The sequence below is a fragment of the Oncorhynchus gorbuscha genome, linkage group LG13, assembly GCF_021184085.1.
Source record: "Oncorhynchus gorbuscha isolate QuinsamMale2020 ecotype Even-year linkage group LG13, OgorEven_v1.0, whole genome shotgun sequence".
Lineage (NCBI taxonomy): Eukaryota > Metazoa > Chordata > Actinopteri > Salmoniformes > Salmonidae > Oncorhynchus > Oncorhynchus gorbuscha.
Window position 1 is genome coordinate 82,643,342 of NC_060185.1, and position 288,358 is coordinate 82,931,699.

Genomic DNA, 288,358 nt, shown 5'->3' on the forward strand with positions numbered 1-288,358 from the left:
GGATCCATATTAACATAGAAGTGTTTGGAAGCATATTTTATTTTTATTTACAATAAGGAGGGGGGGGGGGCTCAGATGGTTGAGGGGCAGCTCCTGGGGAACTGGTTGAGGGGCAGCTCCTGGGGAACTGTGGGGGGATCTTGGAGGGCTGGTGGCCTGGCGGTTGGGAGCTTGGGCCGGTGGCTGATAGGTCGATGGTTCGGGTCCATGCTCTTGACCTTGTGGGAGATCTGTCGATTTGTCCTTGAGCAGGGCGTTGACCCTGGTTGCTTCTGAATACACATCTATATAATATGTGCACATGAATATGAAGTGAGCAGACGATGGAACCATTGAACTATGATTGAATCTTGCAAGGTTGTGTTACTGTAAACATACATTCTGTAAACCAGCACATTTAAGGAAATTGTAACTTCATCCCCAGGCTAATTGCTATGCATATGACAGAGTGATTCAACAGAGACAACTGGCTGGTGGAGGAGACGAGTGAAATTATAGTACTATGGGTTTAATTTACATGCTTGCGGTAAAATATTTTTTACCTGCATGAAAATTGAATAGCACCTCATTATAGAAAAGGGACATAAAAATAAGTGATTTCAGATATGGAAGTAGCTATTTGACCCTCAGGTTTCGGAACAACGGTAAGTGGTAAAGGGCAATTCCACCACTTGAATTTCTCCAGCACAATACCAGTGTCCACATAATGTTAAAACGGCACTTTTCTAGGGCAAAAACATATTAGGTAAAACAATTCTACCTTATGACATCATCAAAAGTAAAACATTTTAAAAACAGTGATTTTCAAACTCTATGAGATTCGTGGTGACTTGGGGAGCAAGGAATACCCTCCCTCTGACTAGAAACCTGTTACAATTTTTAAAAATCACACTTTGTCTTACTTTTCATTCTAGAAGCATTTTTTAGGACCTAAAATGTTTTGGCTACCGAGTGGCTCAGTTGGTTGAGCATGGCGTTTGCAAAGTCAAGGCAGTGGGTTTAATTCCCACGGGGACCAGTATAAAAAGTTAAATAATTTATGCAGTCACTCTGAGCATCTGCACAAAGAAAAAAGGACCTTACCATTGGGCACACACTATTGTTTTCACATCATTTAACCTGTTGCGACGAGCAATCCCGTATCCGGGATCCTATTTATAGCCTCAAGCTCATTACCATAACGCAACGTTAACTATTCATGAAAATCGCAAATGAAATGAAATACATATATTTGCTCTCAAGCTTAGCCTTTTCTTAACAACACTGTCATCTCAGATTTTCAAAATATGCTTTTGAACCATAGCTAAACAAGCATTTGTGTAAGAGTATTGATAGCCCAGCATAGCATTAAGCCTAGCATTCAGCATGCAACATTTTCACAAAAACAAGAAAAGCATTCAAATAAAATAATTTACCTTTGAAGAACTTCAGATGTTTTCAATGAGGAGACTCTCAGTTAGATAGCAAATGTTCAGTTTTTCCAAAAATATTATTTGTGTAGGACAAATCGTTCCGTTTTGTTCATCACGTTTGTGTAAGAAAAAACCCGAAAATTAAGTCATTACAACGCAAACTTTTTTCCAAATTAACTCCATAATATTGACAGAAACATAGCAAACGTTGTTTAGAATCAATCCTCAAGGTGTTTTTCACATATCTATCAATGATAAATCATTCGTGGCAGTTTGGTTTCTCCTCTGAAGAAATGCAATGCGCATGGACCTGGAGATTACGCAATAATTTTGACGCAGGACACCGGGCGGACACCTGGTAAATGTAGTCTCTTATGGTCAATCTTCCAATGATATGCCTACAAATACGTCACAATGCTGCAGACACCTTGGGGAAACGACAGAAAGTGCAGGCTCATTCCTGGCGCATTCACAGCCATATAAGGAGACATTGGAACACAGGGCATTTGAAATCTGGACCATTTTCTGTATGAAATTTCATCTTGGTTTCGCCTGTAGCATTAGTTCTGGGGCACTCACAGATAATATCTTTGCAGTTTTGGAAACGTCAGAGTTTTTCTTTACAAAGCTGTCAAGTACATGCATAGTCGTCATCTTTTCGTGACAAAAAATCTTGTTTAAAACGGGAATGTTTTTTATCCAAAAATTAAAAGAGCGTCCCCTATCTCGAAGAAGTTAAACAAAATTATGTTGCACCAACCTATGTTGCACCAACTCTGTGGATTCCTTCAAATCAAATTGTATTCGGCACATGCTCCGTAAACAACAGTTGTAGACTAACAGTGAAATGCTTGCAAGGCCTTCCCAACGATACAAAGAGAAAGAAAATTGAGAAATAGTACAAAAGTAATAACACGTAATAATAAATGACTTGTCTTTTTAACCACATATCATAGAAATGTAACCTTTTCGCATATGTAGACACTGGTATGGTTCTGGAGATAATGAATAGGAGGTTGAAAAGTAGCAGAATTTCCCTTTAAGGTTAGGTATAGTTCCAGTGAGGTAAGGGTTAGGTGAAGGCATAAAAGTTAACATTGGGTTGACGAACCTCAGCCTGCTGCCATTCAGTTTCTCCTGTTCAAATATACACTGCATTCAGATTATATCATGTAAACTTGTCTGTTTGCTCTCAAACGAGTTCAAATGAAAGGTAAACATAGTATCTACATGATAGATTGTTGTTAATTGATAGATTGATTGATGGATGGTTGAGACTACTGGAGAAAGGTTCATTTTATTTTGTGTGGATATGTCCAATTTGACCAAGATCTGATATCAGCTTTGCAGCAAAAAAAAAAAAAAAAATGTTATGCTCATGAGATATAAAATATTGTAAATATTCGGATTCAGAACACTGAAATATGTTGTATTTTACCAGACGTGTATCCAGACTATTCTATTGTACTTCCACAGGTATAAAACACTACTTTATGGCCTTGACAGTATTACCTGGTCTTGTACTGTGACTTCTATTGAAATGACACCAGAGAAAAAGCTTGACTTTTATTCGACGAGTACTGCGATGAGCCAGATTTTACAGAGAGAGAGTGAGAGAGCTAGACAGACAAAACAGACAGACGCATTGAGTTCAGTGAAAAGATTGAAGAAGTCCAGGAAGTGTTGAGGATGTGGAAGGTGTCTATATTCCAATACCTTCTGATAGGAGGTGATCAAAACCGCTCCTAATGAGATTCCCAGTCAGGTTGTTTTAGCTGTATTTCTACATTTTGAACATTTGCATTTTCATCTCACCCAAACGAGCTCGGGACATCTGGTCTCCACTGACGTCGCTAATTAACTGCCTGACTCCAAGAAGGAAGAGAATATAGGAAATTTTCATTTTAAAATAGTGGTTGATCTGCTGTTGGATGTTTGCCAACTGCAAATGAAAGGAAAATAAAACCATGTATGATCGGTATTTAACAGTAAATGGAAATATGTTTTCTGCCATGTTGTCCAGCGGGAAATCTGTGTTCTTTGTCACACACACACGCACGCACACGCACACGCACGCACGCACGCACCCCCACACACACACACACACACACACACACACACACACACACACACACACACACACACACACACACACACACACACACACACACACACACACACACACACACACACACACACACACACACACACACACACACACACTAAACAAACCCATAATCCACTGTGCCGCTTTGTGACACTGTTCTTTCCTGGCAATGTCCCCTCCCCTCCCCAGTTTCAGGTGACGGCACAATGTAATGGCTGAGCCCCGAGTCTCTATGTCGCTTTGTCAGACGTCTCCTCTGTTTCCCATCTCTCACGCCATGTGTCTGTCGCGCTCGGCTGCCCTGTGAATCCGCAGAAACTGCCCTGAAATTATATGAGAGGGAAGGTGAGAGGGAGGAGAAAGAGGGGAGGGGTGACGATAACAACAAACTCTTCCTCTGCCTGTCACCTGCTGGCTCGCAATGGGGCTAAGGCTCAGCCGTAGTATGAGTTTGACAAAACACTCAAGGTGCCTTTTCGATACGGTCAGAGGTTATTCAGCCAATGTAAAAGGAGAGAGAAAACAGAAGAAGTGGCCATTGCTGCTACCCCGCACAGGCTTTGGATTCTTTCCCACTGTAGAATAGCACATGCTTGAAGCTATCCTGTGTGGGATTCTTTTTATGGTAGGTTTGAGCATTGTGTCTTGTCAGAAACATCATATTTGTGAGGAACGACAGTGTTGACCAGAGTAATATAAAATAGAATCCTCCATGATTACTGGAGTACCCAGTAATTTACATCCCATCTGTAAATAGCCCATTCAACCAACTATCTACCTCATACCCATATTTGTTTTGTTTTTCTGCTCTTTTGCACACCAGTATTTCTACTTGCACATCCTTATCTGCACATCTATCACTCTAGTGTTAATCGCTAAATTGTAATTACTTTGCCACTATTGGCCTATATATTGCCTTACCTCCTTACTTCATTTGCACACACTGTATACAGATTTCTCTATTGTGTTATTGACTGTAGTTTTGTGTTGTTGATTTGGTCGCACTGCTTTACTTTTAATTTGGCCAGGTCGCAGTTGTAAATGAGAACTCATTCTCAACTGGCCACACCTGGTGAAATAAAGCTGAAATAAAAAAATCTATTAAAAAAAGTCTGCAACTTCCAGTCTTCTGGAAATCCATTCCTCTTGTCGCTTCAACCAGATTTAAACCAGGAGACGTTGTGACGTTTCTGGCCAGATTCTGCCTGATTGACAGGAACCTTCCCGTCAACCTTCTGTCACCTCCTTCCACCGAACAGATTGAGTCAGGGACCCTCAACCAGATTATTCCCAAACCGTTTCTGCTTTCTTAGTGTTAATCATCAAAATGTGGAGAAAGGCCTACTTTATGATTACATTTTTTTTAATAATTTAACAAAAAGTAGGAATAGTGTTATTTCACAAACATAAAAAGCTGCATGTGTCCTTTAATCAAATCAAATCACATTTTATTAGTCACATCCCCCGATTACAACACTGCCCTACCAAGCAAAAAGGCAGTAACTGCTCATTTACATTAAATACATGATTAATCATGTGGACAAGTATCCTGCCTCTATTGGATTGTGTTTTGGATAAAATGGGGGTCATGTTAGCAGTAACTGCATAAAGTAAGGTAAGGTAAATAAAAGCCATTTTTCTCAGTTTCACGCTAAGAGCCGTTACTGCCTTTTTGCTTGGAAGGGCGGAACAGGTGAAATGCTTACTTACAAGCCCCTAACCAGCAACACAGTTTAAAAAATATTAATAGGAATAACAAATAAAAGTAACAAGTAGCTAAAGAGCAGCAGTAAAATAACAATAGTGAGAATACATACAGGAGGTACCGGTACAGAGTCAATGTGCGGGGGCACCGGTTAGTCAAGGTCATTGAGGTAATATGTACATGTAGGTAGAGTTACTAAAGCTACTATGCATAGATAATAATAGAGAGTAGCAGCGAAGTAAATGAGGGGGGACAATGCAAATAGTCTGGGTAACCATTTGATTAGATGTTCAGGAGTCTTAAGGCATGGAGGTAGAACTGTTTAGAAGCCTCTTGGACCTAGACTTGGCGCTCCGGTACCTCTTGCCATGTGGTAGCAGAGAGAACAGTCTTTGACTAGGGTGGCTGGAGTCTTTGACAATGTTTAGGGCCTTCCTCTGACACCACCTGGTATAGAAGACCTGGATGGCAGGAAGCTTGGCCCCAGTGATGTACTGGGCCGTACACACTACCCTCTGTAGTGCCTTGCGGTCGGAGGACACAGTGATGCAACCAGTCAGCTGTAGAACCTTTTGAGTATCTGAGGACCCATGGCAAATCTTTTCAGTCTCCTGAGGGGGAATTTGTTTGGTTGTGCCCTCTTTATGACTGTCTTGGTGTGCTTAGACCAGACATGGGCAAACTACGGCCCGCGGGCCACATACGGCCCGTTAGGCTTTTTAATCCGGCCTGCCGAACTTGTCCAAATTATAGTAAAAACCTCCTTTTTTCCCCTTTCCCTGCAACGCCCACGTTTCCCCAATAGATGGCGCACTCAAAACACATTGACCGTTGTTGGAGTGGCGCGTATTTCTCTTTATTTCACTTTAATTTTCACTTCGTTTCACGTCACCATTAAGCCCTTCTGTGAAAATGAGCGGACCAAAGAGAAGGAAAGTGGACAGCGAATGCCGAGTGTTTAATAAGGAGTGGACAACAAAATACTTCTTCACTGAAGTCCGATCAACGGCTGTATGTCTGATATGCCAAGAAGCTGTTGCGGTTTTCAAAGAGTACAATATCAGCCGTCACTTTGCCACGAAGCATGCAAACTATGCTAGCAAGCAGTCAACACAAGAACGGGCGGCTACTGCTCAGAGGTTGGCAGCTAATTTACAGAGTCAACAGAACTTTTTTCACCGACAAACTGCAATTCAAGAGTCAAGTACCAAGGCAAGTTATTTGCTGGCATTCAAATTAGCAAAGGCTAATTTTCAGCTGCAGGTAGGATATTTAATACAGCCTATGTCTGTGTGCTTGGCAACGATACACGTATACTGTTTGCGCGTGAAGGCGAGGGCGTCCGTGGCGAGTTTGTAGAGCGCGCGGTCAGGACAATCCATCCATGATTTTGCGGAGTTTAACACAAGTAGATATTATTGAGCTTGAGTATTTTGTTGTGTAATAATATGTTTTGAATGTTGAAAGTGATTCCATTTTTCAATAAATGTTGATTTCTTTAACTTTGCACCTTCGATTGAAACTTATTAAAAACAGACGCAATCTTGATAAATCACAGTGTGTATGTTATTTTAGTCTATTTACATTTCCTCCTCCCAGTATCTGCGAAATAGTATGTAAATGCCATATCTTGCATATTCCTTGAGACAAATGTATTAACTGATAAGGGCTATTTTTCACATTTGAAAGACAGTTAATAAATTGGGTTGTAGTGTTCTTACTGTGCTATGAGGTTTGCACACACTACATTTAATGCTTTAGTATATCCGGCCCAAACACTCCCTCCAAATGCTCCTGGCCCGGCCCCTCTGTCAAATTTTAGAACCCATTGTGGCCCGCGAGTCAAAAAGTTTGCCCACCTCTGGCTTAGACCATGTTTGTTTGTTGGTGATGTGGACACCAAGGAACTTGAAGCTCTCAACCTGCTCCACTACAGCCCAATCGATGAGAATGGGGGAGTGCTCGATCCTCCTTTTCTTGTAGTCCACAATCATCTCCTTTGTCTTGATCATGTTGAGGGAGAGGTTGTTGTTCTGGCACCACACGGCCGGCCATGTCTCTGACCTCCTCCCTATAGGCTGTCTCGTCGTTGATGGTGACCACTGTTGAGTCATCATCAAACTTAATGATGGTGTTGGAGTTGTGCCTAGCCGTGCAGTCATGATTGAACAGGGAGTATCGGAGGGGACTGAGCACGCACCCCCGAGGGGCCCCCATGCTGAGGATCAGCGTGGTGGATGTGTTGTTACCTACCCTTACCACCTGAGGGCAGCCTGCCAGGAATTCTAGGATCCAGTTGCAGATGGAGATGTTTAGTCCCAGGGTCCTTAGCATATTGATGAGCTTTGAGAGCACTATGGTGTTGAACCCTGGGCTGTATTCAATGAATAACATTCTCACATAGGTGTTCCTTTCGTCCAGGTGGGAAAGGGCAGTGTGGAGTGCAATAGAGTTTGCATCATCTGTGGATCTGTTATGGCTGTATGCAAATTGGAGTGGTTCTAGGGTTTCTGGGATAATGGTGTTGATGTGAGCCATGACCAGCTATTCAAAGCACTTCATGGCTACGGACACGAGTGCTACGGGTCGGTAGTCCTTCAGGCAGGTTACCTTAGTGTTCAAATCAATTATTTGATTAAAATAGCTTTTGCCTTATTGTTGAATTAATCCACGGCTGTCTTATCCAATGCACTGTGGAAACTGACAGAGTGAAATGGGTGGAATCTGTGTGTGAGTAAAATGAAAATGAAAGCCTCTGAGTGTGCATTAGGCCTCTCACAGTAAGCAGGGCTGCATTCACAAAGGCAGCACATTTCAGATATTTTCTCCACTAATTGGTATTTTGACCAATCACATCAGACCTGTTCAAATCAGATATTTTCCAGAGCTCATCTGATTGATGAAATGACCAATTGGTGAAAAAAAATCAGAATTGGGCTGCCTGTCTGAACCTACCCAGAGAGATATTTTATTGGTGGAGCTGTATAAAATGCTACAGAGATGGTCTGACTCTCAGAGAGAGAGACAGAGACAGACAGAGCAACAGAGAGAGAGAGAGAGAGACAGAGCAAGAGAGAGAGAGAGAGAGAGAGAGAGAGAGAGAGAGAGAGAGAGAGAGAGAGAGAGAGAGAGAGAGAGAGAGAGAGAGAGAGAGAGAAAGAAAGAGAGAGAGAGAAAGAAAGAGAGAGACAGAGAGAGTGGGAAAGAAAGAGAGAGAGAGACATAGACAGAGAGAGAGAGAGAGAGAGAGAGAGCGCTCAGAGCATTCACAGTCAGCCCACTGACATCCCTATCAGATCACAGCATGATCACAGTCTACTTGAACAGAGCAATACTCAATCATGAGGCATCAAAGCCGAAGGAACTGAATAATACTAAGAAATGCTGTAGATGGAAGGAAAGTCCTGTGGAAACTTACCAAAAAACAATTAGGCAACAACAAATTCAATCCCTTTTTTGACAACTTCCTCCACAAAACGTTTCACAAATGGTTTGATGAAGAATGCAAAAACCTACGAAAGAAATTGAGAAACCTATCCAACCAAAAATATAGAGACCCAGAAAACCTGAGCCTACGCATTCACTATGGTGAATCACTAAAACAACAGATAAATATACACCGGAAAAAGAAGGAACAGCATTTCAGAAATCAGATCAATGCAATTGAAGAATCCATAGAATCTTACCACTTCATGGAAAATTGAAAAACACAAAACAAAGAACACGAGGAGTTAACTATCCTAAACGGAGACGACTCCCAGAACCCACTGGATTCTCCAATTACATTGAATGAACTACAGGACAAAATACAAACCCTCCAACCCAAAAAGGCCTGTGGTGTTGATGGTATCCTCAATGAAATGATCAAATATATATTCCACAAATTCCAATTTACTATAAATCAAATCAAATGTATTTGTCACATACATATGGTTAGCAGATGTTAATGTGAGTGTAGCAAAATTATTGTACTTCTAGTTCCAAACATGCAGTAATATCTAACAAGTAATATAACCTAACAATTTCACAACAACTACCTTAAACACACAAGTGTAAAGGAATTAATATGAATATGTACATAAAAATATATAAATGAGTGATGCCCGAACGGCATAGGCAAGATGCAGTAGATGGTATAGAGTACTTTATATACATATGAGATGAGTAATGTAGGGTATGAAAACATTAAATAAAGTGGCATTCTTTAAAGTGGCTAGTAATACATTACATCAAGATGGCAAGATGCAGTATATGGTATAGAGTACAGTATATACATATGAGATGAGTAATGTAGGGTATGAGAACATTATATTAAGTGGCATTGTTTAAAGTGGCTAGTGATACATTTAATTGCATCAAGATGGCAAGATGCAGTAGATGGTATAGCGTACAGTATATACATATGAGATGAGCAATGTGGGGTATGTAAGCATTATATAAAGTGCCTAGTGATAAACTGATTACATATATTTTCCATTATTAAAGTGGCTGGAGTTGAGTCAGTATGTTGGCAGCAGCCACTCAATGTTAGTGATGGCTGTTTAACAGTCTGATGGCCTTGAGATAGAAGCTGTTTTTCAGTCTCTCTGTCCCTGCTTTGATGCACCTGTACTGACCTCGCCTTCTGGATGATAGCGGGGTGAACAGGCAGTGGCTCGGGTTGTTGTTGTCCTCTACAATCTTTTTGGCATTCCTGTGACATCGGGTGGCGTAGGTGTCCTGAAGGGCAGTTAGATTGCACCCGGTGATGCGTTGTGCAGACCTCACTAACCTTTGGAGAGCCTTACGGTTATGGGCGGAGCAGTTGCTGTACCAGGCGGTGATACAGCCTGACATGATGCTCTCGATTGTGCATCTGTAAAAGTTTGTGAGTGTTTTTGGTGACAAGCCGAACTTAAACTCTTTAACATCATCCTCAGCTCTGGCATCTTCCCCTATATTTGAAACTAAGGACTGATCACTACAATCAACAAAAGTGGAGAAAATTTTGATCGCAAGAACTACCGTGGGAAAATCCTTTGCATTATCATTAATAGCACGTGTACATTTATCTTCTTAGTGAAAACAATGTACTGAGCAAATTTCAAATGGGCTTTTTACCAAATTACCGTACGACAGACCACGTATTAACCCTGCACACCCTAATTGACAAACAAACCAAAACAAAGGCAAAATCTTCACATGCTTTGTTGATTTCAAAGAAGCTTTTGACTCAATTTGCCATGAGGGTCTGCAATACAAATTGATGGAAAGTGGTGTGGGGAAAAAACAACACTATAAAATCAATGTACACAAACAGACAGTCTGCAGCACCCGGCCTCACTCTACTAGAATCTGAAGTCAAATGTCTACTGTTTGCTGATGACCTGGTGATTTTCTTTATTTGATTTTTTTTATTTCACCTTTATTTACATTTACATTTAAGTCATTTAGCAGACGCTCTTATCCAGAGCGACTTACAAATTGGTGCATTCACCTTATGACATCCAGTGGAACAACCACTTTACAATAGTGCATCTAAATATTTTAAGGGGGGTGAGAAGGATTACTTTATCCTATCCTAGGTATTCCTTAAAGAGGTGGGGTTTCAGGTGTCTCCGGAAGGTGGTGATTGACTCCGCTGTCCTGGCGTCGTGAGGGAGTTTGTTCCACCATTGGGGAGCCAGAGCAGCGAACAGTTTTGACTGAGCTGAGCGGGAACTGTACTTCCTCAGTGGTAGGGAGGCAGAGCAGGCCAGAGGTGGATGAACGCAGTGCCCTTATTTGGGTGTAGGGCCTGATCAGAGCCTGGAGGTACTGAGGTGCCGTTCCCCTCACAGCTCCGTAGGCAAGCACCATGGTCTTGTAGCGGATGCGAGCTTCAACTGGAAGCCAGTGGAGAGAGCGGAGGAGCGGGGTGACGTGAGGTTGGCCAGTTGAGAACAAATTCTCATTTACAACTGCGACCTGGCCAAGTTAAAGCAAAGCTGTGCGACACAAACCACAACACAGTTACACATGGAATAAACAATAACACAATAACACAATTCTATTGTCAATAACACAATAGTAAAATCTATATACAGTGTGTGCAAATGGAGTAAGCAGGTAAGGCAATAAATAGGCCAATAGTAGCGAAGTAATTACAATTAAGCAAATTAACACTGGAGTGATAGATGTGCAGATGATGATGTGCAAGTAGAAATACAATAATGTTGTGCAAAAGAGCAAAAAAAAGTAAATGAAAACAACATGGGGATGAGGTAGGAACTTGGATGGGCTATTTACAGATGGGCTATGTACAGCTTTAGCAATCGGTAAGCTGCTCAGATAGCTGATGCTAAAGGTTAGTGAGGGAGATATAAGTCTCCAACTTCAGCGATTTTTGCAATTCGTTCCAGTCATTGGCAGCAGAGAACTGGAAGAAAAGGCGGCCAAAGGATTATGTTGGCTTTGGGGATGACCAATGAGATATACCTGCATGAGCGCATGCTACGGGTGGGTGTTGTTATGGTGACCTGTGAGTTGAGATACGGCGGGGCTTTATCTAGAAGAGACTTATAGATGACCTGCAGCCAGTGGGTCTAGCGACAAATGGTAGCGAGGGCCAGCCGACGAGAGCATAGGTCGCAGTGGTGGGTAGTATATGGGGCTTTGGTGACGAAACGGATGGCACTGTGATAGACTGCATTCAGTTTGCTGAGTAGAGTGTTGGAGGCTATTTTGTAAATGACATCACCGAAGTCAAGGATCTGTAGGATAGTCAGTTTTACGAGGGTATGTTTGGCAGCGTAAGTGAATGAGGCTTTGTTGCGAAATAGGAAGCCGATTCTATTGGATTTGATTGGAGATGCTTAATATGTCTGGAAGGAGAGTTTACTGTCTAGCCAGACACCTAGGTATTTGTAGTTGTCCACATATTCTAAGTCAGAACTGTTCAGAGTAGCGATGCTAGTCGGGCGGGAGGGTGCAGGCAGCGATCGGTTGAAGAGCATGCATTTAGTTTTACAAGCGTTTAAGAGCAGCTGGAGGCCACAGAAGGAGTGTTGTATGGCATTGAAGCTCGTTTGTAGGTTTGTTAACACAGTGTCCAAAGAGGGGCCAGATGTTTACAGAATGGTGTCGTCTGCGTAGAGGTGGATCAAGGAATCACCAGCAGCAAGAGTGGCATAACTGATATATACAGAGAAAAGAGTTGGCCCAAGAATTCTGTCCCCAACCAAGGAGTACCAACAGCAGAACCTAGATATGCTGCACAGATTCTGTCAGACATGGGCCTTGACAGTAAATCTCAGTAAGACAAAAATAATGGTGTTCCACAAATACAAATTCCATCTAGACCCTGTTGCCCTAGAGCACACAAAAAACAATACATACCGTGGCCTAAACATCAGCGCCACAGGTAACTTCCTCAAAGCTGCGAACGATCTGAAGGGCCTTCTATGCCATCAAAAGGAACATAAAATTTGACATACCAATTAGGACCTGGCAAAAAATACTTGAATCAGTTATAGAACCCATTGCCCTTTATGTCTGTGAGGTTTGGGGTCCACTCACCAACCAACAATGAACAAAATGGTGAAAAAAATAATAATTGAGACTGCATGCAGAATTCTGCAAAAAAAGATCCTCTGTGTACAACGTTAAACACCAAATAATGCAAGCAGAGCAGAATTAGGCCGATACCCGCCAATTATCAAAATCTGATAAAGAGCCATTCAATTCTACAACCACCTAAAATGAAGTGATTTCCAAACCTTCCATAACAAAGCCATCACCCACAGGGAGATGAACCTGGAGAACTGTTCCCTAAGCAGTGCAGAACATTGTAAATACAACCCATATTTATGTTTATTTCTTTTCCTTTTTGTACTACTTGCACATAATACGACCTTCGAAATGTCTTTACACTCACAATAGTTCCAAAATAATCATGTTTATTTTACATTGCTGTTGCTTGTTTCACTTGTGTTTATGATCTACTTCACTTGCTTTAGCAATGTTAAAAACATATGTCTCCCATGCCAATAAAGCCCTTAAATTGAAATTGAATTGAATTGAGAGAGACAGAGAGGGAGAAAAAGAAAGAGACAGAAAGAGTTTTGTATACCTGTATACCAACAGCTCTCTCACATGTATACCAGCAGCTCTCTCACCTGTATACTAGCAGCTCTCTCACCTGTATACCAGGAGCTCTCTCAACTGTATATTAGCAGCTCTCTCACCTGTATACCAGCAGCTCTCTAACCTGTATATTTTCAGCTCTCTCACCTGCATACCAGAAGCTCTCTCACGTGTATACTAGCAGCTCTCTCACCTGTATACTAGCAGCTCTTTCACCTGTATATTTGCAGCTCTCTCACCTGTATACTAGCAGCTCTCTCACCTGTATACTAGCAGCTCTCTCACCTGTATACTAGCAGCTCTCTCACCTGTATACTCGCAGCTTTTCACCTGTATATTAACAGCTCTCTCACCTGTATACTAGCAGCTCTTTCACCTGTATATTTGCAGCTCTCTCACCTGTATACTAGCAGCTCTCTCACCTGTATACTAGCAGCTCTCTCACCTGTATACTAGCAGCTCTCTCACCTGTATACTCGCAGCTTTTCACCTGTATATTAACAGCTCTCTCACCTGTATACTAGCAGCTTTCTCACCTGTATACTAGCAGCTCTCTCACCTGTATACTGGCAGCTTTCTCACCTGTATACTAGCAACTCTCTCACCTGTATACTAGCAGCTCTCTCACCTGTATACTAGCAGCTCTCTCACCTGTATACTAGCAGCTCTCTCACCTGTATACTAGCAGCTCTCTCACCTGTATACTAGCAGCTCTCTCACCTGTATACTAGCAGCTCTCTCACCTATATACTAGCAGCTCTCTCACCTATATACTAGCAGCTCTCTCACCTGTATACTAGCAGCTCTCTCACCTGTATATTAGCAGCTCTCTCACCTGTATACTAGCAGCTCTCTCACCTGTATACTAGCAGCTCTCTCACCTGTATATTTTCAGCTCTCTCTCCTGCATACCAGAAGCTCTCTCACCAGTATATTAGCAGTTCTCTCACCTGTATACTAGCAGCTCTCTCACCTGTATATTAGCAGCTCTCTCACCTGTATATTAGCAGCTCTCTCACCTGTATACTAGCAGCTCTCTCACCTGTATACTAGCAGCTTTCTCACCTGTATACTAGCAGCTCTCTCACCTGTATACTAGCAGCTCTCTCAACTGTATATTAGCAGCTCTCTCATCTGTATATTAGCAGCTCTCTCATCTGTATACTAGCAGCTCTCTCACCTGTATATTAGCAGCTCTCTCACCTGTATACTAGCAGCTCTCTCACCTGTATATTAGCAGCTCTCTCACCTGTATACTAGCAGCTCTCTCACCTGTATATTAGCAGCTCTCTCACCGGTTTACTAGCAGCTCTCTCACCTGTATACTAGCAGCTCTCGCACCTGTATACTAGCAGCTCTCTCACCTGTATACTAGCAGCTCTCTCACCTGTATACTAGCAGCTCTCTCACCTGTATACTAGCAGCTCTCTCACCTGTATATTAGCAGCTCTCTCACCTGTATACTAGCAGCTCTCCCACCTGTATACTAGCAGCTCTCTCACCTGTATACTAGCAGCTCTCTCACCTGTATACTAGCAGCTCTCTCACCTGTATACTAGCAGCTCTCTCACCGGTTTACTAGCAGCTCTCTCACCTGTTTATTAGCCACTCTCTCACCTGTATATTAGTAGCTCTCACCTGTATTTTAGCAGCTCTCTCACCTGTATACTAGCAGCTATCTCACCTGTATTCTAGCAGCTCTCTCACCTGTATACTAGCAGCTCTCTCACCTGTATACTAGCAGCTCTCTCACCTGTATACTAGCAGCTCTCTCACCTGTATACTAGCAGCTCTCTCACCTGTTTATTAGCCACTCTCTCACCTGTATATTAATAGCTCTCACCTGTATTTTAGCAGCTCTCTCACCTTTATATTTGCAGCTCCCTTCACATTACATAATTGGATGGACCTATTTCACACTCAATATATCTTCCTCCCCAGCGCAGCATCTGCTGTATTTTTCTGTACTCATGTCATTGAGCATGTGTCTTTGAAGAAGTGAGATATTTTGTGGGAAGTGATAATTATAATAGATAAGAGACAAATAGTCCTCCAAATCTGGCTCTGTGGCAGCTGTCAGATATGTGTCATATACGGTACATGTCCAAGAGGAAGATTTTTATAGCTTCATCACATCTAATGGGTAGGCATGGGACACGGTTACTTTCTCCTGAATACTGCTATTTCCAACTGCTATTCATTTATAGGTATTATAGGATTGTGTGTGACAGAGAGAAAGATGGGCTACATTATACCTCCACTATACTGGGACTATTCTCTGAGAGACAGAGACAGAGACAGAGACAGAGACAGAGACAGAGACAGAGACAGAGACAGAGACAGAGACAGAGACAGAGACAGAGAGAGTGAGAGTGAGAGTGAGAGTGAGAGTGAGAGAGAGACACAGACAGAGACAGAGAGAGTGAGAGTGAGAGAGAGAGAGAGACACAGACAGAGACAGAGACAGAGACAGAGACACAGACAGAGACAGAGACAGAGACAGAGACAGAGACAGAGACAGTGAGAGAGAGAGAGAGAGAATAAATGTAAGCAATGGACTTGACCAAAGGTGCGAAAGACAAAAAAGCAGTTCCCATGAGAAAACCTGAAAGATATGAATGTATGAAATGATAGGGAGGAAATACAGAGAAAACTGGAGGCAGCTCACTCCATTTAAAATAAATGTGAGGGAGGGGGAAGTACTCTACTCACCTCAGAGATTGAAAGGGTAAAATGAAGAGGAAGAGATTGTGGGTTGTTCATTGTACACAATACAGCCCCACAGCACATCATGTCAATAAAAGCTTTGAAATTGAATCGCAATGAGAGAGAGGGACAAACAGAAAGAGAGAGAGAGAGCAGTGATAGTCAACTCATAGTGCTTTCACCTGAAACAGTGCAGATGACAGATTGGAAGAAGTTAAATTAGGAGCTGAGGGGAGCGCTTGCCGTGCTTTCTATGGAGACTGGAGCTGTAGTGATTTTCCTTTAAAGGCCCAGTGCAGTGAAAAACGTGATTTCCAATTTTTATTTGTATATTTCCATAATATGAGGGTGAAATTGTGAAATAATACTGTGGAAATGTGAGAATGATGATAATGCATTTTAAAAAGTCTGCCTGAAATTTCTGCCTGTTTTGGTGAGATGGAGTTTTGGCCTTCCATGGTGACATCCCCAGGCTGTAAATTAGTTATTGACCAATAAGAAAGAGAGTTCCAAACCTCTCTGCCAGTAACAGCTAACTTTCAGTGTTACCCTCCCCACTCCCAGACAGACCGACAACTCCCAGACAGACAGACAACTCCCAGACAGACAGACAACTCCCAGACAGACAGACAACTCCCAGACAGTCCCAGACAACTAAATTCTTACTTGAGAAATGTCCCTTTACTAAGAAGATATTTCTGTTTCTTTTTGACCATTTTAATTGAAAACGATCACAGTAAGGTACTTCATAGTAACCCAGGATTGATTGGATATAACATGTCTGCATTGGACCTTTTAAGGGGTGCAGACATAGTCATGGCTTCTTGATGTTCCTGGCTAAAAGGAAATTAGAGCAATCTAATCAATGCTTGAATCTAGCCTCTGTGTCTGTGAGGCTTTTTCGGCTATTTTCTATGGTACAAGCAGAGCGGTCAGAAAATGTGTGGCGAGACAGATCTGCTTGTACTAATAGTGGACTTTCATTGCAGCAGCACCGACCGGGCCAGTAACTTCTCAGCAGCAGCAACAACAACCAGGCCAGTAACTTCTCAGCAGCAGTACCGACCGGGCCAGTAACTTCTCAGCAGCAGTACCGACCGGGCCAGTAACTTCTCAGCAGCAGTACCGACCGGGCCAGTAACTTCTCAGCAGCAACGCCGACCAGGCCAGTAACTTCTCAGCAGCAACGCCGACCGGGCCAGTAACACACAGAAAAGATGATTGTGTGAGGAATACGATTGCCCGTTCATTCAAGCACCACTACGCTGCCACGAATCACAGCTTCTTGAGCACTCGAGCAGTACAGAAGTTAGCTACTGTTTGTTCACTAAGCACATGCGAGCTGTCCCTCACAAAAAGAAAGGCCTATCATACTCGCTGAGCTTATTTATTTTAGGGAAAGTGATATACAAAAGGAAACCTTCAATAGTGCACATACGTAATAGCAATATGCTGGCTACTGCTGATAGTCTGCAAAAAGAAAGCTAAAAAATACACTTTAGCATTTCTCTTGGCTAACGTATTGTACCAGGCAAATATCTTTTGGAACGGGGCAGAATTTTGAAGGGGCAGAATCTTAAAGGGGCAGAATTTTATTTTGAGATGTAAAAAAATCTTCTCAAAATGGCATACTTTAGAAACAAAAATGTATGCAATTAATACAAAGCAATTCTAAAGAATAGAGTAATGACATACATTTCAAAATTATATTACACCGCTTTTTAATTCATATCACAATAACCAAATGTAACCTATTAATAGCTGAATATAGAGAGAAAACATGCCAAACTATAGGCCCTGCATTACCCCAATACATTTAAGAACTACACCATGTTTGGGCCAGTTGAAATTCTGTTCAGGCTGGTAGATTTTGGAATAAATATATACAACATTTACGTTGGACCCTGTCATAGCCTACGAATAAGACCCAGGTTTTTACCTGACCAGCTTATGAGATCAGGAAAAACTCCAGGCCCCAAAAGACACAAACATTTTTCCACACCACTTTTAAACCTGTGGTGCCAACTCTGGGTACAAGGCACAATGTACCATTTTATCGCACATCCAAGAAGTGTGGGAAGATAACGCTAGTCAATTTAGCACAAGAGACAAATTACAGATACATTGTGGCCATCAAATGAAATAAAATGTTCAATCTTGCATGGTGTTTATTAAAAAGACTACTGAAAGACGGGGCTCCTGTCTACAACAGAATCCTGATGTCTTGTATCATTATTTTAAGTGTCTTGTTTCTGGTGTGATGGGAACATGTAAAAACAGACACACCTTGTAGCTCAGCAAGGTCCCTAAAACATCCACCACAAACAGGCATGACATCATCCATCGTGACTAAGGACATCAGCCAGACGGAGGAAGTGGAGTGCGTCTGGGAAAATTAATTTTTGCCGTCCTCCTGTCTCCCCCGTGGGCAGGTGAGCTGCGAGCAGGAGGAGACTCATGTTAGCTCCACTCCGTCACTTTAGAGAACATGTGCTCCAATTAGAAAACCCATTAATTTCAATCCAGGTCCAATCTTGCCACAAATCTATTGGTGTGAGTTGTATGAGGGCTGACTTTGTTAATTTTGTGCATGGGCAAACTGGAGTAATGGAGGGCTTTGATAACAGCCACCACCACTAGTGTTTCACTGTGCATGGTTATTTGACTAGCATGGGAAAGATGTGGCTGTAATTCTTCTACTACTACTACTACTACTACTAATACTAATACTAATAGTACTTATGCTGCTGCTGCTAATGCTGCTGCTACTACTACTACTGCTGCTAACACTACTACTTCTACTATTACTGTTACTATTACTGATTCTGCTACTACTACTACTAATATTGCTGCTGCTAATATTACTACTACTACTACTACTACTACTGCTGCTAACACTACTACTACTACTATTACTGTTACTATTACTGATTCTGCTACTATTAACACTGCTATTGCTACTGCTACTATTACTGCTACTGCTACTACTAACACTACTATTACTACTGCTACTATTAATGCTACAGCTGCTACTACTAAAACTACTACTACTACTACTGCTACTACTGCTACCATTACTGCTAATCATACTGCTACAACTACTGATACTACTACTGCTACTACTACTGCTACTGCTAGTAATGCTACAGTCTACGGTCAATCACGGATTACAAAGAGAAAACCAGCTCAGTCGCAGACATCGCAGACATTGTCTTGCTCGCTTTGAGGACAGAACAGTGCCACTGACACTGCCCACTACCAAAGCCTGTCGGCTTTCCTTCTCCGTGGCCGACCTGAGTATAACATTTAAACGTGTTAACCCACGCAAGGCTGCCGGCCCAGAAGGCATCCCTAGTCGCGTCCTCAGAGCATGTGCAGATCAGATGGCTGGTGTGTTTACGGAGATGTTAAATCAATCCATATCCTTCTGTTGTCCCCACATGCTAGACGATTCAACAACTTCTCAATACAATATGTCACCCCTACCCCACTCTCCAGTCCCTAAATCAACTGAGTGAAACAAGCCACCGTTTTTCAGGTTTTCTTTTCCTCAACACCCATTCAAAAGTTCCTCTTCTCAAGAAAACAAAGGTAACTGAACTAAATGACTATGACTATCCCCGTTGCACTCACTTCTGTCATCATGAAGGGCTTTGAAAGACTAGTCACGGAGCATATCACCTCCACTCTACCTGATACCCTAGACCCACTCTAATTTGCTTACCGCCCCAATAGCACTGATGATGCAATCGCCATCACACTGCACACTGCCTTATCACATCTGGACAAGAGGAATACCTATGTAAGAAAGCTGTTAATTGACTACAGTTCAGCATCTAATACCATAGTATCATCCAAAATCATCATTAAGCTCAAGACCTTGGGTCTCGAACCCGCCCTGTGCAGCTGGGTCCTGAACTTTTTGACTGGCCGCCCCCAGGTGGTGAAGGTAGGAAACAATATCTTCACCCCGCTGATCCTCAAGACTAGGGCCCCACAAGGGTGCGTTCTCAGCCCTCTCCTGTACTCCCTGTTCACCTATGACTGAGTGGCCATGCACTCTTCCAACTCAATCATCAAATTTACAGACGACACTACAGTGGTAAGCTTGATAACCAACAATGACAAGACGGCCTACAGGGGTAGGTGGAAAGTTTTACGGACAAACTGAAATTGTTCACCCACACAGACAGTGTGGTGAAGAAGGTGCAGCAGCGCCTCTTCAACCTCAGGAGGCTGAAGAAATGTGGATAGTCACCTAAAACACTCACAAACCTTTACAGATGCACAATCGAGAGCATCCTGTCGGGCTGTATCACCGCCTGGTACGGCAACTGCTCTGCCCACAACTGTAAGGCTCTCCAGAGAGTAGGTCTGCACAACGCATCACCGGGAGCAAACTACCTGCCCTCCAGGACACCTACACCACCCGATATCACAGGAAGGCCAAAAAGATAATTAAGGACAACAACCACCAGAGCCACTGCCTGTTCACCCCGCTATCATCCAGAAGGCGAGGTCAGTACAGGTGCATCAAAGCTGGGACCGGGAGACTGAAAAAAAGCTTTTATCTCAAGGCCATCAGACTGTTAAACAGACATCACTAACATACAGAGGTTGCTGTCAACATACAGACACAAATCTTTGGACACTTTAATACGTGGACTCAATAAAGGTATCACTAGTCACCACTTTAATCATTTTTACATAATAGTGTTTACATATCCTACGTTACTCATCTCATATGTAAATACTGCTCTATACCATCTACTGCATCTTGCCTATGCCACACGGCCATCGTTCATCCATAAATGTATATGTACATATTCGTATTCATCCCTTGCATTTGTGTGTATAAGGTAGTCGTTGTGAATTTGTTAGATTACTTGTTAGATATTACTAGATTGTCGGAACTAGAAGCACAAGCATTTCGCTACACACGCATTAACATCTGTTAACCATGTGTATGTGACCAATAATTTTGATTTGATACTACTGCTACTACTACTGCCACTGCTACTATTACTGCTACTACTATTGCTACTGCTGTATTGTGTTAGCCCTGTGTGATTGATTGGTTTAAGTGATAAGACATTCCTACATCATCAGTGGGTTGTTCTGTATAACTGTTCCTATGTCTCATTTCAGCTTGTCATCATCAGTCTTCTCTTGTTAACAGATGAGCTAGACTGTGACAAACAACACAATACCGTGGAAAATTATGAAGGCTGTCAACATGCCATTTCCTTCCAAATGATACAATCATTTCATATTATAGTGTTACTGCCAACACTGACTGTAATATGGAAAACGTCATGCATGATATGCATCTGCTCAATGCTTTTGTAACCTTTAATTGTACAGTACTGTTTATAAAGACCATTACAAAAGGGCAATTATTTTTCAGGAAATGTAAACACAGAAACTCCCAGGCCCTGTTCAGAAACAACCTGTAACCCATAAACCAGCATTTCCCAAACTCAGTCCTCGGGACTCCAAGTGGTGCACGTTTTGGTTTTTTCCACAACACTGATTAGTAGATTATTAGAATCAGCTGTGTAGTGCTAGGGGGGGAAAATCTGCACAAATTGGGGTCCAGAGGACCGAGTTTGGATAAACTCTGCCCTAAACACAAATCTGAGAGATTTTAATTTGATAGGCTATGTGGGATTTTTTTACAATATTGCCTACCTGTCCAATCCCCTCAGAGATCCACAAGTGTCTATAGGGCATTGGGTAATAGGGGTTGTTTCTGGACACAACCTCTCTCACATTCAAACACACAGTCAGTGATTGTCTTGTTCATCTATCTTGTTCCTTTGTGTTATAGTTATTTTCTATCAGCATGCAGTCTAGCATAGGAGCAGTATTGTCCTCCAACCTTTATAAATCATTTTTGTTCCCTCAAAGCTCACATGGCAGAGAAACAGAGGAGACATCAGAGTGAATCCTACCCAGTGTGGTAAAAGAACGCTGTAACTCTTGGCCCCAGGACAATATGCAACAAGTGAACATTTCAAGTTCATCCTCTGTGTCAGACTGGGCTATCATCTGTGTCAGGCTATCCTCGGTGTCAGGCTATCCTCTGTGTCAGGCTCCACCAAGGCTATCATGTATGCCTTGGTGGAGATCAATGTTGTCTAGGATCAAAACAGATTCACTGACCCTTTTAGCATTTGGATGGACTCCATCTCTGTTCCTATTCTCAGTGCATTTTGATGATCCTTCTGTAGCTCAGTTGGTAGAGCATGGCGCTTGTAACGCCAGGGTAGTGGGTTCGATTCCCGGGACCACCCATACGTAGAATGTATGCACACATGACTGTAAGTCGCTTTGGATAAAAGCGTCTGCTAAATGGCATATATTATTATTATTATATTATGATCTGGGGGTCAGTAAATATGCACAATACTATTGAATTGTCACTGACCATCTACAATTGGATTATTTCAGCTCATTGGCTAAAAAGTGCTATCAAAGGTTAAAGGTGAATACTATGGCAGGTGAAAACAAAGATAAATCAACACTAAAAGGTATTTAGAGGTGAAGGCTGCTTTGAGAGGGAAGTAATATGGCTGTTAAAGTAACTGTCCAGTGAAAATGTTGCTTTTAAAAGTTCATATTCTGTTAACTGATACCCAAAAAAGGTGGTTGACTCGTCAAAAACCCCTCTATTTTCTCATAGAGGATGATGTCATCCTGAGGAGGTTGATCTGGCCAATCAGCGAACTACTTGAATTCATATTTTTAATGACCGGTATAGGCCCATACTATAGAGTGGTGAGGAGGCGGAGTCTACCGTGTCTGGAAACGAATTGACCATTTATTTTCTGGATTCAGGGTTCACTCAAATATTAAGCTTCGTTTACGATTGACAGTTACAGCTGATTTCGTGATTGTATATTGATTCACTCATCTTAAATATAAGCAATAACTTTCAGTCTCTGAATTGTTTAATCAAACTTTTCATCGCCAGCTCACTGATATCCGGACATAAAAACTACCATTTGTCGCCTGATTTAGCTTAGTTCGCATGGTCGCACACGCACACGCACACTCGGCTCAAGCTCATTTTCCATGGTTTTCCCTGGCTAAACTATCTGAACAATGCTAGTTTTAGTCCTCATTGCCAAACTTCATAAATACTGCGCCCTCAACTTCAAAACAAATTTTCAATCATGTAATGAAGAAATTTGCTGTAAATTGTTTATTGTTTTATTGTTTCAAATCAAATCAAATCAAATCAAATTTTATTTGTCACATACACATGGTTAGCAGATGTTAATGCGAGTGTAGCGAAATGCTTGTGCTTCTAGTTCCGACAATGCAGTGATAACCAACAAGTAATCTAACTAACAATTCCAAAACTACAGTCTTATACACAGTGTAAGGGGATAAGGAACATGTACATAAGGATATATGAATGAGTGATGGTACAGAGCAGCATACAGTAGATGGTATCGAGTACAGTATATACATATGAGATGAGTGTGTAGACAAAGTAAACAAAGTGGCATAGTTAAAGTGGCTAGTGATACATGTGTTACATAAGGATGCAGTCGATGTTGTAGAGTACAGTATATACATATGTATATGAGATGAATAATGTAGGGTAAGTAACATTATATAAGGTAGCATTGTTTAAAGTGGCTAGTGATATATTTACATCATTTCCCATCAATTCCCATTATTAAAATGGCTGGAGTTGGGTCAGTGTCAATGACAGTGTGTTGGCAGCAGCCACTCAATGTTAGTGGTGGCTATTTAACAGTCTGATGGCCTTGAGATAGAAGCTGTTTTTCAGTCTCTCGGTCCCAGCTTTGATGCACCTGTACTGACCTCGCCTTCTGGATGATAGCGGGGTGAACAGGCAGTGGTTCGGGTGGTTGATGTTTGGTTGAATAGTCATGTCAGGTTTGAGAAATCTGTTGTAAGACGACAGAGAGGAAGGATATCATTACTACTTAATGCGGATCCAAGTTCAGTTTTGAGATCCACCCTACATTGGCATAGGGTTAGCTGAACATTTCTGACTGGTCTTGGAACTCTGACAATGGGCAGCCTCTCCCCACTTGGATCGATGGGATATTTAATGATATGTAAACAGCCAGAGATGAACATAGTCTTATACCCATAACCTTTTTTAAACTGACGATCGTATTTGTTGATTAAATCAGACTTTGTTAATATAATAAGTAATTCAGGAATGTCAAGTTAACTGACATGAGAAAACTCAAGAAAATAGCAACTCTATAGAGCCCAATGACGACAATGAATGGCTAAATTACTTCCGGAAACGAAGGGTCGGCAGAGCTCCTCCTCCTTCTCCATAACACTATTATCATGTTGTGGTACGCCCACACTATTCCAATACAGAAAATATGTTATTAACATAATTAATTACACGTTTTTGTGAGTAAAACTGTTTCACTCAGATTTTAATTAATTGCAGGTCATCTGGAAACACTGGACAGTTACTTTAAATATTGACAGTCTTGTCAATGTAGCAAGATGTTCTATTAGCTTGTTGAGTCCCAAGACAGCAGCTCACTAGTCCAGCAAAGAGAAGTTCCCACCCTTATTTCAGTGCTTAGCAGAAAGCAGAGAGTAGAGTAATCATCAGTGAGAGCAGTGTATTATTACCCTGGCCACTTAATTCAGCACAATCACTCCCTTTTGTTTTCTGTCATCCCTACATTTCCCTTTTCTCTGAGATGAATGAGTGTACTGAAAGGTCTTTAGCACTTCCTATACAGTACTCCGTCAATTTGGAAGTTAGGTATTGGCTAGTGCATCAAATTCAATGGAGCATTTTCAGCTTGAGAATCTCCTATGAAACACACTGCTGGCCGTTGCAGGCTTGGAGGCAAGGCAACACATATTGCAATGATTTTTCTTGAAATGAATGTTTCTTTGGGGGGGATTTCTCACTAACTGAGCAACTTCTTGCGTAACATTCTTCCGTAAGGTTCCACTCCCTAGAGTTGGATCAGCTTAGATGACAAAAACTTTTCCTATTCCTTTCCAATGCAGGAGATAAAGTTTGGCCGGGCTGCGTTCCACACCACAGCGCCCTTTCTCTTCCCTCCCTTTCTTTTGTTTTTATGGAAGTTGGCTCCCTCAGCACTCAGGAGCTCGATCTGGCCCTCAACCTTATCTGTGAAGGGCACATTTTCCCCAGAGAAATCTCCCTCCTGCCACCTTGGGCCTCCACTTAAGAGATGGGCAACTAAAACATGTCTGCTCATTGTCTTCTTCCTGTGTGCTTGTTCCGCGTCTAATCACGAAAGCGAAGTTCTGATTCGCTCCACCAATCAGCCACTGCTGCCATCTCTGCTCCCTCTGTACCTGCCTCACTGGCGGCGCCATGGACTAAACCCTCGTTCCTTCTGTAGTCTTCTTGTCGTGAAGTCTCATTCTTTTAACACACTGCCTAATGGTATGAGACCACTTACTGCTCCAGTATGTTTGGGCACATTATTGAATATGGTGTTTTTATGGTAGTTTAAGCTAGTTTAAGCTAGTTTAGTTCAAAGTTAGAAGTCAACTTTTTCCATAATTTGTTCCATAATTTGTTCCATAACTTGTTCCATAATTTCTCTATTTCAGTCTCTAAAATGAAGTACCATGGCCAGACGGATCGTCTTCCTCAGGCACACTAACTCTTTATACTTGCCGAAGAGTTATGGCAACATTCCAATAGATAGCAACTAAGGTCGGCATTCAATCAAAGGCGTGTTGTACACAAGTGCACAGCAGTTGACATTTATAGGTCATTTCCATTTCCACTTTGTTTCAACATTTGTAGCGTTTACCGTGAATGCGATCTCCGGGAAGTTCTTAGAAATGTCCTTTAAAAGGCACTTGCAATCCGCTTGGCTAAAAGGCGCCTCTAATTGAATTCAGCCTAAGACTGAACCTTCTCCCTAAGTTATGTCAGCTATGGTACTGTATTGGCCAATCAGATTTCAGTGCAAACCAAATTCTTGTTTAGTCTTTTTCCTAATTATGCTGGAGGCTGCTGGATATGTAAAAACCTTATTGGAGTTGAGCTTGAGCGATTTCTCTTAATTATTAGAGTAATCAGATTTAAGAAAGGACAACATACATTAATTTGATAAGTGCTATCCTTTCCTCTCCCGGATTCCTCTCTCACTCACTCCGTTTCTCTGTTTCTCCAAACTCCCTTACCCTCCTCAGTGTTTGGTCTGGGCTGAATGATCGGGGACGGGGAAGCTAGAGGTATTAAGGGAGATCGATATCTGGCAGGCAACCAGAGAGCGCTGGCCATAATCTCCATCAGCCATGTAGGAAAGTACATTACTACCACTACAAAGCCTATTAACAGAACCGCAGGTCATGCATTACTGAATGGATATTGGTTTTATTACACCTATTCAAAAAGACAAAAAGGACCAACATAAATTACGCAACCACTTCAGCTAGCTTCCAGATACCTATTGAAAATATTGCATTGTTTTTGTCTAATTGGATTAGTGGTTTTAAAAAGGCATTGTTCAGTAATTCTATGAGTGAGTGCCCTGTCTAGAGTTCTTTAATGTATTGCTACTCTGTGTTCTAAGTGGGATAGGGACAATGATCCTTGAGACCCGTTTATCGGATATTGTAATAGTTTTTGAGTGATTCAATAATGTGATTTTGTTGTGACCATATCTGTGTACCACATCACTCAGTCACTAGATCTAGGTGACCAATGAGCTGTCACTGTCACATTGGGCTCCATGTACTTGATCTAGTCCCCCATTAATACCAGTTCCCACAGATTTACTCTCACACCCCTAAATCTTGGCCACAGCGTGGTCAAATGTAAGGGTGACATTACCACCCCAGGGAGCGCAACAGTGCTCACTCAGTGAATGTCTACAGGGGATTTTAAACCCTGGAGGGGTTTTTTGTTGGGTCGAACAGGTGGTGCATTACCAGCTGTAAATAGTGGCGATTTCACTGCGGCCTCTGACAAATGGAGACTCCTGGATGCAACCTGGTGGAGATTTCTCCGGGCGTTGCTGATCTCATCCCCTAATGCTTCATTACTGGACAAGCCACTCTGACCCCACAGTGGTTTTCCCAGGAGCTGGCAGAGCGAGGCCAGGGGGCTGCGGAGGCGTCTGGCTGTCTGAGAAACTAATGGAAAACAAAACACCTCTTCTGGCTAATGACCTAGCCTGCATATAATAGACAGATATTCTTCTTATCCCTCAGTTATTTAATCTATTTGTTATGCTTCGGCTATCACAGTGATGCTCCGAGTTGCTGATCGACATCACTTTTTAGCATGTCTTAAAGAGTCTACTTCATGAGATGTGTTCTTGTGTTTCCAGTGGTCATGAATAAACATTGTGTGGGCCCACTTTACTGGACTGCACTGTTAGCCTCGTGTTGCTTTACAACCTCAAGTTTTTATATCAGATCATTTTCAATTATGGGAACACCATCAAACTTACACCCTATTCAGACTTTACTTCCCATTCCTGCAGTCGTCACAAGCCTCCTCTACAGTGACAATTGACTCTATTCTGTGTCCATTTGCAATTTTAGCAGCTCTCTCCAAAGCACTCATATACAGATGTCGGATCTTGATTTGACTAGTTTCTCACAGCAGGAAAATAATCCTGCAGCAACAGGAAATGTGAATTATACCTAATGGATTTTTTTTGTATGGGTTGATACATTTTTTGTTAGTGCAAATCAAGTCTGAAATGTTAATGTGGAAATTACAAACGTTAGAAGCTTTTTTAAACCTTGAATAAACTACAAGTTTACATTTCCTGCCGTGCAGGACATTTCCTGCAACAACGGGGTGATCAAATTAAGATCTGTATCTGTATCTGTGTGTGCTATTTGATAATTGCTAAGCATGTTTTACCCCAAACTGTGCAGCAACCTGGAATGAGATCAGAGTTTAATGGAGACTTTTATGGGGATTTAGCTGGGTCAATTAGAGCACACCAGCCTCTCTGTGAGAGTAAATATGTGAGCGAGGAGTTTTATAGCATAGCACCTATTGGTCTCAATCAACCACCAGCAAATTAAAGACAGAATCACATGAATGAACCTCCACAACTATAAAAAGTGTTTATTTAGAATCTCTCCTGGTTCTGGCCTTGAAATAATCACTTTAGAGTTTAAATCAAGGTGTACCAGACAAAACATCATGTACAGTCATTGGTGCATGGAAAGTTGCACTCTGAAACTGAAATGTTGCCTAATTCCTTTTCTTTGAGCAGTTATCCCTAGGTGAACCATGCAACATTGGCACAAGTGCATACAAGCAGTATCTCATAAATGCAGTTTCTCAAAAAATCAATAGGCCAGGACAAAGTTGTATGATGTCAGTGTATTTTAAAACTAAATAGGAGAAAGCTTATGAGTCTATACCACTAATGTGCCCATACTTACTTAAGTTGGCTGCCGTTCAAGATGAAGGTCAAATTCCACAACCTCTGCACTGCTTCAGGAACTTGTTTTACTTTGTGGATCTGATAAGCAGGGATCATCCATAGCAATAATACATCTGTGAACAGGCTGGCGCGAAAGCCCTCCTCCCTCTCTAATCTTTACAATTTGCCATGGCTGATCAAATTTTTATGAGGAATAAACATGATGGGAGCCTCTGAGAGATTATGGTAAACTGTCAGTGAGAGCTGCTCAGCTGTGGTCCTCCTGGACTGAGATCCACAGAATGGGGGAAATACCACGCAGCCCTTGGTTTTATCAACATATGTCCATTTTCACCTCAATCAGTTCTGCTTCTCCCAGCTCTGTGTGCTATGGTGTTCTATGGAATAATGCAGAGAGCTTTAAAGGGTCAGGGGACAGTGAAAACGTGTCTCCTACAGAGAACTGATGAAAATGACCTAGGGTCGTTAAGGCCATTGTGTTTGGTGGAGGTCAGCTATTTGCCCATGTGATACAAATCAGTTTTTTGTGTAATAATGCTTGGGTCTCCCATATTTGTCACGTCCTGACCTTAGTTCCTTTTTTACGTCTCTATTTTAGTTTGGTCAGGGCGTGAGTTGGGGTGGGCATTCTATGTTTTGTTCTGCGTGTTATATTTCTAGGTGTTTGGCCTGATATGGTTCCCAATCAGAGGCAGCTGGCAAATCATTGTCTCTGATTGAGAACCATACTTAGGCAGCCTGTTTTCCCACTATGGGTTGTGGGTAGTTGTTTTCCATTTCAGTGTTTGCACCATACGGGACTGTTTCGATTTTCATTTATTTCCCTCACTTTGTTATTTTGTATTTTTCGTGTTCTGAAAAAAATACATTATCATGGACACTTACAACGCTGCGTTTTGGTCCGATCCTTCCTACTCCTCATCAGACGAAGAAGAAGTTCGTCACAGAACTACCCACCACAAAAGGACCAAGCAGCGTGGAATGGACTCCTGGACATGGGAGGAAATCTTGGATGGCAAGGGACCCTGGGCACAGCCGGGAGAGTATCGCCGTCCGAAAGCAGAGCTGGAGGCAGCTAAAGCAGAACAGAGACACTATGAGGAATTGGCTCGAGGTATCAAGCACGAGAGGCAGACCCGTTCCTTCCTCATCAGACGAAGAAGAAGTTCGTTACAATATTGCATTTCAATGTTTCTAAGTTGGCATGTATGCCGTTATTATTACAATGAAGTGCAAGTTATGTTTAATTTATCACAGACTACCTCCTACCTTGCATTTCCTAGTGATATTACAAACAAAATAAGTCTGTGTGCTTGGGTATCCCCATTTCCCTCAACTCAACTCGCTTATAGAGACAGACGGTGTAGCTTTTATTAAAGACACCTAAAGAGGAGTTTATACTCTCCGTACAGAAACAGTAATCATCTTAAAGCCCTATTCCCACCGTAACTGTCCATCGTTAAGAGCATGGGCATCAGTTAACAGAATGTGTCACCATGGACAAAAGTAGGAACGAATGGAGTTTAGCGGGAGTGTAGCAGCATAGTGTGGAGGGAGTGTAGCAGCACAGTGTGGAGGGAGTGTAGAAGGAGTGTAGAAGCACAGTGTGGAAGGAGTGTAGCAGCACAGTGTGGAAGGAGTGTAGAAGCACAGCGTAGAGGGAGTGTAGCAGCACAGTTTAGAAGGAGTGTAGCAGCACAGTGTAGAGGGAGTGTAGCAGCACAGTGTAGAGGGAGTGTAGCAGCACAGTGTAGAGGGAGTGTAGCAGCACAGTTTAGAAGGAGTGTAGCAGCACAGTGTAGAGGGAGTGTAGCAGCACAGTGTAGAGGGAGTGTAGCAGCACAGTGTAGAGGGAGTGTAGCAGCACAGTTTAGAAGGAGTGTAGCAGCACAGTTATGAGGGAGTTTAACAGCACAGTGTAGAGGGAGTGTAGAAGCACAGCGTAGAGGGAGTGTAGCAGCACAGTGTAGAGGGAGTGTAACAGCACAGTTTAGAAGGAGTGTAGCAGCACAGTGTAGAGGGAGTGTAGCAGCAACAGTGTGGAGGGAGTGTTGCAGCACAGTGTGGAGGGAGTATAGCAGCAACAGCAGAGGGAGTGTAGCAGCACATTGTAGAGGGAGTGTAGCAGCACAGTGTAGAGGGAGTGTAGCAGCACAGTTTAGAAGGAGTGTAGCAGCACAGTTATGAGGGAGTTTAACAGCACAGTGTAGAGGGAGTGTAGAAGCACAGCGTAGAGGGAGTGTAGCAGCACAGTGTAGAGGGAGTGTAACAGCACAGTTTAGAAGGAGTGTAGCAGCACAGTGTGGAGGGAGTGTTGCAGCACAGTGTGGAGGGAGTATAGCAGCAACAGCAGAGGGAGTGTAGCAGCACATTGTAGAGGGAGTGTAGAAGCACAGCGTAGAGGGAGTGTAGCTGCACAGTGTGGAGGGAGTGTAGCAGCAACAGTGTGGAGGGAGTGTAGCAGCAACAGTGTGGAGGGAGTGTAGAAGCACAACGTAGAGGGAGTGTAGCAGCACAGTGTGGAGGGAGTGTAGCAGCAACAGTGTGGAGGGAGTGTAGCAGCACAGTTTAGAAGGAGTGTAGCAGCACAGTGTAGAGGGAGTGTAGCAGCACAGTGTAGAGGGAGTGTAGCAGCACAGTGTAGAGGGAGTGTAGCAGCACAGTTTAGAAGGAGTGTAGCAGCACAGTGTAGAGGGAGTGTAGCAGCACAGTGTAGAGGGAGTGTAACAGCACAATGTGGAGGGAGTGTAGCAGCACAGTGTAGAGGGAGTATAGCAGCACAGTGTGGAGGGAGTGTAGCAGCACAGTGTGGAGGGAGTGTAGCAGCACAGTGTAGAGGGAGTGTAACAGCACAGTGTGGAGGGAGTGTAACAGCACAGTGTGGAGGGAGTGTAGCAGCACAGTGTAGAAGGAGTTTAACAGCACAGTGTGGAGGGAGTGTAGGAGCACAGTGTGGAGGGAGTGTAGCAGCACAGTGTGGAGGGAGTGTAGAAGCATATTGTGGAGGGAGTGTAGCAGCACAGTGTGGAGGGAGTGTAGCAGCACAGTGTGGAGGGAGTGTAGCAGCACAGTGTGGAGGGAGTGTAGCAGCACAGTGTGGAGGGAGAGTAGCAGCACAGTGTGGAAGGAGTGTAGCAGCACAGTGTAGAAGGAGTGTTATTTTGCCAATTTTTTTTAGGCCTACCTACATTTAAAAAACTCTGTATCCCTGCTCAGCCTGGCGAGAGTGGCCTGAAGAGTGTTTAGCATCCCCAGTGGCTCTGCAAGTGCGGAGAGGGTATTCTCGGCTGCTGGGCTTCTCTCCAGGCACCATCGCATGAGCCTGAAGCCAGACTCTGGCCAAACTCGTGTTTCTAAAAATCTATTCAAAGGCACTGTATTCTGACCCAAATAAATCTTTTTTGTTTAATTTATATTTAATTGTATGTAAGTCACAGCCTATATGCACAATTTATTGACTATAATGATATAATACAATGAAGTATTGTTTAAATCTGAGTGCTTAATGTCCCTGCCAGCCTAGTGTATCACACTAATGCTTCATCGTGTATTTATTTGTAGGCTATAGCCTTGAAATAATTGAAATAATATGCTAATAATATAGCCTAAATGATTTCTCTACCTGTCGGGCTCCTGACCTATTCACACTGTTTATATGACATTTAATTCAACATGAGCGATGCCTAAAAACCAAATGGTCGGTGTAGGTAGTCACAAACATAGATGGGTGTTGGTTCAATGGTGATTTTAATGAATGGAGCAAATTTGGAGCAGCAGTTTCTTTCCTGTGAGCGAGGAGCGTTTTGTAGCAGAGCTGTTGTGAAGTACATGGAGCTCCGGAGCGGTGTGCAAGCACCACTCCGTGAGCGATAAGCAGTATTTCAAACCGCTCAACTCCGCTCACATACTCTGCATCACAGAAAACTTTTAGCATTTTAGCTAAATAACAAATTTGCAACTACTTACTACTTTTTTATATTTAGCAACTACTTAGCATGTTAGCTAACCCTTCCCTTAACCGTAATCTTAACCCTTTAGCCTAACTCCTAACCTTAACCCTAACCTTCACTTTAAACCTAACCTTAACCCCTAACCCTAATCCCTAGTCTAGTTAACCACCTGACTAACGTTAGCCACACCCAATTGGAATTCGTAACATCATACAGAATGCAAATTCATAAAATATTGCACAAATATTAGTTCATAGCGTATCATACAAATTGGAATTCGCAACATATCATATGGAATGGACGATGGACATTCCCAAATTAATACATATAGTTGAAGTCAGAAGTTTACATACACTTAGGTTGGAGTCATTAAAACTAGTTTTTCAACCACTCCACAGATTTCTTGTTAACAAACTATAGTTTTGGCAAGTCGGTTAGGACATCTACTTTGTGCATGACACAAGTAATTTTTACAACATTTGTCTACAGACAGATTATTTCACTTAGAATTCACTGTATCACAATTCCAGTGGGTCAGAAGTTTACATGCACTAAATTGACTGTGCCTTTAAACAGCAACATACATTTTTTTCACCTTTATTTAACCAGGTAAGCTAGTTGAGAACAAGTTCTCATTTACAACTGCAACCTGGCCAAGATAAAGCAAAGCAGTGTGACACAAACAACAACACAGAGTTACACAAGGAATAAACAAGTGTACAGTCAATAACACAAAAAAAAGAAAGTCTGTATACAGTGTGTGCAAATGGCATGAGGAGGTAAGGCAATAAATAGGTCATAGTAGCGAAGTAATTACAATTTAGCAGATTAACACTGGAGTGATAGATGAGCAGATGATGATGTGCAAGTAGTGCTACTGTTGTGCAAAAGAGCAGAAAAGTAAATAAAAAAAATATGGGGATGAGGTAGGTAGATTGTGTGGGCTATTTACGGATGGACTATGTACATCTGCAGCGATCGGTTAGCTGCTCAGATAGCTGATGTTTAAAGTTAGTGAGGGAAATTGCTAAAGTCTCCAACTTTAGCAATTCGTACCAGTCACTGGCAGCAGAGAACTGGAAGGAAAGGCGGCCAAAGGTATATGTTGGCTTTGGGGATGACCAGTGAGATATACCTGCTGGAGCGCGTGCTAAAGTAATATAATATAATAATAATATAATAATATTATAATAATATAATAATAATATAATAATATAATAATATATAGGTTGGGTGTTGTTATCGTGACCAGTGAGCTGAGGTAAGGCGGAGCTTTACCTAGTGTCGTGACGTTGGCCTGTGGGTAAGGTTTATGACCCTCCCAATTAATACCTTTCTCCCTTCCCTCTCGCTCTGACTCTACTGACTCTACACCCGTCTCTCCCTCCACTATATAAGCCCTTGACGAAAATGTAACTCTGTTCCGAGGACGATAGGACGACGGTCTGTATGTTGAAAAGGACTAACATGTCAACTACAGAACTAAGCCAACCTCAGCGTGAGCTTTGGTTGTGAAAAGTATGAACTTTGAACTCTTATTCACTACAGAAGCGATACCTCCTAGCCGTTGAGTTAGCAGCGGCTGCTGTAAACGTGGGCTAGGAAAGGACAGACAGAGTATCCCATCTACCACACAATGACGACACTACAACGTAACCCATTCACCACCAGAGACACTCTTCAAAGGACAAAGGACTCTGTTGGGCAACACAGCCTTCCATCTACCACCAACCTATTGAAGTGCAGCTCAGAGTAAATATTTTTTGCATTTTCCTTTTCCAAATGGGCGCTAATTTAGAATGCATAAGATTCTGTATTTACGATTTGATAGCTGCCTATAGAGACATAGCTTCTCCCTTTGTTCCTCAAGTCTTCCTGCTCTTTCACTCAAACCCAACCCCCGTTCTTTGTGTAACCAGCTGTCATATCTGTTCCGTCCGCGAGGGACGTTTTCCTTTATGACAAAATTTGTTAGCAATGTATGATTCATTCTGTGTATATGTAATTCTGTGTGATTAGTTGGGTATTTAGTAAATAAATAATTAAACCCAATTTTGTATTGCTGATTCAACTTGTTATCCAGGGTTCGTGATCATAACCAAGAATTTACAATTTTCAGATGAGACTGAAATAAGGTGAAAATTAATATTGACTGCTATTGATGTAAAATATTACTAGATCTTTAAGAGTTTATTCGGAAGATAACAGCTCTATAAATATTATTTATTTATTATTATTATTTATCACTCTTTTGTGGTGCCCCGACTTTCTAGTTAATTACATTTACATGATTAGCTCAAAAAGGTAATATTTATTACAGAGAAAGGATTTTATAGAATAGCATGTCATATCACTTAATCCGGCATAGCCAAAGACATGACACTAGCATAGACTTATAGATGACCTGGAGCCAGTGGGTATGGCGACGAATATGCAGCAAGGGCCAGCCGACTAGAGCATACAGGTTGCAGTGGTGGGTGATATAAGGGACTTTGGTAACAAAACGGATGGCACCGTGATAGACTGCATCCAGTTTGCTGAGTAGAGTATTGGAAGCTATTTTGTAGATGACATTGTCCGGTTGACAATAACGTATAGATCATTTAGGCTAAAAAACAACCTGAGGATTGAATATATATGCTAGGTATGTTCTGGGCTAGGTATGCTTTTGCCGAAAAGCATTTTGTAAATATGATACTGTGGTTGGTTTAAGAAGAAGTTCATCTTTAAACCTATGTAAAATATGTTTTTTTAATGAATTTTTAGAATGAGCATTTCTGTCATTGAATTTGGCGCTCTGCAACCTCACTGGATGTTGGCCAGGTGGGACGTGAGCATCCCACATACCCTATAGAGGTTAACACATTGTCCAAAGAAGGGCCATATGTATATAGAATGGTTTTGTATGCGCAGAGGTGGATCAGGAAATCACCCGCAGCAAGAGCGGCATCGTTGATATATACAGAGAAAAGAGTCGGCCCGAGAACTGAACCCTGTGGTACCCCATAGAGACTGCCAGAGGTCCGGAAAACAGGCCCTCCAATTTGACACACTGAACTCTATCTGCGAAGTAGTTGGTGAACCAGGCGAGGCAGTCATTTGAGAATCAAAGGCTGTTGAGTCTGCCGATAAAAATATGGTGATTTAGAGAGTCGAAAGCCTTGGCCAGGTCGATGAAGATGGCTGCACAGTACTGTATTTTATTGATGGCGATTATGATATCGTTTAGTACATTGAGCGTGGCTGAGGTGCACCCATGACTAGCTCGGAAACCGGATTGCACAGTGGAGAAGGTACGGTGGGATTCTAAATGGTCAGTGATCTTTTTATTAACTTGGCTTTCGAAGACTTTAGAAAGTCAGGGCAGGATGGATATAGGTCTATAACAGTTTGGGTCTAGAGTGTCTCCCCTTTGAAGAGGGGGATGACCTCGGCAGCTTTCCAATCCTTAGGTATCTCAGATGACAAGAGGTCAGAGAGGTTGAACAGACTGATAATAGGGGTTACAACAATGGCTAGCTTTTTTGTTTTAACAAGCTAGCCTTTGCTTTTCTGACTGACTGTGTGTATTGGTTCCTGACTTGACTTCCCTGAACAGTTGCATATTGCAGGGACTCTTCGATGCTATTGCAGTCTGTCACAGGATGTTTTTGTGCTGGTCAAGGGCAGTCAGGTATGGAGTGAACTAAGGGCTATATCTGTTCTTAGTTCTACATTTTTTGAAAGGGGCATCCATATTTAAGATGGTGAGAATATTACTTTTAAAGAACAACCAGGCATCCTCGACTGACGGGATGAGGTCAATATCCATCCTGGATACCCGGGGCAGGTCAATTAGAAAGGCCTGCTCGCAGAAGTGTTTAAGAGAGCGTTTGACGGTGATGAGGGGTGGGCGTTTGACCGCTGACCAATAGCGCATGCAGGCAATGAGGCAGTGATCACTGAGATCCTGATTGAAAACAGCAGAGGTGTATTTGGAGGGCAAGTTGGTCAGGATAATATCGATGAGGGTGCCCATGTTTACAGATTTGGGGTTGTACCTGGTGTTTTCCATGATAATTGGTGTGAGATTGAGGGCATCTAGCTTAGATTGTAGGACTGCTGGGGTGTTAAGCATATTCCAGTTTAGCTCACCTAACAGAACGAACTCTGAAAATAGATGGGGGGCAATCAATTCACATATGGTGTCCAACATGTATTTCAAGGCCTACTTTCAAACTCAGTGCCTCTTTGCTTGACATCATGGGAAGATCAAAAGATATCAGCCAATACCTCAGAAAAAAATGGTAGACCTCCACAAGTCTGTTTCATCCTTGGGAGCAATTTCCAAACGCCTGAAGGTACCACGCTCATCTGTACAAACAATAGTACGCAAGTATAAACACCACACAGCCATCATACCGCTCAGGAAGGAGACGCTTTCTGTCTCCTAGAGATGAACATGCTTTGCAGCGAAAAGTGCAAATCAATCCCAGAACAACAGCAAATGACCTTATGAAGATGCTGGAGGAAACAGGTACAGAAGTATCTATATCCACATAAACGAGTCCTATATCGACATAACCTGAAGAGCCGCTCATCAAGGAAGAAGCCACGGCTCCAAAACCGCCATAAAAAAGGCCAGACTATGGTTTGCAACTGCACATGGGGACAAAGATCGTACTTTTGGAGAAATATCCGACTTCAACTGTACCATACCGAACGTAACATATCATAATATTATTATCATCGCAGATTTTCATTTACTATGTTACGTCTACCCCTGGGTCCAGGTTGAGAGAGCGCAGCAGCACCATGTACAAAGCAAATGCATGATGTGTATGCAAAACACACACACACACACATACACACCACAACACACACATACACTTCTTGCGCTAAATCTCCTGCAGTGACTCTATGAGCACACACTGGACTATACCAACACACTCACACGTACTTCTACCCCAATACACACACACGCTACAATCGCCCACATACACATAATGTAACACGCACACACATGCATACCGACACCACACACACACATTCACCAGATAAGCTGCTGCTACTGTCTATTATCTATCCTGTTCCCTAGTCACTTTACCCCCTACCTGTATATACAAAATGTAGCTGCCTCAATTACCTTGTGTCCCTGCACATCGACTCAGTACTGGTACTCCCTGTATATAGCCATAGTTATTTTTACTCGTTATTGTTATTCATTATTCACTATGTCGCTATTTATCTATATTTCTTTCATCTTTAACTCTTCATTTTTGGAAAAGGAACCATAAGCATTTCACTGTCAGGGCTTTATTCAATCAGATCTGCTTTTGCAAATCATCTGCATAGTGGTTGTTTCGGCGGTGTTGGAGGTGTTAAAGCTGTCAAATCCACTAGTGGCATCATACCTAAAGTGGGCATAGCCATGGAGTCACACTAACAGAAATCCTATGCGGCCTTGTTCACAGGTTGGAACACTGGAATGTGAGATGCAATCGAAAACTCTATTAGGATGATAGAAATTCTCATTATTTCGTTTAATGTCGTTTTATTATTTATATTTCGCCTACACTTTCTTGCTCTGAACTTCAAATATGAGTTGGGCAGGCGTGGCTTTGTGAAAATGATTGCAACATTTCGTGACAATGATCGCAAGAGCTGCTCACCCATTTGACGGCTCCAACACAGTTACACCTCCGACACCGTCAAAACATCAGCTGTGTGGCTGTCTGCTATCACCGGTTAACACTTGATCTGATTGAATCTAGGCATAAGTCTGCACCTGTTGTTTACAAAGAATGTGACAAATAAAATGTTATTTGGTGTGTGATGGGAAGGTTAGCTGTCTCATCTCATGTGAATTTGACGTGGGGAGAAGTGTTGTATGATAGGCAATCCCTTCGCTCAGACACATACTATAGACATAATTGATTGCACTCATCCCCCATTCCGGGAGGCAGAAAACACTCATCTTTCACACAGCTTTATGTCAGCGTGCTAATTCATCTGTCGTGATTTCACATTTCGTCAACATTGTAAAAACTCAATGTCCGTGACAGTAAATGCCCATGTCAGACTCATAATATTTATTCTCGTTTTGCGGGTTAGTTTGTTTTTGTTGTTTTCTTATCTCTATGAATGAAGTTATGATTGTTATGCAGTTGTGGATGATGCCTGAATTCATAGACTGTGTCATACCAAACCTCCCACACAGTATGTCTAGAACTAGGGACAGGAAGAGTGACAGATTCTAAGGAACCAATCCAGTAAAAAGCATGAGATGACACACCCAAAAGGCTGACTACTGAGCATACTGTATAAAACTGTAAACTGCATATGAGTACAAATAGTTGGACTTTTATACAGGTTCTAAGAAAATGTCCTGACTTTCGATTCCCAACACTACCATTGTCATTATAATTTGTTCGCTGATGTAGATCATAGCCGGTGCCAACGGTTTGACGTAATCCTCAAAGCCTGGGCAAAATGAGCTTTGTTTTGGTTGGTTTGCTCTTCCTTTCGATTTGTTATTTTGAGATGTTCTTGGTAGAACATTTCCAGGCTAAGTGCTCATCCTTAAGCTTTGATTCCTCTCTCCCCTAAGAAATGTTAGAACTCCATAGTCCCCACGTGGAATAAGGGTCCCTGATCTAATAATAATGATGTTCGCAACAGGGAGGATTTGAGAGAATGTGTCTATCAGAAGTAAAAGTAGAACACCTGAGAATGGGTGTCAACTGCGTCAAATAAAAAAGGTACTTTGTTTTAAAAAAGGTCTCATTTCAAAGGGAGCTTACCATTGTCAAGTGATGTTAAGACTAAATAAGGAGGGAGGGTGAAGGGCCCCTTTAACTCCTTCAGTACATTTTCTTCAAGCGAAGTGAATGTGCTCCCTATAACGGTGCCTTCAAATCAAATCAATGTTATTGGTCACATACACATGGTTAGCAGAGTGTAGCAAAATGCTTGTGCTTCTAGTTCTGACAGTGCAGTAATATCTAACAAGTAATCTGACAATTCCCCAACAACTACCTAATGCACACAAATCTAAAGGGGTGAATGAGAATATGAACATATATGTATGAGAGATGGCCGAGCTGCATAGGCAAAGTGCAATAGATGGTATAAAATACAGTAGGGTTAGGGTTAGGGTTAGTGAACGCTGAGGAACTTAAAACTTTCCACCTTCTCCACTGTTGTCCCTTCGATGTGAATAGAGGGGTGCTCCCTCTGCTGTTTCCTGAAGTCCACGATCATCTCCTTTGTTTTGTTGACGTTGAGTAAGAGGTTATTTTCCTGACTCCGAGTGCCCTCACCTCCTCCCTGTAGGCTGTCTCGTCGTTGTTGTTTAATCAAGCCAGCTTGATTAAGTCGTCTGCAAACTTGAATCATCTGCAAACTTGATGATTGAGTTAGAGGCGTGCATGGCCACGCAGTCGTGGGTGAACGGGGAGTACAGGAGGGGAATGAGCTTGCATCCTTGTGGGGCCCCAGTGTTGAGGCTCAGCAAGTGGAGATGTTGTTTCCTACCTTCATCACTTGGGGATGACCCGTCAGAAAGTCCAGGACCCAATTGCACAGGGCGGGGTTGAGACCCAGGGCCTCCAGCAACATTCTTACATAGGTATACCTTTTGTCCAGATGGGATAGGGCAGTGTGCAGTGTTATGGCGATTGTGTCATCTGTGGACCTGTTGGGACAGTATGCAAACTGATGTGGGTCTAGGTTGACCGGTAAGGCGAAGGTGATATGATCCTTGACTAGTCTATCAAAGCACTTCATGATGGCAGAAGTGAGTGCTATGTGGCGATAGTCATTTATTTCAGTTATCTTTGCCTTCTTGGGTACAGGAACAACGGTGGCCATCTTGAAGCATGTGGAGACAACAGACTGGGATAGGGAGAGATTGAATATGTCCATAAACATACCAGCCAGCTGGTCTGCGCATGCTCTGAGGACGCGGCCAGGGATGCTGTCTGTTAGCGGGCCGCAACTGTGGCACTGTATTATCCTCAAAGCAGGCAAAGAAGGTGTTTGGTTTGTCTGGAAGCGTGACGTCGTTGTCCGTGACGTGGCTGGTTTTCTTTTTGTAGTCCGTGATTTCCTGTAGACCCTGCCACATACGTCTTGTGTCTGAGCTGTTGAATTGCGACTCCACCTCGTCCCTGTACCGGCATTTCGCTTGTTTGATTGCTACACTGTTTATATTCAGCCATATTCCTGGACTTATTTCCAAATTTAAATGTGGTGGATCGCGCTTTCAATTTTGCCCGGATGCCACCATACATCTACGGTTTCTGGTTAGTGTAGGTTTTAATAATCACAGTGGGTACAACATCTCCATTGCTCTTCTTTATAAATGCACTCACCGAGTCAGCGTAACGGTTGATGGTGTTCTCTGAGGCTGACTAGAACATATTCCAGTCTGCGTGGTCAAAACAATCTTGAAACATGGCTTCCAATTGGTCAGACCAGCGTTGAATGGTTCTCGTCACTGGTACATCCTGTTTGAGTTTAAGATATAAGATGGTAGGAGCAAGATGGCGCCTTATGTTATATAAGTTGCAATCTAATGGGAAACTGTAACGTCTGAATCGCATCAATCTGAGGCATGAGTTCTATAGCTGCCTTTGTGCCCTAGTAGCTGCCTAAGCACATAGCTCCTGTACATTTGTACATATTTTGTTATTTTTTAAAATCAGCCATTTTGTTTTTGATAACATTGAGTTTTTGTTGGACACATCTGGTGGTTTTTAGCCACAGATTTGCAGATTGACTGGTAAATAAACTTTTTGGGGCTTGGCTAGCTGCCAAGCTAGCTGGAAAATGTTACTTTACAAATTACCTCGACTAACCTGTACCTGCACACATTGACTCGAAACCGGTACCCCCTGTATACAGCATCATTGTTGTTATGTGCCTTTCATGTATTACGTTTTCATTATTATTATTTTTACTTTAGTTTATTTAGTAAATATTTTCTTAACTCTATTACTTGAGCTGCATTGTTGGTTAAGGGCTTGTAAGTAAGTATTGCAATGGCATTCAGCGCATGTGACAAATAACATTTGATTTGATTTGCTGACATCCTCCCAGCAGCTAGCTAGCTAACATTAGGCTCCACGTTTTTAGCTTACAGTATAAATAGTTACATATATAGATAGCCTATTAGCCACGTTATAACTGACTTGTGGTCATTACTCTTCCTAGTTTGATTTTATTGACAATCCCAGCCTTCGTTACATTTGTTCGTTTTTGTCCAAAATATCGAGCCATTGAAACTGAAATAGTGCATCCCGAATGACTGGAGGCAGCAAACAATGTACCAGGCCGGCTGTGATTTGCAACCTGATAGCAATATTTGTTGGAATACCAAGTAATGTATTGGTGAATTATCTACACTAAGTATACAAAACATTAAGAACACCTTCCAAATGTGGAGTTGCACCCCCTACCCCCTTTTGCCCTCAGAACAGACTCAATTTGTCAGGGCGTGGATTTACAAGATGTCAACAGCGTTCCACAGTGATGCTGGTCCATGTTGACTTCAATTCTTCCAACAGATGTGTCAAGTTGGCTGGATGTCCTATGGGTGGTGGACCATTCTTGATACACACTGGAGACTGTTGAGCATGAAAAATCCAGCAGCATTGCAGTTCTTGAAACACTCAAACACCTACCACCACACCTACTACCAAAGGCACTTAAATATTTTTTGTCTTGCCCATTCACCCTCTGAATGGCAGCTACAGTACACATACATAATCCATGTCTCAGTTGTCTCAAGACTTTAAATTCCTTCTTGAACCTGTCTCCTCCCCTTCATCTGCAATGATTTGAAGTGGATTTCAATAAGGGATCATAGCTTTTACCTGGATTCTCCTGGTCAGTCTATGTCATGTAAAGAGCAGGTGTCCTTAATGTTTTGTATACTTACTGTATATTAACCCCTTAAGAGTTTATTGACGCACCGGAGTTTCAATCTAAATAACATAATAAACAAATACACATCAAAATCCATCAGTTTAAGGTAGAGCGGTGTTTGTCAGACCATGAGACATCCCAAAAATGTATCTTCTAACAAAAATGTCTGTAGCGTCCAAACTATTATGACCCCACTGTAGAAAGGGATTCTCACGAACACGATGGTATTATCCATTTTGCTCTACAACCCCCACAAGTGTCACGGGACTCTTCTGAAGGTAACAGGTACCAGTATAAAAACAGTTATTAAGCAAGCATTAATAAAGTTTTGTCCCTACCCAGAAAGAGAGGTTAAATATGTATTCAAAAAAATATATATATATACACTACTGTTCAAAAGTTGGGGGTCACTTAGAAATGTCCTTGTTTTTCGAAGAAAAGCAAATGTTTTGTCCAATAAAATAACATCAATTGATCAGAAATAGAGTGGAGACATTGTAAATGAAACAGCATATTACTTATGGAATATCTACATAGGCGTACAGAGGCCCATTATCAGCAGCCATAACTCCTGTGTTCCAATGGCACGTTGTGTTCACTATTCCAAGGTTATCATTTTAAAAGGCTAACTGATCATGAGAAAACCCTGTTGCAATTATGTTAGCATAGCTAAAAACTGTTGTCCCAATTGAAGAAGCAATAAAACTGACCTTCTTTAGGCTAGTTGAGTATCTGGAGCATCAGCATTTGTGGGTTTGATTACAGGATGAGAATGGCCTGAAAAAAACAATTCTTCTGAAACCCATCGGTCTGTTATTGATCTGAGAAATGAAGGCTATTCCATGTGAGAAATTGCCAAGAAACTGAAGATCTCGTGCAACGCTGTGTACTACTCCCTTCACAGACCAGCGCAAACTGGCCCTAACCAGAATAGAAAGAGAAGTGGGAGGCCCCTGTGCACAACTGAGCAAGAGGACAAGTACATGAGTGTCTAGTTTGAGAAACAGACACAAGTCCTCAACTGGCAGCTTCATTAAATAGTGCCCGCAAAGCACCAGTCTCAACATCAACAGTGAAGAGGCGACTCCGGGATGCTGGCCTTCTAGGCAGAGTTGCAAAGAAAAAGCTATGTCTCAGACTGACCAATAAAAAGAACAGATTAAGATGGGCAAAAGAACACAGACACTGGACAGAGGAACTCTACAATATATATATTTTTCTTTAGCTTTTCTTATATATTATACCTAGCTACAGTATAGGACAAAACCTTCAAAACACAATGGTTTAGACTTTAAACAATGAGTCATGCATTGAACTGCATCCATCCATTATGCCAAGAATGCCTCACTCTACGTCATAGAATTGAGTCCATAGAACCTATTATAAAGTTGGTTTTGTAGCATAAACTGGGAATGTTGTACTTTTGACTGATGTTATGATTATCTTTTCGTTTCATATCTGCAAAGAAGTTCAAACGCTGTCAGTTCCACTTTAAGCTTGAGCAGAACAGGAGATGAAGTGCAGGAATGTAGTGCTGAGGCAGAGGGCTTGTTGTGAGGATGACTGACGAATGTTAATTCTCTGAACTGTGTGTGGTGAGATTTCTGGCGCCCAGAGCGGCTGTGGGTGCCACACATTGTGTAGGAGAAGTCCAGTGGCTACACTGCCTTGTTCCCAGAGGAGCCATCCACACGATCAGCACCAGACTCTTCCTCAACCACCTCCCTGACCACCTTCTTCTGATCAAGCCATAACCTGTCCCTCTCCATCCTTGGCGAATGCATGCACTCAAAGACTTGGCCTCTATTAGTTGATCTAGCTAGCTATAGCTAGGTTGCTCGTGATGTATTGCTTTTGTTTTTTGCTTTTGAAATTCTCTCTTTAATTAAAGGCGCTATAGAAGTTTAATAAATTGGAACGGAGCAAATGGAATGGCATCAAACACATTGAAAGCGTGTGTTTAATACCATTCTACTTATTCTGCTCCAGCCATTACCACGAGCCGTCCTCCCCAGTTAAGGTGCCACCAACCTCCTGTGGTACTGTAGTCTTGTCTGGCCAAGATGATCTTACCTAAACCACATGGTTCATGGCTCCATCCTCTCAAGGTTTCTTCCTGTCGTGGGAGTTTTCTTTTGTCATTGTCATTATTCATCTTTGGAAGTTTAGGTTGGGGAAGCTGTACCCAATGTGTATCAGGAAATGCTCTTTTATACAATCTACACAATTTGATTGATTGATTTGTGTTAAATCATATACAACACATACTGCATGTCATGGAACTTTATTCAACTTTACACTATTAGAGGTGAAAGAATAGGCCTCAAGCACTGTGCACTTCTAGTGGGTGTTAAACGAGAATATGGCCTAAAGATCAAGGAGAATTAGGCAACTTTATTTATCGCTCAGGATTCACTGTTAAGATAATGACTGATACAATTAGAGGGCAATGGAATCCAGGGAGCGAAACAATGGAAAATTAAATGTCAGGTTTCGCGCTTTGATTTTTGTTAAACTGAGCACTAATTAGATACAAAAGCTATACATCTGTCAATTTCTGGTCTACTTTGTTTGTCCTTTAAAATATCATTAGGGATAAAGTCAAAGCTTCATCTATAAAGCATTCTGCCTCTCCTCTTTATCTGACAGATCTCAAAGCATGTTCTTTTTTAATGCAACATATGTTTGAAGAAATAGTCTGAGTGCATCATGCATCAAAATCAGTTAATGTATGACACAGTAAACTTTCACAAATGTTTTGCAAGAGCCATGCTTTTTTTTAAAACGTGTGCTTGTGAAGCACTCAAATCAATTAAAATAGCTACATTATATTTCTGCATCAACAAAAGCAATCAAAGTAAAGACAAAGACAAATAAACAGTCATTTGTTCAACACAATGCAGCCTTTAGTTGATGTCACAATCAGCATGACATCTGACATTTAGCTAGAAGGCACCAAAACTACCTAGAATGAATGACAGGCACGATTGAGTGACCTACCAACAGTGAGCACAAAGGAAATATGGGGTGACCGTGTGAATGTCATAGTGGATTGATCAACAGCTTCACTGCACATGAAATTAGGTCCAATCAAGCATTTTCCACAGCATCAAAGTCTACCTAAAGCTTGTAAACTATCTCAATTAACACCCACCAAGACTGAGTGTGGATAAAGGAATATTGTCCTCATACACACACACCATCCATCAGGGATCATTAACTAGATTCATCAGCGGGTCGATTGTTTCTTGGGCGGATGGTCAGCTCGCCCGGAACAGAATTACAAGTTATTTGTAGACTGCAAATCGACCTCAAGAATCCAAAACAAATATAATATTTGACTAAATGATAATCATATCAAACATTGTGTAACGATGTGCACTGAGAGTCGGAAAGCAAGTTCAGGGAGTGAGTGTTTTCATAAAAATAAACAGAAACTTAATACAAACCAAGAACCTCGAACAACGCACAGACAAGAAACAGAAACAATGACGCCTGGGGAAGGAACCAAAGGGAGGGACATATATAGGGCAGGTAAACAAGGAGGTGATGGAGTCCAGGTGAGTCTGACTACGCGCAGGTGCACGTAACGATGGTGACAGGTGTGCGCCATAATGAGCATCCTGCTGACTTAGAGGCCAGGGAGGGAGCACACAACACCTTGCAGATATTGGTATACAATCACATACCTGTGAGTATATCTTTGTTGTGCGTGGGAATACTTTGGAACTGATTTCCCAAATTAAAATCGCTTGGAGCTGGGGAAGCTGTACCCAATGTGTATCGGAAATGCTCTTTTACACAATCTACACAATTTGATGGATTGATTTGTGTTAAATCATATACAACACATACTGCATGTCATGGAACTTTATTCAACTTTACACTATTAGAGGTGAAATAATAGGCCTCAAGCACTGTGCACTTCTAGTGGGTGTTAAATGAGAATATGGCCTAAAGATCAAGATTTTAAAAAATGTCTAAGAAAACTGGGCCAATAAAATCACCAACTGGGGAACCTTGCCATAAGTCAAATGTCCTCATCATCATAACCAATAGCAACCATTCCTCTCAGAATAAACAACTCCATCTCTCACTCCTTGCTCATGTGCTTACCTTATGTCATCCTTTTTCTACCTTTACCTTAGGCTGCTAGACATGTAGTTCAGCCTCCTCTACCTTTACCTTAGGCTGCTAGACATGTAGTTCAGCTTCCTCTACCTTTACATTAGGCTGCTAGACATGTAGTTCAGCCTCCTCTACCTTTACCTTAGGCTGCTAGACATGTAGTTCAGCTTCCTCTACCTTTACCTTAGGCTGCTAGACATGTAGTTCAGCCTCCTCTACCTTTACCCTAGGCTGCTAGACATGTAGTTCAGCTTCCTCTACCTTTACCCTAGGCTGCTAGACATGTAGTTCAGCTTCCTCTACCTTTACCTTAGGCTGCTAGACATGTAGTTCAGCTTCCTCTACCTTTACCCTAGGCTGCTAGACATGTAGTTCAGCCTCCTCTACCTTTACCTTAGGCTGCTAGACATGTAGTTCAGCTTCCTCTACCTTTACCCTAGGCTGCTAGACATGTAGTTCAGCCTCTAACCTCACCTAGACTGCTAGACATGTAGTTCAGCCTTAGGCTGCTAGACATGTAGTTCAGCTTCCTCTACCTTTACCCTAGGCTGCTAGACATGTAGTTCAGCCTCCTCTACCTTTACCTTAGGCTGCTAGACATGTAGTTCAGCTTCCTCTACCTTTACCCTAGGCTGCTAGACATGTAGTTCAGCCTCCTCTACCTTTACCTTAGGCTGCTAGATATGTAGTTCAGCTTCCTCTAACCTCACCTAGACTGCTAGACATGTAGTTCAGCTTCCTCTAACCTCACCTTAGGCTGCTAGACATGTAGTTCAGCTTCCTCTAACCTCACCTAGACTGCTAGACATGTAGTTCAGCTTCCTCTACCTTTACCTTAGGCTGCTAGACATGTAGTTCAGCCTCCTCTACCTTTACCTTAGGCTGCTAGACATGTAGTTCAGCTTCCTCTACCTTTACCTTAGGCTGCTAGACATGTAGTTCAGCTTCCTCTACCCTCACCTTAGGCTGCTAGACATGTAGTTCAGCTTCCTCTACCCTCACCTTAGGCTGCTAGACTAACAAGCTAGTTCAGCTTGTTAGTTCTTGACAGTAAGCCAGCACTCTGTTTGGCCACCATCACCCTGACAGTGAGCAGGTGCTAATAAGATGTCTATTTAACCCCACTGTCATGCTCTCTCTCTCTCTCTCTCTGTGTGTAAATGCAGCCAAGCATAAGCAAGAACCATTCATGTACAGAAGGTGCAGTGAATTGCTGATGGGAGGAGAAGGTACAATACAAAGCTGATGGGAAGAGAAGGTACAATACAAAGCTGATGGGAAGAGAAGGTACAATACAAAGCTGATGGGAGGAGAATGTATAATACAAAGCTGATGGGAAGAGAAGGTACAATACAACGCTGATGGGGACAGAAGGTACAATACAAAGCTGATGGGGACAGAAGGTACAATACAAAGCTGATGGGAGGAGAAGGTATAATACAAAGCTGATGGGAGGAGAAGGTATAATACAAAGCTGATGGGAGGAGAAGGTACAATACAAAGCTGATGGGGGGAGAAGGTACAATACAACGCTGATGGGGACAGAAGGTACAATACAAAGCTGATGGGGACAGAAGGTACAATACAAAGCTGATGGGGACAGAAGGTACAATACAAAGCTGATGGGAGGAGAAGGTATAATACAAAGCTGATAGGAGGAGAAGGTATAATACAAAGCTGATGGGAGGAGAAGGTACAATACAAAGCTGATGGGAGGAGAAGGTACAATACAAAGCTGATGGGAGGAGAAGGTATAATACAAAGCTGATGGGAAGAGAAGGTACAATACAAAGCTGATGGGAGGAGAAGGTATAATACAAAGCTGATGGGAGGAGAAGGTATAATACAAAGCTGATGGGTGGAGAAGGTATAATACAAAGCTGATGGGAGGAGAAGGTATAATACAAAGCTGATGGGAGGAGAAGGTATAATACAAAGCTGATGGGAGGAGAAGGTATAATACAAAGCTGATGGGAGGAGAAGGTATAATACAAAGCTGATGGGAGGAGAAGGTACAATACAAAGCTGATGGGAGGAGAAGGTACAATACAAAGCTGATGGGAGGAGAAGGTATAATACAAAGCTGATGGGAGGAGAAGGTACAATACAAAGCTGATGGGAACAGAAGGTACAATACAAAGCTGATGGGAAGAGAAGGTATAATACAAAGCTGATGGGAGGAGAAGGTATAATACAACGCTGATGGGAGGAGAAGGTACAATACAAAGCTGATGGGGACAGAAGGTACAATACAAAGCTGATGGGAGACAGAAGGTACAATACAAAGCTGATGGGAGGAGAAGGTATAATACAAAGCTGATGGGAGGAGAAGGTATAATACAAAGCTGATGGGAGGAGAAGGTAAAATACAAAGCTGATGGGAGGAGAAGGTACAATACAAAGCTGATGGGAGGAGAAGGTACAATACAAAGCTGATGGGAGGAGAAGGTACAATACAAAGCTGATGGGAAGAGAAGGTATAATACAAAGCTGATGGGAGGAGAAGGTACAATACAAAGCTGATGGGAGGAGAAGGTACAATACAAAGCTGATGGGAGGAGAAGGTACAATACAAAGCTGATGGGAGGAGAAGGTATAATACAAAGCTGATGGGAGGAGAAGGTATAATACAAAGCTGATGGGAGGAGAAGGTATAATACAAAGCTGATGGGAGGAGAAGGTATAATACAAAGCTGATGGGAGGAGAAGGTACAATACAAAGCTGATGGGAGGAGAAGGTATAATACAAAGCTGATGGGGACAGAAGGTATAATACAAAGCTGATGGGAGGAGAAGGTATAATACAAAGCTGATGGGAGGAGAAGGTACAATACAACGCTGATGGGGACAGAAGGTACAATACAAAGCTGATGGGGACAGAAGGTACAATACAAAGCTGATGGGAGGAGAAGGTATAATACAAAGCTGATGGGAGGAGAAGGTATAATACAAAGCTGATGGGAGGAGAAGGTAAAATACAAAGCTGATGGGAGGAGAAGGTACAATACAAAGCTGATGGGAGGAGAAGGTACAATACAAAGCTGATGGGAGGAGAAGGTACAATACAAAGCTGATGGGAAGAGAAGGTATAATACAAAGCTGATGGGAGGAGAAGGTACAATACAAAGCTGATGGGAGGAGAAGGTACAATACAAAGCTGATGGGAGGAGAAGGTACAATACAAAGCTGATGGGAGGAGAAGGTATAATACAAAGCTGATGGGAGGAGAAGGTATAATACAAAGCTGATGGGAAGAGAAGGTACAATACAAAGCTGATGGGAGAGAAGGTACAATACAAAGCTGATGGGAAGAGAAGGTACAATACAAAGCTGATGGGAAGAGAAGGTACAATACAAAGCTGATGGGAGAGAAGGTACAATACAAAGCTGATGGGAGAGAAGGTACAATACAAAGCTGATGGGAGGAGAAGGTACAATACAAAGCTGATGGGAGGAGAAGGTACAATACAAAGCTGATGGGAGGAGAAGGTACAATACAAAGCTCTCTTTCTCTCTTTCTTTTTCTCTCTCGATGTGATCAGCTGTCTGGCCTGTGACTGCTGACCTTAGCAGTCGTGTGTCATAGAGGTCTGGAGAGCTGACTAAAACCTACATGGTCCTGAGCTTACCACTGGTCACACCACGGGGCAAAGGGGAAAATATTTGTTGTTTTCATTGAACCTTTAAAATCAGTTGCAAAAGGTTTTTGGGGCCAAGACATTTCATGAAGCATATATGAAGAATAGGATGCATAGGATATGCCTTGCTCTTACCTATGAAACTATGAAGGCACATTTATTTAAAGTCAGTCATAAGCAAATGCTTGGAAAATGTGTGCAAATATTGCTTACTGGAACGAAGGAAGGGAAACAGATGACAGTATACCGTTGTCTCCCACTATTTGGAATCATGAATTCTTTAAATGGCCCACCATTTTAACTAACTCACTATGTCTGTAATTGATAATAAAAACAATAACTCCGTATGGAAGTGAGGAGATTGGGATCAGGGGTAATACCTCTCTGTCTGAAAAGTTGAGAATGCATTAGTTTAATGTACACGGGAAGGTAACTGGCGTCATAATGAAATGTAATAACACACTGTAATCAAAGTCAATTTCACAATGGACAACAACAGCAAATTCACTATGCTAGATACTTTCACTGTGATGGTATAGTGGCTATGTGCATGTATATTATAAAGGTATTATACTAAAAATAACTTTCATTTACAACTGTTTAGATTTTACATATATAACTTTCATTTACAACTGTTTAGATTTTACATATATAAAATGTTGGATAAATACTTTTATGCTGTGAGGATTTGAACTCATCATGTTTGGTGGCAAAATAGTTAGCCTATGGATATTTCCTTTGCTAAATAATCTTATAGTAAGTCTCTCATGTCAGATGGATGTGTTATACTGACAGCCCATATAGCATGAGGTGGCTGTGTTAGACTGACAGCCCATATAGCATGAGGTGGCTGTGATAGACTGACAGCCCATATAGCATGAGGTGGCTGTGTTAGACTGACAGCCCGTATAGCATGAGGTGGCTGTGTTAGACTGACAGCCCATATAGCATGAGGTGGCTGTGTTAGACTGACAGCCCATATAGCATGAGGTGGCTGTCTGACAGCCCGATAGCATGATGGCTGTGTTAGACAGCCCATATAGCATGAGGTGGCTGTGTTAGACTGACAGCCCATATAGCATGAGGTGGCTGTGTTAGACTGACAGCCCATATAGCATGAGGTCCTGTGCTTAGACTGACAGACCATATAGCATGAGGTAGCTGTGTTAGACTGACAGACCATATAGCATGAGGTGGCTGTGATAGACTGACAGACCATATAGCATGAGGTGGCTGTGATAGACTGACAGACCATATAGCATGAGGTGGCTGTGATAGACTGACAGACCATATAGCATGAGGTGGCTGTGATAGACTGACAGACCATATAGCATGGCTGTGTCAGACCATATAGCATGATGTGATAGACTGACAGACCATATAGCATGAGATGGCTGTGATATGACAGCCCATATAGCATGAGAAACTGTGAAGACTGACAGCCCATATAGCATGAGGTGGCTGTGATAGACTGACAGCCCATATAGCATGAGGTGGCTGTGATAGACTGACAGACCATATAGCATGAGGTGGCTGTGATAGACTGACAGACCATATAGCATGAGGTGGCTGTGTTATAGCTGACTGTGAGACTGACAGACCATTAGCATGAGGTGGCTGTGTTAGACTGACAGCCCATATAGCATTTTAGACTGACAACCATATGCATGAATTGATAATAGACTGATAGACCCATATAGCATGAGGTGGCTGTGATAGACTGACAGCCCATATAGCATGAGGTGGCTGTGATAGACTGACAGACCATATAGCATGAGGTGGCTGTGATAGACTGACAGACCATAATGAGGTGGCTGTGTTATACTGACAGCCCAATAGCAAAGTGGCTGTGTTAGACTGACAGCCCATTTGGCATGAGGAGGTGGCTGTGATAGACTGACAGCCCATATAGCATGAGGTGGCTGTGTTAGACTGACAGCCCATATAGCATGAGGTGGCTGTGTTATAGGTGGCTGATATATAGCATGAGGTGGCTGTGATAGACTGACAGCCCATATAGCATGAGGTGGCTGTTTAGACTGACAGCCCATATATAGGTGGCTTGACAGCCCATATAGCAAGGTGGCTGTGTTAGACTGACAGCCCATATAGCATGAATGGCTGTGATAAACTGACAGCCCATATAGCATGAGCTGTGAGCCCATATAGCATTGTGATAGACTGACAGACCATATTGAGGTGGCTGTGATAGACTGACAGACCATATAGCATGAGGTGGCTGTGATAGACTGACAGACCATATAGCATGAGGTGGCTGTGTTAGACTGACAGCCCATATAGCATGAGGTGGCTGTGTTAGACTGACAGCCCATATAGCATGAGGTGGCTGTGATAGACTGACAGACCATATAGCATGAGGTGGCTGTGTTAGACTGACAGACCATATAGCATGAGGTGGCTGTGTTAGACTGACAGCCCATATAGCATGAGGTGGCTGTGTTAGACTGACAGCCCATATAGCATGAGGTGGCTGTGTTAGACTGACAGCCCATATAGCATGAGGTGGCTGTGATAGACTGACAGACCATATAGCATGAGGTGGCTGTGATAGACTGACAGACCATATAGCATGAGGTGGCTGTGATAGACTGACAGCCCATATAGCATGAGGTGGCTGTGAGACTGAGACTGACAGACCATATAGCATGAGGTGGCTGTGATAGACTGACAGACCATATAGCATGAGGTGAGACAGTGGCTGTGATAGACTGACAGACCATATAGCATGAGGTGGCTGTGATAGACTGACAGACCATATAGCATGAGGTGGCTGTGGTAGACTGACAGTGATAGCATGAGGTGGCTGTGTTACTGACAGACCATATAGCATGAGGTGGCTGTGATAGAGCATGAGGTGGCTGACAGACCCATATAGCATGAGGTGGCTGTGTTAGACTGACAGCCCATATAGCATGAGGTGGCTGTGATAGACTGACAGCCCATATAGCATGAGGTGGCTGTGATAGACTGACAGCCCATATAGCATGAGGTGGCTGTGATAGACTGACAGACCATATAGCATGAGGTGGCTGTGATAGACTGACAGCCCATATAGCATGAGGTGGCTGTGATAGACTGACAGACCATATAGCATGAGGTGGCTGTGATAGACTGACAGCCCATATAGCATGAGGTGGCTGTGTTAGACTGACAGCCCATATAGCATGAGGTGGCTGTGATAGACTGACAGACCAGCCCATATAGCATGAGGTGGCTGTGATAGACTGACAGATATAGCATGAGGTGGCTGTGATAGACTGACAGACCATATAGCATGAGGTGGCTGTGATAGACTGACAGCCATATAGCATGAGGTGGCTGTGATAGACTGACAGACCATATAGCATGAGGTGGCTGTGATGACACTGACCCATATAGCATGAGGTGGCTGTGTTAGACTGACAGCCCATATAGCATGAGGTGGCTGTGATAGACTGACAGACCATATAGCATGAGGTGGCTGTGATAGACTGACAGACCATATAGCATGAGGTGGCTGTGATAGACTGACAGACCATATAGCATGAGGTGGCTGTGATAGAAGCAGACCATATAGCATGAGGTGGCTGACAGACCATATAGCATGAGGTGGCTGTGTTAGACTGACAGCCCATATAGCATGAGGTGGCTGTGATAGACTGACAGACCATATAGCATGAGGTGGCTGTGATAGACTGACAGCCCATATAGCATGAGGTGGCTGTGTTAGACTGACAGCCCATATAGCATGAGGTGGCTGTGATAGACTGACAGCCCATATAGCATGAGTTGTTGCTTCTCTCTTTGTGTGAAATAATTAAACCCTAGTGACAATGCCTCACACTGTAGAATAACTCAATATGGAAAGAGATCCTGTTCACACACACACACTCCCCTGTACGCGATACCAAAGTATTGGTTCTGGTTGGACAAGTAGGTGACAATTAAGAAACTAATTAGCAAATGACTGAGAACCATATTGTTTCTAGTAGTGACATCAAAGGATGACTGAGAACCATATTGTTTCTAGTAGGGACATCAAAGGATGACTGAGAACCATATTGTTTCTAGTAGTGACATCAAAGGATGACTGAGAACCATATCGTTTCTAGTAGTGACATCAAAGGATGACTGAGAACCATATCGTTTCGAGTAGTGACATCAAAGGATGACTGAGAACCATATTGTTTCTAGTAGTGACATCAAAGGATGACTGAGAACCATATCGTTTCTAGTAGTGACATCAAAGGATGACTGAGATTGAAATAGTTTGTTGTAGTGCCATCAACATATGACTGAGATGCATATAGTTTCTAGTAGTGACATCAACAGATGGACAAGATGGTGGACCCTCTTTAAATAACCAGCTTTCTGACATGCCCTTTTCCCCACTTCCCTCATTCTAGTAATCTCCCTACAGCTTGCCTTGTGAGCAATCTCTTCTGTCCCTAATTCTCTACTAACCTCTCTACAGCTTGCCTTGTGAGCAATCTCTTCTGTCCCTAATTCTCTACTACCCTCTCTACAGCTTGCCCTGTGAGCAATCTCTCTTCTGTCCCTAATTCTCTACTAACCTCTCTACAGCTTGCCTTGTGAGCAATCTCTTCTGTCCCTAATTCCTGCTGAGCAATCTCTCTTCTGTCCCTAATTCTCTACTAACCTCTCTACAGCTTGCCCTGTGAGCAATCTCTCTTCTGTCCCTAATTCTCTACTAACCTCTCTACAGCTTGCCCTGTGAGCAATCTCTCTTCTGTCCCTAATTCTCTACTAACCTCTCTACAGCTTGCCCTGTGAGCAAACTCTCTTCTGTCCCTAATTCTCTACTAACCTCTCTACAGCTTGCCCTGTGAGCAATCTCTCTTCTGTCCCTAATTCTCTACTAACCTCTCTACAGCTTGCCTTGTGAGCAATCTCTCTTCTGTCCCTAATTCTCTACTAACCTCTCTACAGCTTGCCTTGTGAGCAATCTCTCTTCTGTCCCTAATTCTCTACTAACCTCTCTACAGCTTGCCCTGTGAGCAACCTCTCTTCTGTCCCTAATTATCTACTAACCTCTCTACAGCTTGCCCTGTGAGCAACCTCTCTTCTGTCCCTAATTATCTACTAACCTCTGTCCCTAGCAACCTTCTTCTGTCCCTAATTATCTACTAACCTCTCTACAGCTTGCCCTGTGAGCAACCTCTCTTCTGTCCCTAATTATCTACTAACCTCTCGACAGCTTGCCCTGTGAGCCATCTCTAATCTGTCCAGATGAGAAGATGGGCACTGTCTGCTTTCCTTTATGGAGGGCATTGTCCTGGGAATGGTGGGCCTGTTAGTGACTATGGAGGGCATTGTCCCGGGAATGGTGGGCCTGTTAGTGACCATGGAGGGCATTGTCCTGGGAATGGTGGGCCTGTTAGTGACTATGGAGGGCATTGTCCTGGGAATGGTGGGCCTGTTAGTGACTATGGAGGGCATTGTCCTGGGAATGGTGGGCCTGTTAGTGACTATGGAGGGCATTGTCCTGGGAATGGTAGGCCTGTTAGTGACTATGGATGGCATTGTCCTGGGAATGGTGGGCCTGTTAGTGACTATGGAGGGCATTGTCCCGGGAACGGTGGGCCTGTGTCATCACCATGTCAAACTAATAATAGGATTTCGTTCTGCAGAAAAGGAAAGTTAAGGGTTCAACGGACCAATTAACTACCCAACATGGGCGTCTGCTCAAACGCCCACTCCTACGCAAGGTCATTAGCCGAAGAGGGAGTCTTTGCTTCAGAGTTAACGAGGGAACACTTTAGCATTCTTTCAGGGAGTGAGATGCAACAACGCCATCCCACCCACCCAATCTCTACAGCTGCCTGCTGCCTACAGAGATGTTTCAGCTCTGAACATGTCTGTTGCCTGCTGCCTACAGAGACGTTTCAGCTCTGAACATGTCTGTTGCCTGCTGCCTACAGAGACGTTTCAGCTCTGAACATGTCTGTTGCCTGCTGCCTACAGAGATTTCAGCTCCTGAACATGTCTGTTGCCTGCTGCCTACAGAGATGTTTCAGCTCTGAACATGTCTGTTGCCTGCTGCCTACAGAGATGTTTCAGCTCTGAACATGTCTGTTGCCTGCTGCCTACAGAGATGTTTCAGCTCTGAACATGTCTGTTGCCTGCTGCCTACAGAGACGTTTCAGCTCTGAACATGTTTGTAAAAGTAGTTTTTTTCCCTCTGCCCTTCCGTTTGTCATGGTGCCTTGTTGATGTGTTTATCAAAGAGCATGAGAAGCATCATGCCACAGGCGAGCATGGTGAACGGGTACGATGAAGCCTAGCCATTGTCTTCATCGGCTTTCCTCCTTCCCATCTGTACTTCTCCCCACTTTTCTCTCTTACCTACTTCACAAGTCTGCGCTCTCTCTCCTCATCTACCTTCAATCCCTCCATAAAATGTCTTCACCTCCAGAACCCCTCGCTCATTCCACCCTCCTCTGTCTGGCACATATACTCCTCCGTCTAAAAGTTACCCAGTTACTAATTGCTAACTGTATCTGTACTTTCGGCATAAAGGCAGCACCACTAAAGCGGAGGCAGAGGAGGCAGCAGCCACTGGGCGGACCGACAGCTCCTGCGCCTGTGGGAAATTCAGAAGAGAGCCACCCAGAGTTCCTGATTAGCTGTATCTGACACAGGAGCCGTCAGCTTGCCTGGCTCTGTCTAGGCATGCCACAAGCCTAATGGGGATCATTAGTGCCCAATGTAACCGCGACCGACCACAGCACCCACAGCCACCTTATTATCCTCTTGTTTCACCCTGTCAGACCTTCACTAACTACACCACCCTGCACCAAGGACAATACACCCCCGAACCAACAACACTCTACAGTTCTAAAAAGGGAAAGTGAAGAAGAAAAACAGGAAGTATGAGTTAGTGTACCAAGTCAATGGTAAACTGAAAGATAGTGGTTAGGTGTGGGGCACTATGTGCCCCCTCCCCAATTTTTCGAAGTGTGTGGAAAGGGTTGGCTAATGTCATATGGAAATGTGACATAATAAAAAAAACAATATTTTTGTAAATTAACTATGGGAGGGGGAAAAGACGAGCGATTTTGATCAAGTGGATTCAATGTAGTGGCCACACAATTTGAAATGTGAATAATAATTTAAAAGGATCTCTATGGTAGTGGCAAGGTATCTCACTGTCGCTGTACACAATCATGAGAACCAGGGATGCCTAGGATTCATTCCATATTATTACAACACAGAGAAGTAGACATGTCTCAATAGACTACCTTTGAGACTTAGGTAAAAGGGGTGGATTTAGCTGGGTTGGTTAAATTATCTTCCCCCCGTGCATGGTCTACTTAGCAGGGAGAAGGGGTGGGACAATGTCAAATCCATACATCCTCATCGCTCCCACAATCTGTGAATGACAGTTTCTCCCTCACTCCGTAATTCAACTAATTGTGTTTTTCTAGGGGGAGTCAAACACTTGGCAGTCAGTTTCAAAATCCAGCAAACATTGTTGAGTGTACATATGTTATTACTGCACATATTTGGAGTGTGTTTGCGTTAATGCACATGTGACACAAGTGGAGTGTGTTTGCGTTAATGCACATGTGACACATGTGGAGTGTGTTTGCGTTAATGCACATGTGACACGTATGTGGAGTGTGTTTGCGTTAATGCACATGTGACACGTATGTGGAGTGTGTTTGCGTTAATGCACATGTTTGCGTTAATGCACATGTGACACGTATGTGGAGTGTGTTTGCGTTAATGCACATGTGACACGTATGTGGAGTGTGTTTGCGTTAATGCACATGTGACACATGTGGAGTGTGTTTGCGTTAATGCACATGTGACACGTATGTGGAGTGTGTTTGTGTTAATGCACATGTGACGTTAATGTGACACATGTGAGTGTGTTTGCGTTAATGCACATGTGACACATATGTGGAGTGTGTTTGCGTTAATGCACATGTGGATGTGACACATGTGACACATGTGGAGTGTGTTTGCGTTAATGCACATGTGACACGTATGTGGAGTCTGTTTGGGTTAGTGCACGTTTGAGGGAAAGGAGAAGTACAGCATCTATTTTAGACACTCACCATAAAGACAAGATTTATGATGCCACATGGTAAACAAAATGACACTTCATTAGTCAAATAAATTCTCCTACAAATCAGATCGTCAGACAAATTAACAAAACCAGGGCCTATGGCAAAAGACAGAGCAGGAACCCAAAACCGCGTGGACACGTGTCACCAAGGTAAAACACAGAACGATTGGCTACGCTCCTAGAATGAGCTAGATAAGACCAAGGTCATGTTAGCTGAAGTTGATGCAAGTCAAATAACACTATTTGACAGATCAAATACATTTGTTGACCAATCAGGACCTGAATATGACTGTGCATCACATAATAATTCAACACGTTCATACATTATTTTCCAGAAATATTACACATTGATTGCACAATCACACGTATTTCATATGTCACAGAGATAAGCTATGATGCTGGCAAAGTTGTTTCGCGCACCTGCCTCTGCCGCACAAGACAGACACACTTCCTAAGCTCTGGAATAGTGCTGGTGAGAAAAACTAGCTAGCTGTTAGAGGCAAACAATGTCCTTCCCCACAAAGCATAGCAACATTTTTAATTTTTAATTTTATCTTTATTTAACCAGGTAGGCCAGTTGAGAACAAGTTCTCATTTACAACCTCGACCTGGCCAAGATCAAGCAGAGCAGTGTTACACATACATATCGTCAATAATACAATAGAAAAAGTCTTTATACAGTGTGTGCAAAAGAGATAAGATAAGGGAGGTAAGGCAATAAATAGGCCATAGTGGCAAAATAATTACAATATAGCAATTAAACACTGGAGTGATAGATGTGCAGAAGATGAGTGTGCAAGTAGAGATACTGGGGTGCAAAGGAGCAAAATAAAAATGACAAATAACAGTATGGGGATGTGGTAGCTTGATGGGCTATTTACAGATGGGCTATGTACAGGTGCAGTGATCTGTTCTGACAGCTAGTGCTTAAAGTTAGTGAGGGAGATATAAGTCTCCAGCTTCAATGATTTTTGCAGTTCGTTCCAGTCATTGGCAGCAGAGAACTGGAAGGAAAGGCGGCGAAGGAGGAATTGGCTTTGGGGGTTACCAGTGAAATATACCTGTTGGAGTGCGTGATACAGGTGGGTGCTGCTATGGTGACCAGTGAGCTGAGATAAGGCAGGGCTTTACCTAGCAAAGACATAGATGACCTGGAGCCAGTGGGTTTGGCGACAAACATGTAGCGAGGGCCAGCCAACGACAGCATACAGGTCGCAGTGGTGGGTAGTGTATGGGGCTTTGGTGAAAAAACGGTGTGAGAGTGTTGGAGTCTATTTTATAGACGACATCACCGAAGTCAAGGATCGGTAGGATAGTCAATTTTACGAGGGTATGTTTGGCAGCATGAGTGAAGGATGCTTTGTTGCGAATTAGGAAGCCGATTCTAGATTTAATTTTGTATTGGAGATGCTTAATACGAGTCTGGAAGGAGAGTTTACAGTCTAACCAGACACTTAGGTGTTTGTGCATATTCTAAGTCAGAACCGTCCAGTGTAGTGATGCTGGATGGGCGGGCAGGTGTGGGAAGCGATCAGTTGAATAGCATGCATTTAGTTTTACTTGCATTTAAGAGCAGTTGGAGGCCACATGAAGCTCGTCTGGAGGTTAGTTAACACAGTGTCCAAAGACGGGCCTGAAGTATACAAAATGGTGTCATCTGCGTAGAGGTGGAACAGACATATGTTTCACTAGCTATAGTTAGCTAGCTAACTAACTATCTAGCTAGGTGTCATCATGTAAAAAAAACTTAATTTATAAGACAGTTTTTGTAGGGGTTGATGATGATCGGACCCATTAGCCATGCTTCTAACGCTAGCTTGGAGCAACAAGGCTAGATAGCTGGCTATCTTGTTTAGTTCGTTATCTAGCTACCTAGCTAGTTATTTTTATGAACTGAAGTTCGATTTCAATATGAAAACATATTGAAAACATAACTAATACTTAGTCACATGGATTCGTAAAACATTGCTAAGAATATTGAAAATGATAGCAGTTTCTGGTCATTGTTTTCAGGCTGGTTGCATTGGTGCAAATTAGGTACCAAGCTAAAGCTAGCTAGCTAGCTACCCCAAAAGTTACTTAAAACATCTGTATCAAAGATATTTGTGAGTGACTGCAAACCGAAGTCAACATAGTAGACAGCCTACCTCCAGTTTCCAAACTGTCATCATTGTTGACAAAATACTTGATTATTATTCTTTATTTTGACTAGCTAGGATGAAATCAGGGGCAACTGCTTAGGATATGGCTGGCTGGCTGGCAGAATCAGTAGGATCACCATCCTGCCTCTGGTAAACTTTCCAAATGTGACAAACGAATTACGCTAAACATGTGGGATTTTTTGGTGTCTGTCAAATTAATTATGCGAAAATTGGCGGTGGAAATGCTTTGATGTGCAAATAATGATGTAATAACTATCACATCAAAGTAAACTTGGAGTCACGCGATGACATGTTGTGTGACTCGGGAAAGCATACAGTTTATTAGACTACCGATTGACTAAGTTACAATGAAATTCACAAGGTGGTGAATGTGCAAGGTGATGAGCTTGATGCTCCTTTCCAATAAATATTGAGGATCTTATTCTGGTGAGATGACGATCGATGCTTGGCTGCCTTAAAAATAATCTCTATCTTTTGTCCATAATAATCTCATGCCAATACCAGAGTGGGCACATTCGCTATATAACACATTTTTTAATGTGACGGATGGAAACCCATTTAGCAAAAGTTACACCTGGATCACACCAACAGCACCATTGCATTTTGGTACATTCATTTCCAATGGAACGCTGCATTTGCCTTGCAGCATTGCGTTGCAGAGGCAGTTGCAGTGCGTTCTGTGTGGTGAATACCTTGGATTTATCCAACGCTTGCGTCATACTGTACATGTAGACGGCTTGACAGAAATGGCACACATATGCAGAAGACGATGCATACTATTTTGCGAAATGATGCTGTCGGTGTCATCAAGGCGTTGTTTGTATGTGCACTTTATCATCACAGACCGATTTTTATCCCCCAACACCACTGGTGGGAAAATGTGCATGTTCTTTATTTTCTGTGGCCAATTGGATGAACCTTGCTACAGACGTTTTCCCATTAAGTCTAACAAATAATGTCTTATTAGCAATGTGGTATTGTAAACACAACGTGGCCGGTGTGTGTGCTTGATGCGTCAAATAGTGTTATTTGATGTGTTTCTTTTTTGACACGCAAAGACCCAAACGGCGTTCCACACACGGAATATCTATGCTCTTCATGTAAGTAACTACAGTTTGTTGAACTGGTTCTAACAGTAATTAATACTTTTTTTCATAATTAATAACTTGCTTACAATTCATTTGAAAAAATCTAATGATGTTGGTAAAATAGCTATTTTATGGTTCAGATATGAGCATCGATGTATATACAAAATGTCATCTGTAAAAACGATCACCCCTTTCCTCTTTCTCTGACCAAAATGCATCAAAGACGTCCTATATGCATCAAAACACCTGTACACATTCTGACAAAACATGACAACCTTATGTGCTCATATAAAACCAATGGAGGCCTAAGTGACATATGCTCTAAACGTCACATAGATGGCATGGAGGGATAAAGCTAGTTGATTAAGCCTCCATTTATGCCCCAGGAATGTCTCTTCCATGAAATCTATAAACTCTCACAGTAAAGTGTCATAGACTTATGGGGTGGGACTCACAGTTCATGGGTTCACCGTCCTCTACTTATTCTGTATAGCTGTGATGTTTTCATTCCTATTTTATATGTTCAAATTACACATTCATTACTGTGTTCAAACCTACATATAAGGTAGGTAAGATAACGTTGTCTTAATGATGTCTGGAGAAAGTGGTCATCTGTGGTCATCTCCAGATGACCACAGAGCTTAACCTTATTTACCATTACACCTTAAACCTTATTAACCTTATTTACCATTACACATGAAAAGCAATACCAGCTTGCTGTGGCAAAGGGTGCTGGTATGTTACCTTGTACTGCTCTCTTTTTGACCATGTATTATTATTATTACGGCTTGATAACTATTTGTGTTGATTTTTGATCAATGCTACAAGATAAGTGTATGTCTGTTTTATTGGCAAAAACAAGCTAAGGGGGGAGGGGGCTGACTTCAAGCTGTAAAATAGAAGCAAGACAAATAATGGATCGCCAACGGTGACAGAGAGAAAGGGATAGGGACAGCAACAACAGCGGAATATGTTTCCTGTAAATGCCAGAGATGCGTTCCATAAACTCATTGGATTTCCTCTCTTCACCATAGAGCTGTCCTTCAGACACCTTATTTTCATGGCTGCAAAAGCACCCCTTTAGCTTCTGCAGAAAGAACTGATACACACCAAGGATTTGCGCGCTGACAATTACTGTAATTCCTTTTTGACTCACCACTCAGACCAAGGAGCTTTTTTCCCCCGCGTTATGATAAATTTGCTTTGAAAAATGTGATTTGTAAGTTAGAGTTATGATAAGGGTTAGGGCACAAGAGAGGGTCATACCCATACCAGATAGAATATAAGAAATAAATAGCCAGGTCACCCGTGATACAAGTCAGATTTCGACGTCCATCCATGTATGAGGACGTCGGGAGATGACGTGGAAACCGGCCTCTAGGGGCAACAGTGAGCACTGTTACCTTCAAGTACGTTTAATTTTATTTTTTTGCCAGGGCTTCGCGGGCAGGAATGGCAGATGGGCATAAGCGTCTGCCTCCGATTCAAAAGGGCCAAAGTTTGCCAGATTGAATCAAGTGATTAAAAGTTATTTTTGTTTTAAACCTGGGTTCCCGAGTGTCACAGTGGTCCAAGGTACAACATCTCAGTGCAAGAGGTGTCACTACAGTCTGTGGTTCAAATCCAGGCTGTATCACATCTAGCTGTGATTGGGAGTCCCATAGGGTGGTGCACAATTGGCGTGTTAGGCCGTCATTGTAAATAAGAATTTGTTCTCAACTGACTTGCCTAGTTAAATAAAATACCATTTAAATAACTCGGTCACTGGTTTTTGAAATAGTGTACGCATAAAGATACATACATTCATATTCATACAATATAAAGAACAAATAGCACGTGTGTCCTGCCCTCCTGAATCTCCTTAACCCTGCCCTAATCAGATAGGCTTGTCAGTAGGATAACAGTGGAGCCGTGTGTGTGTGTAAAATATAATAACACGATCAGGAAACTGCTTTCGATATTGCATTTCTGTCCTCCTCAATGGAACATTTCACCTGGCCTATAGGCTGTATTTATAATAAATGTTTCTGGTATCGAGTCATGCTATAGGATGGATGTGTCTATTTGATGTCACTGTACACACCAAGGTTGTCTGGGATCCAGTCATGCTATAGGATGGATGTGTCTATTTGATGTCACTGTACACACCAAGGTTGTCTGGGATCCAGTCATGCTATAGGATGGATGTGTCTATTTGATGTCACTGTACACACCAAGGTTGTCTGGGATCCAGTCATGCTATAGGATGGATGTGTCTATTTGATGTCACTGTACACACCAAGGTTGTCTGGGATCCAGTCATGCTATAGGATGGATGTGTCTATTTGATGTCACTGTACACACCAAGGTTGTCTGGGATCCAGTCATGCTATAGGATGGATGTGTCTATTTGATGTCACTGTACACACCAAGGTTGTCTGGGATCCAGTCATGCTATAGGATGGATGTGTCTATTTGATGTCACTGTACACACCAAGGTTGTCTGGGATCCAGTCATGCTATAGGATGGATGTGTCTATTTGATGTCACTGTACACACCAAGGTTGTCTGGGATCCAGTCATGCTATAGGATGGATGTGTCTATTTGATGTCACTGTACACACCAAGGTTGTCTGGGATCCAGTGACAATAGTCACAAAACCATCTTAAAATGTGACATTTGGACCTTATATATATGAAGAGTTTCATTCCAAAACACTATATATCCATTTTCATAAATGTGGGTAAATTACTTTTTATTGTTTAAAGAAATTATAAAATAGAGATTGTGTCTATTGACAGACGTAGTTGATGGTTTCATTTTAAAGAGACAAATAATTAAAAAAAAATGTTTTGCTAAATGAAATATATAGTATCCACCTCACTCTCAGAGGAATAAGTAGTACTGCTATGTTTTACAGTCACATGTAATACATAACTACATAAAGAACTGTACAAATGATGCATTTGTGACATCAATATTCAAAACATGATAACAAAATATATTAAATACCGTATGTAAAACATTTACAGTTAACAATTTAGTCATTTGTCAGATGCTCTTATCCAAAGCGACTTACAGTAATCACATTGATCTTAAGACAGCTAGGTGAGACAACCACATATCACAGTGAAATATACAGGATACCCACATTCCATTCCAGCTAAACAATGGATATGTAGCATTTAAAATATATTCGTAAAACCTCTGAGAATAGTCATATTTACACACTGATGGTACCAACTAGCAATCATTTCTTTAGAAAAAACACAAATGGGGTATAGAGAGTTTTGGATATAAACTCGTCATATCAACTTGCTTGAGTTTGTTGCTGTTTCCTAGCTGCATGATTCAACCACATCTGTAGTCAGACACTGATTTGTTCTGCCCATCCACAATACAATGCTTTCTTAGTTTTCTTCATTCAACACACACTTTGGTGTTTTTCTTTGTGGCATAAAGGCAAAAATTTGCTTACTTTTTCATTCTGAGTGCAAAATGGGGTATGGTGAATAATCACTGGGATTGAATACAGTAACTATCTCCATCTCAGCCCCCGATATCTCAACTAAAATATCCCTGTAATGGTTACCATTATTTACAGTATAAAGAGATAGATCCCTTTATTTGGGTGTTGTTGTTTCATCTCCTAGCTAGCATTTGTGGAGCATGTAGCAATGGTAGTAGGACCGGACAGTATTACAGTAGATAGCTTGTGGTGTATTCAAAACAGGGTAAGAGAGGGGGAGGCTGAAGCGTTTTGAATGCACCACTGGCAGTTTCTTCAATGAAAATCCATACTAGCCAGGAGATTCTGGACCAACTAACAAACTACTGGATAAATACTGTCTGGATGAAAAAAGTTAACTATCCATATAACTGTCTTTAGAAAGGCAAACCTTTATGCCCCTGTCCCTCCTCCACTGTTTCAATAATGTCCTTTTTTTCTCTCTCCGTTTATTTGTTTTCGAACATTAATTGTAGCTATTAAAATACGTTGTTTTCCTATTGTCCCTGAATGAGTTTTCAAACCATGCACTCGAGAGCTTCCCAATCGGAAAGAAACAGCTGTCAGCCTCCCTCTGCCTCCCACAAGCTTAAATCTGGTAAACAAACCAACACCATGGACAAAACTACTCATTGTATGTAATAAAAACAATATGACTTCGTCAGCCAGCCGCAACTAATATGAAAAACTCATATAGGGAATGAAGAGAGGGGAGGGACTTACAAATGGGCAACAAGTACCCTGCTCAGACAATCAGCTATTGGAATAGGAGGATTGTGGTGTTGGGTGTGGATTGAGTCAAAAATGTAACTGTGCTGAAGAGAGAGGAGCAAGGTATGGAGGAGAGAGGATGAATTAGGGCAGATGGTTGAGCCATGCCAACACCTAAGAGCGTTCACTTTGATGGAGAAATGTCAACTTCTGAAAGCTCTGCAGATCGATGCTTGTTTCGTTCAAATCAAGACCAAAATGTATCTACTGAAAATGTCTCTGTATTTCAGAATGAGCAAAAGGTTTACTTTGAAAAAGGAGACGGTTCATATCATCCTTCACCGTATTATATATTTTCAAAACAAGTCTATGCCCAATAAACATTGTACAAAGTATATAGCTCCAGCTTTGTAACTTCCCAGAAGCTACACATTCCTCTGAAATTCTTATTTCATTCAGGCATTAGGTTTAAATGAAGGAAAAACACCAGTTAAATCTAGTTCAAGGGCTATGTTTCTAGTGCTGAGTATCAGACATTGCATTCAGGTTCCAGATGTACAGACCGATAGAAAGCTGACAGTCTATTCAATGCAAGGCAGGACTTAGAGGTCAGGCAGTTAACAGACTTAACCGTCTGGGTAACAGCATCCTCTTGAGGCTTCTGATCAACAATAGAGGTTCCAAGCTGAGTATAAACCCTGCTTTTGTGCCAATCCAATGATCATTTTCTTTCAGGATGAGGCGGAAAACAGGTGAAATTATGTGGTGTGGATCGAAACGTCGAGTAAATGAAAGGCATTGATGAGAATAACCAGCCCCGCTCAGAAGTCAGACTGGGTGAGGAGCAGTTGATTTTGAAGGGGGCCTTGATCCCTAAATATTGAATGGTGAGCAACGCTTCATCTTAGAAAATAAGAAATAAAGTAATTTAATGAAAAAAGTTCAATTTTCGATGCCAGTCTCTCAAAATAATTAACTGTGGGGAATGAATCAATGAAAATTATTGACTGTGTTGTTGCATGTTATACTTCATTCAAGATACAATCCATAGCTGTTCTACCTCATGGGAAATAATCAATGTTGCTGTGTTAAAATTGCAAATACACCATTTATCAACCATTTATGAATAGCTGCTGTCTGTAAGCCCATTTTTTCATGAATTACTGATCTTTTTTTTTACTTGGTTAATGAGGAGAATATAATGCAATTGAAGAGTAAGTTTTGCTTGGAACATAACACAACTATAAAGAGAGACGTAATTGCCTGCTGCGGGGGCCATTCTGTATGGGCTCTAAAATTGAAATGACTGATTTTTAGCCATGCACCATTCCTCCATCTGTAACAGTCTGCCACATAGATCCATCCAAAAATCAACAACTGTAGGCTCCTTCTGATAATCACTGCTAATCAACTGTAGGCTCCATCTGAAAATCCCAGCTAATCGACTGTAGGCTCCTTCTGAAAATCACTGCTAATCAACTGTAAGCTCCTTCTGAAAATCCCTGCTAATCAACTGTAGGCTCCTTCTGAAAATCCCTGCTAATCAACTGTAGACTCCTTCTGAAAATCCCTGCTAATCGACTGTAAGCTCCTTCTGAAAATCACCACTAATCAACTGTAGGCTCCTTCTGAAAATCACCGCTAATCAACTGTAGGCTCCTTCTGAAAATCACTGCTAATCAACTGTAGGCTCCTTCTGAAAATCACTGCTAATCAACTGTGTCACATATCACACACATTATTCCCTGAGACTTTTATACAAATGGGCTTGACGACATCACGAGAAATGTGTTGTGATAACATCGCCCCCCCCCCTCCACCAAACCCCGCCAAAACAGCATCAGGATGTTTAGAGTCTGGGAAGGAGGAGCAGATTAATGAGAGCAAATTATTGTTGAGCAGAAAATCTATTTAAATCGAGAGAGAAATTAATTAGGGAACGCAAGATTACCGGCCTCTGTCAGTGTTCCCGTATGAAAGGAGGAGAGAAGTGGGAGGACGATGGACACAGGAAGTAAAACACAGCTATACTTCATTGGATGATACTTTCTTAAATAAGCTCATGTAGTTTTCCCTTTTAGGCTACAGAACACTTTTTCATAATCACTCACCCAGAAACATACTGTACATATATATTGCATTGGAAGAACATAGTGAGGTACTTTCTTTGCTTAAGTTTCACCAGTGAAAGGCATTGGATCACTAATATTTCTGCTGAAAATTAGTTTTAAAATAAACTGCGGTAAAACATTATTTTACAGCCTGGTTAAAGCTGGTACATACCTGGAATTTACATGGTATTAAAAATGACATATTACATTGGCTTGAAAAGTATTCACCCCCCTAGGCATTTTTCCTATTTTGTTACCTTACAACTTGGAATTAAAATGGATGTGCCTACCACTTTGAAGATGCTAACTATTTTTTATTGTGAAACAAACAATAAAGAAAAAAACGGAAAACCTGAGCAGGCATAACTATTCAAAGTCAATACTGTTTAGACCCACCTTTTGCAGCAATTACAGCTGCAAGTCTCTTGGGGTATGTCTCTGTAAGCTTGGCACATCTAGCCACTTGGATTTTTGTCCATTCTTCAAGGCAAAACTGCTCCAGCTCCTTCAAGTTGGATGGGTTCTGCTCGTGTACAGCAATCGTAAAAGTCATACCACAGATTCTCAATTGGATTGAGGTCTTGGCTTTGACTAGGCCATTCCAAACCATTTCAATGTTTCCCCTTAATTAAACCACTTGAGTATTGCTTTAGCAGTATGCTTAGTGTCATTTTCCTGCTGGAGGTGAACCTCCGTCCCAGTCTCAAATCTCTGGAAGACTGAAACAGGTTTCCCTCATGAAATTACCTGTATTTAGTGCCATCCATCATTCCTTTAATTCTGACCAGTTTCCCAGTCCCTGCCAATGAAAAACATCCCCACAGCATGATGCCGCCACTGTGAACCATGCTTCACTGGGGATGGTGTTTTCAGGGTGATGAGAGGTGTTGGGTTTGCGCCAGACATAGCATTTTCCTTGATGGCCAAAAAGCTCAATTTTAGTCTCATCTGACCAGAGTAACTTCTTCCATGTGTTTGTGGAGTCTCCCACATGCCTTTTGGCGAACACCAAACATGTTTGCTTATTTTTTCTTTAAGCATTGGCTTTTTTCTGACCACTCTTCCGTAAAGCCCAGCTCTGCGGAGTGTACGGCTTAAAGTGATCCTATGGACAGATACTCCAATCTCTGCTGTGAAGCTTTGCAGCTCCTTCAGGGTTATCTTTGGTCTCTTTATTGCCTCTCTGATTAATGCCCTCCTTGCCTGGTCTGTGAGTTTTAGTGGGCGGCCCTCTCTTGGCAGGTTTGTTGTGGTGCCATATTCTTTCAATTGTTTTATAATGGATTTAATGGTGCTAATGATGGTGCTAATGATGTTCAAAGTTTCTGATAATTTGTTATAACCCAACCCTGATCTGTACTTCTCCACAACTTTGTCCCTGGCCTGTTTAGAGAGCTCCTTGTTTTTTTATGGTGCAGCTTGCTTAGTGGTGTTGCAGACTCTGGGGCCTTTCAGAACAGGTGTATATATACTGAGATCATGTGACAGTTCATGTGACACTTAAATAAAGTCCACCTGTGTACAATCTAACTAATTATGTGACTTCTGAAGGTAATTGGTTGCACCAGATCTTATTTAGGGGCATCATAACAAAAGGGGTGAATACATATGCACACACCACTTTTTAACGTTTTATATATATATATTTTTTGAAACAAGTATATTTTTTCATTTAACTTCACCAATTTGGACTATTTTGTGTATGTCCATTACATGAAATCCAAATACAAATATATTTAAATTAAAGTTTTGTAATGCAATTTTAATAGGCACTGTTAGAACAGATACTTTAGCTTAAATAATTTAACACAATTGGTACCTGGTACCAAATGGTACATAGTGACGCTTCTTTCAACAAATCTCACACAAGCTGTAGTGTATTACTATGTATGCAATTATTTCTAACTAACTACGTGGTGAACAGGGGGCTATAAAATACTCCATTACTGGAAATGTTATTGTCAGTGTGTGTCGGTTGTCTCTAGCTACCGCTAGAGCAGAGCATCTATGAACCGTAACAAAAGATTTTGGAGCTGGTGACTTTGACTGCTTTTACAATTGACTACAAGCGATTCTTGTCCGAGGTTAGAGTGAGGTGACAGTGGCACAGCTTTCAATGGATATTGAATTGAGGTAGAAAATACTCAAAGGTAATAGAGCCTCATACTTAGAGAGCACAGGGTAGTGAACAATTTGTGGTATAGTTCTTGTATGCAAGTGTGGGTTATAATTAACACCTACATTTGATGTCTTACGCATGGAGAATTGTTAAGCACTTACAGCCTAATTCAATGAAATCCCATTAGGTTTCAAATACTGTATGTGTTAAGCACAACAACATAAATACAACATTGTTCCAGTGGACAGGAAATACTAAAAGGAATGCAATAAGAAATGTAGAGAGGAACCAGGCCACCGGGGTGCCACTCCCCTTCTGGCTGAACAGAGTACAACCCTACATGGAGGGATATGGGATGGGGTCATGTATAAGTGATTTTGGCAGCTGGGTATCAGAGACAGGCTCTCCAAGACCAAGGACAGGATCCCTTAGAGAAACCGGTTCTCCGAGTCCAAGGAGGAGAGGAGAAGGAGAGAAGAGGAAGAGGAAGAGGAAGAGGAAGAGGAAGAGGAGGAGGAGGAGGAGGAGGAGGAGGAATAACTTTTGATAGCAGCAGTGAATCTATTTTGTTATGAAGTGGAGCTCCTTCAATAATAATTCTCATGATAGCACATTAGTAGTAATCAGTGACAAAGATCAAAGCTAAGCAAGGGCTTGTTTATAACCCTGTGTGGGAGACCAAAGACATGGCTGAAGATAAATCCACTGTCCAGTAGGAGTTGCTGCCCAGCCTAAACCATGGACCGACTTATACCTGAATATGTATACAGGAATTTTGGGGGGTGTTTGACGAAGAGAACATGTGGATTTGTTCTACAATGGTCATATCATTCAAACTTTTGGGACCCGGTAGGTATAAATAAAATATATGTAAAAACGATTTAATGAAACATTGAATTTGACCTTACTGCTATTAGCCCATAGAAACACACTGAATAACATATTCATGCATAACAAACAGATGTTAAAAAAATACATCAAAAGAAAGTGTGTTTTGAAATGTCTGTCTGATATGTGAAAGATATAAGATATGTAACCGATATATTTTACAGTGGAATGGCAGACCGTTGATGTTGAAATGCCTATTCCGTCCCATTCATTTTTGGGCTGGTACTGGGTTACCTTCACACAAGTCTTGTGAGGCTTGTGGGCATTGTACAGCAAAACAAAATGTGTTCGTGAGAGTCTCACTGTTCGATGGTGGGGGTATTATTTGTTTTTAGCCCAACTGTTCCAAAAGCTACAGACCGAGGTTGGAACATCGGTAATACCTTGAAGTTTGTGGGGGGACCGAGGCAAATCTCAAAACAGAAAAGGAGGGAGAGGCGGGAGGACTTGCTAAGGTGAGCATGTCGAATGTGGTTAGGTTTAAGTGGAAGGCTAACTAAACAAATCCACAAAATAAACTCTCTCTCTCTCTCTCTCTCTAGCCGTCCTGTAATTATTTATTTATTTGATTGATTTTGACTAGCTTGTGCTTATGTGTGATTACTGTAGTCTAATTAGAATTTCTGCTGTGTTGTAAATACAGAGGATTAGCCGAACAGAAACACACCTATCAAATAATGAATAAACAAACCAACTAATATGCTCTGCTACCTTTAGCCAGCATAATGAGACAATTGTTCCATTTTGCCAAACGAGCCTTGACGAATCCTTTTCAAGTTTTTCTTCCTTTCACATTTTTTTAATTTTTTTTATTGAAATAAAATGTTTGCCTGTCAATTTGAATAAAATCTCCCTTTACATTCACTCTGCTTCTCTACTTAGTTCTACCGCATGCATTCCCGATAGCCTTTGAAAGGTTGGCCTTAGATGAATAGCCTGAAGAGATAGTGACTCGCCTCCATTTGTTCTTCCCTGTTGTTCTGGCCAATTATCTTATTTTTCATGGCGTGAGTGTCTGGCTGGATGACACATGTGTGATTACTCAAGAGGGGATGGCCGAGTGGTTAGTTTCTGTCCAGGAACACTGAAGAAAGCCACAGCTGGAGCTACTATTGTGTAAGTGCACAGACACAGTTTCGAATAGCATCCCTCACCAACTGAAAACGTAATTTTTATAAGGTCCCGTGTGACTCAGTTGGTAGAGCACAGTGAATGCAACACCAAGGTTTTGGGTTCAATTCCCATGCGGGACCAGTACAACAAATGCACACACTCACTATTGTAAATTGCTCTGGACATGAGTAGCTGCTAAATAACTGAAATGTAAAAAATGTCTGAATGTGTTTGTCTGGGTACCCGAGCCAAAAAGAGGTTCCTTAAATATATAATTATTGTTTTTGGCAGAAAGGGGCATACTTTCTCCGACCAATGATTAAATAATAAACGTTTCCTAAATCTAAAAATGTGTTGTTTCAAGAAATATATGAATAGTGTGTTATGTGTGTTAAGTGTTATGTGAATCGTGACTGACGAATTCCATTCTGCACAGTGGATTCTGAGCAAATAAAAGGTAGAAATACCTTGGTACAATAATCCACTGGGATTCAACAGACAGATAAGAAGGGACAACAAACATTCAACTTCATTAGGAGATAACATCCATATTCTACACATCATTCAAAGTGTTCTCACCTTTGGTTTCCATGCCTTCAAAACATGCTAACCTTTCACCATTACCAATAACAGGTGAGGTTAGCATATTTGGGGGAATAAGATATTTATATCGCACTGAATGTGGTAATGGTGCTATTTGCGATGAGACGCAAGACACATTTCCTGAAAGGGACACAATAAATGTATTATGTAATCCACACAACGTCATTGGGAGAGGTCCACCTGATTGAAAGCTGATGTGAAAAGGGAAAGGCCCCGAGGACTCCCTCCTTCTATCCTGTCGTGGTTTAAGGCCTGTCCGTGTGGAGAGGAGGTAGAGAGAGAGAGAGAGAGAGAGAGAGAGGTAGAGAGAGAGAGGTAGAGAGAGAGAGGTAGAGAGAGATAGGTAGAGAGAGATAGGTAGAGAGAGAGAGGTGTAGAGAGAGAGAGGTAGAGAGAGAGAGGTAGAGAGAGAGAGGTAGGAAGAGAGGTAGGAAGAGAGAGGGAGGAAGAGAGAGAGAGAGAGAGAGAGAGAGAGAGAGAGAGAGAGAGAGAGAGAGAGAGAGAGAGAGAGAGAGAGATGAGAGAGAGAGAGAGAGAGAGAGAGAGAGAGAGAGAGAGAGAGAGAGAGAGAGAGAGAGAGAGAGAGAGAGAGAGAGAGAGAGAGAGAGAGAGAGTAGAGAGAGAGAGAGAGAGAGAGAGAGGTAGAGAGAGAGATGTAGAGAGAGAGGGAGAGAGAGAGAGAGAGAGAGAGAGAGAGAGAGAGAGAGAGAGAGAGAGAGAGAGAGAGAGAGAGAGAGAGAGAGAGAGAGGTAGAGAGAGAGAGAGAGAGAGAGAGAGAGAGAGAGGGGTAGAGAGAGGGGTAGAGAGGTAGAGAGAGAGAGAGAGGTAGAGAGAGAGAGAGAGAGAGAGAGAGAGAGAGAGAGAGAGAGAGAGAGGTAGAGAGAGAGATGTAGAGAGAGAGAGAGAGAGGGAGAGAGAGAGAGAGAGAGAGAGGTAGAGAGAGAGAGAGGTAGAGAGAGAGAGAGAGATCCATCCATTTGCAGTATTGAACTCCTGCCACTTCAGTGCTTCGCTCTTGTTCCTCCTAACTGTAAATGTTTGTCCAACCTGAGTAAAATTGAATGAATTGAATTGCATGAAATGAATATGGAAATGCATTATTGGCAATTACCCACTTACCACTTGGCAGTTTGATGTGTGAGGTTGGTTGGACGCTGTATTTTAATGTTTATTATTGGAATGCAGGTTTTCAACCGAGTATAGTTGTCGACAATTCCCTTGAGGTTAAATCCCCCCTGCATCTATTTGAAATGGAAAAGGAATACTTCGATTCCCAACTAATTTGAACAGTATACCCAAACAATTTAGGTACCATTAATGCGATATTGAACAACATCCCTGATTACATTTTCTCGTCTTGTTCCAAGGTTTTTAGTTAATTTAACACAAGTGTTAAAGTTAGACTTTAAGGCCATCACTCACACATCTGCATTTATTTCCCTGAATGAATTGGATGTCCACTTCAGCTACCACCACATCAACTCCATGCAACAGACCTAGGCTATAAGCTCCTTTCTGGCTTGCTACTTATCTAACACAAACAAAACCCTCAAAAGGTGCAGAACAGAAACTGCTAGATGTCCAGAGGGGATTTGATCCATTTCAAGAGACTTTCTAAATGAACAAACGCGGGTATTCCGCTCTGAGGTTCCCTCTTATATGGTCTCATGGGCTTGTTACCATGGCAACTGTGTCAGATTCCATACACAGGGGACAGCCAAAAGAAGAAGAAAATAACTCCCCTGCCTGAAAAACTGGACCTCGCAGAAGCTTTGAAACTGTTCACACAAGCAGACCTGTCTGACTGAAAGTTTGTCACCAGCATCTGTCATCCCTTAGCTTTCGGGGAGGCTCTACTCTGTATATGCTTTTTCCAAATACTATACAAGTAAAATCAATAGACAGAACTTAAAGAGGTACTCCGGGATTCAAAAAAACAACAAACCATATGATCTTCACTTGTTTTGAAAATGGATGCACCGATCATAGACTGCAGCTTTAATTACATGTACTGTACCTGTGCTCTTGCAACAGAAACAACCGAAGCAAGCAAGAGGGTCGATTCTGCCCAAAATCTGTCCATGCATATTAAGCAGAACTGGTCTGCATAAAGCTTACAATGTTAAGCAGACCAAGTGAAGAGGTTTTTTTTTTTTGGGGGGGGGGGGGGGGGGGCAGTGAGAGGGTTTTGATAGGTGAGGCTTATTTGATCAAATAGAAGTTTAATAATGCTTAGGTTGTTACTAGTGCATTGATATATTTTCTACAAAAATATTATTGTCTAGAATGTTCCCACCTGATCCTGATCCGCCTTCCTCCCGCTAGACAGGTCAGTCGACCATCTTGTCAATATAGAAAATCTTTGCCAGAGGGCAGTGTGGGTAAATACCTGTTGGGCTGGTCCATGTTAACCCCAGTAGGCTGGTCTAAATGGAAGGTGGGGGAGGGGTATTTTAGATTTTTTATTTTTTTTATCATAAAGACACCGGCAATTGTATTTTATTTTTATATGGTCTGCTATGTAGAAATGGCAGGAAAGACTAACCACTTATATATTATGACGTCTGTAGTGTTCTGCAGTCATTATATAAATGTTTTGTTGTACGTTTCCTCCAGTTCAGCATAATTGCTTGGTTTGGCTCACTCACATGGCTAGCTAAAATACCATAGAATAGAGTTGTGCAGCTGGAAAGATAGAAAGGGACCAACAAACAAAGGTTCTCAGAGACATCATCATTTTTTATTTAACTTGGCAAGTAAGAAGAAGAAATTCTTATTTACAATGATGTCCTTCTCTGGCCACACACGAACCCAGACAACGCTGGGCCTTCTCTGGCCACACACGAACCCAGACAACGCTGGGCCTTCTCTAGCCACACACTAACCCAGACAACGCTGGACCTTCTCTAGCCACACACTAACCCAGACAACGCTGGGCCTTCTCTGGCCACACACTAACCCAGACAACGCTGGACCCTCTCTAGCCACACACTAACCCAGACAACGCTGGGCCTTCTCTAGCCACACACGAACCCAGACAACGCTGGGCATTCTCTGGCCACACACGAACCCAGACAACGCTGGACCTTCTCTGGCCACACACGAACCCAGACAACGCTGGACCTTCTCTGGCCACACACGAACCCAGACAACGCTGGACCTTCTCTGGCCACACACAAACCCAGACAACGCTGGACCTTCTCTGGCCACACACGAACCCAGACAACGCTGGACCTTCTCTGGCCACACACGAACACAGACAACGCTGGGCCTTCTCTGGCCACACACGAACCCAGACAACGCTGGGCCTTCTCTGGCCACACACGAACCCAGACAACGCTGGACCTTCTCTGGCCACACACGAACCCAGACAACGCTGGGCATTCTCTGGCCACACACGAACCCAGACAACGCTGGGCCTTCTCTGGCCACACACGAACCCAGACAACGCTGGGCCTTCTCTGGCCACACACGAACCCAGACAACGCTGGGCATTCTCTGGCCACACACTAACCCAGACAACGCTGGGCATTCTCTGGCCACACACTAACCCAGACAACGCTGGGCCTTCTCTGGCCACACACGAACCCAGACAACGCTGGGCCTTCTCTGGCCACACACGAACCCAGACAACGCTGGGCCTTCTCTGGCCACACACGAACCCAGACAACGCTGGGCCTTCCTGGCCAGAGACAACGCTGGGCCTTCTCTGGCCACACACTAACCCAGACAACGCTGGGCCTTCTCTAGCCACACACTAACCCAGACAACGCTGGGCCTTCTCTAGCCACACACTAACCCAGACAACGCTGGACCTTCTCTAGCCACACACTAACCCAGACAACGCTGGGCCAATTGTGCACCGCCCTATGGGACTCCCAATCACAGCTGTTTGTGATACAGCCTGGAATCAAACCCGTGTCTGTAGTGACACCTCTAGCACTGAGAGGCAGTGCCTTAGACTGCTGCACCACTCGGGAGGCCTGATTTCTACAATAATATTGTGCAAGTCACCTCGATACAATAGACATGCAGTATTACCTTCAGCTCGCCAAATCCAGTAGAGGGCCATCAACACAGCTTTTAAATGAACATTGATTCTTGTGAGGGTGTTCATCTTGTATAATGTACTTGTACCCTTCATGTGTATTGTGCTGTTACTGTATCTATTCATTATCTCCTCCGAAAGCCACAACCAAAGTTCCCTCTAGGTAAAATAAAGATATTCTATTTTATTCCATGTTTTAATATTGTGCTTTTCATTGAAGCTGTATTAACATGGGAAAATTACATGGAAAATATTTATTACAAATACTATTTCGGAAGAGGAACAAATAAGCTTTGTCTTTCTTGCCTTGGGCCCTTTCCCTTCTGGCATTGAGGCCTCACACCCATCAACATCCCCTTAAGGCCTCAGCTTCCTGCCTCACCCCTAGGAGAATTCCATCTCATTCTCCCAAGATTCATATCCGCTGGTGGAAGGGCCAGTGTTAGCTCCTTTACACATGCCCCAAGATCAATCACACCCCAACGGCTTGTGTAATGTGTAAGCCCACCAACCCACCCACTCCAAAGGACATGTAAATGACGTTTGGAGTCCCGTGAGAACTTGTAGTCGTACATCAATAAAGATAATTCATCATGACAGAAATATTGAATCTATTCAATTCAGCAAATGTAGAAATGCTGTTATTTAACATGTTTTGAATCAATGCATTATATTAGTTATCTAAGCTGCTGCAGAAAGCGGTATAAATATGTTTTTCTTCTTTCCAAATAAATACTTTGCAAATCGGTCCTCACGTAAAGGTATAAAGACATTTTTGTTCAGGATGTATTCATTCACTATATTGGCACAGTGAGACAAAGTGCCCTTTTTCACCCGTTGTGGAACCACAAAACCACATTGTGTTGTTTTTCAGCATGAATTTATGGTTTCAATTGAGTCATTTGTCACTGGCCTACACAAAATGCCCCACAATGTCAAATGTTTTACAAATTAATAAAAAATCATAAGCAGAAATGTTTTGAGTCAATAAGTATTGATATGATATAGGCTTGATATGGCAAGCCTAAATGAGTTAATTTGGTTAACAAGTCATATAACAAGTTGCATGGACTCACTCTGTGTGCAATAATAGTGTTTAACATTATTTTTTTATGACTACCTCATCTCTGTACCCCACACGTACAATTATTGTTAAGGGCAGTGAATTTCAAACACAGATTCAGTGAAACAGAAGCCTGTACAGAAAAACATTTATTCCAAATCATGCATCCTGTTTGCCACAAGGCACTAAAGTAATACTGCAAGAAATGTGGCAAAGCAATTAACTTTTTGTACTGAATACAAAGTGTTATGTTTGGGGCAAATCCAATATAACACATTACTAAGTACCATGCTCCATATTTTCAAGCATTATGTTATGGGTAGGCTTGTAATCATTAAGGACTGGGGAGTATTTCAGGATAAAATAAACGGAATGTAGATAAGCACAGGACAAATCCTAGAGGAAACCTGGTTCAGTCTGCTTTCCACCAGACACTGGGAGATTGACCTTTCAGCAGGACAAGAACCTAAAACACAAGGCCAAATCTACACTGGAGATGCTTACCAAGAAGACAGCGAATGTTTCTGAGTGGCCAAGTTACAGTTTTGACTTAAATCTGCTTGAAAATCTTTGGCAAGACTTGAAAATGATTGCCTAGCAATAATCAACAAACAATCTGACAGAGCTTGAATACATTTTAAAATATTGGGAAAATATTGTAGAATCCAGGTGTTCAAACCTCATAGAGACGTACCCAAAAAGACTCACAGCTGTAATCGTTGCCAAAGGGTATTCTAACATATATTGACTCAGGGGTGTGGATACATTTGCCAACATTTCTAAAAACATGTTTTCACTTCGTCATTATGGGGTATTGTGTGTAGATGGGAGAGAGAAAAAAGTTTATTTAATCAATTTTGAATTCAGGCTGTAACAAAACAAAATGTGGAATAAGTCAAGGGGTATAAATACTTTCTGAAGGAACTATATATGCTGGGATAAGACTGCCCTCTGTTGGGCCCTAGGGGAACATGCAATAGAGGGCAGTCGTACTAAACGATTTGGGATGGAGCCTCCTTTGCCCATAGGGATCTGGGTGGGGCATTCATTTGGATGTGTGGTCAGGTTGTAAGTGGAAGCACATTGCCCTCTGGGGTTGTGTTTAAACAGGGACAGGGGCTGGTTCGATAACATTGTATTGGGAAACATGAAAGGGATAACAGTGTGTTAGGTTTGTGGTCAATGTTCCATAACTGCCCTAATAAATTGTGGCAAAAATATAACGGAGTATTTCTAAGATGTTAAGACTGATAGAAAGACAGTAATCATTATAATTCTTCACTCCTGGAAACCCAAACATCAGATCCTAATGCTCTGCTCATCAACCCAACCATGGTCAGGGACCTGGTCAGGGGGCAGGGTCCTGGTCAGGGGGCAGGGTCCTGGTCAGGGGGCAGGGTCCTGGTCAAGGGGCAGGGTCCTGGTCAGTGGGCAGGGTCCTGGTCAGGGGGCAGGGTCCTTGTCAGGGGGCAGGGTCCTTGTCAGGGGGCAGGGTCCTAGTCAGGGGGCAGGGTCCTGGTCAGGGGGCAGGGTCCTTGTCACAGGGGACAGGGTCCTTGTCAGGGGGCAGGGTCCTTGTCAGGGGGCAGGGTCCTTGTCAGGGGGCAGGGTTCATGCCGGGGGCAGGGTCCTGGTCAGTGGGCAGGGTTCATGTCAGGTGGTAGGGTCCTAGTCAGGGGGTAGGGTCCTAGTCAGGGGGTAGGGTCCTAGTCAGGGGGTAGGGTCCTAGTCAGGGGGTAGGTTCCTAGTCAGGGGGTAGGGTCCTAGTCAGGGGGTAGGGTCCTAGTCAGGTAGTAGGTTCCTGGTCAGGGAGCAGGGTCCTGGTCAGGAGGAAGCATGGTCCATGTCAGGGAATGGGATCCATGTCAGGGGGCGGGGTCCTGGTCAGGGTGCAGGATCCACGAGTGGAGACGGAGTGTGCGCTGCTCGGCGCTATCTGTTATGTCATCAAGGAGTGCTGCTGTCTGTGCCAAGAGGCCACATTTATTTCCCGAGAGGAAGACAGAGCGAGACAGAGGAAGACAGAGAGAGACAAAGGAAGACAGAGAGAGACAAAGGAAGACAGAGAGAGACAGAGAATTATACTGGTGGATGCTTAAGAAACAAAATGATCTCTACAGGATGTTAAAAATAATGTACTTTTTAACACATTCTCCAGTCAGGCCAATTCATATTGGCTAATTACCAGGAGAAGGATAATGTCAATTAAATGCAGTACCATGTCTGGTGTATTTAGTGGTACGATGGTCAGGATGGATCAGAGAAGGTGCTCTCTTCAATCGAATTCTAAAGTGCAGCATGGTACCCTGAGGAACGGTTCTGTAGATTAATGGTCGACTGGGGACACTAAACTTAAACTCTCAAAACCTGCCATAACGCTCTAAGGTAAGACTTTTCACCATCAGAAAACACACAACAAGCACATTCATGGCAAGGAAATCAATTTTCCCCGTTGGCATAATTATGAACTAGTGATAATAAGTTAAGGTTGACATGACATCTGTGATCACACACCAAGTGAGATACATTCAATAACTCTCTAGTAGACTGGATTTATTTCTTCAATATAGCTCCACTTCTATTCCATATCTGTAGAAATATACAGTGCATTCATATTCAGACCCCTTGACTTTTTCCACATTTTGTTACGTTACAGGATTGTCTGTAGATTGACGAGGGAAATATTTTCTTTAATCAATTTTAGAATAAAATTTGGAAATGTCAAGAGGTCTCAATACTTTCTGAATGTATTGAACAAAAACATTAACGCAACATGCAACAATTTCAAAGATCTTACTGAGTTACAGTTTGCATAAGGAAATCAGTCAATTGATATGAATATGATTAGGCCCTAATCCATGGATTTCACATGATTGGGAATACAGATATGCGTCTGTTGGTCACTGATACCTTAAAAAAAGTTGGGGTGTGGATCAGAAAACCATTCGGTATCTGGTGTAACAACCACATCGCCTGATGCAGAGCGACAGATCTCCTTCTCATAGAGTTGATCAGGTTTTTGATTGTGGCCTGTTGAATGTTGTCCCATTCCTCTTCAATGGCTGTGCAAAGTTTCTGGATATTGGCGGGAGATGGAACACGCTGTCGTACACGTCGATCCAGAGAAACCCACACATGCTCAATGAGTGACATGTCTGCTGAGTATGCAGGCCATGGAAGAACTGGGACATTCGCTTCCAGGAATTGTGTACAGATCCTTGCGACATGGGGCCGTGCATTATCATGCTGAAACATGAGGTGATGAATGGAACGACAATGGGCCTCAGGATCTCATCATGGTATCTCAGTGTATTCACATTGCGATCAATTAAAATGCAATTGTGTTCGTTGTCTGTAGCTTATCCCTACCCATACCATAACCCTACTGCCACCAAGGGGCCGTACACGCTGTCTGCCATCTGCCCGGTTCAGTTGAAACTGGGATTCATCCATGAAGATGAAACTGGGATTCATCCATCACACTTCTCCAACATGCCAGTGGCCATCAAAGGTGAGCATTTGCCCACTGAAGTTGGTTGCGATGCTGAACTGTAGTAAGGTCAAGACCCTGGTGAAGATGACAGGCACACAGATGAGCTTCCCTAAAATGGTCTCTGACAGTTTGGGCAGAAATTCTTTGTTTGGGCAAACCCACAGTTTCATCAGCTGTCCGGGTGTCTGGTTTTAGACAATCCCGCAGGTGAAGAAGCCTAATGTGGAGGTCCTAGCTTGGCGTGGTTACACGTGGTCTGCGGTTGTCAGGCTGGTTGGATGTATTATGGTAGAGAAATGAACATTCAGTTCTCTGGCAACAGCTTTGGTGGACATTCCTGCAGTCAGCATGCAGATTGCACGCTCCCTAAAAACACGAGACATGTGTGTCAAAACATTTTAGAGTGGCCTTTTATGGTCCACGGCACAAGGTGCACCTGTGTAAAAATCATGTTCTTTAATTAGCTTCTTGACATTCAACACCTGTTAGGTGGATGGATTATCTTGGCAAAGGAGAAATCCTCACAAATTTGTATTTGACCTTTATTTAACTAGGCAAGTCAGTTAAAAACAAATTCTTATTTTCAATGACGGCCTAGGAACAGTGGGTTAACTGCATTGTTCAAGGGCAGAACAACAGATTTGTACCTTGTCAGCTCGGGGATTCAAGCTTGCAACCTTTCAGTTACTAGTCCAACACTCTAACCACTAGGCTACTTGCCACCCCACTAACAGGGATATAAACAAATTTGTGCAGAACATTTAAGAGAACACATGTTGAGCGTATGTAACATTTCAGCTCATGAAACATGGGACTAACACTTTACATGCTGCGATTATATTTCTGTATACAGGACCAGTCAAAAGTTGACACACCGACTCATTCAAGGGTTTTTTATTTTTTTATTAGTATTTTCTACATTGTAGAATAATAGTGAAGACATCTCAACTATGAAATAACACATATGAAATCATGTAGGAACCAAAAAAGTGTAAAACAAATCAAAATATATTTTACATTTGAGATTCTTCAAAGTAGCCACATTTTGCCTTGATGACAGCTTTGCACACTCTTGGTATTCTCTCAACCAGCGTCATGAGCTACAGTAGTTACCTGGAATGCATTTCAATTAACAGGTGTGACTTGTTAAAAGTTAATTTGGGGCATTTCTTTCCTTCTTAATGTGTTTGAGCCAATCAGTTGTGTTGTGACAAGATTGTGGTGGTATACAGAAGATAGCCCTATTTGGTAAAAGACCAAGTCCATATTATGGCAAGAATAACTCAAATAAGCAAAAAGAAATGACAGTCCATCATTACTTTAAGACATAAAAGGTCAGTCATTGTGGAAAATTTCAAGAAATGTTCAAGTTTCTTCAAGTGCAGTCACAAAAACCATCAAGCTCTATGATGAAACTGGCTCTCATGAGGACTGCCGCAGGAAAGGAAGACCCAGAGTAATCTCTGCTGCAGAGGATACGTTCATTAGAGTTACCAGCCTCAGAAATTGCAGCCCAAGTAAATGCTTAACTGATTTTCAAGTAACAGACACATCTCAACATCAACTGTTCAGGCCTTCATGGTTGAATTGCTGCAAAGGAACCACAAATAAAGGACACCAATAAGAAGAAGAGACTTGCTTGGGCCAAGAGACATGAGCAATGGACATAAGATCGGTGGAAGTCTGTCCTTTGGATTGATGAGACCAAATTAGAGATTTTTGATTCCAACCGCTGTGTCTTTGTGGGACGCAGAGTAGGTGAACGGATGATCTCTGCATGTATGGTTCCCACCATGAAGCATGGAGGAGGAGGCATGATGGTGTGGGGGTGCTTTCCTGGTGACACTGTCAATGATTTATTAAGAATTCAAAGCACACTGAACCAGCATGGCTACCACAGCATTCTGCAGCGATACTCCATCCCATCTGCTTTGCGCTTAGTGGGACTATCATTGGTTTTTTAACAGGACAATGACCCAACACACCTCCAAGGTGTATGGGGGCTATTTGACCAAGAAGGAGAGTGATGGAGTGCGGCATCAGATGACCTGCCCTCCACAATCACCTGCCCTCAACCCAATTGAGATGGTTAGGGATGAGTTGGACTGCAGAGTGAAGGAAAAGCAGCCAACAAGTGCTCAGCATATGTGGAAACACCTTCAAGACTGTTGGAAATGCATTCCAGGTGAAGCTGGTTGAGAGAATACCAAGAGCATGCAAATTTGCCATCATGGCAAAGGGTGGCTACTTTGAAGGATCTCAAATATATTTTGATTTGTTTATCACAGGTTACTACATGATTCCATATGTGTTATTTCATAGTTTTGATGTTTTCACTATTATTCTACAATGTAGAAAATAGTAAAAAATAAATTTAAAAAATAAAACTTGAATGAGTAGGTGTGTCCAAACTTTTGACTGGTACTGTATATACACAAAGGTGCTGCAGAGGTTTGGGGGGAGGATTGTGGGAAGTCACTCTGGGAAAACTGTTGTGATATGTTGTTTTTCTATTTCGAACTCCCCCGGGGAAGATGTAACATGTTCTGTATGTTCTCTTCATAATGCATAGCGAGTGCTCTGTCGCTTTTCTGCCACCCGACACAAAAAACAAACAAAGTGACAACAACTTCTTCATTTTACCACTGTTATTTTGTTTTACCATTGTAAGCTTTTTCCAAAAGATCCACTGATGTTGCATTCGGAGCGTTGCTATTTTTTTCCTCCAATGCAACGCATCAGTGTGCACAAGTGCAAAGAACGGTTTCAATATTTCATGTCAAGCACTGAGAGGAGACAACGAGAGAGAAGTAGTAATAATAAGCAACTTGAACAGAAGCGCTCTCCTCCAGAAAGAAGCAGGTTTGCCAACTCACTGGATTTACAACTCCCCCAAAAAGCCCCCAAACCTAGCGACTTTTGGCAAACAACATGAACAATTTCAACAGAGGGAAAGATCTACAACTTTTGAGGTTGAAGTCAGTACGATTGTGCTATGATGTAAACAGTGAACAAACTTGCCATAAGTATGTATTTCACTTTTGTGTTTTAAGGTGGTAGGTAGCGAGGGAGATAACAAGGTATATGTGACTCAGCACAAAGCACTGATTTAAAACTCCTTTCAACTCCTTTGAGTTGGCTGCAGCTGCTCACACCCTCACAAATCCATCCCAGAGAAAGCCTGGCTGGCATTACTCCAATCAGATAAGCTGTTTGTACCCACTGGACTTCCTCCACTAAAGTGGCAGCAGCAAAGTCCCTGATAGAGGCTACAAACACATGTCTGGCTGTGTACTTCCCTCTTCACTTACATGTAGTGTCTCTTTCTTCACTCCTCTCCAGCTTGTTCTCCATGTGGCCTTGTCACAGTGTTTGGCAGATATTGCCAGTGTACCTCCTGCCACTCCGTGACAGGAGATGCCACTCAAATCACGCTCACAGTAATAGAGGACAAAGGGTGGGTTGTATGGCCAGACAAGGCTGATGACTTTTCCCTGTTCAATCCTAGTTGAGAGATTTGTAGAGGTAGACAGGGGTATGGTATTTCCACTGTCCTACAATGGACAAAACAGAAAACCAGGCAGAAGGAGGTGATCGTAAGCAAGAAACCTTTTTCTCATCTGTAACCACAATCTGACAGTTTCTCAAGAGTTTACCGTCTGCTGAGCACAATTACACAATAAACCCCACAGAATCTGGGCGTATCAGTAACGGGATGAGGATCAGTAACGGGATGAGCACTGCACGCAAAAACAGGATTGGAGGTTAGCGAGGGGAAGCAATGCATGAAAGTTCAATTTTCTGTCAGATTTTTGCCTTAAACCAACCATGACCCCCCTCCCCTTTTTCTTCTTCTTTGAGGAAGGGACCTCCATGAGATCAAACTTTTTAACCATGTTTTGAGGCTATACAGTGGAGTTAAACAAGCTTATATTTGGGTTCTAATAGGGTTGTTGAACTAAGCTCATGAGGAATGTATGTTATATTCTTCAAGAATCAATGGGTATACAGTATATCATTCATTTTAAAGTCCAATAGATTGCCCCTTTAGGTTTATGCCAGAATAAAAACGATAAACTATCCAAAGCTTAGCAGTGTTGGGGTCCATTTCATTTCACTTTAGTAAATTAACATTTTCCTGAATGCTTTTCCATAAGGAAAATTTGGAATTGGAATTTCAGTTTACTTCCTGTCTTGACTGAATTGATATGGAATTGACCTAAACCTTTCCCCTTTGCAATACAAATTATTTCAAAACAGTCAACACATACCGGCTAATCTCCAAAAAGGAACCACAAATTGATCTACAAAAACACCACTTGTTGCTCAACTCTGTAAGCCAAGACAGCATCTGTACGTTAGGTTGTGGAGTTCTGTACGTTGTTGTGGAGCTCTGATCCTTGTCATCCTTGTCATAGCTTTATTTGTCGGTCAGATGGACGGAGATCCAAGTGAAGTGACACTCAGCATCTCACAGATCAGTCAGCCTGTGACTTCCGCTTGTTTGTCAAACAGACGTGACATATTTATTGTGCAGCCTGTGTTTATGAGGTGACAGAAAGAGAGGAACAATGGGAGGAAATACTGATTCGCCGTCAGAACCGGCTCACCACCTCAGGCGCAGTTTGGACAGGAAAGAGGAGGCTCAGTGGCATTACGGTAGGGTCCACAGAACAGAGGTTAGAGACAGACAAATAGGAGTGTGACTGATAACATTGTGCCGAGCCTTGAAGAAGAAGCTGATTCTTTCACAGTCAGACGAAATGAGAGATTTAATCTTAATCCATTTCAATAAATATGCCCATATATACTGCAGACTGTTATCATGGAACAAAACAGACTGTGCCAATGATTGGTTAAAAGAATCAGGTGGCCGTCGTATCACATCTGTCTCCAGTCATTTCTATTAATTTCCCGACTAGTCTACATGTTATATAGCCACCATTTGTCAACAGCCAGCAGGTGATTTACTGAGCTAGGCCGACGTTTGGTATGGTGTGTCTTTCCTCTTAGAAGTTTGTTGGAATCATATTAAAAGGAGGGGGAATTTCAACCAAACATAAAATTACTGCAATACGTTTCACAATAACTTTCAATTGAATGTGTTTTCTTATAATGCTATTGATTTTAATTTTGATGAAATTGTGGACATTCATTGTTGTTTGTTTGTATTTTTATTGCATATTTGTAACAGCGGTATTCCAATAATTCAAGATGGAGAAGATCATTATCAATGCAGTCACAACCATAGACACTCTAGATTCAACCTCCTAAGGCAAACAGGTTTTTGTTCCATCTTAAATCATTTGACATATCTGAAATGTTCAGGCTAACTATTAAGCTTCACAGGGATGTTGGTCTTGTATGCATGCTTTGGCAGGCGCAGGGACTCTTAAAATGCAGTCTATTCAAACTATGCCCAGAGTGGGTCGCAAAGCCCCGTAAAACTGCAGGCTAAATCCAGAATTGATTAAGGCGTGAGGTAGCGCCATAAATCCTCCATTATATTAAAGAACAATTTAGTTTCCATTGTGGAACCTATAAAACACCCTAATGTCCAATCTCAACCAATCACACATGAGTTATAGAGGTGCTTACCCATGACATATTTATGTATACCCCATACCTTCCCAAGCAGGGGAGTCAATTAGCACTACTCCGGCTCAACAACCTATGAGGAAAAGAAAAAATCCTGTTCAGGTAATATAGCTGGGAGAATCTCTCACCGCAGACCTTACACTTTGCCTAGGTAGAGGTCATATCGACCGTATCAATACTTTCACTATCCTCACTGATAATGGACATGTCAGTGTTGTTCAATGTCTGATATTTTAGATGATATGGTCTGTCACAGGGAAAGGAATTGTGTCTTTTGGCTTAAAGATGGGTCAAACGGGCCTTTCGTCTCGTAAAAGACCTGTGTAAATCTTCTGGTCCCACTGCTTCCCTGAAGGGATCGATACCAGATCTTAAATTGATGAATGAGTGCTCGATGAACTCAATCTGTTATTTTGTGTTGCAAGCACGCCTTATCTCTCTGTGGGCAGCAGAGAAGTATTTGGGGAATGGGAAGTCTGAGGTCAATGAGATAAAACAGGGCATCCTGAATATGTCATACACTTGCTTTAAGGCTTTATAGAGTAAATATATTCATGCTCATTTAGCCTATGACTAATGTTGCCTATGACTAATGTTGCCTATGACTAATGTTGGCTATAACTAATGTTGCCTATGACTAATAATGCCCAAGACTAATGCTGCCTATGACTAATGTTGCCTATGACTAATGTTGCCTATGACTAATGTTGCCCAAGACTAATGCTGCCTATGACTAATGTTGGCTATAACTAATGTTGCCTATGACTAATAATGCCCAAGACTAATGCTGCCTATGACTAATGTTGCCTATGACTAATGTTGCCTATGACTAATGTTGCCCAAGACTAATGCTGCCTATGACTAATGCTGCCTATGACTAATGTTGGCTATAACTAATGTTGCCTATGACTAATGCTGCCTATGACTAATGCTGCCTATGACTAATGCTGCCTATGACTAATGTTGCCTATGACTAATGTTGGCTATAACTAATGTTGCCTATGACTAATAATGCCCAAGACTAATGCTGCCTATGACTAATGTTGCCTATGACTAATGTTGCCTATGACTAATGTTGCCCAAGACTAATGCTGCCTATGACTAATGTTGGCTATAACTAATGTTGCCTATGACTAATAATGCCCAAGACTAATGCTGCCTATGACTAATGTTGCCTATGACTAATGTTGCCTATGACTAATGTTGCCCAAGACTAATGCTGCCTATGACTAATGCTGCCTATGACTAATGTTGCCCAAGACTAATGCTGCCTATGACTAATGTTGCCTACGACTAATGCTGCCTATGACTAATGTTGCCCAAGACTAATGCTGCCTATAACTAATGTTGCCTACGACTAATGCTGCCTATTACTAATGTTGCCTATGACTAATGTTGCCTATGACTAATCTTGCCTATGACTAATGTTGCCTACGACTAATGTTGCCTACGACTAATGTTGCCTAGGACTAATGTTGCCTACGACTAATGTTGCCTAGGACTAATGTTGCCTATGATTAATGTTGCCTATGACTAATGTTGCCTACGACTAATGTTGCCTAGGACTAATGTTGCCTAGGACTAATGTTGCCTAGGACTAATGTTGCCTATGACTAATCTTGCCTATGACTAATGTTGCCTATGACTAATGTTGCCTATGACTAATGTTGCCTATGACTAATGCTGCCTATAGCTAATGTTGCCTACGACTAATGTTGCCTACGACTAATGTTGCCTAGGACTAATGTTGCCTACGATTAATGTTGCCTATGACTAATGTTGCCTATGACTAATGTTGCCTATGATTAATGTTGCCTATGACTAATGTTGCCTATGACTAATGTTGCCTATAACTAATGTTGCCCACGACTAATGCTGCCTATGACTAATGTTGCCTATGACTAATGTTGCCTACGACTAATGCTGCCTACGACTAATGTTGCCTACGACTAATGCTGCCTATGACTAATGTTGCCTATGACTAATGTTGCCTATAACTAATGTTGCCTACGACTAATGCTGCCTATAACTAATGTTGCCTACGACTAATGCTGCCTATGACTAATGTTGCCTATGACTAATGTTGCCTATAACTAATGTTGCCTACGACTAATGCTGCCTATGACTAATGTTGCCTACGACTAATGTTGCCTATAACTAATGTTGCCTACAACTAATGCTGCCTATGACTAATGTTGCCCAAGACTAATGCTGCCTATGACTAATGTTGCCTATGACTAATGTTGCCTATGACTAATGTTGCCTACGACTAATGTTGCCTATGACTAATGTTGCCTATGACTAATGTTGCCTACGACTAATGTTGCCTATGACTAATGTTGCCTATGACTAATGCTGCCTATGACTAATGCTGCCTATGACTAATGTTGCCTATGACTAATGCTACCTACGACTAATGTTGCCTACGACTAATGTTGCCTACGACTAATGCTGCCTATGACTAATGCTGCCTATGACTAATGTTGCCTACGACTAATGTTGCCTATGACTAATCTTGCCTATGACTAATGTTGCCTACGACTAATGCTGCCTATGATTAATGCTACCTATCACTAATGTTGCCTATGACTAATCTTGCCTATGACTAATGTTGCCTACGACTAATGCTGCCTATGATTAATGCTACCTATCACTAATGTTGCCTATGACTAATGTTGCCTATGATTAATGCTGCCTATGATTAATGCTGCCTATCACTAATGTTGCCTACGACTAATGTTGCCTACGACTAATGCTGCCTATGATTAATGCTGCCTATCACTAATGTTACCTATGACTAATGTTGCCTATGACTAATGTTGCCTATGACTAATGTTGCCTATGACTAATGTTGCCTATGACTAATGTTGCCTATGACTAATGTTGCCTATGACTAATGTTGCCTATGACTAATGCTGCCTATGACTAATGTTGCCTATGACTAATGTTGCCTATGACTAATGTTGCCTATGACTAATGTTGCCTATGACTAATGTTGCCTATGACTAATGCTGCCTATGACTAATGTTGCCTATGACTAATGCTGCCTATGACTAATGTTGCCTATGACTAATGTTGCCTATGACTAATGTTCACCATGATTAATGCAGCAACATTGGAACATGGTTCAGATTAAAGAATGTCTCTGATATGGTCCAAGAGATGTATTGTCTGGACAGTTATTGTTACCGGCCAGTTGGCCCTTTACATTACTTACATTTTAATTATATGCAATTGTTGCATGAAAAATATTATATCATAAACAAATCCTCCTAACAACAACAACATTATTTTAAAAGTGTGAAATTGAAGTCATGAATGACATCCTGCTTCCTTGTTAGTATCTCAAAATTAATCAAACTATTCATTTTTAAATAATTTTCTGCTGCAAATAATCTGCCCGAGTAATGGCCATTTGGCCACTGACGTGCGCCATAAATCAAAGGGACTGACGGTTTGTTTACCTGGTGGGGTTGGTAGGAGGCCTGAAACCGCAGTATCTTAGCCTGCCAGCTGTTCACCTTTCTCTGCAGTTAGGATCTTTCAAATATATTTAATTCTGCTCATCCATTGTCCTCATCAAGAGTTTATGGCTAACTTTGCTACAGCGATACGTTACTGTCCCAGAGCTTTGAGTAAATAGGTCGTTCGCTTACTCTCCCTGTGTGGAAAGTGCATGACAATAATCCTCAGACTGATATTTTGTTCACTAATGGTCTGTTGACCAATCAGATCAGCTCTGAAAAATATCTGATATGATGTGATTGGTCAAAAGACCAATTAGTGGGAAAAAAGATCAGAATTGGGTTGCATGTGTAAATGGAGCCTTAGAGAGACAAACATGTCTGACAGCATTTTCTTCACCAAAAATGTCCTACTCTCTACTTCCTCCAACAAAAGCCTCTGGGCCAGCATGGATAATTGGAGAACGGCAAGTCCGGTACACTTTCTGAAATTGATTTGAGGTCCTTGGTGACAAACACACAGTGGATTGTATCTTGCCCTAGCTGTCCTGTCTGCACCTTCTGTCCTCCTCCAGTCTCCGCTGGTCACCCACTACAGGAACTCTAGGGACACTATAGCGCTCTCCAGCTCCACAGCCTCTCTCTGCTGCTCTGAATCCGGGGGCTGAGGCTAATTGGTGGATCCACCGGGGAACCCTCCACTATGCACTCACAAAGATGAGCCCATTTGCAAGCATGTGATCTCCCCTGCAGGCCCCATGCCAAACAGGGCATGTGCTGGAGTAGAGGAGTGGGCGGGGCCTGGGGAGCTGGGAGATGGTACCCGCCCTGTGGGAAATGGCAAGTGGGGTAGGCAGAGATAGTCTCAGAGGTAATTCCCCCTGAACCATAAAATGCCTGTTATTAGGGATTTTGCATGGAAATGGATCTAATTGAATTAGTCTAATAGACAAACCGGTAAATTAAGTTACCTACATCCCCATTGCACCTTCCAGTACAATAGCATACGCAGATGCTATTCAGAATGCAGTGAAAGTACTCATAACATGTATTTATACCAGCAGTAGGGAGATGACAAATGGTAATTGACAGGCAGAGGGTGATGTTTTTTAAAGGGGCTTTCTCGCTGTCATGGACCACAGGAGGCTGGTGAGGGGAGGAGGGGAGGACGGCTCATAACAATGGCTGGAACGGAATCGTATCAAACACATGGAAACAATGTGTTTGATACCATTTCATTTATTCTATTCCAGCCATTACTTTTAGCCCGTCCTCACAAATTAAGGTGCCACCAGCCGCCTGTGGTTTGGCCAATTGATGGTCAGAACCACCTCAGGGATTCTTTTGTTGGGCAAGCTCTGTCTGGTGCCACAAGCAGAAGGGGTCTCAAAAGGAATATTCAGAAGTAAGTAAAAGAGAAGACCACACCAAAAATCTTACTGAAGTCTTACTGAAAACTCCTCCATTCACCCCTTTAGGTCCAGTCCAGAATTCCAATGCGGTCCTCAATATTCAGTCATACAAGATGGAGGAGGATAAGTGAATACTCCCTCCAGCGGAGCGGCAGGAAGTTTTGAGGCTATGTTTATTGGGACACTGAAGCAGATCACTGGAAAGTGCTGGAAACATCTGCACTGCAATTAACGGCCAGAATGTCATCTATTACCCAACGAGTACATGACAGTCAGATTCTCATCTGTTACCCAATGATTATATCACAGTCATAATCTCATCTTTTACCCAATGAGTACATGACGGCCAGAATCTCATCTGTTACCCAATGAGTACATGACGGCCAGAATCTCATCTGTTACCCAATGAGTACATGACGGCCAGAATCTCATCTGTTACCCAATGAGTACATGACGGTCAGAATCTCATCTGTTACCCAATGAGTACATGACGGTCAGAATCTCATCTGTTACCCAATGAGTACATGACGGCCAGAATCTCATCTGTTACCCAATGAGTACATGACGGTCAGAATCTCATCTGTTACCCAATGAGTACATGACGGCCAGAATCTCATCTGTTACCCAATGAGTACATGACGGCCAGAATCTCATCTGTTACCCAATGAGTACATGACGGCCAGAATCTCATCTGTTACCCAATGAGTACATGACGGTCAGAATCTCATCTGTTACCCAATGAGTACATGACGGTCAGAATCTCATCTGTTTCCCAATGAGTACATGACGGTCAGAATCTCCGATATAGTTAAGAGGGAGGCAAAGAAAATGAATCACAAAAAAAAAATTGCACAATTTTGGCAACATTGAATTATATTTTTATTCAGCATTTGATTGTCCTGAGTTTAGTTTGTTATTTATAATGTTTGGCCAGAATTAAAAGTAACAACCATATTTCAAAATAATAGCTTGTTCTCAAAAGTTTAGCAACATATGGTAAAAGGAAAAATACATTAAAAAGTAAATAAAGACAGTCTGTCATAAATATTCTTTTTTAACAGTGCAATTATAATGGCTGTGACTCTGCATAAAAACATTCGGCCGGCCGACAATAGCAAGCATCATCCCGCTGCGTTGTCTTGTGAGACAGCGGGTAACAAACAGCAATTACAAAGACACCATTATCACGCCGAGACGTTCTAGGGGGAACTTTCCCCCGTCACATCTTGCTATAGTGCTGCCGATTCCTTTCTTGGCCAAATAATGATGAGCTTTGTCCCTCTGGCACATTAAAACAGGCAATTCTGCCAGCCTAGAGATGGCCGAGTCAACAGGCTCTAAACCAGAAGCTCAATGACACACACCTAGGGATGGATGAAGTAATGAATAATGATTGCCTAGCCCTGGGAGTGTGGGCGTAAAGGGGGCCTTGGAGGGACCCCCCTATGCGGATGATGAGCAAGAAAGATATCGGTTTGTAATTACACCCTGGTTTCTTTCATTACTGTATCTGGAGTTTGCCGTTAGTGGGTTGAGGAAAAAAACTAATCTGACTAAAGTTTGTCAGGTAGAGAGGCTTGTCCTTAGGAATAGTTCTGGGCATTTTGGAGGAAAGTCTATCAACAGATATGTTTTTATACCTATGTGTGTTATGTTGCCTTTTTAAAAGCTACCCTGGGCATTTGAGTCAACGTTCTTCATCTCCAGATCAAATCATTTCTGGGTAACAAAGTCAGTTACTCAAATAGTTTTTTCAAATGCATTGTGTTGTTCAATACAGTTACTTTAAGATGATTTGGACATGCTTCAAAATAAAAAATGCTTATTAAGCCATGTTTCAGGCAGGCCAATCACATCAAGATTATGATCAGTGATTAGTTCATTGACTACAACTGCCTTTGAAGTGAGGGATCTAACATTAAGTAGCCCTATTTTGAGATGTGAGGTATCTTCTTTCAATAATGGCAGGAATGGAGAAAGTATTTATTCTGGCGAGATTGCTAAGGCGGACACCGCCATGTTTAGTTTTGCCCAACCTAGGTCGAGGCACAGACACGGTCTCAATGGGGATAGCTGAGCCGACTACACTGACTGTGCTAGTGGCAGACTCCATTAAGCTGGCAGGCTACTGCCTGGCCTGCACCCTATTTCATTGTGGAGCTAGGGGAGTTAAAGCCCTGTCTATGTTCATAGATAAGATGAGAGCACCAGCTAGGATGGAGTTCGTCACTCCTCAACAGGCCAGGCTTGGTCCTGTTTGTGGGTGAGTCCCAGAAAGAGGGCCAATTATCTACAAATTCTATCTTTTGGGAGGGGCAGAAAACAGTTTTCAACCAGCGATTGAGTTGTGAGACTCTGCTGTCGAGCTCATCACTCCCCCTACCTGGGAGGGGGGCCAGAGAAAATTACTCGATGCCGACACATCTTTCTAGCTGATTTACACGCTGAAGCTATGTTGCGCTTGGTGACCTCTGACTGTTTCATCCTAACATCGTTGGTGCCAACGTGGATAACATTATCTCTATACTCTCTACACTCGCCAGTTTCAGCTTTAGCCAGCACCATCTTCAGATTAGCCTTAACGTCGGTGGCCCTGCCCCCTGGTAAACAGTGTATGATCGCTGGATAATTCGTTTTAAGTCTAATACTGCGGGTAATGGAGTCGCCAATGACTAGGGTTTTCAATTTGTCAGAGCTAATGGTGGGGAGCTTCGGCGTCTCAGACCCCGTAACGGGAGGAATAGAGACCAGAGAAGGCTCAGCCTCTGACTCCGACTCGCTGTTTAATGGGGAGAACCGGTTGAAAGTTTCTGTCGGCTGAATGAGCGACACCGGTTGAGCATTCCTACAGCATTTCCCTCCAGAAGCAATGAGAAAGTTGTCCTGCGGCAGGGACCGTGTGAGGGGATTTATACTACTATCTGTACTTACGGGTGGCACAGACGCTGTTTCATCCTTTCCTACACTGAAATGACCCTTGCCTAACGATTGCGTCTGAAGCTGGGATTGCAGCACTGCTATCCTCACCGTAAGGCGATCATTCTCTTGTATATTATGAGTACAGCGACTGCAATTAGAAGGCATCATGTTAATATTGCTACTTAGCTTCGGCTGTTGGATGTCCTGATAAACCATGTCCAGATAAAACGTCCGGAGTGAAAAAGTTGAATGAGAAAAAAGTTGAGTCAGGGAAAAACTAAAAATATAAACGGTAATTAAAAAGTAAAAACCATAATGTTGTCAGGTAGCAAAGTAAGTTTGGCAACAAAACGCACAGCAGCACGTAAACAAGTCTGCAGAGAAAGATCATCAGAGAAAGTTGTTTACATGACATTATCAGTCCTTAGCTGTCTCAGGATTACATCTTTAACCTCTCTGGGATATGTGGGACGCTAGCGTCAAAAGCAAGGGAAAATGCAGAGCGCCAAATTCAAATAAATTACTATAAAAATCTAACTTGCATTAAATCACACATGCAAGATAGCAAACTAAAGCTACACTTGTTGTGAATCCAGCCAACATGTCAGATTTCAAAAAGGATTTTCGGGCGAAAGCAAATTATGCTATTATCTGAGAATAGCACCTCCGATAAACAAAGAGAGAAAAGTATATTTCAACCCTGAAAGCACGACACAAAACACAGAAATAAAAATAGAACTCATGCCTTACCTTTGACAAGCTTCTTTTGTTGGCACTCCAATATGTCCCATAAACATCACAAATGGTCATTTTGTTTGATTAATTCCGACCATATATATGCAAAATGTCCATTTATTTGGCACGTTTGATACAGAAAAACACAGGTTCCAACGTGCGCAACGTGACTACAAAATATTTCAAAAGTTACCTGTAAACTTTTGCAAAAACATTTCAAACTACTTTTGTAATACAATTTTATGTATTTTTTAAAGTAAATAATCGATTAAATTGAAGACGGGATGATCTGTGTTCAATACAGGAGGAAAACAAACCGTAGCATGCTTTCTGGTCACGCGCCTCTATTTAACAGTACACTTCAAGTGACCCTCGTTCAAGATGGCCGTACTTCTTCATTTCACAAAGGAAAAACCTCAACCAATTTCTAAAGACTGTTGACATCCAGTGGAAGCGATAGGTACTGCAAGAAGGTCCCTTAGAAATCTGGATTCCCAATGAAACCCCATTGAAAAGAGAGTGACCTCCAAAAGAAAAAATGAATGGTTTGTCCTCGGGGTTTCACCTGCTAAATAAGTTCTGTTATACTCACAGACATGATTCAAACAGTTTTAGAAACTTCAGAGTGTTTTCTATCCAAATCTAATAATATAATACTAATAATATGCATATCTTATCTTCTGGGAATGAGTAGCAGGCAGTTGAATTTGGGCATGCATTTCATCCGGACGTGAAAATACTGCCCCCTGTCACCAAGAAGTTCAACTACGTGCAACCATGGCATTCTACAGGAGACACGTTCATCCATAATGTATATGGTTAAGATATTCTAGCTAGCTACATTTTCAGGTATTACACGTTTCAAATTTTGACAGAAAGTAGATTAAGATAAAGTGTACTGTTAGTTAACTAACGTTAGCTTGCTGGCACGCTAGCTAATGTTATATGTATAATCTTATTATTCATATCTCAGAGCCATTTTCTTGGCTAGTTATAGGCTAATGTCAGTTAGCTAACATTGAACATGGTTGGTTAGCTACCTGCAGATTCATGTAGGGTAGTAACATCATGTGTTGGGATTATGGTTCATTGTTTACCTAGCTTGCTACATGTCTTAACAGAAAAGTATTGTGTGAGTGTGCCAGAGCACAGAATATCTGATGAATTTACACATTTTCAACATCCGTTGAACATTGCCAGCGTCAGTAAACGTCTGCAAACCAGCATAATTAAATTGTTGCCAGCAGCACAGTTAGACACCAACGCTCTGGATAACATGAACACAGCCTAACCAGCTCTGCTAGGGGGAGTAAAATGGTCAGAGTGGTGTGTCCTCTCATGATGTGTCTGGAAGTAGCTAGCCAATGTTTGCCAGTTAGCTTGGGTGCTTGACTGCAGTTGTGAGGTCAGAATGTTTTGAATCAACCCTACTCATCCGCCAGAGCGTCCAGTGTGCGCTCTGAACACTCTGAGAGCGAAACGCTCTGAATTTACCAACGGTCAATATGACAGCACAGTTGCAGTCACCGACGCTCTAAATAACATAGCAGCCTAACCAGTAGCTAGCAAGTTAGCTTGGGTGCTTAACTGCTGTTGTTGGTACAGAACACTCAGATCAACACTGAAAGACATGGGTGGAGCTTAAGCTTAAGAGTGTGTGAACAGTGCTGAATGAGTGTAGACAAAGAAGGGCTCTCGAGTAGTAGTACAAAAACATTTAATACATTTCTCAAAAGTGAGTTTACAAGTTTGTCAACTTTCAAAGCAGAATTACTTTCCCATTGCTCCTCAACTGTAGTGTATGATATACCATTTTGTAGCTCTGAGTCTCTACTTTTATCCAATGTAAAAAACACAATTTCAAATCGTGCTACATAAGACCGATTTTACATTTCTGTTATTTCATAGTTTTGATTACTTCACAATTATTCTACTATGTAGAACATAGTAAAAAATTAAGAAAACCCCTTGAATGAGTAGGTGTCCTAACTTGTAACTGGTGTGTAAATAAGACCATAGCATAATAAGTCTGGAACGTTACACCAAAAACACCACCTGGTTTCTAAAGAGATTTTTTTTTTTTTTGGTTAGCTTAAGCTGAATAGTAAAATAAAATAAAATCAAGTGCCAAAACTCAACAGAGCGCACCACTAGGCAGAGGATATATGCTTTGATCGAAACAAAATACAAGAAAAAAAAAAGAAAAAAAAAAGCAAATTGTTTGTTCACACCATCTGCTCAAGTTCTGTCATGAGACAGGAATTAAAGAAGATCTGAATGCATATTTCCATGAAACTGATTGAGATCAAATCATTGGCATGGAGATGTAGTTTGGACATTTCACCGGTAAAACGTGAAACGTTATCATTCACGATTAAAAGTGATGATGACCTATTTTGAAATTAGGTAGCCTATCCCCCTAACTTGGTGTTTTGAGGGTATTGAAAATATAACATTTTCTTGAGACAATATGTGGGGTCATAGGAAGACACTGCAATTGGCAGAAGCAATTTTATGCATACTCTGTAATGATAACATATTCAATTGGCTGCATCTGTCAATAAAAACTTTGATTAAGGAAATGATGACAATTTCAACAAATTGCACTGCATTTCTGTTCATAAATCAGAATATCAAAAAACTAGACAAGTGTAGGACACAGAGGATTATCTGTGGAATAAACGCATCTCCGGTGTGTGTCAATCAAATCCATTTTGTCAGCTCTTTGCCACCTCACGTCAAAGGACAAGCAGCTCTGGAGGCTCGCTTGTGACACAGACATGACAGAGACATCACTGGATTCCTATCGAGTAGGTGGTTCTAAATACTGTATATAACGTTCATAACTGTAGGTCAAACTACAATAGAGTGTGACCTACACACTTCCTTAAACCTTGTGTGGAAGTCAAAAACTTTTTTTTATGTCAGAGACGGCCACAAAGCACATCAGTAGAACCTAGAAAAAGCACCCTTTTCAGAGCCTTGTCGAAAAGAGTCGACACGCTGTTTAAATGGCCAACATTTCATGAATTCACTATGACATCATCCTATTGTGTAGTAGATCATATGGGTTGATCATATGGGTTGGTTTTGTTGTTGACATAAATAAAAAATTCCAGAAGAAAGCCAAAGGCCATAGCTTTCTGGGGGTGAGGAGGGAAACACTACTATATTATTCAAAATATTGCCTTCTTGCTAGATTGATGAATACAGTAATGTAAAATGTGTATTAGCTCACTAGAAACGACGAGATGTCATTTTGACATCATAATAATTTAAATGTTTAATTACACTGCCATTTTTAAAGCCATATTCCCCCTCACCATTTTCTTAAATAAGTCGAGTGGTGTTTGCGTATTTAGGTCAAACGTCTTTTCATTTTGTCATTTTGTCAAAAGTTTATGTGATCAAGTTGAGGATAATACAGTAAGATTTCACATTGTGCTCATAATCACATGAATAGGCCATAAAAACAAGAGGTGGGATGGCCTATCCCACCTCGGAGAAGCACAGCACTGGTTGTGGCGGCAGAAAATCTAAATCTGCACTGTCACAATCTGTCACCCGTCTGGAAGCCAGAGTACAAGACACCTTTTAATTAGTACACCACGTAGCAAACGCCCACTCTCATTCCCACACAGATCCGTAATAGAATGGTATGTACACATTGTATCTCATCTGCTAAGTATTACTTTGCACACACAATACCATATGTGACCAATCGGCTCGGTTTTATGAAGCAAAATGAGAAATAGTGTTTTTGACATTGGATAAAAGTAGAGACTCAGCTACAAAATGGTATATCATGCACTACAGTTGAGGAACAATAGGAAAGTCATTCTTCTTTGAAAGTTGATAAACTTGCTGAATCACTTTTGAGAAAATGGACCTTGAATAGTTTGGTACACGTACTGGAGAGTTCTTCTTTGTCCACACCCATTCAGCATCGTTCACACCCTCTTAACCTTTGACCCACCCATCTCTTTAAGGATTCACATGTAAGGCCATGTACTAAACAACCAAAGATTTCAAGACTAAAGTCTGGTTTATACTACGGGTGTGTTTAATCTGGAGTGCCAGAGTGTTTTCTGGGCGTCGTAAACTCAGAGCATTGTCCACTCGTAAATTCAGAGTGTTTCGCTCTCGGAGAGTCCAGAGTGCACACTGGATGCTCTGGCCGAAGAATACGGTTGATTTGAGCGTTCTGACCTAACAACGACTGTCAAGCACCCAAGCTAACTGGCTAACATTGGCTAGCTTGCTAGCTACTTCCAGACACAAACGGCTCACACTGCTCACACTGACCATGTTATGTTATCCAGAGCATTGGTGCCTGCAACTGTGCTGCTGGCAAAAATTGAATCACGTTTTTTTGCCAATGTTTCTATAGAGAACATTCTGTAGAGAAGGATACTTGCATAGTGGGAGTCTTTTGTTTAGACATGCAGCTAGCTATCTAGCTAAACAATGAACCATAATCCCAACTCATAACGTTACTACCCTGCATACATCTGCAGGTAGCTAACCAACCAGGTTCAATGTTAGCTAGCTAACATTATGCTATAACTAGCAATGCGAATGGCTCTGAGATACAAATAACATTTCTACACAGATCATACATGTAACGTTAGCTAGCGAGCCAGCCAGCTAATGCCAACACACTGACACTGACTCAACTCTAGCCACTTTAATAATGGGAATTGATGGGAATGATGTAAATATATCACTAGACACTTTAAACAATTCTACCTTATATAATGTTACTTACCCTACATTATTCATCTCATATGCATACGTATATACTGTACTCTATATCATCGACTGCATCCTTATGTAATACATGTATCACTAGCCACTTTAACTATGCAACTTTGTTTACATACTCATCTTATATGTATATACTGTACTCAATACCATCTACTGTATCTTGCCTATCCTTCTCTGTACCATCACTCATTCATATATCCTTATGTACATATTCTTTATCCCCTTACACTGTGTATAAAACAGTAGTTTAGGAATTGTTAGTTAGATTACTTGTTGGTTATTACTGCATTGTCGGAACTAGAAGCACAAGCATTTCGCTACACTCGCATTAACATCTGCTAACCATGTGTATGTGACAAATAAAATTTGATTTCATTTAACTAGCTAGCAAACAGTACACTTTATCTCGAAATGAAAACGACTTTCTGACTAAATTTGAAGCGTGTAGCATCTGAAAATGTAGCTAGCTAGACTATCACCGTATACATGGATGGACACTCCTCCCTCTTTATCATGGATGCCATGGTTGCTCTTAGTTTGAAGATATAATCCAGAGACAGGTCTGCATATTTGCAATCAAGTACCAGAATTTTCTCATCTGCTTAGCTATCATACTCTATTTCCACTAATTTTAAAACTGAGTCCTCCAGAAAGAACGTAAAAAATGCATTTAGATATTTTTTTTAGTTCATGTTCGAATGGCTCTCTTGTGAAGTATTGACGTGCGACATATGCCTAGTTTCCTGAAACTTGCAAGAGTGTCTTTCATAAACATACAGTTGAAGTTGGAAGTTTACATACACCATAGCCAAATACATTTAAACTCCGTTTTTCACAATTCCTGACCTTTAATACTACTAGAAATTGTCTTAGGTCAGTTAGGATCACCACTTGATTTTAAGAATGTGAATGTCAGAATAATAGTAGAGAGAAGGATTTATTTCATATTTGATTTGTTTCATCACATTCCCAGTGGGTCAGAAGTATACACATACTCAATTAGTATTTGGTAGCATTGCCTTTAAATTGTTTAACTTGGGTCAAACGTTTCAGGTAGGCCTCCACAAGCTTCCCACAATAAGTTGGGTGGATTTTGGCCCATTCCTCTTAACAGAGCTGGTGTAACTGAGTCAGATTTGTAGGCCTCCTTGCTCGCACGCGCTTTTTCAGTTCTGCCCAAAAATGTTCCACAGGATTGAGGTCAGGGCTTTATAAAGACCACTCCAATACCTTGACTTTGTTGTCCTTAAGCCATTTACCACAACTTTGGAAGTATGCTTGTGGTCATTGTCCATTTGGAAGACCCATTTGTGACCAAGCTTTAACTTCCTGACTGAGGTCTTGAGATGTTGCTTCAATATATCTACATAATTTTCGAGCCTCATGATGCCATCTATGTTGTGAAGTGCACCAGTCCATCCTGCAGCAAAGTACCCCCACAAAATCATGCTGCCACTCCGGTGCTTCACGGTTGGGATGGTGTTCTTCGACTTGCAAGCATCCCCCTTTTCCTCCAAACATAACGATCGTCATCATGGCCAAACAGCTTTATTTTTATTTCATCAGACCAGAGGATATTTCTCCAAAGTATAATCTTTGTCCCCATGTGCAGTTGCAAACCGTAGTCTGGCTTTTGTTATGATGTCGACATAGGACTTGTTTTACTGTGGATATCGATACTTTTGTTCCTGTTTCCTCCAGCATCTTCACATGGTCCTTTGCTGTTGTTCTGGGATTGATTTGCACTTCTTGCACCAAAGTACGTTCATCTCTAGGAGACAGAACGTGTCTCCTTCCTGAGTGGTATAACGGCTGCGTGGTATCATGGTGTTTATACTTGCGTAATATTGTTTGTGAAGATGAACGTGGTACCTTCAGGCATTTGGAAATTGCTCGCAAGAATGAACCAGACTTGTGGAGGTCTACAATAATTTTTCTGAGGTCTTGGCTGATTTATTTTGATTTCCCCATGATTTCAATTAAAGACATACTGAGTTTGAAGGTAGGCCTTGAAATTCATCCACAGGTACACCTCCAATTGACTCAAATGATGTCAATTAGCCTATCAGAAGCTTCTAAAGACATGACATAATTATCTGGAATTTTCCAAGCTGTTTAAAGGTACAGTAAATTTAGTGTATGTAAACTTCAGACCCACTGGAATTGTGATACAGTGAATTATAAATTAAATAATCTGTCTGTAAACAATTGTTGTAAAAATGACATGTGTCATGCACAAAGTAGATGTCCGAACCGACTTGCCAAAACTATAGTTTGTTAACAAGAAATATTTGGAGTGGTTGAAAAATGAGTTTTAATGATTCCAACCTAAGTGTACGTAAACTTCCGACTTCACCTGTAGTTGCTGGGCATATTGTTTGATTCATAATGTGACGTTTGCACATTATAAGTCAGTGTTCGGAAGGTAATAATAAGCTAAATAATGCTAGATGAAGGACCCACATTTGCAAGGGCTCACTTGGAAATGAATCATGGCAAGTGCATAGATGCTACAGGAGCTCCTAGAACTTGAGTGAGTGATTAGTGCCATTGTCTTATATGAAGGAGACCCTTCTATAGTCACTAATCACACTCAAGTGCAATTTTATGTGATTGACAGCCTCCCAAGCCTTTTGAAGCCCGTTTCTCTCTATTGCATCAGCACAATATACGCCTTGATGAATGAACAATTATGTAAATCTTGAAAAATGTCAATTCTGGTGTGTATGATTGATCTTTATGGCAGTGTGTAAGAAGATGCCTTTTAACTCTTACTCTCTGCTTTGAGGTAAATGTGGTCTGTCTTGCACTTTTAAGGGGAACTGATGATTTTGTGCTTTTTGTTTGTTTGGGCTGGGTTTACCAAAATGATGGCTAACTGCAGGGCCACATGAGAAAAAAAAGACATGGACTATAGGCCATACAGGAATGGTAACAGTTGTCCTATCAAACGTTTCAATGAGCAACATGTGTGTTACACACAACCTCACCATGCCAGAGTATTTACACATTCCTTGCACACCCTTGTCAGTCAGAAAAAAGGATGCCCAAAACTATGTGTCTCTGGCAAATGTACTTGTGGCTATGTGCAGAGAAAGATGTGCACACGCTTGACTTGTGCAGCATTAGCAGCGTGAAAGCCTCGTTGCCTTCGCAAACAGCCAGTGCTGATTGACTGGGCCTGGCAAGAGAACCCCCTTCCCGAAGTTAATCAGCTGTACACGCGTTGGGGGAGCTCACCTCCTTCTCCATAAATTTAACGAGCCCATGCGTTAGCTTCATGGCCCGCTAATTCTGTTTGCTTTTAATGGCGCTACTGCCATGCATTGACCAGGATGCTTAATTAATGGTGTTATGAAAGGCTGTTTACAAATGAGCTAAGTGATTGCGCTGACAGTAAGCCGGGCTTGCCTGACTGAACCCTCACTCCTCTAACTCTTCTTCTCTCTCTTTCATCCAGTCTCCACTCTCTCTTGCAATCTGTCACATTCAAAGTAAATAATGGCCCCTGTACATTAATAGGGACTGGTATTGTATATTGTGCTACTTACTGTAGAGTCGGCTGTCTTCCGACATGGATGTGTAACAAAAGGTTGATTTCAAAGCTATTTCACAAAGACAAGCAATCAGAATCGATTCATGTTCGGTGTCCAAATGCCGAATCACACAAATCATTACAAATACGTCACCCTTCACTGACACACATACCAGTGTTCATCTCTACTCCCTCACCCCTCACCCCTCACCCCTGAGACAAACACTGGTGTTCCTCCCTACTCCCTCACCCCTCACCCCTCAAACACACACTGGTGTTCATCTCTACTCCCTCACCCCTCACCCCTCACCCCTCAGACACACACTGGTGTTCATCCCTACTCCCTCACCCCTCACCCCAAACAAACATCTCTACACTCAAACACACACTGGTGTTCATCTCTACTCCCTCACCCCTCAGACACACACTGGTGTTCATCTCTACTCCCTCACCCCTCACCCCTCAAACACACACTGGTGTTCATCTCTACTCCCTCACCCCTCAGACACACACTGGTGTTCATCTCTACTCCCTCACCCTCACCCCTCAGACACACACTGGTGTTCATCTCTACTCCCTCACCCCTCAAACACACACTGGTGTTCATCTCTACTCCCTCACCCCTCAAACACACACTGGTGTTCCTCCCTACTCCCTCACCCCTCAGACACACACTGGTGTTCATCTCTACTCCCTCACCCCTCACACACACACTGGTGTTCATCTCTACTCCCTCACCCCTCAGACACACACTGGTGTCCATCTCTACTCCCTCACCCCTCACCCCTCAGACACACACTGGTGTTTATCTCTACTCCCTCACCCCTCACCCCTCACCCCTCAGACACACACTGGTGTTCATCTCTACTCCCTCACCCCTCACCCCTCAAACACACACTGGTGTTCATCTCTACTGCCTCACCCCTCACCCCTCAGACACACACTGGTGTTCATCTCTACTCCCTCACCCCTCACCCCTCAAACACACACTGGTGTTCCTCCCTACTCCCTCACCCCTCAAACACACACTGGTGTTCATCTCTACTCCACCCCCTCACCCTCAAACACACACTGGTGTTCATCTCTACTCCCCTCACCCCTCAAACACACACACACGGGTGTTCCTCCCTACTCCCTCACCCCTCAAACACACACTGGTGTTCATCTCTACTCCCTCACCCCTCAAACACACACTGGTGTTCATCTCTACTCCCTCACCCCTCAAACACACACTGGTGTTCATCTCTACTCCCTCACCCCTCAAACACACACGGGTGTTCCTCCCTACTCCCTCACCCCTCAGACACACACTGGTGTTCATCTCTACTCCCTCACCCCTCACCCTTCAGACACACACTGGTGTTCATCTCTACTCCCTCACCCCTCACCCCTCAGACACACACTGGTGTTCATCTCTACTCCCTCACCCCTCACACACACACTGGTGTTCATCTCTACTCCCTCACCCCTCAGACACACACTGGTGTCCATCTCTACTCCCTCACCCCTCACCCCTCAGACACACACTGGTGTTCATCCCTACTCCCTCACCCTCACCCTCAACACACACTGGTGTTCTCACCCCTCACCCCTCAGACACACACTGGTGTTCATCTCTACTCCCTCACCCCTCACCCCTCAACACACACTGGTGTTCATCTCTACTCCCTCACCCCTCAAACACACACTGGTGTTCATCTCTACTCCCTCACCCCTCACCCCTCACCCCTCAGACACACACTGGTGTTCATCTCTACTCCCTCACCCCTCACCCCTCAAACACACACTGGTGTTCATCTCTACTCCCTCACCCCTCAGACACACACTGGTGTTCATCTCTACTCCTCACCCCTCACCCTCAGACACACACTGGTGTTCATCTCTACTCCCTCACCCTCAAACACACACTGGTGTTCATCTCTACTCCCTCACCCCTCAAACACACACTGGTGTTCATCTCTACTCCCTCACCCCTCAAACACACACTGGTGTTCATCTCTACTCCTCACCCTCACCACACACTGGTGTTCATCTCTACTCCCTCACCCCTCAGACACACACTGGTGTTCATCTCTACTCACCCTCACCCCTCAGACACACACTGGTGTTTATCTCTACTCCCACCCTCACCCCCTCAGACACACACTGGTGTTCATCTCTACTCCCTCACCCTCACCCCTCAAACACACACTGGTGTTCATCTCTACTCCTCACCCCTCACCCCTCAGACACACACTGGTGTTCATCTCTACTCCCTCACCCTCACCCCTCAAACACACACTGGTGTTCATCCTACTCCCTCACCCCTCAAACACACACTGGTGTTCATCTCTACTCCCTCACCCCTCAAACACACACTGGTGTTCATCTCTACTCCCTCACCCACTCAAACACACACGGGTGTTCAACTCCTCACCCCTCAAACACACACTGGTGTTCATCTCTACTCCTCACCCCTCCACACACTCATCTCTACCCTCACCCCTCAACACACACTGGTGTTCATCTCTACTCCCTCACCCCTCAAACCCTCACCCTCACCCTCAGACACACACTGGTGTTCATCTCTACTCCCTCACCCCTCACCCTTCAGACACACACTGGTGTTCATCTCTACTCCTCACCCTCACCCCTCAGACACACACTGGTGTTCATCTCTACTCCCTCACCCCTCACACACACACTGGTGTTCATCTCTACTCCCTCACCCCTCAGACACACACTGGTGTTCATCTCTACTCCCTCACCCCTCACCCCTCAAACACACACTGGTGTTCCTCCCTACTCCCTCACCCCTCAAACACACACTGGTGTTCATCTCTACTCCCTCACCCTCAAACACACACTGGTGTTCCCTCTACTCCCTCACCCCTCAGACACACACTGGTGTTCATCTCTACTCCCTCACCCCTCACACACACACTGGTGTTCATCTCTACTCCCTCACCCCTCACCCCTCAGACACACACTGGTGTTCATCCCTACTCCCTCACCCCTCAAACACACACTGGTGTTCATCTCTCCCCCCTCACCCCTCACCCCTCAAACACACACTGGTGTTCATCTCTACTCCTCACCCCTCACCCTCAGACACACACTGGTGTTCATCTCTACTCCCTCACCCCTCAAACACACACTGGTGTTCATCTCTACTCCTCACCCTCACCATCTCTACTCCCTCACCCCTCACCCTCAAACACACACTGGTGTTCATCTCTACTCCCTCACCCCTCAGACACACACTGGTGTTCATCTCTACTCCCTCACCCCTCACCCCTCAGACACACACTGGTGTTCATCTCTACTCCCTCACCCCTCAAACACACACTGGTGTTCATCTCTACTCCCTCACCCCTCAAACACACACTGGTGTTCATCTCTACTCCCTCACCCCTCAGACACACACTGGTGTTCATCTCTACTCCCTCACCCCTCAAACACACACTGGTGTTCATCTCTACTCCCTCACCCCTCAGACACACACTGGTGTTCATCTCTACTCCCTCACCCCTCACCCTTCAGACACACACTGGTGTTCATCTCTACTCCCTCACCCCTCACCCCTCAGACACACACTGGTGTTCATCTCTACTCCCTCACCCTCACCCCTCAAACACACACTGGTGTTCATCTCTACTCCTCACCCCACCCCTCAGACACACACTGGTGTTCATCTCTACTCCTCACCCCTCACCCCTCAAACACACACTGGTGTTCCTCCCTACTCCTCACCCTCAAACACACACTACATCTCTACTCCCTCACCCCTCAAACACACACTGGTGTTCATCTCTACTCCTCACCCCTCAAACACACACTGGTGTTCATCTCTACTCCTCCCTCACCCTCAAACACACACTGGTGTTCATCTCTACTCCCCCTCAGACACACACTGGTGTTCATCTCTACTCCCTCACCCCTCAAACACACACTGGTGTTCATCTCTACTCCCTCACCCCTCAGACACACACTGGTGTTCCTCTCTACTCCCTCACCCTCACCCACACACTGGTGTTCATCTCTACCCCCTCACCCTTCAGACACACACTGGTGTTCCTCTACTCCCTCACCCCTCACCCCCTCAGACACACTGGTGTTCATCTCCCCCTCACCCCTCACCCCTCACACACACTGGTGTTCATCTCTACACACACACTGGTGTTCATCTCTACTCCTCACCCTCACCCCTCAGACACACACTGGTGTTCATCTCTACTCCCTCACCCCTCAAACACACACTGGTGTTCATCTCTACTCCCTCACCCCTCAAACACACACTGGTGTTCATCTCTACTCCCTCACCCCTCAGACACACACTGGTGTTCATCTCTACTCCCTCACCCCACCCTCAAACACACACTGGTGTTCATCTCTACTCCCTCACCCCACCCCTCAGACACACACTGGTGTTCATCTCTACTCCCTCACCCCTCAAACACACACTGGTGTTCATCTCTACTCCCTCACCCCTCAGACACACACTGGTGTTCATCTCTACTCCCTCACCCCTCAGACACACACTGGTGTTCATCTCTACTCCCTCACCCCTCAAACACACACTGGTGTTCATCTCTACTCCCTCACCCCTCAAACACACACTGGTGTTCATCTCTACTCCCTCACCCCTCAGACACACACTGGTGTTCATTCATCTCTCACCCCTCACCCCTCAGACACACACTGGTGTTCATCTCTACTCCCTCACCCTCAGACACACACTCACCTCACCCTCACCCCTCAGACACACACTGGTGTTCATCTCTGGTGTTCCTCTCTACTCCTCACCCTCAAACACACACTGGTGTTCATCTCTACTCCTCACCCCCTCAGACACACACTGGTGTTCATCTCTACTCCCTCACCCCTCACCCTCACCCCTCAAACACACACTGGTGTTCATCTCTACTCCCTCACCCCTCACCCCTCAGACACACACTGGTGTTCATCTCTACTCCCTCACCCTCAAACACACACTGGTGTTCATCTCTACTCCCTCACCCTCAAACACACACTGGTGTTCATCTCTACTCCCTCACCCTCAGACACACACTGGTGTTCATCTCTACTCCCTCACCCTCACACACACTGGTGTTCATCTCTACTCCCCCTCAGACACTCACCCCTCAGACCCCTCACACACACTGGTGTTCATCTCTACTCCCTCACCCCCTCACACACACTGGTGTTCATCTCTACTCCTCACCCCTCACACACACTGGTGTTCATCTCTACTCCCTCACCCCTCACACACACTGGTGTTCCTCTCACTCAAACACACACTGGTGTTCACTCCCCCTCACCCTCAGACACACACTGGTGTTCATCTCTACTCCCTCACCCTCACCCCTCAGACACACACTGGTGTTCATCTCTACTCCCTACTCCCTCACCCTCAGACACACACTGGTGTTCACTCCCTCACCCTCACACACCCTCACCCTCACCCCTCAGACACACACTGGTGTTCATCTCTACTCCCTCACCCCTCAGACACACACTGGTGTTCCCTCACCCTCAGACACACACTGGTGTTCATCTCTACTCCCTCACCCCTCACACACACACTGGTGTTCATCTCTCACCCCTCAGACACACACTGGTGTTCATCTCTACTCCTCACCCCTCACCCTCAGACACACACTGGTGTTCATCTCTACTCCCCCTCACCCACTCACCCCTCATCTCTACTCCTCACCCCTCACACACACTGGTGTTCATCTCTACTCCCTCACCCCTCACACACTGGTGTTCATCTCAGACACACACTGGTGTTCATCTCTACTCCCTCACCCCCTCAGACACACACTGGTGTTCATCTCTACTCCCTCACCCCTCAGACACACACTGGTGTTCATCTCTACTCCCTCACCCCTCAGACACACACTGGTGTTCATCTCTACTCCCTCACCCCTCCCACACTGGTGTTCCCTCACCCCTCCACACACTGGTGTTCATCTCCTCACCCTCAGACACACACTGGTGTTCATCTCTACTCCCTCACTCACCCCTCAGACACACACTGGTGTTCATCTCTACTCCCTCACCCCTCAAACACACACTGGTGTTCATCTCTACTCCTCACCCTCAGACACACACACTGGTGTTCATCTCTACTCCTCACCCTCACACACTGGTGTTCATCTCTACTCCCTCACCCCTCAGACACACACTGGTGTTCATCTCTACTCCCTCACCCCTCACCCTCAGACACACACTGGTGTTCATCTCTACTCCCTCACCCTCACCCTCAGACACACACTGGTGTTCATCTCTCTCCCTCACCCCTCACCCTCAGACACACACTGGTGTTCATCTCTACTCCCTCACCCCTCAGACACACACTGGTGTTCATCTCTACTCCCTCACCCCTCAGACACACACTGGTGTTCATCTCTACTCCCTACTCCCTCACCCCTCAGACACACACTGGTGTTCATCTCTACTCCCTCTCCTCACTCCCTCACCTCAGACACACACTGGTGTTCATCTCTACTCCTCACCCCTCCCTCACCCCTCACCCCTCAGACACACACTGGTGTTCATCTCTACTCCACTCACCCTCACCCTCAGACACACACTGGTGTTCATCTCTACTCCCTCACCCTCAGACACACACTGGTGTTCATCTCCCCCTCACCCCTCAGACACACACTGGTGTTCATCTCTACTCCCTCCCTCACCCTCAGACACACACTGGTGTTCATCTCTACTCCCTCACCCTCAGACACACACTGGTGTTCATCTCTACTCCCTCACCCCTCACCCACACACTGGTGTTCATCTCTACTCCCTCACCCCTCACCCACACACTGGTGTTCATCTCTACTCCTCACCCCTCAGACACACACTGGTGTTCATCTCTACTCCCTCACCCCTCAGACACACACTGGTGTTCAGACACACACTGGTGTTCATCTCTACTCCCTCACACCCCTCACTCCTCACCCCTCACACACACTGGTGTTCATCTCTACTCCTCACCCCTCAGACACACACTGGTGTTCATCTCTACTCCCTCACCCCTCAGACACACACTGGTGTTCATCTCTACTCCCTCACCCTCAGACACACACTGGTGTTCATCTCTACTCCCTCACCCTCCTCTACTCCCCACCCCTCACCCCTCGACACACACTGGTGTTCATCTCTCACCCCTCAGACACACACTGGTGTTCATCTCCATCTCTACTCCCTCACCCCTCAGACACACACTGGTGTTCATCTCTACTCCCTCACCCCTCACACACACTGGTGTTCCTCACACACACTGGTGTTCATCTCTACTCCTCACCCCTCACACACACTGGTGTTCATCTCTACTCCCTACTCCTCACCCCTCAGACACACACTGGTGTTCATCCCTAATCCCTCACCCCTCAAACACACACACTGGTGTTCATCTCTACTCCCTCACCCCTCAGACACACACCGGTGTTCATCTCTACTCCCTCACCCCTCACTCACACACTGGTGTTCATCTCTACTCCCTCACCCCTCAGACACACACTGGTGTTCATCTCTACTCCCTCACCCCTCACACACACTGGTGTTTCTCTCTACTCCTCACCCCTCAGACACACACTGGTGTTCATCTCTACTCCTCACCCTCAGACACACACTGGTGTTCATCTCTACTCCCTCACCCCTCAGACACACACTGGTGTTCATCTCTACTCCCTACTCCCTCACCCCTCAGACACACACTGGTGTTCATCTCTACTCCCTACTCCCTCACCCCTCAGACACACACTGGTGTTCATCTCTACTCCCTACTCCCTCAACCCTCAGACACACACTGGTGTTCAGCTCTACTCCCTACTCCCTCACCCCTCAGACACACACTGGTGTTCATCTCTACTCCCTCACCCCTCACCCCTCAGACACACACTGGTGTTCATCTCTACTCCCTCACCCCTCATACACACACTGGTGTTCATCTCTACTCCCTCACCCCTCACTCACACACTGGTGTTCATCTCTACTCCCTCACCCCTCAGACACACTGGTGTTCATCTCTACTCCCTCACCCCTCACCCCTCAGACACACACTGGTGTTCATCTCTACTCCCTCACCCCTCACCCCTCAGACACACACTGGTGTTCATCTCTACTCCCTCACCCCTCACCCCTCAGACACACTGGTGTTCATCTCTAGTCCCTACTCCCTCACCCCTCAGACACACACTGGTGTTCATCTCTACTCCCTCACCCCTCACCCCTCAGACACACACTGGTGTTCATCTCTACTCCCTACTCCCTCACCCCTCAGACACACACTGGTGTTCATCTCTACTCCTACTCCCCTCACCCTCAAACACACACTGGTGTTCATCTCTACTCCCTCACCCCTCAGACACACACTGGTGTTCCTCCCTACTCCCTCACCCCTCAGACACACGCTGGTGTTCATCTCTACTCCCTCACCCCTCAAACACACGCTGGTGTTCATCTCTACTCCCTCACCCCTCAGACACACACTGGTGTTCATCTCTACTCCCTCACCCCTCAGACACACACTGGTGTTCATCTCTACTCCCTCACCCCTCAGACACACTGGTGTTCATCTCTACTCCCTACTCCCTCACCCCTCAGACACACACTGGTGTTCATCTCTACTCCCTCACCCCTCAGACACACACTGGTGTTCATCTCTACTCCCTCACCCCTCAAACACACACTGGTGTTCATCTCTACTCCCTCACCCCTCACACACACACTGGTGTTCATCTCTACTCCCTCACCCCTCAGACACACACTGGTGTTCATCTCTACTCCACCCCTCACCCCTCAGACACACACTGGTGTTCATCTCTACTCCCTCACCCCTCAGACACACACTGGTGTTCATCTCTACTCCTCACCCCTCAGACACACACTGGTGTTCATCTCTACTCCCTCACCCCTCAAACACACACTGGTGTTCATCTCTACTCCCTCACCCCTCAAACACACACTGGTGTTCCTCTCTACTCCTCACCCCTCAAACACACACTGGTGTTCATCTCTTCTCCTCACCCTCAGACACACACTGGTGTTCATCTCTACTCCCTCACCCTCACACACACACTGGTGTTCATCTCTTCTCCCTCACCCCTCAGACACACACTGGTGTTCATCTCTACTCCCTCACCCCTCACACACACACTGGTGTTCATCTCTACTCCCTCACCCCTCACCCTCGAACACACACTGGTGTTCATCTCTACTCCTCACCCCTCAGACACACACTGGTGTTCATCTCTACTCCCTCACCCCTCAGACACACACTGGTGTTCATCTCTACTCCCTCACCCCTCAGACACACACTGGTGTTCATCTCTACTCCCTCACCCCTCAAACACACACTGGTGTTCATCTCTACTCCTCACCCCTCAAACACACACTGGTGTTCATCTCTACTCCCTCACCCCTCAGACACACTGGTGTTCATCTCTACTCCCTACCCTCACCCCTCAGACACACACTGGTGTTCATCCCTAATCCCTCACCCCTCAAACACACACTGGTGTTCATCTCTACTCCCTCACCCCTCAGACACACACTGGTGTTCATCTCTACTCCCTCACCCCTCACTCACACACTGGTGTTCATCTCTACTCCCTCACCCTCAGACACACACTGGTGTTCATCTCTACTCCTCACCCCTCACACACACTGGTGTTCATCTCTACTCCCTCACCCCTCAGACACACACTGGTGTTCATCTCTACTCCCTCACCCCTCACACACACTGGTGTTTCTCTCTACTCCCTCACCCCTCAGACACACACTGGTGTTCATCTCTACTCCCTCACCCCTCAGACACACACTGGTGTTCATCTCTACTCCCTCACCCCTCAGACACACACTGGTGTTCATCTCTACTCCCTACCCCTCACCCCTCAGACACACACTGGTGTTCATCTCTACTCCTCACCCCTCAGACACACTGGTGTTCATCTCTACTCCCTACTCCCTCACCCTCAGACACACACTGGTGTTCAGCTCTACTCCCTACTCCCTCACCCCTCAGACACACACTGGTGTTCATCTCTACTCCTCACCCTCACCCCTCAAACACACACTGGTGTTCATCTCTACTCCCTCACCCCTCACCCTCAGACACACACTGGTGTTCATCTCTACTCCCTCACCCCTCAGACACACACTGGTGTTCATCTCTACTCCCTCACCCCTCACCCCTCAAACACACACTGGTGTTCATCTCTACTCCCTCACCCCTCACCCCTCAGACACACACTGGTGTTCATCTCTACTCCCTCACCCCTCAGACACACACTGGTGTTCATCTCTACTCCCTCACCTCTCAGACACACACTGGTGTTCATCTCTACTCCCTCACCCCTCAGACACACACTGGTGTTCATCTCTACTCCCTCACCCCTCAAACACACACTGGTGTTCATCTCTACTCCCTCACCCCTCAAACACACACTGGTGTTCATCTCTACTCCTCACCCTCAGACACACTGGTGTTCATCTCTACTCCCTACTCCCTCACCCCTCAGACACACACTGGTGTTCCTCCCTAATCCCTCACCCCTCAAACACACACTGGTGTTCATCTCTACTCCCTCACCCTTCAAACGCATGCTGGTGTTCATCTCTACTCCCTCACCCCTCAGACACACACCGGTGTTCATCTCTACTCCCTCACCCCTCACTCACACACTGGTGTTCATCTCTACTCCCTCACCCCTCAGACACACACTGGTGTTCATCTCTACTCCCTCACCCCTCACACACACTGGTGTTTCTCTGTACTCCCTCACCCCTCAGACACACACTGGTGTTCATCTCTACTCCCTCACCCCTCACACACACTGGTGTTTCTCTCTACTCCCTCACCCCTCAGACACACACTGGTGTTCATCTCTACTCCCTCACCCCTCAGACACACACTGGTGTTCATCTCTACTCCCTCACCCCTCAAACACACACTGGTGTTCATCTCTACTCCCTCACCCCTCAAACACACACTGGTGTTCATCTCTACTCCCTCACCCCTCAGACACACTGGTGTTCATCTCTACTCCCTACTCCCTCACCCCTCAGACACACACTGGTGTTCCTCCCTAATCCCTCACCCCTCAAACACACACTGGTGTTCATCTCTACTCCCTCACCCTTCAAACGCATGCTGGTGTTCATCTCTACTCCCTCACCCCTCAGACACACACCGGTGTTCATCTCTACTCCCTCACCCCTCAGACACACACTGGTGTTCATCTCTACTCCCTCACCCCTCACACACACTGGTGTTTCTCTCTACTCCCTCACCCCTCAGACACACACTGGTGTTCATCTCTACTCCCTCACCCCTCACACACACTGGTGTTTCTCTCTACTCCCTCACCCCTCAGACACACACTGGTGTTCATCTCTACTCCCTCACCCCTCAGACACACACTGGTGTTCATCTCTACTCCCTCACCCCTCAGACACACACTGGTGTTCATCTCTACTCCCTACTCCCTCACCCCTCAGACACACACTGGTGTTCATCTCTACTCCCTCACCCCTCAGACACACTGGTGTTCATCTCTACTCCCTACTCCCTCAACCCTCAGACACACACTGGTGTTCAGCTCTACTCCCTACTCCCTCACCCCTCAGACACACACTGGTGTTCATCTCTACTCCCTCACCCCTCACCCCTCAAACACACACTGGTGTTCATCTCTACTCCCTACACCCCTCAGACACACACTGGTGTTCATCTCTACTCCCTCACCCCTCAGACACACACTGGTGTTCATCTCTACTCCCTCACCCCTCACTCACACACTGGTGTTCATCTCTACTCCCTCACCCCTCAGACACACTGGTGTTCATCTCTACTCCCTCACCCCTCAGACACACACTGGTGTTCATCTCTACTCCCTCACCCCTCACCCCTCAGACACACACTGGTGTTCATCTCTTCTCCCTCACCCCTCACCCCTCAGACACACACTGGTGTTCATCTCTACTCCCTACTCCCTCACCCCTCACCCCTCAAACACACACTGGTGTTCATCTCTACTCCCTCACCCCTCAGACACACACTGGTGTTCATCTCTACTCCCTCACCCCTCAGACACACGCTGGTGTTCCTCCCTACTCCCTCACCCTCAAACACACGCTGGTGTTCATCTCTACTCCTCACCCCTCAGACACACACTGGTGTTCATCTCTACTCCCTCACCCCTCAGACACACACTGGTGTTCATCTCTACTCCCTCACCCTCAAACACACACTGGTGTTCCTCCCTACTCCCTCACCCCTCAAACACACACTGGTGTTCATCTCTTCTCCCTCACCCCTCAGACACACACTGGTGTTCATCTTTACTCCCTCACCCCTCACACACGCTGGTGTTCCTACTCCCTCACCCCTCAGACACACGCTGGTGTTCATCTCTACTCCCTCACCCCTCACTCACACACTGGTGTTCATCTCTACTCCCTCACCCCTCAGACACACACTGGTGTTCATCTCTACTCCCTCACCCCTCACACACACTGGTGTTTCTCTCTACTCCTCACCCCTCAGACACACGCTGGTGTTCATCTCTACTCCCTCACCCCTCAGACACACACTGGTGTTCATCTCTACTCCCTCACCCCTCACACACACTGGTGTTTCTCTCTACTCCTCACCCTCAGACACACACTGGTGTTCATCTCTACTCCCTCACCCCTCAAACACACGCTGGTGTTCATCTCTACTCCCTCACCCCTCAGACACACACTGGTGTTCATCTCTACTCCCTCACCCCTCAGACACACACTGGTGTTCATCTTTACTCCCTCACCCCACACACGCTGGTGTTCCTACTCCCTCACCCCTCAGACACACGCTGGTGTTCATCTCTACTCCCTCACCCCTCAGACACACACTGGTGTTCATCTCTACTCCCTCACCCCTCACCCTCAAACACACACTGGTGTTCATCTCTACTCCCTCACCCCTCACACACACTGGTGTTTCTCTGTACTCCCTCACCCCTCAGACACACACTGGTGTTCATCTCTACTCCCTCACCCCTCAGACACACACTGGTGTTCATCTCTACTCCCTACTCCCTCACCCCTCAGACACACACTGGTGTTCATCTCTACTCCCTCACCCCTCAGACACACTGGTGTTCATCTCTACTCCCTACTCCCTCACCCCTCAGACACACACTGGTGTTCCTCCCTAATCCCTCACCCCTCAAACACACACTGGTGTTCATCTCTACTCCCTCACCCCTCAGACACACACCGGTGTTCATCTCTACTCCCTCACCCCTCACTCACACACTGGTGTTCATCTCTACTCCCTCACCCCTCAGACACACACTGGTGTTCATCTCTACTCCCTCACCCCTCACACACACTGGTGTTTCTCTCTACTCCCTCACCCCTCAGACACACACTGGTGTTCATCTCTACTCCCTCACCCCTCACACACACTGGTGTTTCTCTCTACTCCCTCACCCCTCAGACACACACTGGTGTTCATCTCTACTCCCTCACCCCTCAGACACACACTGGTGTTCATCTCTACTCCCTCACCCCTCAGACACACACTGGTGTTCATCTCTACTCCCTACTCCCTCACCCCTCAGACACACACTGGTGTTCATCTCTACTCCCTCACCCCTCAGACACACTGGTGTTCATCTCTACTCCCTACTCCCTCAACCCTCAGACACACACTGGTGTTCAGCTCTACTCCCTACTCCCTCACCCCTCAGACACACACTGGTGTTCATCTCTACTCCCTCACCCCTCACCCCTCAAACACACACTGGTGTTCATCTCTACTCCCTCACCCCTCACCCCTCAGACACACACTGGTGTTCATCTCTACTCCCTCACCCCTCAGACACACACTGGTGTTCATCTCTACTCCCTCACCCCTCACCCCTCAAACACACACTGGTGTTCATCTCTACTCCCTCACCCCTCACCCCTCAGACACACACTGGTGTTCATCTCTACTCCCTCACCCCTCAGACACACACTGGTGTTCATCTCTACTCCCTCACCCCTCACCCCTCAAACACACACTGGTGTTCATCTCTACTCCCTCACCCCTCACCCTCAGACACACACTGGTGTTCATCTCTACTCCTCACCCCTCAAACACACACTGGTGTTCATCTCTACTCCCTCACCCCTCAAACACACACTGGTGTTCCTCCCTACTCCCTCACCCCTCAAACACACACTGGTGTTCATCTCTACTCCCTCACCCCTCAGACACACACTGGTGTTCATCTCTACTCCCTCACCCCTCACACACACACTGGTGTTCATCTCTACTCCCTCACCCCTCAGACACACACTGGTGTTCATCTCTACTCCCTCACCCCTCACACACACACACACTGGTGTTCATCTCTACTCCTCACCCCTCACCCCTCGAACACACACTGGTGTTCATCTCTACTCCCTCACCCCTCAGACACACACTGGTGTTCATCTCTACTCCCTCACCTCTCAGACACACACTGGTGTTCATCTCTACTCCCTCACCCCTCAGACACACACTGGTGTTCATCTCTACTCCCTCACCCCTCAAACACACACTGGTGTTCATCTCTACTCCCTCACCCCTCAAACACACACTGGTGTTCATCTCTACTCCCTCACCCCTCAGACACACTGGTGTTCATCTCTACTCCCTACTCCCTCACCCCTCAGACACACACTGGTGTTCCTCCCTAATCCCTCACCCCTCAAACACACACTGGTGTTCATCTCTACTCCCTCACCCTTCAAACGCATGCTGGTGTTCATCTCTACTCCCTCACCCCTCAGACACACACCGGTGTTCATCTCTACTCCCTCACCCCTCACTCACACACTGGTGTTCATCTCTACTCCCTCACCCCTCAGACACACACTGGTGTTCATCTCTACTCCCTCACCCCTCACACACACTGGTGTTTCTCTGTACTCCCTCACCCCTCAGACACACACTGGTGTTCATCTCTACTCCCTCACCCCTCACACACACTGGTGTTTCTCTCTACTCCCTCACCCCTCAGACACACACTGGTGTTCATCTCTACTCCCTCACCCCTCAGACACACACTGGTGTTCATCTCTACTCCCTCACCCCTCAAACACACACTGGTGTTCATCTCTACTCCCTCACCCCTCAAACACACACTGGTGTTCATCTCTACTCCCTCACCCCTCAGACACACTGGTGTTCATCTCTACTCCCTACTCCCTCACCCCTCAGACACACACTGGTGTTCCTCCCTAATCCCTCACCCCTCAAACACACACTGGTGTTCATCTCTACTCCCTCACCCTTCAAACGCATGCTGGTGTTCATCTCTACTCCCTCACCCCTCAGACACACACCGGTGTTCATCTCTACTCCCTCACCCCTCAGACACACACTGGTGTTCATCTCTACTCCCTCACCCCTCACACACACTGGTGTTTCTCTCTACTCCCTCACCCCTCAGACACACACTGGTGTTCATCTCTACTCCCTCACCCCTCACACACACTGGTGTTTCTCTCTACTCCCTCACCCCTCAGACACACACTGGTGTTCATCTCTACTCCCTCACCCCTCAGACACACACTGGTGTTCATCTCTACTCCCTCACCCTCAGACACACACTGGTGTTCATCTCTACTCCCTACTCCCTCACCCCTCAGACACACACTGGTGTTCATCTCTACTCCCTCACCCCTCAGACACACTGGTGTTCATCTCTACTCCCTACTCCCTCAACCCTCAGACACACACTGGTGTTCAGCTCTACTCCCTACTCCCTCACCCCTCAGACACACACTGGTGTTCATCTCTACTCCCTCACCCCTCACCCCTCAAACACACACTGGTGTTCATCTCTACTCCCTCACCCCTCACCCCTCAGACACACACTGGTGTTCATCTCTACTCCCTCACCCCTCAGACACACACTGGTGTTCATCTCTACTCCCTCACCCCTCACTCACACACTGGTGTTCATCTCTACTCCCTCACCCCTCAGACACACTGGTGTTCATCTCTACTCCCTCACCCCTCAGACACACACTGGTGTTCATCTCTACTCCCTCACCCCTCACCCCTCAGACACACACTGGTGTTCATCTCTTCTCCCTCACCCCTCACCCCTCAGACACACACTGGTGTTCATCTCTACTCCCTACTCCCTCACCCCTCACCCCTCAAACACACACTGGTGTTCATCTCTACTCCCTCACCCCTCAGACACACACTGGTGTTCATCTCTACTCCCTCACCCCTCAGACACACGCTGGTGTTCCTCCCTACTCCCTCACCCCTCAAACACACGCTGGTGTTCATCTCTACTCCCTCACCCCTCAGACACACACTGGTGTTCATCTCTACTCCCTCACCCCTCAGACACACACTGGTGTTCATCTCTACTCCCTCACCCCTCAAACACACACTGGTGTTCCTCCCTACTCCCTCACCCCTCAAACACACACTGGTGTTCATCTCTTCTCCCTCACCCCTCAGACACACACTGGTGTTCATCTTTACTCCCTCACCCCTCACACACGCTGGTGTTCCTACTCCCTCACCCCTCAGACACACGCTGGTGTTCATCTCTACTCCCTCACCCCTCACTCACACACTGGTGTTCATCTCTACTCCCTCACCCCTCAGACACACACTGGTGTTCATCTCTACTCCCTCACCCCTCACACACACTGGTGTTTCTCTCTACTCCCTCACCCCTCAGACACACGCTGGTGTTCATCTCTACTCCCTCACCCCTCAGACACACACTGGTGTTCATCTCTACTCCCTCACCCCTCACACACACTGGTGTTTCTCTCTACTCCCTCACCCCTCAGACACACACTGGTGTTCATCTCTACTCCCTCACCCCTCAAACACACGCTGGTGTTCATCTCTACTCCCTCACCCCTCAGACACACACTGGTGTTCATCTCTACTCCCTCACCCCTCAGACACACACTGGTGTTCATCTTTACTCCCTCACCCCTCACACACGCTGGTGTTCCTACTCCCTCACCCCTCAGACACACGCTGGTGTTCATCTCTACTCCCTCACCCCTCAGACACACACTGGTGTTCATCTCTACTCCCTCACCCCTCACCCCTCAAACACACACTGGTGTTCATCTCTACTCCCTCACCCCTCACACACACTGGTGTTTCTCTGTACTCCCTCACCCCTCAGACACACACTGGTGTTCATCTCTACTCCCTCACCCCTCAGACACACACTGGTGTTCATCTCTACTCCCTACTCCCTCACCCCTCAGACACACACTGGTGTTCATCTCTACTCCCTCACCCCTCAGACACACTGGTGTTCATCTCTACTCCCTACTCCCTCAACCCTCAGACACACACTGGTGTTCAGCTCTACTCCCTACTCCCTCACCCCTCAGACACACACTGGTGTTCATCTCTACTCCCTCACCCCTCACCCTCAAACACACACTGGTGTTCATCTCTACTCCCTCACCCCTCACCCCTCAGACACACACTGGTGTTCATCTCTACTCCCTCACCCCTCAGACACACACTGGTGTTCATCTCTACTCCCTCACCCCTCACCCCTCAAACACACACTGGTGTTCATCTCTACTCCCTCACCCCTCACCCCTCAGACACACACTGGTGTTCATCTCTACTCCCTCACCCCTCAGACACACACTGGTGTTCATCTCTACTCCCTCACCCCTCACCCCTCAAACACACACTGGTGTTCATCTCTACTCCCTCACCCCTCACCCCTCAGACACACACTGGTGTTCATCTCTACTCCCTCACCCCTCAAACACACACTGGTGTTCATCTCTACTCCCTCACCCCTCAAACACACACTGGTGTTCCTCCCTACTCCCTCACCCCTCAAACACACACTGGTGTTCATCTCTTCTCCCTCACCCCTCAGACACACACTGGTGTTCATCTCTACTCCCTCACCCCTCACACACACACTGGTGTTCATCTCTTCTCCCTCACCCCTCAGACACACACTGGTGTTCATCTCTACTCCCTCACCCCTCACACACACACTGGTGTTCATCTCTACTCCCTCACCCCTCACCCCTCGAACACACACTGGTGTTCATCTCTACTCCCTCACCCCTCAGACACACACTGGTGTTCATCTCTACTCCCTCACCTCTCAGACACACACTGGTGTTCATCTCTACTCCTCACCCCTCAGACACACACTGGTGTTCATCTCTACTCCCTCACCCTCAAACACACACTGGTGTTCATCTCTACTCCCTCACCCCTCAAACACACACTGGTGTTCATCTCTACTCCCTCACCCCTCAGACACACTGGTGTTCATCTCTACTCCCTACTCCCTCACCCCTCAGACACACACTGGTGTTCCTCCCTAATCCCTCACCCCTCAAACACACACTGGTGTTCATCTCTACTCCCTCACCCTTCAAACGCATGCTGGTGTTCATCTCTACTCCCTCACCCCTCAGACACACACCGGTGTTCATCTCTACTCCCTCACCCCTCACTCACACACTGGTGTTCATCTCTACTCCCTCACCCCTCAGACACACACTGGTGTTCATCTCTACTCCCTCACCCCTCACACACACTGGTGTTTCTCTGTACTCCCTCACCCCTCAGACACACACTGGTGTTCATCTCTACTCCCTCACCCCTCACACACACTGGTGTTTCTCTCTACTCCCTCACCCCTCAGACACACACTGGTGTTCATCTCTACTCCCTCACCCCTCAGACACACACTGGTGTTCATCTCTACTCCCTCACCCCTCAAACACACACTGGTGTTCATCTCTACTCCCTCACCCCTCAAACACACACTGGTGTTCATCTCTACTCCCTCACCCCTCAGACACACTGGTGTTCATCTCTACTCCCTACTCCCTCACCCCTCAGACACACACTGGTGTTCCTCCCTAATCCCTCACCCCTCAAACACACACTGGTGTTCATCTCTACTCCCTCACCCTTCAAACGCATGCTGGTGTTCATCTCTACTCCCTCACCCCTCAGACACACACCGGTGTTCATCTCTACTCCCTCACCCCTCAGACACACACTGGTGTTCATCTCTACTCCCTCACCCCTCACACACACTGGTGTTTCTCTCTACTCCCTCACCCCTCAGACACACACTGGTGTTCATCTCTACTCCCTCACCCCTCACACACACTGGTGTTTCTCTCTACTCCCTCACCCCTCAGACACACACTGGTGTTCATCTCTACTCCCTCACCCCTCAGACACACACTGGTGTTCATCTCTACTCCCTCACCCCTCAGACACACACTGGTGTTCATCTCTACTCCCTACTCCCTCACCCCTCAGACACACACTGGTGTTCATCTCTACTCCCTCACCCCTCAGACACACTGGTGTTCATCTCTACTCCCTACTCCCTCAACCCTCAGACACACACTGGTGTTCAGCTCTACTCCCTACTCCCTCACCCCTCAGACACACACTGGTGTTCATCTCTACTCCCTCACCCCTCACCCCTCAAACACACACTGGTGTTCATCTCTACTCCCTCACCCCTCACCCCTCAGACACACACTGGTGTTCATCTCTACTCCCTCACCCCTCAGACACACACTGGTGTTCATCTCTACTCCCTCACCCCTCACTCACACACTGGTGTTCATCTCTACTCCCTCACCCCTCAGACACACTGGTGTTCATCTCTACTCCCTCACCCCTCAGACACACACTGGTGTTCATCTCTACTCCCTCACCCCTCACCCCTCAGACACACACTGGTGTTCATCTCTTCTCCCTCACCCCTCACCCCTCAGACACACACTGGTGTTCATCTCTACTCCCTACTCCCTCACCCTCACCCCTCAAACACACACTGGTGTTCATCTCTACTCCCTCACCCCTCAGACACACACTGGTGTTCATCTCTACTCCCTCACCCCTCAGACACACGCTGGTGTTCCTCCCTACTCCCTCACCCCTCAAACACACGCTGGTGTTCATCTCTACTCCCTCACCCCTCAGACACACACTGGTGTTCATCTCTACTCCCTCACCCCTCAGACACACACTGGTGTTCATCTCTACTCCCTCACCCCTCAAACACACACTGGTGTTCCTCCCTACTCCCTCACCCCTCAAACACACACTGGTGTTCATCTCTTCTCCCTCACCCCTCAGACACACACTGGTGTTCATCTTTACTCCCTCACCCCTCACACACGCTGGTGTTCCTACTCCCTCACCCCTCAGACACACGCTGGTGTTCATCTCTACTCCCTCACCCCTCACTCACACACTGGTGTTCATCTCTACTCCCTCACCCCTCAGACACACACTGGTGTTCATCTCTACTCCCTCACCCCTCACACACACTGGTGTTTCTCTCTACTCCCTCACCCCTCAGACACACGCTGGTGTTCATCTCTACTCCCTCACCCCTCAGACACACACTGGTGTTCATCTCTACTCCCTCACCCCTCACACACACTGGTGTTTCTCTCTACTCCCTCACCCCTCAGACACACACTGGTGTTCATCTCTACTCCCTCACCCCTCAAACACACGCTGGTGTTCATCTCTACTCCCTCACCCCTCAGACACACACTGGTGTTCATCTCTACTCCCTCACCCCTCAGACACACACTGGTGTTCATCTTTACTCCCTCACCCCTCACACACGCTGGTGTTCCTACTCCCTCACCCCTCAGACACACGCTGGTGTTCATCTCTACTCCCTCACCCCTCAGACACACACTGGTGTTCATCTCTACTCCCTCACCCCTCACCCCTCAAACACACACTGGTGTTCATCTCTACTCCCTCACCCCTCACACACACTGGTGTTTCTCTGTACTCCCTCACCCCTCAGACACACACTGGTGTTCATCTCTACTCCCTCACCCCTCACACACACTGGTGTTTCTCTCTACTCCCTCACCCCTCAGACACACACTGGTGTTCATCTCTACTCCCTCACCCCTCAGACACACACTGGTGTTCATCTCTACTCCCTCACCCCTCAAACACACACTGGTGTTCATCTCTACTCCCTCACCCCTCAAACACACACTGGTGTTCATCTCTACTCCCTCACCCCTCAGACACACTGGTGTTCATCTCTACTCCCTACTCCCTCACCCCTCAGACACACACTGGTGTTCCTCCCTAATCCCTCACCCCTCAAACACACACTGGTGTTCATCTCTACTCCCTCACCCTTCAAACGCATGCTGGTGTTCATCTCTACTCCCTCACCCCTCAGACACACACCGGTGTTCATCTCTACTCCCTCACCCTCAGACACACACTGGTGTTCATCTCTACTCCTCACCCCTCACACACACTGGTGTTTCTCTCTACTCCCTCACCCCTCAGACACACACTGGTGTTCATCTCTACTCCTCACCCCTCACACACACTGGTGTTTCTCTCTACTCCCTCACCCCTCAGACACACACTGGTGTTCATCTCTACTCCTCACCCCTCAGACACACACTGGTGTTCATCTCTACTCCCTCACCCTCAGACACACACTGGTGTTCATCTCTACTCCCTACTCCCTCACCCCTCAGACACACACTGGTGTTCATCTCTACTCCCTCACCCCTCAGACACACTGGTGTTCATCTCTACTCCCTACTCCCTCAACCCTCAGACACACACTGGTGTTCAGCTCTACTCCCTACTCCCTCACCCCTCAGACACACACTGGTGTTCATCTCTACTCCCTCACCCCTCACCCCTCAAACACACACTGGTGTTCATCTCTACTCCCTCACCCCTCACCCCTCAGACACACACTGGTGTTCATCTCTACTCCCTCACCCCTCAGACACACACTGGTGTTCATCTCTACTCCCTCACCCCTCACTCACACACTGGTGTTCATCTCTACTCCCTCACCCCTCAGACACACTGGTGTTCATCTCTACTCCCTCACCCTCAGACACACACTGGTGTTCATCTCTACTCCCTCACCCCTCACCCCTCAGACACACACTGGTGTTCATCTCTTCTCCCTCACCCCTCACCCCTCAGACACACACTGGTGTTCATCTCTACTCCCTACTCCCTCACCCCTCACCCTCAAACACACACTGGTGTTCATCTCTACTCCTCACCCCTCAGACACACACTGGTGTTCATCTCTACTCCCTCACCCCTCAGACACACGCTGGTGTTCCTCCCTACTCCCTCACCCCTCAAACACACGCTGGTGTTCATCTCTACTCCCTCACCCCTCAGACACACACTGGTGTTCATCTCTACTCCTCACCCCTCAGACACACACTGGTGTTCATCTCTACTCCCTCACCCCTCAAACACACACTGGTGTTCCTCCCTACTCCCTCACCCCTCAAACACACACTGGTGTTCATCTCTTCTCCCTCACCCCTCAGACACACACTGGTGTTCATCTTTACTCCCTCACCCCTCACACACGCTGGTGTTCCTACTCCCTCACCCCTCAGACACACGCTGGTGTTCATCTCTACTCCCTCACCCCTCACTCACACACTGGTGTTCATCTCTACTCCCTCACCCCTCAGACACACACTGGTGTTCATCTCTACTCCCTCACCCCTCACACACACTGGTGTTTCTCTCTACTCCCTCACCCCTCAGACACACGCTGGTGTTCATCTCTACTCCCTCACCCCTCAGACACACACTGGTGTTCATCTCTACTCCCTCACCCCTCACACACACTGGTGTTTCTCTCTACTCCCTCACCCCTCAGACACACACTGGTGTTCATCTCTACTCCCTCACCCCTCAAACACACGCTGGTGTTCATCTCTACTCCCTCACCCCTCAGACACACACTGGTGTTCATCTCTACTCCTCATCCCTCAGACACACACTGGTGTTCATCTTTACTCCCTCACCCCTCACACACGCTGGTGTTCCTACTCCCTCACCCCTCAGACACACGCTGGTGTTCATCTCTACTCCCTCACCCCTCAGACACACACTGGTGTTCATCTCTACTCCCTCACCCCTCACCCCTCAAACACACACTGGTGTTCATCTCTACTCCCTCACCCCTCACCCCTCAGACACACACTGGTGTTCATCTCTACTCCCTCACCCCTCAGACACACACTGGTGTTCATCTCTACTCCTCACCCCTCACCCCTCAAACACACACTGGTGTTCATCTCTACTCCCACCCCTCACCCCTCAGACACACACTGGTGTTCATCTCTACTCCCTCACCCTCAGACACACACTGGTGTTCATCTCTACTCCCTCACCCCTCACCCCTCAAACACACACTGGTGTTCATCTCTACTCCCTCACCCCTCAGACACACACTGGTGTTCATCTCTACTCCCTCACCCCTCAAACACACACTGGTGTTCATCTCTACTCCCTCACCCCTCAAACACACACTGGTGTTCCTCCCTACTCCCTCACCCCTCAAACACACACTGGTGTTCATCTCTTCTCCCTCACCCCTCAGACACACACTGGTGTTCATCTCTACTCCCTCACCCCTCACACACACACTGGTGTTCATCTCTTCTCCCTCACCCCTCAGACACACACTGGTGTTCATCTCTACTCCCTCACCCCTCACACACACACTGGTGTTCATCTCTACTCCCTCACCCCTCACCCCTCGAACACACACTGGTGTTCATCTCTACTCCCTCACCCCTCAGACACACACTGGTGTTCATCTCTACTCCCTCACCTCTCAGACACACACTGGTGTTCATCTCTACTCCCTCACCCCTCAGACACACACTGGTGTTCATCTCTACTCCCTCACCCCTCAAACACACACTGGTGTTCATCTCTACTCCCTCACCCCTCAAACACACACTGGTGTTCATCTCTACTCCCTCACCCCTCAGACACACTGGTGTTCATCTCTACTCCCTACTCCCTCACCCCTCAGACACACACTGGTGTTCCTCCCTAATCCTCACCCCTCAAACACACACTGGTGTTCATCTCTACTCCCTCACCCTTCAAACGCATGCTGGTGTTCATCTCTACTCCCTCACCCCTCAGACACACACCGGTGTTCATCTCTACTCCCTCACCCCTCACTCACACACTGGTGTTCATCTCTATTCCCTCACCCCTCAGACACACACTGGTGTTCATCTCTACTCCCTCACCCCTCACACACACTGGTGTTTCTCTGTACTCCTCACCCCTCAGACACACACTGGTGTTCATCTCTACTCCCTCACCCCTCACACACACTGGTGTTTCTCTCTACTCCCTCACCCCTCAGACACACACTGGTGTTCATCTCTACTCCCTCACCCCTCAGACACACACTGGTGTTCATCTCTACTCCCTCACCCCTCAAACACACACTGGTGTTCATCTCTACTCCTCACCCCTCAAACACACACTGGTGTTCATCTCTACTCCCTCACCCCTCAGACACACTGGTGTTCATCTCTACTCCCTACTCCCTCACCCCTCAGACACACACTGGTGTTCCTCCCTAATCCCTCACCCCTCAAACACACACTGGTGTTCATCTCTACTCCCTCACCCTTCAAACGCATGCTGGTGTTCATCTCTACTCCCTCACCCCTCAGACACACACCGGTGTTCATCTCTACTCCTCACCCCTCAGACACACACTGGTGTTCATCTCTACTCCCTCACCCCTCACACACACTGGTGTTTCTCTCTACTCCTCACCCTCAGACACACACTGGTGTTCATCTCTACTCCTCACCCCTCACACACACTGGTGTTTCTCTCTACTCCTCACCCCTCAGACACACACTGATGTTCATCTCTACTCCCTCACCCTCAGACACACACTGGTGTTCATCTCTACTCCCTCACCCCTCAGACACACACTGGTGTTCATCTCTACTCCCTACTCCCTCACCCCTCAGACACACACTGGTGTTCATCTCTACTCCCTCACCCCTCAGACACACTGGTGTTCATCTCTACTCCCTACTCCCTCAACCCTCAGACACACACTGGTGTTCAGCTCTACTCCCTACTCCCTCACCCCTCAGACACACACTGGTGTTCATCTCTACTCCCTCACCCCTCACCCCTCAGACACACACTGGTGTTCATCTCTACTCCCTCACCCCTCACTCACACACTGGTGTTCATCTCTACTCCCTCACCCCTCAGACACACTGGTGTTCATCTCTACTCCCTCACCCCTCAGACACACACTGGTGTTCATCTCTACTCCCTCACCCCTCACCCCTCAGACACACACTGGTGTTCATCTCTACTCCCTCACCCCTCACCCCTCAGACACACACTGGTGTTCATCTCTACTCCCTACTCCCTCACCCCTCAGACACACACTGGTGTTCATCTCTACTCCCTACTCCCTCACCCCTCACCCCTCAAACACACACTGGTGTTCATCTCTACTCCCTCACCCCTCAGACACACACTGGTGTTCATCTCTACTCCCTCACCCCTCAGACACACGCTGGTGTTCCTCCCTACTCCCTCACCCTCAAACACACGCTGGTGTTCATCTCTACTCCCTCACCCTCAGACACACACTGGTGTTCATCTCTACTCCCTCACCCCTCAGACACACACTGGTGTTCATCTCTACTCCCTCACCCCTCAAACACACACTGGTGTTCCTCCCTACTCCCTCACCCCTCAAACACACACTGGTGTTCATCTCTTCTCCCTCACCCCTCAGACACACACTGGTGTTCATCTCTACTCCCTCACCCCTCAGACACACGCTGGTGTTCCTCCCTACTCCCTCACCCCTCAAACACACGCTGGTGTTCATCTCTACTCCCTCACCCCTCAGACACACACTGGTGTTCATCTCTACTCCCTCACCCCTCAAACACACGCTGGTGTTCATCTCTACTCCCTCACCCCTCAGACACACACTGGTGTTCATCTCTACTCCCTCACCCCTCAGACACACACTGGTGTTCATCTTTACTCCCTCACCCCTCACACACGCTGGTGTTCCTACTCCCTCACCCCTCAGACACACGCTGGTGTTCATCTCTACTCCCTCACCCCTCACTCACACACTGGTGTTCATCTCTACTCCCTCACCCCTCAGACACACACTGGTGTTCATCTCTACTCCCTCACCCCTCACACACACTGGTGTTTCTCTCTACTCCCTCACCCCTCAGACACACGCTGGTGTTCATCTCTACTCCCTCACCCCTCAGACACACACTGGTGTTCATCTCTACTCCCTCACCCCTCACACACACTGGTGTTTCTCTCTACTCCCTCACCCCTCAGACACACACTGGTGTTCATCTCTACTCCCTCACCCCTCAAACACACGCTGGTGTTCATCTCTACTCCCTCACCCCTCAGACACACACTGGTGTTCATCTCTACTCCCTCACCCCTCAGACACACACTGGTGTTCATCTTTACTCCCTCACCCCTCACACACGCTGGTGTTCCTACTCCCTCACCCCTCAGACACACGCTGGTGTTCATCTCTACTCCCTCACCCCTCACTCACACACTGGTGTTCATCTCTACTCCCTCACCCCTCAGACACACACTGGTGTTCATCTCTACTCCCTCACCCCTCACACACACTGGTGTTTCTCTCTACTCCCTCACCCCTCAGACACACGCTGGTGTTCATCTCTACTTCCCAACCCTTTGAAGTAACACCTCTGTTGCCTCTCCCTCTAATCTCTCACAACCATTTAGACCCACATCACTACTAATCCACTACATACACTATTCATCCCTACTCATCCACTATTCATCCCTACTCATACGCTATTTATCCCTACTCATACGCTATTCATCCCTACGCATACACTACTCATACACTACATCCACTATTCATCCATACTCATACTCTACTCATCCCTACTCATACACTTCTCATACCTACTCATACACTACTCATCCACTACATCCACTATTCATCCCTACTCATACCCAACTCATCCCTACTCATACACTACTCATCCACTACATCCACTATTCATCCCTACTCATACACTACATCCACTATTCATCCCTACTCATACACTACTCATCCCTATTCATGCACTATTCATCCCCTACTCATCCACTACATCCACCACATCCCTACTCTTACACTACTCATCCCTACTCACAAACTACTCATCCCTATTCATACACTACTCATCCACTACATCCACTACTCATCCCTACTCATCCACTACCCATCCCTACTCATACGCTATTCACACACTACTCATCCACTACTCATCCAGTACTCATCCACTACTCAATCCAGATAACAATCGCCCCCGAACAACCCCCTATCAACACTACAACACATCTATCTCCTCCTATATTCCCTTACCGCATCACCCTGCCACTCCAAGCCGCCTAACCTCTCAACACCCTACCCATAAACAAAAATGAGGAGGCTGGTGGGAGGAGCTATTGCAGGATGGGCCGAATGGAATGGCTGGAATGGAATTCATGGAATAGAATCAAACGTGGTTTCTATGCTGTATGTTTGTGTTTTGTACTGTTTCATTTCAGCCAATACAATGAGCCTGTCCTCCTATAGCGCCTCCCACCAGCCTCCTCAACCGTCCCCTCTCTCCATCCCTCTACCCTCCTTACAACCCACGTTCCCTCTCACCATCCCTCATCCCTCTAACATCATTCCATTCCTCGTCCCCTCTCTCCATCCCTACATCTCACGTCCATGTCTCCCTCCCTCTACCACCCCTACATCCCACATCCCCTCACTCCCTCCCTCTACCATCCCTACATCCCACGCCCCCTCTATCCATCCCTACACCTCACATACCCTCTCTCCAACCCTACATCCCACGCCCCCTCTATCCATCCCTACACCTCACATACCCTCTCTCCAACCCTACATCCCACAACCCCTCACTCCCTCCCTCTACCATCCCTACATCCCACGCCCCCTCTATCCATCCCTACACCTCACATACCCTCTCTCCAACCCTACATCCCACGTACCCTCTCTTCATCCCTCTACCATCCCTGAAATCACTCCAGTGTAGCTTATACCCCTCACCCAGGGCTCATCCTCTGAGGCAGACATATATTATTCATTAAAGTGGCCTCTACAGGTTTACGGTATGATATGCAAGCGTCTTGTTTGCAGAGGCACCTGTCAGAGAGAGAGGGGGGAGATTATATCACAGGATGACTCGCACTTTCAAAGCCACCCTGATAACGTTTAGTAAATTATTTAAATGCATGTGACAGGTGTCGGGCTGCGGGTGTCGCATTACATATCTGGATGTTATTTTTTCAGTTTTCTGTCTCCTTCTTTCTCTTATTCTCTCTCATTCCTTATGTCTTTTTCTTTCTCTCTCTCCTTTAAAGAGTCTCTTTTTCGCTGCTTATTGACGGCTATGCCCTTAGGCAAAAGCGACTGAAATACTTCAAATGCTTTCTGAATGTTGTCCTTGTTATTTTTATATACACATCTACACTCTGCTTACAAACTTGAGAAAAGAAAATAAACGTATAATTTAGTCTGCTTTTATCTTGTAATTCTATTCCCCTGCTCAAAGTGTTTCTCGATTATCACATGCATCTTTCTCTTCTATCTGCAACTCTTTATGAGAAATTAGAGGAATTTGTGAGATGTTTTTAATAGTTCACCCAAGTTATAAAATTATAGTGATTTGCTGGTATGAGTATGGACAAGAAACAGAAGGGGTTCAACTGTAGAACCCAGTTCCTAAATTTGAATATATGTCACGCCCTGACCATAGAGAGCCCTTAGTTCTCTATGGTGTAGAAGGTCAGGGTGTGACCAGGGGGTTATCTAGTATAGTTATTTCTATGTGGGTGCTAATAGGGTTCCCAATTAGATGCAGCTGTTTATCGTTGCTTCTGATTGGGGATCATATTTAGGTAAGTTGTTTCCCCACCTGCATTTGTGGGATATTATTTTGTGTTTTGTGCATGTGCACCACGTTGTCACGTTTTGTTTTTAGTTTATTGATTTATTGTTTTGTTCTTGCTAAGTTTCACTTTATAATAAATATGTGGAACTCAACATCCGCTGCGCCTTGGTCCCTATCTCCTCACGTTCGTGACAGAATATCTCAACAACAAAGGACCAAGCTGCGTGAACATGAGGTGAGGAGGTTTTGGACTTGGGAGGACATGAGAGGATGCGGAACCCTTCCTTGGCGGCAGACGGAAGGAAGAAATGGAGAACAGCGACAACACCAGGGTTCGCGCCCACAGAAAGCCCAAGGAGGGGTGGTCGGCAGAGCTGGCGGTCGAGCAGCGGAGAGTGCCAGACCTGTGTGGGAGTCGATAGAGGAATTTAATGAGAGATACAGGAGAGAGGTTCTGGCAAGGAGTATACTGCAGTGCAGGCATGGTGAAGAGCGCCTTCTCAGCCCGGTACCACCTGTGCCTGCTCCCCTGCACTCGCCCTGAAGAGCCAAAGACTGTCAGGGAGGCAATGGGGAAGTTAGGAGAGAGAGAGATGTTGTGCAAGTGTGTTCTGCTCAACATCCGACCAGAGGATCCGGTTAGCAGCCTGGTGCCACGTGTGCCGGCTCCACGCACCAGGCCTCCAGTGCGCCTTCCCAGTCCGGTACGTCCTGTACCTGCTCCACGCACTAGGCTTCCAGTACGCATTCACATTCCAGAGCTTCCGGCGACGGTTCCCAGTCCGGAGCTTCTGGCGACGGGTCCCAGTCCGGAGCTTCCGTCGTTCGCAGTCCGGAGCCTCTGGCGACGGTCCCCAGTCCGGAACTTCCTGCGACAGTCCCCAGTCCGGAACCTCCTGCGATGGTCCACACTCCCGATCCAGGGCAGGAGCTCTCCTCTGTGCCGATGCCTAGTCCAGACACGGGCCCAGTCCAGCTCCATGGCAGGAGTCTTCCTCTGCGCCAGTGCCCAGTCCAGGCATGGCGTCCAGTCCCTCTCCATGGCAAGAGTCTTCCTCTGCACCAGTGCCCAGTCCGGCATTCAGTCCCGCTCCATGGTAGGAGCCTTCCTCTGCATCGTGCCCAGTCCAGGCACGGCGTCCAACCCAGCTCCATGGCCAGAGCCATCCTTGGCGCCGATGCCCAGTCCAGGCATGGCGTTCAGCCTGGCGCCATGGCCGGATCCGGGGTCTGGGCGGGGTTCCGACCTGCACTGGAGCCGCCACAGACACTAATCACTAATTTTTATCTCTGGGACACTCAGGATGACAAATCAGAGCAAGATTACTGAATGTAAGTACATAATTTACCTTCAGAGGTGAATGTATCAAACCAGTTGCCATGATACATTTTTTGTTGTTGATGTGCACTCCCCAAACAATAGTATGGTATTTTTTGCACTGTAATAGCTGCTGTAAATTGGACAGAGCAGTTAGATTAACACAATTTTAGCTTTCTGCATATATAAGACATGTCTATCACCTGGAAAGTTGGCTGTTACTTACGTCATTCTAGTCAAATTAGCGCACGTTAGCAACAACCGTCCCTGTATAGTAACACTGATCCCGTAGAGGATTTATCATATATATTCAATAATATATCCATCGAGGCAATTGGTTTCTCATAAGAAGCGATTGGAAAAATGGCTACCTCAGTATTTTACGCAAGATTTTCTGCGGGAGACACCATGTGACCACATGCTATATATGGTCCCTTACTGCCATTCTTCAATGGAAATGCCTAAAAAGATGTCACAATGCTGTAGAAACGTTGGGGAATGCGTGGAAAACGTAAGTCATTGGCATGAGGCGGTTTTAAAAAATTAGGCACTTCCTGGTTGGATTTTTATCTGGGTTCCGCCTGTAACATCAATTCTGTGGCACTCACAGACAATATATTTGCAGTTTTGGAAACGTCAGAGTGTTTTCTTTCCAAAGCTGTCAATTATATGCATAGTCGAGCATCTTTTCATGACGAAATATCTTGTTTAAAACGGGAACATTTTTCATCCCAAAAATGTAATAGCGCCACCTAGTCGCAAGAAGTTAAGTAATCCTGTCTAATGTGGCCTTTTTTGAAAATGTATCACGTAGTAAAATTGCCTAAACCTAATGTCAAGTTAAAGTGTACTGTTAGCTAGCTAACGTTGGCTGGCTGGCTTGCTAGCTAACGTTACGTGTATGCTCTCCACGTTCTGGAGGACAGAATATTGAAATCAGTGGAAATTGAGTATGATAGGTGAGTGAAAACAATAGTGGTCCTAAAACGGAACCTATTGTGGTCCTAAAACGGAACCTTGAGGAACACCGAAATGTACAGTTGATTTGTCAGAGGACGAACCATTCACGGAGAGAAACTGATATCTTTCCGTCAGATAAGATCTAAACCAAGTCAGAACTTGGTCCGTGTAGACCAATTTGGGTTTCCAATCTCTCCAAAAGACTGTGGTGATCGATGGTATCAAAGGCAGCACTAAGGTCTAGGAGCACGAGGACAGATGCAGAGCCTCGGTCTGACGCCATTAAAATGTCATTTACCACCTTCACAAGTGCCGTCTCAGTGCTATGATGGGGTCTAAAACCAGACTGAAGCATTTTGTATACATTGTTTGTCTTCAGGAAGGCAGTGAGTTGCTGCACAACATCTTTTTTTGAGAGGAATGGAAGATTCGATATAGGCAGATAGATTTTAAAATATTTTCTGGGTCAAGGTTTGGCTTTTTCAAGAGAAGCTTTATTACTGCCACTTTTAGTGAGTTTGGTACACATCCGGTGGATAGAGAGCCGTTTATTATGTTCAATATAGGAGGAAGCAGCTCTTTCCGCAGTTTAGTTGGAATAGGGTCCAGTATGCAGCTTGAAGGTTTAGAGGCCATGATTATTTTCATCATTGTGTCAAGAGATATAGTACTTAAACACTTGAGTGTCTCCATTGATCCTAGGTCCTGGCAGAGTTTTGCAGACTCAGGACAACTGAGCTTTGGAGGAATACGCAGATTTAAAGAGGAGTCCATAATTTGCTTTCTAATGATTATGATCCTTTCCTCAAAGAAGTTCATGAATGTATTACTGCTGAAGTGAAAGCCGTCCTCTCTGGGGAATGCTGCTTTTTTAGTTAGCTTTGTGACAGTATCAAAAATACATTTTGGATAGAAATGAATCACATATGGTACCATGTAGTAACCAACAAAGCTTTAAACAAATCATAATATATTTTAGATCTTAGATTCTTCAAAGTAGCCACCCTTTGCCTTGATGATAGCTTTGCAAACTCTTGGCATTATCTCAACCAGCATCATGAGCTACAGTAGAAACCACTACTAAAGGACGCCAATAAGAAGAGAGACTTGCTTGGGCCAAGAAACACGAGAAATGGACATTAGACTGGTGGAAATCTGTCCTTTGGTGTGATTCCAAATTTGAGATTTTGATTCCAACTGCCGTGAGATGCAGAATAGGTGAATGAATGGATTATCTCCACATGTGTGTTTCCCACCGTGAAGCATGGAGGAGGAGGTGTGATGGTGTGGGTGTGCTTTGCTGGTTATTCTGTTGGTGATTTATTTAGCATTCTGCAGCGATACGCCATCCGATCTGGTTTGAGCTTCGTAGGACCCTAATTTGTTTTTCAACAGGACAATGACCCAAAACACACCTCCAGGTAGTATAAGGGCTATTTGACCAAGGATAGTGATGGAGTGCTGCATCAGATGACCTGGCCTCCTCAATCACTCAACCTCAACCCAATTGAGATGATTTGGGATGAGTTTGACCACAAAGTAAAGGACAAGCAGCCAACTAGTGCTCAGCATATGTGGGTTCTCCTTCAAGACTTTTGGAAAAGCATTCCTCTTAAAGCTGGTTGAGAGAATGCCAAGGGTATGAAAAACTTTCATCAAGGCAAAGGGTGGCTATTTTTAAGAATCTCAAATATAAAAAATATTTGTTTAACACTTTTTTGGTTACTCCATGATTCCATGTGTTATTTCATAGTTTTGATGTCTTCACTATTATTCTACAATGTATAAAATAGTCAAATACAGAAAAACCCTTGAATGAGTAGGTGTGTCATAACCTTTGACTGGTACTGGATAGTTGGTCATTTTAAGCTCCCTTGTGATGCTTAATTAAAGGACAGTGCCAGGATCGCCTGATGATGTTAATGTCAGTGTATGCGTGAAGGGCTGTAGGAAGTCAGGCCCAGGAGAGCATATAGTTGGTAGTAACATGGAGCCTTTTATTTGGCGAACCAAAAGCACACGGCACAAACGAACACGACATACAAAATACGGGTTGAACATAATCCAGCACAACCAGCCTAAAGTGCGCATACATGAACACAGATAAACAGTACCACATAAAGACATGGGGGAAACAGAGGGTTAAATACACAACACATAATGAGGGAAATGAGAACAAGGTGTTTGGAAAAACAAGACAAAACAAATGGAAAATTAAAAATGGATCGACAATGGCTAGAAGACTGGCGACGTCGACCGCCGAACACCGCCCGAACAAGGAGAGGCATCGACTTGGCAGAAGTCGTGACAGTTAAAGAAGTTGAACCGACTTGTGGTGCTCAAGGATAGTTGAAGGATAGCTGAAGGATAGCTCTGCGCATTCAGCCAGTTCAGGAACAAATAATCATTTGCAGTAGGCAGCCGCCTATACCCTAATAGGCCTATAACTACAGTACATGGTTTAGCTATTTGTAGGCAGTAGCTTCATGTGAATACAGATACATTTAGGTTAATATCATTGCACTGTTTGCAAGGAGAGTTTTATTGTGAGTAGGCATTTAATTTAATTGTGTGGCTTACATGCTGTATCGTAAATAAACTTGGATTTGAATAGCTTGAACACAATTATAATATACCCTATTACAGAATAAAATATGTGAACACAATTTATAGAATTTATTTGCATATTTTAAACATTCTATTGAATCAATTGGCCAAGTATTGAACATAATTATTACTACGTAGAATTGCAGGAATTATGAATTCCGATTTATTCTCTACGTTCTGATTGGCGACATTGGTTAAGTCACCAACGGACCTTCGCAGTGCACACACATGCACACACACAGCCATTTTCACATATATAGTTCTATAGTAGATATAGTTCATATATAGTTATAGGTCTTTCCACTGCCAGAGATTCTATCATACTATTGTTTTCATGGAGTTTTGGTGGTAATTAAATAATTTATTTAGAATTTACCAGAATACATTTTCCAGAAATGCTTGTACCAGCTCAGTGTATTCTAAAATACCCTGCTTAAAAACAGTGGGAAATGAATAGGATACATTATGTAAACGTATCAGTACTTACCAGTAAATGTAGTCTTAAGAGGTTTAAAACTGTGGGTCAGGGCAGTAAATGTCATAGGGAAACTCCTAAGCTATCAGAGGGTATTCAGACCTATAAGTATTAAATGTTCCTTCCTTAAAGCGCTCACTCAAAGTCCCCTCATACTCTGCCCAAATCCTGTCCAAACCCTTCCCAAACCCTGTCCAAACCCTGTCCATACCCTGTCCAAACCCTGTCCAAACCCTTCCCAAACCCTGTCCAAACCCTGTCCATACCCTGTCCAAACCCTTCCCAAACCCTGTCCAAACCCTGTCCATACCCTGTCCAAACCCTTCCCAAACCCTGTCCATACCCTGTCCATACCCTGTCCATACCCTGTCCAAACCCTTCCCAAACCCTGTCCATACCCTGTCCAAACCCTTCCCAAACCCTGTCCATACCCTGTCCAAATCCTTCCCAAACCCTGTCCATACCCTGTCCAAACCCTTCCCAAACCCTGTCCATACCCTGTCCAAACCCTTCCCAAACCCTGTCCATACCCTGTCCAAATCCTTCCCAAACCCTGTCCAAACCCTTCCCAAACCCTGTCCATACCCTGTCCAAACCCTTCCCAAACCCTGTCCAAACCCTTCCCATACCCTGTCCAAACCCTTCCCATACCCTGTCCATACCCTGTCCATACCCTGTCCAAACCCTTCCCAAACCCTGTCCATACCCTGTCCATACCCTATCCATACCCTGTCCAAACCCTTCCCAAACCCTGTCCATACCCTGTCCAAACCCTTCCCAAACCCTGTCCATACCCTGTCCAAACCCTTCCCAAACCCTGTCCATACCCTGTCCAAACCCTTCCCAACCCTGTCCATACCCTGTCCAAACCCTTCCCAAACCCTGTCCATACCCTGTCCAAACCCTTCCCAACCCTGTCCATACCCTGTCCAAACCCTTCCAAAACCCTGTCCATACCCTGTCCAAACCCTGTCCATACCCTGTCCATACCCTGTCCAAACAAGAGGGAACTGTAAAGGAACATATAATACAGCAGATCTATTGAAATGAAGCATCCGGTCTACACGCACAGGCACACGTACACGCACAGGCACAGGCACAGGCACACGCACAGGCACACGCACACGCACACACACACACACGCACAGGCACAGGCACATGCACAGGCACAGGCACAGGCACACGCACACGCACAGGCACACGCACACGCACACACACACACACGCACAGGCACAGGCACAGGCACAGGCACAGGCACAGGCACAGGCACACGCACACGCACAGGCACACGCACACGCACACGCACAGGCACACGCACAGGCACACGCACAGGCACACGCACACGCACAGGCACACGCACACGCACAGGCACACGCACACGCACACGCACACGCACAGGCACACGCACAGGCACACGCACAGGCACACGCACACACACACACGCACACGCACAGGCACACGCACAGGCACACGCACAGGCACACGCACAGGCACACGTACACGCACAGGCACACGCACATGCACACGCACACGCACAGGCACACGCACAGGCACACGCACAGGCACACACACACACACACACACACACACACACACACACACACACACACACACACACACACACACACACACACACACACACACACACACACACACACACACACACACACACACACACAGAGAGAGTGGTGGTGTCCCATAGACAACAACCTTTATCTCAATTCTGGGTTATCTGGAATTGGTTGTGCTATCAGTGAAAAAGGCGCATCTTTAACCGCCTTCATGTGATTATGTTGTCATGACAACCGGTACATGTTGAAATGGGAGAACAATGCTATTGAATGCCAATATGGGACCTTGCAGGAGAAAAGAAAATCCACGGCCCTTTTTACTTCATGCCAATAGACATCATACACATTACAATCCTTCATCAGTGCTTCACATTTCTTTGTCAAACAAATATAAATTAACTTTGATTCATGTGGGGAGGGAATAAAGATCATTAATCTACTCTTGATTTTGATACATACTTTTAATTATATAAATATTTTGGCCACTAAGATTTTTTGAAAGAGCCCCATGTGCTTTAAATCTACTAAAAGGCCCCTCATATCTTTAACATTTATGCAAAACACAGAAACTATGCCATTAGAGAGATGGGAAAGTGCACCACAATATGGTAATCGATGCAAATACATCACCTTGATGCAAAACGTGTCTATATAACTATGAACATTTCAGGAATTCAAGGTAGGAAAGATTAAAGTACTGAAGACCAAAGTGTAGTTTTATGAAAAGGGGGTGACCCTGCCAATCATTCCATGTTCTTATCTTGAGCCAATCTATTACTGTCAAGGCAGATCAAATCATCTTTTAAAAGTAACACAGGATAGAAAATGTCCAGAAGAAAAGTTACCCTGTTGGTTTTATTGTTTCTTTACTTGCCTACTAGATGTGGCAGTGTTTGCCTGCATTTCCCCCACATAGAACTAATGAACCAGATGGAAATAACCAACTAATCATAGTTGTCAATCAAGTTCATGAGTATTCTAATCAGGTGTGCTAGTGCTGGGCTGGAACATACGCCTACACACAGTGCAACCTGTGTTGGTCACAGCTGCTCTCGACAATGAATCCCTTTTGCTTTGTCATGCTTCTCACAATTGTTTACTTTTCTATTCTAGATGGTTGCAGATAGAACCAATACAGCGTGAGAGGAGACTGCAAACACTGCATACTATGCTCCCATAGTAGTACATATATTTCACAATGTTTTTTACCAACCAGGAAACCCGATGAGGACCAGAGTGGTTGATACAGAGAAGGAAGAGGAGGTGAGACATCCCACTCCCTAACATTTTCTGGTTCATTGGAAGTCAATGAACTCAGCAGACCAGATCCAGCTGCTATCACATTGGTGTCTATGGGAGAGCCACCCCTTATTAAGTAGACTGGAACATACCATTTAAAAAAAAATATTGATATCCAATTGTGATTTTGTCTCATTGTTGCAACTCTCCAAAACATGACCCACAAAACTGCACTTCTTAACACCTGCCCGCTTAACCCGGAAGCTAGCTGCACCAACGTGTCGGAGAAAACACCTTAGAACCGACGACTGACGGCACCTGCTGGCACCCGGTCCGCCATAATGCAAGCGCTAGAGTGCGATGAGCCATGTACAGCCCCCCCTAGCCATGCCCTCCCCTAAACCCAATGGCGCTGGGCCAATTGTGCGCCATCCTATGGGACACCGGTTGACACACAGCCTGGGATCAAACCCGGGTCTGTAGTGACGCCTCAAGCACTGCGATACAGTGCCTTAGACTGCTGCGCCACTCGGGAGCCCAACATACCATTTTTTATAGTATACTGCCTGAGTGAACTATGTTCATTTCTCCATCATCTTTGGTTGAAATACCAACTAATTAAATCACATGGCAGCATAAAATCAGAGACGGAAGAGGAAATGAAACATCCCACTCCCTAATTTCATATAGAGTCAATGAACTAAGCAGACTTGAACCAGCTGCTAATGCATTGGTACATATAGTATGGTAGAGCCACCTGGTTAAGAAGACAAGAACTGACCATTTTTCAATTGTACATTTTCTGAGTGGGACATTTTCATTTATCTACCATCTTTGTTAGAATGCAGTGTACAGAGTCTCTTTTCACCTTTTTAATTTGTTTAGAAATCCCGCACCTGCTTAGAGAAAATCGATGAACATATGGATCCCTATCCAAATAGGACCATACATGGTGTAACTTATGGTAGATACTATGTATACTGATGTAGGGATGTTTATTGAAACGCTGAGTTTTGGGGAGGTAACGTCACAGAAGAGGAGCTCTAAGTACCAGATCTTCAGGAAAAATGCATTTTTATCTTGAGAAAATGAAGGCTAAAGAATGCCTTAGTGCCGTCTCGTGCAGTGTTTTGACTCAAATAGTTTTTGGCTAGGAGAGCTGAACATATTGGAGTAGGCTTATTTGGCTTCCAACAACAGGGAGAAAAGGGTGGTTTTGTGTTCTGATTAAATTCCCTGGCAGGCTGAGCAACATAAGAGACTCGTATGTATTAATACTGTTGGTTTCTAATCCTGTTAATGAAAAATGTTCTTTTTCACAGCCATTGGCATTGGAGTGTGAAGCTCTCTAGTGAGAAGAGGGGTATGAATGTGCTAGGAACAGCCTCCTCACGGCAGAATGTTGCAACCAATTGAAAATGTGATTTGGACACAAACACGGCATAAGAATGCATTTATTCCTACACCTGAGCATTACACAACTCTAAGTAGAATGGCCTTTTGTGGGAAAAGTCATACTGCAAAAGTATTTTGCCTGAAAGGAGTCGGCATTAGATTTTAAAAGTCACTTTCTATGCTTGATCGTTTGATCTTTAACCAGGGGAGACCTCGCCTTGGGCATGGTCCGAATGTAAAATCAATAAATCTGATGTAGACCTCATAATCCATTATTGCCTGTCCCAAAGAGGTGAGAGGACCTGAAGAACCAAGACTCACATGGTTAAGACACAGAGAAACACACCCATTAGCCGTTTATGGCTTCTCTTTCATTATTTCCAATAAAAAGAAGCCTTTGGAAAAAAGACATAAAGGGAGAAAGGAAGACGGAAAGAGAAGAATGATGGGGAAATATTGCTCTTTCCCTTGGATATGATATGATCAGAGCAAAGCTGAATGTGGTTATTGCTTTGTGGAAAATTGCTGGAGCGCTGAATTAGATTGGGTCACCCCACAAAAAGCCAGATAAGGCTGCAACAAAAGCAGCTTTAGATCGATCTCCCATGACAAAACGGGACAACATAAATATAAACAGATTATGACTCGGAGAAACGGCTTCATTTCCAATCAGAGGCCTGCTCCGGTCGTCATTGCCAAAGCAGAGGTTGTCATGCTGTGAGGACCCACAATGCATTTCTGCTGATTGATGGCTTCTGGTGGACACACCGTTACCAAATGGAATGACAAGGGAATCAACCCTGTTTCTAAGTGGAAGAGCTACAGTTATCCGTATTTCCCGGACTAGGTTTATTACTTTTCCCACACATGGGGATGGGAAACATGGGATTAAGCTGTGAGGCAGTCTGAGAAAACATTTAGGATTTATTGTGGAGGAAACGGCATCTGGACAGCGAGGTTGTCAAAGCTGACAAAAGGGATCCAATATTACAGCTTGGTCACTCTAATCTTATGAGTGGTGAGAGAGCAAAGTGATATTGTAGATAAAAGTAATCTACTTGGCAGAGGAAGATTTGTGGTCCTCATTTGCTTGTGAGGGCCTCAAAGGAGTGTGCATGTATGGCACACAGCACACACACATGCATACATCAGGCTTTCACTCTTAAATAAATTATATACTCTTCTATTGCTACCCTGACACAGTGGTAAATTATGACTGTTGTGGTAGAGTCAATCAGTGATGGTCGGTGACGATTAAGATGCGGAAGGATTTTTTTTTAAATGAGCATGGCCATATTCCTATTACTGCATATTTGATGACTCATTCATATTCCATTCACCCTGCTCAGTGTTCACTTGGACAAATGCAGGTATGGGTTTATATGTTGTGTTTCGTATTGGGGTTTGTATTAATTGGGATTGTGTATGATTAGGGGTGTGTCTAGTTAGGCTTGGCTGCCTGAGGCGATTCTCAATTGGAGTCAGGTGATTCTCGTTGTCTCGGATTGGGAACCGTATTTAGGTAGCCTGAGTGCGCTTTGTATTTTGTGGGTGTTTGTACCTGTCTCTGTGTAGTAGTCACCAGATAGGCTGTAATTAGTTTCACGTTTCGTTTGTTGTTTTCTTATATCAGTTATTTCATGTACCGTCTTCATTCATTAGAGTCATGAGTAACCTACACGCTGCATTTCGGTCTGACTCTCTTCGTACAACAGACGAACGTCGTTACAGTATGTTTATCCCTGTTTCATTTTGTTTGCTTTCTAAAGGACATACCCACATTTAACTGCCTGTAGCTCAGGCCCTGAAGCAAGGATATGCATATTCTTGGTATCATTTGAAAGGAAACACTTTGATGTTTGTGGAAACATGAAAGGAATGTAGGAGAATAAAACACAATAGATCTGGTAAAAGATAATACAAAGAAAAAAACTGTTATTTTGTATTTGTTTTGTACCATCATCTTTGAAATGTAAGAGAAAGGCCATAATGTATTATTCCAGCCCAGGTGCAATTTAGAATTTGTCCACTAGGTGGACGCAGTGTATGTGCAAAGTTTTAGACTGGTCCAATGAATCATTGGATGTCTGTTCAAAATTCTGTATCAAGACTGCCCAAATATGCCAAATTTGTTTATCAATAACCTTTCAGGTTAAACATTGTGCACTCTCCTCAAACAATAGCATTGTAATCTTTCACTGTTATAGCTGTAAATTTGACAGTGCAATTAGATTCTTGTTAATATCAGATATGTCTATGTCCTGGGAAACCCGCTACAATCATGCAGTACAATGTACAGTCAGCAGCAAGCAGTTTAGCAGTTAAACCGGTGGGCCTCGGCGGCAATACATCCATAAAACCAAAAGCTTACCTTGACTTGGAAGAGTTCCAGTGTTGGATAGCCATAGCCAGCTAGATAAGATAGCATCTCTCTCTGTTAGAGCTGGATATTTGAGTAGTCTGTAGCTGCATTTGCTAGCTAAGATAAATTAATTTGTTCAAAATTGTTCTATTTTCCGTCTCTCTCTTTGAGTCAACTACTCACCATATGTTATGCACTGCAGTGCTTGCTAGCTGTAGCTTATGCTTTCAGTACTAGATTCATTCTCTGATCCTTTGATTGGGTGGACAATATGTCCGTTCATGCTGCAAGGGCCCTGATAGGTTGGAGGACATTGTCCAGAAGATGTCATAATTACTGTGTAAGTCTATGGAAGGGAGTGAGAACCATGACCCTTCCAGGTTTTGCACTGAAGTCAATGTACCAAGAGGAAGATGGAATCTAGCTGTCCTCCGGCTACACCCTGGTGCTACCCCATGGTGCTGTTGAGGCCACAATAACCTTCATTTCAAAACAGTGTGTTTTAATCAACGACTTGATGAGATGGGAATATATTTAGTATAGTTTCACTATTTGTATTTTTATGAAATTCACCGAGGAGGATGGTCCTCCCTTTCCTCCTCTGAGGAGCCTCCACTGGTTTAAATGGAGGGGAATTCATTATGTATGGATGAAGGGTGTCAGAAAGGTTGTTCTTTTAGGGCAGATTTCCCTCGTAAGCATCTTGCGCTGATTGGCGATCAGCACCATTAGCTGAAAACCTTGATTGACTACTGGGTTGACCACATAGCACTGAAATAAAACCAGCATATGCGTGCACACGGGGCAATACATACCCTTGCCCTTTGGATCTACAGCAGAAGATGATGGTAGTTCAAATATTAACTCTTAAGTCACTTGATCTGAACACATGACTAAAATGCTGGAGGAGTGCATGGTTTCTATGCAACATGAAAGTCAATTCCCATTGGGCAGTGAAAATAATTGTGCTTCTGATATCCACTGGTACTGAAACAACCCATCAGCCTGTCAGAGCTTGAGACTTATAAGGCCTGTGATCATTTCAATAACCAGAGAGATAAAAGCAAAAGAAGGGGAAATTCTTCAATGAAAAATCGACCTCTTTTCAAATAAAATAAAATGTTATTCGTCATGTGCTCAGTTTATAGGCATATAATATGTGCAGCGAAATGCATTTGTGCTAGCTTCCTCAACAATGCAGTACATTAATCAAATGTCAATAATAACAATATTTGTGTCTATGATGAAAGGACTGTTTGAGGCTGCGCCTTCCTCCCCACAAGCCTTCTCCTCCATCTCAAGCTGCTTTGGGCACCAGCACCTTCAAAACACAATTGAAACATAGGTTGCTTAAATGATAACAGCAGTGGTGATACTCGGAGAACGGTGGAGTAGAGACATTTAAAAGTCTACATGCTGTGGGTGTAGCCTCTGATCTGATTGTTATGGTTTTCCTATAGTTAGCCAACATGCTACATACACAACAATACCACTCAATACACTACAATACCACTACACTACAATACCACTCATTACACAATAACACCACTCAATACAATACCACACACTACACTACACAATACCAGACGACAATACCACTACACTAAATTACAATATCACTACACTACAATACCACTACACTACCACTCACTACACTACAATAGCACTACACTACCAGACAATACAACTACACCACCACGATACTACAATAGATTAAATCAAATCAAATGTTATTTGTCACATACACATGTTTAGCAGATGTTAATGTGAGTGTAGTGAAATGCTTGTGGTTCTGATTCAGAGTGTAGTGAAATGCTTGTGGTTCTGATTCAGAGTGTAGTGAAATGCTTGTGGTTCTGATTCCGAGTGTAGTGAAATGCTTGTGGTTCTGATTCAGAGTGTGTGAAATGCTTGTGGTTCTGATTCAGAGTGTAGTGAAATGCTTGTGGTTCTGATTCAGAGTGTAGTGAAATGCTTGTGGTTCTGATTCAGAGTGTAGTGAAATGCTTGTGGTTCTGATTCCGAGTGTAGTGAAATGCTTGTGGTTCTGATTCAGAGTGTAGTGAAATGCTTGTGGTTCTGATTCCGAGTGTAGTGAAATGCTTGTGGTTCTGATTCAGAGTGTAGTGAAATGCTTGTGGTTCTGATTCCGAGTGTAGTGAAATGCTTGTGGTTCTGATTCCGAGTGTAGTGAAATGCTTGTGGTTCTGATTCCGAGTGTAGTGAAATGCTTGTGGTTCTGATTCCGAGTGTAGTGAAATGCTTGTGGTTCTGATTCCGAGTGTAGTGAAATGCTTGTGGTTCTGATTCCGAGTGTAGTGAAATGCTTGTGGTTCTGATTCCGAGTGTAGTGAAATGCTTGTGGTTCTGATTCCGAGTGTAGTGAAATGCTTGTGGTTCTGATTCCGAGTGTAGTGAATTGCTTGTGGTTCTGATTCCGAGTGTAGTGAAATGCTTGTGGTTCTGATTCCGAGTGTAGTGAAATGCTTGTGGTTCTGATTCCGAGTGTAGTGAATTGCTTGTGGTTCTGATTCCGAGTGTAGTGAAATGCTTGTTGTTCTGATTCCTAGTGTAGTGAATTGCTTGTGGTTCTGATTCCGAGTGTAGTGAAATGCTTGTTGTTCTGATTCCTAGTGTAGTGAAATGCTTGTGGTTCTGATTCCTAGTGTAGTGAATTGCTTGTGGTTCTGATTCCGAGTGTAGTGAATTGCTTGTGGTTCTGATTCCGAGTGTAGTGAAATGCTTGTTGTTCTGATTCCTAGTGTAGTGAAATGCTTGTTGTTCTGATTCCGAGTGTAGTGAAATGCTTGTTGTTCTGATTCCTAGTGTAGTGAAATGCTTGTTGTTCTGATTCCTAGTGTAGTGAAATGCTTGTTGTTCTGATTCCTAGTGTAGTGAATTGCTTGTGGTTCTGATTCCGAGTGTAGTGAAATGCTTGTTGTTCTGATTCCTAGTGTAGTGAAATGCTTGTGGTTCTGATTCCTAGTGTAGTGAATTGCTTGTGGTTCTGATTCCGAGTGTAGTGAAATGCTTGTTGTTCTGATTCCTAGTGTAGTGAAATGCTTGTGGTTCTGATTCCTAGTGTAGTGAAATGCTTGTGGTTCAGATTCCGAGTGTAGTGAAATGCTTGTTGTTCTGATTCCTAGTGTAGTGAATTGCTTGTGGTTCTGATTCCGAGTGTAGTGAAATGCTTGTGGTTCTGATTCAGAGTGTAGTGAAATGCTTGTGGTTCTGATTCAGAGTGTAGTGAAATGCTTGTGGTTCTGATTCAGAGTGTAGTGAAATACTTGTGGTTCTGATTCAGAGTGTAGTGAAATGCTTGTGGTTCTGATTCAGAGTGTAGTGAAATGCTTGTGGTTCTGATTCAGAGTGTAGTGAAATGCTCGTGGTTCTGATTCCGAGTGTAGTGAAATGCTTGTTGTTCTGATTCCTAGTGTAGTGAAATGCTTGTGGTTCTGATTCCGAGTGTAGTGAAATGCTTGTGGTTCTGATTCCGAGTGTAGTGAAATGCTTGTTGTTCTGATTCCTAGTGTAGTGAATTGCTTGTGGTTCTGATTCCGAGCGTAGCGAAATGCTTGTGGTTCTGATTCTGACAGTGCAGTAATATCCAACAAGTAAATTAACAGTTACCCAACAACTACCTAATACACATATGAATCTAAAAGGGTGAATGAGAATATATACATATAAATATATGGATGAATGATGGCTGGGCGGCATAAGCATGGTGCAATCGATGATATAAAATACAGTATATACATATGATATGAGTAATGTAAGATATGTAAACATTACTAAAGTGGCATTATTTAAAGTGGCATTGTTTAAAGTGACTAGTGATCCATTTATTAAAGTGGCCATTGATTTGGTCTCTGAGTTAGTGATTGTTGTTTAGCAGTCTGATGGCCTTGAGATAGAAGCTGTTCTTCAGTCTCTCGGTCCCAGCATTGATGTACCTGTACTGATCTCGCCTTCTGGATGGTAGCGGTGTGAACAGGCAGTAGTTCGGGTGGTTGTTGTCTTTGATTCTGTTTTTTGCCTTCCTGTGACATCAGGTGCTATAGGTGTCATGGAGGGCAGGTAGTTTGCCCCAGTTGATGCGTTGTGCAGACCACCCTTTGGAGAGTCTTGCAGATGAGGGCGGAGCAGTTGCCATACCAGGCTGTGATACAGCCCGACAGGATGCACTCGACTGTGGATTTGTAAAAGTTAGTCAGGGTTTTGGGTGACAAGCCAAATTTCTTCAGCCTCCTGAGGTTGCCTTCTTCACCACACTGTCTGTATGGGTAGTGTCGTGTCTTTGGCTATGCCGGATTAAGTGATATGACATGCTATTCTATAAAATAATTTCTCCGTAATTATTATTACCTGATTGAGCTAATCATGTAAATGTAATTAACTAGAGAGTCGGTGCACCACAAAATAATATTTATAGAGCTGTTATCTTCCGAATAAACTCTTAAAGACCTAGTAATATTTTACATCAATAGCAGTCCATATTAATCCTCACCTTAATTCAGTCTCATCTGAAAGTTGGAAATTCTTGGTTATCTTCACAAACCCTGGCTAACAAGTTGAATCAGCAATGCAAAGTTGGGTTTAATTATTTATTTACTAAATACCAGACTAATCACACAGAATTACACATACACGTAATTAATCATAACGTTATTACAAATTACGTCATAAAGGAAAACGTCCCTAGCGGGCGGAACAGATATGACAGCTTGTTACACAAAAGAAAAGGGGCTGGGTTTGAGTGAAAGAGTGTGAAGACTGAGGAACAAGGGGCGAAGCTGTGTTATCGTCAATACAGTATCTTGTGCATTCCAAATTACCGCCCATTTGGAAAAGGAAAATGCAATAAATATTTACTCTGAGCTGCGCTTCGGTAGGTTGGTGGTAGATGGAAGGCCGTGTTGCCAAACAGAGTCCTTTGTCCTTTGAAGAATGTCTCTGGTGGTCAATTTGATGCATTGTACTAACGTCATTGTGTGATAGACGGGATACTCTGTCTGTTCCTTCCTAACCCTCGTTTGCAGCTGCTGTTGCTAACTCAACGGCTAGGAGGTATCACTTCTGTAGTGAATAAGAGTTCAAAGTTCATACCATTCGCAACTTAAGCTCACGCTGATGTTGGCTTCGTTCTGTAGTTATTATCTTTTTATGGCTGCAGGGGCAGTATTGAGTAGCTTGGATGAAAAGGTGCCCATTGTAAATGGCCAGCTCCTCAGTCTTAGTTGCTAATATATGCATATTATTAGTAGTATTGGATAGAAAACTCTGAAGTTTCCAAAACTGTCAAATTATTGTCTGTGAGTATAACAGAACTGATATTGCAGGCGAAACCCTGAGGAAAGTCAAAACAGGAAGTGGCTTCTATTTTGAAAACTCCATGTTCCGTAGCCTCTCTTTGCTGGATTTAAAGGGATATGAACCATATTCCTTTTCCTATCACTTCCTCAAGGTGTAAACAGTCTTCAGACATAGTTTCAGGCTTTTATTTTGAAAAATGAGCAACAACGATAACATCGCATCAAGTGGTCACATGAGTTTTACTCGCGCAACAGAGTTTGGATAGGTATTGCTTTTCCCTCTCCTACTGTGAAAGACATTTGCGGTTGATATATTATCGATTATATATTTTAAAAACATCCTGAGGATTGATTATAAAAAATGTTTGAAATGTTTCTGTGAACATTATGGAAACTACTTGGAATTTTTGTCTGCGTTGTCATGACTCTCTCTTTCCTGTGGATTTCTGAACATAACGCGCCAAACAAACAGAGGTATTTTGGATATAAAAATAATATTTATGGAACAAAAGGAACAGTTGTTGTGTAACTGGGAGTCTCGTGAGTGAAAACATCCGAAGATCATCAAAGGTAAACGATTAATTTGATTGCTTTTCTGATTTTCGTGAACAAGCTACTTGATGCTATGTGTACTTCATGTTTTGTCGTGCAATCGATAAATTTACACAAACGCTTGGATTGCTTTTGCTGTAAAGCATAATTTCAAAATCTGACACAATAGGTGGGATTAACAAAAGGCTCATGCATATTCTAGCATCTGGTCCTGAGAAATAGGCTGTTTACTTTGGGAATGTTATCTTTCCAAACATAAAAATAGTGCACCCTAATTTCAAGAGGTTAAGTACCACCGCATATGTTCAATTGGTCCGATTACCAGAATATAGTTCATTTCCCCCCACCTTCTGATGTTCCCAGAATCTCCATGTTAACCAAGGGGTTTGCAAATGTAACATCAGTAGGGTTGAGAGAGGAAAAAGGGGGGAAGAGGCATTTATGACTGTCATAAACCTAACCCCCAGGCCAACGTCATGACAGTGGACAATTTCAGTTTGTCGTTGATGTGTACGCAGAGGAACTAAAATATGTCCACTTCCTCCAATCAAGCCCACTACTGTTGTGTCGTCTGCAAACTTGATGATTGAGTTGGAGGTGTGCATGGCCACGCAGTCGTGGGTGAACAGGGAGTACAGGAGGGGGCTGAGCATGCACCCTTGTGGGGCCCCAGTGTTGAGGGTCAACGAGGTGGAGATGTTTCCTACCTTCACCACCTGAGAAAGGCCCATCAGAAAGTCCAGGACCCAGGGCTCCGGGCAGCCGAGCGGAAATGGAGGAAAACTCGCCTCCCTGCGGACCTGGCATCCTTTCACTCCCTCCTCTCTACATTTTCCTCCTCTGTCTCTGCTGCTAAAGCCACTTTCTATCACTCTAAATTCCAAGCATCTGCCTCTAACCCTAGGAAGCTCTTTGCCACCTTCTCCTCCCTCCTGAATCCTCCTCCCCCTCCCCCCCTCCTCCCTCTCTGCAGATGACTTCGTCAACCATTTTGAAAAGAAGGTCAACGACATCCGATCCTCGTTTGCTAAGTCAAACGACACCGCTGGTTCTGCTCACACTGCCCTACCCTGTGCTCTGACCTCTTTCTCCCCTCTCTCTCCAGATGAAATCTCGCGTCTTGTGACAGCCGGCCGCCCAACAACCTGCCCGCTTGACCCTATCCCCTCCTTTCTTCTCCAGACCATTTCCGGAGACATTCTCCCTTACCTCACCTCGCTCATCAACTCATCCCTGACCGCTGGCTACGTCCCTTCCGTCTTCAAGAGAGCTAGAGTTGCACCCCTTCTGAAAAAACCTACACTCGATCCCTCCGATGTCAACAACTACAGACCAGTATCCCTTCTTTCTTTTCTCTCCAAAACTCTTGAACGTGCCGTCCTTGGCTATCTCTCTCCCGCTATCTCTCTCTGAATGACCTTCTTGATCCAAATCAGTCAGGTTTCAAGACTAGTCATTCAACTGAGACTGCTCTTCTCTGTATCACGGAGGCGCTCCGCACTGCTAAAGCTAACTCTCTCTCCTCTGCTCTCATCCTTCTAGACCTATTGGCTGCCTTCGATACTGTGAACCATCAGATCCTCCTCTCCACCCTCTCCGAGTTGGGCATCTCCGGCGCGGCCCATGCTTGGATTGCGTCCTACCTGACAGGTCGCTCCTACCAGGTGGCGTGGCGAGAATCTGTCTCCTCACCACGCGCTCTCACCACTGGTGTCCCCCAGGGCTCTGTTCTAGGCCCTCTCCTATTCTCGCTATACACCAAGTCACTTGGCTGTGTCATAACCTCACATGGTCTCTCCTATCATTGCTATGCAGACGACACACAATTAATCTTCTCCTTTCCCCCTTCTGATGACCAGGTGGTGAATCGCATCTCTGCATGTCTGGCAGACATATCAGTGTGGATGATGGATCACCACCTCAAGCTGAACCTCGGCAAGACGGAGCTGCTCTTCCTCCCGGGGAAGGACTGCCCGTTCCATGATCTCGCCATCACGGTTGACAACTCCATTGTGTCCTCCTCCCAGAGCGCTAATAACCTTGGCGTGATCCTGGACAACACCCTGTCGTTCTCAACTAACATCAAGGCGGTGGCCCGTTCCTGTAGGTTCATGCTCTACAACATCCGCAGAGTACGACCCTGCCTCACACAGGAAGCGGCGCAGGTCCTAATCCAGGCACTTGTCATCTCCCGTCTGGATTACTGCAACTCGCTGTTGGCTGGGCTCCCTGCCTGTGCCATTAAACCCCTACAACTCATCCAGAACGCCGCAGCCCTTCTGGTGTTCAACCTTCCCAAGTTCTCTCACGTCACCCCGCTCCTCCACTCTCTCCACTGGCTTCCAGTTGAAGCTCGCATCCGCTACAAGACCATGGGGCTTGCCTACGGAGCTGTGAGGGGAACGGCACCTCAGTACATCCAGGCTCTGATCAGGCCCTACACCCAAACAAGGGCACTGCGTTCATCCACCTCTGGCCTGCTCGCCTCCCTACCACTGAGGAAGTACATTTCCCGCTCAGCCCAGTCAAAACTGTTCGCTGCTCTGGCCCCCCAATGGTGGAACAAACTTCCTCACGACGCCAGGACAGCAGAGTCAATCACCACCTTCCGGAGACACCTGAAACCCCACCTCTTTAAGGAATACCTAGGATAGGATAAGTAATCCTCCTCACCCCCCCATTAAGATTTAGATGCACTATTGTAAAGTGACTGTTCCACTGGATGTCATAAGGTGAATGCACCAACTTGTAAGTCGCTCTGGATAAGAGCGTCTGCTAAATGACTTAAATGTAAATGTAAATGCAATTGCACAGGGTGGGGTTGAGGCCCAGGGCTGAGCTTGGAGGGTACTATGGTGTTGAATGCTGAACTGTAGTCAATGAACAGCATTCTTACATGGGTATTCCTCTTGTCCATATGGGATAGGGCAGTGTGCAGTGTGATGGCGTTTGCACCGTCTGTGGACGTGTTAGGGCGGTATGCAAACTCAAGTGGGCCTAGGGTGGCCGGTAAGGTGAAGGTGATATGATCCTTGACTAGTCTCTCAAAGCACTTCATGATGACAGAGGTGAGTGCTTTGTGGCGGTAGTCATATAGTTAAGTTACCTATGCCTTATTGGGTACAGGAACAATAATGGCCATCTTGAAGCATGTGGGGACAGCAGACTGGGATAGGGAGTGATTGAATATGTCTGTAAACACATCTGCTCATGCTCTGAGGATGCGGCTAGGGATGCCGTCTGGGCCAGCAGCCATGCGGGGGTTAAAACGATTAAATGTTTCTCAGGTCAGCTACGGTGAAGGAGAGGTGGGGGGATGCAGTTCATGTTAGTGGGCCGCAACGGTGGCACTGTATTGTCCTCAAAGCGGTCAAAGGTGTTTATTTTGTCTTTTTGTAGTCCGTGATTTCCTGTAGACCCTGCCACATACGTCTCTTGTCAGAGCCGTTAAATTGCAACTCCACTTTGTCCCTGTACCGGCTTTCGCTTTTTTGATTGCATTGCGGAGGGAATAAATACACTGTTTATATTCAGCAATTTTTCCAGACCTCTTTCCATGGTTAAATGCGATGATTTGCGCATTCAGTTTGAGCAATGTCTCCATCCATCCACGGTTTCTGGTTAGGGTAGGTTTTAATAGTCACAGTGTGTACAACATCTCCAATGCACTTCCTTATAAATTCACTCGCCAAGTTAGCGCATAGGGCGATGTTATTCTCTGAGGCTGACCAGAACATATCCCAGTCCGCGTGATCAAAACAATCTTGAAGTGTGTATTCTGATTGGTCAGACCAGCGTTGAATGGTTCTAGTTACTGGTACATCCTGCTTGAGTTTCTGCCTATAAGACAGTAGGAGCAAGATGGCACCATGGTACGATTTAGCGAAGGGAGGGCGGGGGAGGGCTTTGTATGCATCTTGGAAGTTAGAGTAGTAGTGGTCGAGTGTATTACCCACGTGAATAGTGTAATCAATATGCTGTTAGGATTTAGGTAGACTTGTTCTCAAATTTGCTTTGTTAAAATCCCCAGCTACAATAAATTCAGCCTCAGGATATATGGTTTCCAGTTTACATAGAGTTCAGTGAAGTTCCTTTAGGGCCGTCTTGGTGTCTGCTTGAGGGGGAATGTACACAGCTGTGAAGTTAACTGACAAGAATTATCTTGATAGGTAAAATGGCCGGTACTTGATTGTAAGGAATTCTCGATCGGGTGGGCAGAAGGAGTTGAGTTCCTGTATGTTGTTAGGACTACACCATGAGTTGTTAATCATGAACCATACACCCCCGCCCTTCCTCTTCCCAGTGAGGTGTTATTCCCAGAGAGGAAACATGGGTGCATGGAGAAGCGCAGTGGCTGAACTGAATCCAACAACATATCCCGAGAGACCCATGTTTCCTTGAAACAGAATGTTACAATCTCTGATGTCTCTCTGGAAGGTAACCCTTGCTTGAATTTCATCTACCTTGTTGTCAAGAGACTGGACATTGGCGAGTAGTATACTCGGGAGCAGTGGGCAATGTGCAAATCTATGGAGCCTGAGCAGGAGGCCGTTCCGTCTGCCCCTTCTGTGGCGCTGTTGTCTTGGGTCAGCTTCTGGGATTAAATCCATTGTCCTGGGTGGTGGTCCAATCAGAGGATCCGCTTCGGGAATGTCACGTTCTGACCTTTATTTCCTTTGTTTTGTATTTATTTAGTATGGTCAGGGCATGAATTGGGTGGGCAGTCTATGTCTGTTTTTCTATGATTTGGGTATTTCTATGTTTCGGCCTAGTATGGTTCTCAATCAGAGGCAGGTGTCATTAGTTGTCTCTGATTGAGAATCATACTTAGGTAGCCTGGGTTGCACTGTATGTTGGTGGGTGATTGTCTATGTTGATGGCTTGTTTCAGCGCAGCTCACATTAGCTTCACGGTTGTTATTTTGTTTACTGTTTTTGTATAGTATTTCAGTGTTCCGTTCTTTATTTAATTAAACATTCAACATGAACACATATCACGTTGCATATTGGTCCTCCGATCCTTCTCGCCTATCCTGTTCAGATGAAGAGGAGGACGACCGTGACAGGGAAGTTGTATTCCTGGTCGTAATGTTGGTAAATTGACGTCGCTCTTATTTCCAATAGTTATTCCCAGCTGTATGTAATAAGACTTAAGATTTCCTGGGGTAATAATGTAGTAAATAATACATTTAAAAAAAACTAAATGCTGCATATTTTCCTCAGAACTTGAAGTGGGATAACCATCTCTGTTGGCACCATCTTGAATCTTACTACTACACTTCAATACACTTAAAAATTTCACTACACTTAAATATTTAAGGAATACCTAGGATAGGATAAAGTAATCCTTCTCACCCCCCCCCCCCTTAAAATATTTAGATGCACTATTGTAAAGTGGCTGTTCCACTGGATGTCATAAGGTGAATGCACCAATTTGTAAGTCGCTCTGGATAAGAGCGTCTGCTAAATGACTTAAATGTAAATGTAAATGTAATACCACTCACTACACTACAACTCACTATAATATAATACTCCAGTACCACTACACTACCGCTCACTATAATACCACTACACTACTACAATAGCACTCACTACACTACTACAATAGCACTCACTACACTACTACAATACCACTCACTACAATAACTACACTATGATACCACTAACTATAATACCACTACACTACCACTACAATACCACTACAATACCACTCACTACACTACTACGGTACCACTCACTACGCTACTACAATACCACTCACTACACTACTACAATACCACTTACTACACTGCAATACCAGTCACTATACTACACTACATTAACATTCACTACACTACCACTAACTACAATGACACTACACTACCACTCACTACATTACAATACCACTATACTACACTACCACTATGCTACCACTCACTATAATATCACTCACTACACTACACTACTACAATACCACTCACTACACTACTACACTACCACTACGCTACAATAACACTCATTACACTACAATACCTCTACAATACCACTAACTACAATACCACTACACTACCACTACACTACAAGACCACTACACAACATTACAATACCACTCACTACACTACACTACAATACCACTATACTACAATACCACTATGCTATCACTCACTATAATACCACTCACTTCACTACACTACTACAATACCACTCACTACACTACAACACTACCACTACACTACCACCCATTATACTACAATACCTCTACAATACCACTAACTACAATACCACTACACTACCACTACACTACATTACAATACCACTCACTTCACTACACTACAATATCACTCACTACAGTACAATAACACTACACTACAATACCACTGCACTACATTACAATACCACTGCACTACAATACCACTCACTACAATAACACTACATACCACTAACTATACTACCACTACACTACAATACTACTCACTACACTACAATACCACTCACTACAATAACACTACATACCACTAACTATACTACCACTACACTGCAATACCACTCACTACACTACAATAACACTCACTACAATATCACTCACTACACTACAATACCTCTACAATACCACTACACTATCACTACACTACTATACCACCACACTACATTACAATACCACTCACCACATTACGATACCACTCACTACATTACAATACCACTCACTACAATGCCACTACAATATCACTCACTACAGTACAATACCACTACACTACAATACCACTCACTTCACTACACTACCACTCACTACAATACCACTACACTACTGTCATGACTTTACTTTTATTAATCTGATGATGGTTATTTAGTAAATCCACTAACTATGTTTAATTGTTACCCAACTAAATGAATCATTAGCAATATGGGGCACACGGAAGAAGTTGTTAAAAGAGTGACAATCTCCCAAGTTAGAGGCACAATGATCCACACCTGTAACTCATTTAGTAGAACCAGACACCAGATCTGCGGTACTACTGGCACATGTTTTGCTTTACACTCAGATTGCAATTCTACAACAAACATTTGGCAAAACAACACACAAATCTCTACCTTTGGCATAACCTTCACAACTAAAATATATTGTGTGCAAATGAAAAGCAACACTTCAACAAGCTAAGCTCAATTACCAATTGATCACTTTCACATGTGCAAACACAATTGCGTAAATATTCATGGTATGGATAAAAAGGCCACAAGTGAGTACTCCTGTGTTTGGAGAATAATGGAAGCAGGCTTGACAGAGAGAGGAGGTGGAGGTGGAGGTGGACCAAGACCAAGACCAAGACCAAGACCAAGAGAGTGATCTCTGATGAAATTTGGGCGACTGTGGCGGACCATGTGGTCAACCATGGTCTGACCTTGAGAGAGAGGCTGAGCAGAGAATGCAGCCCAATCTGAGCCGCTTCACCGTTGTGTCCATCAGCCGGATGTTCCAAAATGAGAATAGGTATGTACTTCAGACATTGGACCTCTCTACAACTTTTACTACTTGACAGTAGAACAACATAAAGCACTGTAAAAACTGTAGATTCCAATACATATTGTAAGGGGAAACAAAGTCAATGTTTCATGTATTACTGTATGTATGAAATTGGGAGCTATACTTTGTAACATGTTTATCTTGTATACTGTATGACTGTAGTGTTTACTGTACTGCATGCTATTTGTTTTTGTAGAATTGAAAGACGACCACCACGTGGTGGTAGAATTTACAGACGAACAGGAGGCTACCAATGGTAGTTGAAAATCATGCCACAAGACTGAGAAATCCAACAACAGATTATTGAAAACCCTGCCAACATCAGAGTGAGCTTATCGACCATAGCCCGCATCCTTTAAAAAACACCATCTCCATTTGAAGGGGATTTCCAAAGTGAAGCATAAACGGTACGAATATGTGCAAGTAAGTAATTTACTAGTATTACATTCTTGAAACAGACTCATTGATGTTGCTAGTGAACTTTACTATACAGCAATTACAGTATTTACTGTAATATCAGATAATCATGGAGTTGGATGCAAGTTCCATGCTCCAGAAAATCATATTCATAAACGAGACTTGATTCACTTTAGCGACGACGAGGAGGAGAGGAAGGAACATCATTGAGCGCGGGAAATGTAACCATATGCGCAGCTATGAGCCACAATAGGACACTCCACAGTCATGCCACCCTCGGACTGCTCAGGTCCGCAACTGGTTCCATGACCATCCCAGGTTTACAATTCTCTATCTCCCACCATATTTCCCATGTCTCAAAACCATTGAGGAGTTGTTTTCAGCATGGCGGTGGAAGGTGTATGATTGCAAACCCCATGAACATATGTCCTTTCTCCAGGCCATGGATGAGGCCTGTGGTGACATTCCAGCAGAGTCCTGTCAGGGGTGGATGCCAGATGATATTTCCCCCGTTGTCTGGCCAAGGAGAGCATTGCCTGTGATGATGAATCTGTGGCCGGACCAAAACAACAGACATGACTGATTTTGTTTTCTCAATGGAGCATTTGTTTCTTGACTTAGATTTGACAGTTTCTTAATTGATTTAACGTACAGTAGTACAAATATGACTATTTTTCTTCCTTTGCATATGCAAAATATTGACTGTATGTTTGCATTTTTACTGTATGTGTGCTTACAGTATGCTGTCACGCATCATGTTGAAATATAAAACACACATTTTTGCATTTGTGTTCATTTGAGTACACACACACACAATATACAATATAATAACAAAATCATAGTCTTTACACTGAAATAGGTTCTGATAGTAATGTTTTGGTTGTTACTAAGTTAGATTCATTTGCTATGTGTGTCTCATTTGTAGGCAGAGTTTCATTTTGAGCAGGGAGTACATGATTTTTGATTGCTGTGTTTCATTTTGCCAGATCACTGTGGGGTATGGTGAAACTGTTTTGAGTACCTGAGATGTAGTTTCAGACAATGCGTGTTAGTTTTTCCCAATTGTTTACAAGCACAATTCCTGCTTTACACCTAGTTTTCAATTCTATATCACACGTTTTGCAAAACACACAGTTCTCTACATTAGGCATAACATTCAATATTTAAATCTCTTTAGTCATTTTGGAAAGCAACACCATTCACAATGCCAAGTTCTATACACCAAATGGCAACACCCACTCCTCACAGGTGTAAACAATAGTTGCTGAATTGTTTACTTAGAAATCAGAGCTTTAGCACGATTAAAGGCCACAGATGAGCTCTCCTGTTTTGTTGGAAAATGGACGTCAATGGTGAAGCAAGAGCTAGAGGTTAAGGAGTGGGAGGAGGAGGAAGGACAGTTGTCTCAGATGAGGGCCACATTGGTTGACTATGTGCTCAACCATGGATTGAGTGTGAGGGAGGCTGGGCAGAGTGTTCAGCCCAACCTGAGCCGCTACACGGTTGCATCTATCATCCATACACTCAGAAATGAGAATCGGTAAGTTACCTACCATTAACACCATGCTCTTTATGTATGTATACTGCAGTCCGACATATCATTAGGCCTGGCCAATGTTACAGTCATGTCATTTCAAATTGAAACAAAATAGATTATTTTAGCTTCCCATAACCAACCATATATTTGTGGATCTTCTGCAGGACTGAGAGATGACCAGGCCATGGTGGAAGACACCGTCTGTTCACACCAGAACAGGTGAACATGGTGATGGAAAACAATACCATTAGACTACGAGAAATTCAGAACCACATAATTGTAGACAACACAATATTCAATAACATTCACCAGGTGTGCTTGTCTACATTGGACCATTCTTTACAGCGCAACCGAATCCGGATGAAACAGGTCTACAGGGTACCATTTGAGCAAAACTCAGAGAGGGTTAACTTCATTAGGGTAGGGGGCACTATTTTCACATCCGGATGAAAAGCGTGCCCAAAGTAGACTGCCTGCTACACAGGCTAAGATATGCATATTATAATTGGTAGATTTGGATAGAAAACACTCTCAAGTTTCCAAAACTGTTAAAATAATTTCTGTGAGTATAGAAGAACTTATTTGGCAGGTGAAAACCTGAGAAAATACATCCAGGAAGTGGATGATTGTAGTTTTCTATTGAATGCCATTACAGTATCCATTGACTTAGGACTCAAATTGCAATACTTATGGCTTCCACTAGATGTCAACAGTCTTTAGAAATTGTTTCAGGCTTGTATTCTGAAAAATGAGAGAGTAAGACCACTCTGAATGAGTGGACCCTACAGTGTCCCAGAGCTTTTTCATGCGCACGACCGAGAGTACTTGTTTACCTTTTATATTGACAACGTTATTGTCCGGTTGAAATATAATCGATTATTTAGGCTAAAAACAACCTGAGGATTGATTATAAACATCGTTTGACATGTTTCTACGAACTTAATGGATACTTTTTGGATTTTTCATCTGCCTGTTGTGACTGCGTTTGAGCCTGTGGATTACTGAACAAAACGTGCGAACAAAACGGAGGTTTTTGGATATAAAGAGGGACTTTATCGAACAAAACAAACATTTATTGAGTAAATGGGCGTCTTGTGAGTGCAACCATATGAAGACAATCAAAGGTAAATGATTCATTTCATCTCTATTTCTGACTTGTGTAACGCCTCTACTTGGCTGGTAACTGTTTGTAATGATTTGTCTGCTGGGCCCTGCTCTCAGATAATCGCATGGTATGCTTTCGCCGTTTTTGAAATCTGACACTGTGGTTGGATTAACAAGAAGTTCATCTTTAAACCGATGTATAACATTTATGTTTAATGTTTTAGGAACTTTTTTAATTAGTATTTCTGTTTTTGAATTTGGCGCTCTGCAATTTCACTGGATGTTGTCCAGGTGGGACGCTAGCCTAGTGAGGCTAAAGAACAGTGCTATGAATACGTGCAAGTAAGTACTATATTGTGATTTTACTATCATATCAGCACTGTATATACATATTACAGTACTGTAATCCAGTGTATTGTGCCTCACCATATTGACTGCTCTAGGTCTATGTCACGTTGTTTTGTTGTCTGTTTCCGAGAGTCTTGGAGCTGTATGCCGATGCAATTCAGCACGTTTATATTTACATTGATGATGCTGGCTTCAACCTAGCCAAAAGAAGGGGATAGGGATGGAACATTATTCGCCACTGTGCCATTGTGAATGTCCATGGACAGTGTGGAGGGAATATCACCATGTGAGCAAGCCGTTAGCCAGCAAGGCGTCCTCCACCACCATGCTAACCTTGGTCCTTACAACATCGCCCTTCTCATCACATTCCTGGATACACTACATGGCATCCTCATTCCAGCCGAGCAGAGGGGTGGACCAGAGCAGCACAAGTATGTTGTCATCTGGGAAAACGTCAGTTTCCACCGGGCCGCTTTGGTCGGCAACTGGTTCATCGACCACCCACAATTTATTGTTCTATACCTCCCACCATATTCCCCATTCCTAAACCCAATTGAATAGTTTTTTCAGCATGGCGATGGAAGGTGTATGACCAGTGTCATGGCCCTTTCTGCGTATAGATCGTGGCATCCCCCTCTCCTACACCCAGTTCCTGTTATCTCAGGTCGTAAATTCCTGGAGGAGACACTTTCCTCCTGGCCATACAGAAATACACACATAGAGAGAACAAAGGAACTTCTTCTACATCACAGAAGTTGAGAACTGAACATTAGCCATGTTTTGGAGAATGTGTAAACGGTCGGTGGAGAAGCCAGCTATGACCCGGTCCATTTTGTTTCATGTTTGTGACCTCATGAAAGACAATACAGCCACATTATCATAACTCTGTTTATACAAGTGCCTCCATTACGAAATTTGCGTCTAATTATTGTATAAAATGAATGAGCAAAGATGAAACTATTTGTGAAATTATGTAATGTGATCTTGAACCGTTAACGTCTTATGGCTGCAGGGGCAGAATTGAGTAGCTTGGATGAAAAGGTGCCCAGAGGTGCCCAGAGTAAACTGCCTGCTCCTCAGTCCCAATTGCTAATATATGCATATTATTAGTAGTATTGAATAGCAAACACTCTGAAGTTTCTAAAACTGTTTTGTCTTTGAGTATAACAGAACTCATATGGCAGGCAAAAACCTGAGAAAAAATCCAACCAGGAAGTGGGAAATCTGAGGTTGGTCGATTTTCAACTCAGCCTCTAGTGAAGTTACAGTGGAATATTGGTCATCTTGTACTTCCTAAGGCTTCCACTAGATGTCACCCGTCTTCAGAAACGTGTTTGAGGCTTCTACTGTGAAGTGGGGCCAAATGAGATTGGATTGAGTCACAATCCAAACTCCACTATGGCCAAGACCAAAGAGCAATCAAAGGACACCAGAACAAAATTGTAGACCTGCACCAGGCTGGGAAGACTGAATCTGCAATAGGTAAGCAGCTTGGTTTGAAGAAATCAACTGTGGGAGCAATTATTAGGAAATGGAAGACATACAAGACCACTGATAATCTCCCTCAATCTGGGGCTCCACGCAAGATCAAAATTATCACAAGAACGGTGAGCAAAAATCCCAGAACCACATGGGGGAACCTAGTGAATGGCCTGCAGAGAGCTGGGACCAAAGTAACAACGCCTACCATCAGTAACACACTACGTATCCTGCAGTAACAGATGTGTTCCCCTGCTTAAGCCAGTACATGTCCAGGCCTGTCTGAAGTTTGCTAAAGAGCATTTGGAGTATCCAGAAGAAGATTGGGAGAATGTCATTACGGTCAGATGAAACCAAAATATAACTTGTCGTGTTTGGAGGATAAAGAATGCTGAGTTGCATCAAAAGAACACGGGCATTGAAGATGAAACATGGCTGGGTCTTTCAGCATGACAATGATCCCAAACACACTGCCCGGGCAATGAAGGAGAAGCTTCGTAAGAAGCATTTCAACGTCCTGGAGTGGCCTAGCCAGTCTCCAGATCTCAACCCCATAGAAAATCTTTGGAGGGAGTTGAAAGTCCGTGTTGCCCAGCAACAGCCCCAAAACATCACTGCTCTAGAGGAGATCTGCATGGAGGAATGGGCCAAAATACCAGTAACAGTGTGTGAAAACCTTTTGAAGACTTACAGAAAACGTTTGACCTCTGTCATTGCCAACAAAGGGTATATAACAAAGTATTGAGATAAACTTTTGTTATTGACCAAATACCTATTTTCCACCATATTTTGCAAATAAATTCATAAAAAATCCTACAATGTGATTTTCTGTTTTTTTTTTTATTCATTTTGTCTGTCATAGTTGAAGTGTACCTATGATGAAAATTACAGGCCTCTCATCTTTTTAAGTTGGAGAACTTGCACAATTGGTGGCTGACTAAATACTTTTTTGCCCCACTGTATATCCATCCTGCCCTACCTTTTATAAAATCTTCAAAAGCCAAGTTAAAAAACAGATCACCATACCCACCATACCTTCTCCACTATGCAATCTGGTTTCCGAGCTGGTCATGGGTGCTCCTCAGCCACGCTCAAGGTCCTAAACAATAACATAACCGCCATTGATAAAAGACAATACTGTGCAGCTGTCTTCATCAACCAAAGTCTGTCGACTCTGTCATTCATCTCATTCTAGTCGGCAGACTCAATAGCCTTGGCTCCTCAAATGACTGCCTCTGCCTGGTTCACCAAATAGTTCTCAGACAGAGTTCGGTGTGTCAAATCTGAGGACCTGTTGTCCGGACCTCAGGCAGTCTATATGGGGGTGCACAGGGTTCAATTCTAAAGGCCAACTCTTTTCTCTGTATATATCAATGTCGTTGTTTTTGCTGCTGGTGATTCTTTGATCCACCTCTACGCAGACGACACCATTCTGTATACAGTTGAAGTCGGAAGTTTACATACACCTGGGCCAAATATATTTAAACTCAGTTTTTCACAATTCCTGAAATGTAATCCTAGTAAGAATTCCCTGTCTTAGGTCAGTTAGGATCACCACTTTATTTTTAAAATGTGAAGTGTCAGAATAATAGCAGACAGAATGATTTATTTCTGCTGTTATTTCTTTCATCACATTCCCAGTGGTTCAAAAGTTTACATACACTCAATTAGTATTTGGTAGCATTGCCTTTAAATTGTTTAACTTGGTTCAAACGTTTCAGTAGCCTTCCACAAGCTTCCCAAAATAAGTTGGGTGAATTTTGGCCCATTCCTCTTGACAGAGCTGGTGTAACAAAGTCAGGTTTGTAGGCCTCCTTGCTCGCACACGCTTTTTCAGTTCTGCCCACAAATGTTCTATAGGATTGAGGTCAGGGCTTTGTGATGGCCAATCCAATACCTTGACTTTGTTTGTCGTTGAGCCATTTTGCCACAACTTTGGAAGTATGCTTGTTGTCATTGTCCATTTGGAAGACCAATTTGCGACCAAGCTTTAACTTCCTGACTGATGTCTTGAGATGTTGCTTCAATACATCCACATACTTTTCCATCCTCATGATGCCATCTACTGTATTTTGTGAAGTGCACCAGTCCCTCCTGCAGCAAAGCACCCCCACAACATGATGCTGCCACTCCCGTGCACGGTTGGGATGGTGGTCTTCGGCTTGCAAGCCTCCCCCTTTTTCCTCCAAACATAAATATGGTCATTATGGCCAAACAGTTCTATTTTTGTTTCATCAGACCAGAGAACATTTCTCCAAAAAGTACGAACTTTGTCCCCATGTGCAGTTGCGGTTTTGGAGCAATGGCTTCTTTCTTTGCTGAGCGGCCTTTTAGGTTATGTCGGTATAGGACTTGTTTTACTGTGGATATCGATACTTTTGTACCTGTTTCCTCCAGCATCTTCACATGGTCCTTTGCTGTTGTTCTGGAATTGACTTGCACTATTCGCACCAAAGCATGTTCATCTCCCAGAGACAGAATGTGTCTCCTTCCTGGGAGGTATCACGGCTGCGTGGTCCCATGGTGTTTATACTTACGCACTATTGTTTGTACAGATGAATGTGGTACCTTCAGGCATTCTGAAATTGCTCGCAAGGATGAACCATACTTGTGGAGGTCTAAATTTTTTTCTGAGGTCTTGGCTGATTTCTTCTGATTTTCCCTTGATGTCAAGCAAAGAGGCACTGCGTTTGAAGGTAGGACTTGAAATACATCCACTGGTACACCTCCAATTGACTCAAATGATGTCAATTAGCCTATCAGAAACTTCTAAATCCATTACATAATTTCCTATAATTTTCCAAGCTGTTTAAATGCACAGTCAACTTAGTGTATGCAAACTTCTGACCCACTGAAATTGTAATACAGTGAATTATAAGTGAAATAATCTGTCTGTAAACAATTATTTGAAAAATTACTTGTGTCATGCACAAAGAGGATGTCCTAACCTACTTGCCAAAACAATAGTTTGTTAACAAGAAATGTGTAGTTTGTTTGACGAATGAGTTTTAATGATTCAAACTGCTGACTTCAACTGTACATCTGGCTCTTCTTTGGACACTGTCTAGCTTCAACACCATACAACACTCCTTCCGTGGCATCCAACTGCTTTTAATAAAGCACGTTTGATCCAGAGAAAAACAGCTTACAAAAAACGCAACGTCACTACAAAATGTTTCAAAAGTTGCCTATAAACTTTGCCAAAATATTTCAAACTACTTTTGTAATACAACTTTAGGTATTTTTAACTGTTAAAAATTGATCAAATTGCAGACGGGGCAATCTGTGTGCAATACAGGAAAGGAAACAAACCAGCGCTGATTTTCGTCCAACCCCGCCATCAGCCAGTGAAAGTGCAGGGCGCCAAATTGAAAACAAAAATCTCATAATTAAAATTCCTCAAGCATACAAGTGTTTTACACCATTTTAAAGATACAATTCTCATTAATCCAGCCAGTGTCTGATTTCAAAAAGGCTTTACCACGAAAGCACCACAAATGATTATGTTAGGTCACCACCAAGTCACAGAAAAACACAGCCATTTTGTGGAATGTTACAGGTCGTAGAAACATGTCACAAAGTATAGAATCAATCTTTTGGATGTTTTTATCATAAATCTTCAATAATGTTCCAACCGGAGAAAATTCCTTTGTCTGTAGAACATCAATGGAACCCAAGCTAACTTTCACATGACCACACGTCACGAGCTCGTGGCAATCTGCCAGACACCTGGCTAAATCCCCTCTCATTCTGCCCCCATTCACAGTAGAAGCATCAAACAAGATTCTAAAGACTGTTGACATCTAGTGGAAGCCTTAGGAAGTGCAAAATGACCCCACCAGAACCTTGTTTGTTTTGGAACTACTGAACATAACATGCTAATGTAAAATAAGATTTTTGGATGTAAATATGCACTTTATCGAACAAAACATACATGTATTGTGTAACATGAAGTCATATGAGTGTCATCTGATGAAGATCATCAAAGTTTAGTGATTAATTTTATCTATATATCTACTTTTTGAGACTCCTCTTTGGCTGGAAAAATGGCTGTGTTTTTCTGTGACTTGGTGGTGACCTAATATAATCGTTTGTGTTGCTTTTGCTGTAAAGCCTTTTTGAAATCAGACACTGTGGCTGGATTAATGAGACTTTTATCGTTAAAATGGTGTAAAATACTTGTATGCTTGAGGAATTGTAATTATGAGATTTTTGTTGTTTTGAATTTGGTGCCCTGCACTTTCACTGGCTGTTGGCAGGGTGGGACAATACCGTCCTGAATATCCCATATACTTTGCACACAAACCACCACCCGTTTGGAGTAAGGAATCATGAATGTATGTATTATTTATTTATTAAATTCCTTCGTTCGTCGTCTATCTCTGCCAGAACCAAGCCTTCTGTCACGCCCTGGCCATAGAGAGGCTTTTATTATCTATTTTGGGTAGGCCAGGGTGTGACTAAGGTGGGCAGGCTTGTTTCTTTATTTCTATGTTTTCTGTTTCTATGTTTTGGCCGGGTATGGTTCTCAATCAGGGACAGCTTCTATCGTTGTCTCTGATTGGGTATCATACTTAGGCAGCCTTTTTTCCTTTTGTATTTGTGGTTAGATCTCTCCGTTTGTGCATGTATAGCCTTGCGGAGCTTCACGTTCATTTTTGTTGTTTATTGTTTTGTTGGCGACATTTAAAAATAAAGGAAAATGTACGCTCACCACGCTACACCTTGGTCCACTTCTTCAGATGCACGTAACACCTTCTTGGAAAGGGTTTGGTTGGCCCTTTCCGTGGCCAACTTATACATTCTCTGATTGTCCATCAGAGGTCACAGCATCCTTCTTCTTAGCTGTCTGGTCTCCATGGGTGTTCATTCCTCAGAACAGCTACTTAGCTGCACCAGTGATTATCTGAGAGGGGAGTTCTCCTCTCTTCACCTCTGGTAGATAGTCAAAGTTCCAAACCACTTTACACACGCAGCAGCAGACTGGCGGTGCCTAGGTCTGGTAGGTGAGTTAATTTCCTTCACCTCGTGTTGAGGTTGAAAGTTTCAACCATTTCAAATGTGTAGCTAACACCTCATGTTTCCTGGTCTAAAGGTTGATTTCTCTTCCAGGCATTTATGTACTCTTGGTCAAAAGGGCAATTCCATCATGCTGACAAGCTCTCTGATCTCAGTCGGGGTGTGGCTACTTAATGTGCAAAGGATATGAAAAACTATAAATCTCCTTATAAAACTAAAATCATATTCCTCTCTTAACACAAATACCTTCATCACTTTTCATATTATATGCTCAACGCATCACATGAAACATCATACCTGTAACGGCCATACTTTTCCTCCATAAGATTTTTACTGACATCACTAAATAATCAACCATATGACATTAGTTTTCCATATCTCCCCACTGACCATTCGCCACATTCTTTAAGATAGAATTATAGTCCCATTGTCACTTTATGGATGTTAGAGTTTTGGGCAGGCAAAAGTCTCTGGAGTCAGTGACATTAATTTAGTCAATACTGGAGGATAGAGAGAATCCTCTCCTGCTTAATTTACGATTGGGAGGTGTCAAAACTGGCCCTGTGCCCTCCTCCCCCGTCTTTGCGGGTGGCAGTGGGTCTGGTTATTGTCAGCCATTGCCAAGCTGACCCACTGTGATCCTCATAAGACAGTCATGACAAAACCACTCGCTACACTCCCCACACCAGTCTCTAAACCACAATATCACTCGATACACTACATTACCACTCGCTACACTACCACTCACTACAATATCAATACACTATAAGAGCACTCACTACACATACAATACCACTCGCTACAATACCACTCACTACACAGTACCACTGCACAACCACTCACTACACATACAATACAACTACACTACAATAGCACTGCACTACAATACCACTACAACGCACTACAATAGCACTACACTAAAATACCACACACTACTACAATACCACTCACTACAATACCACATACTTGATGGTCGACCTTTACCTGTGTCATATTATATTTTTTTATGTAAGACAGACCGTCTCCCTGGGAAAAAAATGAAAGTACTGAAACAAATGAAGAGATACATATTGCAACCTATATGTGTCAAAAAAAACAGTCCCACCTTCTCTTACCTTGCTGCACAGCAATGCTTCGACATAACAGAAAGGACCCATTTCCAGGCCTCCTACAGTCTCCCTCAACAAATGTTTCAAGTGACAGTGAAGAGAGCATTGCTTTATAGAAGTTAAAATGATGTCGAGGACAATTTGGTTGAGCTGAGGGTGGGTACGAAACAACACCAAAAAAAGCAGACAGACTGTATCCATTCGTATTATGGGGGGTTAAAAACAGAGGAGAGGTAGTCAGGAGAACAGTCAGTCAGTCGCCCATCACTCAGCCTGGTGACTCCTATTGTGTGGAATTGCACTCCGGAGACAAAAGAAGACTTCAAGTAGTGATATGAGTAGCCAAACTCTTTTAGACTGTAGACGAGATCACTGGGAATTGTCAAATCGAATGGTTTGTCATTGGTGTGTACAGCATTGTCTCTCAGCTATTGTTTTATTATCATTCTATTGGAAATAATGGCAAACTATTCATCTTAACCATAGGTTTTGGTAGCCAGCACTCTGCAAATTGCGGCTGCAACCAGCTAAAATAATTGTTTGTGTGATGAACCACAAAGAATACAGTCATTCTCAGTTTTTGTTAATTTGAATACAACTTTGCTATGATGAGTTGTGTTTACTACATGACCGAATTACTTTAGTTTGTTGTGCTCTAATGCAAGTTTAAATGTCCTCCACTCATGTATACTTTATGCTTAAATCATGTGAATTCTTGGTTTATTCTGCATGATTTTTTGATTGAAAATGCCACAAACATACAGTGTAATTGTTCCTCTGTAGCTCTGTTGGTAGAGCATGGCGGTTTCAACGGCATTGTAGTGGGTTCGATTCCCTGACTACCCATACATAAAATGTATACACACATGACTGTAATTTGCTTTGGATTTTTTATTAAACTGATAAATGGCATAGTATTGTCTTCATATTACTGAACACTCAATAATGCTTTGAGGTTGGTGAATTGGTCAGTGTGTCATTCAAAGAATATGGTCCATGTGATCAGCTCCTTTACGCATTACAACTGCCTGATGTTCCCCACAGCAGATACCACTCACTGTCGATATTAAATGGCCCCTGAGTGTTGGACAATCTGAGGGAGAAAAGCAGATCATAACCGTCATGTCCTAACCTCCGATTTTCAAGAGATTGTCCTTGTAAAAACGTCTAGCTGGAGATGTCTGAGTAGTTGGCTTCTGAGCCCTCACCCATTAGGGACTTAGGCCTAAGGCTGACTCTATTTACCCGCTACACACAAAAAAATAAAAAAGGTTCCTGGAGGCACCTTTAGGGGTTCCTCAGATTGCAACCTTTTAGCGTGTTAAGGTTCCTGTAGGAGCCTTTTATGTCCCATGCATTCTCTTATGAATAATAGCAATAATAGTAATATTAACAATAATACAAAAAACACTGAGTGACAAACTTGTAAAGTCAGAAATTCCTTTTATTGACTTTGAAAGTCCCAGAAATCTCACTTGCAGACATCAAAGAAATATCTGGTCTCCCTTATCCCTCTCTACAGAAAAACGTTTGCCATTCGTACAACATTTGTTGGTAATTTACCCTCCTCATCAATTCCCAGAACACATTTCTGAATGAACAGTATAGTGCTTTTCACTGATGCTGCATACTCAATATTAAAAAGGAAATGGACCCCCCACTGCCACTCCCAATCCATGGAGATGTCCTCCAGCTCTTCAATGAGTAGCTCCTCTCCATCCAGGGAGAGTTGGACAGTGGTGTAAAGTACTTTAAAAAAATAATGAATTCGTTTTTTTGGGGTGTCTGTGCTTCACTGGGCTCTCGAATAGCGCAGCGGTCGAAGGCACTGCATCTCAGTATTAGAGGCGTCACTACAGACCCTGGTTTGATTCCAGACTGTATCACAACCAGCCGTGATTGGGAGTGCCATAGGGCGGTGCACAATTGGCCCAGCGTCGTCCGGGTTAGGAATGGCTGGGGTAGGCTTTAATTTTAAAGAAGAATTTGTTCTTAACGGACTGGCTTAGTTAAATAAAGGTCAAATATATATTTTTTTGAATGACTATTTATGTTTGACAACTTTTACTCCATACATTTTCCCTGGCACCCAAAAATACTTGTTACATTTCAAATGAATAGAAGGACCGGAAAATGGTCCAATTCACACACTTATCGAGAGAACATCCCTGGTTATACGTATCGCGTCTGATCTGGCTGACTCACAAAACTCAAATGCTTAGTTTGTAAATAATGCCTGAGTGTTGGAGTGTAAATCAAAAATCAAATCATGCCGTCTGGTTTGCATAATATAAGGAATGTGAAATTATGTATACTTTTAATTTTGATACTTAAGTATATTTCAAACCAAATACTTTTACACTTTTACTCAAATAGTACTTTACTTGAGTAGAAGTAAATATACCTTCATAGAAAATTACTAAATTATGACATTTGGGTACTCCACCACTGGAGTTGGATGTGGCTCTCATCCTCAAAGGGATTCCCCTCAAAGGGATTCCCCTCAAAGGGATTCCCCTCAAAGGGATGCCCCTCAAAGGATGCCCCTCAAAGGGATTCCCCTCAAAGGGATGCCCCTCAAAGGATGCCCCTCAAAGGGATTCCCCTCAAAGGATGCCCCTCAAAGGGATGCCCCTCAAAGGATGCCCCTCAAAGGGATTCCCCTCAAAGGGATGCTCCTCAAAGGGATGCTCCTCAAAGGGATGCCCCTCAAAGGGATTCCCCTCAAAGGGATGCCCCTCAAAGGGATGCCCCTCAAAGATATTCCCCTCAAAGGCATGCCCCTCAAAGGATGCCCCTCAAAGGGATGCCCCTCAAAGGATGCCCCTCAAAGGGATTCCCCTCAAAGGGATTCCCCTCAAAGGGATGCCCCTCAAAGGATGCCCCTCAAAGGGATTCCCCTCAAAGGGATGCCCCTCAAAGGATGCCCCTCAAAGGGATTCCCCTCAAAGGGATTCCCCTCAAAGGGATGCCCCTCAAAGGGATGCCCCTCAAAGGGATTCCCCTCAAAGGGATGCCCCTCAAAGGATGCCCCTCAAAGGGATTCCCCTCAAAGGGATGCTCCTCAAAGGGATGCCCCTCAAAGGGATTCCCCTCAAACGGATGCCCCTCAAAGGGATTCCCCTCAAAGGGATTCCCCTCAAAGGGATGCCCCTCAATTCTTATGGTAGGTGATGGGAACTTTACACACTGTACACAAAATAAGGTTACTCAAGTTATATTTCAAACAGTAAGTTAACTGAGCACAGCACACCTCACACAGTACTACTTACTTTGCATTCATTTATTTGTCTGCAGGGAAATGCATACCCTGTCTGTGACGTACAGCCCACTTGGATCTTCTTTGAAGAGGTAGGGGAGGAGCAAAATGGCTGCAATGACCTTCAGACCTGTGTGTAATAAAATGGCTGCAGTGATCTTCAGACCTGTGTGTAATAAAACGGCTGCAGTGACCTTCAGACCTGTGTGTAATAAAACTGCTGCAGTGACCTTCAGACCTGTGTGTAATAAAACTGCTGCAGTGACCTTCAGACCTGTGTGTAATAAAACTGCTGCAGTGACCTTCAGACCTGTGTGTAATAAAACGGCTGCAGTGACCTTCAGACCTGTGTGTAATAAAACGGCTGCAGAGACCTTCAGACCTGTGTGTAATAAAATGGCTGCAGTGATCTTCAGACCTGTGTGTAATAAAACGGCTGCAGTGACCTTCAGACCTGTGTGTAATAAAACTGCTGCAGTGACCTTCAGACCTGTGTGTAATAAAACGGCTGCAGAGACCTTCAGACCTGTGTGTAATAAAACGGCTGCAGAGACCTTCAGACCTGTGTGTAATAAAACGGCTGCAGTGACCTTCAGACCTGTGTGTAATAAAACGGCTGCAGTGACCTTCAGACCTGTGTGTAATAAAACTGCTGCAGTGACCTTCAGACCTGTGTGTAATAAAACTGCTGCAGTGACCTTCAGACCTGTGACCTTCAGACAAATAAAACTGTGACCTTCAGACCTGAATAAAACCTGCAGTGACCTTCAGACCTGTGTGTAATAAAACTGCTGACAGACCTGACCTTCAGACCTGTGTGTAATAAAACGGCTGCAGAGACCTGTGTTCAGACCTGTGTGTAATAAAACTGCTGCAGTGACCTTCAGACCTGTGTGTAATAAAACTGCTGCAGTGACCTTCAGACCTGTGTGTAATAAAACGGCTGCAGTGACCTTCAGACCTGTGTGTAATAAAACGGCTGCAGTGACTTTCAGACCTGTGTAATAAGATCTGTAATAAAATGTCTGGATTAGAATCAATACAATTAGAACACAATACATTTTACAGCAACAAAAAACTTTGTGGACCTCCTCCGTGTGTGAGAGAAGTGCTGTCTTATATCGATTCAGCAACTCCACGCCCACACCTTTCCTCTCCCGTTTCTGCAATGATTTTGTCAGCCATTGTGCCAAATCCAGACAGAATGTTGCTGTCCAATTCCTTAACGAATTTGCTTCTCATCTCTGAGAAAATCTGAAAGTCTATTTGTTTATAATGCATCATCAATATATCTTTGATTCAGATGGAAGTACCTGGTTATGTTACATTAGTTGTGCTTTTTACTATTTCTTTCTATCTGACTTTTTGTCTACTTGCAATGGCTGACAAAAGGAGTGCTGGGCACAGTTTTAAGATGTCCTTGGTGCCTTGTTGTTTTATAAAAAGTGATCTCTTTTTCAATCCTTTTCATCTTGTCTCTTTTCTTGGCACTCCACCTATATCTTTTCAACATTTAACTTCTGACTGAAGGAATCCTCACCAGTCTCAATCTGAAAATCAAATATAAATAGGATCAAATATTGATCAAACACGATCAAAGTCTATAGGAAAATAAATTGTCATGTCTACCCCTGCTCCCCCTCTCTGTCGCTTGTTGTCGCCAGTTTGCTTATTCTTACGCACACCTGCCACCAACATTACGCGCACCTGCACCTCATGAGACTCAACTGGACTCTATCCATCACTTCTTTGATTACCTCCCCTATATCTGTCACTCTCTTTGGTTCTTTCCCCCGGCAGTATTAATTATGTTTCTCATGTCCAGATGCTACTCTTGTTTTGTATTGTTCCATATTTTTTGTATTATTAAATTCACCCCCTATACTTGCTTCCTGACTCCCAGCGTCTGCGTTACAAAAATGTCCCGTATCCATAAAGCATCTCAGACTGCTGAACTAGGATCAGGTCCCCACCTGTCCATACATATGATCTTAAAAACTGATCCAGGATCAGCGGTTCGACTTTGACACACTAAATATGGGCCGTTATTTGTATGCAGTTACCTTCACTCTTTTGGCCAAGTCTTCATTTTTGGTGCCATCTGGGCTTACCTTCTTCCCTTGCCTCCCAAACCTCTTCTGCACTTCCTGTACTTGTGCTATGCGAGGAAGCGGCTGCTGTTCTTTTCTGTATTCATTCTTTATCATGCCGTGCCATAACTTCAGAAAAAATTATGTGGAGAGGAGAAATGTCATGATGGATTATTGGGACCGAGGTCAGAGGAGCAGACTAGAGATGGTCTTGTTATGCTGCTGGAAAGGTGATGGTTTAACAATGTGAAAATAAAATATCCAGGCCAGCACATTGTGGTCTGGGTAAGCACAATAGTAAAACTGAGGAATTCGTACATATCCCTTCCCTGTCTGGTCTCTCAACAAGGGGTACTTTTGAATGAGAGCTTTGCACACTTCCATGTGTTGCAGGAACCGGAAGCAAACGAGAAACATACAACATCACATTTAGAATATCAATTATGTTTGTAATACAAATGGCACTGATTGATGGAGAGTATGGAGGACAGAGACAAAACAAATATAATTTTATTTGTCACATACACGTGTCTAGCAGATGTTATTGCGGGTGTAGCGAAATGCTTGTGTTTCTAGCTCCAACAGTGCAGTAATATCTAACAGGTAATACAGTTACCGGAAGTCGGAAGTTTACATACACTTAGGTTGGAGTCATTAAAACTCATTTTTCCACCACTCCACAAATTTCTTGTTAACAAACTATAGTTTTGGCATGTCGGTGAGGACAACTACTATGTGCATGGCACAAAAAAAAAACTGTTTACAGACTTCAAATCAAATCAAAGTGTATTTGTCACGTGCTCTGAATACAACAGTGAAATGCTTACTTACAGGCTCTAACCAATAGTGTGGAAAAAAAGGTGTGTGTGTGTGTGTGTGTAGATAAGGAAAGAAATAAAACAACAGTAAAAAGACATTTGAAAATAACAGTAGCAAGGCTATACACATACACCTGTTAGTCAGGCTTATTGAGGTAGTATGTACATGTGGGTATGGTTAAAGTGGTCCTATGGACAGATACTCCAATCTCTGCTGTGAAGCTTTGCAGCTCCTTCAGGGTTATCTTTGGTCTCTTCGTTGCCTCTCTGATTAATGCCCTTCTTCCTGGTCTGTGTGTTTTGGTGGACGGCCCTCTCTTGGCAGGTTTGTTGTGATTCCACATTCTTTACAATTTTTTAATAATAGATTTAATGGTGCTCCGTGGGATGTTCAAAGTTTCTGATATTTTTTTATAACCCAAACCTGATCTGTACTTCTCCACAACTTTTTCCTTGACCTGTTTGGAGAGCTCCTTGGTCTTCATGGTGCCAATTGCTTAGTGGTGCTGGAGACTCTGGGGCCTTTCATAACAGGACATATACTGAGATCATTTGACAGATCATGTGACACTTAGATTGCACACATGTGGACTTAATTAACGAATTATTTAATTAACTAATTATGTGACTTCTGAAGGTAATTGGTTTCACCAGATCTTATTTAGGGGTTTAATAGCAAAGGGAGTGAACACGTACAGTGGGGCAAAAAAATATTTAGTCAGCCACCAATTGTGCAAGTTCTCCCACTTAAAAAGATGAGAGAGGCTTGTAATTTTCATCATAGGTACACTTCAACTATGACAGACAGAATGAGGGAAAAAAATATTTTTGGTAAAAACTCAACTCGTCGTGTTTGGAGGACAAAGAATGCTGAGTTGCATCCAAAGAACACCATACCTACTGTGAAGCATGGGGGTGGAAACATCATGCTTTGGGGCTGTTTTTCTGCAAAGGGACCAGGACGACTGATCCGTGTAAAGGAAAGAATGAATGGGGCCATGTATTGTGAGATTTTGAAAACCTCCTTCCATCAGCAAGGGCATTGAAGATGAAACGTGGCTGGGTCTTTCAGCATGACAAAGATCCCAAACACACCGCCCGGGCAACGAGTGGCTTCGTAAGAGCGGAAATGGAGGAAAACTCGCCTCCCTGTGGACCTGGCATCCTTTCACTCCCTCCTCTCTACATTTTCCTCCTCTGTCTCTGCTGCTAAAGCCACTTTCTACCACGCTAAATTCCAAGCATCTGCCTCTAACCCTAGGAAGCTCTTTGCCACCTTCTCCTCCCTCCTGAATCCTCCTCCCCCCCCCCTCCTTCTCTGCAGATGACTTCGTCAACCATTTTGAAAAGAAGGTCGACGACATCCGATCCTCGTTTGCTAAGTCAAACGACACCGCTGGTTCTGCTCACACTGCCCTACCCTGTGCTCTGACCTCTTTCTCCCCTCTCTCTACAGATGAAATCTCGCGTCTTGTGACGGCCGGCCGCCCAACAACCTGCCCGCTTGACCCTATCCCCTCCTCTCTTCTCCAGACCATTTCCGGAGACCTTCTCCCTTACCTCACCTCGCTCATCAACTCATCCCTGACCGCTGGCTACGTCCCTTCCGTCTTCAAGAGAGCGAGAGTTGCACCCCTTCTGAAAAAACCTACACTCGATCCCTCCGATGTCAACAATTACAGACCAGTATCCCTTCTTTCTTTTCTCTCCAAAACTCTTGAACGTGCCGTCCTTGGCCAGCTCTCCCGCTATCTCTCTCTGAATGACCTTCTTGATCCAAATCAGTCAGGTTTCAAGACTAGTCATTCAACTGAGACTACTCTCCTCTGTATCACGGAGGCGCTCCGCACTGCTAAAGCTAACTCTCTCTCCTCTGCTCTCATCCTTCTAGATCTATCGGCTGCCTTCGATACTGTGAACCATCAGATTCTCCTCTCCACCCTCTCCGAGTTGGGCATCTCCGGCGCGGCCCACGCTTGGATTGCGTCCTACCTGACAGGTCGCTCCTACCAGGTGGTGTGGCGAGAATCTGTCTCCTCACCACGCGCTCTCACCACTGGTGTCCCCCAGGGCTCTGTTCTAGGCCCTCTCCTATTCTCGCTATACACCAAGTCACTTGGCTCTGTCATAACCTCACATGGTCTCTCCTATCATTGCTATGCAGACGACACACAATTAATCTTCTCCTTTCCCCCTTCTGATGACCAGGTGGCGAATCGCATCTCTGCATGTCTGGCAGACATATCAGTGTGGATGACGGATCACCACCTCAAGCTGAACCTCGGCAAGACGGAGCTGCTCTTCCTCCCGGGGAAGGACTGCCCGTTCCATGATCTCGCCATCACGGTTGACAACTCCATTGTGTCCTCCTCCCAGAGCGCTAAGAACCTTGGCGTGATCCTGGACAACACCCTGTCGTTCTCAACCAACATCAAGGCGGTGGCCCGTTCCTGTAGGTTCATGCTCTACAACATCCGCAGAGTACGACCCTGCCTCACACAGGAAGCGGCGCAGGTCCTAATCCAGGCACTTGTCATCTCCCGTCTGGATTACTGCAACTCGCTGTTGGCTGGGCTCCCTGCCTGTGCCATTAAACCCCTTCAACTCATCCAGAACGCCGCAGCCCGTCTGGTGTTCAACCTTCCCAAGTTCTCTCACGTCACCCCGCTCCTCCGTTCTCTCCACTGGCTTCCAGTTGAAGCTCGCATCCGCTACAAGACCATGGTGCTTGCCTACGGAGCTGTGAGGGGAACGGCACCTCAGTACCTCCAGGCTCTGATCAGGCCCTACACCCAAACAAGGGCACTGCGTTCATCCACCTCTGGCCTGCTCGCCTCCCTACCACTGAGGAAGTACAGCTCCCGCTCAGCCCAGTCAAAACTGTTCGCTGCTCTGGCCCCCCAATGGTGGAACAAACTCCCTTACGACGCCAGGACAGCGGAGTCAATCACCACCTTCCGGAGACACCTGAAACCCCACCTCTTTAAGGAATACCTAGGATAGGATAAGTAATCCCTCTCACCCCCCCCTTTAAGATTTAGATGCACTATTGTAAAGTGACTGTCCCACTGGATGTCATAAGGTGAATGCACCAATTTGTAAGTCGCTCTGGATAAGAGCGTCTGCTAAATGACTTAAATGTTAAGTGTTAAATGTGCTCTGGAGGAGATCTGCATGTAGGAATGGGCCAAAATACCAGTAACAGTGTGTGAAAACCTTGTGAAGACTTACAGAAAACGTTTGACCTCTGTCATTGCCAACAAATGGTATATAACAAAGTATTGAGATAAACTTTTGTTATTGACCAAATACTTATTTTCCACCATAATTTGCAAATAAATTCATTAAAAAATCCTACAATGTGATTTTCTGGATTTTTTTTCTCATTTTGTCTGTCATAGTTTAAGTGTACCTATGATGAAAATTACAGGCCTCTTTTTTGCCCCACTGTATGCACGCACCACTTTTCCCTTTTCTATTTGTTAAAATGTTTTGAAACAAGTACGTTTTTTTTCATTTCACTTCACCAATTTTGACTATTTTGTATATATCCATTTCATGAAGGCCCCCCAAAAATCTATTTGTAATGCAACAAAATAGGAAAAATGCCAAAGGGGATAAATACTTTTGCAAGGCACTGTACACATTAAGTCAAACAACACCTGCACAATATGAGACCTCCACTTCGAGAGCAAAGTAGAGCGACGGAGAATGTCACGTTTTTAAAACAGTTTTTCTTTTACTATGGCTGTAAATTGAGGAAAGTGTAAATCCATATGGCCAGACTCTGGCTGATTGATTTGTCCTGTTGCTGGCCAGTTGATATGTCATACTGAAGATACTTTACAGATGCTGGGTCAATTTGCTGGAATGATGCTGGGTCATTTTGCTAGACCGATGCTGGGTCATTTTGCTAGACCGATGTTGGGTCATTTTGCTAGACCGATGCTGGGTCATTCTGCTGGGCAGATGCTGGGTTATTTTTCTGAACAGGTGTTGCTGGGGCATTTGGATGTACGAATACAGGGTAATTTTGCTGGGCCGTTTGCTGCAGCTGGGAACCAACAATATTACAGTTTTGTGTGATTTCAGGCTCAGAAAGAAAACAAAAAAACAGAGAATGGGAATAGGATCACTGTGATAGATTCCATGATGCATAAATTGACTTACCTATTGACATCTTTTAGATTCTCCATCCATTTTGTGAATTTGATTCAAACTTTGGTTATCGGAATGAGTTGCTCCACCATTCTTTGGTCCAATGGAAACAATGTCTCTCCATAAATTTGGTGTTCTGATAATATACAAAAAAAAATGAAAACATGTCAGTGTTCTGGTCAGTGTGCATCAGAACAGGAAACACATATGAAAATGCTAAAACAAAGCTGTGTTGTGCTTAATAAGTGAATAAATCAATGAATCTCTTCTGAATGAGCAGTGTCAATGATCAGATAGTCTCCTACATTGTACTGCGTGTTGTTCACTGCAATGGACTGCAATGGACGTTGACACATTTTGCTCTGATGACTTCTCCAAATCTGGCATTTAAAGGAGGAACCAGCGTATTCCTCAAATACTGCAGAGTTGTTAGGCAAGTCCCTGAGATCGTCATCTTCATCCAAATCAAATCAAATCAAATGTATTTATATAGCCCTTCGTGCATCAGCTGATATCTCAAAGTGCTGTACAGAAACCTAGCCTAAAACCCCAAACAGCAAGCAATGCAGGTGTTGAAGCACGTTGGCCAGGAAAAACTCCCTAGAAAGGCCAAAACCTAGGAAGAAACCTAGAGTGGAACCAGGCTATGAGGGGTGGCAAGTCCTCTTCTGGCTGTGCCGGGTGGAGATTATGACAGAACATGGCCAAGATGTTCAAATGTTCATAAATTACCCAGCATGGTCAAATAATAGATCCGGAACAGGTAGCACATCCGGTGAACAGGTCAGGATTCCATAGCCGCAGGCAGAACAGGGGACAGCAAGGAGTCATCATGCCAGATAGTCCTGAGGCATGGACTTACGGTTCAGGTTTTTCGAGAGAGAGAAAGAAAGAGAGAAAGAGAGAATTAGAGAGAGCATACTTAAATTCACACAGGACACCGGATAAGACAGGAGAAGTACTCCAGATATAACAAACTGACCCTAGCCCCCCGACACAAACTGCAGCATAAAAACTGGAGGCTGAGACAGGAGGGGTCAGGAGTACTGTGGCCCCATCCAATGATACCCCCGGACAGGACCAAACAGGAAGGATATAACCCCACCCACTTTGCCAAAGCCCCCACACCACTAGAGGGATATCTTCAACCACCAACTTACCATCCTGAGACAAGGCCGAATATAGCCCACAAAAATCACCGCCACGGCACAACCCAAGGGGGGTGCCAACCCAGACAGGAAGATCACATCAGTGACTAAAACCACTCAACTAACGCACCCCTCCTAGGGACGGTATGAAAGAGCCCTAGTAAGCCAGTGACTCAGCCCCTGTAATAGTGTTAGAGGCAGAGAATCCCAGTGGAAAGAGGGGAACCGGCCAGGCAGAGACAGCAAGGGTGGTTTGTTGCTCCAGAGCCTTTCCGTTCACCTTCACACTCCTGGGCCAGACTACACTCAATATGACCCACTGAAGAGATTAGTCTTCAGTAAAGACTTAAAGGTTGAGACCGAGTTTGCGTCTCTCACATGGGTAGGCAGACCATTCCATAAAAATTGAGCTCTATAGGAGAAAGCCCTGCCTCCAGCTGTTTGCTTAGAAAGCAGGAGGCCTGCGTCTTGTGACTGTAGCATACGTGTAGGTATGTACGGCACGACCAAATCAAAGAGATAGGTAGGAGCAAGCCCATGTAATGCTTTGCAGGTTAGCAGTAAAACCTTGGAATCAGCCCTTGCCTTGACAGGAAGCCAGTGTAGGGAGGCTAGCACTGGAGTAATATGATCAAATTATTTCGTTCTAGTCAGGATTCTAGCAGCCGTATTTAGCACTAACTGAAGTTTATTTAGTGCTTTATCCGGGTTGCCGGAAAGTAGAGCATTGCAGTAGTCTAACGTAGAAGTAACAAAAGCATGGATACATTTTTCTGCATCATTTTTGGACAGAAAGTTTCTGATTTTTTAGATGGAAAAAAGCTGTCCTTGAAAGAGTCTTGATATGTTCGTCAAAAGAGAGATCAGGGTCCAGAGTAACGCCGAGGTCCTTCAGTTTTATTTGAGACGGCTGTACAACCATTAAGAAAAATTGTCAGATTCAACAGAAGATCTCTTTGTTTCTTGGGACCTAGAACAAGCATCTCTGTTTTAAAAGTAGAACGTTTGCAGCCATCCACTTCCATATGTCTGAAACACAGGCTTCTAGCGAGGGCAATTTTGGGGCTTCGCCATGTTTCATTGAAATGTACAGCTGTGCATCATCCTCATAGCAGTGAAAGTTATGTTTTCGAATGACACCCCCAAGAGGTAAAATATATAGTGAAAACAATAGTGGTCCTAAACGGAACCTTGAGGAACACCGAAATGTACAGTTAATTTGTCAGAGGACAAAACATTCACAGAGACAAACTGATATCTTTCCGTCAGATAAGATCTAAACCAAGTCAGAACTTGGTCCGTGTAGACCAATTTGGGTTTCCAATCTCTCCAAAAGAATGTGGTGATTGATGGTATCAAAGGCAGCACTAAGGTCTAGGAGCACGAGGACAGATGCAGAGCCTCGGTCTGACGCCATTAAAAGGTAATTTACCACCTTCACAAGTGCAGTCTCAGTGCTATGATGGGGTCTAAAACCAGACTGAAGCATTTTGTATACATTGTTTGTCTTCAGGAAGGCAGTGAGTTGCTGCGCAACAGACTTTTCTAAAATTTTGGAGAAGAATGGAAGATTCGACATAGGCCGATAGTTTAAAAAATATTTTCTGGATCAAGGTTTGTCTTTTTCAAGAGAGGCTTTATTACTGCCACTTTTAGTGAGTTTGGTACACATCCGGTGGATAGAGAACCGTCTATTATGTTCAACATAGGAGGTCCAAGCACAAGAAGCAGCTCTTTCAGTAGTTTAGTTGGAATAGGGTCCAGTATGCAGCTTGAAGGTTTAGAGGCCATGATTATTTTCATCATTGTGTCAAGAGATATAGTTCTTAAACATTTGAGTGTCTCTCTTGATCCTAGGTTCTGGCAGAGTTGTGCAGACTCGGGACAACTGAGCTTTGAAGGAATACGCAGATTTAAAGAGGAGTCCGTAATTTGCTTTCTAATAATCATGATCTTTTCCTCAAAGAAGTTCATGAATTTATTACTGCTGAAGTGAAAGCCGTCCTCACTTGGGGAATGCTGCTTTTTAGTTAGCTTTGCGACAGTATCAAAAATAAATTTTGGATTGTTCTTATTTTCCTCTATTAGAAAAATAGGATGATCGAGCAGCAGTGAGGGCTCTTCGATACTGCACGGTACTGTCTTTCCAAGCTAGTCGGAAGACTTCCAGTTCGATGTGGCACCATTTCCGTTCCAATTTTCTGGAAGCTTGCTTCAGAGCTCGGGTATTTCCTGTATACCAGGGAGCTAGTTTCTTATGAGAATTTGTTTTTGTTTTTAGGGGTGCAACTGCATCTAGGGTATTGCGCAAGGTTACATTGAGTTCCTCAGTTCAGTTGTTAAATGATTTTTGTCCGCTTATGTCCTTGGGTAGGCAGAGGGAGTCTGGAAGGGCATCAAGGAATCTTTGTGTTGTCTGTGAATTTATAGCACGACATTTGATGCTCCTTGGTTGGGGTCTGAGCAGATTATTTGTTGCAATTGCAAACGTAATAAAATGGTGGTCCGATAGTCCAGGATTATGAGGAAAAACATTAAGATCCACAACATTTATTCCATAGGACAAAACTAGGTCAAGAGTATGACTGTGACAGTGAGTAGGTCCAGAGACATGTTGGACAAAACTCACTGAGTCGATGATGGCTCTGAAAGCCTTTTGGAGTGGGTCTGTGGACTTTTCCATGTGAATATTAAAGTCACCCAAAATTTGAATATTATCTGCTATGACTACAAGGTCCGATAGGAATTCAGGGAACTCAATGAGGAACGCTGTACATGGCCCAGGAGGCCTGTAAACAGTAGCTATAAAAAAGTGATTGAGTAGGCTGCATCGATTTCATGACTAGACGAAAACATTTTTTTTGTGTAAATTGAAATTTGCTATCGTAAATGTTAGCAACACCTCCGCCTTTGCGGGATGCACGGGGCATATGGTCACCAGTGTAACCAGGAGGTGAGGCCTCAATTAACACAGTAAATTCATCAGGCTTAATCCATGTTTCAGTCAGGCCAATCACATCAAGATTATGATCAGTGATTAGTTCATTGACTATAATTGCCTTTGAAGTGAGGGATCTAACATTAAGTAGCCCTATTTTGAGATGTAAGGTATCACGATTTCTTTCAATAATGACAGGAATGGAGAAGGTTTTTATCCTTGTGAGATTGCTAAGGCGAACAACGCCATGTTTAGTTTTGCCCAACCCAGGTGGAGGCACAGACACGGTCTCAATGAGGATAGCTGAGCTGACTACACTGACTGTGCTAGTGGCAGACTCCACTAAGCTGGCAGGCTGGCTAACAGCCTGCTGCCTGGCCTGCACCCTATTTCATTGTGGAGCTAGAGGAGTTAGAGCCCTGTCTATGTTGGTAGATAAGATGAGAGCACCCCTCCAGCTAGGGTGGAGTCCGTCACTCCTCACTCCTCCTCAATCTACATTTATTTGCTAATTTGTAAGATGAAACCTGAGGGCATCACTGTAGTGTCTCATAAATGCATAAAAAAATGTTCTGTCCTCAACAATACTATTATGTACCGTAGCTGTGACGCAGTGTTCTTCACTGATTTTCAAAATTAAAAGACAAATAATATTTTTCAGACCTTCAATTAGCTGCGCAGTGTTGATCTCTTTGGCTTGAACATGTTCAGTCTCTGGCAGACTCTCTACAGTACATTGCTCACGTCATCTTTAATGGGATCAGTCCCAGTCTCAAATTCATGAGGGAAATTCTCATCTAATTTGGTGTTTAAAATCTCTCTGTGGTTTCGGTAGAAGTGTTACCGAAAGGCCCTGAAACATCTATTTCTTTTCCCACACCCATTAAGTCCACAGGTAATTAGAAAACATGCCGGTGATAGAGGCCAATATGTGTGAGTAGCCTGGACACAAAGAAAGTATATTTGTTGCAAAGTGGACAATTGAATAGTTTGCCTTGGAATGATGGGATGGAATCATGGAGATCATTGGTACTCAGCCACTTGCAGACATTATCAAGGGACCAGTCTTCCACACTCAAATTCAAGTTGACAATAAAAGCAAAATTAACTCTTCTTAGTGTTGAGGCTAAAACAAAACCAATACTACTCTTTCCAGACAACCACCTGTCCTCCTAATTTGTATTTATGGTTGTTGCATAACGGAGCAGAGCTTGTCAGGAAAGGTGAAGAGGTATCTCTCGTATTTGTCTGGTGCCATGAGATTCTGCAGACCCACATTTGGATAAGTGTTGAATCTGATAATATGATGCTCCAAATGGGGCATTAAGTTCTTCTTCCATGTCAACCCAAATTGGCCTATTAGAGTTCACAATAAAGAGAGCCTATTTGGGCAGTTATAGAGGCTTCTTTATATAATTACATGTTAGGGAGTGTTAATCCTCCCTTCTAAATATTTGCATGTAATCTAGCTAGGTTAATCCTAGCCCTTTTAATAGTTAAAATAATAGTTTTGTCTATGGTGTTAAAGGTGTAAGCAGGTATGGACAGTGAAAACATGTTTGATATTTGATATATACATAATACATACGTATTACATATTTGATGCAAACGTAATAAAATGGTGGTCCGATAGTCCAGGATTATGAGGAAAGACATTAAGATCCATACCATTTATTCCATGGGACAAAACTAGGTCCAGAGTATGACTGTAACAGTGAGTATGTCCAGAGACATGTTGGACAAAACCCACTGAGTCGATGATGGCGCCGAAAGCCTTTTGGAGTGGGTCTGTGGACTTTTACATGTGAATATTAAAGTCACCAAAAATATGAATATTATCTGCTATGACTACAGGTCCGATAGGAATTCAGGGAACTCAATGAGGAATGCTGTACATGGCCCAGGAGGCCTGTAAACAGTAGCTCTAAAAAGTGATTGAGTAGGCTGCATCGTTTTCATGACCTGTATGCTCCCGTTGGCTGGCCCTCACAGTTGCAAACCATAGCCTGGCTTTTTTATGGCGGTTTTGGAGCAGTGGCTTCTTCCTTGCTGAGCGGCCTTTCAGGTTAAGTCGATTTAGGACTCGTTTACTGTGGATATAGATACTTTTGTACCTGTTTCCTCCAGCATCTTCACAAGGTCCTTTGCTTTTGTTCTGGGATTGATTTGCACTTTTCGCACCAAAGTACGTTCATCTCTCAGAGACAGAACCCGTCTCCTTTCTGAGCGGTATGACGGTTGCGTGGTATCATGGTGTTTATACTTGCATACTATTGTTTGTTCAGATGAACGTGGTACCTTCAGGTGTTTGGAAATTGCTCCCAAGGATGAGCCAGACTCGTGGAAGTCCACATATTTTTCTGAGGTCTTGGCTGATTTCTTTTGATTTTCCCATAATGTCAAGCAAAGAGGCACTGAGTTTGAAGGACTTGAAATATATCCACATGTACACCTCCAATTGACTCAAATGATGTCAATTAGCCTAACAGAAGATTCTAAAGCCATGTCATCATTTTCAGGAATTTTCCAAGTTGTTGACCTTCTTTTGGCTGCAGGGGCAGTATTGAGTAGCTTGGATGAGAGGTGCCCATAGTAAACGGCCTACTCCTCAGTCATAGTTGCTCATATTTGCATATTATTATTAGTATGGGATAGAAAACACTCTGAAGTTTCTAAAACTGTTTGAATTATGTCTGTGAGTATAACAGAACTCATAGTGCAGGGAAAAACCTGAGAAATTCCACTTCCTGTTTAGATTTTTTCTGGGGGTGGCAGATTTTCAACCAAGCTCTCATTAAAATTACAGCGAGATATGGATGAGTTTTCACTTCCTACGCCTTCCACTAGATGTCAACAGTAAATATAACTTTATCTGATGACTCTAATGTGAAGGGGGGTCGAATGAGACAGGAAATAGTCAACACTGCCACAAGTTGACCATGCTTTCACCATGCGCGTTCACAAGGGAAGGACCTGCGTTCCACCGCTCATCTGATATCATTCTAATTCTCCGGTTGGAACGTTATTCAAGATGTATGTAAACAACATTCTAAAGATTGATTCAGTACATCGTTTGACATGTTTCTACTGACTGTTATGGAACTTTTGGACATTTCGTCACGTCATAGTGGACGCACTTTGTGACTTTGAAATTGTTTGCCAAACATGCTAACCAAAGTAGCTATTGGACATACATAACGGACAAATTAAACATTTATTGTGGACCTGGGATTCCTAGGACTGCATTCTGATGACGTTCATCAAAGGTAAGGAAACATTTATCATGTATTTTCTGGTTTCTGTTGACTCCAACATGGCGGCTAATTTGGCTATTGTTCTAAGCTCCGCCTCAGATTATTGCATTCCGTCATGTTTTTTTTTAAAATCTGACACAGCGATTGCATTTAGGAAAGGTATATCTATAATTCCATGTGTATAACTTGTGTTATCATTTACATTTATGATGAGTATTTCTGTTGAAACGATGTGGCTATGCAAAATCACTTGATGTTTGTGGAACTAGTGAATGTAATGCACCAATGTAAACTCAGATTTTTTTATATAAATATGAACTTTATCAAACAAAACATGCATATATTGTGTAACATGAAGTCCTATGAGTGTCATCTGATGAAGATAATTCAAGGTTAGTGATTAATTTGATCTTTGTATCTACTATTTGTGACTGCTATATTTAGCTGGAAAATGGCTGTGCTTATTCTGGTTTGGTGGAGACCTAACATAATTGTTTTTTAGTGCTTCCGCTGAAAAGCCTATTTGAAATCAGACACTTTGGTGGGATTAACATCAAGATGAACTATACAATTATATAAAACACATGTATGTTTTAGGAATTGTAATTATGAGATTTCTGTGGTTTGAATTTGGCGCCATCTAGTTTCACTGGTAGTTGTCATATCGATCTCGGTAGTGGGATTGCAGGCATAACAAGTTAAAGGCACAGTCAATTTAGTGTACGTAAACTTCTGACCCACTGGAATTGTGATACAGTGAATTATAAGTGAAATAATCTGTCTGTAAACAATTGTTTGAAAAATTACTTGTGTCATGCACAAAGTAGACGTCCTAACCGACCTGCCAAAACTCGTTTGTTAACAAGAGATTTGTGGAGTGGTAGAATTATAACAATTTTTTATGATTTCACCCTAAGTGTATGCAAACTTCAGACTCAACTGTACATCCTGTACAGAATTTAAAAGTGTTCTTGGCTGTCCCCATAGGCAAAGCCTTTGAAGGATGAAGGATTACTTATCCTATCCTAGGTATTCCTTAAAGAGGTGGGGTTTCAGGTGTCTCCGGAAGGTGGTGATTGACTCCGCTGTCCTGGCGTCGTGAGGGAGTTTGTTCCACCATTGGGGGGGCCAGAGCAGCGAACAGTTTTGACTGGGCTGAGCGGGAACTGTACTTCCTCAGTGGTAGGGAGGCGAGCAGGCCAGAGGTGGATGAACGCAGTGCCCTTGTTTGGGTGTAGGGCCTGATCAGAGCCTGGAGGTACTGAGGTGCCGTTCCCCTCACAGCTCCGTAGGCAAGCACCATGGTCTTGTAGCGGATGCGAGTGCGACCCTGTGTGAGGCAGGGTCGTACTCTGCGGATGTTGTAGAGCATGAACCTACAGGAACGGGCCACCGCCTTGATGTTAGTTGAGAACGACAGGGTGTTGTCCAGGATCACGCCAAGGTTCTTAGCGCTCTGGGAGGAGGACACAATGGAGTTGTCAACCGTGATGGCGAGATCATGGAATGGGCAGTCCTTCCCCGGGAGGAAGAGCATCTCCGTCTTGCCGAGGTTCAGCTTGAGGTGGTGATCCGTCATCCACACTGATATGTCTGCCAGACATGCAGAGATACGATTCGCCACCTGGTCATCAGAAGGGGGAAAGGAGAAGATTAATTGTGTGTCGTCTGCATAGCAATGGTAGGAGAGACCATGTGAGGTTATGACAGAGCCAAGTGACTTGGTGTATAGCGAGAATAGGAGAGGGCCTAGAACAGAGCCCTGGGGGACACCAGTGGTGAGAGCGCGTGGTGAGGAGACAGATTCTCGCCACGCCACCTGGTAGGAGCGACCTGTCAGGTAGGACGCAATCCAAGCGTGGGCCGCGCCGGAGATGCCCAACTCGGAGAGGGTGGAGAGGAGGATCTGATGGTTCACAGTATCGAAGGCAGCCGATAAGTCTAGAAGGATGAGAGCAGAGGAGAGAGAGTTAGCTTTAGCAGTGCGGAGCGCCTCCGTGATACAGAGGAGAGCAGTCTCAGTTGAATGACTATTCTTGAAACCTGACTGATTTGGATCAAGAAGGTCATTCAGAGAGAGATAGCGGGAGAGCTGGCCCAGGACGGCACGTTCAAGAGTTTTGGAGAGAAAAGAAAGAAGGGATACTGGTCTGTAGTTGTTGACATCGGAGGGATCGAGTGTAGGTTTTTTCACCCGTTTTGTTTCCAGGTAGAACCCTTTTGGGTTTCATGTAGAACCCAACCCAAAAGGGTTCTACTGTACCTGGAACCAAAAAAGGGTGCTCCTTGGCATATACAGCATATTCAGACTAAAATAAAGGCTTTCAAAATCGTGTAAATGCTCCTTACAACCAAAATGTTTAAATAAATTGCATTTAAACTTACTCTCCCGGTTGTCTGTGAAATTTGTCCTTCATCTGCTTGAAATCTGAAACAAAATATCCACAGGAAAGCATTGTTTACCCAACTTTTTAGAGAGCCGGTAGGTACAGTACACAGTTCAGTTCCACACTGGCGTAATTTGTCACAAATTTAGAGCAGCTGAAGAACAAACTGCAAAGACAACTGGAAGAGTATGTTTAAATGTAATTGTATTCAACATTCTGGCTTGTAAGGAACATTTACACTATTTTTGTTAATAGGTGACTGTGATTGACACCCGTTTAACGTCCCATCCAAAAAACAGCACCCTACACAGGGCAGTGTCCCCAATCACTGCCCTGAGGCATTGGGATATTTTTTTCAACCAGAGGACAGAGTGCCTCCTACTGGCCCTCCAACACAACTTCCAGCAGCATCTGGTCTCCCAACCAGGAACTGACCAGTGTCACGCCTTGGTCATTGTATCTTGTGTTTTTGTTATATGTTTGGGTAGGCCAGGGTGTGACATGGGTTTTTATGTTGTATTACGTATTGGGGTTTGTATTAAGTAGGAGTGTGTATTAGTAGGGGTGTGTCTAGTTAGGCTTGGCTGCCTGAGACGATTCCTGATTGGAGTCAGCTGATTCTCGTTGTCTCGGATTGGGAACCGTATTTAGGCAGCCTGAGTGCGTGTTGTATTTCGTGGGTGATTGTACCTGTCTTAGTGTTAGTCACCAGATAGGCTGTATTTTGTTTCACTTGTTTGTTGTTTTTGTATTTTCTATTATTTCATGTACCGCTTTATCTTTATTAAAGGTCATGAGTAACCTACACGCTGCATTTCGGTCTGCCTCTCTTCTAACAGCAGACGAAGTTCATTTACAACCAGGACCAACCCTGCTTAGCTTCAGAAGCAAGCCAGCAGTGGTATAGAGGGTGGTATGCTAGTGGCAAATACAGCTGTACATAGCTGTGTTGCCGATTTCTGCCTTTCGCAGGTCGGTGTGCTGAAAAAGGGTAAAAGGAGAAAATCTTGAATTGCACCACAATATAACCCTGCACCTATACACTATCCCCCAAAATCCACCACCCCATCCCACTACTTTGACCCTAAACGATCCTACACCAGGCAGTCGGCCTGGGAGGATGGAACCCCTTCTCTCAAAACTTCCTGTAGATCATCTGCACTAAAATCTCTCACACCAAAATAGTTCTGTGCTGCTGCAACTACCACATCTATCTTCTGTGATTTCCACTCCATCAGTGCAGTGCAGTTGATCACCATGGCTATAAACTCAAGAAATCCAACTTTACTAAAACTCCTCCTTTCTGGATCTCTCTCTTCAGGCCTACTCACTGTGGGGCTCCCAGTCGAAGCGCTCCACCCTTGGGCTTTCCTCTACTCCCTTCACTGCCTCAGCAAAGGACACTTTCTGCCCCACTCGAACTCTGGAAATCTCAACCTGTCTCTCTCTCTCTCAAAGAGTCCTTCGGATCCACAGCTACATGGACACACCCACAGTTGACACATTGTGCTTTCTCTATCCCAACTGTATACTCACTCTAACAATGCCCTCCTGCACATTTCTCACATCGTGGGATCTCCCTTTTATACGCTGCTGCAGCATGTCCAAATCCATGGTACCTAAATCACTGTAGTAGGTTCGGAACATAAGACCTCACAGAATAGAAAATATATCCTAACCTGACATTATTAGGCAGAGACTCTCTGTCAAAGCTCAACAAGACAGACAGGGTATTCCCAGTCTCGTCATTTCCACTGGGTCTCAGGAAGCTGCGGGCATCATAAACACCAGGAATATGACTTTTTATTTGATCCACCTCTACACCCTGTCCCGGAGAACAAAGACTGCCTCAGGTTGTTTCCATGAGCCGTGTGATGTGAAGTGGCCACTTCCTGTGGGAGCGGAGGATGCACAAAAACTCTAAACAATTCCACTTCTCAAAACTTTCACAGATGCAACCATTCCCACAACCAATAGGAAGCTCTATGTAAAAAAACGTATGCACATTATAACTCGGTGGTTCTGAGTTTGAGTTGTTTTGAACGCAGCATTTATCTGCCAGCAAGGACAACCACTCTGACCTGGAGTGGGAGGAGCCAAATTTTAAATGTGCATCCAAGAACGTTGATTGGCCGACAGGAAATGCCTTTTTTTATCATCCTTTTGACTATGAAACCTTCTTTGTAGTTTCTGTAGAAATCAGCATAATATTCTCTACTTATGTTGAGAAAGCCACTAAAACAATGAAAATCTGACAACCATGTGGGAAAATCAAAGACAAAATAAGTCATTAATTTTTTCACTGAGACGCTCTGAGATATGTCTGGTCCACCTGAAGTGGGAACTAAAAACACTCACTAAAAGCACATTGCTACTCAGGGGGTCATTCTTCCATCCATCCACCACTTGAGTGGGTGTGTGCGTATGCGTGTACACTACAGTAATGCATGTAATCAGTGGGGTGTTAACATGCTGCAGTCATGTTTTTTTATTATTTATTTCACCTTTATTTAACCAGGTAGGCCAGTTGAGAACAAGTTCTCATTTCCGACTGCGACCTGGCCAAGATAAAGCAAAGCAGTGCGACACAAACAACACAGAGTTACACATGGGATAAAAAAACATACAGTCAATAACACAATAGAAAATCTATGTACAGTGTGTGCAAATGTAGTAAGATTAGGGAGGAAAGGCAATAAATAGGCCATAGTGGTAAAGTAATTACAATTTATCATTAACACTGGAGTGATAGATGTGCAGATGATGATGTGCAAGTAGAGATACTGGGGTGCAAAAGAGCAACAAAAAAATTACAATATGGGGATGAGGTGGTTGGGTGGGCTATTTACAGATGGGAGGTGTACAGGTACAGTGATCGGTAAGCTGCTCTGACAGCTGGTGCTTAAAACTTGTTAGGGATTTGGTTCCGCTGATTTGGGACCAAATCAGCGGAAATTTCAAGAAAATTGCTCGTGTCCCTCTGAAAATCAGGCACTCTTTTGCGCGTGGCCGATTTGGACTACGTCTTTTGCCATGATGCAGCATTTCAAGCCGGATTGTCTGTTAGCGTTGCTCTTTGTTCTACATGCTAAAAACATCATAAAGCTCGATTTTGCACATCATTTGACCAGTTTAATCGACATATAATATGTAAATGGGAAGTTTTGATGCGCAACAGTGCTGGACCAGAAGTCATTTTTTACGCATTTCAACTGAAGCTGTTAGCATATGCTAATACAGGGACACACAACGTGAAACCAAACGATGTATTGGGTAAGTATGACTCCTTCTACGTCTTCAGATGGAAGAACATCAAAGGTAAGGGAATATTTATGTGGTTATTTGTGGTTTCTGTGGACTCCAAACGTAGAGGAGACATACTGCTAATATCTGAGCGCTGACTCATAGTATAGCCCAGTGAACGATGTCTGTAACGTTAAAAATAAATGTAATACAGCGGTTGCATTAAGAAGAAGTGCATCTTTGTAAATATGTGTAGAACATGTATATTTAGTCATGTTTATTGCTTGTTATCTGACATTATCTGTCGGAGCTATCATCATTTCTCCGGACATTTGAGAAGCATTTTTTTAAATGTCGTCATTGTAAACCGAGATTTATGGATATAAATGGCATATTATTGGAAAAAAATTTAATGTACTGTGTAACATGTAATATTACTGTCATCTGATGAAGATTTTCAAAAGGTTAGTGAATTATTTATTTTTTAATCCTACTTTTAAATTTTTTTTTTTTCTGGGACAAAATGGCCGCCATTTGCCTTTTGTTTCGGTGGTTATCTAATATAAATATGTGCTATGTTTTCACCGTAAAACATTTTAGAAATCTGACTTGCTGGATAGATTAATAAGATGTTTATCTTTCATTTGAGCTATTGGACTTGTTAATGTGTAGAGGTTAAATATTTTTAGGAATATTTTTGCGCATTGTGCGTTATGGAAATGAGCTTGAGCTGTAGTCACGATACCGGATCCGGGAGGGGGGGGAGTAAAGAGGTTAATAAATGTTAATAATCTATCAATTTGATCACTGCCCGATCTGTATTCGATAGCAGCAAGTCTCGAAATCATCCTCCATTGTTTTCAATTTCACAACATCCTGTGGTGAGACTAAAACAGGAAAGGCCAAAACGTCATCCAACCAAGGATTAAGTAGACTGGAAATGCCAGTACTGGAGACATCGTGTGGAAGCTGTAGGTGTTTACAGGGCATCTTCATTTATTTTTTTTTGGACTGGCGGATTAATATATTTTTTGTGTTTTTGGTGAACAGTTTTTCGAGTGATTTTTACTCCTAAACACGTTATGTTATAGCCACAGACACGATTTAACCAGTTTTAGAGACTGCAGAGTGTTTTCTATACACACATACTTATCATTTGCATATACTATATTCCTGGCATGAGTAGCAGGACTTTGAAATGTTGCGCGATTTTTAACAAAAAGCTGCGAAAATTTGCATGATCATTCCGGAGACCCGGGTTCGTAACCGGGTCCTGACAGAAACACAGAGCCAAAAATGAACCCAGAGGGCCACCATGCTACCACCCCATAGACCTTATGATTGCCCCATCGAACTGTTTCCGGGCACTTGCCCCCCAGGGGTCGGATCTTTTCCCTATCTCCACCCGAACGAGCTGCTATGGATACCTACATCACATCCACCTCCCCGGCGGGAGCAGGGTTTTTCTTTGTGGCCAAGAAAGACGGTGGATTATGTCCTTGCATCGACTACCGGGGACTCAATGCCATAACCGTCCGTAACCGTTACCCGCTACCCCTTATGGCCACAGCCTTCGAGCTGCTCCAGGAAGCAGTGGTTTTCACTAAGCTTGACCTGCGGAACGCATACCATCTTGTGCGGATCAGACCTGGTGACGAGTGGAAGATCGCTTTCAACACGCCTACTGGTCACTATGAATACTTGGTGATGCCCTTCGGCCTGACCAACGCCCCAGCGGTGTTCCAAGCGCTCATAAACAACGTGCTTAGGGATATGCTTAACATATTTGTGTTCGTTTACTTGGATGACATCCTCATCTTTTCGAGCTCTCTTCAAGAACACACAAATCATGTCAGACAAGTACTCAAACGCCTCCTAGACAGCCATCTGTACGTTAAGCCGGAAAAATGTGAATTCCATTCATCCCGAGTACAATTCCTGGGATATGTAGTGGAACCCGGTCGAGTCCAAATGGACCCCAGGAAGATAGGGGCGGTAGCGGATTGGCCCACCCCCAAATCCGTTAAGGAAGTTCAGCGTTTCCTGGGCTTCACTAACTTTTACCGCAAGTTCATCAAGAACTTCAGCTTGGTGGCAGCCCCTCTCTCAGCTTTAACCAAGGGTGGCAATGCAAGGTTTTTGTGGGGAAGAGAAGCTGAGACGGCCTTCCAAGGACTCAAGCAGCGCGTCCTCTCTGCTCCCATCCTGATACTACCGACTACGGATGAACCGTTTGTGGTGGAGGTAGACGCCTCAGAGGTTGGTGTTGGAGCTGTCCTGTCTCAGAGGGGTGAAGACAAGAAGCTTCATCCGTGCGCTTTCTTCTCACACCGGCTTACCCCGGCTGAGAGGAACTACGATGTGGGGGATCGTGAACTCCTAGCGGTTAAGATGGCATTGAAGGAATGGAGACACTGGCTCGAGGGGGCGTCTCACCCGTTTCAAGTGCTTACGGACCACAAAAATCTGGAGTATATCCAGCAGGCGAAGCGGTTGAACTCTAGACAAGCAAGATGGTCTCTTTTCTTCAATCGATTCCAGTTTATCCTCACCTATCGGCCCGGGTCGAAGAATCTCAAACCGGATGCCCTGTCCCGAGTCTACGTTCCTGCCATTCGAGATGACACGGACATGCCTGTCCTTCCTGCTGCTAAGATCGTGGCTCCGATCTCGTGGCAAGTTGAGGATACCGTGAGACGAGCTCAAGCTATTGAACCGGATCCGAAAGGAGGTCCTGCCAATCGGTTGTTTGTCCCCAAGGCAGTGAGGACTCAGGTCCTTCTGTGGGGGCACTCCTCTCACCTCACCTGTCACCCGGGCGTAGGTCGCACCTTGGAGTTCATCCAGCGTAAGTTCTGGTGGCCTACCATAAGAGAAGACATTGCCACTTTCGTCAATGCCTGCCCCGTGTGCTGCCAGGGCAAATCTTCTCACCTCCGCCCGCAAGGACTCCTTCACCCTTTACCTGTTCCCCACAGACCCTGGTCCCATATCCCAGTTACCTTCTGCCAAGGAAACGGCTGAGTTGGTAATTAATCATGTGTTCCGAGTCTTCGGCATTCCTCAAGATATGGTTTCTGACAGAGGTCCCCAATTCGCCTCTAGGTTTTGGAAGGCCTTCTGCCAACTCATGGGGGCTTCTGCCAGTCTATCTTCAGGGTACCATCCGGAGTCCAACGGCCAAACAGAGAGGATGAATCAAGAGCTGGAAACCACCCTCCGATGTATGACTCGTAACAACCCGTCCACATGGTCGTCCTTCATTGTTTGGGCCGAATGCGCGCACAACACCTTGCGCTCCTCCTCCACTGGTATGTCCCTGCACGAGTGTCAGTTTGGCTATGCCCCTCCATTGTTCCCGGACCAGGAGGCAGAAGTCAGAGTGCCTTCAGCCTTGAAGTTCGTCAGACGCTGTCGGCTTATGTGGAGGAAGACCCGTCTTAATCTTATGCGTTCCTCACAGAGGTACCAACAACAAGCCAACAGACGTCGCCGTCCCGGGCCTACCCTGCGCCCCGGCCAGAGAGTCTGGCTCTCCACAAGAGACTTACCACTACGGGTGGAGTCTCGCAAGCTGTCCCAAAAATACATCGGTCCCTTTAAGGTTGACAGGAGAGTTAACCCAGTTTCTTATCGCCTACACTTACCCAGATCCCTTAAGATTAATCCCACATTTCACATTTCCTTATTAAAACCTGTTGTTTTTTCTCCCCTTGTCCCGGCAAACAGACCTCCCCCTCTGCCTCGTGTCATTGGAGGCCAGCCGGCTTATACCGTCCATCGGATACTGGATTCCCACCGGGTGCAGCGGTCCTGGCAGTATCTGGTGGACTGGGAAGGCTACGGTCCCGAGGAGCGCTCCTGGGTTCCTGCCAAAGACATATTGGACCCTGACCTCATTCGTCAGTTCAGGGCCCTCCACCCTGAGAGAGCTGGTAGGAACGTCAGGAGCCGTTCCTAGGGGGAGGATTCTGTCAGGATTTGGCCAGGGTTGTTCCGGTTTTTGGTCACTAGATGCCCCCATTGTGCCTTTTGAACTTTTGTTTTCCCTTGATCCCCATTATTATTTGCACCTGTGCCTCGTTTGCCCTGATTGTATTTAAACCCTTTGTTTTCCTCAGTCCTTTGCTCTGTGTGTGTATGTTAGCACCCAGCCCTAGTTCTCTGTGAACTCTTGTTGATCCCGGTGGACTCTCTTGTGGAATTCTGTTTTTTGTTCTTGTTTGTTTGTTTTTGAGTATTTTTTGAGGCTTTTTGAGCTATACATTCCACCTTGTGGATTTACCTTTTTGTCTTGGAGGATTACCTTTGTTCTTGTGGAATTCCTTTTGAGGTTGTGGAGTTACATGTTTTCCTGAAGAACTTCACTTTTTACTTCATTAAATACACCGTCTCAAGTACTGCTGTGTCTGCCTCATCTTCTGGGTTCTGCCAACTATTCGTGGCTCAGTTGGTTAAGTGACTGTTTCTCACTCCGGAGACCAGGGTTCGTAACCGGGTCCTGACAGTAGGCCTGTTTTTAAGGCAGGTCCTCACCAGACATCACCGGCAACAACGTCACCTATGGGCACAAACCCACCGTCGCTTGGCCAGACAGGACTGGCAAAATGTGCTCTTCACTGACGAGTCACGGTTTTGTCTCACCAAGGGTGATGGTCAGATTTGCGATTATCATCGAAGGAATGAGCATTACACCGAGGTCTGTACTCTGGAGTGGGATCGATTTGGAGGTGGAGGGTCCGTCGTGGTCTGGGGCAGTGTGTCACAGCATCATCGAACTGAGCTTGTTGTCATTGCAGGCATTTCAAAGCTGTGCGTTACAGGGAAGACATCCTCCTCCCTCATGTGGTACCCTTCTTGTAGGCTCATCCTGACATGACCCTCCAGCATGACAATTCCACCAGTCATATTGCTCGTTCTGTGTGTGATTTCCTGCAAGACAGGAATGTCAGTGTCTGACATGGCAAAGAGCCCGGATCTCAACCCCAATGAGCACGTCTGGGATCGGTTTGATCGGAGTGTGAGGGTGAGGGCCATTCCCCCCATAAATGTCTGGGAACTTGCAGGTGCCTTGGTGGAAGAGTGAGGTAACATCTCACAGCAAGAACTGGCAAATCTGGTGCAGTCCAGGAGGAGGAGATGCACTGCAGTACTTAAATGCAGCTGGTGGCCACACCAGATACTGACGGTTACTTTTGATTTTGACCCCTCCTATGTTCAGGCACACATTATTATATTTCTCTTAGTCACATGTCTGGGAAACTTGTTCATTTTGTGTCTCAATTGTTGAATCTTGTTATATTCATACAAATATTTACACATGTTAAGTTTGCTGAATATAAATACAATTGACAATGAGAGGACGTTTCTTTTTTATAAGTCTCCAGCTTCAGTGATTTTTGCAATTCGTTCCAGTCATTGGCAGCAGATAACTGGAAGGAAAGGCGGCCAAATAGGTGTTGGCTTTGAAGATGACGAGTGAAATATACCTGCTGGAGCGTGTGCTATGGGTGGGTGTAGCTATGGCGACCAGTGAGCTGAGATAAGGCGGGGCTTTACCTAGCAAAGACTTATAGATAGCCTGGAGCCAGTGGGTTTGGCGACGAATATGAAGCGAGGGCCAGCCAATGAGAGCATACAGATCGCAGTGGTGGATAGAATATGTGGTATTGGTGACAGAACGGATGGCACTGTGATAGACTGCATCAAATTTGCTGAGTAGAGTGTTGGAGGCTATTGTGTAAATGACTTCGCTGAAGTCAATGATAGGTAGGATAGTCAGTTTTACGAGGGTATGTTTGGCAGCATGAGTGATGGAGGCTTTGTGGCGAAATAGGAAGCCGATTCTAGATATAATTTTGGATTGGAGATGCTTAATGTGAGTCTGGAAGGAGAGTTTACTGTCAAACCAGACACTTAGGTATTTGAGGTGTCCACATATATTAAGTCATAACCGTCCAGTGTAGAGATGCTAGGCGGTTAGGCGGGTGCGGGCAGAAATCGGTTGAAAAGCATGCATTTCGTTTTACTAGCATTTAGGAGCAGTTGGAGGCCACGGAAGGAGTGTTGTATGGCATTGAAGCTCATTTGAGGTTTGTTAACACAGTGTCCAGGGAAGGGCCAATGTATACACAATGGTGTTGTCTGTGTAGAGGTGGATCAGAGAATCACCAGCAGCAAGAGGGACATCATTGATATATAGAGAGAAAATTGTAGGCTCGAGAATTGAACCCTTGGGCACCCCCATAGAGACTGCAAAAGGTCCAAATAACAGACCCTCCAATTTGACACACGTAACTCTGTCTGAGAAGTAGTTGGTGATCCAGGCGAGGCAGTCATTTGAGAAACCAAGACTATTGAGTCTGCCGATGAGAATACAGTGATTGACAGAGTCAAAAGCCTTGGCCAGGTCGATGAATACAGCTGCACATTATTGTCTCTTATCGATGGCGGATATGATATCGTTTAAGACCTTGAGCGTGGCTGAGGTGCACCCTTGACCAGCTCGGAAACCAGACTGCATAGGGGAGAAGGTACGGTGGGATTCAAATTGGTTGGGGATCTGTTTGTTAACTTGGCTTTCGAAGACTTTAGAAAGGCAGGGCAGGTTGGATATAGGTCTTTAACAGTTTGGGTCTGGAGTGCCTCCCCCTTTGAAGAGGGGGATGACCGCTGCAGCTTTCCAATCTTTAAGGATCTCAGACGATATGAGAGGTAGAATAGGCTAGTAATAGGGGATGCAACAATTTTGGTGGATAATTTTAGAAAGAGAGGGTCCAGATTGTCTAGCCCAGCTGATTTGTAGGGATCCAGATTTTACAGCTCTTTCAGAACATCAGCTGTCTGGATTTGTGTGAAGGAAGGAGAAGCGGGGGTGGGGGGCTTGGGCAATTTACTGCAGGGGGTGCAGAGCTGTTGGCCGGGGTAGGAGTAGCCAGGAGGAAAGCATGACCAGCTGTAGAAAAATGCTTGTTGAAATTCTCGATTTTTGTAGATTTATCAGTGGTGACAGTGTTTCCTAGCCTCAGTGCATTGGGCAGCTGTGAGGAGGTGCTCTTATTCTCCATGGTGTCCCAAAACATTTTGGAATTAGTGCTACAGGACAGAAATTTCTGTTTGAAAAAGCTAGCCTTAGCTCTCCTAACTTACATTTACATTTACATTTAAGTCATTTAGCAGACGCTCTTATCCAGAGCGACTTACAAATTGGTGCATTCACCTTATGACATCCAGTGGAACAGTCACTTTACAATAGTGCATCTAAATCTTAAAGGGGGGGGGGGTGAGAGGGATTACTGTGTCCACACTGATATGTCTGCCAGACATGCAGCGATGCGATTCGCCACCTGGTCATCAGAAGGGGGAAAGGAGAAGATTAATTGTGTGTCGTCTGCATAGCAATGATAGGAGAGACCATGTGAGGTTATAACAGAGCCAAGTGACTTGGTGTATAGAGAGAATAGGAGAGGGCCTAGAACAGAGCCCTGGGGGACACCAGTGGTGAGAGCGCGTGGTGAGGAGACAGATTCTCGCCACGCCACCTGGTAGGAGCGACCTGTCAGGTAGGACGCAATCCAAGCGTGGGCCGCGCCGGAGATGCCCAACTCGGAGAGGGTGGAGAGGAGGATCTGATGGTTCACAGTATCGAAGGCAGCCGATAGATCTAGAAGGATGAGAGCAGAGGAGAGAGAGTTAGCTTTAGCAGTGCGGAGCGCCTCCGTGATACAGAGGAGAGCAGTCTCAGTTGAATGACTAGTCTTGAAACCTGATTTGGATCAAGATGGTCATTCAGAGAGAGATAGCAGGAGAGCTGGCCAAGAACGGCACGTTCAATAGTTTTGGAGAGAAAAGAAAGAAGGGATACTGGTCTGTAATTGTTGACATCGGAGGGATCGAGTGTAGGTTTTTTCAGAAGGGGTGCAACTCTCGCTCTCTTGAAGACGGAAGGGACGTAGCCAGCGGTCAGGGATGAGTTGATGAGCGAGGTGAGGTAAGGGAGAAGGTCTCCGGAAATGGTCTGGAGAAGAGAGGAGGGGATAGGGTCAAGCGGGCAGGTTGTTGGGCGGCCGGCCGTCACAAGACGCGAGATTTCATCTGGAGAGAGAGGGGAGAAAGAGGTCAGAGCACAGGGTAGGGCAGTGTGAGCAGAACCAGCGGTGTCGTTTGACTTAGCAAACGAGGATCGGATGTCGTCGACCTTCTTTTCAAAATGGTTGACGAAGTCATCTGCAGAGAGGGATGAGGGGGGGGGGATTCAGGAGGGAGGAGAAGGTGGCAAAGAGCTTCCTAGGGTTAGAGGCAGATGCTTGGAATTTAGCGTGGTAGAAAGTGGCTTTAGCAGCAGAGACAGAGGAGGAAAATGTAGAGAGGAGGGAGTGAAAGTATGCCAGGTCCGCAGGGAGGCGAGTTTTCCTCCATTTCCGCTCGGCTGCCCGGAGCCCTGTTCTGTGAGCTCGCAATGAGTCATCGAGCCACAGAGCGGGAGGGGAGGACCGAGCCGGCCTGGAGGATAGGGGACATAGAGAGTCAAGGGATGCAGAGAGGGAGGAGAGGAGGGTTGAGGAGGCAGAATCAGGAGATAGGTGGGAGAAGGTTTGAGCGGAGGGAAGAGATGATAGGATGGAAGAGGAGAGAGTAGCGGGGGAGAGAGAGCGAAGGTTGGGACGGCGCGATACCATCCGAGTAGGGGCAGTGTGGGAGGTGTTGGATGAGAGCGAGAGGGAAAAGGATACAAGGCAGTGGTCGGAGACTTGGAGGGGAGTTGCAATGAGGTTAGTGGAAGAACAGCATCTAGTAAAGATGAGGTCGAGCGTATTGCCTGCCTTGTGAGTAGGGGGAAGGTGAGAGGGTGAGGTCAAAAGAGGAGAGGAGTGGAAAGAAGGAGGCAGAGAGGAAAGAGTCAAAGGTAGACGTGGGGAGGTTAAAGTCACCCAGAACTGTGAGAGGTGAGCCGTCCTCAGGAAAGGAGCTTATCAAGGCATCAAGCTCATTGATGAACTCTCCGAGGGAACCTGGAGGGCGATAAATGATAAGGATGTTAAGCTTGAAAGGGCTAGTAACTGTGACAGCATGGAATTCAAAGGAGGCGATAGACAGATGGGTAAGGGGAGAAAGAGAGAATGACCACTTGGGAGAGATGAGGATCCCGGTGCCACCACCCCGCTGACCAGACGCTCTCGGGGTGTGCGAGAACACGTGGGCGGACGAAGAGAGAGCAGTAGGAGTAGCAGTGTTGTCTGTGGTGATCCATGTTTCCGTCAGTGCCAAGAAGTCGAGGGACTGGAGGGAGGCATAGGCTGAGATGAACTCTGCCTTGTTGACCGCAGATTGGCAGTTCCAGAGGCTACCGGAGACCTGGAACTCCACGTGGGTCGTGCGCGCTGGGACCACCAGAGTAGGGTGGCCGCGGCCACGCGGTGTGGAGCGTTTGTATGGTCTGTGCAGAGAGGAGAGAACAGGGATAAACAGACACATAGTTGACAGGCTACAGAAGAGGCTACGCTAATGCAAAGGAGATTGGAATGACAAGTGGACTACACGTCTCGAATGTTCAGAAAGTTAAGCTTACGTCGCAAGAATCTTATTGACTAAAATGATTAAAATGATACAGTACTGCTGAAGTAGGCTAGCTGGGTGTGGGTGCGTTGTTGACACTACACTAATCAAGTCGTTCCGTTGAGTGTAATAGTTTCTGCAGTGTTGCTATTCGGGGGCTAGCTGGCTAGCTAGCAGTGTTGTTTACGTTACGTTGCGTTAAAAGAACGACAATAGCTGGCTAGCGAACCTAGAAAATCGCTCTAGACTACACAATTATCTTTGATACAAAGACGGCTATGTAGCTAGCTATGTAGCTAGCTACGATCAAACAAATCAAACCGTTGTACTGTAATGAAATGAAAATGTGATACTACCTGTGAATGCGACCGGGTTGTGAGTCTATTCGGTAGACGTCGGCTAGCTGTTGGCTAGCTGTTGGCTAGCTAGCAGTGTCTCCTACGTTAAGGACGACAAATAGCTGGCTAGCTAACCTCGGTAAATTAAGATAATCACTCTAAGACTACACACTCTAAACCTAAACTACACAATTATCTTGGATACGAAGATACAAAGACAGCTATGTAGCTAGCTAACACTACACTAATCAAGTCGTTCAGTTGAGTGTAATAGTTTCTCCAGTGCAGCTAATCAGTGGACGTTAGCTAGCCTGCTAGTGAAGACTACGTTAGGACGGCGAAATACGATAATTACGCAATTATCTTTGATACAAAGACGGCTATGTAGCTAGCTGAGAAGAAATTGCTAAGATTAGACAAGATTAGACAAATCAAACCGTTGTGCTATAATGAAATGTAATGAAATGTAATGAAAAAGTTATACTACCTGCGGGAGCGAAGTGCCGATGCGACCAATCGCTCCAACCCGGAAGTTGGAGCGAGTGGTGTGTATATTGGTTCCTGACTTCCCTGAAAATGTGCATATCTTGGGGGCTATTCGATGCTAATGCAGTACGCCACAGGATGTTTTGTGCTGGTCAAGGGCAGTCAGGTCTGGAGTGAACCAAGGACTATATCTGTTCTTAGTTCTACATTTTTTGAACGGGGCGTGCTTATTTAAGATGGTGAGGAAAGCACTTTTAAAGAACAACCAGGCATCCTCTACTGACGGGATGAGGTCAATATCCTTCCAGGATACCCAGGCCAGGTCGATTAGAAAGGCCTGCTCGATGAAGGGTTTCATGGGGTGTTTGACAGTGATGAGGGGTGGTCATTTGACCGCGGGCCCATTATGGATGCAGGCAATGAGAAGTTAGTGCTGAGATCCTAGTTCAGTGGTTCTTAACCTGGGTTCGATCGAACCCCAGGGGTTCGGTGAGTCAGTCTCAGGGGTTCGGCGGAGGTCAAGACACACATCCGACTCATATGATTCGTGATGACTCGCCCCTCTTGGCCATCATTGGCTGCAGGTGATCACGCTACATCGCTTGGCCTATCTGTGCTGCAGGGAATTTGGTGCGCTCAGTCGTCGACTTGTGACTGTCGTGATTTCTTTCTTAATATTTTAATCCCTTCATACTTACTATGTCGAGCAAAAAAAGAAAGTGGTCGGAGGTATATGTACAATATGGATTCACATGTATAACGGAACGTGATGGGAGTCAGCGTCCTAACTGTATGATTTGCATTGCCAAGTTGAGCAAATCTAGTCTAGCACCGGCAAAACTAAGAGAACACTTCCTTAAGCTGCATGGAGATGGAAAATACAAGAACACAACACTCGCTGAATTCAAGGTGAAGAGAGCCAGATTCGATGAAAAGGCTACTCTGCCTGTTCTCGGCTTTGTACCCATCAACAAAACCGATCCTCACAGCATCTTACGAAGTTGCTTACCTGATCGCAAAGCAGGGGAAACCGCACACCATTGGTGAAACACTCACCAGCTGTGTTGAAGATGGCAAATATCATGCTGGGAAAAGAGGCTGAAGTTAAGTTATCCCAAATTCCTCTTTCAAATGACACCATCAGCGATAGAATAGAGGACATGAGCAAAGACAAAGACACAAGTAGTTGCAGATCTGATTTCAAGCCCGGCAAAATTCAGCCTTCAACTCGACGAGACCACAGACGTTTCCAATCTAAGCCAGCTTGCTGTATTCGTGCTCTATGTGAAAGACGGCGTGATGAAATATTTTTTATTTTGTAAGCCTCTTACAACAACAACTAAGGCAGCCGATGTGAAGAAACTTGTGGATGACTTCTTCAAAGACAAATCTTTCGTGGAATATGGTTTCTGCAGTTTGTTCGGACGGAGCTCCAGTCATGCTGGGAAGAAAATCTGGTTTTGGTGCTCTAGTGAAAGCCGATGCACCACACATCATTGTTACGCATTGTATTCTAAACAGGCACGCGTTGGCAACAAAAACCTTGCCTCCAAAACTGGCAGAAGTATTAAAAATTGTAGTGGAATGCGTGAACTATGTGCGAACTAGTGCTCTGAGGCACCACATCTTCAGTGAGCTGTGTAAAGAAATGGGCTTTGAATTCGATGTACTTCTGTACTATTCTAACGTTTGATGGTTATCCCGGGGACAGGTGCTGAATCGAAATTTTTTGCCATGCGTGTGGAATTAGCCCTGTTTTTGCAAGAGCACCAACATTGTCATGCATTTTGCTTAAAAAATTCTGAGTTCATTCTCATTTTAGCGTACATGGCTGATATCTTCGCAGCTCTCAATCATCTCAATCAAAAGATGCAGGGCGGTGGTGTCAACATGATCGAAGCGGAGGAAAACCTGAAGGCTTTTTTAAAAAAAAAGCTACCGTTATGGAAACGACGAACAGAGAATGATAACTTCGCAAACTTTTCCCCTGCTGGACAACTGTGTAAGTAAGATCGTAGATGTATCTGGAATCGGAGACATTTCTGTACCCGCGGAACTGAAACAAGCAATTGCCACGCACTTAGATGAGCTTGCAAAGTCTCTCGAGGGATACTTCCCTACAAGAGAGTTATATCCAGCATGGGTGAGACAGCCGTTCACATTTAGTGTTGAGACAACAGATGTCAATGATGAATACCTCGAGGAAATCATTGACATTCAGTAGAGCCAGGTTCAACAGCAACTCTTCAGAACAACAATGCTTTCAACGTTTTGGTGTCAACAAATGGTAACGTACCCTTTTATTGCTAAGAAAGCTCTGGAGATTTTCACACAGTTACAACATATGTTTGCGACGAGCAATCCTCTTCGAGGATGCTGGACATTAAAACAAAGAAAAGGAACAGACTTTATTACTGGTCTCTGAAAAGCAGAAGTCACACTGATTTGCAGTAAATATTATGTTTTTGTTTTTGTGTGAAAATCATGTTTTGATGATTTTGTTCTTTGAACACAGTGATGTTGATGCACGGTTCATTTTGTGCACCAGTGAAATATATACCTATGTTTTGAATTTGAAAAAAATCATATTGTATTTTTCCAGTTAAGAAGGGTTCGGTGAATGCGCATATGAAACTGGTGGGGTTCAGTACCTCCAACAAGGTTAAGAACCACTGTCCTAGTTGAAGACAGCAGAGGTGTATTTAGAGGGCAGTTGGTCAGGATGATATCTATGAGGGTGCCAAAGTTTACGGATTTAGGGTTGTACCTTGTAGGTTCCTTGACCATTTGTGCGAGATTGAGGGCATCTAGTTTAGATTGTAGGATGGCCGGGGGTGCTAAGCATATCCCAGTTTAGATCACCTAACAGTACAAACTCTGAAGATAGATGGGGCGCAATCACTTCACATATGGTGTGCAGGGCATAGCTGGGGGCTGAGTGGGGTCTATAGCAAGCGGCAACAGTGAGAGACTTATTTATGGAAAGGTGGATTTTTAAAAGTACAAGTGTTTGGGCACAGACCTGGATAGTATGACAGGACTCTGCAGGCTTCCGCTGTAGTAGATTGCAACTCCGCCCCCTTTGGCAGTTCTATCTTGACGGAAAATGTTGTAGTTGGGGATTGAAATTTCGGCATTTTTGGTGACCTTAATAAGGATTCAGTGTGCTACTTAGTGCTGTCTATCCACCTGCTAACAGGAGCTATTGTCCCAAAGTCCAATGAGAGCCAACCATTTGCACTCTCCTTAGATTACAGCCCTGCTAACCATTTAACATCCATGATATTGATCAAAAGCATTGCCATGAAGCAGCTTTAGGAATGATTGTGGAAAGTGCCATCCCACTGGACAAAAGCTGGTTAAATCAACATTGTTTACATGTCATTTCAACAACAACAACAAATGTGATCACTTTGAATCAATATGGATTTGCAAAAAGTCCTTTACATAAATTAATTCCATCTTTTTTTTAATCAAACTTTTAACTTAAATCCATTTTTTGTTTATTTCACATTGAAGTCACGTTAGTTGACAACTCAAGCAAGTGAAGCCTGGTAGCCTTGTAACATATAGACATAGAATTAACATAATCCGCATAATCAGCAGACACACATTGTGAATTTAGTTTTAAAAAAGTGCATGTAATAGCTGAAAACAGATCTGCACAGCAATCCAACACGTTTGACAATGCCACCAAATCATTGAAAAACCTTTCCCTGTATTGTTAGCCGGGTCGGCTTCTTGATTAATGAGAGACTTCTTTTCATGGTCGTCACTTTCTGTTACTCCCAACAGAACTTCATTTTTTTACAGGAGAGCTACAAACAACCCTGGGAGACAGCCCCGCTTTCCATTTGATCTAGGAAACAATCCCACTTCATGACCAGCTGGTTCTGACTAGGTGGAATACAGCTTCTTCCGGGAGTGACTTGTTTTGTAGCTAGAGGTCGTGTGAGGTAAGGATTGGGTCTGAAAAATAGGCTCTCCTCCTAGAATTAGGGAGAGTACAAAAAAAACACAAAAAAAGAGGACCAGGGGATATGAAATATTATCAGTTCTGTTGATGGAGCTTATTTTGGTCTCCCACCGTTTCAGCTACGTCAGCTGTTCTCTTCAAGTGGGATTTGATGACTGGGAATAAACTCCACCTGCTAAATAAAGCAACCAAATAGTGTGTCTTCTAATGGTGCAGCTATGCTTACCTCAAGGCTTTGTGTCCTTGACAGCTTTGCTAATCTAGCATACTTTAAAGGTCATGAGCTCATTCCAGGGGAGTAAGAAAACCTTGCAGTGACGTATGGTTGACCTCGATATTGTAATATGTTGCAAAAGGGGTCTATCGGTTTTATTTAGTCAGCTACAGTGCAAAAGTAAGGTAAGTAGTTTACCAGATGCTTTCTGTGATATTAGCAGTAGTCATCCCTCATTGGAAAGGCAGTCAGCAAAATGAAACATTTCCAAACCATACTTTGTAATGTTAAGGAAATGTTTTATCAGATCTCGGTCAGAGGACTATTAAATATGAAGGTAATTACATCTCACAACCATGGAAAATGATTCATTATCATGGTCACAGAATAAAATCACATGAATCACAAATGAACTGCCACTGCATTTAAGGGTATTTTTTAAAACTAGTCCACTGTTGATAGAGGGCCAAAATATGTTGCATGTCAGCAGTCAAGTTTTCTAGATATCGCATCATCATGATGATGTAGCCTGTGACAATTTTGGGAATGTATCAACATTGGACTAATGAAAAAAATACCAAAAGATAGATTTTGAGTGGATTCTCCCTTTAAGGTAGCCCTTTTCAAAGGATCAAATATTCATTCAGTTTTTCAAAACATAGCCAAGTCTAACTCTCAGTTCTATGAAAAAAAAAGTTGAATTATAATGAAGATGCACTGATTCCTTCACTATATAAACCATCAGAGAATAAATGTATTCTATGCCACTTTGACGACAAATCAAGTGTTCATCAAACCATGTTGAAGCAAGCAGAACGAAAGGACAAGATGACATCTATAGCTGTGAGTTTCAACACCCCCTTCTCTATTGCTCATCTTTAAGCCTCCTTGTACAGTATGTTCCTCTTGTTCTTCCTCTCTCTCTCTCTCTCTCTCTCTCTCTCTCTCTCTCTCTCTCTCTCTCTCTCTCTCTCTCTCTCTCTCTCTCTCTCTCTCTCTCTCTCTCCAAGGCCTTGCAGTGAATGGTTGGTGTTATTGAGATGCCTCAGCTGCTCAAAAGCTGCAAAATGTGTGAAATCGTAAGTCACCCTGATTAAGAAAATCTACCAAAGCAATAAATAATGCAGGGTAACAGAATATGGTCCCAGTATCACATTCATCACAGTAGATGAAGTCACCCAAGAAAGTAAGGCTGGAGGTACACATGAAAGTTAAAGTACTGTGGAGCTGCAGAGCTTTTTACCACATATGCAGCCGCACACAGAGTAAAAAAGCAGGGGTAAAAGAGGTGAGAGGAAACATCAGTCTTTCAGCAGAGGAATCAAAGATAGAATTGCAGTTGAAACAATAACAAAGCAGGCACCCTGCCTCTGTTTTGCTAAAAAACGAGAAAAGTACCACTCTTAAATTCATAGACAGAGCTATGGGATGCATGAACTGACCGTCCATTATATCAAAATTATAGTGTTAACCATGTTTTGAGGTTATAAAGTGTTTGTTTACATGTATGTTGTTTACAAACATTGCAGTAAAACAAGCTTGTATTTTGGGTTCTGAAGGGTACGACAGTTGAACTAAGCTCATGAGGCACTTATACGTTATATTCTTCAAGAATCAATGGGTACATATCATTCATTTATACAGTAAGTCCAAACAAATGTGCATTCTAGCTTTAAGGAAAGATGGAAAGGAAGGGGAGTAGGAGGAGGGCGTCAGCCGGGGTGTAGTGGGGTGCTGGAGTGAAATGTAATGATTAGCTCATTGATCCAGTGTAAGCTGCTGATCCTGACCTCGGCAAAGGCCTTCTGCTTGAGATGCATTTATGCCCCCATGGATTTCTTCTGGGAGTCTAGTAACTACATAGATTTCTTCTAGGAGTCGAGTAACTACATAGATTTCTTCTGGGAGTCTAGTAACTACATAGATTTATTCTAGGAGTCGAGTAACTACATAGATTTCTTATGTGAGTCTAGTAACTACATAGATTTATTCTGGGAGTCTAGTAACTACATAGACTTCTTCTAGGAGTCTAGTAACTACATAGATTTCTTCTGGGAGTCTAGTAACTACATATATTTATTCTAGGAGTCTAGTAACTACATAGATTTCTTCTGGGAGTCTAGTAACTACATGGCTTCCTTCTGGGAGTCTGGTAACCACATGGATTCCTTCTGGGAGTCTGGTAACAACATGGATTCCTTCTGGGAGTCTGGTAACAACATGGATTCCTTCTGGGAGTCTAGTAACAACATGGATTCCTTCTGGGAGTCTGGTAACCACATGGATTCCTTCTGGGAGTCTGGTAACAACATGGATTTCTTCTGGGAGTCTAGTAACAACATGGATTCCTTCTGGGAGTCTGGTAACAACATGGATTCCTTCTGGGAGTCTGGTAACAACATGGATTCCTTCTGGGAGTCTAGTAACAACATGGATTCCTTCTGGGAGTCTAGTAACAACATGGATTCCTTCTGGGAGTCTAGTAACAACATGGATTCCTTCTGGGAGTCTGGTAACAACATGGAATCCTTCTGGGACTCTAGTAACAACATGGATTCCTTCTGGGAGTCTAGTAACAACATGGATTCCTTCTGGGAGTCTGGTAACAACATGGATTCCTTCTGGGAGTCTAGTAACAACATGGATTCCTTCTGGGAGTCTGGTAGCTACAGTACATGTGGAATAAAGGGAGCAATGTAACAAACAGACAAATGCAGAAATAATCTCACGCCCATCTCCCCTCAAAATAGTGAGTGCTGGGAAATGCCAATGCGGTGACTGTCCATCACACAGGCCTGTGTGTCATCCTTAACACAGCGAGGAAGGTCAGCCATATAGGATGTTGACAAAGAATAAAATGGCTAAAACGATTGCAACCAAAGTCATCATAGTTTACTCAGATGAGACTGAAATGACCTGTGTGCATATAAATGTTGTCAATAGGTTTTCCAGCAATGGTTAATAAGAGATAGATGAATCATGAGAAGATAATTGTTGTTGGCATATCACATAAAGATGATCATGTATTATACAGTAGAGCCAGTCACTGAACAGGCCCTGAGGCAGGAATGAGCATTGTGCATGATGGGGTGTTCAGAATGTAGTATACTACCACAAATATAAAAGTCATCAGATCCCACCGACAAACTTGCTCTCTGCTGAGGTATTTGTCAGACATAATAATTTATCCCTCCTTGGTTTTGCATATCACGCCAAACCTCCAATGACCCATTAAAAGTTGAGACCACACTGTTCACTTTCTTATGGACCTCCCACAGTTGTGTAGTTCTGTCTTTTATGCCCACCTGCATTGTTAGTCTTCTGAATAACATTATCTATTCATCTTCCTCTGTATGAAATCCCTCAATAGTGCCAACCCTCCCAAAACAACCTGAATAATGGAAGGCATAACGTTTAAGACTAGCTAAGCAATACACAAGAGGTAACCTTTGGTGTTCAGTAATACATCATTTCCCCAAAAGACCACATGCCTTTATTCATTCAGCCTGTTCAGATTATTCCTTTTTGGGAATTTCTTCTGATCGAAGCCTGCAAAGCTTGATAGTATTAGGAGAGTACCAGAGACAAAGGATTAGTAAGAATTTTCAGATTCAAACATGAGACCAACAGAACTGACAATGTTGGCTGTCTAATGGGAGTGCTAACATCAAGCAGACCAAGCACTCTTTTATCCTGGGTATTTACAACACCGTCAGGACCAGCGGGAATTTCCGTAGCGTCGGGGAAAAGGGAAATTTTGATCCCTGCTAGGAGGTGCTTCACTTTCATCTCTCCATGCACTTATTGAGGAGCCCACTGTTTTGGGGAAATGGAACCAAAGACAAAAACACTGGAATGTTTGTAGCGGTGCAAAAAAGAACTGAACAGGGGAAGTTACATTTGCCTTTTCGAAAACTTGTCAGGAAGGATGTGTGCAGCAGGAAATGGGTTCCTCCAGATTTCTTGGCACTGGTTTATTCTCAGCTCCGTGCAAAATAATCCCAAAGGTATTATGAGGGTTCAGTATGGCAGGTGGGCTTCCTGTAGGTATGTTTTCTATATTCATTTGAATATGTCATGTCTCCTCTTTGAACTTTCTGAAGAATTACATCCATACCTCAAACTGTTGTTTTGCTACAAAAACAATAATCAGTCATTTGTTATGTTGGCACATTAATATGTTGAATGGTTTCCAGTCCAATAAAGTATGGATGCAAATTGGAAAGATGTTGGAGCTTCCCATGTGTTTTTTTAAACAAAATAATTTACAAAGACCTACTATAGGGTGGCAGGGTAGCCTAGTGGTTAGAGTGTTGGACTCGTAACCCGAAGGTTGCAAGTTCAAACCCCCGAGCTGACAAGGTACAAATCTGTCGTTCTGCCCCTGAACAGGCAGTTAACCCACTGTTCCTAGGCCATCATTGAAAATAAGAATTTGTTCTTAACTGACTTGCCTGTTTAAATAAAGGTAAAAATAAAATATAGATTGTTAACCTTGAAACCTAGTGAAAACCAATGTTCTTATGATTTTGACTTTACCAAAATCGCCCTCATCACACAGCAATACAGAGAGATATTGGCAATTTGGGACACTGTATCACCCACATGATCCAGAAAATGCCAAGAGAGTTCATTGCAAAGGGTTAAAACCAAGGCAAGCTAGTGTGATGAAGAGGTTTATTCAGCAGCTTTAACCCAGTGGATCTCTACAGGGACTACAGGAGTTCAACCATGTCTACAGAGGATTTACAGAGGGGAGATCTGGCGAGGTCAAAGATTTCCAGCGCGCTCAACCGAGAGTGTCAAACTGTGTGGTTAACTGGCATTTAGGAAACACTTCGGAGTCATGCAGTAAAGAAAAGAGGGGCGAAGGAATACACATCATCACCCCACCCCCTTCTCTACCGCCGACAAGTGATACTTTCCCCCTTGATGTTAATCCCCTGAAAGCTGTTTCCTGCCAGGGATTAGCACCAGGGAGAACAAGGCTTAGTGCACTCTGCTAAGTGAAGATGAGAAATCTAACACAGGTACTTGTAAGGACTGAGCCAATTACTTTTTCTGTGTGATATAATATATCATATTTCGAAACCTTACCATACCCCTCGACACAGGAATTCAACTGCTATGCTCAAAACACTACACCACTGCTTCAATCAGATGCTGTTTCATTTTATTTATTGTAGAATTTCTGTGTAACAATGAATGACTTCCTACCACTGTGAACAACCACGCGCAGGTATTTCTAATGACGCTTCACTAAAAATCTAAATAACTTGCTTGTTTTTTTGTTGTCCTTGTTCAGGAGCTTTTCCGTTGAGTCCCTGTGTCTATTTTTTGCTGTGCAGCTGGTTGTGTGTTGCTTGCTGAGCTCCCATAGGGGTCCAACGGGGCCTTGTCCTGTAATACTTGGCTGTGCTCACCTGTTAGACATGGGAGACACATTGCCCCATCGCCAGCACAAGACGGATGAGGGGTTCAAATAAGCAACATCGGCTCTCCTGGAGGTGACCCAGCTCTTCTCTGCTCTGCTCTGCCTACGGGATCCTTGTTAACAAGGAACAACCCGGGACACTGATGTTGCACTGATCATAAGAATGGGTATCTAGGTGTGGGTGGGTGTTTCAGCATCTTAAGGTATCTGTCTGTCACTCTGACAGTTGCCGCTTGCATCTAACCAGGAAATAGTGGAAGGTGGATTTGTGTGTGTGTGAGTCTTTATAATGTTTCTGTGAGTGTGAGTGTCTTTATAATGTTTCTGTGAGTGTCTTTATAATGTTTCTGTGAGTGTCTTTATAATGTTTCTGTGAGTGTCTTTATAATGTTTATCTGATTGTCTTTATAATGTTTATGTGCGTGTCTTTATAATGTTTATGTGAGTGTGAGTGTCTTTATAATGTTTCTGTGAGTTTCTTTATAATGTTTATGTGAGTGTCTTTATAATGTTTCTGTGAGTGTCTTTATAATATTTCTGTGAGTGTCTTTATAGTGTTTCTGTGAGTGTCTTTATAATGTTTCTGTGAGTGTCTTTATAATGTTTCTGTGAGTGTCTTTATAATGTTTCTGTGAGTGTCTTTATAATTTTTCTGTGAGTTTCTTTATAATGTTTATGTGAGTGTCTTTATAATGTTTCTGTGAGTGTGAGTGTCTTTATAATATTTCTGTGAGTGTCTTCATAATTTTTATGTGAGTGTGAGTGTCTTCATAATTTTTATGTGAGTGTGAGTGTCTTTACAATGTCTCTGTGTGTTTTTTTGCCCTCAAACCAAAGCAGTCACATGGTCACCATGTGAAAATATCATCAAGCCAAGATCTCTGTGAACACTGGAATTGGAACAGCATGGCACTAACAGCATGGATCTATTTTACCAAAAGGACCAAAAGTATGGAGACGGTAAGGGGTGAGAAAGAGGTGTGTGTGAGGGGAGGGGGGGGTTGACTACTCCCCCACTCAGGTTCTGCCCCAGGGAGAATAGAGGGAGGGCACTTACCAGCTACTGAGCTGTTTAATTAGGAATCCCACTGCTCGTTAATGAGGACACTAACGAGGACAACGCCGGCTGCCTGGCCCAGGCCCTCGCTGCCTGTTGCTCACTAATGGGGGAGGACCTCATCACCACCTAGGGCCGATGCTGGACACGACAGCACCGATACTACTGCCATGGGGGGCCAGGGCACGGACACCGCAGGGGACTCGCAAGATTGGCAGGTCCTGGTAGGGGGGAACGCCACCGAGCCTGTGTTAAATTAAAAATGGAGAAGCGATCCATAATACCTGTTACCTTTACTTTTATTGATGGAAAGTGTTGTTTATTCGCTTGTATTCAAGTGTAAAAGCATAACAGTCACTACTGTGTTTTTATTAATGAAAAGGCTATTTGATATTGAAAAGACTGTTTGGTCCCTGGCCTTTTTGAGATGTGAACAATGAGAGTTTACAGTGCTATCTATCCTGTCAAACAGAGATTTCTGTGATGCTGTCAAACACAGAGTCTATAAAACCATGACAACTACAATAGCTGTGGCTATTGATGTCCAGTAAAGTTTAGCAGCATGGAGCAATACAAGGAAGAGAGAATAAAGGAGAGGAAGAAAGAGGAAGAAAGAGGAAGAGAGAGGAAAAGAGAGAGGGAGAGAGAAGAGAGAGGAAGAGAGGAAGAGAGAGGAAGAGAGAGGAAGAAAGAGGAAGAGAGAGGAAAAGAGAGAGGGAGAGAGGAAGAGAGAGGAAGAGAGGAAGAGAGAGGAAGAGAGAGGAAGAGAGAGAGGGAGAGAGGAAGAGAGAGGAAGAGAGAGGAAGAAAGAGGAAGAGAGAGGAAAAGAGAGAGGGAGAGAGGAAGAGAGAGGAAGAGAGAGGAAGAGAGAGGAAGAGAGGAAGAGAGAGGAAGAGAGAGGAAGAGAGAGGAAGAAAGAGGAAGAGAGAAAAAGAGAGAGGGAGAGAGGAAGAAAGAGGAAGAGAGAGGAAGAGAGAGGAAGAGAGGAAGAAAGAGGAAGAGAGAGGAAGAGAGAGGAAGAGAGGAAGAAAGAGGAAGAGAGAGGAAGAAAGAGGAAGAGAGAGGAAAAGAGAGAGGGAGAGAGGAAGAGAGAGGAAGAGAGAGGAAGAGAGAGGAAGAGAGGAAGAGAGAGGAAGAGAGAGGAAGAGAGAGGAAGAAAGAGGAAGAGAGAGGAAAAGAGAGAGGGAGAGAGGAAGAGAGAGGAAGAGAGAGGAAGAGAGAGGAAGAGAGGAAGAGAGAGGAAGAGAGAGGAAGAGAGAGGAAGAAAGAGGAAGAGAGAGGAAAAGAGAGAGGGAGAGAGGAAGAAAGAGGAAGAGAGAGGAAGAGAGAGGAAGAGAGGAAGAAAGAGGAAGAGAGAGGAAGAGAGAGGAAGAGAGGAAGAGAGAGGAAGAGAGAGGAAGAGAGGAAGAAAGAGGAAGAGAGAGGAAAAGAGAGAGGGAGAGAGGAAGAAAGAGGAAGAGAGAGGAAGAGAGAGGGAGAGAGGAAGAAAGAGGACGAGAGAGGAAGAGAGAGGAAGAGAGAGGGAGAGAGAGGAAGAAAGAGGAAGAAAGAGGAAGAGAGAGGAAAAGAGAGAGGGAGAGAGGGAGAGAGAGGGAGAGAGGGAGAGAGAGGAAGAAAGAGGAAGAAAGAGGAAGAGAGAGGAAAAGAGAGAGGGAGAGAGGGAGAGAGGAAGAAAGAGGAAGAGAGAGGAAGAGAGAGGAAGAGAGAGGGAGAGAGGAAGAAAGAGGAAGAGAGAGGAAGAGAGAGGAAGAGAGAGGGAGAGAGGAAGAAAGAGGAAGAGAGAGGAAGAGAGAGGGAGAGAGGAAGAAAGAGGACGAGAGAGGAAGAGAGAGGAAGAGAGAGGGAGAGAGAGGAAGAGAGAGGGAGAGAGGAAGAAAGAGGAAGAGAGAGGAAGAGAGAGGGAGAGAGGAAGAAAGAGGACGAGAGAGGAAGAGAGAGGAAGAGAGAGGAAGAGAGAGGGAGAGAGAGAGGAAGAGAGAGAGGGAGAGAGGAAGAAAGAGGAAGAGAGAGGAAGAGAGAGGGAGAGAGGGAGAGAGGAAGAGAGGAAGAGAGAGGAAGAAAGAGGACGAGAGAGGAAGAGAGAGGAAGAAATAGGAAGAGAGAGGAAGAGAGAGGAAGAGAGAGGAAGAGAGAGGGAGAGAGGAAGAAAGAGGAAGAGAGAGGAAGAGAGAGGGAGAGAGGAAGAAAGAGGACGAGAGAGGAAGAGAGAGGAAGAGAGAGGAAGAGAGAGGGAGAGAGAGAGGAAGAGAGAGAGGGAGAGAGGAAGAAAGAGGAAGAGAGAGGAAGAGAGAGGGAGAGAGGGAGAGAGGAAGAGAGGAAGAGAGAGGAAGAAAGAGGACGAGAGAGGAAGAGAGAGGAAGAAATAGGAAGAGAGAGGAAGAGAGAGGAAGAGAGAGGAAGAAATAGGAAGAGAGAGGAAGAGAGAGGAAGAGAGAGGAACAGGAGAAACCAAGGCAGTTTATCCACCAGTCACAACTGGGATGACAGCCGTAAAAAAAGACTATCCCATTTCATCTCTGTGGGAACATGACGAAGAAATGAAAGCAATACTAAAGTTCAATGGGGCCTGTAAGTTTTCCTTCCCCATGCTATTTGTCACAAGCAGAAAGGTCCATCCAGCACCTGGCGCTTGCACTCCAGGTTCCCAGGCATCCCAGAGTGAGTGTAAGAGCTTCCGTGTCAGTGTGTGTTGTGTGCGTGTGTGTGTGTATGTGTGTAGAGACCATTCTCTGCCATGGTTCACCACATTTCCCGTCCCCACCAGAAGGCTTCCTTTTCTGATATAGGGCATCACTTTTCCTCTCCCCCTCCTGAGGCACAACAGGGTGTGTAATTGATATTCTGCCCTCTGCCTAACCCGAACAAGGCCGACCAAGGCACTCTGTCAAAGTTGGAGCAGAAACAGAAGTATCAAGAAATTAATCACACAGAATAAGACAACAGCAGCAGAACATAATGTATTCTTCCTATGCGTTGGATGTAGGGCAGGATTCTGCAGCCTAAACATACACTGCGGGGAATTGTGTACAAAAAAGACGCATGTAGAAACAGAAAAATGTTGTCTAAGCACATAAGGATGCTATGGATACAATCTGCATGGCTTGATTGCTGACCCGTTTTTCCAAACGGTGGGACATACAACAGATATGATTTTATTGTTTTATAGAATCGGGATGTCAGCAATTTTTCAGACAGATAGAATTTCGAGTGGGACAAAGAGGTAGAAAAAAGGAAGAAAGACTGATGAGGCAAGATTCAACCCCATGATAGGTTTGGCTATGTGCTTGGGGGACTGCAGCACTGCTACTGTGCCATTCTCCTGCATGCATCTGTAGAATTTGGAATGGAGAATGAGAATCCCACAGATACTTGTTTGTTCTCCTCTCTCAGTCTTCCTGAACACAAACGATCCCAGGGAGTGGAGAAGTGCTACCTCCTCCGGTAACAGAGACAGAAGTGATAATTGTAATAGAGACAGAGCTCCCGCCGTCCGCCAACTCAACCTAGCCATTAAACCTGATGCATTGGGATCTCATTTATCTTGCACACACAAGTGGCATGCTGGGAGTTGGAGTACCTCACGTGGGCAGGAACTGCAGGCGGCAGGCAACACTGATGGCATCCACAGAGCTGGGGGAAGGTAGGAGGGGGAGGAAGAAGGGGGAGGAGGATGGGCCTGGATAGAGGAAGGGACGTTGGGTATTTTCAACCGTGGGCGAACAGCTTGTTGACAATGACAAAACCTAGGCATTCATATCAAGCTGTTCATCACTATCTTCCTTCTCCCTCTTTCCTCCTGTTTTCCCTCCATCTATTCTCCCTCTTTCCTCCTGTTTTCCCTCCACCTCTACTCCCTCTTTCCCTCCTGTTTTCCCTCCATCTCTTCTCCCTCTTTCCCTCCTGTTTTCCCTCCACCTCTACTCCCTCTTTCCCTCCTGTTTTCCCTCCATCTCTTCTCCCTCTTTCCCTCCTGTTTTCCCTCCACCTCTTCTCCCTCTTTTCCTCCTGTTTTCCCTCCACCTCTTCTCCCTCTTTCCCTCCTGTTTTCCCTCCACCTCTTCTCCTTCTTTCCCTCCTGTTTTCCCTCCATCTCTTCCCTCCTGTTTTCCCTCCATCTCTTCTCCCTCTTTCCTCCAGTTTTCCTACCATCTCTTCTCCCTCTTTCCCTCCTGTTTTGCCTCCATCTCTTCTCCTTCTTTCCCTCCTGTTTTCCCTCCATCTCTTCCCTCCTGTTTTCCCTCCATCTCTTCTCCCTCTTTCCTCCAGTTTTCCTACCATCTCTTCTCCCTCTTTCCCTCCTGTTTTCCCTCCACCTCTTCTCCTTCTTTCCCTCCTGTTTTCCCTCCATCTCTTCCCTCCTGTTTTCCCTCCATCTCTTCTCCCTCTTTCCTCCAGTTTTCCTACCATCTCTTCTCCCTCTTTCCCTCCTGTTTTCCCTCCATCTCTTCTCCCTCTTTCCTCCTGTTTTCCCTCCACCTCTACTCCCTCTTTCCCTCCTGTTTTCCCTCCATCTCTTCTCCCTCTTTCCCTCCTGTTTTCCCTCCACCTCTTCTCCCTCTTTTCCTCCTGTTTTCCCTCCACCTCTTCTCCCTCTTTCCCTCCTGTTTTCCCTCCACCTCTTCTCCTTCTTTCCCTCCTGTTTTCCCTCCATCTCTTCCCTCCTGTTTTCCCTCCATCTCTTCTCCCTCTTTCCTCCAGTTTTCCTACCATCTCTTCTCCCTCTTTCCCTCCTGTTTTGCCTCCATCTCTTCTCCCTCTTTCCTCCTGTTTTCCCTCCATCTCTTCTACCTCTTTCATTCCTGTTTTCCCTCCACCTCTTCTCCCTCTTCCCTCCTGTTTTCCCTCCACCTCTTCTCCCTCTTTCCCTCCTGTTTTCCCTCCATCTCTTCTCCCTCTTTCCCTCCTGTTTTCCCTCCATCTCTTCTCCTTCTTTCCCTCCTGTTTTCCCTCCATCTCTTCCCTCCTGTTTTCCCTCCATCTCTTCTCCCTCTTTCCTCCAGTTTTCCTACCATCTCTCTCCCTCTTTCCCTCCTGTTTTCCCTCCATCTCTTCTCCCTCTTTCCCTCCTGTTTTCCCTCCACCTCTTCTCCCTCTTTTCCTCCTGTTTTCCCTCCACCTCTTCTCCCTCTTTCCCTCCTGTTTTCCCTCCACCTCTTCTCCTTCTTTCCCTCCTGTTTTCCCTCCATCTCTTCCCTCCTGTTTTCCCTCCATCTCTTCTCCCTCTTTCCTCCAGTTTTCCTACCATCTCTTCTCCCTCTTTCCCTCCTGTTTTGCCTCCATCTCTTCTCCCTCTTTCCTCCTGTTTTCCCTCCATCTCTTCTCCCTCTTTCATTCCTGTTTTCCCTCCACCTCTTCTCCCTCTTCCCTCCTGTTTTCCCTCCACCTCTTCTCCCTCTTTCCCTCCTGTTTTCCCTCCATCTCTTCTCCCTCTTTCCCTCCTGTTTTCCCTCCATCTCTTCTCCCTCTTTCCCTCCTGTTTTCCCTCCATCTCTTCTCCCTCTTTCCCTCCTGTTTTCCCTCCACCTCTTCTCCCTCTTTCCTCCTGTTTTCCCTCCACCTCTTCTCCCTCTTTCCCTCCTGTTTTCCCTCCACCTCTTCTCCCTCTTTCCCTCCTGTTTTCCCTCCACCTCTTCTCCCTCTTTCCTCCTGTTTTCCCTCCATCTCTTCTCCCTCTTTCGTCCAGTTTTCCCACCATCTCTTCTCTCTCTTTCCCTCCTGTTTTCCCTCCATCTCTTCTCCCTCTTTCCTCCTGTTTTCCCTCCATCTCTTCTCCCTCTTTCCTTCCTGTTTTCCCTCCATCTCTTCTCCCTCTTCCCTCCTGTTTTCCCTCCACCTCTTCTCCCTCTTTCCCTCCTGTTTTCCCTCCATCTCTTCTCCCTCTTTCCCTCCTGTTTTCCCTCCATCTCTTCTCCCTCTTTCCCTCCTGTTTTCCCTCCACCTCTTCTCCCTCTTTCCTCCTGTTTTCCCTCCATCTCTTCTCCCTCTTTCCCTCCTGTTTTCCCTCCATCTCTTCTCCCTCTTCCCTCCTGTTTTCCCTCCACCTCTTCTCCCTCTTTCCCTCCTGTTTTCCCTCCACCTCTTCTCCCTCTTTCCCTCCTGTTTTCCCTCCATCTCTTCTTCCTCTTTCCTCCTGTTTTCCCTCCACCTCTTCTCCCTCTTTCCCTCCTGTTTTCCCTCCATCTCTTCTTCCTCTCTCTGTATTCTTTCCTCCCCCTCTCCTCTCACTCCATCACTCCCCCCTATCTTCAGCAGAAGTGCAGATTAACTCACCATGTGGGTGAAGACTTGAAGACCACTCAGGGCCCGAATTAAACGCCCTCTTCTCTTCCTGTGCAATCAGCAGCCGCTTCCTGCTTCTCAGATTGATAGGTACAATCTTTGCTGAGACTGCTCCCACCCCCAAAGGCATCCCCGAAAAAAAAGTTATCCTGGAAAATAAGCAACATCTCTTCCAAGAGCTGAATCTGGGGCCCAGAAAATGGTCAGCCTTCATTTCAGGTCATAAGAACCTCGGTTGTCACATGGCATGGCCACTGGAGTAAAGATGGGTATATGTCACCTCTGGTGGTTTGTTGCTGTTTACAATCACATGAGGCTACCTTCGCCAAAGCTTTGTATTAAAACTGACTATATTAGTGTTTAAGATTCCCACAATTTACTTAGCTGTCAAATTGCATTACATTTTTGGGTGGCGATGCTTTAAATGTCAAAAGATGTGTGCTCCACTCCCCATGTTAAATTCAGACTGAATGTGAAACGTCATTTTGTATTTAAATTCCCATCTGACTTTGACCCAGTGTCACTTCATTCTCTCAAGGTAGTCAAGTAAAGATGAGGTCTATAATGGCAGATTACACTAAAATGACTAAATAGTATAAAACAATGAGTGCTACAAGCAAATTGCAACGTTCTCCGCTCACACAAAACCCAGTAGGTCATTGGATCACAAATGATATAGCTGTTTTCCTCAATCTAGCTTTTTTGCTGTTACCACAGTAAGCACACACAAACTACATAAGGGTGCGCACTCACCTCGCCTCACCCCACACAACCCTCTCTCCACACATGGACGCACACACTCATAAAAACTGACCGTGTACATGTCAATGTTAAAGTAGAGTCCGACACATTGCCAATTGGCTTCCATCTACTGCCACACTAGGGCTACGTTAACTAATGTCTACCCATCACCCCCTTCTCAAACACACACACACCCATCCCACTGCCACTTATGCATGTCCTCTGCCTCATCACCATCCATCTGGGCAGTTCTTCCCCAGCTGTTACCTGCATCTGCCACAGATTGGCACTTATGAAGTGAGGCTTGCTAAGTCTGACATCTATTAAGGTTCAGAATCCCTGTGTCATGCATTCATTCTCACTCTCTCTCTCTCTCACACTCTGGTAAGGCCAGAATTGCTAATGATTCCGAGGTGTCATTTAAAAAATATAGGTGACAGGAGACAAGTCATCTCCGCTCTCCACATCCAGGTGACTGATGGGTGATTTGTAATTGAATACAGCGCTTTGAATGCCTAAAATAATTTCCACCAATTCCTTGGCTTAAGTCCTTACTGTATGTGACGTGTGGGAGGAGATGGGAGACAATTATCCTAAGTCTCTTCACACCTCACCCTTTCTGTCTGTACAGTCATCTGACGTCCTTTTCTCAGGCTGCACCGATGATTGCTTTTCCTCATGTGCAATTACAGGCAGCTAGGTGGTTGCCTGGTCATTTGCATGACAATGCATACTTATGGTACCCAACAAACAGATAGTCCATGTTGTTGGATCATGGGAGTATTTTAAATCAACCATTCGAAACCTATTAGACATTATGAAGGCCCTAGGCAATGTATTGCATGACGACTGTGGACAGGAAGACACTTTGTATAATTGGCTTCCATCTCTTCCCAATGTATTGCATGTGCACTGCTCAGCATAATATTACATTCTGGTTCTATTTTCAAGAATATGACGGGCATCTCAAGCTTGTGAACAATTTATACAGGCGGCTCGCGCTTTTCTCGTGCTGTTTTCCTGTCCAATGTTTTCTTGACTTCCCAATGTAGTTCCACAGTAACAAACTGAAAATGCAAAAGTCTCTGGATTGAAAGCCCCAGTGGAATAAACTAGAGAGTAAAATGAACAGGAAACCTTACAGTATTCACAATCAACGTGTTCAAATCCGTTTTGTGTCAAAAAGAATGTAGGCTACTTCAATATAGCACACAATATAACATATATTAGTAAGAAAATGTTACCCCACAATTAACCATCTCCTGATCATGGCCCATATTGTAGTAGGAGCAGGGCACCTCCACTGTCACACAGTTCACCATCCAATATATCCCAATCAATTTACCAGCCAACACAATTCAATTTGACAATAAGACAAACTGGGATTCCAATTTAAATGATTAAAACCGATGCTTATTTGATAGTCTAGAGGGGCTTGCAGAGCTTTGTATCCGGATCAGCTGACGTAACACATCGCTCCTTGTCAGAGATAAATTGTGATGTCAATATTATGGATAAGCCTCTGTTGAGGGAGCTCCATTGTGAGAAAAAAAATTGTCCACATCATCGCAATATCGGACACAGTGGGGAAATAAGTTGTTTGGTCCAACAACAAAATTATAATAGCGATCTGCTGGGGAGAAACGTAATTGAAATATTGGAAAGAACATGAAGACAGTTGTGTTAGTGTTGTAAACAAGGACGGTACACCGTGTGTTGTTGGCAAGCAGCCACACAACAACAACAACCTTGGCTTCTTTCTATACAGTGAAAAGGCCTCCATTTTCCCAAATTTGTATTGAAAGTAGGGATTTAAGCACATTTTAACTCACATCCATAGTTGTGTTAATGTTGTCGGTATCAAAAGATGTCGTCCTTGGAAAGAGATTCAGGGAAAGAGAAGGCGAATTTGGGCTTGATATGATTCACGCTCCCTCTGGCCTGGAGACTGTCCAATCAGGATTAAACAATGCCTACCTGTGTCAGAGGAGGCCCGAGTGCGCAGCACACACCCACACGCCCGCCCACCTCATGCCCCTAGGCATGGAGCAATGAGCAGGAGGATTATAGCATACAACCCAACATTAAAACCTCCCCTTTCTGACTGGCACAACCTGAGGTCTTTAACCTTCTCCACTGGGACCATGCAGAGAGGCATCCAGTAGGATGTGGATATCTAGTTTTCAGGTTCCAAAGAAGGGAATGAGCCTACACATCTCAATAACTAATGTTTACAGGGTGAAAGGTTGGGTGAACTCCAGAGGGCCCTCATCATCCTAGTGCTAATCCAGCTAAAGATGAGAGACTCCACAGCAGGCACCTTGTGTCTAAGATGTGAATATTTTCTTGTGGGTGAGTTTAAGTACATGACCAGAGGGGAATGCATGCATTTGAATTGGACATTATCTTAACACCAATCTATATTTAGATGTGTGCATTTAGAAAGAACAGGTGCATGATTCAGACACTTTGTAAACTCATAGGGTAATCATGGTCCTGTACAGCGCGTTCAGAGTATTCAGACCCCTTGACTTTTTCCACATTTTGTTACATTTAATTAAATTTTTTATTTTTACCTTTATTTTACTAGGCAAGTCAGTTAAGAACAAATTCTTATTTTCAATGACGGCCTACGAACAGTGGGTTAACTGCCTGTTCAGGGGCAGAACGACAGATTTGTACCTTGTCAGCTCGGGGATTCGAACTTGCAACCTTTCGGTTACTAGTCCAACGCTCTAACCACTACCCTGCCACGTTACTGTCTTAATCTAAAAAATCTATAAAAAAATGTTATCTTCATCAATCTACACACAACACCCTATAATGACAAAGCGAAAACAGATGTTTAGACATTTTTACAAATTTATTCAAAATAAAAAACAGAAATACCTTATTTACACAAGTATTCACACCCTTTGCTATGAAATTCGAATTTGAGCTCAGGTGCATCCTGTTTCCATAGATAATCCTTGAGATGTTTCTACATCTTAATTGGAGTACACCTGTAGTAAATTCAATTGATTGGACATGATTTGGAAAGGTACACACCTGTCTATATAAGGTACCACAGTTGACAGTGCATGTCAGAGCAAAAACCACGCCATGAGGTCGAAGGAATTGTCAGTCGAGCTCCGAGACAGGATTGTGTCGAAGCACAGATCTGGGGAATGGTACCAAAACATTTCTGCAGCATTTAACATTCCCAAGACCACAGTGGCCTCCATCATTCTTAAATGGAAGCAGTTTGGAACCACCAAGACTCTTCCTAAAGCTGGCCACGCGGCCAAACTGAGCAATCGGGGGAAAAGGGCCTTGGTCAGGGAGGTGACCAACATTGTTCCTCTGTGGAGATGGGAGAACCTCCCAGAAGGACAGCCATCTCTGCAGCACTCCACCAAAAAGGCCTTTATGGTAGAGTAGCCAAACAGAAGTCACTCCTCAGTAAAAGGCACATGACAGAACTGCTTGGAGTTTGCCAAAAGGCACCTAAAGACTCTCAGACCATGAGAAACAAGATAGACCTCTTTCGCCTGAATGCCAAGCATCACGTCTGAAGGAAACCTGGCACGATCCCTACAGTGAAGCATGGTAGTGGCAGTATCATGCTGTGGGGATGTTTTTCAGTGGCAGGAACTGGGAGACTAGTCAGGACCAAGAGAAAGATGGGAGCAAAGTACAGAGAGATCCTTGATGAAAACCTGCTCCAGAGGGCTCAGGACCTCAGACTAGGGCAAACGTTCACCTTCCAATAGGACAATTACCCGAAGCAGACAGCCAAGACAACATAGCACAGGATTTGCAAATGTACTATTATTTGTTTTTTGACCCAAAACACACCTCAAGGGATAATTGACCAAGAAGGAGAGTGATGGACTGCTGCATCAGATGACCTGGCCTCACACAACCTCACCTCAATTGAGAGGGTTTGGGTTGAGTTGGACTGCAGAGTGAAGGAAAAGCTGCCAACAAGTGCTCAGTATAAGCATTCCTCATGAAGCTGGTTGAGAGAATGCCAAGAGTGTGCAAAGCGGTCTTCAAGGTCAAGGGTGTCTACTTGAAGGGTGTCTATTTAAAATATATTTTGTTTAACACTTTTTTGGTGGTTACTACATGATTCCATATGTGGTATTTCATAGTTTTGATGTCTTCGCTATGATTTTACAATGTAGAAAATAGTAAAAATAAAGAAAAGCCCTGTGTGTCCAAACTTGTGACTGGTACTGTATATTTGGCCAGGATGTAAAATAAGGACCTTGGTCAGGGAAGTGACCAATAACCCAATGTCCACTCTGACAGGCTGCAGAGTTTCTTGGCTGACATGGGAGAACCTGCCAGAAGGACAACAGTCTCTACAGCACTTCACCAATCTAGGCTTTATGAGAGATGGGCCAGATGGAAGCCACTCACAAGAGAAAATCACATGACAGCACACCTGGAGTTTGCAAAAAAAAGGCACGTGAAAGACTCTAAGAGCATAAGGAAAAGATTCTGCAGTCTGATTTTACAGATATTGAACTTTTTGACCTGAATGAAAAGCTCTATGTCTGGAGAAACGCAGGCACAGCTCCTCACCCATCTAACACCATCCCTACCGTGAAGCATGGTAGTGGCAGCATCATGCTATGGGGATGCTATTTAGGGACTGGGAGACTTTTATTTACTTATTTGTTACTTTACCAGGTAAGTTGACTGAGAACACATTCGCATTTGCAGCAACAACCTGGGGAATAGTTACAGGGGAGAGGAGGGGGATGAATGAGCCAATTGTAAACTAGGGATTATTAGGGCACTGTGATGGTTTGAAGGCCAGATTGGGAATTTAGCCAGGACACCAGGGTTAACACCCCAACTCTTACGATAAGTGCCATGGGATCTTTAATGATCTCAGAGAGTCAGGACACCCGTTTAACATCCCATCCGAAAGACAGCACCCTACACAGGGCAGTGTACCCAATCACTGCCCTGGGGTATTGGGATATTCTTTTTTAGACCAGAGGAAAGAGTGCCTCCTACTGGCCCTCCAACACAACTTCCAGCAGCATCTGATCTCCCATCCAGGAACTGACCAGGACCAACCCTGCTTAGCTTCAGAAGCAAGCCAGCAGTGGTATGCAGGGTGGTATGCTGCTGGGGATGAGACTGGTAATGATAGAGGGAACAATGAATGGAGTAAAATACAGGAAAATTCTTTATGAGAACCTACTTGAGAGTGCAAACGACCTTAGACAGGGGCGAATATGTAAGTTCCAAGAGGACAATGACCCCAAGCATACAGCCAAAGCAATGCTGAAATGGCTTCAGAACAAGAATGTGAAACTCCCTGAGTGGCCCAGCCAAGCCCATTGAAAATATGCGGAAAGATTTGAAGATTGATGTTCACCGCACCTCCCCATCTAACTTAACAGAGCTTGAGAAAACCTGCAAGGAAGAATGGAAGAAAATCCCAAAATCCAGATGTTTAAAGCTGATACAGACATACCCAAGATGACTCAAAGCTGTACTCGCTGAGAAAGTATTGACTCAGGTGTGTGAATACTTATCTAAATGAGACATTTCTGTATTTCCTTTTCAATACATTTGCAAACATTTCTAAAAACATGTTTTCACTTTGTCATTTATGGGGTGAGAATGAGAAAATCGATTGAATACCTTTTTTGTAACACAACAAAATGTGGAATATGTCAAGAGGTATGAATACTTTATGAAGGCACTGTATTTCTCCATATGAGTTGTATATGAGTTTATTATGTTATTGTGCACAATATCATAGACATACACAGACATTATCACACTCAAACTAGCTACTGCACATGACTCAAGGTATTGCCTTACAGATGCACTGTGCTCTGTAACCTCTAACTTCCACCAATGAAATCAGCACTTTCAAAGCGAGCAAACAAACAACTATCTGTAACCTTTAACCTACTGGTACCTTGTGAACGGCAAAGTAGTGCACTTATCAAAGTGAACAGAAGTGTCACTGCAGCTCATCTTGTTTTCCCTAATGCACATAGCTCCCTACATCACGGCTTAGGTCTTTGCCTTTCTGTGGAAGGAGCATTCAGACCCCATGGCTGCCAGTGGCCCTTCGATCCCCCTGTGACCACAGAGCAGTTCTACTGTCCTTAATGAGCTCCCTGGGTACACTCAGAGGGCTCTATGACATTGAGCAGAGGGCGTTACATTACAGGCCAGAGGTACTGGAGCTCTCTTCTCTCTTAGTGTTGTAATGTAACAGTACTCTGTTCTCTCTTAGTGTTGTAATGTAACGGTACTCTGTCCTCTCTTAGTGTTGTAATGTAACAGTACTCTGTTCTCTCTTAGTGTTGTGATGTAACAGTACCCTGTTCTCTCTTAGTGTTGTAATGTAACAGTACTCTGTTCTCTCTTAGTGTTGTAATGTAACAGTACTCTGTTCTCTCTTAGTGTTGTAATGTAACAATACTCTGTTCTCTCTTAGTGTAGTTGTATCAGTCCATTAAATGTATGTAATACTTCCTGCTTGGAGATTCAGTGTAGTAGTTGGTTGCTTTGTGGGGGGAGGGGACACTCAAGTGCTCTCGTGTGAGGCAATCTGTTCGTTCTTTCTCACTTGTCATTTGGATCTCTCTCGCTCCGACGTTCAGGTCACTTGGTCAACAGCAGTGCCTAGTCTGTGTGTGTTGGTATGAATAGGAGATGCTGTCTCATGTTGGGTGATGAACATCCAATACTTGCTATAGCTATCCATGGTTATAAATGACAGGTTTTGGACAATGCATGTACCTATAAGTTTGTCATCTGTACTTCAAAATGAGACGTATGTCACGGCCTGGCCAGAGAGGCTTTTATTCTCAATTTTGGTTAGGCCAGAGTGTGACTAGGGTGGGCATTCTAGTTTCTTTATTTTTATGTTTTCTATTTCTTTGTGTTTGGCCGGGTGTGGTTCTCAATCAGAGGCAGCTGTCTATCGTTGTCTCTGATTGAGAACCATACTTAGGTAGCCCTTTTTTCCACCTGTCTTTGTGGGAAGTTGACCTTTGTTTAGGGCACATAGCCTTTAGCTTCACGGTTTGTTTTTGTAGTGTTTGTTGTTTTGTTCGGCGTCTTTTTCCCAAATACAGAGAAAATGTACCCTCACCACGCTGCACCTTGGTCCACTTCCTTCAACAGCCGTACAGAACTTCCCACCACCACCAACAGACCAAGCAGCGTGGTAAGGAGGAGCAGCGTGTCCAGGATTTGGGAGGAGATCCTGGACGGTAAGGGACGCTGAAGGCAGGCTGGGGAGTATCGCCGTCCACGGGAGGAACTGGAGGCAGCAAGAGCAGAGAGACAGCTCAAAAGAAAATTGGGGGGCACACTGGGAGTGTGGCTGAGTCAGGAATCAGACCTGAGCCAACTCCCTGTGCTTGCCATGGCGAGTGTCGTACTGGTTAGGCACCGTGTTATGCGGTGCAGCGCACAGTGTCTCCAGTGCGGGGTGCGCTACCTTCCAGCTCCCTGGCCGGGCTAGAGTGGGCATCCAGCCAGGCCGGAGGATGCCGGCTCAGCGCATCTGGCTGCCAGTATGTCTCTACGGCCCGGGATATCCTGCGCCGGCTCTGCACACTGTGTCTCCGCTGCGTCTGCACAGCCCAGTGCGTTCTGTGCCTGCGCCCTGCATCTGCAGGGCGAAAATAACCATCCAGCCAGGACGGGTTGTGTAGGCTCTACGTTCAAGACGTCCAGTGCGCCTCCACGGCCCAGTGTATCCTGTGTCTGTCCCCAGAAGGACAGGGCCTTCTGTATGTCTCCCTAGCCTGGTGAGCCCTGTGGCAGCTCAACGTACCAGACTGCCCATACATCTCCACCCTCCAGTGATGATCCATGGCATGAAGCCTCCAGTGATGATCCATGACACGAAGCCTCCAGTGATGATCCATGGCACGAAGCCTCCAGTGATGATCCATGGCACGAAACCTCCAGTGGTGATCCATGGCAAGAAGCCTCCAGTGATGATCCATGGCACGAAGCCTCCAGTGATGATCCATGGCACGAAGCCTCCAGTGATGATCCATGGCAAGAAGCCTCCAGGGATGATCCATGGCAAAAGCCTCCAGTGATGATCTATGGCACGAAGCCTCCAGTGATGATCCATGGCAAGAAGCCTCCAGTGAAGAGTCATGGCACGAAGCCTCCAGTGGTGATCCATGGCACGAAGCCTCCAGTGAGGAGTCATGGCACGAAGCCTCCAGTGGTGATCCATGGCAAGAAGCCTCCAGTGGTGATCCATGGCAAGAAGCCTCCAGTGGTGATCCATGGCAAGAAGCCTCCAGTGATGATCCATGGCACGAAGCCTCCAGTGGTGATCCATGGCACGAAGCCTCCAGTGAGGAGTCATGGCACGAAGCCTCCAGTGGTGATCCATGGCAAGAAGCCTCCAGTGGTGATCCATGGCAAGAAGCCTCCAGTGAAGAGTCATGGCACGAAGCCTCCAGTGGTGATCCATGGCACGAAGCCTCCAGTGGTGATCCATGGCAAGAAGCCTCCAGTGGTGATCCATGGCAAGAAGCCTCCAGTGGTGATCCATGGCACGAAGCCTCCAGTGAGGAGTCATGGCATCCAGTGGTGATCCATGGCAAGAAGCCTCCAGTGGTGATCCATGGCAAGAAGCCTCCAGTGAAGAGTCATGGCACGAAGCCTCCAGTGGTGATCCATGGCAAGAAGCCTCCAGTGGTGATCCATGGCAAGAAGCCTCCAGTGGTGATCCATGGCAAGAAGCCTCCAGTGAAGAGTCATGGCACGAAGCCTCCAGTGGTGATCCATGGCACGAAGCCTCCAGTGAGGAGTCATGGCACGAAGCCTCCAGTGGTGATCCATGGCAAGAAGCCTCCAGTGGTGATCCATGGCAAGAAGCCTCCAGTGGTGATCCATGGCAAGAAGCCTCCAGTGATGATCCATGGCACGAAGCCTCCAGTGGTGATCCATGGCACGAAGCCTCCAGTGAGGAGTCATGGCACGAAGCCTCCAGTGGTGATCCATGGCAAGAAGCCTCCAGTGGTGATCCATGGCAAGAAGCCTCCAGTGAAGAGTCATGGCACGAAGCCTCCAGTGGTGATCCATGGCAAGAAGCCTCCAGTGGTGATCCATGGCAAGAAGCCTCCAGTGGTGATCCATGGCAAGAAGCCTCCAGTGAAGAGTCATGGCACGAAGCCTCCAGTGGTGATCCATGGCACGAAGCCTCCAGTGAGGAGTCATGGCACGAAGCCTCCAGTGGTGATCCATGGCAAGAAGCCTCCAGTGGTGATCCATGGCAAGAAGCCTCCAGTGGTGATCCATGGCAAGAAGCCTCCAGTGATGATCCATGGCACGAAGCCTCCAGTAGCCTTTAGCTTCACCGTTTGTTTTTTTAGTGTTTGTTGTTTTGTTCGGCGTCTTTTTCCCAAATAAAGAGAAAATGTATGCTCACCACTCTGCACCTTGGTCCACTTCCTTCAACAGCCGTGACAACGTACCTAAAGCCGGGGGTCTAAGTGTACAATGTGGCACCATGTCGGTAAAACAATGTAGCCACCTCTGTGTTATTAATTCCTGTGAAAATCACAGGTTGGCGACATGGCGTGCCCCTGCAAAAAAAAATTATAGGCTGCGCGGGCTTGCCACCATGCTGCTAATGTCTGTGAAAATGTCTGGCCGCCGCTAAAGCGTCCAGGAGAGTGCCTTTAATTAGAGCCGAGTGACCGCTGCTGCCAATCAGGAGAGGCTTGTTCCTGGCTCGCTCTCCCCCTTCTTACATTTCTCGATCTCTCAATCTCCCTTTCTCTCCATCTTCCTCTCTCCCCATTTCCATTTCTCTCCATCTTCCTCTCTCCCCATTTCCCTTTCTCTCCATCTTCCTCTCTCCCCATTTCCATTTCTCTCCATCTTTCTGTCTCCCCATTTCCATTTCTCTCCATCTTCCTGTCTCTCCATCTCTGTGTGTAGGCGTCTATGGGATTGATTGCACCATCGGTTACATATTCTGTCCACATTTTCTCTTCTTCGCTTCTCTCACATTTATCCCCCACGTGACAGACCATGGGCTATTACTGTCTCATTAAAACAAGACTGGAGAGAGACAAGGGCTGATAAATCAATCAGACTTGCTCATGCCAGGGGGAGATGGATCGAGACGGATCCCGTCCCAGGGCTATCCCAGCATGCACCACATTATGTGACAGGATATGAGCTGTGAGAGGATGATGGGATTTAGGATGTATGAGGTGATTTTACCTGCAGGCATTCACTTACACAATGTGTTCAACATGTGTACATTTTTGGATGTTTTGTGTTTCACACACCACCCTACACATAACAAATGACACAAGTAAAATGCATGAAGCATTCATAATTATATGATTCAAGAATCAATGCGTACATATCAATGTTGGGGTCAATTTCATTACAATTCCAGTCAATTCTGGAAATACTCTAAATAAAAAAGTGCCATGCATTTGACTATATTGACAGTTATGACAATTAAAAACTATGAAGTTTATACTAAGTACCTATACAACTTTCCATTGTCTTGACAACTGTGAGACAAAAGGGAGTGGGTGTGAAGTAGCTTGTTTGCAACAGGAGATGGTGTCAGTGCAACTATCTGAATTCTTGTAAGTAAACATTGGTGTAGTTAGTGTTGTGACACTGTATCTCAGATGCAGGAGGTCTCAGGCAGGACCTAGTGCTAAAGTCTTGGGTTACATAATGTCTTACTGGGATCTGCCTCTTATTGGACGAGGTGAAGAGCCATTAGCCTTTGTGTGAACAGTGTACACTGTGACTAAACAGAAGATGACAAGGGCTGCCAGGAATAATTTGATGAGCCAGCACGGCTCCCACAATTACCTCCAAACACACCAAAATGTCAGATCGTTCACTTCCTAGAACACCTACTAACCCCCAACCACTTTGATTATTGCCAGTGGGGGAGCGGCGAAACCCAGTGTGGTTGATTGAAGTGACCATGTAGTTACAGCCAGGAACAGTTGTGATGAGTAATGATCTACTGGACAAGAAGTAGATCATCTGGTGAGATGTTGAGAGTTTCAAATAGCACCCAATTATTCTTGCCAATTAGTTTCAAAGAATAGACGGTACAACCGCCCTTTACTCTTTAGAACTCTGGGTTAGTGCTGACTAACTGTAGGGGATAGAACAGTGAAGCCCATGGGGGTAGAACTGTGAAGCCCATGGGGGTAGAACTGTGAAGCCCATGGGGGTAGAACTGTGAAGCCCATGGGGGTAGAACTGTGAAGCCCATGGGGGTAGAACTGTGAAGCCCATGGGGGTAGAACTGTGAAGTCTATGGGGGTAGAACTGTGAAGCCCATGGGGGTAGAACTGTGAAGCCCATGGGGGTAGAACTGTGAAGTCTATGGGTGTAGAACTGTGAATCCCAGGGGGGGTAGAACTGTGAAGCCCATGGGGGTAGAACTGTAAAGCCCATGGGGGTAGAACTGTAAAGCCCATGGGGGTAGAACAGTGAAGCCCATGGGGGTAAAACTGTGAAGCCCATAGGGGTAGAACTGTGAAGCCCATGGGGGTGGAGCTGTGAAGTCTATGGAGATTGTTTGACACCTCTGATTCAAGGGGAACGCTTGTGTCTGTCTTGTTTCTCCAGAACCCAATTTGTCTTATTTTTATTATGTTCTTCGTGCCTTTTAAAATATGCTGATGGAAAAAAACAAGTGTTTATTTCACACCCGAAGAAAACAACTTGCTATCCTTTTTTCTCAACTGACTTGTCATTTTGACTGGATCAAACGCCTCATCATACAACGCAACCTAAAAGCTAAATCGCTTATCCATGAGTGAAGGTGTGATACAGTCCAAACACAACAACTCTGCTCTAATGGGGGTGGGGGGAGGGGTGGGGGCGGTCTATAGTTTCCTTTTTTGAGTGTTCAGAGTTGAGAGACAAGTGCAGAGACAACAGCTCTTTGGGAAGAAAAGGGTAGACGCAAAGTTCCACAGCTTTGTTCTTCATGCTCTTTGAAATACAATGCCTCACGTATTCATCTGGTTTATCTCTCATTGCTTTATTGTTCTTCATGCTCTTTGAAATACAATGCCTCACGTATTCATCTGGTTTATCTCTCATTGCTTTATTGTTCTTCATGCTCTTTGAAATACAATGCCTCACGTATTCATCTGGTTTATCTCTCATTGCTTTATTGTTCTTCATGCTCTTTGAAATACAATGCCTCACGTATTCATCTGGTTTATCTCTCATTGCTTTATTGTTCTTCCAAATAGTGATACTCACATATAGCTCGTTAAAATAAAGTCAGTTGTTGGGAGAGAGACTTCCGTGTTATTTCAACAATTCAGTCTACATTTGCAGATAATACTAGTGCATGTCCAGGATGACTATTGTAATAAACCCTTAAAAGATATATAAATAAATGTACATAAATCAAATTATTTGTGAACTCATGTCCATTCTCTGTAATTTAGTGACTGTCATGTTCTTATCCAATCAATAGGCTATTGTGTACAAAGAACTAGCTAAATAAAGGTACATTTCCATCCAAATTGATGCACATGAAAGCATTCTGATGTCTGTATTTTCTCACGGAGGCATATTCCTGGTCTGTACTAGCCTCTTGTGTGATGCAAGAGAGTAAGGCTGCCGACAAAAAAGTTTTAGTTCAACTTTTTGTGGCCGCAGACACATCAAATTGATGAAGAAGCACAAACAGGACGGACAATGTTTTTGCATCTGGCACATCTGTACCAGAGATGGGGATTTTAACCTAGAATGGATTAAACTGTGCTCCAATGGCCTTGATAGGGTATTCTAGAGAATGGTTGGACTCTGTGCTCATTGACAGACGAGTCAAATGCAACAAAATTACTTTTCAGTTGTGCCCTGTACCTGTCACAGCCCTGGCATTTAAAACATCAGGAAACACGGACATGTTTTTGAAACGGTTGGCACTGATTTGTTTAACAACCCCCCCACCCCTGTTCACTCACTCTGGTTCCTACATTACACTGGACATGTAACGTTTGCAGACTGTGAGATGCTCCTATTCATTTGTAAGCCAAACACAGCCAGAGCCAGCAGCATGTGGAGCATATGTCCTGGCTCCAATACAAGCCAGTGGCATGCTTAAAAGGCTGAGCACTGCATTGTGACACACAAAGCTCAAGACATCAAAAGCCATTGCCCTTCGAGCCAGACAGCCAAGCTCTACATACAGAAAGCTTTCCTCTAGTTGTGCGTCCTGGGTCCTGGTTCCTTATTACTGTTGTTGCAGGGAAAAACAGGAGGCAAGAAAAGGGGGGAAAACACAAACAACTTTAGTCCGCTAACACTTGCTTGTTAGAGCCAGAGTTTCTTCTAATGGCCAAGCAAAACTTTCTTTCTATAATTGGCAGGTAGCACAGCGAGATTGACAAATGATTGTCAGCCATCAGCGATCCCAGAGCAGCAGATGCCAGACAGAGAGGGAATCAAAATAATTATAATGAATGAAGTGCAGAGCAGAGCAGTCTTTGGCCTCCCCAGCATGGCGCTGGAAATGAGGGCATGTTAACAGGCAAGCAACGAGAGGAGAGGGAGAGTGGGCAGGGAGGATACTGAGGGTGTCAATCTCTGCCTCGCCTCCAGGACCTGTTACCAGAAAGCAATTATTTGTGATAAAAATCTGTCACCCGCCCCTTTCGCCTTGGAAGGGAGGTCCTACTTTGCCGAGAGGCTCAAGTCTTTTTTTATAGTTAGTTCATTTGGAATAAAAAGCTTTTGTTTGCACATTGGGACAAGTTTTACTTCAGCGAGGCCTCTACTGTTGTCACATAGGTGAAAATGATGATCCGCATAAACCACATAACTATGAAAAAGGAGAGCAGTGTCAGGTATTACAAGTTATTCACTGGGAACCAGGCTTGAAGTCAGGTATTACAAGTTATTCACTGGGAACCAGGCTTGAAGTCAGGTATTACAAGTTATTCACTGGGAACCAGGCTTGAAGTCAGGTATTACCAGTTATTCACTGGGAACCAAGCTTGAAGTCGGGTATTACCAGTTATTCACTGGGGAACAGGGTTAAAGTCAGGAATTCCCAGTTATTCACTGGGAACCAGGGTTAAAGTCAGGCTACTACCAGTTATTCACTGGGGACCAGGGTTAAAGTCAGGAATTCCCAGTTATTCACTGGGAACCAGGGTTAAAGTCAGGCTACTACCAGTTATTCACTGGGGACCAGGGTTAAAGTCAGGTATTACCAGTTATTCACTGGGGACCAGGGTTAAAGTCAGGTATTACAGTTATTCACTGGAGACCAGGGTTAAAGTCAGGAAGTCCCAGTTATTCACTGGGAACCAGGGTTAAAGTCAGGCTACTACCAGTTATTCACTGGGGACCAGGGTAAAAGTCAGGTATTACAGTTATTCACTGGGGACCAGGGTTAAAGTCAGGTATTACAGTTATTCACTGGGGAACAGGGTTAAAGTCAGGTATTACAGTTATTCACCGGGGACCAGGGTTAAAGTCAGGTATTACAGTTATTCACCGGGGACCAGGGTTAAAGTCAGGTATTACAGTTATTCACTGGGGACCAGGGTTAAAGTCAGGTATTACAGTTATTCACTGGGGACCAGGGTTAAAGTCAGGTATTACAGTTATTCACCGGGGACCAGGGTTAAAGTCAGGTATTACAGTTATTCACTGGGGACCAGGGTTAAAGTCAGGTATTACAGTTATTCACTGGGGACCAGGGTTAAAGTCAGGTATTACAGTTATTCACCGGGGACCAGGGTTAAAGTCAGGTATTACCAGTTGTTCACTGGGGACCAGGGTTAAAGTCAGGTATTGCCAGTTATTCACTGGGGACCAGGGTTAAAGTCAGGTATTACAGTTATTCACCGGGGACCAGGGTTAAAGTCAGGTATTACAGTTATTCACTGGGGACCAGGGTTAAAGTCAGGTATTACAGTTATTCACTGGGGACCAGGGTTAAAGTCAGGTATTACAGTTATTCACCGGGGACCAGGGTTAAAGTCAGGTATTACCAGTTGTTCACTGGGGACCAGGGTTAAAGTCAGGTATTACCAGTTATTCACTGGGGACCAGGGTAAAAGTCAGGTATTACCAGTTATTCACTGAGGACCAGGGTTAAAGTCAGGTATTAAAGTCAGGGCTTTCTCCTATAGAGCTCCATTTTTATGGAACGATCTGCCTACCCATGTCAGAGACGCAAACTCGGTCTCAACCTTTAAGTCTTTACTGAAGACTCATCTCTTCAGTGGGTCAAGTATGATTGAGTGTAGTCTGGCCCAGGAGTGGGAAGGTGAACGGAAAGGCTCTGGATTACAACGAACCGCCCTTGCTGTCTCTGCCTGGCCGGTTCCCCTCTTTTCACTGGGATTCTTTGCCTCTAACCCTGTTACGGGGTATTGAGTCACTGGCTTGCTGGGGCTCTCTCGTGCCGTCCCTGGGGGGGTGCGTCACCTGGGTGGGTTGATTCACTGTTGTGGTCGGCCTGTCTGGGTTCCCCCTTGGGTTGTACCGTGTCGGAGATCTTTGTGGGCTATACTCGGCCTTGTCTCAGGATGGTAAGTTGGTGGTTGAAGATTTCCCTCTAGTGGTGTGGGGGCTGTGCTTTGGCAAAGTGGGTGGGGTTATATCCTTCCTGTTTGGCCCTGTCCGGGGTGTCCTCGGATGGGGCCACAGTGTCTCCTGACCCCTCCTGTCTCAGCCTCCAGTATTTATGCTGCAGTAGTTTATGTGTCGGGGGCTGGGGTCAGTTTGTTTATCTGGAGTACTTCTCCTGTCCTATTCAGGTGTCCTGTGTGAATCTAAGTGTGCGTTCTCTAATTCTCTCCTTCTCTCTTTCTTTCTCTCTCTGGAGGACCTGAGCCCTAGGACCATGCCCCAGGACTACCTGACATGATGACTCCTTGCTGTCCCCAGTCCACCTGGCCATGCTGCTGCTCCACTTTCAACTGGCCTGGGCCCCTAGGACCATGTCCCAGGACTACCTGACATGAGGACTCCTTGCTGTCCCCAGTCCACCTGGCCATGCTCCTGCTCCAGTTTCAACTGTTCTGCCTTACTATTATTCAACCATGCTGGTCATTTATGAACATTTGAACATCTTGGCCACGTTCTGTTATAATCTCCACCCGGCACAGCCAGAAGAGGACTGGCCACCCCACATATGCTCTCTCTAATTCTCTCTTTCTTTCTCTCTCTCGGAGGACCTGAGCCCTAGGACCGTGCCCCAGGACTACCTGACATGATGGCTCCTTGCTGTCCCCAGTCCACCTGACTGTGCTGCTGCTCCAGTTTCAACTGTTCTGCCTTATTATTATTTGACCATGCTGGTCATTTATGAACATTTGAACATCTTGGTCATGTTCTGTTATAATCTCTACCCGGCACAGCCAGAAGAGGACTGGCCACCCCACATAGCCCGGTTCCTCTCTAGGTTTCTTCCTAGGTTTTGGCCTTTCTAGGGAGTTTTTCCTAGCCACCGTGCTTTTACACCTGCATTGTTTGCTGTTTGGGGTTTTAGGCTGGGTTTCTGTACAGCACTTTGAGATATCAGCTGATGTACGAAGGGCTATATAAATAAATTTGATTTGATTTAAAGTCAGGTATTATCAGTTTTCACTAGGAACCAGGCTTGAAGTCAGGTATTACCAGTTATTCACTGAGGACCAGGGTTAAAGTCAGGTATTATCAGTTTTCACTAGGAACCAGGCTTGAAGTCAGGTATTACCAGTTATTCACTGGGGACCAGGGTAAAAGTCAGGTATTACCAGTTATTCACTGAGGACCAGGGTTAAAGTCAGGTATTACCAGTTATTCACTGAGGACCAGGGTTAAAGTCAGGTATTACCAGTTGTTCACTGGGGACCAGGGTTAAAGTCAGGTATTATCAGTTATTCACTGGGGACCAGGGTAAAAGTCAGGTATTACCAGTTATTCACTGAGGACCAGGGTTAAAGTCAGGTATTATCAGTTTTCACTAGGAACCAGGCTTGGAGTCAGGTATTACCAGTTATTCACTGGGGACCAGGGTTAAAGTCAGGTATTACCAGTTATTCACTGGGGACCAGAGTTAAAACCAGGTATTACCAGTGTCATGACTCTCCTGTGAAGATCTGAAGGATCGGGTTGCAGTGGGTCCGCTCTACAGCGCCCTCTCTCTCCCACAGAGGGGCGAGAGGGTGATGTTGGCCGTTTTATGATGATCATAAAAAGCTGCAGGAACTCTCCCACACAATGAAATGGAGGTTAAATATCCCTACGTTACAACAGGGAGAGATTTTTTAGTGCTGTGACATCCAAGATTGTATATTGAAACAATATTTCCGTAACCCAAACAGTCCATGGGTACTTAAAACTTCTTAAGGCTAGGAGGAAAGATTCGGACGTTTGGATGAATGAAATGTCCAAAGTAAACTGTCAGGACCCGGTTACGATCCCGGGTCTCCGGAGTGAGAAACAGTCACTTAACCAACTGAGCCACGAATAGTCGGCAGAACCCAGAAGATGAGGCAGACACAGCAGTATTTGAGACGGTGTATTTAATGAAGTAGAAAGTGAAGTTCTTCAGGAAAACATGTAACTCCACAAGCTCAAAAGGAATCCTACAAGAACAAAGGTAATCCTCCAAGACAAAAAAGGTAAATCCACAAGGTGGAAGGTAAAGCACAAAAAGCCTCAAAAGATACTCAAAAAAAACAAACAAACAAGAACAAAAAACAGAATTCCACAAGAGAGTCCACCGGGATCAACAAGAGTTCTCAGAGTACTAGGGCTGGGTGCTAACATACAAACACAGAGCAAAGAACAGAGGAAAACAAAGGGTTTAAATACAAACAGGGCAAACGAGGCACAGGTGCAAATAATAATGGGGATCAAGGGAAAACAAAAGGTGAAAAGGCACAACTAGTGACCAAAAACCGGAACAACCCTGGCCAAATCCTGACAGAATCCCCCCCCCCCACCTAGGAACGGCTCCTGACGTTCCTACCAGCTCTCTCAGGGTGGAGGGCCCTGAACTGGCGAATGAGGTCAGGGTCCAGTATGTCTTTGGCAGGAACCCAGGAGCGCTCCTCGGGACTGTAGCCTTCCCAGTCCACCAGATACTGCCAGGACCGCTGCACCCGGCGGGAATCCAGTATCCGATGGACGGTATAAGCCGGCTGGCCTCCAATGACACGAGGCAGAGGGGGAGGTCTGTCTGCCGGGACAAGGGGAGAAAAAACAACAGGTTTTAATAAGGAAATGTGAAACGTGGGATTAATCTTAAGGGATCTGGGTAAGTGTAGGCGATAAGAAACTGGGTTAACTCTCCTGGCAACCTTAAAGGGACCGATGTATTTTTGGGACAGCTTGCGAGACTCCACCCGTAGTGGTAAGTCTCTTGTGGAGAGCCAGACTCTCTGGCCGGGGCGCAGGGTAGGCCCGGGACGGCGATGTCTGTTGGCTTGTTGTTGGTACCTCTGTGAGGAACGCATAAGATTAAGACGGGTCTTCCTCCACATAAGCCGACAGCGTCTGACAAACTTGAAGGCTGAAGGCACTCTGACTTCTGCCTCCTGGTCCGGGAACAATGGAGGGGCATAGCCAAACTGACACTCGTGCGGGGACATACCAGTGGAGGAGGAGCGCAAGGTGTTGTGCGCGTATTCGGCCCAAACAATGAAGGACGACCATGTGGACGGGTTGTTACGAGTCATACATCGGAGGGTGGTTTCCAGCTCTTGATTCATCCCCTCAATTTGGCCGTTGGACTCCGGATGGTACCCTGAAGATAGACTGGCAGAAGCCCCCATGAGTTGGCAGAAGGCCTTCCAAAACCTAGAGGCGAACTGGGGACCTCTGTCAGAAACCATATCTTGAGGAATGCCGAAGACTCGGAACACATGATTAATTACCAACTCAGCCATTTCCTTGGCAGAAGGTAACTTAGTCAGAGGGACGAACCTGGCCGCCTTTGAAAACCTGTTGATAATGACTAGGATAGTAGTATTGCCATGGGATGGAGGAAGGCCAGTAATGAAGTCCAACGAGATATGGGACCAGGGTCTGTGGGGAACAGGTAAAGGGTGAAGGAGTCCTTGTGGGCGGAGGTGAGAAGATTTGCCCTGGCAGCACACGGGGCAGGCATTGATGAAAGTGGCAACGTCTTCTCTTATGGTAGGCCACCAGAACTTACGCTGGATGAACTCCAAGGTGCGACCTACGCCCGGGTGACAGGTGAGGCGAGAGGAGTGCCCCCACAGAAGGACCTGAGTCCTCACTGCCTTGGGGACAAACAACCGATTGGCAGGACCTCCTTTCGGGTCCGGTTCAATAGCTTGAGCTCGTCTCACGGTATCCTCAACTTGCCACGAGATCGGAGCCACGATCTTAGCAGCAGGAAGGACAGGCATGTCCGTGTCATCTCGAATGGCAGGAGCGTAGACTCGGGACAGGGCATCCGGTTTGAGATTCTTCGACCCGGGCCATAGGTGAGGATAAACTGGAATCGATTGAAGAAAAGAGACCATCTAGCTTGTCTAGAGTTCAACCGCTTCGCCTGCTGGATATACTCCAGATTTTTGTGGTCCGTAAGCACTTGAAACGGGTGAGAAGCCCCCTCGAGCCAGTGTCTCCATTCCTTCAATGCCATCTTAACCGCTAGGAGTTCACGATCCCCCACATCGTAGTTCCTCTCAGCCGTGGTAAGCCGGTGTGAGAAGAAAGCGCACGGATGAAGCTTCTTGTCTTCACCCCTCTGAGACAGGACAGCTCCAACACCAACCTCTGAGGCGTCTACCTCCACCACAAACGGTTCATCCGTAGTCGGTAGTATCAGGATGGGAGCAGAGAGGACGCGCTGCTTGAGTCCTTGGAAGGCCGTCTCAGCTTCTCTTCCCCACAAAAACCTTGCATTGCCACCCTTGGTTAAAGCTGAGAGAGGGGCTGCCACCAAGCTGAAGTTCTTGATGAACTTGCGGTAAAAGTTAGTGAAGCCCAGGAAACGCTGAACTTCCTTAACGGATTTGGGGGTGGGCCAATCCACTACCGCCCCTACCTTCCTGGGGTCCATTTGGACTCGACCGGGTTCCACTACCAATCCCAGGAATTGTACTCGGGATGAATGGAATTCACATTTCTCCGGCTTAAAGTACAGATGGCTGTCTAGGAGGCGTTTGAGTACTTGTCTGACATGCTTAGTGTGTTCTTGAAGAGAGCTCGAATGTAAACGAACACAAATATGTTAAGCATATCCCTAAGCACATCGTTTATGACCGCTTGGAACACCGCTGGGGCGTTGGTCAGGCCGAAGGGCATCACCAAGTATTCATAGTGACCAATAGGCGTGTTGAAAGCGGTCTTCCACTCGTCACCAGGTCTGATCCGCACAAGATGGTATGCGTTCCGCAGGTCAAGCTTAGTGAAAACAACTGCTTCCTGGAGCAGCTCGAAGACTGTGGCCATAAGGGGTAGCGGGTAACGGTTACGGACGGTTATAGCATTGAGTCCCCGGTAGTCGATGCAAGGACGTAATCCACCGTCTTACTTGGCCACAAAGAAAAACCCTGCTCCCGCCGGGGAGGTGGATGGACGCATGAAGCCTGCTTCCAGCCCACCTGTCGATTTCTTCCCACGTCGTATAATCCATGCCTCTGCTGTCCATAACGTCCTCCTTTCGCTCCTGAAACTGTCGCTGTCGTAGCCAGTTTACACGCTGCTCGGTCCGTTTTTGGTGGGTGTTTCTGTAACGACTTTCGTCTGTTGTAAAAAGAGAGTCAGACCGAAATGCAGCGTGTAGGTTACTCATGTCTTTAATGAATGAAAAAATCGGTACATGAAATAACTGAAATAAGAAAACAATAAACGAAACGTGAAACTAATTACAGCCTATCTGGTGACTACAACACAGAGACAGGAACAAACACCCACAAAATACAACGCGAACTCAGGCTACCTAAATACGGTTCCCAATCCGAGACAAAGAAATCACCTGACTCCAATTGAGAATCGCCTCAGGCAGCCAAGCCTAACTAGACACACCCCTAATCATACACAATCCCAATTAATACAAACCCCAATACAAAACACAACATATAAACCCATGTCACACCCTGGCCTACCCAAACATATACCAAAAACACAAAATACAATGACCAAGGCGTGACAAATAGGACATGTTACACAGTACATTTATGTTTTTTTCAATAATATGCTATTTATATCCATAAATCTCTGTTTACATTGACGCCATGTTCAAAAAATGCTACAAAAATGTCCGGAGAAATTATGATAACTCCGCCAGATAACGCCAGATAACAGCAATACACATCATAAACTTTGACTAAATATACATGTTCTACATATAGTTAGAAAGATACACTCCTTCTTAATGCAATCGCTTTGTCACATTTCTTTTTAACGTTACAGAAATCGTTAATTATTCAATAACCTGAGACGGCGCTCAGACATTAGCAATATTTCTCCGCTATGTTGGAGTCAACAGAAACACAAAATTACCACATAAATATTCCCTTACCTTTGATGGTCTTCGATCATAATGTAGTGGAAGAAGTCGTAGTTACCCAAAACATAGTTTGGTTTCAATTCATGTGTCTTTGTGTTAGCAAACGCGACAAATTCCGGCTGAAATGCAGCCAAAATTCGAGGGGTTGCGCATCAAAACTTCAAAATTACATATTATATGTCGACTAAACTGGTCAAACTAAGTGCAGAATCAAGCTTTAGGATGTTCTAAACGTGCAAAACAATTCTCAACTCGAACAGACAAACTGACATCATGTTGTGATTCCTGGAACAAAGGGCACTCCAGACGCAACGTGCGCATGAGAGTGCATGTAAGAAGACATCTCGCCGAAGACATAGAATCTGATCCCAGATCCGTAGCTGGTTGGGAAGGGTGGGGCCGATGACGTCAAAGTTGGCCCAACTTTCCTGATGAGAGAAATCGTTTGGGAGAATGGCTGCCCTGTGAGTTCTGCTGTACTTACAGACATATTTCAAACGGTTTTAGAACCTTTAGAGTGTTTTCTATCCAATAGTAATTATTATATGCATATATTAGCAATTTTGGACAGATTTATTTTCAGTTTACTATGGGCACGCACTTCCTCCAAAGGGGGCAGTATTCTTCCCTATCCCTAACAGGTTTTAAACTATTAGCTAAGGTTCTTAGCGTGCCGGTTGGAACCCTGCCTTCAGGATGTCATATCTGATGATCAAACGGGTTTCATCAAAGGGCGACAACTGTTTTCCAATGTATGCTGTCTATTGAACATCTCTTGATGCGAATAAGGCTTTCAACCAGGTGGAGTGGGGTAATTAATTTAAGATTTTGGGAAGATTTGGTTTTGGGTCCAATTTTATTTCATGGATACATCTGCCCTATTCTGTTTCTACCTGTACCGTACACACCAATTCTCAACATTGAAAATACGTTCTCCTCTCCAGAAGGACCTGTCAAGGGTGTCCTATGTTCCCGCTCCATTTTGCTCTTGCGATAGAACCACTTTCCTTGGCCTTAAAATGATCATCGTCATTCACTGGAATCTACCAAGCTAGTGAAGAACACAAAGTGTCACTGTATGCAGATGATCTACTATCAAATATGACTAACCATGTGAACTTTGTCGATAACGTAATGTACATTTTAAACACATTTGGATCATTCTCAGGTTACAAATCGAACATTCAGAAAAGTTTATGTTTTCCGATCAACCCCACTGCCAAGCAAATTCCCCATGGATCCCTGCCTTCCCAACTGTCGCCCTCTGGTTTTTCCTATGTAGGTGTGAAAACTACACATTATCTGGCTACCCTCCATAAAACTAACTTTGCAAGTTTAGTCACACGAGTTAAAGCATACTTACAATGCTGGGATACTCTGCCTCTCTCCTTAGCTGGCAGAACCCAATCTGTTAAAATTAAATTTTGACCTAGGTTTCTATACCTTTTCAATGTATTTGGATCTTTCTGCCAAAATCCTTTTTTACCAAGTCGGATAGGCTCATCCGTCATTTTATATGGGCAGGACAATCCCCTAGGATACATACTTCCTTCAAAGAAGGAAGGAGACAAGATGGCAGTACTTCCAAATGTACTGCTTTACTATTGTGCAGCCAATATCCAAAATATTATTGTCTGGTGTAATGCTCCAATTACCATCTTGTGGTCATTAGAAGCACACTCCTGACAATCATCCTGCCTTTCTGCTCTTACTTGTGCCCCACTGTCATTCAAAGTATACTGGAAACCCCATTGTGCACTCTTCTTTTAAGATCTGGAGACAATTTTGTCAACATTTTAGTCTTCTGTCCCTTCTCTTCTAAGCCCTATTTGTAACAACCAACACCGTTGAATTCGGAAGTTTACATACACCTTAGCTAAGTACGTACATTTAAACTCAGTTTTTCACAATTGTTGACATTTAATCCAAGTAAAAAATTCCATGTTTTAGGTCAGTTAGGATCACCACTTTATTTTGAGAATGTGAAATGTCAGAAAAATAGTAGAGATGATTTATTTCATTTATTTCAGCTTTTATTATGACCCCAGTGGGTCAGAAGTTAACATACAGTCAATTAATATTTGGTAGCATTGCTTTTAAATTGTTTAACTTTGGTGAAGCATTTTGGGTTGCCTTCCACAAGCTTCCCACAATAAGTTAGGTAAATTTTGGCCGATTCCTCCTGACAGAGCTTATGTAACCGAGTCAGGTTTGTAGGCCTCCGTGCTCGCACACACTTTTTCAGTTCTGCCCACAAATGTTCTATACCATTGAGGTCAGGGCTTTGTGATGGCCACTCCAATACCTTGACTTTGTTTTCCTTAAGCCATTTTGCCACAACTTTGAAAGTATTCTTGGGGTCATTGTCAATTTGGAAGATACATTTGCGACCAAGCTTTAATTTCCTGACTGATGCCCTGAGATGTTGCTTAAATATATCCACATAATTTTCCATCCTCATGATGCCATCTATTTTGTGAAGTGCACCAGTCCCTCCTGCAGCAAAGCACCCCGAAAACATGATGCTGCCATCCCCCGTGCTTCACGGTAGAGATGGTGTTCTTCGGGTTGCAAGTCTCTCCCTTTTTCCTCCAAACATAATGAATGGTCATTATGGTGAAACAGTTCTATTTTGGTTTCATCAGACCAGAGGACAGTTCTCCAAAATGTACGATCTTTGTCCCCATGTGCAGTTGCAAACAGTATACTTTTTTATGGCGGTTTTGGATCAGTGGCTTCTTCCTTGCTGAAAAGCCTTTCAGGTTTTATCGATATAGGACTCATTTTACTGTGGATATTGATACCTGTTTGTACCTGTTTCCTCCAGCATCTTCAAAAGGTCCTTTGCTGTTATACTGGATTGATTTTCACTTTTCGCATCAAAGTACGTTCTTCTCTAAGATACAAAACGTGTCTCCTTCCTGAGCGGTATGACGGCTGCGTGGTCCCATGGTGTTTATACTTGCGTAATAATGTTTGTACAGATGAACGTGGTACCTTCAGGCATTTGTAAATTGCTCCCAAGGATGAACCAGACTTGTGGACGTCTACAATTTTTTTCTGATGTCTTGGCTGATTTATTTAGATTTTCCCATGATGTCAAGCAAAGAGGCACTGAGTTTGAAGGTAGGCCTTGAAATACATCCACAGGTACACCTCCAAATGATGTCAATTAGCCTATCAGAGGCTTTTAAAGCCATGACATCATTGTCTGGAATTTTCCAAGCTGTTTAAATGCACAGTCATCCTAGTGTACGTAAACTTCTGACCAACTGGAATTGTGATACAGTGAAATATATGTGAACTAATCTGTCTGTATACAATTGTTGTAAAAAATTACTTGTGTCATGCACAAAGTAGATGTCCTAACCGTCTTGCCAAAACTATCATTTGTTAACAAGAGATGTGTGGATTGGTTGAAAAAATGGATTTTAATGACTTCGACCTAATTGTATGTAAACAGACTGACAAAGAGGGCGGAGCTGCAATCTACTGCAGAAATAGCCTGCAGAGCTCGTTCCTAATATCCAGGTCTGTGCCCAAACAATTTGAGATTCTAGCTTAAAAATCCAGAAACACGTCTCTCAACGTTGCAGCTTGCTATAGACCACCTTCTGCCCCCAGCTGTGCCCTGGGCTCCATTTGTGAATTGATTTCCCCCCATCTATCTTCAGAGCTCGTGCTGTTAGGTGACCTAAACTGGGACATGCTTAACCTCTCTATGGTAGGTGAGACGCTAACGTCCCACCAGGCCAACATCTGGTGAAACTGCAGAGAGCTAACATCCTAAATACACCATTTGTTATAGTAAACATTCTTGTAAATACATTTATCTTACATAATTTAAAAGATGAACGTCTTATTAATCCAGCCGCTGTGTCAGATTTAAAAAATCCGTTACTGCGAAAGCAAACATGCTATTTTCTGAGGACGGCGCCACGCACACACAAGCATTACTAGCCTTTTCCAACCAAGCATTAGCGTCATGAAAGTCAGATATAACAATAAAATAAATAGCTTACCATTGAAGATCTTCCTCTGGTGGAAATGCCAAAGTGTCCTAACTACACAGTAAATGTTGTATTTGTTTGATCAAATCCATTTTTATAGCCTAACACGAAACATTTGTAAACCGTTTGCGTCGTAATTTCTGTCTCATTCAACTTTGGACGATGCGTTTGTGGTAATTTCACACACTAAACAAACGTTTATCCAGTCATGGTTGGTTTCATTGCAATCCTCTGGTTGTTACTAACACAACCATACTTGATGGTTCTTTTCCCGGGATGTATTGACGAAAACAAACCGATTTGAAGACACCTATCAATGACGCACCATTGCGCACCAATGGTAGGACCGGTCTATCATTGATTGACTGTATTTTGGCCCAATGACCTCTGATCATCTTGAAATATAGCTTGAAAGATAGCCAATGAGCTGAGGTAAATGGCAATATGTAATGGTTATACGTTTGAAGACCAGCCTTTGTTGTAAACTCTGGCGTAAAAGAGGGTTCATTCGCCATTGCAAATCCTACTTGACGGAGCCACGAGTGTTACGCATAGCAGCACATATTCAATAGCATTTTCAACAAGTTTATACATTTTAAACATGGTGAATAAATCAGGAAAAGCTAAAACAAAGTCGGTATAATAATAATACTGTAGGTATACAGATTTAACCCAAATTATAGAGGAAGTAGATAGATACAGCGAGAACGAGTTGCTTCGGGAAGATTCATCTTTCAGCAAAGCTAGTTTTGACTCCCAGGCGGAATACATGTTTCTGCATGGTGAGGATGCAATGCTGGATTGGTACATTCTAATGCTAATGTCATTGTTTGAAATTAATAATATAAAAAATTATTAATTTGAGATTTTTTTTTAGATGTTCTTATTTTATTTTATCAAATCAAATTTATTTGTGACATACACATGGTTAGCAGATGTTAATGCGAGTGTAGCGAAATGCTTTTGCTTCTAGTTCCGACAATGCAGTAATAACCAACGAGTAATCTAACCTAACAATTCCAAAACTACTACCTTATACACACAAGTGTAAAGGGATAAAGAATATTTACATAAAGATATATGAATGAGTGATGGTACAGAACGGCATAGGCAAGATGCAGTAGATGCTATCGAGTACAGTATGTACGTATGAGATGAGTAATGTTGGCTATGTAAACAAAGTGGCATAGTTTAAAGTGGCTAGTGATACATGTATTACATAAAGATGCAGTAGATGATATAGAGTACAGTATATACATATACATATGAGTAATGTAGGTTATGTAAACATTATATTATTAAGTAGCATTGTTTAAAGTGGCTAGTGATATATTTTACATCAATTTCCATCAATTCCCATTGTTAAAGTGGCTGGAGTTGAGTCAGTGTGTTGGCAGCAGCCACTCAATGTTAGTGGTGATGGCCTTGAGATAGAAGCTGTGTGTGTGTGTGTGTGTGTGTGTGTGTGTGTGTGTGTGTGTGTGTGTGTGTGTGTGTGTGTGTGTGTGTGTGTGTGTGTGTGTGTGTGTGTGTGTGTGTGTGTGTGTGTGTGTGTGTGTGTGTGTGTGTGTGTGTGTGTGTGTGTGTGTGATATTTTTTACATGTATTTGACATAAACATGGAATGGAATAGCCCTTCACCACTTCCCCATAGTGATTATGTTCCCTGTGCTCTATATACACTGCTCAAAAACATAAAGGGAACACTTAAACAACACAATGTAACTCCAAGTCAATCACACTTATGTGAAATCAAACTGTCCACTTAGGAAGCAACACTGATTGACAATAAATTTCACATGCTGTTGTGCAAATGGAATAGACAGGTGGAAATTATAGGCAATGAGCAAGACACCCCCAATAAAGGAGTGGTTCTGCAGGTGCTAACCACAGACCACTTCTCAGTTCCAATGCTTCCTGGCTGATGTTTTGGTCACTTTTGAATGCTGGCGGTGCTTTCACTCTAGTGGTAGCATGAGACGGAGTCTACAACCCACGCAAGTGGCTCAGGTAGTGCAGCTCATCCAGGATGGGACATCTTTCGTAAAAATATTCTGACATTACACATTCTTAAAATAAAATGGTGATCCTAACTGATCTAAGACAGGGAATTGTTACTTGATTAAATGTCAGGAATTGTGAAAAACTGAGGTTAAATGTATTTGGCTAAGGTGTATGTAAATTTCCGACTTCAACTGTAGCATCACAGCGCAATGTTCAGAGACAGAGTAAGTGAGGGGGAAAATGAGAGATTTTGTTTGTGCCTATGACTGAGTGAGTGAGATAGTGACATGGGGTGGGGGGAAATATTATTAGAGATATAGTGGGAAGTTAGGCAACAGAGGGAGTGTCTGTCATATGCTATTCAGAGCCATATGTCATGTTTTTCCAGTGACAGGAATGTAACCCTCACCTTCAGACATGTTCTTCTGACTACAGGCAGGATGTTCGAAATCAGACAACATCTCCTGTTGCTAATTCTGTCCATGTTGCCCACCTGGTATATAACACCCAGGCTTCTGGCTAGCAGAACACAGACTATGTGATGAGAAATGGGACTCTTGTCTATTTTTCTCTTTTAAACTATATGGATCTACCTCTCTCTCTCTCTGTCCCAATTGCTCTCTCTAAATTATACACACACACAAACACTCTAGACCTCTGATCGAATCCCACAAATTATTTGGATAAAACATGAGATGGCTGTCCTTCTTCCAAGTCAAGAACATTAAGATCTGACCATACTTCACCTTCACTATAGAGCTCTGCTACCCAACCTGAGCCCGATGTGAGTTCGACTTGCCCCAATAGGGTCTGTTTTTTTCAACAATACTGTAACTAGGGTAGGGGCAGGGCTCGGGTATCGCTAAATTGATCACTAACATTTTGAAGCTGAGCCATTTGCTCGTGCTCTGCTGCACAATACAGTTTTATCTGACTAAGATCATAAAATGGTATCAGAAGTGCTCCAACATTGTCTAATATAAGACAGGAGAAATTATTTCACATAAAATAATAACTTTCTTTGAGTTTTGTCAGAGTTTAGAGCGATGATAAGTACATAGCCGCGAAAAGTAATTTGGGGGTGGGGGTTCTGCAAAAAAAATATACACGGGGGTTTGCCTATGATGTAGACGGCTATATCAGTCCACTGATACAGGATGAATAACGGCCCAGTGCACTGCTTTTGTGTCTGAAAAAAAGTTGCATTGTTTTTATTCTTTTTTCCTTTTTACAGGTTGCCGCAGCTCCCACAGCATCCCTACTTCCCGTGGTTATGGATAAGTAACAGCTAACAGCTAACTGCTCTCTCATAACTCTTTATTGAGTAGAGCAGCCCAAGCGGAGCCATTGCTATGGATACTCACAGACCCAGAGCCACCATGAACAGAGTGCATGCAGAGCAAGCGGCGCACATGGAGCGAGTGAGAGGAGCAGCTAATGGACTAATTTACTAACGGAGGAAGCTATTTCTGATTTAGAGTTTCAGGCAGGGCCAGGTCTTAAATTTGGCAGAAGCAATCGGGCCTGGGTAGAGTAGGGCACAAACATTGCAGGCATGGGTAGGGCTTGGTCTTAAAATGTATGCCTGTGCAGGGCTCCTCTTCACAGATGCCAAAATAGTATTACATGCCTTCATGGAATACTACAATAGTTTCCTCTTTTATCTCCCCTCCCACCTAGCCAGACTACAACATGTCCAAAACTCAGCTGTCCACCTCCTCACATCCACCCCCTTCATCACCACCTCACCCCCATTCTCCATGAAGGAGAGGAAAGACTTCAGAGTACTACTCCTCACCTTCAGGACCCTCGGCATAGTGCTGAGAACATGTCCAGTTTAATTCTTCTTTCATTTTCATTCATATTCAAGAGTCGGTGTGGGCATGTCAAGGGCCCCTGCAACCATTGTCCCCTAAGATGATTTCTGTTTCTTCTTCCTGTCTCTGTAAATAAGTCTCTGATTGTTATAGGCTCTGGTTACATTCAGACGTGTGTGGTTTTCATCATTGTAGTAGGGCAACTGCCGGAAGTACCCACTTAAAATGGCAGATTTTATAGTGCAGGGAAAGAGTGATTTTTTTGTTGAACTTAATGGAATTGGGGTTTTTCATTAGTTTGTGGCTTTTGGGATGGTCAGTCGATGATAAAACCCTCTAGAAGTTAGGTCACAGAGGACATGTCCCATCTCTCAAAATAAGTGAATAAACAAAATGTCATAGTGTGAGGCATTGAAAAGGTAGTCAGGCCTTGTTTGGTTTATACTGCAACGTGTCAAAGGTTATTCTCTGACCATATTTGGGATTCTACAGCTGACTATTCAAAACGGATTATTGTGTTTCTCCCTGAAAGTTCTCTTGAAGTGATGAAGTTCTATAGACATTCATAAAAAGTAATATTTAGCCATTGGTCACTGTCCATTACATACTGTCTCATTGAAAATAAGCAGCACACTGCAATGCTTGTCATTAGTGTAGCTTGAATGCTGTGCGACACATTCAGACAAATAATTGCATAGCTTTTATACAGGAAGTGTGGCCACAGGACGGATGAGTAGTAATTATGCACTAGTCTCAGTGCTCATCTTAATGTACTCTGACTGTGGTTTACCAGTGATGTAAAACACACTTGGATCTCCACAGAACCCCCCCCCTCGCCCAACTCCACACACACAAGCACACCCTTGTCCTTTATAAAGGACACACAAGCCAATTGGTTCATGTCATGTCTTTGACAAGGGCAAATTCATCATGTTTTAATAAGCTTTCATGCCACCCACGCCCATAGATTTTCTTTAACACAGCACATCCACTTGCTCATATACGATTTTCCATGCGTAGCCACAGAGGACAGCCCCTGCAACACATGGAACTCGCTAGCCAGGCATGACTAGCTACAGTGGCTTGCGAAAGTATTCACCCCCCTTGGCACTTTTCCTATTTTGTTGCCTTACAAACTGGAATAAAAATTGATTTTGGGGGGGTTTGTATCATTTGATTTACACAACACACGTATCACTTTGAAGATGCAAAATATGTTTTTTTGTGAAACTAACAAGAAATAAGACAAAAAAAACAGAAAACTTGAGCACAACACTGTTCCAACTCCTTTAAGTTGGATGGGTTCCGCTGGTGTACAGCAATCTTTAAGTTATTCCACAGATTCTCAGTTGGATTGAGGTCTGGGCTTTGATTAGGCCATTCCAAGACATTTAAATGTTTCCCCTTAAACCACTCGAGTGTTGCTTTAGTAGTATGCTTAGGGTCATTGTCCTGCTGGAAGGTGAACCACCGTCCCAGTATCAAATCCCTGGGAGACTGAAACAGGTTTCCCTCAAGAATTTCCCTGTATTTATTGCCATCCATCATTCCTTCAATTCTGACCAGTTACTCAGTCCCTGCCGATGAAAAACATCTGCTCTCAAGGTGATGAGAGGTGTTGGGTTTGCACCAGACATAGCGTTTTCCTTGATGGCCAAAAAGCTCAATTTTAGTCTTATCTGACCAGAATACATTCTTCCATATGTTTGGGGAGACTCCCACATACATTTTGGCAAACACCAAACATGTTTGCTTATTTTTTTCTTTAAGCAATGGCTTTTTTCTGGCCACTCTTCCATAGAGCCCAGCTGTGTGGAGTGTACGGCTTAAAGTGGTCCTATGGACAGATACTCCAATCTCTGCTGTGGAGCTTTGCAGCTCCTTCAGGGTTATCTTTGGTCTCTTTGTTACCTCTCTGATGAATGCCCTCCTTTCCTGGCCTGTGAGTTTTGGTGGGTGGCACTTTCTTGGCAGGTTTGTTGTGGTAACATATTATTTCGATTTTTTAATAATGGATTTAATGGTACTCCATGGGATGTTCAAAGTTTCTGATATTTTTTTATAACCCAACCCTGATCTGTACTTCTCCATAACTTTGTCCCTGACCTGTTTGGAGAGCTCCTTGGTCTTCATGGTGCCCCTTGGTCTTCATGGTGCCCCTTGATTAGTGGTGTTGCAGACTCTGGGGCCTTTCAGAACATGTGTATGTATATATATATATATATAAAAAGTATTTAATCAGCCACCAATTGTGCAAGTTCTCCCACTTAAAAAAAGATGAGAGAGGCCTGTAATTTTCATCATAGGTACACTTCAACTATGACAGACAAAATGAGAAAAAAAATCCAGAAAATCACATTGTAGGATTTTTAATTTATTTATTTGCAAATTATCGTGGAAAATAAGTATTTGGTCACCAAGGGTTCCAAAGGAGCTTGGGCAAAGCTTCAAACAGCGTTGCTTCCCTCTCAACTGCAACTTCTCCTGGGCGGCCACACCTCAAACAAAGGAAACCAGGGCTATAAACAGAGCCAATCACATTGCTCATTGAATCAATCTATTAGTAATACTCCATGAGGGCAAAAGCAAGCACAGTAATGAAGAGCATTTGTCACACCTGATATACACATGTTCCGAATTTATTCATGGTTTTTCAGTATTTACATTGACAATAAATAGAAATAGAGGCACATGGGATTAAGGAAGATCCCTTAAATAGTGTGTACACAGAAATATGTTTCTGAATCATAAAGATAGAGAACGGTGCTCTCCACTAATATTGGCACCCTTGATAAATATCAGCAAAACAGGCTGTGGAAAAAAAGGTCTTTATTGTTTATCCCCTTGGTCTTTCATAAAAAAATATTAACAAAAATCTAACCTTTAATTAAAGTAAAATATTTGAAAGAAAAATACATTAATATCATAAAACAAATATTTTTCTCAAATATACGTGTGCAACAATTATTGGCACCCCATCATTCAATATTCTGTGCAACCACCCTTTGCTAAAACAACAGCTCTTCTCAATATAATGCGTAATGAGGTTGGCGAACACATGGCAAGGGATTTGAGACCATTCCTCCATACAGAATCTCTCCAGATTCTTCAGATACACACTTGTGGACTGTCTTCTTCAGCTCATCCCATAGGTTTTCTAAGGGGCTTAGGTCAAGGGACTGGGATGGCCATGGCAAAACCTTGATTCTGTGGTCAGTGAACCATTTTTATGTTGATTTTGAGGTGTGCTTTGGAGCATTTTCCTGCTGGAAGCTCCAACCACGGCTCAGATTCATTGACGAGGCTGCAGTGGAGCAGGTTGAGAGCTTTAAGTTCCTTCGTGTCCACATCACCAGCAAACTAACATGGTCCAAGCACGACAAAACCTATTCCCCTTCAGGAGACTAAAAAAGATTTGGCATGGGTCCTCAGATCCTCAAAAGGTTCTACAGCTGCACCATTGAGAGCCTCCTGACTAGTTGCATCACTGCCTAGTATGGCAACTGCAAGGCAGCACAGAGGGTAGCGCGAACGGCCCTGTACATCACTGGGACCTCCATCCAGGACCTCTATACCAGGCGGTGTCAGAGGAAGGCCCTAAAAATTGTCAAAGACTCCATCCACCCTAGTCACAGACTGTTATCTCTGCTACCATACGGCAAGCAGTACCGGAGCGCTATGTCACCTTTCATTAACCATGTAAGCTAGTTGACCTGGTTAAATAAAGGTGAAATATATATATTTTTTAAAACAACAGTCAAATGCTCTGAATACAACAGGTAGACCTTACAGTCAAATGCTTACTTACGAGCCCCTAACCAACAATGCGGGTTTAAAAAATATGGAAATGAATAAGAGATAAACAAGTAATTAAAGAGCAGCAGTAAAAAATATCAATAGCGAGACAAAGGCAGGGTAGGATAGATATAGGTCTGTAGCAGTTTGGGTCAAGAGTGTCTCCCTCTTTGAAGAGGGGGATGACTGTGGCAGCTTTCCAATCTTTGGGGATCTCAGATGATACGAAAGAGAGGTTAAACAGGCTAGTAAGAGGTTGCAACAATTCCGGCTGATAATTTTAGAAAGAGAATTTCCAGAAAGTCTAGCTTGGCTGATAGGGTAGGGGTCCAGATTTTGCAGCTCTTTCAGAAAATCAGCTATCTGGATTTGTGTGAAGGAGAAATGGTGGAGGCCTGGGCAAGTTGCTGTAGGGGGTGCAGGACTATTGACCGGGATAGGGGTAGTCAGGTGGAAAGCATGGCCAGCCGTAGAAAAAGTGCTTATTGAAATTCTCAATTTATTGGTGGAGACAGTGTTTCCTAGACTCAGTGCAGTGGGCAGCTGGGAGGAGGTGCTCTTATTCTCCATGGACTTTACAGTGTCCCAGAACTTTTTTAAGTTTGTGCTACAGGATGCAAATTTCTGTTTGAAAAGCCTTTGCTTTCCTAACTGCCTGTGTATATTGGTTCGTAACTTCCCTGAAAAGTTGCATATCACGAGGGCTATTTGATGCTAATGCAGTACGCCACAGGATGTCAGGTCTGGGATGAGCCAAGGGCTATATCTGTTCCTGTTTCTAAATTTTTTGAATGGGGCATGCTTATTTAAGATGGTGAGGAGAGCACTTTTAAAGAATAACCAGGCATCCTCTACTGACGGAATGAGGTCAATATCCTTCCAGGATACCCAGGCCAGGTCGATTAGAAAGGCCTGCTCGCTGAAGTGTTTTAGGGAGCGTTTGACAGTGATGAGGGGTGGTCGTTTGACCTCAGACGCATTACGGACGCAGGCAATGAGGCAGTGATTCCTGAGATCCTTGTTGAAGACAGCAGAGGTGTAATTGGTGGGCAGATTTGTTAGGATGATATCTATGAGGGTGCCCGTGCTTACGGATTTGGGGTTGTACCTTGTAGGTTCATTGATAATTTGTGTGAGATTGAGGGCATCAAGCTTAGATTGTAGGATGTTAAGCATGTCCCAGTTTAGGTCACCTAACAGCACGAGCTCTGAAGATAGATGGGGGGGCAATCAATTCACATATGGTGTCCAGGGCACAGCTGGGGGCAGAAGGTGGTATATAGCAAGAGAGATGTGTTTCTGGAATGGTGGATTTTTAAAAGTGAAAGCTCAAATTGTTTGGACACAGACCTGGATAGTAAGATAGAATTCTGCAGGCTATCGCTGCAGTAGATTGCAACTCCGCCCCCTTTTGCAGTTCTATCTTGTCGGAAAATGTTATAGTTAGGGATGGAAATTTCAAGGTTTTAGGTGGTCTTCGTCAGCCAGGATTCAGACACGGCTAGGACATCCGGATTGGCAGAGTGTGCTAAAGCAGTGAATAAAATAAACTTAGGGAGGCTTAGGGAGGCTTTTGCGGTTACAGAAGTCAACAAATGAGAGCGCCTGGGGAATGGGAGTGGAGCTAGGCACTGCAGGGCCTGGATTAACCTGTATTCGGCGCACGTGACTAATACAATTTGATTTGATTTGAGTTTAAGCTTCCTAGCAGAGACAGTTAGGTTTTGATTGAATATCTGCTAGTACTTGATGGAGTCCATGATACCATGTATCCTAACAAGTTGTCCAGGGCCTTTGGAAGAAAAACAGCCAAACCCAACTCTGGTGGTGGTTTCCAAAAAGCTATATTTTGATCTCATCTGACCATAGAAAGTTCCAGTAACGTTTGGCAAACTGTAGGCGCTTAAGTTTCTTCATGGCAACTCTCTCAAACAATGTGTGGTTATGTAGGTTGCGTCTAAGTAATAGTTTGAGACTTTCTGACCCCAAGACCCAACTAACAACTGCAATTCTCCAGTTATGATCATTGGCTGATTTTTTGGCCACTCGAACCATCCTCCTCATTGTGCGTGGGGTCAAAATAGACACATGTCCTCTTCCAGACCGATTGTTAACATCTCCAGTTGCTTTAAACTTCTTAATTATTGCTCTGATAGTGTAACTGGGCATTTTCAACCGTTCAACCTATTTTCTTATCGCCATTTCCTGATTTGTGCAGCTCAACAACCTTTTGTCGCACATCATTACCATATTGTCGGGTCTTTCCCATAGTGATGAATGACTATGGCTGCGTTTCAATCTCAAAATAGACAGCCCTCGACCCTAAGCCCTTGGGGGAATCCCCACCCTCATATTTGTTATTGGTCCAAAGGATTAGACAAGCAATAGAAGTTTGCAGGGAAGTCAGCCCTCGTTTTTAATGGAGAAGGCAAGTGTACAATTATGTTTACTTCAGGGTCTGAAACGCCCCATAATTCAATTTGTGTTGATTGTACATTCGCTAAGAAAAGTCAGCCAAAACTTAAAACCTCAACGTCAATGTGGAGTCAACATACAAGTAAAAACAAATGTAAATAAGTTAGAAATTGTGCAACTAACGCACAAACACATCTCATCAAAGTAATAAGGTTTTTATTGGTTAACTTCTGGAAATTGTAGAAATAAAACATTTTCCTTCAGAAGTACCTTCTAGGCAGGGTTAAGTTAGTTAGCTAAATAATTTGCTAGCTATATATATATATATATATATATATATATGAACAATTATATAGTTAATATAAGTAGACATGCAATCATAATTGACTGTAGCATATACAGTATAAAGCACCCAAGCACCCAGTATAAAGCTACCGGTGGCTGAAAACACAATCATCGCGGGATGAACGATGAATTTCCGGGCAAGGGCAGTCCATTTCCTCCCTCGCCCCTTGCCCTGCAAGTGTATACTCGTCAGACGTCATGATCCGTCATCAGAAGTGTCCACTTGATTTGAGGGCTGAGTGGATAGGGTGTGTCTTTTAAGTGTTTGGAATGCAGCCTATGGGAACTTGGCCTGTGTGTCACCTCATATTTATACCCCAGGAGGAGACAGTAGACAGTACAGTAGATAGTAGATACATACTGTAGATTGCTATTCATTTTTATCATTTTTATATGTGTATAGAAAAAACTCAAGTAGTGAATTCACTGTTGAGGTCAAATATTGTGCAATGTTTCCTGATGCCTAGTCCCTTTACCCTGCCTTCATGTACATATCTACCTCAAATACCTCATTATTATCTATCCTGATGTCTAGTCCCTTTACCCTGCCTTCATGTACATATCTACCTCAAATACCTTATTATCTATCCTGATGTCTAGTCCCTTTACCCTGCCTTCATGTACATATCTACCTCAAATACCTTATTATTATCTATCCTGATGCCTAGTCCCTTTACCCTGCCTTCATGTACATATCTACCTCAAATACCTTATTATCTATCCTGATGTCTAGTCCCTTTACCCTGCCTTCATGTACATTTCTACCTCAAATACCTTATTATCTATCCTGATGTCTAGTCCCTTTACCCTGCCTTCATGTACATATCTACCTCAAATACCTTATTATTATCTATCCTGATGCCTAGTCCCTTTACCCTGCCTTCATGTACATATCTACCTCAAATACTTCATTATTATCTATCCTGATGTCTAGTCCCTTTACCCTGCCTTCATGTACATATCTACCTCAAATACCTCATTATTATCTATCCTGATGTCTAGTCCCTTTACCCTGCCTTCATGTACATATCTACCTCAAATACCATATTATCTATCCTGATGTCTAGTCCCTTTACCCTGCCTTCATGTACATATCTACCTCAAATACCTCATTATTATCTATCCTGATGCCTAGTCCCTTTACCCTGCCTTCATGTACATATCTACCTCAAATACCGTATTATCTATCCTGATGTCTAGACCCTTTACCCTGCCTTCATGTACATATCTACCTCAAATACCTCATTATTATCTATCCTGATGTCTAGTCCCTTTACCCTGCCTTCATGTACATATCTACCTCAAATACCATATTATCTATCCTGATGTCTAGTCCCTTTACCCTGCCTTCATGTACATATCTACCTCAAATACCTCATTATTATCTATCCTGATGTCTAGTCCCTTTACCCTGCCTTCGTGTACATATCTACCTCAAATACCTTATTATCTATCCTGATGTCTAGTCCCTTTACCCTGCCTTCATGTACATATCTACCTCAAATACCTTGTTATTATCTATCCTGATGCCTAGTCCCTTTACCCTACCTTCATGTACATATCTACCTCAAATACCTTATTATTATCTGTCCTGATGCCTAGTCACTTTACCCTGCCTTCATATAAATATCTACCTCTGCACATTGATCTGGTACTGCTACTCCTTGTCTATAGCTCCATTCTTGTGTATTTTGATTTCATTCCTTTTGTGTTAGTTACTATTTTAAATTGTATCATTCTTTTTTATAAACTGCATAGTTGAGAAATGTTCGTAAGCAAGTAATTCACTGTAAAGTCTACACCTGTCACGCCTTGGTCTTAGTATTTTGTGTTTTCTTTAATTATTTGGTCAGGCCAGGGTGTGACATGGGTTTATGTTGTTGTATTTCGTATTGGGGTTTTTGTATTATTGGGATTGCGGCTGAGTAGGGGTGTTGTATGGGTTTGGCTGCCTGAGGCGGTTCTCAATCAGAGTCAGGTGATTCTCGTTGTCTCTGATTGGGAACCGTATTTAGGTAGCCTGGTTTCGCTTTGTATGTCGTGGGTGATTGTTCCTGTCTCTGTGTAGTGTTCACCAGATAGGCTGTAATAGGTTTCACGTTCCGTTTGTTGTATATGTATAAGTTATTTCATGTATCGCAATCTCTTTATTAAAGACATGAGTAACCACTACGCTGCATTTCGGTCCGACTCTCTTTCTACAAACGAAGAACGCCGTTACAACACCAGTTGTATTCGGCACTTGTAACGAGTGCGCTGAGAGTCTGGAACCAAATACAGGGAGTGAGTGTTTTAATAAATAAACAAAACAATAAACACAAAACACAACCAGCGCAAAGAAATGAAAACAGAGTCAATAACACCTGTGGAAAGAACCAAGGGGAGGGACAGATATAGGGAAGATAATCAAGGTGATGAAGTCCAGGTGAGTGTCATGAGGCGCTGGTGCACTTGATGATGGTGACAGGTATGCGGCATCAGCAGCATGATGACCTAGAGGCCAGAGAGGGAGTATACGTGACAGCACTTGTGATAAATAAAATGTCATGTGATTTGAAAGAGTGGGACTGATTCTCTATTATTTTGACTTTCACTTCAACAAACAGTATAAAGATATTGAGGCGACATAACAGGTGGTCAGGTGACTTCACAATTATTGTACTGACATTCCCTCTTTAATCCCTAGTTCTTTAAAAAGGATTATATCTCCCTCTTTCTCTATTATTTCAATGGATTTTCTATTTTTTTCCTTTTAAACTTCCACAATCTAATTTGTCCAATGGAACACTCGCATCAGGAAGTGAGAGCCATCACCTGGGAGACCAATCACAGTGAGTCGCAGCAAGGCGGGGAACAATAGGGCGTAGAGGCTGCAATGTGAGGCTCTCTCACGCTGGCTTGTTCAAGCCTCTTCAGAAATGACATTCACATTGTTCATGTGTTTTTATCTTTTCTTCCTGCCTGGAGACACATTGTCGGGTCTTAACCTCACAGTGCAGAAAGACCGGTCAAGTCTCAGGCAGATAAAGAGGGAATGAATGCTCTATGCTATAGCAGACAGGCTCCGTATAGTATGGAAGCTCACGCTGCTCAGACGTAAAAGCTATCTGCTCGCTACAGGTTCAAAGAGTGGCAAGACCCCACTTTTTGTCTTCTGTTGAATTGTGTTTTTCTTAGGAGGCACAGACAGGAGCACCAACCATGTACTCTGGAAAGATTCCACTCCAAGGCCCCACCAACCATATCTACATTTGACTTTTGACTTCCCAGTGTTCAGAGGGTTTTTGCTGTTGAGTGTCATGTCATTTTCCGTGTGTTTTCTCTGGATGGGAGACAGGGAATTGGGGGGGGGGGGGGGGGCAGAGCGACACAGATGGTCTGAGAATAAAAGGGAGAAAGTGCTATAGAATCCATTTTGTTTTTACACTGTTTGGCTTCTCCCCCCCCCCTGACTCTTGTTTAGAAAAATACAGATGTTCCAATCTAATGAGGGTCTTTCTCACGCTGGCACTTCGCTCAGCCTCAGGGTGATGGTATTTCTAATTACCCGACTGTGACAACACACTCCGCATCAATCAAACCTGACAATAGAACCAGGTGGGTTTGTGAGAACCCAGTCAGCTTTGATTTTTCACTGAATTCTAACATGCTTCATAGACTGCTTCTACTTTATCCCAGCCTTCTCAAGCACGCACACACACACCATGGGGAGTAAATGGGCTCTGGTTGCCATAGAAACAGTTGAGTCCCTCAATATCCATCCCAAACCTTTCAGAGAAATGGGCATTTGTCTCATTTTTTATATCTGTGTGTGTCTCGCACTCTCTCGTTGTGTGTGTGGGTGTCTAGCACTCTCTCGTTGTGTGTCTCTCAAATCAAATAACATTTTATTGGTCACATACACATGGTTAGCAGATGTTAATGTAAGTGTAGCGAAATGCTTGTGTTTCTAGTTCCGACAGTGCAGGAATATCTAACAAGTAATCTAACAAATTCACAACGACTACCTTATACACACAATGTAAGGGGATAGAATAAGAATATGTACATATAAATATATGGATGGGCGATGGCCGTGCGGCATAGGCAAGATGCAATAGATGGTGTAAAATACAGTATATACATATGAGATGAGTAATGTAGGATATGTAAACATTATTAGTGGCATTATTTAAAGTGACTAGTGATACCTTTATTAATATCCATTTATTAGTGGCCAGTGATTTGAGTCTGTATGTTGGCAGCAGCCTCTCAATGTTAGTGATGTCTGTTTAAGTCGGATGGCCTTGAGATAGAAGCTGTTTTTCAGTCTCTCGGTCCCAGCTTTGATGCACCTGTACTGACCTCGCCTTCTGGATGGTAGCGAGGTGAACAGGCAGTGGCTCAGGTGATTGTTGTCTTTTATGATCTTTTTGGCCTTCCTGTGACATCGGGTGCTGTAGGTGTCCTGGAGGGCAGGTAGCTTTCCCCAGATGATGCGTTTTGCAGACCGCACCACCCTCTAGAGATCCTTGAGGTTGAGCGCGGTGCAGATGCCGTACCAGGTGGTGATACAGCCTGACAGGATGCTCTCGATTGTGCATCTGTAAATGTTTGTGAGTGTTTTAGTTGACAAGCCACACTACCGTCAGAAAGTCCAGGACCCAGTTGCACAGGGCGGGGTCGAGACCCAGGGTCTCAAGCTTAATGATGAGTTTGGAGGGTACTATGGTGTTGAATGCTGAGCAGTAGTCAATGAACAGCATTCTTACATACATATTCCTCTTGTTCAGATGTGATAGGGCAGTGTGCAGTGTGATGGCGATTGCGTCGTCTGTGGACCTACTGGGGATGAAAGAAAATTGGAGTGGGTCTAGGGTATCAGGTAAGGTGGAGGTGATATGATCCTTGACTAGTCTCTCAAAGCACTTCATGATGGCAGATGTGAGTGCTACGGGGCGATAGTAATTTAGTTCAGTTACCTTAGACTTCTTGGGTACAGGAACAATGGTGCCCATCTTGAAGCATGTGGGGACAGCAGACTGGGATAGGGATTTATTGAATATGTCCGTAAACACACCAGCCAGCAGGTCTGCGCATGCTCTGAGGACACGGCTAGGGATGCCGTCTGGGTCGGCAGCCTTGCGAGGGTCAATGCGTTTAAACTTTTTACACACATCGACCACGGAGAAGGAGAGCCCACATTCTTTGGTAGCGTGCCGTGTCGGTGGCACTATATTGTTCTCAAAGCACGCAAAGAGGTTGTTTAATTTGTCTGGGAGCAAGACATCGATGTCCGCGACGGGGCTGGCTTTCTTTTTGTAGTCAGTGATTGTCTGTGACCCTGCCACATACATCTCGTGTTTGAGCCATTGAATTGCGACTCTACTTTGTCTCTATACTGACACTTTTCTTGTTTGATTGCCTTGCGGAGGGAATAACTACACTGTTTGTATTCGGTCATGTTTTCAGTAGCCTTGCCATGATTAAATGCGGTGGTTTGAACTTTCAGTTTTGTGCGAATGCTGACATCATTCAACAGTTTCTTTTTAGGGAAGGTTTTAATAGTCACAGTGGGTACAACACCTCCAATGCACTTCCTAATTAACTCACTCGTATACGTCGATGTTATTGTCTGAGGCTACCCGGAACATATCCCAGTCCACGTGGTCGAAGTAGTCTGAAGCGTGGAATCAGATTGGTCAGACCAGCATTGGATAGACCTAAGGACGGGCGCTTCCTGTTTTAGTTTCTGCTTATAGGAGGAGCACAACAGGATGGAGTCATGGTCAGATTTGCTGAAGGGAGGGTGGGGGAGGGCCTTGTATGCATCGCAGAAGTTAGAGTAGCAGTGGTCCATTGTTTTGTTCGAACAGGTATTACAATCAATGTGCTGGTAGAATTTAGCATTTGATTGTAAGGAATTCTAGGTCAGGTGAACAAATGGACGTGAGTTCCTGTATGTTGTTATGATTACACCATGAGTCGTTAATAGTAACGGATCACAAAAGTTACTGTTCGGATCACGGTTTTGACTGACGTTTTTTTGGATCAGCAACAAAAGGGAGGCTTTCCATTTATTATTTAAAGAACACTAAAAGCAATGAACTTTTCAATGTTTAAATACAATTTTAAAATAAAATATTCAAGACTCTATTGTTCAATTAAAGTGCAATATGAGGCCTTCTTCCTTTGAACAATAGTGAATGAAAAAAATTGCCTGTGTCCACGTCATCAAAAAAAAGTTAAAAGAAAGAAAGAAAAGCAGAACTGAGCTTATAACTTCAAATATTTTTTCAAAAAGATGAGGATGTCTACATTGTCTGGGGAGAGGGTAGACCTCTTTGCAGTCACTATGTCCCCTGCCGTGGAGAACATCCTCTCGTTGGGCTCTGAAGTGCCAGGCACATCTTGTAGCATCTTGCCATCATGCCATCATGCCATCATCAATGTGATGGTATTTACACCCATTGCTTTCCCACCATGCCAGTGGATCACCATCCACTGGAATGCAGCTTGCTGGCTTGTGGGATGCCAACTCCTCTTTGATGGTGTTGGTGTAACCGGTGTGAAATGGCTAGCTAGTTAGCTAGTTTTCGCTCCACAAAAGCCACAGCCCTTGCAGAGCAAGGGAAAAAACTACTTCAAGGTCTCAGAGTAAGTGACGTCACCGATTGAAACGCTAGTAGTGCGCACCCCGCTAACTAGCTAACCATTTCACACCGGTTACACTGGCAAACGTCTTGCCCGTGTCCTTGCTCGCAAAGGTCTCCAATGAAAAGCTCCTTCATGGCCAAAATATTTTGTGGAGGAGATGCCTCTGAGTCTGTTCCTGTCGGCTCTGCGGCTTGACTCTGCAGAAACAATTACTTGATCTATTAAACTAACAAATTATTTATTTTCATATTTCATAGAACTATAATTGTGGCAGTAACATTTAATAAAAGCCATTATTATTCCAAATTAAAAATGGATGATTCCAACAGTAGGATAGACTAAGTATATTTATTATTTAAGTAATTCACTCATTTATTGTTTTACCTCTCAGTGATGAGATCACTGTATGTCCTCCGGCGTAGGGCAACGTCTAGGTTAAACAGGGACTTGAACCTTGGATCCTGTGCAGTAGAATTATGAAGGTAGTCCTGTACATTAGGGGGGTATCTGGGATTCAGGTCCTCTCTAATGGCAGCATTGACATCTCTAGTGATGGTGCTGTCTTTCTCACTTGGCGTCATGGATTGTAGAATCCTTGTATTCAGAGGTAGGATCATGGACACAGATGGTGCAGTTTCAGTGCTCAATAGGGTTGTGTCATTACGCTGGCCTGGGGTTAGGTTTATGACAGTCTGGGGTTAGGTTTATGACAGTCATAAATACATTTCTCCCTTTTTCCTCTCTCTACCCTTGGTTAACATAGAGATTCTGGGAATATCAGAAAGTGGGGGGAAATGAACTATATTCTGGTAATCCGACCAACTGAACCGACCAACTGAACATATGCGGTGGTACTTAATGAATATGATGTCAGTTCGGTTGTCATCTGAGACATTCTCATCAATGATAAGATTTATTTTATTTTACCTTTATTTAACTAGGCAAGTCAGTTAAGAACAAATTCCTATTTTCAATGATGGCCTAGGAACAGTGGGTACACAGTGGGAACAACTGCCTGTTCAGGGGCAGAATGACAGATTTGTACATTGTCAGCTCTGGGATTTGAACTTGCAACCTTTCGGTTACTAGTCTAACACTAACCACTAGGCTACCCTGCCACCCCAATGACATAAACTCTACAGTGGAAAGTCTACGCATCAGAGTTATCGGATTCACATGGAATTGTTGTTCAATTTAAATGTTTGAATATGACATTTTTCGTGATGGGTTGAAATGTGATCTTCACCCTCCTCTCCCTTGCCTTGATGACAATATAACCTCCTGTTCCGAGGATGTGTGGATGACGGTCCGATGTCAGAATGGTTCAGATAATAACTACATAATGAAGCTAACATCAGCGTGAGCTTTGGTTGCGATTGGTATGAACTTTGAACTCTTATTCACTACAGAAGTGATACCTCCTAGCCGTTGAGTTAGCAACAGCCGCTGCAAACGAGGGTTAGGAAGGAACAGACAGAGTATCCCGTCTACCACACAACGACATTACTACAACGTATTCAATTTACCAGCTGAGACATTCAAAGGACTCGGCTGGGCAACACGGCTTTCCATCTACCACCAACCTACCGAAGCGCAGCTCAGAGTAAATATTTATTACATTTTCCTTTTCCAAATGGGCGGTAATTTAGAATGCATAAGATACTGTATTTACGATAGCACAGCTTCGCCCTTTGTTCTTCAGTCTTCCCGCTTTTTCACTCAAACCCAGCCCCTTTTCTTTTGTGTAACAAGCTATCATATCTGTTCCACCCACTAGGGACGTTTGCCTTTATGACGTAATTTGTAATCAAGTTATGATTTAATTATGTGCATGTGTAATTCAGTGTGATTAGTTAGGTATTTAGTAAATAAATAATTAAACCCAATTTTGTATTGCTGGTTCAACTTGTTAGCCAGGGTTCGTGCAGATAACCAAGAATTTACAACTTTCAGATGAGACTGAATTACGATGACGATTAATATTGACTGCTATTGATGTAAAATATTACTAGGTCTTTAAGAGTTTATTCAGGAAGATAAGATAAAAGATAAGATAATATTTTGTGGTGCCCGACTCTCTAGTTAATTACATTAACATGATTATCTTAATCAGGTAATATTAATTACGGATAAATTATTTTACAGAGTAGCATGTCATATCACTTAATCCGGCAGAGCCAAAGACACGACAGTTGTAACCGTTTTGAGGGGTTTGGGCACCTGGAGGACCTCCTCTGCCACTTTCACATCATCAGACAAGGTGACGATGTCTTTATTTATTTCAGGGTCTTGTCTGTCAGTGCAGAGTATACAGCTGCCTGCTGCTCAAGATGGAGTTCCATCTTGTTGTGACATGGTGTATGAGCTTGTGGGTCGGTAGCTGTAGCATTTCTTGCTTGGTCTTAAGCACATGAGCGGCTGTTGTGCTTTGGTGGAAAAAGGAAACCACCTTCCTGATCCTCCCAAGGAGGTGGTCCATCTGGTTCATTGAGATTCCCCTTTGGGATGATAAATTGATCACATGTGCAAAGCAAGCTATCTGTGGCCCCAGTCCAGCTTCTATCACTGCATGTACTTGGCTCTTGGCATGATCTGTGGTGACTGGGATATTGCTATTGGGCCTCTCTAGCTTCCACTCTACTACTGCTTCTAGCGATACCTGCGCCAGATTTGTGCCTGTGTGACTCTCATAGAGGAGGTGTGTCTGTAGCACCGGACTTCGCATCTCCCACTCCTTTGTGGTGTGGTGAGCAGTCACAGTCACGTAGCTTTCCGTTGCTCTGGAGGTCCACCCATCTGTGGTGAGGGCAACAAAGGATGCCTTGGATAATTAGTCTACAATTTTGATATTTTCCTGGCCAGATCTTCATACTGAAGTGGGTGTGCGAGAGGAGTTCATAGTGTGGCTCAAGCACTTTCACCATATTTTTAAACCCTTTGTTTTCCACAACAAAGTATGGCCTTATGTCTGTCACTGCTCTTTTTTTAATTTACTTTTTGCAACACAAGCATCCAGGATTGATTGGTTGAGATTCAACATGCCCCATTCATGTGAACAGTACACACAACTGCTTTTTTAAAATATTCAACTCAACCTTCAGGCTTCAGAGTTAAACACAGTCTTTATCTTTTCACTGCTACTCTGCATTGAGACTTAGGGAAAACATTTTTTAAGTAACAGCGGCAGTAAAACTTTATTTCAAACCATGTTGGTTAAACTTTGCAATTGATCCACGGTTCCCATGCGCGCCGAAACATGGGGGGCGATCCATACAGATCACGGATCAACTACCGTCCATTACACCACTAGTCGTTAATCATGAGGCATACATCCCCGCTCTTCTTCTTACCAGAGAGATGTTTGTTTCTGTCGGTGTGAAGAATGAAGAAACCGGGTGGCTGTACCAACTCTGACAACATATGCCGAGTGAGCCATGTTTCCATGAAACAGAGAATGTTACAATCTCTGATATCTCCCTGGAAGGCAACTCGTGCCCTAATTTTGTCCACCCTGTTGTCTAGAGACTGGACATTGGCGAGTAATATGCTGGGAAGCGGTGGATGGTGTGCTCACCTTCTAAGTCTGACCAGGAGGCTGCTCCGTCTGCCTCTCCTGCGGTAACAGCGTTGTTTTGGGTTGGCCTCTGGGATTAGATGTCCAGGGTGGAGGTCCGAACAAGGATCTGCTTCGGGAAAATCGTATTCCTGGTCGTCATGTTGTTAAGTTGATGTCACTCTTATATCCAATGGTTCTTGTAATAACATTTTCTGGACTAACAATGTCATAAAAATATACTTTTAATAATTTACTGCATAGTTTCCTAAGGACTTGAAGTGAGGTGACTTGAAGTGAGGCGACTCTCTCTCTCTCTCACACACACACACACACACACACACACACACACACACACACACACACACACACACACCAGTTTCCGAACACAAACACCACCTCCAGACATAAATCTGAGCCAATATCTCCAGTGGCCCCCTAGCCACCCACAGTGATCCTAAAGAGAGGTTCTCATGGTATGGAATTCAATGTCTAACTGTCAGGGGAGGAAAAGAGAGACATTTCCTTCAGCTTGTGATTTAAAAATCAGGATTCTTGAAGACAGAAGCCCCACGCCGGGGTCTGGCATAGTAGTTAACCCTCTCCGGACCACATACACCCCCTGACATGGGGATTCCAGACCCATCTCTACCACTTTACTGTCCATTTCCCCACAGTTCTGGCAATCAAAAAATACTTTAGTCTTGGATACACTAAAAGATGTTGGAAAACATCTCATATTAATTCATTAAATATTTAGTTTTGCTGTCCTAACAGTGCACATATTTGACAACTTGGTTAAGATATAGAATCACACAACACAAGATTCTGGTACTGAGACAAACCTGTTTCATCCTCCTGCACTGTTGCTCACAAATACAGCATATTTTAATACCAGAAAAGTATATTCTTCAATTGATTGAGATAAACATTAGGCCTACAAATCAATGTGTTCATTTCAATGTTTTTTGAAGGTACAGTAGAAAATCACTGCTTTCTAATGATTGCCACTTTATTGCTAATTTCCCAATATTGAATGGTCCTCTCTTAATGGAATATAGGCATATCTGACATTGGCTTTGAACGCATGGTGCAGTTTATAGTAGGTTTTTCAAATAAATGTTTAATTACATACACTGTAAAAATGCAACTTGGGAAAGTCAATGTAGCTTAAAAACTTCTTATGGCATCTTAAAAACTTCGATATGACAACAGCCAGTGAAAGTGTAGGGTGCCAAATACAAAACAACAGAAATCTCATGTTAAAAATTCCTCAGACATACAAGTATTTCACACCATTTTAAAGATACATTTCTTGTTAATCCCACCACAGTGTCCGATTTCAAATAGGCTTTACGGCGAAAGCACCACAAACGATAATGTTAGGTCAGAGCCAAGTCACAGAAAAACACAGCCATTTTTCCAGCCAAAGAGAGGAGTCACAAAAATCTGAAATAGAGATAGAATTAATCACACTAACCTTTGATGATCTTTATCAGATGACACTCATAGGACTTCATGTTACACAATACATGTATGTTTTGTTTGATATTATATGAAAAAATCTCAGTATACATTGGCGCGTTATGTTCAGTAGTTCTAAAAACATCCGGGGATTTTGCAGAGAACCACATCAATTTACAGAAATACTCATTATAAATGTTGATGAAAATACAAGTGTTATACATGGAACTTTAGATACACTTCTCCTTAATGCAACCGCTGTGTCCGATTTCAAAAAAACTTTAAGGAAAAAGCAAACCATGCAACAATCTGAGTACGGCGCTCAGAAACCAAACCAGCCAAAAAGACATCCGCCATATTGTGCAGTCAACAGAAGTCAGAAATAACATTTTAAATATTCACTTACATTTGATGATCTTCATCAGAATGCACTCCCAGGAATCCCAGTTCCACAATAAATGTTTGTTTTGTTTCGATAATGTCCATTATTTATGTCCAAATTCCTCCTTGTTGTTAGCGCGTTCAGCCCAGTAATCCAACTTCATGACACACGAGCAGACGAAAAGTCCAAAGGTTCCGTTACAGTCCGTAGAAACATGTCAAACGAAGTATAGAATCAATCTTTAGGATGTTTTTAACATACATCTTCAATAGTGTTCGAACCAGAGAATTTCTTTGTCTGTAGAATTGCGATGGAACAGAACTCGCTCTCAAGTGAACGAACGTCACAAACTCAAGGCATTCTGCCAGACCTCTGACTCATTGCCCTCTCATTCGCCCCCACTTCACAGTAGAAGCATCAAACAAGGTTCTAAAGATGGTTGACATCTAGTGGAAGCCTTAGGAAGTGCAACATGACCAATATCCCACTGTATCTTCAATAGGGAATGAGTTGAAAACGACCAACCTCAGATTTCCCACTTCCTGGTTGGATTCTTTCTCAGGTTTTGCCAGCCATATGAATTCTGTTATACTCACAGACATCATTCAAACAGTTTCAGAGTGTTTCCTATCCAAATATACTAATACTATGCATATATTAGAAACTGGGACTGAGTAGCAGGCAGTTTACTCTGGGCATCTCTGGGCACCTTATTCATCCAAGCTACTCAATACTGCCCCCAGCCATAAGAAGTTTTAAATATCCAAGTTAGCTGGACTTAATATGTATAGGTGCAATGATTCACCTACCATACGGCAAGGTGCCACTAGTTAATTCCATCCTAAAATCTACAAGAACTTTATCTGAGAATATAATTAATACCATGTGTAGATGCGATAGTGATTGCATCATTTTGGTCGGATATCAAAACCACATGTTAATGCATGGTGTAACAAGTCCTGATAAATTAACTTCTCTAAGGATCTGCATACCTTTCAGATTAATTTGAAAATGTATGTGTATTATAATATTCATAGGTAGTTGGTGTTTTCTTTGTGTTGGCAATAATTTAGTCCTGCATCGGGAACATTGTCACAGATTTTGCACCCTGAATAAATTACTAAAACGACCAAATCCTAGACTTGATGTTATTTCCCATATAAATGCAGGTTAATCCTTCATCATAAATGCGGGTTAATCCTTCATCATAAATGCAGGTTAATCCTTCATCATAAATGCAGGTTAATCCTACATCACAACGCAGGAGTGGCTTCATGACAAGTCTCTAAATGTCCTTGAGGGGCTCAGCCAGAGCCCGAACTTGAACGAATGCTTTCTCATTATGGGGTATTGAGAGTATATTGATGGGGAGGGGGGGGACTATTGAAACCATTTTAGAATAAGGCTGTAACGTAACAAAATGTGGAAAAAGTCAAGGGGTCTGAATACTTTCCAAATGCACTATACATGCAACTTTTACATTTTCAACAACATGATCTTACCACTTTCTGATTATGGTTAAGTGCATCTCCCCGGTATTATAATGTGTCTCATGTCTCCACATTTTCTCCATATCTTTTGGGTTTAAGGGAAAGCAATATGTGGGGGTAATATTTTGGCATATTGACATATTTACCCTAATATGGACATTCCCAGTGATTGACCCTAACTGCAGTGAGATCACAGAGGTGAACTGCATGGCCTTCAAAATTACAGCACGCCCTTCCCTGAGTTTTATCAGGTGCATAAAGACTATCCATCACTACAGTTCTGAATAATCTGTTCTGACTAATATGGTTTTGACATGAAGAAAATATGCAGAGGGAAAATCGAGCATAGAATTCTGATTATCTCTCAAAACGTTCACACACCCTTCCCCTCTCTCTCTTCCTCCATCTTTCTCATTCTTTCTCTCTCTCTGATTTGTAAGGAGAGAGATCTACACATCCCGACAAGATGTCAATCTCAGTTTCAGCTCAGCAATCACGGGAAAAAAATGTGTTTCTCTGTGATTGCACCGGGATGGTTTTCAAAAGGATTCCCGCCGGGTGAAATTAGCCTAACTGCTGGGAGACAAACTGGAGATCACAGAGCCAGGAAAGTAAGCTTCTTCCCCGAACTACACCGTCAGAACACTGTCTTTCAGAGTAGTGCAGAGTTTGTTTCATATCGTCTTAAAGGCCCACTCTTGTCTTATTTCAAAACAATGCTCTGAGCTTTCCAATGTTTGTTGTACAATGGTTTGAGTCAGGAAATCATTATTTAATTTACAATATGATTTACTTTGTGTTCCATTTCCAAAATGTCTGACTTTCGAAAAGTTGAAGAACTTTTAATGCCAAATGGACATAAATTGAAGTAACCAATAGTCCTTGACACTGGGTTATGTTCCTAAAACATATTGCTTTCATAAAGCTTGTTTTTGAATGACCAGAGAGCCCAGCTGTATGGCTGGGTGAGGAGCTCTCCATGGATCTGACTAGAGAGCCCAGCTGTATGGCTGGGTGAGGAGCTCTGCATGGATCTGACTAAAGAGCCCAGCTGTATGGCTGGGTGAGGAGCTCTCCATGGATCTGACTAGAGAGCCCAGCTGTATGGCTGGGTGAGGAGCTCTCCATGGATCTGACTAGAGAGCCCAGCTGTATGGCTGGGTGAGGAGCTCTCCATGGATCTGACTAGAGAGCCCAGCTGTATGGCTGGGTGAGGAGCTCTCCATGGATCTGACTAGAGAGCCCAGCTGTATGGCTGGGTTGAGGAGCTCTCCATTGATCTGACTAGAGAGCCCAGCTGTATGGCTGGGTTGAGGAGCTCTCCATGGATCTGACTAGAGAGCCCAGCTGTATGGCTGGGTGAGGAGCTCTCCATGGATCAGACTAGAGAGCCCAGCTGTATGGCTGGGTGAGGAGCTCTCCATGGATCAGACTAGAGAGCCCAGCTGTATGGCTGGGTGAGGAGCTCTCCATGGAACTGACTAGAGCCCAGCTGTATGACTGGTGAGGAGCTCTCAATGGAACTGACCAGACGCAGGAGCACATATGAATCGTATATGATGTACATCATTGTCCATTCTTGTCCATCAAAATAACAACTCATCACTACTTTTTGCATACCGTTTGAGCGTTTTGTCAGTATATCACCTACCTTGTCATTCATCCAGTAACAGTTGACTCTGACACAAAATCCAAATGTGGCTAGGGCCTGAGGGGGTTCTGTCCATGATAATGATAAGTAAAATCTATAGTCCTGTTTATACTATGCGCTAACATGGGTTCTGTGTCCTGATCTTATCCACATTCTGATTGTGCCCACATTTTTAGACAGGTGTAGACGATTAAGACACATTGTGACAGTCGGGGAGACATTCTATAATGTAAACAGATCTGAACAGTAGAAACCATTTAAATCATCAGTATCCTGCCCTCTAAAATCATTGACAAGTGGCACAATTGACTTTATGGCATCAATATTTGTCTTAACAGATTATTTTAAAATCAAGTGATTAGGATATAGGGGGGACCAGCAAATCCTTTCACAATTTGGACACAGTGGATGGATAAGGTTATGAAGTGTGGTCTCTAAGTTATGAATGGTGAAGTCTCGCAACAGCTTCTCTCTTCCCCAACATCACAGTACTGAGCCGATATCATCTCCAACATGACCTGAAATAACTGCTTAGAAAACAACAGGAATTTGTGCCTGTCATGTTAGCCCCTTGCTCTCTGTCGCTGTCCATTGACAACACCTCAACACAGACAGAGCTGTGGCTGGGGGAGGTAGGGAGAGAGGGAGGGGGCAGAGGGACCTGGCGTTAATGCAGAACTGGATGTGCCAGGTCCTGACTGTCAGTAGACAGGTGTGTGTGTATAGTTGAGCGGTGTGGCTGGAGGTGGGCCGGAGAGGCTGGCACGGTGTGCTAAATGAGAGGAGATGGATAGTGATTGCTGTGCCCTGATCCAGAACATCCCCCAGGGTAGCCCAACCTGCCAGGCAGAAATTAAATAACTTCACCGGGTGATGGATGAGGATCCGGCCCTGACCGAAACCTCCGCCAACCCCTACCTCACTTCTCTCCTCCCCACATATCTCCATCCCCTCTTCTCCCCCTCTCCCTACGCCTCAGCCACCCACTCACCCTTTCCTCATCCAAATGTCGCCCCACCCTACTCCAACCTCCTACCTATTCGCTTGACATTGGTTATCACTGATGGACAAGAAGCAGGGGGGCGGTGGAGTAAATTTGCTAGGGGAGTAAATTGCATTATAAAGGGGAAGTTTGATTCACTGAGTTCTTCCTGCTCGGGAAGATCAATCCATTAGTGCATGTTTCCCTCCATCAGTTCCGACCCATTAATCAACCAACCATCCTGGACAGCAAGGCCCCACTTAACTCTGTCCAATTGGCTGACTCCGATCAGGGGTCTAGATGCTTCGCTTCCTTTTTCTTTTAAAATGTTAGCTTGTTCCATTTCCTGGATGTGTCAGATTAGCAGAGATTGAACCCCAGCTGTTGAACTGTGACGGTCTGAGTGGATCTGGACCAGTCAGGACCCCAGCTGTTGAACTATGATGGTTTGTCTGGATCTGAATCAGTCAGGTCACAGTTGATGGGACTCGGCTGTTTGCAGTAACTTATTTGTTGTTGTAATATCCCAAACTGACATGGCAGTTTCACCAAATGCCTTGTTTGTTGTTGTAATACCCCAAACTGACATGGCAGTTTCACCAAATGCCTTGTTTGTTGTTGTAATACCCCAAACTGACATGGCAGTTTCACCAAATGCTAATTCTACCACTTCTCTGTCTGACTAGCTGGGATATCAGAGGGATATCTTCACACACTGGTTGACTGTGTGTACAGTACAGTAGTACTACCACTGGTTGACTGTGTGTACAGTACAGTAGTACTACCACTGGTTGACTGCGTGTACAGTACAGTAGTACTACCACTGGTTGACTGCGTGTACAGTACAGTAGTACTACCACTGGTTGACTGTGTGTACAGTACAGTAGTACTACCACTGGTGTGTGTACAGTACAGTAGGACTGCCACTGGTGTGTGTACAGTACAGTAGGACTACCACTGGTGTGTGTACAGTACAGTAGGACTACCACTGGTGTGTGTACAGTACAGTAGGACTACCACTGGTGTGTGTACAGTACAGTAGGACTACCACTGGTGTGTGTACAGTACAGTAGGACTACCACTGGTGTGTGTACAGTACAGTAGGACTACCACTGGTTGACTGTGTGTACAGTACAGTAGGACTACCACTGGTTGACTGTGTGTACAGTACAGTAGGACTACCACTGGTTGACTGTGTGTACAGTACAGTAGGACTACCACTGGTTGACTGTGTGTACAGTACAGTAGGACTACTGGTTGACTGTACAGTACAGTACAGGACTACCACTGGTTGACTGTGTGTACAGTACAGTAGGACTACCACTGGTTGACTGTGTGTACAGTACAGTAGGACTACCACTGGTTGACTGTGTGTACAGTACAGTAGGACTACCACTGGTTGACTGTGTGTACAGTACAGTAGGACTACCACTGGTTGACTGTGTGTACAGTACAGTAGGACTACCACTGGTTGACTGTGTGTACAGTACAGTATGACTACCACTGGTTGACTGTGTGTACAGTACAGTAGTACTACCGCTGGTTGACTGTGTGTACAGTACAGTAGGACTACCACTGCTTGACTGTGTGTACAGTACAGTAGGACTGGGGTGTCCTCGGATGGGGCCACAGTGTCTCCTGACCCCTCCTGTCTCAGCCTCCAGTATTTATGCTGCAGTAGTTTGTGTCGGGGGGCAAGGATCAGTTTGTTATATCTGGAGTACTTCTCCTGTCCTATTTGGTGTCCTGTGTGAATCTAAGTGTGCGTTCTCTAATTCTCTCCTTCTTTCTTTCTCTCTCTCGGAGGACCTGAGCCCTAGGACCATGCCCCAGGACTACCTGACATGATGACTCCTTGCTGTCCCCAGTCCACCTGGCCATGCTGCTGCTCCAGTTTCAACTGACCTGAGCCCTAGGACCATGCCCCAGGACTACCTGACATGATGACTCCTTGCTGTCCCCAGTCCACCTGGCTATGCTGCTGCTCCAGTTTCAACTGTTCTGCCTTACTATTATTCGACCATGCTGGTCATTTATGAACATTTGAACATCTTGGCCATGTTCTGTTATAATCTCCACCCGGCACAGCCAGAAGAGGACTGGCCACAACACATAGCCTGGTTCCTCTCTAGGTTTCTTCCTAGGTTTTGGCCTTTCTAGGGAGTTTTTCCTTGCCACCGTGCTTCTACACCTGCATTGCTTGCTGTTTGGGGTTTTAGGCTGGGTTTCTGTACAGCACTTTGAGATATCAGCTGATGTACGAAGGGCTATATAAATAAATCCGATTTGAATACCACTGGTTGACTGTGTGTACAGTACAGTAGTACTACCACTGGTTGACTGTGTACAGTACAGTAGTACTACCACTGGTTGACTGTGTGTACAGTACAGTATGACTACCACTGGTTGACCGTCTACAGTACAGTAGACTACCACTGGTTGACCGTCTAGTACAGTATGACTACTGTACACAGTACAGTAGGACTACCACTGGTTGACTGTGTGTACCACTGGTTGACCGTCTACAGTACAGTAGGACTACCACTGGTTGACTGTGTGTACAGTACAGTAGGACTACCACTGGTTGACTGTGTGTACAGTACAGTAGGACTACCACTGGTTGACTGTGTGTACAGTACAGTAGGACTACCACTGGTTGACTGTGTGTACAGTACAGTAGGACTACCACTGGTTGACCCCTCCTGTACAGTAGGACTTACCACTGGTTGACTGTGTGTACAGTATCAGTTTGTTACCACTGGTTGACTGTGTGTACAGTACTAGGTGTGGTTGACTGTGTGTACCTGTACAGTGAATCTACCACTGGTTGACTGTGTGTACAGTACAGTAGGTCTACCACTGGTTGACTGTGCCCTAGTACAGCCCAGGACTACCTGGTTGACTGATGACTACCACTGGTTGACTGTACAGTCCACCTGGTTGCTGCTGCTCCACTGGTTGACTGACCTGTAGGTCTACCACTGGTTGACTGTGTACAGTACAGTAGGACTACCACTGGTTGACTGTTGTACAGTGTAGGACTACCAGTGGTTGGCTGGCTAGGACTACCACTGGTTGACTGCAGTACAGTAGGTCTACTGGTTGACTGTACAGTTCTGGTTGACTGTGGTTGACTGTGTACAGTAGGTCTACACTGGTGACTCACTGACTCAGTTTCTACCACTGAACTGTTTGAACATGTACAGTTGGACCACTGTGGTCATGTTATAATTTGACAGTCTTGGCCACCGCTGGTTGACTGTGTGTACAGTACAGTAGGACTACCACTGCTTGACTGTGTGTACAGTACAGTAGGACTGGGGTGTCCTCGGATGGGGCCACAGTGTCTCCTGACCCCTCCTGTCTCAGCCTCCAGTATTTATGCTGCAGTAGTTTGTGCCTTTCAAGGATCAGTTTTTATATCTGGAGTACTTCTCCTGTCCTATTGGTGTCCTGTTTGAATTTTAGGCTGGGTTTCTAATTCTCTCCTTTTTCTTTCAGCTCTCTCGGAGGACCTAAGCCCTAGGACCATGCCCCAGGACTACCTGACATGATGACTGTTGCTGTCCCCAGTCCACCTGGCCATGCTGTGCTCCAGTTTCAATGACCTGAGCCCTGGGACCATGCCCCAGGACTACCTGACATGATGACTCCTTGCTGTCCCCAGTCCACCTGGCTATGCTGCTGCTCCAGTTTCAACTGTTCTGCCTTACATTATTCGACCATGCTGGTCATTTATGAACATTTGAACACATCTTGGCCATGTTCTGTTATAATCACCACCCGTTGACAGCCAGAAGAGGACTGGCCACAACACATAGCCTGGTTCCTCTCTAGGTTTCTTCCTAGGTTTTGGCCTTTCAGGGAGTTTTTCCGTTGCCACCGTGCTTCTACACCTGCATTGCTTGCTGTTTGGGGTTTTAGGCTGGGTTTCTGTACAGCACTTTGAGATATCAGCTGATGTACGACGGGCTATATAAATAAATCCGATTTGAATACCACTGGTTGACTGTGTGTACAGTACAGTATGACTACCACTGGTTGACTGTGTGTACAGTACAGTATGACTACCACTGGTTGACTGTGTGTACAGTACAGTATGACTACCACTGGTTGACTGTCTACAGTACAGTATGACTACCACTGGTTGACCGTCTACAGTACAGTAGCACTACCACTGGTTGACCGTCTACAGTACAGTAGCACTACCACTGGTTGACCGTCTACAGTACAGTAGGACTACCACTGGTTGACCGTGTGTACAGTACAGTAGGACTACCACTGGTTGACCGTGTGCACAGTACAGTAGGACTACCACTGGTTGACCGTGTGCACAGTACAGTAGGACTACCACTGGTTGACCGTGTGCACAGTACAGTAGGACTACCACTGGTTGACCGTGTGCACAGTACAGTAGCACTACCACTGGTTGACCGTGTGTACAGTACAGTAGGACTACCACTGGTTGACTGTGTGTACAGTAGGACTACCACTGCTTGACTGTGTGTACAGTAGGACTACCACTGGTTGACTGTGTGTACAGTAGGACTACCACTGGTTGACTGTGTGTACAGTAGGACTACCACTGGTTGACTGTGTGTACAGTAGGACTACCACTGGTTGACTGTGTGTACAGTAGGACTACCACTGGTTGACTGTGTGTACAGTAGGACTACCACTGGTTGACTGTGTGTACAGTAGGACTACCACTGGTTGACTGTGTGTACAGTAGGTCTACCACTGGTTGACTGTGTGTACAGTACAGTAGGTCTACCACTGGTTGACTGTGTGTACAGTACAGTAGGTCTACCACTGGTTGACTGTACAGTACAGTAGGTCTACCACTGGTTGACTGTACAGTACAGTAGGTCTACCACTGGTTGACTGTACAGTACAGTAGGTCTACCACTGGTTGACTGTACAGTACAGTAGGTCTACCACTGGTTGACTGTGTACAGTACAGTAGGTCTACCACTGGTTGACTGTGTACAGTACAGTAGGTCTATCACTGGTTGACTGTGTACAGTACAGTAGGACTACCACTGTTTGCTGTGTGTACAGTACAGTAGGACTACCACTGGTTGACTGTGTGTACAGTACAGTAGGGCTACCACTGGTTGACTGTGTGTACAGTACAGTAGGGCTACCACTGGTTGACTGTGTGTACAGTACAGTAGGACTACCACTGGTTGACTGTGTGTACAGTACAGTAGGACTACCACTGGTTGACTGTGTGTATAGTACAGTAGGACTACCACTGGTTGACTGTGTGTACAGTACAGTAGGACTACCACTGGTTGACTGTGTGAAGTACAGTAGGACTACCACTGGTTGACTGTGTACAGTACAGTAGGACTACCACTGTTTGACTGTGTACAGTACAGTAGGACTACCACTGGTTGGCTGTGTGTACAGTACAGTAGGACTACCACTGGTTGACTGTGTACAGTAGGACTACCACTGGTTGACTGTGTACAGTACAGTAGGACTACCACTGTTTGACTGTGTACAGTACAGTAGGACTACCACTGGTTGACTGTGTACAGTACAGTAGGACTACCACTGGTTGACTGTGTACAGTACAGTAGCACTACCACTGGTTGACTGTGTACAGTACAGTAGTACTACCAGAAGATAGGAGTTTTTCCTCAGTTTTGCCAGGTCACATAGTCTTGTACTTCATTAATCTCCTATTATTATTGTACAATCAAAACAGCACACACTCCTTTGCCGGCTTGAGGGGCAATTACATTTTAATTCAATTAATTAAGGAGATCCACCTAGAAAATGGTGAGAGAGAGAAATGATCAGTTACCTAATAAAATGTCATATCATCCTCGGAATGGACTCAATAACACTTCACTGGGTTAGGGTCATCTACATCTGAATGGACTGACCCCTCTACATTAGGGTCATCTGAATGGACTGACCCATCTACATTAGGGTCATCTACATCTGAATGGACTGACCCCTCTACATTAGGGTCATATACATCTGAATGGACTGACCCATCTACATTAGGGTCATCTGAATGGACTGACCCATCTACATTAGAGTCATCTACATCTGAATGGACTGACCCCTCTACATTAGGGTCATATACATCTGAATGGACTGACCCATCTACATTAGGGTCATCTGAATGGACTGACCCCTCTACATTAGGGTCATCTACATCTGAATGGACTGACCCATCTACATTAGGGTCATCTACATCTGAATGGACTGACCCCTCTACATTAGGGTCATATACATCTGAATGGACTGACCCATCTACATTAGGGTCATCTGAATGGACTGACCCATCTACATTAGGGTCATATACATCTGAATGGACTGACCCCTCTACATTAGGGTCATCTGAATGGACTGACCCATCTACATTAGGGTCATCTGAATGGACTGACCCATCTGCATTAGGGTCATCTGAATGGACTGACCCATCTGCATTAGGGTCATCTGAATGGACTGACCCATCTGCATTAGGGTCATCTGAATGGACTGACCCATCTGCATTAGGGTCATCTGAATGGACTGACCCATCTGCATTAGGGTCATCTGAATGGACTGACCCATCTGCATTAGGGTCATCTGAATGGACTGACCCATCTGCATTAGGGTCATCTGAATGGACTGACCCATCTGCATTAGGGTCATCTGAATGGACTGACCCATCTGCATTAGGGTCATCTGAATGGACTGACCCATCTACATTAGGGTCATCTGAATGGACTGACCCATCTACATTAGGGTCATCTGAATGGACTGACCCATCTACATTAGGGTCATCTACATCTGAATGGACTAACCCATCTACATTAGGGTCGTCTACATCTGAATGGACTGACCCATCTACATTAGTGTCATCTGAATGGACTGACCCATCTACATTAGTGTCATCTGAATGGACTGACCCATCTACATTAGTGTCATCTGAATGGACTGACCCATCTACATTAGGGTCATCTGAATGGACTGACCCTTCTACATTAGTGTCATCTGAATGGACTGACCCTTCTACATTAGTGTCATCTGAATGGACTGACCCATCTACATTAGTGTCATCTGAATGGACTGACCCATCTACATTAGGGTCATCTACATCTGAATGGACTGACCCATCTACATTAGGGTCATCTGAATGGACTGACCCATCTACATTAGGGTCATCTGAATGGACTGACCCATCTACATTAGGGTCATATACATCTGAATGGACTGACCCCTCTACATTAGGGTCATCTGAATGGACTGACTTAAATCTACATCTGAATGGACTGACCCATCTACATTAGGGTCAGTCCATTCAGAGACGATATGACATTTTAACATGCCAGAGGCAAGACACTGTGCTTTTGTTAAACATTTCACTGTAGCAAAAGTACCTTTAACCACTATTCATCTATTTGCCATCCAAAATGACTTGCACTGACGTGATTATCCTAATGCTATAATGTTTTAATATACTAGCAAGTATTTATGTACTGTCCCATGGTGAAACTCACTAAACAGCTCACACAATTCATCTTGGTAGTTAAAATGCATTAGTGGTGACAAAGCTCCCCTTCTAATTCCCCACAACTGATAATCAGGAGTTTATAAGATGGCGTCGACAAACATGGTCGTCCTGTTTCTAAGGCCTGGCCAACTTCACAGCATTTTAGTTTTTGTGTTATTGCGTAGTTATTTTTTGCTCAGAACGTTTCTTGCATTATTACCTACTGTAGTGAATACTCAGGGAGAAAAAGGTGTAGATTCACGGGCAGAGCGCGGCAGATGGTTATTTCGCCTTCACAGAAGGCAGGACTCGTGGTCACAGGCAGGCAATGGTCATACACAGGTAGGCAAACAGGCAGGTGAATCAAAACTAGGACTGAAGGCTATAACTGGTTCACACAACCAAGCTAGGAAAAGGCTTAGTAGAGTCAAAACTAACAATACCTCACAAAGGCACAAACAGAATGAACTGAACTAAATATGGAGCTGATGAGACCAGCTGAGTAACTCACACGTGAAATCAATTAACACAAATGAAAGAGAGGGCTATGTTCAAGAACACAATGAAACAGAACACAAGGTTGACTAAGAAAATAAATACAGAACCTTATACCTACAGCTGAAAAAAACTTTTGGATATTAGATTGACGGTCACCTTCTTGAGTTGGATCCTTTGTTTGGACTCCCTGGGGCAATTCCATTCATCCAAGACGCCATCGACAGAGAAGAAGAATAAGGGGTGGGCTTCAGGTCCGACTCAGGAGGCGTGCATACCATCCACAGCTTCAGAGTACATTACTTGCTAATGATCAGTCTCCTGGACAATAAAGCAGACAAGCTCAGTGTGGGGATGTTCTTCCAGAAAGACATCAGGGACTGTAACATACTCTGTTTCACGGAACTCTGTCCCCGGACAGAAAGAAAGAACTCTCCGGGAAAAAGAAAGGTGGAGATGTATGTTTTATGAGAACTCATGGTGTGATTGTGATAATGTACAGGAACTCAAGTCCCTAGACTACCTCATCATCAAATGCCAACCGCATTACCTCCCGAGATAATTCTCTTCAGTCGACACCGCAATGTCTCTCAAGGAACTACACTTGACTATTTGAAAACTGGAAACCGTATATCCTGACGACACATTTATTGTAGCTGGGGACTTTATTATTAAAGGAAATCTGAAGAAAACACTACTGAAGTTCTATCAACACATCTCCTGTGCAACTTGCTTATTGAGCTCTCTTGACCATTTCTACTCCCCCTTCCGGGACGGCTACAAGGCCCTCTCCTGCCCACGCCTCCATTCTGCTCCTCCCCTCCTATGGGAAGACATTTTAAACAGAAATTACCCATGATAAGGATTGTTCAACATTGGTCTGACCTATCGGAATCTATGTTTCAAGATTGTTTGGTCATGCGGGCTGGGATATGTTTCGTGTTGCCACTGAGAATAGTATTGACATATACACTGACTGGGTGACTGAGTTTATCAGGAAGTGCATAGAGGAAGTTGTTCCCACTGTGAAATGGCATTCGTGCCAAACTGAAAGAGTGAACCACCACATTTAACCACAGCAAGGTGACTGGGAACATAGACGAATACAGACAGTCTAGCTATGCCCTCAGTAAGGCAATCAAACAGGCATAACGACAGTACAGGGACAAAGTGAATTCACACTTCAGCGGCTCAGACACAAGCATTCTTACAATTGTTAAATAGTCACCACCAGCCGGCCTCCGCCCGCCAAGTACTGCCCCATGTACATAGTTATTGAACGCTAGTCACTAAAATCATTTTTACGTACTGTTTTACCCACTTGATGTGTATATACTGTATTCTAGTCCAATTTGTAAGTCGCTCTGGATAAGAGCGTCTGCTAAATGACTTAAATGTAATGTAAATGTAGTCAAGGCTCATCCTATACAAATGCTGCTGTACACAGCTGTTCTATTCATACACTGTCCATACACACCATCATATGCATTTTATATCCAGACTCTGACATTGCTCGTTGTGATATTTGATAATTCCTTTATTTATATTTGTGTCTATTGTTTTGTGTTGTTAGGTATTACTGTACTACTGGAGCTAGAAACATAAGAATTGCACTGCACCTACGATAATATCTACTAAATATGTGTACAGGACCAATCAAATTTGATATGAGGAGGACTACCGGGTGAATTAGCAGCAATTGAGTAGGCAGTGACAAACAGTCACCAAAATGTGATAATTTCTCTCAAGGAAGTGTGTTTGTGTGATAAAAAAACACACTGACACATACAGTGCCTTGCAAAAGTATTCAACCCCCTTGGCAGTTTTTCATATTTTGTTGCATTACAACCTGTAAATTAAATTGATTTTTATTTGTATTTCATGTAATGGACATTCACAAAATAGTTCAAATTGGCATGTGAAATAAAAAAAAATGACTTGTTTAAAAAAAATGTTGAAAAAAAAAAAATTGGTGCGTGCATATGTATTCACCCCCTTTGCTATGAAGTCCCTAAATAACATCTAGTGCAACCAATTACCTTCAGAAGTCACATAAATAAATTCCACCTGTGTGCAATCTAATTAACTAAGTGTTACATGATCTTTCACAGGATTTCAGTATATATACACCTGTTCTGAAAGGCGCCAGAGTCTGCAACACCACTAAGCATGGGGCACGACCAAGCAAGGGGCACCATGAAGACCAAGGAGCTCTCCAAACAGGTCGGGGACAAAGTTGTGGAGAAGTACAGATCAAGGTTGTGTTACAAGAAAATATCAAAAACTTTAAACATCTCAGCACCATTAAATCCATTATAAAAAAAATGGAAAGAATAAAACTGCCAAGAGAGGGCTGCCCACCAAAAGTCATGGACCAGGCAAGGAGGGCATTAATCAGAGAGGCAACAAAGAGACCAAAGACAACCCTGAAGGAGCTGCAAAGCTTCACAGCGGAGATTGGAGTATCTGTCCGTAGGACCACTTTAAGCCGTACACTCAACAGAGCTGGGCTTTACAGAAGAGTGGCTAGAAATAAGCCATTGCTTAAAGACAAAAAGGCACGTGGGAAACTCCCCAAACATATGAAAGAAGGTACCCTGGTCAGATGAGACAAAAATTTAGCTTTTTGGCCCCAGACAAACCCAACACCTCTCATCACCCCGAGAACACCATCTCCACAGTGAAGCATGGTGGTGGCAGCATCATGCTGTAGGGATGTTTTCCATCGGCAGGGACTGGGAAACTGTTGATGGAATTTATAGGTTCATATGAATGATTAGAATATTCCACCCTGAAACCATATGATTGTATGAAATTGATTAGAATCATGAGATAATTCTAATGATGTGTGTGGTTTTAGTCAGTAGAATTATACATTGCTCAAAAAAATAAAGGGAACACTAAAATAAAATAACACATCCTAGATCTGAATGAATGAAATATTCTTATTAAATAATTTTGTCTTTACATAGTGTAAGGGGGAATGTGCTGACAACAAAATCACACAAAAATTATCAATGGAAATCAAATGTATCAACCCATGGAGGTCTGGATTTGGAGACACTCATAATTAAAGTGGAAAACCACACCACAGGCTGATCCAACTTTGATGTAATTTCCTTAAAACAAGTCCAAATGAGGCTCAGTAGTGTGTGTGGCCTCCACGTGCCTGTATGACCTCCCTACAACGCCTGGGCATGATGAGGTAGAGGATGGTCTCCTGAGGGATCTCCTCCCAGACCTGGACTAAAGCATCAGCCAACTCCTGGACAGTCTGTGGTGCAACGTGGCGTTGGTGGATGGAGCGAGACATGATGTCCCAGATGTGCTCAATTGGATTCAGGTCTGGGGAACGGGCGGGCCAGTCCATAGCACCAATGCCTTCCTCTTGCAGGTACTGCTGACACACTCCAGCCACATGAGGTCTAGCATTGTCTTGCATTAGGAGGAACCCAGGGCCAACCGCACCAGCATATGGTCTCACAAGGGGTCTGAGGATCTCATCTTGGTACCTAATGGCAGTCAGACTACCTCTGGCGAGCACATGGAGGTGCCACAAAGAAATGCCACCCCACACCATGACTGACCCACCGCCAAATCGGTCATGCTGGAGGATGTTGCAGGCAGCAGAACGTTCTCCACGGCGTCTCCAGACTGTCATGTCTGCCACATGTGCTCAGTGTGAACCTGCTTTCATCTGTGAAGAGCACAGGGCGCCAGTGGCGAATTTGCATATCTTGCTGTTCTCTGGCAAATGAAAAACGTCCTGCACGGTGTTGGGCTGTAAGCACAACCCCCACCTGTGGACGTCGGGCCCTCATACCACCCTCATGGAGTCTGTTTCTGACCGTTTGAGCAGACACATGCGCATTTGTGGCCTGCTGGAGGTCATTTTGCAGGGCTCTGGCAGTGCTGCTCCTGATCCTCCTTGCACAAAGGCGGAGGTAGCGGTCCTGCTGCTGGGTTGTTGCCCTCCTATGGCCTCCTCCACGTCTCCTGATATACTGGCCTGTCTCCTGGTAGCACCTCCATGCTCTGGACACTACGCTGACAGACACAGCAAACCTTCTTGCCACAGCTCGCATTGATGTACCATCCTGGATGACCATCCTGGATGAGCTGCACTACCTGAGCCACTTGTGTGGGTTGTAGACTCCGTCTCATGCTACCACTAGAGTGAAAGCACCGCCATTCAAATGTGACCAAAACATCAGCCAGAAAGCATAGGAACTGAGAAGTGGTCTGTGGTCCCCACCTGCAGAACCACTCCTTTATTTGGGGTGTCCTGCTAATTGCCTATAATTTCCACCTGTTGTCTATTCCATTTGCACAACAGCATGTGAAATTTATTGTCAATCAGTGTTGCTTCCTAAGTGGACAGTTTGATTTCACAGAAGTGTGATTGACTTGAAGTTACATTGTGTTGTTTAAGTGTTCCCTTTATTTTTTTGAGCAGTGTATATACGTGAGTGTAGTTTGAGTATAACAATATATCTGCATTATAGTCTTAAAAACAGAATGTCTGAGCAAGATTCGGTGCCGACCTTGGCCGGGGGCCACTGAGAGTACTTCCCAGGGTCTCCCTATCTTGAAAGAGGACAGGGAATGCTTCTCAATCTCCCCCAATCTTTGTCGGCTGGGTAGCAGGACAGTGTGTGAGTATGATACCTAATGTTTTGTTTGTGTGTGATGTATGTGCGTAAGTGGGCGTAAGAAGCCAGTATAAAATTAATGGTTTTGTACAACAGACCAGCTCTCTCGTGAATAAACCTTATTGACTATTTTAGCTGGGCCTCCGTCTGTTTCATTTCAATCAGTATCTTACAAATCCTGATTTAGCAGACTGAGTAGTTTAATTGAATTGGTTTATAAGTCGCTCTGGATAAGAGCGTCTGCTAAATGACTTAAATGTAAATGTAAACATTGAGAACATAATTCTCATAACAGAAACTGGTCAGAATTGAAGGAATGATGGATTGTGCAAAATACAGGGACATTATTGAGGGAAACCTGTTTCAGTCTTCCAGAGATTTGAGACTGGGATGGAGGTTCACCTTCCAGCAGGACAATGACCCTAGGCATACTGCTAAAGCAACACTTGAGTGGTTTAAGAGGAAACATTGAAATGTCTTGGAACTAATTGAGAATCTGTGGTATGACTTAAAGATTGCTGTACACCAGCGGAACCCATCCAACTTGAAGGAGCTGGAGCAGTTTTGCCTTGAAGAATAGGCAGAAATCCCAGTGGCTAGATGTGCCAAGCTTATAGAGGGGTGGTGGGGGGTGAATAGTTATGCATGCTCAGTTGTTTTGTCTTATTTCTTGTTTGTTTCATACTAAAAAAATATTTTGCATCTTCAAAGTGGTAGGCATGTTGTGTAAATCAAATGATACAAACCCACAAATATCCATTTTTATTCCAGGTTGTAAAGCAGCAAAATAGGAAAAATGCCAAGGGGGTGAATACGTTCACAAGCCTCTGTATGGTCTGTGATCACTCGGCCTTGTCTCAGGATGGTAAGTTGGTGGTTGAAGATTTCCCTCTAGTGGTGTGGGGGCTGTGCTTTGGCAAAGTGGGTGGGGTTATATCCTTCCTGTTTGGCCCTGTCCGGGGGTGTCCTCGGATGGGGCCACAGTGTCTCCTGACCCCTCCTGTCTCAGCCTCCAGTATTTATGCTGCAGTAGTTTATGTGTCGGGGGGCTAGGGTCAGTTTGTTTATCTGGAGTACTTCTCCTGTCCTATTCGGTGTCCTGTGTAAATCTAAGTGTGCGTTCTCTAATTCTCTCCTTCTCTCTTTCTTTCTCTCTCTCGGAGGACCTGAGCCCTAGAACCATGCCCCAGGACTACCTGACATGATGACTCCGTGCTGTCCCCAGTCCACCTGGCCATGCTGCTGCTCCAGTTTCAACTGGCCTGGGCCCTAGGACCATGTCCCAGGACTACCTGACATGAGGACTCCTTGCTGTCCCCAGTCCACCTGGCCATGCTCCTGCTCCAGTTTCAACTGTTCTGCCTTACTATTATTCAACCATGCTGGTCATTTATGAACATTTGAACATCTTGGCCACGTTCTGTTATAATCTCCACCCGGCACAGCCAGAAGAGGACTGGCCACCCCACATATGCTCTCTCTAATTCTCTCTCTCGGAGGACCTGAGCCCTAGGACCGTGCCCCAGGACTACCTGACATGATGGCTCCTTGCTGTCCCCAGTCCACCTGACTGTGCTGCTGCTCCAGTTTCAACTGTTCTGCCTTATTATTATTTGACCATGCTGGTCATTTATGAACATTTGAACATCTTGGTCATGTTCTGTTATAATCTCTACCCGGCACAGCCAGAAGAGGACTGGCCACCCCACATAGCCCGGTTCCTCTCTAGGTTTCTTCCTAGGTTTTGGCCTTTCTAGGGAGTTTTTCCTAGCCACCGTGCTTTTACACCTGCATTGTTTGCTGTTTGGGGTTTTAGGCTGGGTTTCTGTACAGCACTTTGAGATATCAGCTGATGTACGAAGGGCTATATAAATAAATTTGATTTGATTTGATTTGATTAATAGAGAGGAGAGTAAGCTACAGTTCTATAATAGAGAGGAGAGTGAGCTACAGGTTTATAACAGAGAGGAGAGTAAGCTACAGTTCTATAACAGAGAGGAGAGTGAGCTACAGTTCTATAACAGAGAGGAGAGTGAGCTACAGTTCTATAATAGAGAGGAGAGTGAGCTACAGTTCTATAATAGAGAGGAGAGTGAGCTACAGTTCTATAATAGAGAGGAGAGTGAGCTACAGTTCTATAATAGAGAGGAGAGTGAGCTACAGTTCTATAATAGAGAGGAGAGTAAGCTACAGTTCTATAATAGAGAGGAGAGTAAGCTACAGTTCTATAATAGAGAGGAGAGTAAGCTACAGTTCTATAATAGAGAGGAGAGTAAGCTACAGTTCTATAATAGAGAGGAGAGTGAGCTACAGTTCTATAATAGAGAGGAGAGTGAGCTACAGTTCTATAATAGAGAGGAGAGTATGAGCTACAGTTCTGTAATAGAGAGGAGAGTATGAGCTACAGTTCTGTAATAGAGAGGAGAGTATGAGCTACAGTTCTGTAATAGAGAGGAGAGTATGAGCTACAGTTCTGTAATAGAGAGGAGAGTATGAGCTACAGTTCTGTAATAGAGAGGAGTGTATGAGCTACAGTTCTATAATAGAGAGGAGAGTATGAGCTACAGTTCTATAATAGAGAGGAGAGTATGAGCTACAGTTCTATAATAGAGAGGAGAGTGAGCTACAGTTCTATAATAGAGAGGAGAGTGAGCTACAGTTCTATAATAGAGAGGAGAGTGAGCTACAGTTCTATAATAGAGAGGAGAGTGAGCTACAGTTCTATAATAGAGAGGAGAGTGAGCTACAGTTCTATAGTAGAGAGGAGAGTGAGCTACAGTTCTATAATAAAGAGGAGAGTGAGCTACAGTTCTATAGTAGAGAGGAGAGTGAGCTACAGTTCTATAATAGAGAGGAGAGTGAGCTACAGTTCTATAATAGAGAGGAGAGTGAGCTACAGTTCTATAATAGAGAGGAGAGTGAGCTACAGTTCTATAATAGAGAGGAGAGTGAGCTACAGTTCTATAATAGAGAGGAGAGTGAGCTACAGTTCTATAATAGAGAGGAGAGTGAGCTACAGTTCTATAATAGAGAGGAGAGTGAGCTACAGTTCTATAATAGAGAGGAGAGTGAGCTACAGTTCTATAATAGAGAGGAGAGTGAGCTACAGTTCTATAATAGAGAGGAGAGTGAGCTACAGTTCTATAATAGAGAGGAGAGTGAGCTACAGTTCTATAATAAAGAGGAGAGTGAGCTACAGTTCTATAATAAAGAGGAGAGTGAGCTACAGTTCTATAGTAGAGAGGAGAGTGAGCTACAGTTCTATAATAGAGAGGAGAGTGAGATACAGTTATGTAATAGAGAAGAGAGTATGAGATTTAGTTCTAAAAATAGAGAGGAGAGTGAGATACAGTTATGTAATAGAGCGGAGAGTGAGATATAGTTCTATAATAGAGAGGAGAGTGAGATATAGTTCTATAATAGAGAGGAGAGTGAGATATAGTTATGTAATAGAGCGGAGAGTGAGATATAGTTATGTAATAGAGAGGAGAGTGAGATATAGTTATGTAATAGAGCGGAGAGTGAGATATAGTTCTATAATAGAGAGGAGAGTATGAGATATAGTTCTATAATAGAGAGGAGAGTGAGATATAGTTATGTAATAGAGCGGAGAGTGAGATATAGTTATGTAATAGAGAGGAGAGTATGAGATATAGTTCTATAATAGAGAGGAGAGTAT

The 288,358-nt window shown here is 44.1% G+C and overlaps 1 pseudogene; it reads left to right on the top strand.

Annotated features, from left to right (window-relative positions):
* The first annotated feature begins 213,772 nt into the window (after positions 1–213,772).
* On the top strand, positions 213,773–215,359 carry LOC123993859 (annotated as a pseudogene).
* The last annotated feature ends 72,999 nt before the right edge of the window (positions 215,360–288,358 follow it).